Source organism: Oncorhynchus mykiss, chromosome 28 (assembly GCF_013265735.2).
Source record: "Oncorhynchus mykiss isolate Arlee chromosome 28, USDA_OmykA_1.1, whole genome shotgun sequence".
In the NCBI taxonomy this organism is placed as follows: domain Eukaryota; kingdom Metazoa; phylum Chordata; class Actinopteri; order Salmoniformes; family Salmonidae; genus Oncorhynchus; species Oncorhynchus mykiss.
The window spans coordinates 32,061,460-32,349,817 of record NC_048592.1 but is presented as its reverse complement, the minus strand read 5'-3'; the positions used below and the strand labels follow the sequence as shown (position 1 = coordinate 32,349,817).

Genomic DNA, 288,358 nt, shown 5'->3' with positions numbered 1-288,358 from the left:
AGGGCATGGCTGTCTGTAGTGCTGAGGAGGGCATGGCTGTCTGTAGTGCTGAGGAGGGCATGGCTGTCTGTAGTGCTGAGGAGGGCATGGCTGTCTGTAGTGCTGGGGAGGGCATGGCTGTCTGTAGTGCTGAGGAGGGCATGGCTGTCTGTAGTGCTGAGGAGGGCATGGCTGTCTGTAGTGCTGGGGAGGGCATGGCTGTCTGTAGTGCTGAGGAGGGCATGGCTGTCTGTAGTGCTGAGGAGGGCATGGCTGTCTGTAGTGCTGAGGAGGGCATGGCTGTCTGTAGTGCTGAGGAGGGCATGGCTGTCTGTAGTGCTGAGGAGGGCATGGCTGTCTGTAGTGCTGGGGAGGGCATGGCTGTCTGTAGTGCTGAGGAGGGCATGGCTGTCTGTAGTGCTGAGGAGGGCATGGCTGTCTGTAGTGCTGAGGAGGGCATGGGTGTCTGTAGTGCTGAGGAGGGCATGGCTGTCTGTAGTGCTGAGGAGGGCATGGCTGTCTGTAGTGCTGGGGAGGGCATGGCTGTCTGTAGTGCTGAGGAGGGCATGGCTGTCTGTAGTGCTGGGGAGGGCATGGCTGTCTGTAGTGCTGAGGAGGGCATGGCTGTCTGTAGTGCTGGGGAGGGCATGGCTGTCTGTAGTGCTGAGGAGGGCATGGCTGTCTGTAGTGCTGGGGAGGGCATGGCTGTCTGTAGTGCTGAGGAGGGCATGGCTGTCTGTAGTGCTGAGGAGGGCATGGCTGTCTGTAGTGCTGGGGAGGGCATGGCTGTCTGTAGTGCTGGGGAGGGCATGGCTGTCTGTAGTGCTGAGGAGGGCATGGCTGTCTGTAGTGCTGGGGAGGGCATGGCTGTCTGTAGTGCTGGGGAGGGCATGGCTGTCTGTAGTGCTGGGGAGGGCATGGCTGTCTGTAGTGCTGAGGAGGGCATGGCTGTCTGTAGTGCTGAGGAGGGCATGGCTGTCTGTAGTGCTGAGGAGGGCATGGCTGTCTGTAGTGCTGGGGAGGGCATGGCTGTCTGTAGTGCTGGGGAGGGCATGGCTGTCTGTAGTGCTGGGGAGGGCATGGCTGTCTGTAGTGCTGAGGAGGGCATGGCTGTCTGTAGTGCTGAGGAGGGCATGGCTGTCTGTAGTGCTGGGGAGGGCATGGCTGTCTGTAGTGCTGAGGAGGGCATGGCTGTCTGTAGTGCTGAGGAGGGCATGGCTGTCTGTAGTGCTGGGGAGGGCATGGCTGTCTGTAGTGCTGAGGAGGGCATGGCTGTCTGTAGTGCTGGGGAGGGCATGGCTGTCTGTAGTGCTGGGGAGGGCATGGCTGTCTGTAGTGCTGGGAAGGGCATGGCTGTCTGTAGTGCTGAGGAGGGCATGGCTGTCTGTAGTGCTGAGGAGGGCATGGCTGTCTGTAGTGCTGAGGAGGGCATGGCTGTCTGTAGTGCTGGGGAGGGCATGGCTGTCTGTAGTGCTGGGGAGGGCATGGCTGTCTGTAGTGCTGGGGAGGGCATGGCTGTCTGTAGTGCTGAGGAGGGCATGGCTGTCTGTAGTGCTGAGGAGGGCATGGCTGTCTGTAGTGCTGGGGAGGGCATGGCTGTCTGTAGTGCTGAGGAGGGCATGGCTGTCTGTAGTGCTGAGGAAGGCATGGCTGTCTGTAGTGCTGGGGAGGGCATGGCTGTCTGTAGTGCTGAGGAGGGCATGGCTGTCTGTAGTGCTGAGGAGGGCATGGCTGTCTGTAGTGCTGAGGAGGGCATGGCTGTCTGTAGTGCTGAGGAGGGCATGGCTGCCTGTAGTGCTGGGGAGGGCATGGCTGTCTGTAGTGCTGGGGAGGGCATGGCTGTCTGTAGTGCTGAGGAGGGCATGGCTGTCTGTAGTGCTGGGGAGGGCATGGCTGTCTGTAGTGCTGAGGAGGGCATGGCTGTCTGTAGTGCTGAGGAGGGCATGGCTGTCTGTAGTGCTGAGGAGGGCATGGCTGTCTGTAGTGCTGGGGAGGGCATGGCTGTCTGTAGTGCTGGGGAGGGCATGGCTGTCTGTAGTGCTGGGGAGGGCATGGCTGTCTGTAGTGCTGAGGAGGGCATGGCTGTCTGTAGTGCTGAGGAGGGCATGGCTGTCTGTAGTGCTGAGGAGGGCATGGCTGTCTGTAGTGCTGGGGAGGGCATGGCTGTCTGTAGTGCTGAGGAGGGCATGGCTGTCTGTAGTGCTGAGGAGGGCATGGCTGTCTGTAGTGCTGAGGAGGGCATGGCTGTCTGTAGTGCTGGGGAGGGCATGGCTGTCTGTAGTGCTGGGGAGGGCATGGCTGTCTGTAGTGCTGAGGAGGGCATGGCTGTCTGTAGTGCTGAGGAGGGCATGGCTGTCTGTAGTGCTGGGGAGGGCATGGCTGTCTGTAGTGCTGAGGAGGGCATGGCTGTCTGTAGTGCTGAGGAGGGCATGGCTGTCTGTAGTGCTGGGGAAGGCATGGCTGTCTGTAGTGCTGAGGAGGGCATGGCTGTCTGTAGTGCTGAGGAGGGCATGGCTGTCTGTAGTGCTGAGGAGGGCATGGCTGTCTGTAGTGCTGGGGAGGGCATGGCTGTCTGTAGTGCTGAGGAGGGCATGGCTGTCTGTAGTGCTGAGGAGGGCATGGCTGTCTGTAGTGCTGAGGAGGGCATGGCTGTCTGTAGTGCTGAGGAGGGCATGGCTGTCTGTAGTGCTGGGGAGGGCATGGCTGTCTGTAGTGCTGAGGAGGGCATGGCTGTCTGTAGTGCTGGGGAGGGCATGGCTGTCTGTAGTGCTGAGGAGGGCATGGCTGTCTGTAGTGCTGAGGAGGGCATGGCTGTCTGTAGTGCTGAGGAGGGCATGGCTGTCTGTAGTGCTGAGGAGGGCATGGCTGTCTGTAGTGCTGAGGAGGGCATGGCTGTCTGTAGTGCTGAGGAGGGCATGGCTGTCTGTAGTGCTGGGGAGGGCATGGCTGTCTGTAGTGCTGGGGAGGGCATGGCTGTCTGTAGTGCTGAGGAGGGCATGGCTGTCTGTAGTGCTGGGGAGGGCATGGCTGTCTGTAGTGCTGGGGAGGGCATGGCTGTCTGTAGTGCTGGGGAGGGCATGGCTGTCTGTAGTGCTGAGGAGGGCATGGCTGTCTGTAGTGCTGGGGAGGGCATGGCTGTCTGTAGTGCTGGGGAGGGCATGGCTGTCTGTAGTGCTGGGGAGGGCATGGCTGTCTGTAGTGCTGAGGAGGGCATGGCTGTCTGTAGTGCTGAGGAGGGCATGGCTGTCTGTAGTGCTGAGGAGGGCATGGCTGTCTGTAGTGCTGAGGAGGGCATGGCTGTCTGTAGTGCTGAGGAGGGCATGGCTGTCTGTAGTGCTGAGGAGGGCATGGCTGTCTGTAGTGCTGGGGAGGGCATGGCTGTCTGTAGTGCTGAGGAGGGCATGGCTGTCTGTAGTGCTGGGGAGGGCATGGCTGTCTGTAGTGCTGAGGAGGGCATGGCTGTCTGTAGTGCTGAGGAGGGCATGGCTGTCTGTAGTGCTGAGGAGGGCATGGCTGTCTGTAGTGCTGAGGAGGGCATGGCTGTCTGTAGTGCTGAGGAGGGCATGGCTGTCTGTAGTGCTGGGGAGGGCATGGCTGTCTGTAGTGCTGAGGAGGGCATGGCTGTCTGTAGTGCTGAGGAGGGCATGGCTGTCTGTAGTGCTGAGGAGGGCATGGCTGTCTGTAGTGCTGGGGAGGGCATGGCTGTCTGTAGTGCTGAGGAGGGCATGGCTGTCTGTAGTGCTGGGGAGGGCATGGCTGTCTGTAGTGCTGAGGAGGGCATGGCTGTCTGTAGTGCTGGGGAGGGCATGGCTGTCTGTAGTGCTGAGGAGGGCATGGCTGTCTGTAGTGCTGAGGAGGGCATGGCTGTCTGTAGTGCTGAGGAGGGCATGGCTGTCTGTAGTGCTGAGGAGGGCATGGCTGTCTGTAGTGCTGGGGAGGGCATGGCTGTCTGTAGTGCTGAGGAGGGCATGGCTGTCTGTAGTGCTGAGGAGGGCATGGCTGTCTGTAGTGCTGAGGAGGGCATGGCTGTCTGTAGTGCTGAGGAGGGCATGGGTGTCTGTAGTGCTGAGGAGGGCATGGGTGTCTGTAGTGCTGAGGAGGGCATGGCTGTCTGTAGTGCTGAGGAGGGCATGGGTGTCTGTAGTGCTGAGGAAGGCATGGCTGTCTGTAGTGCTGGGGAGGGCATGGCTTTCTGTAGTGCTGAGGAGGGCATGGCTGTCTGTAGTGCTGAGGAGGGCATGGGTGTCTGTAGTGCTGAGGAGGGCATGGCTGTCTGTAGTGCTGAGGAGGGCATGGGTGTCTGTAGTGCTGGGGAGGGCATGGCTGTCTGTAGTGCTGAGGAGGGCATGGCTGTCTGTAGTGCTGAGGAGGGCATGGGTGTCTGTAGTGCTGAGGAGGGCATGGCTGTCTGTAGTGCTGAGGAGGGCATGGCTGTCTGTAGTGCTGGGGAGGGCATGGGTGTCTGTAGTGCTGAGGAGGGCATGGCTCTCTGTAGTGCTGAGGAGGGCATGGCTGTCTGTAGTGCTGGGGAGGGCATGGCTGTCTGTAGTGCTGAGGAGGGCATGGCTGTCTGTAGTGCTGAGGAGGGCATGGCTGTCTGTAGTGCTGGGGAGGGCATGGCTGTCTGTAGTGCTGGGGAGGGCATGGCTGTCTGTAGTGCTGAGGAGGGCATGGCTGTCTGTAGTGCTGGGGAGGGCATGGGTGTCTGTAGTTGTATTTGAACATCTTGGCCATGTTCTGTTATAATCTCCACCCGGCACAGCCAGAAGAGGACTGGCCACCCCACATAGCCTGGTTCCTCTCTAGGTTTCTTCCTAGGTTTTGGCCTTTCTGGGGAGTTTTTCCTAACCCCCGTGCTTCTACACCTGCATTGCTTGCTGTTTGGGGTTTTAGGCTGGGTTTCTGTACAGAACTTTGAGATATCAGCTGATGTACGAAGGGCTATATAAATACATTTGATTTGATTTGAATTGTTAATCTGGCCGTATCACTGCTTGTTGTGATACCGGATGGGGTGCATGTTGGAGCAGAGCTGGCTGCTGGACCTGCTCATGCTCCCATGATGGCTGTTTGACAGGTCAAGTAGCTGACTTGGTTAGTATCTTTATGATACTAACTGGTTAGTATCTTCACGTAGTGTCAAATTAGATATGTAAAAGTAAATGGTTGACACAATATTTTTATTGTCTGAATGTTGTCACATTTATGTCAACGGTGTCCCTCTCCAACACAGTGTGGACTCTCAGTCCACTCATACTCATACTCAAACCCCAGTCAACTGCATGCTAGTCATACCTGTGTGGGTAATTTGAGTGACAAGTTCAATACGCCCATGCTTAAAATGAGTCGGTTAAGGCATCAAGGCACAATTAACTGTAGTGGCTCAATGTATAGCAATTTTTTTTGTAGTGTGTCTGCAGCTGTCGAACAGGAAATAATGTTCCTGTTTTGCCACCAGGTGTCTCTGCTGCCACAGAATCAGAAAAATGCAAAGCAGCTTCCCACACAGTGGATTTACTGTTATTATCCTGTGATTATCAACTGAAATATGTTTATTATACAACTTTGAGATAGCATTTCAAATTAAATAAATGCATATGCAAATCTATTGTTTCATTAATGTATGTGAATGTTGGTTGTGAAAATTCTGCACATATAAAATTCTGTACATATTGCGTATATTGTGTATATATCATATATTGTGCATCTGGGTAATTATACGCTGTAGTATTTTTATTAGAGCAATGATTGATCACTTTTCTATTTATCCAGAGTCACATTATAGTAAGACATTCTAAGGAATCCTCAGTGGCTTCTCCTTGGTTCTCCAGAAGATACACTAGATATGCTTAGGGGATTCCCCTGCAAACCCCTTGCAGCCATTGTGGATTTTGATTGTCTCATTACCGGTCTTCCATCCATAACTATTATTCACTACCAGCCTCTGATGATATGCCCATCTTAAACTCCAAGCTCTCCTCCCAAGGGACAGTCAGCCCCTGCCTAATGAGCTACTTAGCTCCCTCTGATAGCAGTGTAATGTCTACCCTGTGATAGGAGATTACAACCTCCCCCGAGAGCTGTAACAAGCTGTATGAACCTGTCCTGTTGGGCCTACCCATTGGAAAACAATGTCTTTTTTTATCCTGACCTCCGCTCTGAGGCCCGAAAAGAACCATCCCCGTTCCCATCACATAGCGAGGAAACAGGGGGAACGCTGGCCCAATATAGCCCAGGAAGAAAGAAAAAAATAAGAAAGGGCATTTGTGGTGTATAGGTGACCAGGCCGAAACATAATCACCACAGAGGAAGAAGGATTGCAGGCGAACCGGATGCTTTCTTCACGAGTCAGATTTGGAGGTGAAACAACAATAGAGTAATGGAAGATCAAAGCTGATTATTCCCCTTTGTTTCCCCCTGGTTGGGTTAAAAAATAACTAGGTCTAAGCAGGCAATGGAGCCAATGCAGTGATCTGTCTCTAGCAGGCACTGGAGCCACTGCAGTGGTCTGTCTCTAGCTGGAACTGGAGCCACTGCAGTGGTCTGTCTCTAGCAGGCACTGGAGCCACTGCAGTGGTCTGTCTCTAGCTGGAACTGGAGCCACTGCAGTAGTTTGTCTCTAGCTGGAAGTGGGGCCATGCAGTAGTCTGTCTCTAGCAGGCACTGGAGCCACTGCAGTGGTCTGTCTCTAGCTGGAACTGGAGCCACTGCAGTAGTTTGTCTCTAGCAGGCACTGGAGCCAATGCAGTGGTCTGTCTCTAGCAGGCACTGGAGCCACTGCAGTGGTCTGTCTCTAGCTGGAACTGGAGCCACTGCAGTGGTCTGTCTCTAGCAGGCACTGGAGCCACTGCAGTGGTCTGTCTCTAGCTGGAACTGGAGCCACTGCAGTAGTTTGTCTCTAGCAGGCACTGGAGCCAATGCAGTGGTCTGTCTCTAGCAGGCACTGGAGCCAATGCAGTGGTCTGTCTCTAGCAGGCACTGGAGCCAATGCAGTGTTCTGTCTCTAGCAGGCACTGGAGCCAATGCAGTGGTCTGTCTCTAGCAGGCACTGGAGCCACTGCAGGGTTCTGTCTCTAGCAGGCACTGGAGTCAATGCAGTGTTCTGTCTCTAGCAGGCACTGGAGCCAATGCAGTGTTCTGTCTCTAGCAGGCACTGGAGCCAATGCAGTGATCTGTCTCTAGCAGGCACTGGAGCCACTGCAGTGTTCTGTCTCTAGCAGGCACTGGAGCCAATGCAGTAGTCTGTCTCTAGCAGGCAATGGAAACAATGCAGTGGTCTGTCTCTAGCAGGCACTGGAGCCAATGCAGTGGTCTGTCTCTAGCAGGCACTGGAGCCAATGCAGTGGTCTGTCTCTAGCTGGAACTGGAGCCAATGCAGTGGTCTGTCTCTAGCTGGAACTGGAGCCAATGCAGTGGTCTGTCTCTAGCAGGCACTGGAGCCAATGCAGTGGTCTGTCTCTAGCTGGAACTGGAGCCACTGCAGTAGTCTGTCTCTAGCTGGAACTAGGGCCATGCAGTAGTCTGTCTCTAGCTGGAACTGGAGCCAATGCAGTAGTCTGTCTCTAGCTGGAACTGGGTCCATGCAGTAGTCTGTCTCTAGCTGGAACTGGGTCCATGCAGTAGTCTGTCTCTAGCTGGAACTAGGGCCATGCAGTAGTCTGTCTCTAGCTGGAACTAGGGCCATGCAGTAGTCTGTCTCTAGCTGGAACTAGGGCCATGCAGTAGTCTGTCTCTAGCTGGAACTAGGGCCATGCAGTAGTCTGTCTCTAGCTGGAACTAGGGCCATGCAGTAGTCTGTCTCTAGCTGGAACTAGGGCCATGCAGTAGTCTGTCTCTAGCTGGAACTAGGGCCATGCAGTAGTCTGTCTCTAGCTGGAACTAGGGCCATGCAGTAGTCTGTCTCTAGTTGGAACTGGGCCATGCTGTAGTCTGTCTCTAACTGGAAGTGGGGCCAGTAGTCTGTCTCTAGTTGGAACTGGGGCCAGTAGTCTGTCTCTAGTTGGAACTAGGGCCATGCAGTAGTCTGTCTCTAGCTGGAAGTGGGGTCATGCAGTAGTCTGTCTCTAATCTGTCCTGTTTTCCCTCCCTCTCCAGCCCCCACCCAGCCCATACACACACTCAAAGAGAAACTAAAAGAGAATGTATGCAATACTACTGTTGCCAAGGGAGCTGACGAAAGCTTTCATTGGCGTGGCTGTATCCAAGCAGTTACACAATGCCAACAGGTCCGCTGCATATTTAACCAAGTTTAACCGCTGTGCTCATATCCCTGGCAACCATCTTATCTAATAGTCCTGCAATATCAACCCCCTCACACACACACACACACACACACACATCCAACAAGTGAGCAGGAAGTGTTTTTATTCCTATTCAAACCCCTCACATACATAATTTCATATCCCAGACATATGCTTTGATTCCTCCCAGCTCCCACACAACCAACACCTTTCATTGTAAAATGTAGACAATATATTTAGTATTATAAAATGGGTGGTTCGTGCCCTGAATGCTGATTGGCTGACAGCCGTGGTATATCAGACCATAATACCACGGGTATGACAAAACATTTATTTTTACTGCTCTAATTACCTTGGTAACCAGTTTATAATAGCAATAAGTCACTTCGAAGGTTTGTGGTATATGGCCATTATACCACGGCTAAGGGCTGTGCCCAGGGACTGTCTGTGGTTAAGAACAGCCCTTAGCCGTGATATATTGGCCATATACCACACCTCCTCGGCCTTATTGCTTAAATATATAGTAGACAATATATTTTGTAATATATAGCATATTGTACCCTCAGATGATAGTCACCGTAAGTATATATATTTAAATTCAACTAGGCAAGTCATTGAACAAATTCTTATTTACAATGACGGCCTACCCCGTCCAAACCCAGACAACAATAGGCCAATTGTGCACCACCCTATTGGACTCCAAATCATGGCCAGTTGTGATACAGCCTGGAATCTGTAGTGACGCTTCTAGCACTGAGATGCAGTGCCTTAGACCACTGCGCCACTCAGGAGCCCATAACAAAAATAGTTACTTTGCTAACCCAAACAATGTTTAACATCTGTGATTTAAGCACTCATGTATGCATGTTCATGTTCATGGATCAGTGGATGATGGATTATGTTAGTGGGGGAGAGAATTGGAGTTGATGATATGTACAGTTAGGTTTTGCTGAGTAATACATATCTAAAAACCTTGCAATGGGACAGGGATAATTCACTCTGAATTTGATTAGATAGGCTGTCAATGTGATGGAGCACATGTCTGTTTTTTTCACCAAGGGGAGGAGGGAGAGAGGGAGTCCCGGGAGCAAGTGAGAAAATATGATGTAGAGATGTACAGTTCTCTACTAAGCCCTCTATTGGAGTGTTGATCTCCACCGACATAGCGAACAATGTACATTTTATTTGACAATAGTGCAATACAGTCCACTTTTCTTACACAAATTGATGCTGCTCAGTGAGCGATTACATGTTCGATATATTTTCAACACACACATTAGAAATACAATTTTTTGGTCCAAACATTTACATGCATCCAGAATTCATACTAGGATGCAGGAGCACACACACACACACACACACACCCTAGTGAAAAATAGTGCTCTAAAAAACAACGCTCAGATTGTGTGTTTCTCTTTGCTGCGTGCGTGCAGACTGGGGCATCTGTGTGTGGCACATTAAGAGATGTTAGACTGGGAGGTCTAACGGACGTTCTGCTGGGATGCTGACACTGAGCCAGATGACGACTGAGATGAGTGTGTTGTAGGATCAAAAGGAAGCGCAGAGCAGCAGCTAGGGGAAAAACATCAGTGGGATACAACAAACTGTAGTGCACTAGGTAATACCAGCAGCAGCACTATAGAGCCTCAGCATCAATCATCCGATGTACACGTTCAGTTGATCATCATCTGACCACATTCAAATGACATTCAAACCAACAATAACGTTACCAGCTAAACAACAACAACAACAACAAATGATATTCAGGTGTAATAATAAAGGAGCACATAAACTCGAGCGTTGATTATTGCTTTACACCGGCCCTGTCTGTGACTCTGTGCTGTTAGCTACCAGGATTATTTCGTGCTTCATTTTTCACAGCAAAATTAGCTATAAATTGAGAAGCTGAAAGGCCCTGTGATGAGGAGGTGGGGAATAGTGAATCAACTAATTATTTATGGGTGCAGCATAACATTCTGTCCATTCCAAACTGCATGAAACACAACGTGTATCACGTTTCCATCTACTTTAATTGGCATTGTCTGATTGTATATGAGAGAGAGAGAGAGCGAGAGAGAGAGAGAGAGAGAGACAGAGAGACAGAGAGAGACAGAGAGAGAGAGAGAGACAGAGAGACAGAGAGAGACAGAGAGAGAGAGAGAGAGAGAGAGAGAGAGAGAGACAGAGAGAGACAGAGAGAGAGAGCGAGAGAGAGAGAGAGAGAGAGAGCGAGAGAGAGAGAGAGAGAGAGAGAGAGAGAGAGAGAGAGAGAGAGAGAGAGAGAGAGAGAGAGAGAGAGAGCTGAGACGGTACTCCATAGTGGTGGGAAAAGAAAGAAAACATGGAATGAAGGATGTGCTGTACTGTCTGTACTATGTACTGTCTGTACTGTATGTAATATATGTACTGTCTGTACTGTATGTACTATGTACTGTCTGTACTGTATGTACTATGTACTGTCTGTACTGTATGTACTGTCTGTACTGTATGTAATATGTACTGTCTGTACTGTATGTACTGTATGTAATATATGTACTGTCTGTAATATATGTACTGTCTGTACTATATGTAATATATGTACTGTCTGTACTGTCTGTACTGTATGTAATATATGTACTGTCTGTACTGTCTGTACTGTATGTAATATATGTACTGTATGTAATATATGTACTGTCTGTAATATATGTAATATATGTACTGTATGTAATATATGTACTGTATGTAATATATGTACTGTCTGTAATATATGTACTGTCTGTAATATATGTAATATATGTACTGTCTGTAATATCTGTACTGTATGTAATATATGTACTGTCTGTACTGTCTGTACTGTATGTAATATGTGTACTGTCTGTACTGTCTGTACTGTATGTAATATATGTACTGTATGTAATATCTGTACTGTCTGTACTGTATGTACTGTCTGTACTATATGTAATATATGTACTGTCTGTAATATCTGTACTGTATGTAATATATGTACTGTCTGTACTGTCTGTACTGTATGTAATATGTGTACTGTCTGTACTGTCTGTACTGTATGTAATATATGTACTGTATGTAATATCTGTACTGTCTGTACTGTATGTACTGTATGTAATATATGTACTGTCTGTAATATATGTACTGTCTGTACTGTATGTAATATATGTACTGTCTGTACTGTCTGTACTGTATGTAATATATGTACTGTCTGTACTGTCTGTACTGTATGTAATATGTGTACTGTCTGTACTGTCTGTACTGTATGTAATATGTGTACTGTCTGTACTGTCTGTACTGTATGTAATATATGTACTGTATGTACTGTCTGTACTGTATGTAATATATGTACTGTCTGTACTGTCTGTACTGTATGTACTGTCTGTACTGTATGTAATATATGTACTGTCTGTACTGTCTGTACTGTATGTAATATGTGTACTGTCTGTACTGTCTGTACTGTATGTAATATATGTACTGTATGTAATATCTGTACTATATGTAATATATGTACTGTCTGTACTGTCTGTACTGTATGTAATATGTGTACTGTCTGTACTGTCTGTACTGTATGTAATATGTGTACTGTCTGTACTGTCTGTACTGTATGTAATATATGTACTGTATGTAATATATGTACTGTATGTACTGTCTGTACTGTATGTAATATATGTACTGTCTGTACTGTCTGTACTGTATGTAATATATGTACTGTATGTAATATCTGTACTGTATGTAATATATGTACTGTATGTACTGTCTGTACTGTCTGTACTGTATGTAATATATGTACTGTATGTAATATATGTACTGTATGTACTGTCTGTACTGTATTTAGGCTACTTGTTCTGATTGTTTTGTTTTATGGGTTCTTCTGCTGGCAACATTCATAATTTCATGATGTGTCATCATCTGCCACAGGGAAGCCTGGAGCGATGAAGCAGAATCTTCACTAGGGACCAGTCTGAGTGAAACAGAGGTAGGTTAGCATAAAATCAGTACACTATTCAGGCTAGTTTTTCAATGATGTCAGGAGAAGCTTGTGCTATGGTCATGTCATCCTATCTTTGATATATCTGCAGCATTTGATCTGAAATGCACTGAGGAATCATGGAATGATCCTATCTCAAGGTCTCAGCCCAGGGTGATGTACAACTCCCATGACACTTTCACAGTCCCGTCAGTGCTTCTCATAAGATCTTACGCTGGTATATATTTTGATGATCAGCATCTCCAGCTAAAACTATGCAATGCACTTAGGAACATGATGTAAATAGAAAACAGCAATATGCAGTATATACAGATCAATGATGACTTCAGCTTGTTATTGACTTTCCCAGGCCGAATGACTGAGCCAATGACTGTATATACTGTTCAAAGGATAGGGGGTGGGGAGTAATTAATCTATGGCTAGTGGTGCCTAGCCAGGCAAAAATGAGCCGTAGTGGGGGATGGGTGAATCACTGTTGTTGTGACTGGTGGCTGGCTGCAGACTTTGATTGAGATAGGCCTCTGTACTTTTTCCTTTTTGTCTGATTGGTGAAACCAAGTGAAGGGTTGTAAACCAATTAGGGGGATTATATGTTGTGATGGAGCTGTTGTTCTGACTTAAAATGTTTTAGATGTGTCTGTATTGTTGTGAATTGTTAGATATTACTGCTGTTGAAGCAAGGAACACAAGCATTTCGCTACACCAGTAATAACACCTTCTACATATGTGTATGCTTCCAATAACATTTGATTTGATATGGGCTATTTACAGATGAGCTATGTACAGGTGGAGTGATCTGTGAGCTGCTCTGACAGCTGGTGCTTAAAGCTAGTGAGGGAGCTAAGAGTCTCCAGCTTCAGAGATTTTTGCAGTTCGTTCCAGTCATTGGCAGCAGAGAACTGGAAGGAGAGGTAGCCAAAGGAAGAATTGGCGTTGGGGGTGACCAGTGAGATATACCTGCTGGAGCGTGTGCTACGGGTGGGTGCTGCTATGGTGACCAGTGAGCTGATATAAGGTGGGGCTTTACCTAGCAGAGACTTGTAGATGACCTGGAGCCAGTGGGTTTGGCGACGAGTATGAAGCGAGAGCATACAGGTCGCAATGGTGGGTAGTATATGGGGCTTTGGTGACAAAACGGATGGCACTGTGATAGACTGCATCTAATTTGTTGAGTAGAGTGTTGGAGGGTATTTTGTAAATGACATCACCGAAGACGAGGATCGGTAGGATGGTCAGTTTTACGAGGGTATGTTTGGCAGCATGAGTGAAGGATGCTTTGTTGCGAAATAGGAAGCCGATTCTAGATTTAATTTTGGATTGGAGATGTTTAATGTGAGTCAGGAAGGAGAGTTTACAGTCTAACCAGACACCTAGGTATTTGTAGTTGTCCACATATTCTAAGTCAGAACCGTCCAGAGTAGTGATATTGGACTGGCGGGCAGGTGCGGGCAGCAAACGGTTGAAGAGTATGCATTTAGTTTTACTTGCATTTAAGAGCAGCTGGAGGCCATGGAAGGAGAGTTGTATGGCATTGAAGCTCATCTGGAGGTTAGTTAACACAGTGTCCAAGGAAGGGCCAGAAGTATACAGAATGGTGTCGTCTGCGTAGAGGTGGATAAAATAATCACCAGCAGCGAGAGCGACATCATTGATGTATACAGAGAAGCGAGTCGGCCCAAGAATTGAACCCTGTGGCACCCCCATAGAGACTGCCAGAGGTCCGGACAACAGGCCCTCTGACTTGACATACTGAACTCTATAGTTGGTGAACCAGGCGAGGCAATCATTTGAGAACCAAGGCTGTTGAGTCTGCCAGTAAGAATGTTGTGATTGACAGAGTCAAAAGCCTTAGCCAGATCGATGAATACGGCTTCACAGTAATTGCATTGCGGCTAAGGTACAGTGAGATTCGAAATGGTCGGTAATCTGTTTGTTAACTTGGATTTCAAAGACCTTAACCTCAGACCTTTCGGTGTTTATTCCAAAACTCTATTATTTCCCTATTCATTTTCCCCATAGGAATGGCTGAATTAACCAGAGGTAACTAATTTCTGGCGTTTAGGACTACAAGCTGGCATCTATTATCATTCATGATTGACAGTGATGATGGCCTATTTTGATTATGGCATGCCTAACTTCGTGTTTTTAAGGTATTAAAATGAAAAATATTCTTGAGATATGTGTGCATAGGCAAACATTGCATTTGGAGGATGCATTTTATGCGTATTCTATAAAGATGCCTTTTTCAAAACAACTGGGAACTCTGAAAAATATGAGGGCAAATCATGGCGTCAGTGATCTTCAGGTCGTAAAGTCTGAGCTCCAGAACCCTAAGAAGTGTTGTGTTGATGGTACCCTAAATGAAATTATCAAATATACAGACCACAAATTCCAATTGGCTATACTTCAACTCTTTAACATCATCCTCAGTTCTGGCATCTTCCCCAATATTTGGAACCAAGGACTGATCACCCCAATCCCCAAAAGCAGAGACAAATTCGACCCCAATAACTGCTGTGTGATATGTGTCAACAGCAACCTTGAGAAAATCATCTGCATTAACAGCAGACTTGTACATTTCCTCAGTGAAAGCAATGTACTGAGCAAATGTCAAATGGGCTTTTTACCAAATTACCGTACAACAGACCACGTATTCACCCTGCACACCCTTACTGGCAAACAAATTAACCAAAGGGAAGGGAAAGTCTTCTTATGCTTTATTGATTTCAAAAAAGCTTTTGACTCAATTTGACATGAGGGGCTGCTATACAAATTGATGGAAAGTGGTGTTTAGGGGAAAAACATAGGACATTATAAAATCCATGTACACAAACAACAACAAGTGTGCAGTGCCGTGGGAGACAGGGATGCAGCTTGAACCCCACCCTCTTCAACGTATATCTCAACGAATTGACGAGGGCACTAGAACAGTCTGCAACACCCGGCCTCACCCTGCTAGAATCTAAAGTCAATTGTATATTGTTTGCAAATGATCTGGTGCTTCTGTCCCCAAACAACGAGGGCCTACAGCAGCACCTAGATATTCTGCACAGATTCTGTCAGACCTGGGCCCTTACAGTTAATCTCAGTAAGACAAAAAATATTGGTGTTCCAAAAAAGGTCCAGTTGCCAGGACCACAAATACAAATTCCATTCAGACACCGTTACCCTAGATCACACAATTCCACAAAGCTGTGAACGATCTGAGAGACAAGACAAGAAGGGCCTTCTATGCCATCAAAAGGAACATAAAATTCAACATACCAATTAGGATCTGCCAAAAAATACTTGAATAATTTATAGAACTCATTGACCTTTATGGTTGTGAGTTCCTGGGTCCGCTTTTGATTTATTTAACCAGGCAAGTCAGTTAAGAACAAATTCTTATTTCCAATGACGGCCTACCCTGGCCAAACCCTAACCCTGACAATGCTGGGCCAATTGTGCGCCGCCCTATGGAACTCCCAATCATGGCCGGTTGTGATACAGCCTGGAATCGAACCAGGGTCTGTAGTGATACCTCTAGCACTGAGATACAGTGCCTTAGACTAAAAAATATCCTCTGTGTAGAACATAAAACACCAAATAATGCATGCAGAGCAGATTTAAGCCGATACCTGCTAATTATCAAAATCCAGAAAAGAGCACTTAAACACTACAACCACCTAAAAGGAAGTGATTCCCAAATATTCCATACCAAAGCCATCACATACAGAGAGATTGACCTGGAGAAGAATCCTCTAAGCAAGCTGGTCCTGGGCCTCTGTTCACAAAAACAAACAGACAAACACAATTAGACCCAACCAAATCATGAGAAAACAAAAAGATAATTACTTGACACATTGGAAAGAATTAACAAAAAAAACAACAGAGCAAACTAGAATGCTATTTGGCCCTAAACAGAGAGTACACAGTGGCAGAATACCTGACCACCGTGACTGACCCAAAATGAAGGAAAGCTTTGACTATGTACAGACTCAGTGAACATCGCCTCAGTGGTGTAAAGTACTTAAGTAATAATACTTTAAAGAACTAGTTGTCATTTTTTTGGGGTATCTGTAATCTACTATTTATTTTACTGACACCCAGAAGTACTCGTTACATTTTGAATGCTTAGCGGGACAGGAAAATGGTCCAATTCATGCACTTATCAAGAGAACCTCCCTGGTCATCCCTAGCCTCTGATCTGACGGACTCACTAAACACAAATGCATAACTTGTAAATTATGTCTGAGTGTTGGAGTGTGCCCCTGGCTATCCGTAAAATTGAAAAACAAGAAATGGTGCCATCTGCTTTGCTTAATATAAGGAATTTGAAAGTATTTATACTACTACTTTTGATACTTACGTATATTTTAGCAATTACATTTACTTTTTATACTTAAGTATATTTAGAACCAAATACTTTTAGACTTTTCCTCAAATAGTTAGTATTTTACTGGGTGACTAACTTTTACTTGAGTAACTTTCTATTAAGGTATCTATACTTTTACTCAGGTATCACAATTGGATACTTTTTACAACCCTGCATAGCCTTGCTATTGAGAGATGCCGCCGTAGGCAGACCTGGCTCTCGAGAGAAGACAGGCTATGTGCAGGCTGCCCACAAAATGAGGTGGAAACTGAGCTGCACTTCCTAACCTCCTGCCAAATGTATGACCATATTAGAGACACATATTTCCCTCAGATTACACAGACCCACAAAGAATTCGAAAACAAATCCAAATTTGATAAACTCCCATATCTACTGGGTGAAATATCACAGTGTGCCATCACAGCAGCAAGATTTGTGACCTGTTGCCACAAGAAAAGGGCAACCAGTGAAGAACAAACACCATTGTAAATACAATCTATATTTATGTTTATTTTCCCTTTTGTACTTTAACTATTTGCACATCGTTAGAACACTGTATATAGCCATAATATAACATTTGAAATGTCTCTATTCCTTTGGAACTTTTGTGAATGTAATGTTTACTGTTTATTTTTTATTGTTTATTTCACTTTTGTTTATTATCTATTTCACTTGCTTTGGCAATGTAAAGATATGTTTCCCACGTCGATTAACCCTTTGATTTAAATTGAATTAATCGTAATAAAATAAATTCCCGCTCCTGTGCGCCTAAGAATATAGCACTACACCAACTGGTTGAACAGTAGGAAACACGTTTCCTGTAAACTCTGATAACTCCGCTACAACGAGTGACGTTTGGAAAGACTGTAGCAGGCTGCCAGGACTGCCCATTTTTGTAGGGAAAGTCACGTTACTGTGTCTGAAGCCGTTGGTTTCGAACCGCCTGGCTCTGTATCTCTAGCTATTATCTTTAAAATGTTCATACATTTCCTTGAGATATCAATTTTGCAATATTTGTAAATGGATAACATGGTTTAGCTTGAACACGAGGATTACAGCGGAAACCAACTATCACAAGATTTCAGACAAAGTAGGTACTGGATTATGGGGACATTTTGAAATAGCAGCTAGCTAACTAGCCTAGCTTACTTGCTAGCGTTTAGCAGAACATTTCATATAAGACCGAATCGTATGTTTTGTATTTGTTGTTGGAACATAGGAATGAATGCAAAATATTGCCACCCCTTTCAAAACGATTGCCTTTGGTTTTTGAAACAACTACGTTAGTGTAGCTAGCTAACGCTAAGTCCTTTAGCAATGCCTCATGGGCACGGGAGTGTGGCGAGCGGAAAAACCACGTCGCGGTGCTCAGGCTAGCTTGCTAACTTATGTTAGCTTAGCCTCATTTGCTAACAACCGTGTGGGGGATGGGATTTGTGCTCTCCCCGTTAGCTAGCCAGTTAGCTAAGATAGCTTTAGCCTGGTGACATAACGCTAGCTAGCTAACGTTAGGTGACAGACCGTAATAGTTTGGCTAGATTAATTAATTTCTGTTTTAAAAGCTGAGGTTATACGTTAGATGAAATTTAAATAACGTCGTTTAACTGTTTATTTAAGTTACCTATAGTAAATTGTGCTAACTAGTTAGCTAGTTAACTAGTAAATGACCTCCAATTAGTTAGCTACCAGTGTGCTAATGTTAGCAGTCTTCTGCCACTACTAGTAGGTCCTCATGCTTCGGCAGTGGGGGACTTTTGTTAACTGGGTGTTAAAGAAATAGAAATTGCCATGGTGCCAGGGCTCAACCTCTCATTTTAAGACCATGGTAATAATGAGTAGGGATTAGTCCGATCTTCGATATCAAGTAGACGTGTTCAACTAGGCTACCATGGGAAATAACGTTAGCTAGGTATCCACTGTTTTAAACTCACGACTCACTCATTAGTGACTTGTGTACAGTTAAAGGGGAGAGTTCATTAACTACTGTAGTAGGGAACGGCTCAGTCAGACTAGCTAAAAAACGGAGCCTAAGTTATAGAAACAAAATCATAGCCCTTCCAATAATTGAACTACCATGTTGTAGGCTACATGTTGAAAATTCAACACACATTTTCAAGGTACACTACTATACACAGTCCTTGTGTACTGTAGAAAATACTTCTCCTCAGTCTGCTTCTTTCATTCTCCCACCAGGGCACTGGTAGCACAAAGGTCCATTGGCTGTTTTTGGCTTCAACACTGCTGACCCGGTTTCCCTGATAGTGTAGTGAGTGACACAACCTTCCTGGCCAGTCAACTCTTAACTCTTTCCTCAATCTGCCTACATAGGCACTGCTACATTTCCTTCACAACTTCCATACAACATTGATAGGTAATATCTATGCGCTGGGATTTGTATGTTTGTCATGGATAATCATGAGGTCTGATGTTGCTATGAAATATGATCGCGTCGTCCTCTTTCCATGCTATATACTTTTAAACAGTATACTCAAGGTTTCACTCAAGTACTGGCTCCGAGGAGGGTCAACCTGAACAACAGCGTCATTGTTGTTTTCCCTGTCTTGGGTCCTAGATTGCGGAGTTCCTCCTATGGATGGTGGAGCAATGAGCTTCTGAAAGACACTTGATCACATGGTGAGTAATCTGGAGCTGACATCATCGTATGTAATAGCCTACATGGGGTCCCTTAGAAGCAACACACAAGTTGTGCTTTTGTCCAATAAAGTAAATTAGAAAGCACAGTGGTTATCGCAGGTTCACACTTTGACTTGAGTGCAAAGTGTGTTGTAAGGATGACTTTTTCTATACGTTGGCTCAGACCTGGACTACCAGGATGCAGAGTTAATTTTGGATACCACGTAGGATAAGCGTGTCATTTTGCATCAACATAGTCTTTTCTCATCCGCTCTGTGAACTGTAGTGAAGGAGCACGAGAGGAGTCTGCAGGCACAGTCATGCCCCCGACAACATGTCAGGACTCTGGGGTTGAGGCCTGTACTTCAGTGTACGTCAAGACCTCACACCAGTGAGTCATATTCACCCTCCATGACCCGGCTGACTTGTGGCACAACCTTGAAGCGGCACGGACTGGAAAAAGAAACACCTTCCGTCCCTTGAACGCTGTAAATATTTACGTAGGGGAATAGGAATACACATCGGCACAATTAGTTAACGCCTCAACCCGTTGTAATCTGGCTTGTCGAGCTGTAGCTGACATGATTTCCCACACATTCACCCTCGAGGTCCCGGCTGTGATTTATGGATGGAATGTGCCGTACAAACGGTGCTGTGCTGGGTTAATGCATTCACACTCACAGCCTTGGGCCTCGTGCTCAGGGAGAGATTGCTGTCCTTGGGGCTCGTATTCATAGAACATAGGTTTGTCACGAAACCAGGTACTACAATACATGATTTTCCATGGCAGGAAAACACAAGTCAGACAACTCTTTGGTCCTACTGTATGTAAAATATTGTGCTATGGCTTGGAAAAGAAACATGTGATTCTGGGTAACAACATAAGGCTGTTTGTTTCCAATATTAGGACTGTTTTCCTCAGCAAATTTTGTCCGCTTCATGTTTTGTTTCCTTGACACGATACTTGAGTTTCGTGAGACTGGTATCGTGACAACCCTAGAGAAAGTGCTGTCCATGGGCCTCGCGTTCAGAGAGGGAGTACAATACAGTAGAATCTACAGTGTACTATAGCCTACCGAGAGGTTGGGGTGTTAACCGGTTAGCCATCAAAAATACATGTGATTGGTTATGCTTATTGGTCTATAGGTTAATTTGCATTATTTAGTACAATTAAATTGTCAGTTGTGTATTTATTAGTCGCCAGGTATCTTATCACATGCACAGCATACAGAGCCTAGTTTGAGGAGAGGAATATACTGTCACCTGTCAGACAGAATGAGAGCAGCTCTTAAAAAAGCTGCTACTGGAGTGAAACTTGTTTTTATAAGCCCTGTCATTGCATAACAAATTCTATATGCTATCATGTGCTAACTGTTTTGATGGCCACGATTAAAAAGCTACTCTTATTTTTTTATTATTGTAATTAAAGTGTGCCTCCGATTCGCCATTTGAGTGCATAGGCTAGTAGTCAATGGTAGGCAGGCTAGGCTATCAGCAGGTCACCCACCACTCGCAATGTGAGCTATGGTCTGGCTTAACATCACTAATCCTGGCCAGTGGGTGGGTGTTTTCAAGCAGCTACAAGTTTGAATGAAAACCTGGCACTTTCTCATTCTTCTCCTCCAACGCCTTTTGAGAAGGAGGCGAGGAGAGACCCTGTCTGTAATTGATACGGGACAAGAGAAAAGCAATGTACTCAGCAAATAACATGCAAACCTGTTGTCCGTGTATTTAAATATGTATATATATTTTAGATGAATGTATGTAGACACCACCTCAGCAACCTGACCCCTCATACTCAATGTGAACACCTATGGGTGTCTCCTGCAACGCGGTTACGCACCCAACATTGTCATGATTCTGTCTGCGCAATGAAGTGCATCGTCATTCGCCAGAGTTCAAGGCGCTCTTGATTTGATTAGCGTTGGATCTAATTTCTGGTCTGAGTGTTGACTTTAGTGTGCTGGCATGACGGAGAGCTGGAAGTTTCAATCCAGCCATCCTCGTCGTCCCTGTTTATTTCCACAGTCCTGTTTAAACAGTGTGTGGCTTTGCTTGAATAAATACGCGGCAGGGATACAAACTATGCTGGCTATTATTCCCAAACCCCCCCCCCCCCATTTCCTTTCCCCCAGTGGTTTTGTCCACAAGAATTAGCCTGCCCTCTTTAAGGAGGGCTTGGTAATGATTTCCAGTTGTCGGGATTAATGAATGGAAACTGGTGCCCCGCCTAAGGACCAGGATGGGAACACTCCACAACCCACCAAAGAAGAATTCAACTCCATGATTGTACTGCCAAATGATGATCGCTGTAGCCACAGAGTTATGAAGTTTGCACAAAGTAGGTCGGGCAAGGTGAGGGATCAAAAGGCCTTAAGTCATTATCTGTTGGGGAGTTAGTCTTATTTATTTTTTTATTTTTTTTTTTTGACTTGGGAATTACACCCTGTTTAAGGATCTACTACACATTTACAATCTACACTACGTGTTGAAAGTCAATGTTCCCACTTGCCAAGACTACCAAGTTCAAAAGCATGCCCAGTTCCACCTAAATACTTAGTTACTAATCAGTGTATTGGTAATCCATGGGCAAGCGTTCAAATGTTCAACCCCGGCGAAGGCACTGGGTTCATTGACATGTCAGTTCACTCAGTAAATAATTGTCTTACTATAATAGGATTCAGCATTCATATTTCGTCAGGGTAGGTGTTGTAACTGTCTGTCTCTTGTTCTTGCTAGGCTCCTATCCTGCGCTGACCCCATGGTTTAACCGCCAGGATTAAAAATGAGCATTAGCAGTGATGAGGTCAACTTCCTGGTGTACAGATACCTGCAAGAGTCGGGTAAGACAGACCTACATCTTCTCGTGTACTTGAGCCTGCTCCGGAAATGTAGTGTCTCGTCCTATTGAACATTTCTTTTTGAACTAATTTGGACCACTATCCATTGTCAGATCTGTAATTTATCTAGCTGAAATGCAGGAAAAATGCTTAATATATCTACCACCATAATCCTCAAATGGAATGTTAACTGAGTGCTACACAGCTGGTGAAGCTGGTTGAAATGATGTCACTGACCAGACACGGGTTGAAATTATGTCACTATGACATAATTTCAACAAGTTTTGCCCGCTGAGTATAAAGTAACCATAACAACCTAATGACGCAGTGGTGTGGCGATTTGAAGGACGGGGGTGTAACAACACTAATGTCCCTCTCTCCATCCCTCTCCCTGTCTGCCAGGCTTCTCCCACTCGGCTTTCACCTTTGGCATAGAGAGCCACATCAGCCAGTCCAATATCAACGGAGCCCTGGTGCCCCCTGCTGCCCTCATCTCCATCATTCAGAAGGGCCTGCAGTACGTGGAGGCAGAGGTCAGCATCAACGAGGTCAGTACCCTCAATGCTAACTTGCTTATTTACTAACTGTACGCCACTAACCGTCAACTTTCCTATATATTGACTGTTTATTTTATTTAACTAGGCAAGTCAGTTAAGAACAAATTATTATGTACAATGACGGCCTAGGAACAGTGGGATAACCGCCTTGTTCAGGGGCAGAACGACAGATTTTTACCTTGTCAGCTCAGGGATTCGATCGAGCAACCTTTCGGTTACTGGCCCAACGCTGTAACCACTAGGTTACCTGCCGCCGTGTTCAATACCTTCTCTGTAGCCTTTAATTTCCTAAATGTAAGACGGTTGAAGTTGCCCCAACCACAAATCTAGGATTACATTACATCTAATCCTAGGGAAGAGCAATCCTATGACATCATCCGCTCTATTGCTCTGCAATAGCTGATGTCATTGGATTGTAATTTTCTAGTGCTCTTCTACAGATTTTGACAAATTTCTGGGTAAAGACGCATGTTAGACATATCAATTGAAACATTCAAAGGTAAAGAAAGAAATGTTAACTTTTGAGTGGAATTTCCCTTTAGCCATTATGGTATTATAAAACCATCTGGCCCTGAATCACCTGTAGTGATGGGGTGGGAATTAATGAAGTTACAAATCGCAATATTATTTTTGGACTATCTTATCTATATTTGACTCAAAGTATCGATTTGTACATGTATTTATTATCATTTTTGCTACTGTAGGTAGTTAGCTAGTGCTGGTCATCTGTGCCTGCGCCAAAACTGCTGTTTTTCATCCTATAGCTTGTTCTCCGTTTTGTTTTTAAATAGTGAGCCAACATGTTTTCAGCACTTTGTTTCACTGACTGATCAAAACTTGTTTTCTACTGTTCTCTCTTGTCCCTCAGCAGCAGACATAGTGAGCAATATGTTAGGAACATCAAATCACAGTGAAAGCACGCTGTCGAATCAATACATATAGAATCACAATACATATACAGTGGGGAGAACAAGTATTTGACACACTGCCGATTTTGCAAGTTTTCCTACTTACAAAGCATGTAGAGGTCTGTAATTTTTATCATAGGTACACTTCAACTGTGAGAGACGGAAAATCCAGAAAATCACATTGTATGATTTTTAAGTAATTAATTGGCATTTTATTGCATGACATAAGTATTTGATCACCTACCAACCAGTAAGAATTCCGGCTCTCACAGACCTGTTAGTTTTTCTTTAAGAAGCCCTCCTGTTCTCCACTCATTACCTGTATTAACTGCACCTGTTTGAACTCATTACCTGTATAAAAGACACCTGTCCACATACTCAATCAAACAGACTCTAACCTCTCCACAATGGCCAAGACCAGAGAGCTGTGTAAGGACATCAGGAATAAAATTGTAGACCTGCACAAGGCTGGGATGGGCTACAGGACAATAGGCAAGCAGCTTGGTGAGAAGGCAACAACTGTTGGCGCAATTATTCAAAAATGGAAGAAGTTCAAGATGACGGTCAATCACCCTCGGTCTGGGGCTCCACGCAAGATCTCACCTCGTGGGGCATCAATGATCATGAGGAAGGTGAGGGATCAGCCCAGAACTACACGGCAGGACCTGATCAATGACCTGAAGAGAGCTGGGACCACAGTCTCAAAGAAAACTATTAGTAACACACTACGCAGTCATGGATTAAAATCCTGCAGAGCACGCAAGGTCCCCCTGCTCAAGCCAGCGCATGTCCAGGCCCGTCTGAAGTTTGCCAATGACCATCTGGATGATCCAGAGGAGGAATGGGAGAAGGTCATGTGGTCTGATGAGACAAAAATATAGCTTTTTGGTCTAAACTCCACTCGTCGTGTTTGGAGGAAGAAGAAGGCTGAGTACAACCCCAAGAACAGCATTCCAACTGTGAAGCATGGAGGTGGAAACATCATTCTTTGGGGATGCTTTTCTGCAAAGGGGACAGGACGACTGCACCGTATTGAGGGGAGGATGGATGGGGCCATGTATCGTGAGATCTTGGCCAACAACCTCCTTCCCTCAGTAAGAGCATTGAAGATGGGTCGTGGCTGGTTCTTCCAGCATGACAACGACCCGAAACACACAGCCAGGGCAACTAAGGAGTGGCTCCGTAAGAAGCATCTCAAGGTCCTGGAGTGGCCTAGCCAGTCTCCAGACCTGAACCCAACAGAAAATCTTTGGGGGGAGCTGAAAGTCCGTATTTCCCAGCGACAGCCCGGAACCTGAAGGATCTGGAGAAGGTCTGTATGGAGGAGTGGGCCAAAATCCCTGCTGCAGTGTGTGCAAACCTGGTCAAGAACTACAGGAAACGTATGATCTCTGTAATTGCAAACAAAGGTTTCTGTACCAAATTAAGTTCTGCTTTTTTGATGTATCAAATACTTATGTCATGCAATAAAATGCAAATTAATTACTTAAAAATCATACAATGTGATTTTCTGGATTTTTGTTTTAGATTCCGTCTCTCACAGTTGAAGTGTACCTATGATAAAAATTAGACCTCTACCTGCTTTGTAAGTAGGAAACACTGTAAATTTTGCAGGTTATCAAATACTTGTTCGCCCCACTGTAGAATCATGAGAATCACAAAACATATAGAATCAATGTTTATCGAATCGGGAGAATCGCAATACATATCGAATTGGAATACATATAGAATCGCAGTGCATACAGTTGAAGTCGGAAGGTTACATACACTTATGTTGGAGTCATTAAAACTAGTTTATCAACCATTCCACAAATTTCTTGTTAACAAACTATAGTTTTGGCAAGTGGGTTAGGACATCTACTTTGTGCATGACATAAGTCATTTTTCCAACAATTGTTTACATTGAATTATAAGGGAAGTAATCTCTGTATCACAATTCCAGTGGGTCAGAAGTTTACATGCACTAAGTTGACTGTGCCTTTAAACAGCTTGGAAAATTTCAGAAAATTACGTCATGGCTTTAGAAGCTTCTGATAGGCTAATTGGCATCATTAGAGTCAATTGGAGGTGTATCTGTGGATGTATTTCAAGGCCTACCTTCAAACCCAGTGCCTCTTTGCTTGACATCATGGGAAAATCAAAAGAAATCAGCCAAGACCTCAGAATATTTTTTTGTAGACCCCACAAGTCTGGTTCATCCTTGGGAGCAATTTCCAAATGTCTGAAGGTATCATGTTCATCTGTACAAACAATAGTACGCAAGTATAAACACCATGGGACCACGCAGCTGTCATACCGCTCAGGAAGGAGATGCATTCTGTCTCCTAGAGATGAATGTACTTTGGTGCGAAAAGTGCAAATCAATCCCAGAACAACAGCAAAGGACCTTGTGAAGATGCTGGAGGAAGCAGGTACAAAAGTATCTATATCCACAGTAAAACGAGTCCTATATCAACATAACCTGAAAGGTTGCTCAGCAAAGGCACTGCTCCAAAACCGCCATAAAAAAGACAGACTACGGTTTGCAACTGCACATGGGGACAAAGATCGTACTTTTTGGAGAAATGTCCTCTGGTCTGATGAAACAAAAACAGAACTGTTTGGCCGTAATGACCATCGTTATGTTTGTGGGGTGCTTTGCTGCAGGAGGGACTAGTGCACTTCACAAAATAGATGGCATCATGAGGCAGGAAAATGATGTGGATATATTGAAGCAACATCAAGACATCAGTCAGGAAGTTCAAGCTTGGTCGCAAATGCGTCTTCCAAATGGACAATGACCCCAAGCATACTTCCAAAGTTGTGGCAAAATGGCTTAAGAACAACAAAGGTATTGGAGTGGCCATCACAAAGCCCTGACCTCAATCCTATAGAAAATTTGTGGGCAGAACTGAGAAGGCGTGTGCGAGCAAGGAGGCCTCCAAACCTGGCTTAGTTACACCAGCTCTGTCAGGAGGAATGGGCCAAAATTCACCCAACTTATTGTGGGAAGGCTATCTGCAATGTTTGACCCAAGTTAAACAGTTTAAATGCAATGCTACCAAATACTAATCGAGTTTGATAGCTTCTGACCCACTGGGAATGTGATGAAAGAAATAAAAGTTGAAATAAATCACTACCATTACTGACATTTCACATTCTTAAAATAAAGTGGTGACTAACTGACCTAAGACAGGGAATTTTTACTAGGATTAAATGTCAGGAATTGTGAAAAACTGGGTTTTATTGCATTTGGCTAAGGTGTATGTAAACTTCTGATCTCAACTGTATATAATTGCAATACATATAGAAAAGTAAGAATCGCAATACTTATCGAATTAGCAGCTAAGTATGGTGATGATATCATGAGGTCTCTGCAGTTCCCAGCCCCACCCATCATTAGTAGTACCTGAAGCCGTGCAAGAACCCAAACTGCTGTCTTGTTGCCACCCAGGATGGCACTCTTTTTGACGGGCGGCCCATCGAGTCGCTGTCCCTGATCGACGCGGTTATGCCCGACGTGGTGCAGACGCGGCAGCAGGCCTACAGGGAAAAGCTGGCCCAGCAGCAGCAGGTGGGCAGCACCAGCGGCACCCAGGGCCTCCAACCTGGCGGTGCCAAGAACGGAGAGGGAGGCACCGCTGCCAACGGCGAGGAGAACGGCGCCCATGGCTTAGCCAGTGAGCAGAACCTTTTATTATCGCACGTCTTTGATTATTTTTGTTACATTTTCCATGTTTCCTTTCATGATCCATAACAGTACAACTGATTTACAATACATAAACTCAAGAGGTGTGAGGCCTAAAGCACAATATACGGTGGAGACTGTTGTCATCCATACTAACACTAGCGTAGGTTTAGCTGCTATTCGACAAGCTAGCAATATCCCCCTCTGGTCATGGATTTAACAGGGGTGGAAACTCCATCAGCCAATGCTTACGTAAATCCTGTGCATTTTAAATGATGGAGGAATGTGCAAGTGCAGAATTGGCCCAGGACTCCGCCCAAAAACTCTGATCTGTGTGTCTAGCATAGAGATAGAGGACTCTAGATGGATATAAGACATTTGATACACGATGAGTCTAACTTTATGGTGTGCCTCCCCAGACCACCATGCAGAGATGATGGAGGTGGACCAGGATGTGGAGATCCCCCAAAACAAGGCCATGGTGCTGAGGGGCCACGAGTCAGAGGTGTTCATCTGTGCCTGGAACCCCGTCAACGACCTGCTCGCCTCTGGGTACAGAACAAACTCCTATATCCTTCTGTTTCACTGTCTGTCCTACTTCTGTTTCACTGTCTGTCCTACTTCTGTTTCACTGTCTGTCCTACTTCTGTTTCACTGTCTGTCCTACTTCTGTTTCACTGTCTGTCCTACTTCTGTTTCACTGTCTGTCCTACTTCTGTTTCACTGTCTGTCCTACTTCTGTCTCTCTACAGAGAAGGGACATAGCCTAAAGATAAATTATTTCTGTTCATAAAGTAAAATCCACCTTCATACAGCATTGGTAGTCTGGAGAAGTATGCATTGACCTACATTTGATGTGGCAGAACTTAGTCAAGGCTGTTTCCAACAGGTTGCTGGTGGTAACCTTCAGTGAAATAATGTTTGTGTGTTTTGTACTTGCACATCTAATTGAATCCTACGCACCATATAATACAATCTACGTAGTCAGACATTACTGTGGTTCTAGGCTATCCAAAGAAGTTGGATGACTGTGTGTGTGTGTGTGTGTGTAGGTCTGGGGACTCGACGGCGCGGATCTGGAACCTGAGTGAGAACGGCACGGGCAGCTCCACGCAGCTGGTGCTGAGACACTGTATACGGGAGGGAGGCCAGGACGTACCCAGCAACAAAGACGTCACCTCACTGGACTGGAATGTGAGTTAGAGAGAGACCCCGATTAGTTTGTCTTCCCAGCTGGAAATATGGGACCGGCTTCTCTCGCCCATGGAAAATACAGGGCTGTCGCTACTGAATAAAGATTTACAGTAGAGCAGATACTCAACGTATCCTTCATAGAGCAGGGAAATGACAGCCTGCTCTACTGTAAATCTTTATTCAGTAGCGACAGCCCTGTATTTTCCATGGGCGAGCTTTTAAAGTACTTTGAGCCTAATCGCAAAACTGACTTTCTGGTAAATGTTTGATGTCATCAGGATAATTGTTTGCCAAGGTTTTAGTAATGCACATAAATCTCAAATTAGGATTGGTCCCTTGTTTGGTCCCAATCAGGTGTGCAACAGAAACAAAAATATGACAACCCAGAATTCCAGGTTAATAACCTCTCTGGGATATATGTGGGACACTAGCGTCCCACCTGGCCAAAAGCCAGGGAAAATGCAGAGCGCCAAATTCAAATAAATTCCTATAAACATCTAACTTTCATGAAATCACACATGCAAGATAGCAAATTAAAGCTACACTTGTTGTGAATCCAGCCAACATGTCAGATTTCAAAAAGGCTTTAGGGCAAAAGCAAACGATACTATTATCTGAGGATAGCACCTCCGACCCAGGTCACATTGAAAAGTGACCTAAAAATAAATAAATCTGAATGGTTTGTCCTCGGGATTTCACCTGCTAAATAAGTTCTGTTATACTCAGACATGATTCAAACAGTTTTAGAAATGTCAGTGTCTTCTATCCAAATCTACTAATAATATGCATATCTTATCTTCTGGGGATGAGTAACGGGCAGTTGAATTTGGGCATGCATTTCATCCGGATGTGAAAATACTGCCCCCTGTCACCAAGAAGTTAAAGGTTTTAGTTTTGGTTTTAAAAAACAAAACAACCTAAATAACTGATGAATTTGTATTTTTCAGAGTGAGGGTACGCTGCTAGCCACAGGCTCGTACGACGGCTTTGCCAGAATATGGACCAAAGACGGTAAGCCATTTTAAAGATGCACTACGGCCGTTGTTAATGGTTTACATTAACATTTTTTGCTTTAATAGGTTTTAGGCAAACCAATATAAGCGTTTGTCCAATGAGGTGATTTCTGGACGACATGTCTATCCATTTAGGGGGATCCTTTTTGGTTAGAGCAGCATCTCAACATTTCTAAACACCCAATCATAGATGACCCATAAACCTGTTCTCATGCTAAACAAGCACCGTGACGTGTGTTTTTGCAGGTAACCTCGCCAGTACCTTGGGCCAGCATAAAGGTCCTATATTTGCCCTTAAATGGAATAAGAAAGGAAACTTCATCCTCAGTGCAGGAGTAGATAAGGTAAGATAACGTGGATACGGTAAGATAAATGGGTTTTGTGATAGACAGTTGGATTTAAAATCCTTTTGTAAATTAATTTGATTCATCATGGGGTGCTGTCATTGGTCAGTCATGATGAAAGGACTCTGACAGTGTATCCATCTCCCGTTCAGACCACCATCATTTGGGACGCTCACACAGGAGAGGCCAAGCAGCAGTTTCCCTTCCACTCTGCGCCGGCCCTGGACGTGGACTGGCAGAGCAACAACACGTTTGCCTCCTGCAGCACGGACATGTGCATACACGTGTGTAAGCTGGGCCAGGACCGGCCTGTCAAGACTTTTCAGGGACACACGGTAAGACCAGGGACTGGCTGTCTGGCCTGGATGCGTTTCAACAGTCTCCTCTCTGTCACGTTGACATTGTGACTGACATTGATTCATCTCTATAGTCTAAAGGCCTCGTCTTCAAATGCACTGACCTGAATATAAAGGTGAAGGCTTTTGCCCGTCCTGTTCCTGTTCTCACATCACTACAGGAAGTGCCTTTAGACAGTTAATGAATTCTTTGTGTGCTGCTATATTATAAAGTTCACAACGTGTTTCCTTGTATTTCCACTCATCATTCCTTTCTCTTTCCCTCCTATAGAATGAAGTGAATGCAATCAAGTGGGATCCCACGGGGAGTCTGCTGGCCTCCTGCTCTGACGACATGACACTTAAGGTCATTACACACACACACACACACACACAGCTCTCTCTCACTCACACACACCACTCGCACACACACACACCTCTCTCACACACACACCTCTCTCACACACCTCTCACACACACCTCTCACACACACACACACACATCACTCTCACACACACACCTCTCTCACACTCACAGCTCTCACACACGCACACTCACCTCTCTCACACAGCTCTCACACACACACACACAGCTCAGAACAAGCTTCCTGACATCTTCCTAAATGAAAGTGACCTCTAGCTACTGTACTGGCAAATCTGTATTTAGTGGAGTATTTTGGGGACCGTTGGTCGTAGTTTATAGGCCGGATCTACAACCTCTTCTTCCTGAGTCGGTCCTATGATGCTACATAATGTCTCTCTCTCCTTCCTGAGTCAATCCCATGGTGCTACATAATGTCTCTCTCTCTCCTTCCTGAGTCAATCCCATGGTGCTACATAATGTCTCTCTCTCCTTCCTGAGTCGATCCCATGGTGCTACATAATGTCTCTCTCTCCTTCCTGAGTCGATCCCATGGTGCTACATAATGTCTCTCCTTCCTGAGTCGATCCCATGGTGCTACATAATGTCTCTCTCTCCCTCCTGAGTCAATCCCATGGTGCTACATAATGTCTCTCTCTCCTTCCTGAGTCGATCCCATGGTGCTACATAATGTCTCTCTCTCCTTCCTGAGTCGATCCCATGGTGCTACATAATGTCTGTCTCCTTCCTGAGTCGATCCCATGGTGCTACATAATGTCTCTGTCTCCTTCCTGAGTCGATCCCATGGTGCTACATAATGTCTGTCTCCTTCCTGAGTCGATCCCATGGTGCTACATAATGTCTGTCTCCTTCCTGAGTCGATCCCATGGTGCTACATAATGTCTCTCTCTCCTTCCTGAGTCGATCCCATGGTGCTACATAATGTCTCTCTCCTTCCTGAGTCGATCCCATGGTGCTACATAATGTCTCTCTCTCCTTCCTGAGTCGATCCCATGGTGCTACATAATGTCTCTGTCTCTCTCCTTCCTGAGTCGATCCCATGGTGCTACATAATGTCTCTGTCTCCTTCCTGAGTCGATCCCATGGTGCTACATAATGTCTGTCTCCTTCCTGAGTCGATCCCATGGTGCTACATAATGTGTCTCTCTCTCCTGAGTCGATCCCATGGTGCTACATAATGTGTCTCTCTCCTTCCTGAGTCGATCCCATGGTGCTACATAATGTCTCTGTCTCTCTCCTTCCTGAGTCGATCCCATGGTGCTACATAATGTCTGTCTCTCTCCTTCCTGAGTCGATCCCATGGTGCTACATAATGTCTCTCTCTCTCCTGAGTCGGTCCCATGGTGCTACATAATGTCTCTCTCTCCTTCCTGAGTCGATCCCATGGTGCTACATAATGTGTTTCTCTCTCCTTCCTGAGTCGATCCCATGGTGCTACATAATGTCTCTGTCTCTCTCTCCTTCCTGAGTCGATCCCATGGTGCTACATAATGTCTCTCTCTCCTGAGTCGATCCCATGGTGCTACATAATGTCTCTCTCCTTCCTGAGTCGATCCCATGGTGCTACATAATGTCTCTCTCTCCTTCCTGAGTCGATCCCATGGTGCTACATAATGTCTCTCTCCTTCCTGAGTCGATCCCATGGTGCTACATAATGTCTGTCTCTCTCCTTCCTGAGTCGATCCCATGGTGCTACATAATGTCTCTCTCCTTCCTGAGTCGATCCCATGGTGCTACATAATGTCTGTCTCTCTCCTTCCTGAGTCGATCCCGTGATGCTACATAATGTCTCTCTCTCCTTCCTGAGTCGATCCCGTGATGCTACATAATGTCTCTCTCTCCTTCCTGAGTCGATCCCATGGTGCTACATAATGTGTTTCTCTCTCCTTCCTGAGTCGATCCCATGGTGCTACATAATGTCTCTCCTTCCTGAGTCGGTCCCATGGTGCTACATAATGTCTCTCTCTCTCTCCTTCCTGAGTCGATCCTATGGTGCTACATAATGTCTCTGTCGATCCCATGGTGCTACATAATGTCTCTGTCGATCCCATGGTGCTACATAATGTCTCTGTCGATCCCATGGTGCTACATAATGTCTGTCTCTCTCCCGTCTGTCTCTCAGATTTGGAGTATGAAGCAGGACTCGTGTGTCCACGACCTGCAGGCCCACAGTAAGGAGATCTACACCATCAAGTGGAGCCCCACGGGGCCCGGGACCAACAACCCCAATGCCAACCTGATGCTGGCCAGGTAATAAAATATGGTGAAACACTCCAACTCCCAGCATTCCTCTTTTTGTTTTAATCATAAGAGGTTATGTATCATAAAAAACATTCAGGATCTGTACGTGACGTAGGATGGAGTCATGTGTTCATCTCTATCTGTGATATTCTGTTTCCCCCAGCTGAAGAGAAAAAATAAAGAGCCCAGGATCGTCACTGTAATCAAATATAAGTGAATAGATCTTCTGTCCTTCTCTCTGCCTTTTACCCTCCTAAACAGCTCCAGGGGCGCTGCACCATGCTCCCTCCCAAATGGGTGGTGTCTGGGTCGTTAGGAGCAGAAGATGGATACTAAAGTACTGTTCTTCTTCTCCCCAGCGCGTCGTTTGACTCGACGGTGCGTCTGTGGGATGTGGAGCGAGGCGTGTGCATCCACACGCTCACCCGCCACCAGGAGCCCGTCTACAGTGTGGCCTTCAGCCCCGACGGGCGCCACCTGGCAAGCGGCTCCTTCGACAAGTGTGTCCACATCTGGAACACACAGGTACGGGACGGACTGACAAACACAGTCGCTGACGTCACTCGTACATCATTCACATCTCAAGCCCGACTGTTTCTTGTAGGGCTGGTCTGGTGGTGGACGAATGGGTTTGAATATTTAGGTCTGCATCTGGGTGCCTGACTCTGACGTATATGATGCATTGATTTCAATGGGTGATTTCTGTGAAAATTTGAGTTCTGCATGTAAATCTGGAGCTCAGCCCTTAGTGAGATGTGTGTAATAATGTAAACATGATTGAAATTGAGTTGCCCCAAATCCATTTTTCCTGGTCATTGTTGGCTGATTACACCCCTATCCCTCTGTCCAGACGGGTGCTTTAGTCCACAGCTACAGGGGAACGGGGGGCATCTTCGAGGTGTGCTGGAACGCCACGGGCGACAAAGTGGGAGCCAGTGCATCAGACGGATCGGTAAGTCTCACTAGCTGCCTCTATATGGACACAGCCAGGAATTATTTCCTGGTGTCCGGAGGAGCTGAGCTGGAATAACGTCAGACCCCAGTTAAAAGCTTTATCTAGGGCCCAAGGTGTCTCGTGGTCCGGGTAAACGCCTGGCGTCGTTCACCGAGCACCAAGTAGTGACACTTTATATAGATTGTAATACTGTGCTAATGATCTGTTAGCTACCTGTCCAGTATCCAGTGTCTGTTATATTCATCTGGGGGTCAAAAAGAGCAATGAACAGAAGTGTTTACTTGCCAACAGTTGCAGCTGAGGAGTAATGAATCAAACGGCTAGTTTCTCGATGGTATTGAGCATCTACAGGTCATCTGTAAGGGATTGTTCTAGAAGTTCCACACCATAGTGCCCTCCAAGCTCATCACTAAGCTCAGGAACCTGGGACTGAACACATCCTTCTGCAACTGGATCCTGGACTTTGAGGGACCACAGTGGGGGTAGGCAATAACGCATCCGCCACACAACCCTCAATACGGGGGCCCCTTAGGGGTTGCGTGCTTAGTCCCTTCCTGTACTCCCTGTTCACCCACGACTGGCGTGGCCGCGCACGACTCCCAACACCATTAAGTCTGCTGACGACATCTACATCAACGGAGCTGTAGTGGAACGGATCGAGAGCTTCAAGTTCCTTGGTGTCCACTATGGAATTATCGTCCACACACAGAAACAGTTGTGAAGAAGGCACGACAATGCCTTTTCCCCATCAGGAGGCTGAAAAGATTTGGCATGGGCTCTCAGATCCTCAAAGTTATACGGCTGCACCATTGAGAGCATCTTGACTGGCTGCATCACCGCTTGGTATGGCAACTGCTTGGCATCCGAACGCAAGGTGCTACAGAGGGTAGTGCGTATGCCCTAGTACATCACTGTAGCTGAGCTCTCTGCCATCTATGACCTCTATGCCAGGTGGTGTCAGAACAAGGCTTAAAAATGGTCAGACTGTTCTCTCTGTTACCGATACCAGGCGGTGTCAGAACCTGAGGTTCCGCAGATTGAATAATGAAGTGACTTTCTGCAGTGTATACTGGACCTCTTAGACTAGTAATGGATGTGTGTTTGTCTCATTGTTAAAGGCATAGTTGGTTTCTATGTTAAAGGGATACTTCAGGATTTTGGTAATGGGGCCATTTATTTACTTCCCCAGAGTCAGATGAACTTATGCATCACCATTTTTATGTCTCTGTGTAAAGTAAGAAGGAAGTTAAGAGGTAGATTTGCGAGCCATAGCCAGATAATGCTAACTAGCATTAGCATAATGACAGGAAGTCTGTGGTACCTGCTAGCAGATACCCATAGACTTTGTCATTGCGCTAATGCTAGTTGGCAATGGCACGCAAATCTACCTCTTAAACATTGTCTCTGCGTGCAGTATGAAGTTCTGACTATGGGAAAGTAGATAAAAAAAGGGCCGTTAAGGCCAGGGGTTTTCCAGGTCTGGTCACGTGGTCAGAAAAAAATGGCCCAGCTCATTACATATGACCTTTAACGTCCATCTTTCCTGCTCTCTTTCTCTGTTCCAGGTTTGTGTATTAGACCTGAGGAAATGACGCTCGTTTGGGGAGCCATGGACCGACTACGAATGTGTACATAGCCAAAATGACTGTCCCTGCCTGTCGTCTACACTGCTGTAGTCCCATCAGAAGCCATGGCCTGCCATCACAACCACCACCATAAACACTTAAATTACACCTCCAGAGAAGGGGGTCTGCCACCCCCCCCCCCACCCCACCCCACCCCATCAAGTCACTCAGACCCACAGGAGAGAGAAATTACTTTTACGTTCAGAGAATTTAAAAATCCCAAAGGGGACCCATTGCATACATACCAAAATATCTGCTACTTTGTTTACTTTGTTTATTTTTATCCTTTATACCAGAAATTAGACATGTCTTTTTTTCCCCTCACGTCGTTGGTGTGTGCATATTGTACATGTCAGCATGTTTTGTCGTCCTTTTGCCGTAGGTTTGTGTGTTACATGTCGGGGAAAGAGTGGAGAGGTCAGTAGGCTTTTTGTTTCTTTTACCATTTGGGTTTGAAACGGTTTATTGGGAGAAATCCATTCACTTTGACACTGTACTTTTTTTGTTGTTATGGCTCAAGAAAACATTGAACAAATCTATATTTCATAAGTTGAAATGGGTTAATTGTAATTGTAATTTTGATGCTTGTTTTTCAGTTTGCCCAAAATTGTTTGTTTAAAAAATTGTCAGAGAGCATTTAGTGAGGAGGAATGCCCAATGTCTAATTTTGCTTGTTTACCTTGAGAAATGGTTTCAAGTGTGAACTGTTAGATCTCTGGACTAAAGATCATCACCGTTAGCTACTACATAAAATATGACAGGATGGGGTTAAGGACATGTTTAGGTTTCAGTGTTATGTAGAAGGAAAGGCTGATCGTCCATCTGTGCCTCCGTGGCTCTTTTAGCCAGAACACAGGAATGGCAGTGCTTTGGGTAGCTCATGAATGAATAGGACACAGGACAACCCCCATACAAACGCTGATGTCAAAGTTAGCCGGGAGTTTTCATACCCGAAATTGGTCAAACATGAGATTTTGTCAACGTTCCAAGACTACTTTTGAGTTGTAACTTCTGACCAACTTTGATTTTGGAGTGAACCATTGTTTCAAGTGTTCTGTTTGAGGACGCACTGCTGTGTCTGCTCTTAGGTCATTGTGGATGATTGATTTTCTACCCAGCACCAACACTTGGGAGACAGGCTGCGTCAAGGCCTATGCATGGATAGATGGTGCTTATTTTTTTGTTGGTGGTCAGAAGGTGATGTTTTCTAGGCAGGGAGATGAGAGGTGGACTTTGGAACATATGACTTGACGTAACATTCTAACTACATATAATATATATATATATATGTGTGTGACATCACAGGGGATTCTTTTTGTATGGCTCTTGAATGCAAGTTTGGTTTTGAGAACTTCTCCATAACTCTCGAAGACACGCTTGGAAATGTGTTATTCTTATGCATCATGTGGGTCTTTCACCATGAGAAATGGTTCTTTATAAAATACCATTAAACAGTCATAGCTGTAAAAGAGCAGCCCTAAGAATGGGTTTGTTAAGTTATTTTCTGCACTTAAGAATAATGCAAAACAGGGACATGTGTTCAAGCAAGGGTTGGGGTCAATTCCATTTGGATTCATTCTGGAAGTGAACTCCCAATTCAAACATTGGAATAAAATATTAATAGAAAATAAATGGCAACTTTTTTTTTCTTCCCGTTATTGAATTGGAATTTGAGCACTTTAAAATGGCTTTGACCACCAACCCTGGTTGGTACTTCCAGACGCAGGATAATCCTGTTTAATATCTCTCCAGTAGCTGAACGCGTGCAGTCGTTTCTGTGAAAAAGCGAGGGACAATAGTAGTTTCTGAACTGTTGACTTGTTGGGTACACATTGGATCCAACCCAACTTCATGGCATTCCAACATACCATCTTTTAGCCCTAGCTAACATCCAGTGGCTTTAAAAACACCCGTGTTTTATTTAACAAAAACAATTATCCAAAAGCCTCCTTTGCTCAGAAAGAATGTCACTTGTTTTTACAAATGCATTTTGTACAGAAGCTAGCTAAGAGTATTTTGAAGTTTGCTTTAATATAACCAACAGTGAGTGGATCGTACCATGAAGACTTATTAGGAAGTCTGACAGTGGAATGGTATTTTATAATGTTTGTTTTAAAATGATCTTTTTACACTGCATTCAAGTGTTTGGTATTTCTTGTTCCTACCTACAGTACTAATTCTCTTTGCTATGCCTAAAAAGCTCTTGAAGGTTTTGTACTCTTTGAAAAACTTTTATAATTCTGATTTATTTGTAGCTATGTACGCAAAAATGAACAAGAACAATAAATCTAAACTTTAATGTGGATGTATCCATAACACCCTGGACCATGTAGGTAAATACCAGTGTGCAGATTTTGTTTTTTTGTTTCATTTTGTCTTTGCCCTCACCCATGTTATTTTCTCTCACTCACACAGATGCTGAGACTCTGCAACCTACGCATCTGACTGTTGTAATATCAATCAGACCTTTGAAACGTCTAGAATAAAAAAATCTATTTTGATAATAGCCGTGTGGTTTTTCCGTTGACTTGGTTTGTTTCTCACCTAGAGGCCTTTTGGTGTATTGCATGTTTTTTGAAAAACATTTAATATTTTTAGTTTATGAAATACACATCCTCTCAGCCATAGGCTGTGCAGTAGTCTATCCATGGTCATGGTACATTCGGAAATATTCAGACCCATCGGCTGGGGCGGCCTAGTGGTTAGAGCGTTGGACTAGTAACCGAAAGGTTGCAAGTTCATATCCCTGAGCTGACAAGGTACAAATCTGTCGTTCTGCGCTTGAACAGGCAGTTAACCCACTGTTCCTAGGCTGTCATTGAAAATAATTTGTTCTTAACTGGCTTGCCTAGTTAAAAAGGTAAAATAAAATTTTACAGCCTTTAAAATTAATACAAAAATACAAATCTACACCCAATACACGATTTTTGTACTTCTATATATAAAAAAATTGAATCTTACTTTTACATAATTATTCAGACACTTTGTTGAAGCACCTTTGGCAGATATTACAACCTTGAGTCTTCCTGGGTATGATGCTACAAGCTTTCCACACATGTATTTGGGATGTTTCTCCCATTCCTCTCTGCAGATCCTCTCAAGCTCTTGTCAGGTTGGATGGGGAGCATCACTGGACAGCTGTTTTCAGGTCTCTCCATAGGATGTTCGATTGGGTTCAAGTCCAGGCTCTGGCTGGGCCACAAGAACATTCAGAGACTTGTCCCGAAGCCACTTCTGCATTGTCTTAGATGTGTGCTTAGGGTCATTGTTCTGCTGAAAGGTGAACCTTTGTCCCAGTCTGAGGTCCTGAGCAGGTTTTCATCGAGGATCGCTCCATTCATCTTTCCCACAATCCTGACTAGTCTCCCAGTCCCTGCCATTGAAAAACATCCCCACAGCATGATGCTTCACCTAAGGGATGGTACCAGGTTTCTTCCAGACGTGACACCTGGAATTTAGGCCAAAGAGTTCAATCTTTGTTTTATCAGACCAGAGAATCTTGTTTCTCATGGTCATGTGCCTTTTGTCAAACTCCAAGTGGTCTGAGATGTGGCTTCCGTCTGGCCACCTTATTGGTAGAGTGCTGCAGAGATGATCAATGGAAACAGGATGCACCTGAGCTCAATTTCGAATGTCATAGCGAAGGGTCTGAATGTTTATGTAAATAAGGTTATTTTCTTTGCTTTGTCATTATGGGGTATTGTGTGTAGATTGATGAATGCTTTTTAAAATAAAAGGCTGTAACGTGAGAAAAGGAGTCTGAATACTTTCTGAATCCACTGTAGCATCGTCCCTCGAGCACTTTCGGCACAGACAGAAGGAGCCAGATGTCTCACAGGATGTATAAATCTGAAGTATCCGTTTAGAACTTCCACTCACCACCAAATATGGTAATAAGAGGAAGTCCAATGATGGGAAGTGGGAGAAGATGGAGCCAGATGTCTCACAGGATGTATAAATCTGAAGTATCAGTTTAGAACTTCCACTCACCACCAAATATGGTAATGATGGGAAGTGGGAGAAGATGGAGCCAGATGAAACTTGGACGCTGTTCTGCTAACTTCAACTTTTAATACATTGTAGTTTTGGGAACAGAAAATCTGTTAAGAGCAGAGTGCTCAAAGTTTTGTAGACTTGACCCTTTGCCAAGGTTTTGAAAAATGGTGTTGTTTAAAAGGCATGGAAGGGTGAATTGAGTTATTGTGCACACACACTTCAGTTATTGCCGAACGAAAATAAGCAAATATACAAAACAAAAATATAAATGCAACCATTTCAAAGATTTTACTGAGTTACAGTTCCTATAAGGAAATCAGTCAATTGAAATAAATTAGGCCCTAATCTATGGATTTCACACGACTGGGAATACAGATAAAAAAAAAAAGTTAAGATAGGGGCATAGATCAGAAAACCAGTCAGTATCTGGTGTGACCACCATGTATTTGCCTCATGCAGCGCGGCAAATTTCCTTCGCATAGAGTTGATCAGATTGTTGATTGTGGCATGTTGTCTCACTCTTCAATAGCTGTGCGAAGTTGCTGGCTATTGGCGGGAACTGGAAAACGCTGTCGTACACATCGATCCAGAGCATCCCATGCTGAAACATGAGCTGATGGTTGCAGATGAATGGCAAGACAATGGGCCTCAGAATCTCATCAATGTATCTCTGTGCATTCAAACTGCCATCGATAAAATGCAATTGTCTTCGTTGTCTGTAGTTTATGCCTGCCCATACCATAACCCCACCGCCACCATGGGGCACTCTATTCACAACATTGACATCAGCAAACCGTTCGTCCACACGAAGCCATACACGTGGTCTGCGCTTGTGAGACCGGTTGGACGTACTGCCAAATTCTCTAAAAAGCTCCCTCAAAACTTTAAAATTGTGTTGTGTGACAAAACTGAACATTTGTAAAACACTTGTAAAACAAGTGACATTCTTTCTGAGCAAAGGAGGCTTTTGGATAATTGTTTTTGTTAAATAAAACACAGGTGTTTTTAAAGCCATTGGATGTTAGCTAGGGCTAAGAGATGGTATGTTGGAATGCCATGAAGTTGGGTTGGATCCAATGTGTACCCAACAAGTCAACAGTTCAGAAACTACTATTGTCCCTCGCTTTTTCACAGAACGACTGCACGCGTTCAGCTACTGGAGAGATATTAAACTAACAGGATTATCCTGCGTCTGGTGCACCTGTGTAATGATCATGTTGTTTAATCAGCTTCTTGATATGCCACACCTGTCGGGTGGATGGATGAATTTAGCACTAATAGGGATGTAAACAAAAGCTTACTGTGCCTATGGAACATTTCTGGGATCTTTTATTTCAGCTCATGAAACATGGGAACAACACTTTACATGTTGCGTTATCTGAGTTAGTATTTGCTTTCGGTCTTGTAATGTTTGCATGCTCTGTGTCTAGTTGTCCAAACCTAGGCTACAAGTTAGGGAAAGCATGCAGTCCAGTGAGCAGCCGATGCTTTTTTTCCAATGGCCAGTGACTGCCATCTAGTGGTCAAAAGTACATTGTGAAATTGGGATATTAAAAGGAATTGCTATTGAGACTACTTTAAACCCCTTCATTGCAAAACTGTGTTTTATGCAGATATGATTTATATGAAGTTTTATTTACAATGATGATTTTAAAAATATATTTTATCTTAAAAAATGGTCTTGTTTCAATTTTACAGGGGAGGTCCATTCTCCATTTCCTCCCTGCATTGGCCTTCCTTGCCATTATCACAGGAAGTCACTAAATTATACATGCAGATTGCTCATCCTACTGATTTGGAAATTACACAGCCTAATACAGACAAAAACATGTATGTTCTACTCAATATATTCCCAAATACATGTATTCTTAAATGTTTTAGTTTGTTTTTTAAATCAGTGTGCACTGAACTGACATGCATGATTGATGACGAGCCCTCCGATGTTCAGATGAAGGGAATTAATTAATCTATAACGCGCACCACAGCAGTGCTCAATTCCGACAGCGGTGTGTAGCCTACTGTAACTGCTGGCAAAGTAATTCAGAGCCTGTACTTTTAACTCTGTACCTTTCCAGAGGTATTATTTTTTGACGTAATGTTGTTTTTATAACAAAATCAGACAACCCCACAGTAGCACAGTTTACCTATTTACCTAGTCGGCTTGTTGTGTTCTATGCCAGATAAATATTCCTCTCGAGGCGTGTTAGAGAGCCGTAGGAGGGAAATTTACTCAGACAAGTAGTCAATGCACAACCATTCTTAATGCGATAGCTGGTAAACAATTGGAAAGCAGTTTTGGCCTTTGGGGAAGGGAGCCCAGTTTTACATTGCTACCACGTTTATTTCTTTAAAAATGAAATTGCGCGTGGCATCATTTGACAAATGCCGTTTTTACATGCTGAGTTTCAAGCATGGTTTAGGCACAGCTGCGCAACAGAGCCCTTAAAGAGGTAATGTCACCTTTAAAAAGGTAATTACATACCTGGTAATAGAAACCAAAAAAATCTGACAAGTAGCAACAGAAACATTTATTTAATTTCCAATATCTAATTGATCATGATAACATTCAACACTCAAAATGATTTCATTTTAGATTATCTATTTTTTCTACTGTTAAATGTTATGATATTCTTGCACCCAAAGAGTACTGGGTCGATGATAGTTAAACTGGTCCTAGATGGTTGTTCCCTACTGGGTCCAGGATAGTTACACTGGTCCTAGATGGTTGTTCCCTACTGGGTCCAAGATGGTTGTTCCCGTCCAGGATAGTTACACTGGTCCAAGATGGTTGTTCCCGTCCAGGATAGTTACACTGGTCCTAGATGGTTGTTCCCTACTGGGTCCAGGATAGTTACACTGGTCCTAGATGGTTGTTCCCTTCCAATACTGGGTCCAGGATAGTAACACTAATGCTAGATCGTTGTCTGAGATCAGTGATGGGCAACTGGCGGCCAGCTGTTTTTCTCTTGTTACTTCAGTCACTGATGGGCTAACTGACTATGTTAGCTTATATTTTTGAATTTGCTAAATTAGTTTAGCGGCCAGCTATCTAAACTTGTTATCATGGTCAAATTTTTGAAGGTGGTAATTATAGCTTAGATGGTGTCAGCATGAACTTATTTTAATTAATTTTGGAGTATGTCCTTTTAACAAGTCACCATAACTGAGCTTCTCAGTCCTTCTACTTAAACATTCTCCCGGGGGAGGACCCTGGACCCCCTAATCAAGGGGACTGGAATCAGTCACACTCGCAGTTTAAAACATGTACAAAAAAAGCATAATGGTCATGACTTTCTTAGAGTACCAGTAAAAAGTTTGGACACACCTGCTCATTCAAGGGTTTTTCTTGATTTTTACTATTTTCTACATTGTCGAATAATAGTTAAGACATCAAAACTATAAAAATAACCCATATGGAATCATGTCGTAACCAAAAAAGTGTTAAACAATTCAAAATATATTTTATATTTGAGATGCTTCAAAGTAGCCACCCTTGAAAGCTGCCTTGATGACAGCTTTGCACACTATTGGCATTCTCTCAACCAGCTTCATGAGGTAGTCACCTGGAATGCATTTAAATTAACAGGAGTGCCTTGTTAAGTTAATTTGTGGAATTTCTTTCCTTCTTAATGCGTTTGAGCCAATCAGTTGTGTTGTGACAAGGTATGGGTGGTATACAGAAGATAGCCCTATTTGGTAAAATACCAAGTCCTGAAGGCACTGTAATCACTATTGGTAAGGTATTGATAATATCATTGACAATATAAACATTAGAATAACACAATCATAATCAGTTGACTGTTCCTTCATTGAGTGTTCGTTAATCTATCCTACACAGTTGTAAATCCAGCTCATATTTCTAAAACACCCCTTTTATCTATGATGGTTGTTGGAACTTTGTTATTTTTTAACATTGGATCTAATCTTTAACCAAGGTTTTGGAACGAAAATCCTTGATGGTGGGTTCACTTAGTTGTCATACAAGCTATTAACAAAGGTGTTGGCACGGAAAAACGCTGTTAACATTTTACTTTTGATGGGGCACACACACACAGTGGTGTAAAGTACTTAAGTAGTACTATAAAGTATTTTTACTTAAGTACTTTTTGGGGTATCTGTACTTCACTATTTATATTTTTTACTACTTTTACTTCACTACATTCAATAAGAAAATATTTTACTTTATACTCCTTACATTTTCCTTGATACCCAAATGTACTCGTTACATTTTGAATGCTTAGCAGGACAGGAAAATAGCCAAATTCACACACTTATCAACCGAACGTCCCTGGTCATTCCTACTGCCTCTGATCTCGCGGACTCACTAAACACACATGCTTAGTTTGTAAATGATGTCTGAGTGTTGGCATGTGACCCTGGCTTTCCGTTTAAAAAAAAACTAGAAAATTATGCCATCTGGTTTGCTTAAAGGATCGTATCCTTTTTTTTCTTCCAATTTTCGCCTAAAATTACATAGCCAAATCTAACTGCCTGAAGCTCAGGACCTGAAGCAAGGATATGCATATTCTTGATACCATTTGAAAGGAAACACTTTGAAGTTTGTGGAGATTCTAAATTAATGTAGGAGAATATAACACATTAGATCTGGTAAAAGACAATACAAACAAAAAAAATGCATATTTAAAAATAAATTAAATAAAATCTTTGAAATGCAAGACAAAGGCAATACTTTCAGATAGCAGTCTAGGTGTAATTTATATTTTGGCCAGCAGACGGCAGCAGTGTGTGTGCAAAGTTTCAGACAGATCCAGTGAAGAATTACATTACTGCACAAAATTTTGTATCAAGTCTGCCAGGAGTTTACCCAAATGTGTGGAATTGGTCAATTGATACATTTTGAAGTACATAGCTATGGTAATAAAACATTTAAGTTTACACACTCCCAGGAATGTCATACATGATGGATCATTAGATTATACACTAACTTCCACACATCTAGACGGCCGGGAGGGGTGGGTGTGCAGCCAGAGACAGCAGTGGGGTCAAACTGCAGACCCCATTTCCTACATTTTAACATACATTTTTTTCAAACAAAACTCTGCTACATTTAATCTCAGAGACCCTCAGCGGTGAATGTATCAAACCAGTTATCGTGATAAGTGTTTTGTTGTTGTGCATTCTCCTCAAACAATAGCAAGGTATTTTTTTCACTGTAATAGCTACTGTTAATTGGACACTGCAGTTAGATTAACAAGAATTTAAGCTTTCTGCCCATATAAGACATGTCTATATCCCGGAAAGTTGGCTGTTGTATACAACATCATTCTAGTCATATTAGCGCACGTTAGCAACAACCATCCCAGTTTAGGGACACCCATCTCGTACGTAGAGGTTAATAGAAGGAATTCGAAATTATTTATACTTTTGATACTTAAGTATATTTTTAACCAAATACTTTTAAACTTACTCAAGTAGATTTTACTGCGTGACTTTTACTTGAGTCATTTTCTATTAAGGTATTTTTACTTTTTCTCAAGTATGACAATTGGGTACATTTAGCACCTGGGTTGTCATACAAGCTATTAACAAAGGTGTGGGCATGGAAACACACACACATGCACGCACACACACACCTTTCGCTGTTATCACTCTCACCTTAAGCTTTCTCCAGTATGCCGTGTGTTCAGCTGCATGTCACAGACTTCCACCTACTGTTTATTTGAATGATAATGCCAGGGAAGCCGGTGTTTGGGAGATATATTGACACGGGTGTTGTTTCGTCTCGGGCTGGCAAACTGTCAATATATCATCCAAACACCGGCTTCGAGGGCATTATGAAATTCCGTCACACAGACTTCCATGTACTATATCCCCTAGAACCAGGCACTAGCATCACCCCTTCATCTCTGTGGCTTGTGAGACCATCAATCGGAGATCGACTTAAGTTCCCATCACAGGATTCTTTGTTGTTGCTGTATTAATCCCTGACTTTAGACCATGATTCGTCATTGAATTGAAGTAATATGGTAGATCTTGTACCATTGTAGCAAAAGTTAATTTATGTCTGTTAAATTCGTTGACTGAATGTGTTGAATGACTGAATCAACAGTAAATGTAAAATATTTACAATAGCTTTTTTGTCACCTAGTGAACGCCTGTGTAAATACAGCTCTGCAGTAAAGCACCCAGTAACTGTTGGAAAACCCAGATTTTTAGGATATATATTTTTATTCACAATTTCTTACTGGAAATAAATAATAGGAAAGTGCAGATTAAAATGGAAATATTAAACTGTAAAACTGTTTTGTTGTGTGTAATTCTTGGTTTTCAGTCTTAGTACCTACCATGGCCATTTTTTTAAAAGATTCATAGTACATGACAACCAGACATTGAATACTCAAAAACATTTGACGTGCTAATTACATACCCATTCTCAATGTTGATCCAGTGAAACCTGTTAAGGTGGTTGGCAGTAGGGTGTCAATTGAACACATTCATTTAAAGCAAATACCTCAAGCTGGCTAAGGAGGAACATGCACATTCTCCATGCCCAATTGCCTATACAACACAATAAAACGAGTTGAGGAGTAATGCAGTAGCCTAGTGTATCAATGAGCAGAACATTGGAATGTCAATGTTGACAATAGCTCAAACTTAATCATGATAAACACACCCGTTTTCCAAACTGTCTGTCCAATGACACCAGTTGATGGGTGCAACGGCATCGAATCAATGGAAGGTATTGACACCATGATGATGTCAATGTGGACGGTATCTCAAGTCGGGTGTGAAGCAGACAATCCCTGAGAGAAATCCATTGCTGCATGGTCACTACCATGACGTCATATCTACTGCATCACGAGGCACTAGTCCCAAATGGAACCCTATATGGGCCCTGGTCAAAAAGAGGTGCACTACATAAGGAATAGAGTGCCATTTGGGATGCTGACACAGTCTCTGATCTGATCTCAGACCAGATTGAATGGATTCTTAGCAGCTCCCGTGGGAAAGCAATGTGTCTGTTCCTCTCTCTAACTATATCGGCAGAATGACTTATCCTATCAAGGCTAATTTAAAAATGGTGACCTACAGTGCATTCGGGAACTATTCAGACCCTTATTCTAAAATTGATTAAAATTGTTTTTCCCCCCTCATCAATCTACATACTAGCCCATAATGACTAAACAAAAACAGGTTTGAATTTTTGTTTTGCAAATGTATTAAAAATACAAGACTGAAATATCACATTCATTCAGACCCTTTACTCAGTACTTTGTTGAATCACTGTTGGCAGCGATTACAGCCTCAAGTCTTCTTGGGTATGATGCTACAAGCTTGGCACACCTGTATTTGGGGAGTTTCTCCCATTCTACTCTGCAGATCCTCTCAAACTCTGTCAGGTTGGATGGGGAGCATTGCTGCACAGCTATTTTCAGGTCTCCCCAGAGATTTTCAAATCGGGTTCAAGTCCAGGCTCTGGCTGGGCCACTCAAGGACATTCAGAGACTTGTCCCGAAGGCACACCTGCGTTGTCTTGGCTGTGTGCTTAGGGTCATTGTCCTGTTGGAAGGTGAACCTTCGCCCCAGTCTGAGGTCCTGAGCACTCTGGAGCAGGTTTTCATCAAGGATCGCTCTGTACTTTGCTCCATTAATCTTTTCATCAATCGTGACTAGTCTCCCAGTCCCTGTTGCTGAAAAACATCCCCACAGCATGATACTGCCACCACCATACTTCACCGTAGGGATGGTTCTCATTGTCTGAGCGTTCTTTAGGTGCCTTTTGGCAAACTCCAAGTGGGCTGTCATGTGCCTTCTACTGAGGAGGGGTTTCCGTCTGGCCACTCTACCATAAAGACCTGATTGGTGGAGTGCTGCAGAGATCTGGAAGGTTCTCCCATCTCCAAGGAGGAACTCTAGATCTCTGTCAGAGTGACCATTGGGTTCTTGTCCACCTCCCTGACCAAGGCCCTTCTCCCCCGATTGCTCAGTTTGGCCGGGCGGCCAGCCCTAGGAAGAATCTAGGTTGTTCCAAACATCTTCCATTTAAGAATGATGGAGGCCACTGTGTTCTTGGGGACCTTCAATCCTGCAGAAATGCTTTGGTACCCTTCCCCATATTTCCGGTCACAACTTGCAGACTTGTTTACGTGTTGCTGTGCGTTTTGTTGCCAACCTTACTTTGCTACCTGACAACTTTACGGTTTTTACTTTTTAATTACCGTTTATATTTTTGGTTTTTCCCTCACTGAACTTTTTTTTTCATTCAACTTTTTCACTCCGGACGCTTTATCTGGACGTGGTTCGTCAGGACCTCCAACAGCCGAAGCTAAGTAGTAACATTAACATGATGCCTTCTAATTGCAGTCGCTGTACTCATAATATACAGGAGAACGATCGCCTTATGGCGAGGATAGCTGTGCTGCAACTTTCTCACGGTTTCTGGAGGGAAATGCTGTAGGAATGCTCAACCGGTGTCGCTCATTCAGCCGACAAACTTTCAACCGGTTTTCCCCATTAAGCAGCGAGTCGGAGTCTGAGGCCGGGCCTTCTCTTGTCTCTACTCCTCCCATTACGGGGTCTGAGATGCCGAAGCTTCCCACCATTAGCTTTGACAAATTGAAAACTCTAGTCATTGGCGACTCCATTACCCGCAGTATTAGACTTAAAACGAATCATCCAGCGATCATACACTGTTTACCAGGGGGCAGGGCTACCGACGTTAAGGCTAACCTGAAGATGGTGCTGGCTAAAGCTAAATCTGCCGAGTGTAGAGAGTATAGAGATATTGTTATCCACGTTGGCACCAACGATGTTAGGATGAAACAGTCAGAGGTCACCAAGCGCAACAGCTTCAGCGCGTAAATCAGCTAGAAAGATGTGTCGGCATCGAGTAATTGTCTCTGGCCACCTCCCAGTTAGGGGGAGTGATGACCTCTACAGCAGAGTCTCACAACTCAATCGCTGGTTGACCCTCCCAAAATATAGAATTTGTAGATAATTGGCCCTCTTTCTGGGACTCACCCACAAACAGGACCAAGCCTGACCTGCTGAGGAGTGACAGACTCCATCCTAGCTGGAGGGGTGCTCTCATCTTATCTACCAACATAGACAGGGCTCTAACTCCTCTAGCTCCACAATGAAATAGGGTGCAGGCCAGGCAGCAGGCTGTTAGCCAGTTTAGTGGAGTCTGCCACTAGCACAGTCAGTGTAATCAGCTCAGCTATCCCCATTGAGACCGTGTCTGTGCCTCGACCTAGGTTGGGCAAAACTAAACATGGCGGTGTTCGCCTTAGCAATCTCACTAGGATAAAGACCTCCTCCATTCCTGTCATTATTGAAATAGATTGTGATACCTCACTTCTCAAAATAGGGCTAATTAATGTTAGATCCCTTACTTCAAAGGCAATTATAGTCAATGAACTAATCACTGATCATAATCTTGATGTGATTGGCCTGATTGAAACATGGCTTAAGCCTGATGAATTTACTGTGTTAAATGAGGCCTCACCTCCTGGTTACACTAGTGACCATATCCCCCGTGCATCCCGCAAAGGCGGAGGTGACGTTTTCGTCTTTTGAGCTTCTAGTCATGAAATCTATGCAGCCTACTCAATCACTTTTTATAGCTACTGTTTACAGGCGTCCTGGGCCATATACAGCGTTCCTCATTGAGTTCCCTGAATTCCTATCGGACCTTGTAGTCATAGCAGATAATATTCTAATCTTTGGTGACTTTAATATTCACATGGAAAAGTCCACAGACCCACTCCAAAAGGCTTTCGGAGCCATCATCGACTCAGTGGGTTTTGTCCAACATGTCTGTGGACCTACTCACTGTCACAGTCACTCTGGACCTAGTTTTATCCCATGGAATAAATGTTGTGGATCTTAATGTTTTTCCTCATAATCCTGGACTATCGGACCACCATTTTATTACATTTGCAACAAATAATCTGCTCAGACCCCAACCAAGGAGCATCAAAAGTTGTGCTATAAATTTACAGACAACACAAAGATTCCTTGATGCCCTTCCAGATTCCCTCTGTCTACCCAAGGACGTCAGGACAAACATCAGTTAACCACCTAACTAAGGAACTCAATTTAACCTTGCGCAATACCCTAGATCCAGTTGCACCCCTAAAAACTAAAAACATTTCTCATAAGAAACTAGCTCCCTGGTATACAGAAAATACTCGAACTCTGAAGCAAGCTTCCAGAAAATTGGAATGGAAATGGCGCCACACCAAACTGGAAGTCTTCCGACTAGCTTGGAAAGACAGTACCGTGCAGTATCGAAGAGCACTTCCTGCTGCTCGATCATCCTATTTTTCCAACTTAATTGAGGAAAATAAGAACAATACGAAATTTATTTTTGATACTGTCTCAAAGCTAACTAAAAAGCAGCATTCTCCAAGAGAGGATGGCTTTCACTTCAGCAGTAATAAATTCATGAACTTCTTTGAGGAAAAGATCATGAGTATTAGAAAGCAAATTACAGACTCCTCTTTAAATCTGCGTATTCCTTCAATGCTCAGTTGTCCTGAGTCTGCACAACTCTGGCAGGACCTAGGATCAAGAGAGACACTCAAGTGTTTTACTACTAGATCTCTTGACGCAATGATGAAAATAATCAAGGCCTCTAAACCTTCAAGCTGCATACTGGACCCTATTCAAACTAAACTACTGAAAGAGCTGCTTCCTATGCTTGGCCCTCCTATGTTGAACATAATAAACGGCTCTCTATCCACCGGATGTGTACGAAACTCACTAAAAGTGGCAGTAATAAAGCCTCTCTTGAAAAAGCCAAACCTTGACCCAGAAAATATAAAAAACTAATCGGCCTATATCGAATCTTCCATTCCTCTCAAAAAATTTAGAAAAGGCTGTTGCGCAGCAACTCACTGCCTTCCTGAAGACAAACAATGTATACGAAATGCTTCAGTCTGGTTTTAGACCCCATCATAGCACTGAGACTGCACTTGTGAAGGTGGTAAATTACCTTTTAATGGCATCAGACCGAGGCTTTGCATCTGTCCTCGTGCTCCTAGACCTTAGTGCTGCTTTTGATACCATCGATCACCACATTCTTTTGGAGAGACTGGAAACCCAAATTGGTCTACACGGACAAGTTCTGGACTGGTTTAGATCTTATCTGTCGGAAAGATATCAGTTTGTCTCTGTGAATAGTTTGTCCTCTGACAAATCAACTGTAAATTTCGGTGTTCCTCAAGGTTCCGTTTTAGGACCACTATTGTTTTCACTATATATTTTACCTCTTGGGGATGTCATTCGAAAACATAATGTTAACTTTCACTGCTATGCGGATGACACACAGCTGTACATTTCAATGAAACATGGTGAAGCCCCAAAATTGTCCTCGCTAGAAGCCTGTGTTTCAGACATAAGGAAGTGGATGGCTGCAAACTTTCTAATTTTAAACTCAGACAAAACGGAGATGCTTGTTCTAGGTCCCGAGAAACAAAGAGATCTTCTGTTGAATCTGACAATTAATCTTAATGGTTGTACAGTCGTCTCAAATAAAACTGAAGGACCTCGGCGTTACTCTGGACCCTGATCTCTCTTTTGACGAACATATCAAGACCATTTCAAGGACAGCTTTTTCCCATCTACGTAACATTGCAAATATCAGAAACTTTCTGTCCAAAACTGATGCAGAAAAATGTATCCATGCTTTTGTCACTTCTAGGTTAGACTACTGCAATGCTCTACTTTCCGGCTACCCGGATAAAGCACTAAATAAACTTCAGTTAGTGCTAAATACAGCTGCTAGAATCCTGACTAGAACCAACATTTTGTATCATATTACTCCAGTGCTAGCCTCCTGTCAAGGCAAGGGCTTATTTCAAGGTTTTACTGCTAACCTACAAAGCATTACATGGGCTTGCTCCTACCTCTCTCTCTGATTTGGTCCTGCCGTACATACCTACACATACGCTACGGTCACAAGACGCAGGCCTCCTAATTGTCCTTGGAATTTATTTATTTTATATATATATATATTTTTTTTTTTTACATTTGACCCCTTTTCTCCCCAATTACGTGGTATTCAATTGTTTTTAGTAGCTACTATCTTGTCTCATCGCTACAACTCCCGTACGGGCTCGGGAGAGACGAAGGTTGAAAGTCACGCGTCCTCCGATACACAACCCACAACCCAGTCTCAAACTTTAAGTCTTTACTGAAGACTCATCTCTTCAGTCGGTCACATGATTGAGTGTAGTCTGGCCCAGGAGTGTGAAGGTGAACGGAAAGGCTCTGGAGCAACGAACCGCCCTTGCTGTCTCTGACTGGCCGGTTCCCCTCTTTCCACTGGAATTCTCTGCCTCTAAGCCAGTGACTCAGCCCCTGTAATAGGGTTACTGGTGCTCTTCCATGCCATCCCTAGGAGGGGTGTGTCACTTGAGTGGGTTGAGTCACTGATGTGATCTTCCTGTCTGGGTTGGCACCCCCCCCCCCCCCCCCCCCCAGCCTTGACCCCCCCCCAGCCTTGACTCAGCCTTGACTCAGGATGGTAAGTTGGTGGTTGAAGATATCCCTCTAGTGGTGTGGGGGCTGTGCTTTGGCAAAGTGGGTGGGGTTATATCCTTCCTGTTTGGCCCTGTCCGGGGGTATCATCGGATGGGGCCACAGTGTCTCCTGACCCCTCCTGTCTCAGCCTCCAGTATTTATGCTGCAGTAGTTTGTGTCGGGGGGCTAGGGTCAGTTTGTTATATCTGGAGTACTTCTCCTGTCTTATCCGGTGTCCTGTGTGAATTTAAGTATGCTCTCTCTAATTCTCTCTTTCTTTCTCTCTCTCGGAGGACCTGAGCCCTAGGACCATGTCTCAGGACTACCTGGCATGATGACTCCTTGCTGTCCCCAGTCCACCTGGTCGTGCTGTTGCTCCAGTTTTAACTGTTCTGCCTGTGATTATTATTATTTGACCATGCTGGTCATTTATGAATATTTGAACATCTTGGCCATGTTCTGTTATAATCTCCACCCGGCACAGTCAGAAGAGGACTGGCCACCCCTCATAGCCTGGTTCCTCTCTGGGTTTCTTCCTAGGTTTTGGCCTTTCTAAGGAGTTATTTCTAGCCACCGTGCTTCTACACCTGCATTGCTTGCTGTTTTGGGGTTTTAGGCTGGGTTTCTGTACAGCACTTCGAGATATCAGCTGATGTACGAAGGGCTATATAAATACATTTAATTTGATCTTGTGTTATTGACTCTACGTTTGTTTATCCCATGTGTAACTCTGTGTTGTTTTTGTCGCACTGCTTTGCTTTATCTTGGCCAGGTCGCAGTTGTAAATGAGAACATGTTCTCAACTGGCTTACCTGGTTATGTAAAGGTAAAATAAAAATAAATGTAAAAAAATCTGTGCCTCGACACAATCACATCTCGGAGCTCTACGGACAATTGTTTTGACTTCATGACTGCCTCGCCTGGTTCACCAACTACTTCTCAGTTAGAATTCATTGTGTCAAATCGGAGGGCCTGGTGTCCGAACCTCTGGCAGTCTATGGGGGTACCACAGGGTTCAATTCTCGGGCAGACTCTTTTCTCTGTATATATCAATGATGTCGCTCTTGCTGCTGGTGATTCCTGGATCCACTTATACACCGACAACACCATTCTGTATACATCTGGCTCTTTGGGCACTATGTTAACAAACCTCCAAATGAGCTTCAATGCCATACAACACTCCTTCCGTGGCCTCCAACTGCTCTTAAATGCTAGTAAAACAAAATGCATGCTCTTCAACCGATCGCTGCCTGCACCCGCCTGCCCGACAAGCATCACTACTCTGGACGGTTCTGACTTAGAATATGTGGACAACTACAAATACCTAGGTGTCTGGCTAGACTGTAAACTCTCCATCCAGACTCATATTAAGCATCTCCAATCTAAAATTTAATCTAGAATCAGCTTCCCATTTTGCAACAAAGCCTCCTTCACTCACTCCGCCAAACATACCCTCGTAAAAATGACTATCCTGCCGATCCTCGACTTCGGCGATGTAATTTACAAAATAGCCTCCAACTCTCTACTCAGCAAACTGGATGCAGTCTATCACAGCGCCATTCGTTTTGTCACCAAAGCCCCATATACCACCCACCACTGCGATCTGTATGCTCTCTTCGGCTGGTCCTCACTACATATTCGTTGCCAGACCCACTGGCTCCAGGTCATCTATAAGTCTTTGCTCGGTAAAGCCCCGCCTTATTTCAGCTCACTGGTCACCATAACAACACCCACCCGTAGCACGTGCTTCAGCAGGTATATCTCACTGGTCATCCCCAAAGCCAACACCTCCTTTGGCCGCCTTTCCTTCCAGTTCTCTGCTGCCAGTGACTGGAACGAACTGCAAAAATAGCTGAAGTTGGAGACTTATCTCCCTAGCTTACTTTAAGCATCAGCTATCTGAGCAGCTTACCAATCGCTGCAGCTGTACATAGCCCATCTGTGAGTAGCCCATCTGTGAGTAGCCCATCCAACTACCTACCTCATCCCCATATTGGTTTTATTTACTTTTTTGCACACCAGTATTTCTACTTGCACATCATCATCTGCACATCTATCACTCCAGTGTTAATTTGCTAAATTGTAATTACTTTGCGACTATGGCCCATTTACTGCCTTACCTCCTTACTCCATTTGCACACACTGTATATAGATTTTTCTATAGTGTTATTGACTGTACGTTTGTTTATCCCATGTGTAAGTCTGTGTTGCACTGCTTTGCTTTATCTTGGCCAGGTCGTAGTTGTAAATGAGAACTTGTTCTCAACTGACCTACCTGGATAAATAAAGGTGAAATACATTTTTATATTATATATATATATATATATATATATATATATATATATATATATATAGAGAGAGAGAGGTGTGTGCCTTTCCAAATCATGTCCAATCAATTTAATTTACTACAAGTGTACTCCAATCAAGTTGTAGAAACATCTCAAGGATGATCAATGGAAACAGGATGCACATGAGCTCAATTTCGAGTCTCTTAGCAAAGGGTCTGAATACTTATGTGAATATGAATTTTATACATTTGCAATAATTTCTTAAAACCTGTTTTTGCTTTGTCATTATTGGATATTGTGTGTAAATTGCAGAGTTTTTTTTATTCAATCCATTTTAGAATAAGGCTGTAATGTAATAAAATGTAGTTTCATTATCCTTAATGAGTTGTTGCTACCTCAATTCATGTGATTTTTTAACATTCTGATTGTTTGTTTTTTAATTGTTTTTCTATTTTATTTGTTTTACTTTAACCCACCTCTCCAATGTGTGGGCCTAAACCATTTTTTACATTTATATGTAGAACATTTCCTTTATATTTTAAAGTGATTGTTTACGTAAGTGGCAATGTACACACGCGCACGCACGCACCAGCCACAGAGATGTAGGGGTGATGCTAGTGCCTGGCTCTGGGGGAAAGGAACAGGTACAATACATGATTGTTTACATTAGTGGTGATGGACACACACACACACACACACACACACACGATGCAGGATATTGTACATTTATACAAAAAGGTGTGTCTAATCCTGAAGGCTGATTGTTTAAAACCGCATTCCAGCCGAGTGTCTATTCCACAAATTATCACTGGCTAAATCTATGACTTTAAAATGCCTATTTACTTTGTTCCATCTGGCTGTGCAATCCACTGTCTCATCAGTCCAGCCAGGCAAGTTATAAACTTGATCTCCACTATAAAAAGCATCTAGACATTAAATCACATTTCTTTTAGACTAACATTTAGTTGTCATCAGCAGAGATTTGTATAAACCTTGATATCTGTTGCAAATGTCGGAGAGATATTGTTTCAATATACAAATTCGATCTCCAGCTGTCCCATAGTAATGAACATGTCGGGAGTCGCAATGAGACAGACGGGCAGGCAGCTTTTTTCAGCCAGTCGAAATCATGAATCAGCATAATTTTTAAGGATATATACAAAGAACTATCAATAGAAAACAGGTAAATGAAATGAAATTGTAGATGGTTAACTCTTTTCAGCTTCAGACTGAAGTGATTGTGTTAGCTGTGTTGTTGGCTACTCTGAACAAGTGTCCTGACGAGAGAGCTCATTTTTTACACCAGGCGAAATTGCTCATCATTAGCTCATAGCCAAATAAATGCCACTAAGAAACAGCTTAAACGCAAATGCAGCTACTGTACTTTGTCATTTTGGCTTCACTGTTTGACATGACTGTAAGTTAGCCGTAGTTGGCGAGCTAGCAAGCAAGGGATAAGAACCTTGTCAGCCAGTATGGCAATGGAACATTTAGAATAAATGACTAGGTCACGTCCATAGATACAGAACAAAAAGACTGAACGACTGGGTCGCGTCTATGGCAACCAAACCAATAGAACGAATGACCAAGCCCGCTTGGGTAGCAACTCTAGAATTGTGTCGGGACTATATCTTGAGGAAGGATGAATAGTAGGAATACATTTATTAAAATATGTATATAAATTATATGAATTCTATTATCAATACCTTAGCAATAGTTATTACAGAACGTATTCATACCCATTGTCTTATTCCACACTTTGATGTGTTAGGCTACAACTTGAATTCAAACTGGATAACATTTTTTCTCTCAACCATCTATGCACAATACCCCATGATGACAAAGTGAAAAAATGTTTATAGAAATGTTTACGCATTTATTGAAAATGAAATACAGAAATATCTCATTTACATAGCTATTCACACCCCTGAGTCAATACATACAATACATTAGAATCATCTTTGACAGCGAATACAGCTGTGAGTCTTTCTGGGTAAATCTCTAAGAGATTTGCCCATCGGGATTATTATTTTTGAAATTCTTCCAAGCTCTATCAAATTAGTTGTTGATCATTGCTAGACAGCCATTTTCAAATCTTGCCATAGATTTTCAAGCCGATATAAGTCAAAGCTGTAACTAGGCCACTCAGGAACCGTCAATGTCATCTTGGTAAGCAACTGTAGTGTATATTTGGAATTGTGTTTTAGTTTATTGTCCTGCAGAAAGGTGAATTTGTCACGCCGTGTCTGTTGGACAGCAGACTGAACCATTTTTTTCCTAGTCCTTCCCAATCTTTATTTCACTAGGCAAGTCAGTAAAGAACAAATTCTTACCCCAGCCGACACTGGGCCAATGGTGCACCGTCCTATAGGACTCCCAATCACGGCCGGATATGATTCAGCCCGGATTCAAACCAGGAACTGTAGTGACACCTCTTGCACTGAGATGCAGTGCCTTAGACCACTGCGCCCTTGGGTTAATAACTTCACTACGCTCGAAGGGATATTCAATGTCTGCTTGTTTACATTTTGATCTTTGTTGTTTAATCGGTGTTTGCAATTCACTGCTCGATTGTAGGACCTTGCAGATGATTGTATGTGTGGGGTACAGAGATGAGGTGGTCATTCAAAAATCAGGTTAAACACTAATGTTGTACACAGAGTGAGTCCATGCAGCTTATTATGTGACTTGTTAAGCACATTTTTACTCCTGAACTTTTAGGCTTGCCATATCAAAGGTGTTGAATATTTGACTTGATACATGTTTTTATATATATTTTTGTATACATTTGTAAAAATGTATGTGTACGCCAGTGACACAAAATCTAAATTCAATCCAAATTCAGGCTGTAACATACATTTAACTGGTTAACCAAAAGACCCAGCAGCCCAGAACATGACACTCGCCCAGAACAGCACTAGAGTAGTACATCAGGAAAAACACTTAATTGTGGTGAGAGAGAGAATAGGAAGAGGCCTTGACAGTGTGTCTCCTCCCTCTGTTAATAGCTAGCTAATACTAGATGCATGATAGATAATATCCTTTGTCTCTACTCTCTTTGTACTAGATGAGTATAATGGTTTCAGATTGAAAGACAGGACCCATTCTTATATAATAATAGATGCATGACAGATAATTTCCTTTGTCTTAAAAAAAAAAAATATTAGATCAGTATTATTTGTTGGGAAACTCAGATAATTTCCTTTGTCTTTACTTTTACTATATGATAGATGACTTTCTCTATATGATTGGGGCGGCAGGTAGCCAAACCGGAAGATTGCTGGATCAAATCCCGGACCTGGCAATGTCAAAAAAATATGTTGTTCTGACACTGAACAAGGCAGTTAACCCACCGTTCCCCGGTAGGCTGCCATTGTAACTAAGAATTTGTTCTTAATAAAAAGATAGGTACTATAGATGATCTAGGGACATGTTTATGGATTTGATATCGTCAGGGGAAAACCTCTGGTTGAAAATATTGAGGTGGAAGCAAGCACTTCAAGAGTCTTTCACTCCCTCATATGGCTTCCTACCTCCCTGTCTACACACCCCCACAGTGTGTGAGGGCGGGGAGTGAGCAGAGAGCCGTATTCACACACTCTTGACAGAGTGATGCTGACACACTCAGTTGAACTGGCAGCTGCTGCCGCTGCTGCTTCTAGAAAGAGGAGTGTGTGTGTGTGTGTGACTCCACTCCAGGGAGAGTAAGACAGAAACATTTCCAGAGCTATACAAGGAGAGAATCTGTTCAGGAGGGGAGAACTCAACAGGAGTCGGTTGACAATGGGATGTTATACATAACAGCGGTAAGTGCTGTGTTGTGGCGCGTGCTCGGCAGTGATTCTTTCCAGTTTGAGATCTATTTATACGACTTGTGACCATAGCGGCGGGAAGATGTTTCGTTATTTTATGTAGAATACTAATGATATATTATGTGATCTTCCAAGACATTGATTCAGCTTTGATCTAACTACTAAAAGAGCACCATTGTGAGAAGTGGCAGAGCCAAACTCCATGCGCTCCGGACCGCTGCACCTACCCAACTATTTTTTGCCTCCACATATTTGGCATTTTTATGAAAATCTTAGAATATTTAGCCAAGGAAATGTTTCTGGTTGATCTAAACCAGTAAAACAGGAAAATAAACAGGTTAAAACGGGATTGAGTGCAGTAGCAGCAAATATGTTGAATGAACAACTAATAAGCATGGAGAGGCTCATAAATTTGACCAAATTACCTTATAATCTTTCAGTCTAATACCGCCATTTGCTTATTTGTCATCAGAACAACATATTACACTGCACCGACCTGGTGACAAAATATTTATATATTTTTTAAAACATGCTTTTTGAAAGTAGTTAGGCCTACGGTCCTCTAAGTTTAGCTGGAGCAAATATTATGGATATACTGACAAGATACAGGTCTCTTCGCCCTAACGAGGGCTATATCAGACTGCTAATACAGGACTACTGAAGGCTTGCATCAGTTACCTGATGTGGAATAGAGTTCCATGTAGTCATGGCTCTATGTAGTACTGTGCGCCTCCCATAGTCTGTTCTGGACTTGGGTACTGTGAAGAGACCTCTAGTGGCATGTCTTGTGGGCTATACATGGGTGTCCGAGCTGTGTCCTAGTATTTTAAACACTTTGAGCCATGAGAGATTGACATGAATGTCATTAATGTTAGCTCTCCATGTACTTTTAAGGGCCAGCTGGGCTGCCATGTTCTGAGCCAACTGCAATTTTCCCAAGTCCCTCTTTGTGGCACCTGACCACACGACTAAACAGTAGTCCAGGTGCGACAAAACCAGGGCCTGTAGGACCTGCCTTGTTGATAGTGTTGTTAAGAATGCGGAGCAGCGCGTTATTATGGACAGACTTCTCCCCATCCTAGCTACTGTTGTATCAATATGTTTTGACCATGACAGTTTACAATCCAGGATAACTCCAAGCAGTTTAGTCACCTCAACTTGCTCAATTTCCACATTATCCATTATGAGATGTAGTTGAGGTTTAGGGTTTAGTGAATGATTTGTCCCAAATAGAATGATTTTAGTTTTGGAAATATTTAGGACTGCAGCTCTTTGTTAAGTGTTGCAGGCATTTCAGTCGCTGTAGTAGCTGACGTGTAAAGTGTTGAGTCATCCGCATACATAGACACACTGGCCTTACTCAAAGCCAGTGGCATGTCGTTAGTAAAGATTGAAAAAAGCAAGGGGCCTTAACAGCTACCCTGGGGAATTCCTGCTTCTACCTGGATTATGTTTGAGAGGCTTCCATTAAAGAACACCCTCTGTGTTTTGTTAGACAAGTAACTCTTTATCCACATTATAGCAGGGGGTGTAAAGCCATAACACATCAGTTTTTCCAGTAGCAGACTATGATCGATAATGTCAAAAGCTGCACTGAAGTCTAACAAGAACAGGATCCATCTGCCCAACTTTTTTCTCCCCTTACTAGCTCTGACCTTGTTGATAGCTATTTTCTTGAAGAAAAATGGACTTACTATGACTGTGATGTGGTTTTCCTACCAAGTTACCGTACCTTAAGATGAATGCCCTAACTGTCAGACTAAATGACTAAAATGTTAAAAAAAGATATATACATACACACACACAAATAATTACTTAAGAGGTTAAACATTAGTAGAAAGTAGCCTAAGTAAAGGTATGGGTCACAACACATTACAAACCAAACACACCTGTGAGGTAAAGCATATTTGACTTTCAACAGTCAACAAGAAAACTTGCAGAACAAATAGGCAGTTTTACTGGCAGATGTCAATGATGAGACTTGAGAGGGGAGACACACCTTTGTCTTTGTTAGATGGACATGGTATCGTGGCCATGACACCATTGGCAGGAAAGCCATTAAAGCCTTGTATTTACAATGGAATACCTAAGTGCCTGGGAAGTATACTTAAGCAATAAGGCTCGAGGGGGTGTGGTATATGGCCAACATACCACGGCTGTTGCGTCGTGCCTAAAAACATCCATTAGCCGTGGTATATTGGCCATAAACTATAAACCCCGAGGTGCCTTATTGCTATTCTGAACTGGTTACCAACGTAATTATATTAAAAATTAAATGTTTAAAAATTAAAAATAAATGTTTTGTCATACCCATGGTATGCGGTCTGATATACCATGGCTGTCAGCCAATCAGCATTCAGGGCTCAAACCACCCAGTTTATAATCAGTGTCTTATGTCAGACAACAGTACACACACACACATACATGAAGCAGAAATGAATACATCAAAGTAAGACAATACTGATATCCAGAGCCATTTATTTTAGCATGTCTCTACTTCTAACTGTTGTTTAATTTACCAATGCAAAATGACCCCAGTTTCATATACGGTAAGCGGTGGTGAGTGGAGTAGTGTAACTGAATGTTCCTTTCCAGTTTACTCCAGATTTACTTGAATCAGAAAATTTGCAGACGATTGTTTCTTGAACAATTGTCCTTTATGAGAAAATGACACTTAATTAGTAAACACAGATTCATGCAGGCGTGGACTTCACTGTAACACACAGACAGTCAATATTCTCATTAACACACGAGGGGGGGGGGGGTGGCTGGGGGAAGCTGAGGTTTAGACAAGACAGCAATACCTCTTCTTACTCAGGCAAAGAGGGAGTCACAGGAAGAGATAAGGATGGAGAGAGGGAGACACAGGAAGAGATAAGGATGGAGAGAGGGAGACACAGAGAGGGGAGAGAGGAGACAGAGATAGATACAAGATTCTGAGCGAGTGACCCTATTAGGCAGTGGGTAGCTAATGATAAAAGCTCTTGGGGGGGGGGGGGGGGGGGGGAAGCAGCTTGGTGATGTGCTGGGAGTCCCAGGCCCATCCATGATCCCCCTTGGTTTATACCCAGGCCAAACGGGCAGGAACAACCTATTCTCATCCCCGCTCTCTCACTGTCATTGTGCTCCCATAGCTATCCTGATGCCCTCCATTGTGTACCGAACACTTTCCGCAGCTCTCAGGAGTTTCGATGGATCGTCGCCATAAACCCCTCTATTATGGGAGAACCCCCGGCACCACATTTGCTGCGCTGGCTTTTACCATTTTACCATTCACCGGCCACATTTTGGACTTCTCAGCTAATGTCACACAAAGCCACACTAGGAAATCAGAGGAGAAGCACGCAACAGAAGTACTTGTTCTTATGATATGAAACTGATTTAGTTTAAATGATAAGCCTATAGATTTAAAACAGGTGTAGAGGGATTGGGTGACTGGAAGGGCAGCTTCTCTGAGGTGTGTGGGGGGCCTCGACTCATCTCACTTCAGTCTCTCAGTGGACCCACTCTCCCCAAGTAGAACCCCACCAGCCACTATATTTTAATTTACGTTTTAGTAATTTAGCTGACGCTCTTATCCACAGCGACTTACAGGAGCAATTAGGGTTAAGTGTCTTGCTCAAGGGCACATTGACAGATTTTTCACCTAGTCATGTCAGGGATTCGAACCAGCAACCTTTTAGTTTCTGCTCCAACACTCTCAACCGCTAGGCTACCTGACCACAATACTCAGCGTGTGTCCGTAAATTCAATCTGGAGTGCCAGTGCGCTCAGAGTGCGCTCTGGGCTTTCATAAATTCCCGAGCATTGTCAGATTGTCCAGAGTGTTTCGCTCTTGGAGCGTTCAGAATGCACACTCTAGACGCGCTGGCCGAGGAGGAGGGCTGATCCGAGCGTTCTGACCTCACATCAGCAGTCAAACTAACTGGCTAACGTTGGCTAGCCACTTCCAGACACGAATGTGAGAACCGCACTGACCATTTTACGCACCCTAGCAGAGCTGGTTAGGCTGCTTTCATGTTATCCAGAGCGTTGGTGACTAACTGTGCTGCTGGCAACAATTTAAGTGCGCTTTGTTTTACTGATGTTTACCGGCACTGGCCGTATTCAACGGGTGTTGAGCATTCGTAAATTCATCAATTATTCTGCACTCTGACACAGTCAAACGAGAGTACTCTGAAATCAGATTAGATGGCCAGAGTAAATTTACAAACGCACCCTTAATTGACAGTCTTCCTCCAATGTATGTACAATAATCCACAGATTTTCGGTACATTATGAGAGGAGTTGGAGTTTAAAAGTGCGTCAAAGTACAAATAATTGCTAGATTTTTGTGTTGTGTGTTCTGTTAAATGTTTGCTCAGCCCACATGCTCTATATATGTAATGTATACAATAACTATCTCCTGATATACCTGACCATATTGAAAACTCAATGCCACTCTTGCTAAATATAGTTTCAGAATACTCAAATCTCAGGATATAAAATTAACTTGGAAAACCCTAAAATAATGGCAATAGGAAAAACAAACATTCATGATCTACAGCAATCCTTTAGTGGACCACAAACAAATATATAAAATACTTAGGATGCTAAATAAGTGACAAACAAATATAAAGAAATGTGTCTCATTACTCAACAATATGAAAGCAGATCTAATTAAATGGAAAAAAAATCTTCCCAGAAATCTTACAAGTAGAATATTTCCTCTTCAGAATGGCATGGCTCTCGAAGTTGTTAATTGATTTCTCGGTTATCACACCGAAGACATTCTTATAAAAAAAGTATACTCTATCATAAGACTTTATATGGGCAAATAAAAATAGAATAAAAAGGAAAGTTCTACACCTTAAGTCTGAGGGTGGTGTTACGTTCCCCCAGAAAGAAAACCAAACAGGTCACTCAAACAGAAAAGGGAACTAACAAAGTCACCGACAACAACCAAAACAGGTGGGGGTTTAAGGAGGGGTTATAAAAAGACTCTCATAGGGGTGTTCATTGAAAATTGCATAGCAAGAACTATGGCCTAAAAGACACCCACCGTGAACGCCCACTAAATTTGCCCACACAAACTTAGACAGGAAGCAAACCAAAAAGTTTAGCAAAATAAAAAACAGGGAAGATCAGACAAAGGAATGTTTATCCAGAAATCAAATAGGGAGCGCCAACTAAAGGTGTTGACCCCCCCCACATCTTTCAAGACAACTGAAGCACTGGGCCAGTCACTCTTAAATGTCATGTCAGCACAGGTGAAACACCTTTCAACTAACAATATGGACAGATCAGCACAGGTGAAACACCTTTCAACTAACGATATGGACAGGCCAGCACAGGTGTGCTGACTAACGAGGTGACACCAATCGGCATGCCTTACGTGCTAACCTGCAGCCTCAAAATATAATTGGAAAAAACAATACTTGTAACAGTGGTTTTAACCTTCCAGACATGGAATTGAATCAACACGCCACCACCCAGGGCTTTTACTTGCAATACATAGGCTAGTTAAATGCACTAAAGAGGAACTCTGTGTACATATTGAAGATGTGCACGCTCATCCCCAGAAACTTTTCACATGTGAAGTTTCAAAGGATAAAGCTAAGAACATATCACTCCCTAAAAACACAACCCTATGGAACAATCATTGGATCATAGCGTTTAAGAATCTACTGATAAATTGGTCCACATTGAAAAGTAAAGGCATATAAACTGTAAAAGAGATCTCAGAAGAGCCAAGATTAAGAATTGTTGCCCTGCATAAAGCTGGAAAGGGTTGCAAAAGTACCTCTAAGTCAGTCCACGGTAAGACCAACTGTCTAGAAATTTAGAAATTTCAGCACTGTTGGTACTCTCCCTAGGAGTGGCCGTCCTGCAAAGATGACTGCAAGAGCACAGAGCAGAATGCTCAATGAGGTTAAGAAGAATCCTAGTGTCAGCTAAAAACTTACAGATATCTCTGGAAGATGCTATCTTCTCTGTTGAGTCTACAACACATTAAACACTAAACAAGAATGGTGTTCAGGGGAGGACACCATGGAAGGAGCCACTGCTGTCAAAAAAAAAACGTTGCTGCACATCTGAAGTTCGCAAAAGAGCACCTGGATGTTCAACAACACTACTGGCAAAATATTCTGTGGACAGATTAAACTAAAGTTGTGTTTGGAAGGAACACATAACACTGTGTGGAGAAGAAAAGGCACAGCACACCAACATCAAAACTTCATCCCAACTGTAAACTATGGTGGAGGGAGCATCATGGTTTGGGGCTGCTTTGCTGCCTCATAGCAAACTGTCCAGGCCCTCAGATGGAAAAATGTATTCCCAAGTTTATCAAGACATTTTGCAGGAGAATGTAAGGCTATCTGTTCGCCAATTAAAAGCTCAACAGAAGTTAGGTGACGCAACAGGGCAACAACCCAAAAGACAGAAGTAAATCAACAACAGAACAGACGCAATACGCCTTCTGGAGTGGCCCAGTCAGTCCTGAACTCAACCTGATTGAGATGCTGTGGCAGGACCTCAAGAGAGTGGTTCACATCAGACATCCCAAGAATATTGTGGAACTAAAAGTTTTTTAAAGAGGTATGGTCCAAAATTCCTCCTGACCGTTGTGCAGGTCTGATCCGCAACTACATAAAACGTTTAGTTGAGGTTATTGCTGCCGAAGGAGGGTCAACCTGTTATTAAATACAAGGGTTCGTCTATGTTTGTCTATTATTGTGACTTAGATGAAGATCAGATACAACTGTACGATCAATTTATGCAGAAATCCAGGTAATTTTAAAGGGTTCTTTTTCTTCCCACAGTATGTATGTATGTATGTATGTATGTATGTATGTATATATATATATTTTTTTTTTCATCATACTATTTTGTTGAGGTACTGTTTTCATTATTGGTTTTGTTAATGACATCACTACTGCATGTTAACCTCCCCAGTAATGAATCATCCTTGAAAGCCCTGGCAGGAAATCTATTTATGACCATTACACTATTAGACACAGTCAGAATAGACACAGCTCAATATATATTACCTTAACATACATGCCGTGGCTTGGACAATGAAACATGTATCTGTGTGCCTGCATGACTAAATGGCCCCACAATTCATCATTATGACACTTTATTAGCCCGACTAGCTTTTTAAAAAATCATGGAGATTATAGAAGCAAAAACTATGCTAAATAAGAGTAAATACTACAACTTTACATTAAAAAAAGAATAGTCAAGTCTTTACAATAAGTTGCTTTTGTACCTGTGTTGTAATTGCTCTAGTAATGATGTTGTATTCAAGCTGCAATATGTAACTTTTTTAAGGGAGACCGACCAAATGCACATAGAAATATGTGAGTTATAGAGCTTTCATTCTCATCATTCGCTATTTCTATGCATCCTGTTCTTTAGTTTATGCATCTTTTACTTTGGGTTTTGTACAACAGCTTCAAACAGCTGAAAATACAATATTTTTTGGTTATGGAAAATATATTTCACAGTGGTTTAGATGGTATAATATAGTTCAGTGGTTTAGATGGTATAATATAGTTCAGTGGTTTAGATGGTATAATATAGTTCAGTGGTTTAGATGGTATAATATAGTTCAGTGGTTTAGATGGTATAATATAGTTCAGTGGTTTAGATGGTACAATATAGTTCAGTGGTTTAGATGGTATAATATAGTTCAGTGGTTTAGATGGTATAATATAGTTCAGTGGTTTAGATGGTATAATATAGTTCAGTGGTTTAGATGGTATAATATAGTTCAGTGGTTTAGATGGTACAATATAGTTCAGTGGTTTAGATGGTATAATATAGTTCAGTGGTTTAGATGGTATAATATAGTTCAGTGGTTTAGATGGTGCAATGAGTCTCTTCACAATGACTGCTTGTTTTGTCACAACTGAAGTTAGGCAAACTATTAGAATTTTATCAACTAGGAAATGGCAGAGCGATTTCTGCATATTGCATCTTTAAATAACATTGTATTAAGAACTTAATACATTCTAGTTAGAGTAATTACAGAGTAACTATACAGGTAGAACAGCAGTCTAACGTAAACAGTTACCAGATGTTTAAGAACTCTATCACACCCAAAGGCAAAATTGTAAAATTCCGTTTCAGACTAGTTGATTGATCGGTTTGTCTGCTTTTCTCTAAGGAGGATTTTATTACACTTAACTCTCACCACATTGGGCCATTAGAGTAAAACGTGTACTCTCTGTTCCATTTCAGAGCAATGCTCGGCACCCTGGGGATGCTGGATGAGTCTGAGCAACTATGAGGACGGCTGTGTGTGAGTCAGTAACAACAGGAGTGTGAGTGACTTGCCGGACGGAGGCGATGGTTTCCGGGTGGCTCCTCATGTGATTCTCCCTGACACACCCATGCCTCCTGCTCCATGTGGGATACCTAGGATGGAACACACACACTGCTATGCACAGTCACTGGGACAACTGCCTGTGCAGCCACTCTTTCACACACTCTTGACACACATCACTGCCGCCACCACCGCTCAGACTTGACAAAGGAAGAACCCCGGAATTTTCTAGAACCAATTTTCCGGTATGTTTGTGAATCTTCGGCGGATCCGCAAGTGCCAGTGCTTGCAGCTAATGACCACGTGCCTGGTGCTGTCGGTGGTGATGGTGTGCTGGGATGGCAGCGTGGTGAGCCACGTCAAGGCCTACTCCTACCGCTACCTGGTCAACCGTTACACCTTCATCAACAAGAGCTTCACCATCCCGCGGCAGGAGGCCCAGATGTTCAGCAACCACCGCTACCTGCTCAACCACCCGTATAAGTGCTCAGGAGAGAAGAATGTTTTACTGCTGCTGCTAGTCAAGTCCTCCCCAGAGAACATTGAGAGACGGCGAGCCATACGGTCTACGTGGGGCAACGAGACCTACATCCACCAGACCCTGGGGGTGACGGTGAAGGTGGTTTTTGTGCTGGGCCTCCCCAAGCAGCAGGAAGCTGCCCATACTCGGAGGAGCCGAGGGGGCACCCAGGACAACCTTGTCCGTGAAGACCGCTTGAATGGCGACTTGGTCCAGCAGGACTTTGTGGACTCGTTCCACAACCTAACCCTCAAGCTTCTGCTACAGTTTCGGTGGGCGCACGCCTACTGCCCGCACGCCCGCTTCCTCATGACGTCTGATGATGACATTTTCGTGCACATGCCCAACCTGGTGCGCTACCTTCAGGACATAGACAGGAAGGGCGTTACAGACTTCTGGATCGGTCGCGTGCACAGAGGCGCGCCACCCATCCGCCGGAAGGAAAGCAAGTACTATGTCCCATACGAGATGTACCCGTGGTTGGCATACCCGGACTACACGGCAGGGGCGGGTTACGTTGTCTCTAGAGACGTGGCAAACAAAATCTACCAGGCTTCGTTGACCCTCAACGCCTCGCTGTACATCGACGATGTCTTCATGGGCATCTGCGCCAACGCCATGGGTGTGTTGCCGCAGGAGCATGTGTACTTCTCAGGTGAGGGCAAGGCGCCCTACCACCTGTGCATCTACGACAAGATGATGACGTCGCACGGCCACGTGGCCGACATATACGAACTCTGGAAAGCCGCCACGAATCCGGAGGTCAAACGGGTCACGTCAGGACTCTTTGGGAGGTTGTATTGCACAGCTGTGAAACTCACCCTTCTCTGTAGACCTTATTTCTTCAACAGCTACCCCTGCAAGGCAGCCTTGTTGTAGTACAGTAAACCTATGTACTGTGTTTGGTCCAAAATAGAGCGAGGGATCATTTTGTACCAAATTTTTCTTTCATCGGTCTCCGGTCATTTGAAAAGGATGAAGGAGGGAAGGCCTGTTTTTTTGTGTTGATGGAGTAAGATACTCATGAGTCATATCTATTGCTGTAAATTTGGGTTTTACAGTGACCTCTCTCTATGGCTTTATAGTGACCGTATATCTATATGGCCAGCAGTGGTCCAATTCTTAATATCTTTACAATGTATTGAAGAGCAGAGACTGAATGTGATGAATGAGGAGATGCTATCCAGAGATAAGGATGACAAATAGGATTCTAAGTGAATTTCCGCACCCACATCTCCTTCCATTAAACTAATTGAGAGAATGGCCTAAAATTCTGTTATTCTGTTGGTTATGCTGCTGTGGTTTAAAACTAACTGTGGATGGATACAGTTGGCTCATAGTCTGTCATTTCACAGTAAGGTTTGCTAAAGTTAAAAGGAAGATACGGTGGCAACTGTCTTAGGTGAAGCAGTACATTAATGTGTAGCATATGTTTGAGTTATTAGTGGTGACTAGTGACATACTGTGCCCGTGGTTGGCATACCCAGACTACATGACAGGGATGGGTTATCATGTGTGAGTGCCAAAAGTGTCTGTTACGAGGTGGAAAATTCCACAGAGATTAAAAGTATTATGCATATCAGCTGATCTCTTATCATTAATGAACATTTAAATGAACATGAATGAATTTTTCTGTAAATTAAAGGAGGATGCAGGTGGGAAATATACAGCTTGTTTCAAGCAATTTCTTTGTATTACATTTGGAAACCCTAACCAAAACATATAGGAAGCCTTTTCAACCTGTCGCAAAGCAAATAAGAAACAAACAATTAGGTGATATAGACTAACTGTGAAACAAATTCATCTCAGAGAAAGGTTGTTGAACCACAGATCATATCCAACCCCTTTCATGGGTTCTCTCTCTTCACCATAGCAACTGTATGTTGAGCAGTGGGTGGGGGGAGTGGGTTAGATGAGTGACACACAAGCCTCACCACAAAGCTCTGGGTTGTGTTCCTGTGGACATTCTGCATGATGGCTGTTGACATGAGTTCACTCTTGATATACAAGCCAGTGGAGGTTCTTCCAGGATGTACGTCTGTAGAAATATTTAATATAATGAAACATAAGCCTGTAAATTACATAATTGTAATCATTATAGCTGTGCACTATTGAGGGCAAGATGAGAATATTAAGCAAACAAATGCCTCATTGCCAGTGTCTATATACAAAAGTATGTGGACACCCCTTCAAATTAGTGGATTCGGCTATTTCCACCACACCCATTGCTGAAAGGTGTATAAAATCGAGCACACAGCCATGTAATCTCCATAGACAAACATTGGCAGTAGATTGGCATTACCGAGAGCTCAGTGACTTTCAACGTGGCACCATCAGTTCGTCAAATGTCTATCCTGCTAGAGTGTTCAACTGTATGTGCCGTTGTTGTGAAGTGGGAACGTCTAGAAGCAACAACGGCTCAGCCGCAAAATGGTAAGCCATAAAAGCTCACAGAACGGGACCGCAGAGTGCTGAAACGCGTAAAAATCATCTGTCCTCGGTTGCAACACTCACTACCGAGTTCTAAATTACCTCTCGAAGCAACATGAACACAAGAACAGAGCTTCATAAAATGGGTTTCCGTGGCTGAGCAGCACACAAGCCTAAGATCACCATGAACAATGCCAAGCATCGGCTGGAATGGTGTAAAGCTCACCGCCATTGGACTCTGGGCAGAGAACGCTACCTGCCCCAATGCATAGTGCCAACTGTAAAGTTTGGTGGAGCAGGAATAATGATCTGGGGCTGTTTTTCATGGTTTAGGCTAGGCCCCTTAGTTCCAATGAAGGGAAATCTTAACACTACAGCATACAATGACATTCTAGATCAGTGGTCACCAACCTTTTCTGAGTCAAGATCACTTTTGCAGTCAAAAAGCAAGCTGAGATCTACTGCTCAGATTCTCATTCCTACAAACAGTTGTGTAGGAATGAGGTTTTGGCAGTAGGCCGAATATATTATCACAGCATATTGGCTATATGATGGCCTACCAATATTGTTAATCGACCATATTACATTTCAAAACTTGAGCTTTGATAACAAAATAGATCAGTTGGTTTACCATTGTGGAGCATGAATTGAAATAAATGGCTTTTTATTTTACTGGACTGATGGTACCTGCACCTGATGTTCAAGGAGGTCAAATTACGACGCTAGTTATCTTAAGGTCAAAAAGTCGGAGCTCCAGAAAGATGCCCGAGTTTCCGACTTGGAATGGCCGTTCAAAACAATTTTTCCCAACCTCCTCTCACGGTCCCTGCTCTCTCCTTCCTTTCCTCCGGTGAGACTGATCAGAGAGAGGGGACACCGTCTTCCACCAAATGGTGAAATTCAAGTCGCACCGTATCTGCCTCATGAACAAATTAATGCTGTTCCTATGACCAGAGAATGTTAAATATTCCTTAATATTAAAATCAATATGACAAGCTGCTCATAATAATAAAACGCAGGGCTATCGATACTTGGCTACTCATTCATTGCAGCTGCAGCATGAGAAGCGCGTTTTGTAATAGTGTTGAATAAAAACTGTGACAGTCCTGAATATAAACATGAACTCACTCAGAAAAACAGCAGCTCTTTTCTGTATTCGTTGACAGTCTCTCTGTGGCCATGGTTTTAAAAGTTATTAAATCTGACATAAGCTAGTAGCCTACTAAACTTGGCTGTAGCCAGAGTCATGGAAGCGCTGTAGCCACGGTGATTTGAGCTATCTGATTGGGCAGCACAATAGGTACACTCGATTTATTCACAGATTTGCCGGTCCGCCGGGTAGGCGGAGTTTGTCTCATGGGAACACTTTGCTTACCCGGTGCGCAGGACTTTTGAATCTAGTGCACCTACCGACAACAGCTCAACGATATTTTTTAAAAACGAGCGCAAGACTTTGTCGTTTGTTGGTTTTTCTACAGAAATATTTGGTTATCGACTAGGAATGCCTTGAAGTGATCGACTGGCTGGCGACCACTGTTCTAGACGATTCTGTGCTTCCTACTTTTTGGGAACAGTTTGGGGAAGGCCCTTTCCTGTTTTAGCATGACAATGCCCCCATGCACAAAGCAAGCCCATACATAAATGTTTTGTTGAGATCTGTGTGGAAAAACCTGCACAGAGCCCTGACCTCAACCCCATCGAACACCTTTGGGATTAATTGGAATGCTGACTGCGAGCCAGGCCTAATTGCCAACATCAGTGCCAAACCTGACTAATGCTCTTATGGCTGAACTGAAGCAAGTCCCAGCAGCAATGTTCCAACATCTCTAGTGGAAAGCCTTCCCAGAAGTGTGGAGGCTGTTATAGCAGCAAGGGGAGGGGGGACCAACTCCATATTAATGCCCAGGATTTTGGAATTAGATGTTCGAGGAGGTGTCCACATACTTTTGGTCATGTAGTGAGTGTATCAGCTTCAAATGTTTTTGTCTTTCCAGATCAGGCTGACTCAAAGATTTGTGGGGGAGAGTTGAAGAGGCACCTAGCCCATTGCTACAGCATGATGTCATGCATGCCTCAGAGACAGTAGCCTCAAAACTATAGCTCTATTGTTGTTGATGTAAAACTTAAAAAATTGGGACTGTTCTGTCTCCATAATGTCAGTTACAAATAGTTTTGAGGAAGTGCATTTCTGATCTGTTGCATAAGTAAGATAAGAATTGGTTGAATCGTTCAAAACCAAATAAATTGGTCAGTGCTATGAAGGATACTTGGGACGCCCCTATCCTAAACCACATCCTTAACTTTAAAATGTCATGTTCAATCGGGGAGAGATATCCCAAAATCACGGACCCCAAAAAATCCGCCTTTCTTTCTGTTTTGGGCATATTTTCTCATGGGCCTTTTTCCTATTTGTGCGTTTTCTTTGTATAATGGCCCACGACTTGTTCTGAAAGTGGTGTGTAGGAATATCTTTGGGATGAGCCATTCTCCAAACATCTGGCCTGTTTCCAAGGCAACTGCACAACAGAATAATTCACACAAATGATTAAGAGGGGCCCAAAACACGGTCCAACAACCTACCTCTCACAATTCATAGCTACTACTGCAGTGCACATGTAACTTTCATTTTGCCATTGAAAGGTCCTGTTCAGAGTGACACAACTACCCAAATATATTCAATTTTCTTGTTTTTATCACTTTTAAGATATTATCGGAGCTTTACAAAGGTCAACCAGTTTTTCTCCAGCCCTTTGGAAGACTTGATTCTCAATCCGAAAAACATTTAACAATGCAGCAGAACTGGTCCTTGTGGAATCAGCCAATCTCTATCCAAATGTCCAATTAGTTTATTTTTTCTTCTCTCTACCCTCCCAATGCGGTCCTGCCAGCATAATTGCATTGACTTCTGTGAACGTGGGAGTCAAAGAACAAAGTTCATGTGCTAAAAATACATGCATTTACCATATCATAGCCAATTACACATTCACTGAGGTGCTCAGCGCCCCTGAGGTAGACTATAATTATAACTAACCTGCCTGCCTCCAATTTACACAGAGGTACTGAGATATGGAGAATTTATACAAACATGCCTGAGTGCGTATCCACCTAGCTAAATTCAACAGATTAAACTAAAGGCCATACAAACTTGCCTGCTTTATTGCTACAAACGGAAACAGTACTATTGTGTTCTATACAGTGCTTTCAGAAAAGTATTTACACCCAAGACTTTTTCCACATTTTGTGTTATAAAGTGGGATTAAAATGGAATTGTCATCTGTGAATAATCTACACAAAATACTCTGTAATGTCAAAGTGGAAGAAAATGTTTAACATTTGTAAAAAACGAATGAAAAATAAAACATGAATATCTTCATTAGATAAATATTCAACGCCCTGAGTTAATACATGTTAGAATCACCTTTGACAGAAATTACACCTGTGAGTCTTTCTGGGTAAGTCTTCAAAAGCTTTCCACACCTGTATTGTGCAACATTTGCTGATTATTATTTTCAAAATTCTTCAAGCTCTGTCAAATTGGCTGTTGATCATTGCTAGACAACCATTTTCAGGTCCTGCCATAGATTGTCAACCAGACTTATGGCAAAACTGTAACTCGGCCACTCAGGAATATTCACTGTATTCTTGATGAATAACTCCAGTGTAGGTTTGGCCTTGTGTTTTGTTATTGTCCTGCTGAAAGGTGAATTCATCCCCCAGTGTCTGGTGGAAAGCAGACTGAACCAGGTTTTCCTCTAGGATTTTGTCTGTGCTTAGCTCAATTCCATTTCTTATTTATCCAGAAAAACTCCCCAGTCTTTCAACGATTACAAGATGCAGCCATGATGCAGCCACCACTATACTTGAAAATATGGAGTGTGGTACTCAGTAATGTGTTATATTGGATTTGCCCCAAACATAACACTTTGTATTACACTGTGAATTAGATCAGTGCTATGGAGTAACTACAATGTTGTTGATCCATCCTTAGTTCTCGTCACAGTCAATAAACTCTGTAGCTGTTTTAGTCGGCCTCATGGTGAAATCTCTGAGCAGTTTCCTTCCTCTCCGGGAACTGTTAGGAAGGACGCTTGTGTCTTTGTAGTGACTGGGTGTATTGATACACCATCCAAAGTGTATATTTTACCCATCTACAATGTCTTGAGTGACATATCAGCTAACAGGCATAGTCACTGTAATTTTCAATTGTGCCTTGTCCCAGTCTAATCCACACATTTTAACATCACTCCAATCCTTCCTGTTCCCAAACTGAGCAATCGGGGGAGAAGGGCCTTGGTCCAGTTTGAACTCTTTGGCCTGAATGCCAAGCGTCACATCTGGAAGACACCAGGCACCCTTCTTAAGGTGAAGCATGGTGGTGGCAGCATCATGCTGTGGAGATGTTTTTCAGCAGCAGGGACTGGAAGACTAGTCAGGATCAAGGGAGATGAATGGAGCAAAGTACAGAGAGATCCTTGATGAAAACCTTCTCCAGAGTGCTCATGACCTCAGACTGGGGCGAAGATTCACCTTCTAACAGAACAACAACCCTAAGCACACATCTAAGATAAAGCAGGAGTGCCTTTGGGACAAGTCTCTAAATGTCCTTGAGTGGGCCAGCCAGAGCCCAGACTTGAACATCTCTGGAGAGACCTGAAAATAGCTGTGCAGCAACGCTCCCCATCCAACCTGACAGAGATTGAGAGGGCTCTGTACCGGTACCCCTGTATACAACCCCGCTATTCTTATTTTACTGCTGCTATTTATGTTTTTCTTTACTCATACTGTTTTTTAAATTGCATCATTGGTTAAGGGCTTTTAAACAAGCATTTCATTGTAAGGTCTGTTGTATTCGGCACATGTGAAATACATTTTTATTTGATCTGCATAGAAAAATGGCAGAAACTCCCCAAATACAGGTTCCAAGCCTGTAGCATCATAACCAAGCAGAAAGCCACATTCTCCAACACTGACATAATTGACAAACAAGCATGGGTTTGGTGAGACTGCCAAATCAGAGGCAGTAGGGATGACCATGGATGATTTCTTGATAAGTGTGAATTAAACAATTTGTCTGGCCTGCAAGGCACTCAACATGAAACACATTGAGTGGCAGGGAAAATGTATGGAGTAAAAAAAAGGGAAGTAGGGAAGTAAAAGTTGGCAAAATACAAAAAGTAGATATTCTAAAAAAACTGTAGTACTTTCAAGTATTTAACTTAATATTTTTTCCCCCTTAGTGTAAAGTAATCACAATAACATAAAATGTGGATAAAGTCAGCAGGTCTGAACACTTTGATGGCACTGTATACTGTAGCTGAGTGTACGTTGTGTAGTAAGCTACTATCTTTGTGCACAGCCTATATGTGCACCAATACTGTAAGAGCTTTCATTGTCTGCTTATATGCCCCCCTTATCCTACGGTTCTAACTTGGGGTACAGGTAGAAAACTGACGTTCTGAATTCCGGCACCGTACATTTCACAAGTGCTGAACAAATATAGTTGGCCACATCCAGCCTAGCTCGCTCATGTCTTAATCAAAATGAACCGTTAGGTCTCTTTTCCACTCATCCCCTTATGCAATAGTATGAACATCAATTGTCAGTAGAAAACACATTTTCAGCCATGTTTCATTAGGTAGTATGAGGCTGCTATAACTTGCCGTCAGACAAGGCTCCGCTGATAACCAGGTGTAGTTGTATCGATTCACTCCATTTTGAAAAGCTCTGCAGTTGTGTCCTAACAGTTTGTGGGCACCGTTTGTCACCATAGCACAATGTATTGTTTGTGGCTTTGCTGGCACACATCTTTAAAAAATAAAAAAAATTAATCAGTTGTGACAGTGACTCAGTATCCCTCTGTAGATGCCTAGTGTTTGTTCTTTAATTTAGTTAATATTTTTTCTTAACTGCATTGGTGGTTAAGGTCTTTTAAGTAAGCATGTTTTTTCAGCACGTGACAAAATACTTTATCTGCAGAGAATGGAGAAACTCCCAAAAACAGGTGCTCAGCCTGTAGTGTCATTCCCAAGATTCAATTCTGTAGTCGCTGCCAAAGGCGCTTCAAAGTACTGAGCAAAGGGTCAGAACACATGTAATTGTGATGTTTATTATTATAAATTAGCAGACAAGGCAACCTGTGTTTGCTTTGTCATTATGCTGAGGGGCAGTAGTGGGTTGGTACCCATCGTCACTAAACAATCTTTAAAACTGCATTGTTTGTTAAGGGCCTGCAAGTAAGCATTTCAGTTAGTGAAATTGTTGGAACCACTGGTCTAGATGGCTCAAATAACATGCAAGTTGTCATTGTAACAAGTAGGTTATTCACCAAATATTTAACACTACATGGTATCATAGTACAGTGAGTTGGTTTTATTAAGGCTTTCAGTTGTAGGGATAATGGCTACACACAAAACAAGTTGAGCAGGAAAAACATTCCACAAAATAGTCACTGATGATTTGACAAAGGGTGATTGGTACGCTCAAGTCAAAATAAAAATATCCAGGTGAGCCAAATCAATAACATTGGAGCAGACTCATTACACCGCACATCATATCAAATTTATTTGTCACATCCACATGGTTAGCAGATGTTAATGCGAGTGTAGCGAAATGCTTGTGCTTCTAGTTCCGACAGTGCAGTAATAAGCATGAGTAATCTAACCTAACAATTCCAAAAGTACTACCTTATACACATGTGTAAAGGGATAAAGAATATGTACATAAAGACATGAATGAGTGATGGTACAGAACAGCATAGGCAAGATGCAGTATGTTACCATAAAATAATTGGCAGACATAATACCACTTATACCAGTCAGTCCACAACTACCTAAAACCACACACCTTAACTGTACAATGAAATAAATGACTGGTAAGAACCATATTGTTTAGTCTTGATAGCTTGTGGTTTCAACCAGAAACTCAAGGTTAAAATCAACTGTCCATGACCACCATATCTTACAAATATCAGAAGTCTGAGTCAAGATAGGCAAACTTCTCACTCAATATTATTCTCCCTCTTTGTAGGAAGGTGACCAAGGAACCTGCTGCACATCAATTCCGAGCCTGGATATCAAAGCAAAAAGATATTAAACTCAAGTATAAGTGTAATCAGATTTATAAAACATTTTTGTAAATGTAGTCTGACATTAAGTAACAGATTCCTACAGAGAGAGAAGCCCGTGGTGGAGAACAGACATTTCATCTCCCAAAAGGTGTTACTGCTAAGCCATGAAAGGGCAGTTGCAGAGGAAAACCCATTTGGGATAACAAATACATGTAGATATGTCAAGTCACGCATGACAGTTAGATAAGAGTGAGATTCTACTCTCACCAGTAAGTCCGTAGCGATGAGTACTCTGCTTGAGCCAGGCCAACTCCCTCATGATGACATCCCTCTCCTTCTGGTCCATGTCACCATGCTGGAAAACAAAGTGTTACTTCAACCTACATTTTAAATTACAACCCCATGCCAAACACGACAGAAATTTTAAATGCATTATATTTCAGGGAGCAATGTGTCTGATGGTCTTACCAGAGCAGAGATCGTGAAGCCCCTTGAGTGCATCTTCTCAGTCAGCCAGCAGATCCTCCTGGTGTTGAGGAAGATGCCTGCCGGAGTAACTGTTGGCATCCCGTACAGGTCTCACAATGTGTCCAACTTCCACTCCTGGAATTAATGTGAGGGTAACAATTTCAGCGACCAGACTCGCCTTACAACATACACCACTTCTAAATGGAAAATAACCAGAAATTGTAGCACAGAATCTTGAGACAAAGGACACGGGACATTAAGAAAGAGGTCCACCCAAGCCTCATTACAACCCTGGCTTTACTGTCCTTCCTTGGTGTACCCATGCTTACATGACCGCAAGAGCCAAGCCCACAGGCTTCGCCCCCACAATTTTAGCAGGGTGCTTTAAAAAGAAGGGAAACACTATACACAATGACTACAGACACAAAATATTTACAAATGGCAGCAGCTAGTCTTCCTGCGGTCCTGAAACATTAAGGCAGGTATACACGCCCACAAGAGTCATGTATTTCCTGAACGCTACCCACCTCACTCTACATTGATGTAGAACTGCTTAATACCCTCTAGGGAAATTCCTTTTATTTCACCAGAATGCCAATGGGCTCTCGCATGAACTTCTTGGTCACCTCTAGCACATCAGTAGGCATGGTGGCTGACAGGAGGACCACCTGCACAGCATTTAAAGAAACACCAGTAAAAATCACAACTGGAGGAAATGCACTAATCTTAAGTCACTGATTAATTGTTGCACTGGGCCTCGAGACATGAGGTCAACGAACATTAAGAAAGAGGTTCGACCACAACTCTTTTCCGGCACAGTGCAAAATGCTCTCCTTCCACACAATACTCTGCTAGCATTATTGCCTAAACCAAGGGTTACCTGGATTCTGCAATTTTAGCACAGTTCTTTTATATGGAAGTGGGGTGGCTGGGGCAGAGACAAGCCCATGTTGATTGCCTTGTGGCAACAAGGTTTACCTTCTATTTTCTACAGCAAGGCTCTAGAATTGAATCCAGAAATCAATATATATATTTACAAGTAAAATGGGCACAACTTAAAATCTGCACCGTGGTCAAGCCAAACTAAGACATCTGAAGCATATAAATGGACAAGATATACATATATTTTCTGAATTTAACTCTGCATTTTTGTCTAAAAGCTTATAATCAAGCATTTCACAGTAATGTTGATCTATACCTGTTGTATTTGGTGCATGTGACAAATACAATTTCATTTGAATTACAAGCCAGTCAGATAGCAGATAGCAGATACTTACACTGATGAGTACTTACAGGCGTCACCTGTTAAGCATCAAACATCCAGTCTGGAGTTCCCACCACAATGTGGGGGGACTCAGTCTGCAGCTTCTGCATCTCTTTGCGGACATTAGTGCCCAAATTAGGCATGGCAGGCCCCCATGTAGTCCCCCAGAGCCAGAAGCCCCTTCTGGATCTAAGAAAACAGACAAAACAAAAACGTCATGGCGATTTGCTCTTGGCGCCAATGTATTATACAGGACAGACGGTCTTGAGTGATCAGTATAACAGGTTATCACCATTATCAGGTCTGTCCCGAAAGATGAAATGCCATCATTTCACTCACTTTTTACAGAACAGAAATCCCTTGCTAAGTAGTCAGGCCAACTTTCAGATTAATGCAGTCATCGACTACAATAATCCTAAAAGATTGTCACCTCCTTTAACCCAATTAGCTGATTTTGCAGGAAGAATATACCTTTTCAGTTGTAGATTATCCGAATATGCCGCCTGGGTCGGATAAACATGTACATTTATCCAGACCTCAGGCACAGCATACCTGCTGAGCCAGGGTCCAATTCTGCAGGATAGAGTCTTGCCCGTGCTTGGGCGATGACGTTGCAGCCTGTGAAGGGAAAAAGTAAAAGGGATCCAGGATCAGCACTTAAATCCTGCGTTGCCCGGTGACAATTGACTAAATGATCAGTAATACAGAAAGTAGTTCTCCATTGCTGTGTCAGTCCCGAAAGATGGTATGGCATCTTGTCACTCAATAGACAAGAATTTAAATAGCAATTATACCAAGCCAAAATAACACATGTTAAATGTTGGTCCCATGTTTCATGAGCTGAAATAAGACACCAGAAAATGTCCATATGGACAAGAAGCTGTACTCAAATTTTGGGCATACATTTTTTAATATCCTTGTTTGTGAGCATTTATACTTTCCCAAGATAAACCTGACAGGTGAGGCATATCAATCAAGAAGCTAATTAAACAGCATGATAATTACACGTGCACCTTGTGCCAGGGACAATGAAAGGCCACAAATGTGCAGTTGTCATAATGGCAGACATGCACAATTGGCATGCTGACTGCAAGAATGTCAACCAGAGCTGTTGTAACGGACGTGAAACGGCTAGTTTAGTTAGCTGTGGTGCGAGCTAAATAGCGCTTCAATCGGTGACGTCACTTGCTCTGAGACTTTGAAGTAGTGGTTCCCCTTGCTCTGCAAGGGCCGCGGCTTTTGTGGAGCCATGGGTACTGTTGATGTGTGCAGAGGGTCCCTGGTTTGCGCCCGGGTAGAGGCGAGGGGACGGACTACACTGTCACCAGATAGTTCACCCATGGCTGCACCCCTGCCCGGTCATGTGAGATCCATAGATTAGGGCTTAATGAATTTCTTTCAATTAAATGTACTATGAAATGTAAACGAGTAAAATATTTGAAATTGTGACATATTTTTGTTCAGTGTATTTTTTGCTGTCAACAAGCCATTGATACAAGGAATGACTGCCCGCTTGAATGGCTGACGGCTTCTGAAAACCACTCATACCCTAAGGAGTGTCTCCTTCAGGGGCCATATCTTCAAAATGAAGATTAATCTCGTTCCAGATGCTCTAAACACAATGAGAGTATTCTGTTCACACTTTTCGATGAGAAGTGTGAGATGACATTGAGTTAATTGCAGGCTTACGCTTGAGGTTTGAGTGATCAGTATTAAAAGTTGTCACCATTATCAGGTCTGCCCCGAAAGATGAAATGCCATCATTTCACTCAACACTCCCCACAGAACTGAAATCCACTATAACAAGTGGTACGCAAAAAGAGTTGGGTCAGAGATGGAAAAACTGAGAAACCAAAAAAACTTGATTAACTTACAGAAAAACCCAAGTCGCCACGTGGGAAGTTGGAAAATGTGTGATAGAGTAAACTACAAAAAGTTGTCTACATAATTAGTTTTCGTTTCCGAAAGATGGGATACCAATATTTAACACATCGTCCAAAAATTCTAAATGACTTGTTGCTTATCGAGTTAGGCCTGTGCTGTCCAAATTCACCAACCTTGGTTGGGCACGTGTCTCGTACGGTAATCTCAGGTGAGGCTGACTGACATGCCTACGAAATTCGACAATATTAATTTATATTCGCTAATATTTTATTTCCTTCTAAATGTGTATTTTAATCCTGCGGCCAGCCAACTCAGTGCGTCGCAAGTTAAAGGTTAGTTTAGCCGAGCAAGCTGGAACTAGGCCAAGGATGACACATTAACTTAATCAGGTCTGATTCCATCAGTCAAATATACAAATTATGTCTTGGTAACTACTACAGTTGACTGCATACACGTTACAAGCAACTACACGAGTCGGATATGAATTGCCATCTGCGCAGATAATTAAAGTAGCTAACATTAGCGAGATAACGTTAGCTAAGTGAATGCCAATGCGTCCGGCGTAACCCACCTAGTTCCCTCTGAATATCTGCAAGATGCATGGAAAACGAACATCTATAAATACATGTCATTTTAATTTGTTACAATAATTGTAAATGAGACAAGTTTCTTTGTTTTACCTGTTGTAATCAGGAGAGTTGCTAGACATGATCCTTCTCCAACTTCAACATGCGACTGGAAAGACCTACGCGCAGGAGGACAAGCGCTTTTATATGGCCGGACTATTTTCACTGAAATGTAAAAATTCAATTTATTCGAAAATACTTTCTCAACACAACAATACAATATTTTTTAATATACAAATACTTGTGTTTTATGTGTTAATACTGTGACGTTTCATTCTATAAAGATTTTTATTTTAAAAATGTAGACTATATTTTAGAACGGAATGATATTACAGCACAAATTGCATGTGCTTCGGTTGCTACGGCGTCCTCATCATGTCAAAGTTCTGGGAATGGAAAATGTAATGGTAGGTGCTATCTGTATTCCTGGGGACGTCCATACCCTAAATCCTAACCCTAATCCTAACCTTAACTCCTACCCTAACCTTAACCCTTACCTAACCCTAACCTTAACCATTTTAAATGTCACCTTCAATGGAGTAGGGACGTCCCAAGGATCTGGGATAGCAAGGATGCAGGAGTACCTTTGCCAAGACAACATACTGTATCAGTTTTATAAAATAATTTCTAACCTCAATCAGACTCCTATTTTTCTCATGTCAAAATGCCCTGTTTTACCACTCATACATTTGGAATGTTTTGGATTATTATCAAATTAGTTATAGCTGTCCCGGCCCTAGCCCCATGTCAAAAATACAAAACTGAGGCTTAAATGCAAAATAGAGATGTTTATTAAAACATCATTAGTGGCCAAAAAAATCATTGTGCAAGAAAATGCATAAATAAAAAACCTACAGCAAACTCAGCAAACTCTGTTTGCGGTTCATTGTGATCTTTACTGCATCTTTTAATGAGACTCAATGGAGAACATGGAGTACATTACAAAACATATGTAATTGGTTGGCATTGATTCCAGTGTTTGTGTAATGAGTGGTATAGATAGATCATTATTATACAATATATATTTTGGTGATTGCACACTGCAATATCATGGGAACAGAATACTAATTACAATAGTGGCTATATTAATGATACCTTTGAGAGATTTTGTAATATATGCAATTTACATATTCTGTATTTTATTCTTATGGTTGGGGCTGGTAAAGAGGTATTGTGTGTCTGTCTATCTGTTCAGTTTGAAATATAAGAATCTGGTATCCGGGCAGGATTAATGTTTTGGGTGGTATCTGATCTAGTAAATTATATATCTGGTATACTAGCATAGCATTTCTGCCCCACCCACAAATAGTGTCCACCACCAACCAACCATTATAAATCAAATCAAATCAAATCAAATTTTATTTGTCACATACACATGGTTAGCAGATGTTAGTGCGAGTGTAGCGAAATGCTTGTGCTTCTAGTTCCGACAATGCAGTAATAACAAGTAATCTAACTAACAATTCCAAAACTACTGTCTTGTACACAGTGTAAGGGGATAACGAATATGTACATAAGGATATATGAATGAGTGATGGTACAGAGCAGCATAGGCAAGATACAGTAGATGGTATCGAGTACAGTATGTACAAATGAGATGAGTATGTAAACAAAGTGGCATAGTATAGTATAAAGTGGCTAGTGATACATGTATTACATAAGGATACCGTCGATGATATAGAGTACAGTATATACGTATGCATATGAGATGAATCATGTAGGGTAAGTAACATTTATATAAGGTAGCATTGTTTAAAGTGGCTAGTGATATATTTACGTCATTTCCCATCAATTCCCATTATTAAAGTGGCTGGAGTTGAGTCAGTGTCAGTGTTAGTGGTGGCTGTTTAACAGTCTGATGGCCTTGAGATAGAAGCTGTTTTTCAGTCTCTCGGTCCCAGCTTTGATGCACCTGTACTGACCTCGCATTCTGGATGATAGCGGGGTGAACAGGCAGTGGCTCGGGTGGTTGATGTCCTTGATGATCTTTATGGCCTTCCTGTGACATCGGGTGGTGTAGGTGTCCTGGAGGGCAGGTAGTTTGCCCCCGGTGATGCGTTGTGCAGACCTCACTACCCTCTGGAGAGCCTTACGGTTGAGGGCGGTGCAGTTGCCATACCAGGCGGTGATACAGCCCGCCAGGATGCTCTCGATTGTGCATCTGTAGAAGTTTTTGAGTGCTTTTGGTGACAAGCCGAATTATGTCAATGGTTAAGATACACTAACCAACCATTATGTCAAATAAGATACACTATGCTACAGTCTGTCAACCGTAGGCCGTAGACATGCATACGGACCATGTCTGACTATACATATGGCGACCTGGAAAAGTGAAATGTAGCTACATGACAGGCATCTGTTGTGTCCAAACTGCGCATGAGCGGAAAAAGGTGGAAGAGAGCGAGGCAGCTGGATGGGAAAAAGGGAGTCGGGCAATTACAAACATGGTGAAGAATACGTTTATTTATCTATTTTTTTTATGTTTATTTTTAGTTATGTCATACACCATTGATCAAATGAACACCCTAAACACTGAATTTAAACATACTTGTTTAAAAGGTTATCTGTTAGCGTTGCAAAGGTAACGCTAGCTAGTTGTTAGCTATTTAGCTTTTCAGCAACTCGACTGTATTTCGTTTCATTGTCATTGAACAACCTAGGTGGCTTGTCAATACTGCAGCATAAGTAGGTTGTCAGATAGTTCTAGTCAACAACAGATACTAGACAGTCAGTTTAGCTATCTAAAGATTAAAACGTTGCTAAAGAAGCCGGCCAATCTCGTTCAAATGAACATTATGCGCCGTCGCGGATCATAGCTTTGACTAGGCCTGTTTGTTTAGCCTATGAACGCTGTGGATATTGGATAGAATGTCACAATAACGTAATTGTTGTGCTCAGCCCCCGTATGTCATGCCAATACTTTTCTGCATCCAAACCGTTCATGTATAGTCGATTAAGCAGTTTTGCGGTGTTGTCTTGATACCTAGAGGAAAGTCATTAGGCTAAGTAGCTTCCCAAAACGACCTCCGTGGCTACAAGCCAGCTATTATAACATGCATCCAAGATGATGCTTATTGCTTGGCAAGATGACACCAGAAGAAGTGTGCAATGCATGTATTGTCAGGTTTGCAGACTCAAGTGTTGCCAGGGATGGAATTTCTACCCAAGGCTATACCGTTTTGAAAGCTCACAATTCTGAGCATGAGGAGAGCTACATTTCTGTCATTGTGTTTGTTCTGTAAACGTCTGTGTTTTTCCCCAGAACAAGCTGAAGTCCTCACAGAAGGATAAAGTTAGACAGTTCATGATCTTCACACAATCAAATGAGAAGACGGCATTGACCTGTCTGTCACAGAATGACTGGAAACTAGATGTCTCCACAGACAACTTTTTCCAAAATCCAGACCTCTACCATCCAAATCTAAAGGGAGTGTTGGACAAGAAAAGGTTAGAACAACTCTACAACAGATACAGAGGTAAATGTCATCTTTCTTTTCACATCTCTGTCTATGCTGGATGTACTATAATAATATATGCCATTTAGCAGACCCTTTAATCCATCGCGACTTGGTCATGCTTGCATACATTTTTAAGTATGGGTGATCCCATTGAACCCACTATCCTGGCATTGCAAGCACCAGGCTCTACCAACTGAGCTACAGAGGGCTTGTCACAAGGGCACAAGATAGTACTATGGTACTGTAAGTAAAAACAATAGCAGTATAACTGACTGTAAAAATAAAAACTGCCATAGGCCATGCATAATGTCGAAACACATAACTTACCTTTGACCACCAAAATCAAATAAAAATGGATATCATCAAATAAATTCATATATTTGTCAGTCAAGTTGCTCAAAAGTGGCAAAGTATTAATTAAACACCTTATTTTTGCCTTATCCTTCACTCAGACCCACAAGATGACAACAAGATTGGAATAGATGGCATCCAGCAGTTCTGTGACGACCTGGGCTTGGATCCGGCCAGTATTAGTGTGCTCTTCATCGCCTGGAAGTTCCGGGCTGCAACACAGTGCGAGTTCTCCAGACAGGAGTTCATGGATGGGATGGCAGAACAAGGGTGAGGATGGCCTTTAAAGAGAGAGAGGTTTCACTTCATTTCTGGGGCCAATTTAATTGACAACAAGTGTGTGTGTGTTGTGTTAATTCATTTCATCATGTAATTATAGAGGAAATTGTTTGTTGTCGTCCATCAGCCACTGAGTTGTGTAACAGAATGTAGGCTAAGCTCTTCTTTCTCCACATCAGATAGGCTAACCCTTAAACTTGTACTTGGTGCTAAAGCTTATTTTGTTCTCCTCAGGTGTGACAGTATAGAGAAACTAAAAGCCCAACTACCAAAAATGGAGCAAGAGTTAAAAGACCATGGGAAATTTAAGGACTTTTACCAGTTCACATTTAACTTTGCAAAGAATCCTGGCCAGAAAGGTTTGGGTAAGCAATACATTTTGACATTCCTTATCTATTTTCATAGTCTACTCTGCTCATTGGACTTGGATTTCTCTCAGACATGTCCTCATTGTTGTGCATTTTCTAGACTTAGAAATGGCAATTGCGTATTGGAATTTAGTACTGGCTGGAAGATTCAAATTCCTGGACCTGTGGAACAAATTTTTAGTGGTAAGATATTTTCTCTTAATTGAATTGAGTATACTTTATTGATCCACACAGAGGGGAAATTGGATGGGTTTGCTTCAGTTGAATGCTTCAACAAACAGGCTAGTTGTTTCTTATAATGCACATTTTTATTTTTTCTTCTTTCCCCGCAGGAGCACCATAAACGATCAATCCCTAAGGACACCTGGAACCTCTTGTTAGACTTCAGCACAATGATAACTGATGACATGTCCAATTACGACGAGGAAGGTTTGTGTTTTTGTGTACTAAGGCTGAACTATAGCAACCCATTGCCTCAGGTCAGGTGCATGACAATGTAATCAGTTGTGAATGGAATAATATGGAGCCAGCCCACTTGTTGCCTCTCCCAACAACCACCAGAGTTGAAAAGTATTTTTTTCTTGCTTAACCCTGTATCTGTGTGCTTCCTTTTAGAGAAAGAAAGTTGAATTTTATGCATGAAACATCTGTCATTTTTGTCTCCTTCCTCCAAGGAGCATGGCCAGTCCTCATTGACGATTTTGTGGAGTTTGCACGACTGCACATTGGGACCAAAAGCACCGCTGTCTAGGGACCGCCCAAACTCGGAGGAACGTCCATACGTTTGTTTATACAAAAAACACACAACCGAGGCGGAGAAACGGAGCACAGGGGACTGCACTGAGCTGAGATCTATGTTGCCTTTTCCAACCCTCAGGACTGAGATGTTTTACACAACAGACAATATAAAAGGCATATCTCCTCGTCGGTCGTCTTGTGGTGGTTTGGGATTTTATCTTTAGTATGGGGCTTTTTTCGTGTCAACTCTAGCCAACTGGAGAGGAGTCGCCATCCTGGACCTTACAGTTCCTGTCCCAGTGTTTAGTTGACACAGTCGAGGTTCACGTGAAGCAAACCGACACCCCAAAAAGACAAATACAATTGTATCGTATTCTAAACACGATGGTCCGTGAGGGAATGTCATTCTTTAAATATTAAATTAAATTTTAATACTTTGTGTGCATTCCTGCTATGAATATGAATTTTGTTTTATGAGACTTGTGTGACAGAACAGTACAAAAACATTTGATTGTAATTTTTGTTAGTTTTAATCATAATGCTATTCCAGTACAAATGTGTAAGGTAATAAATGTTTCAATTTTATATTTATTTGATGTGTGTTGATAATGGTGATGCACTCTTGTCTGTCATATTTCTCTCTGCCAAAGCTGATACCTGAAACCTGCATATGAACTTGTATGTCTTATGTTAAAAGGATGTACTATTCTTCCAATTGTTTAATTTTACTCCAGATGTTTCTCAAATAGTGATGGCCTTTGTACGCTACTGGCCTGAGAGTGAATTAACTATTCTTTAACGTGATTATTTTATTTAACTAGGCAAGTCAGTTAAGAACAAATTCTTATTTACAATGATGGCCTACAATGTTAAGTATGTAAGTTGGATAGAAAATAGGCAGGATGGTTTATTGTAAAATAGTAATTCAATTCTAACCTTTTGGTGTGATTCACAAAGTTTTTAGTGGATAAACTGAGTACAGTGACTCCGGTAGCATGCATTGCCAAGTGGTGGTAGTTGTGTGGCCCTCTTGTGACGCGTGCGATTTTATTTTACAACCGGATGATGTGGTAACTAACCACCTGACACGGTTGCTAGGGGCCAGCATTGACAACACGGCGGTTTTGTGTCATGTTATGACCCTTTACAAGTTGTCAAAAATAGAACAAAGTAGCAATTTATTACTTATTGTAAATAATTAGTTGGCATATTGGGCTGGCTTGATATTCAGTTCTAAAACTTGGAATTTAGTCATACAGAAAAAATGTCGAACATACTTTTATCCGAGGTAGGCTGGGACGAGGGCTTTGCCATCCCAGTTGCCAATGCAGAAAATAAAGGTTTGGAAGATGAGGTAAGTGTCTGTTAGCTAACAGTTTATTAGATTATCTGTACCAGAATATCTGACATTTAATTTGTTTCATCTGTATTTTATATAAATCGAAATATTTTTGCCCCAGTTACATAGCGGACAGTTGGTAGGTATCTAAGTTAGTTAGCGAACGTTAGCTAGCTAAAACGAAACAGGTAACTTGACCTGGGATGAACATCAGTCCAATTTGAAATATGACTGTCATTTGCACTTCCTGCCTCTCCACAGCTTCAAATGAAACAAAATCAGAAGTTACAACTGGAGAACAAACTTGGTGGATACAAGGATAGAATACAAGCCATGGCTGAACACCTGACAAATGTTAGGCAGGAGTTATCTCAAACTCAGGTAAAGCTACTTGCCCATTTTGGAATTCCATGAAAATAGACTTCTGAGGTTCTGACCCAAAATTATTTAGCTCATGCATAGATCTACACCCATTACTGTATGACTGGTCGTTATATTGCTAAGTAATTATGTTTATGCAAGGATGAATTAATAATGCCATGCGAACACATTTATGACAGTAATCGTTTTGCAACAACTTTGAAATGCTGTCCTATAACTGGTTTATTTTTATCTGTACTGTATCAGGCTCTGTGCAAAGCCAGGGAGAAAGAGACTGAGTCGGAGATGCATTTCAAGGCCCTGGCAGAGAGAGAGGTGGGCCGCCTGCGTCAGGAGATTGCACAGCTGGACAACGAGCTTGGAGCTCTGAGGGAGAAGAAGAATGCACAAGAGGTTATTCTACGTACTATCAACATCCTGGTCTTTCTGTTCTAAAATAGAGGTCTTTCCTCAAAATAGCATTGGGTCTCTTTTTCTCTCTCTCCATGACTGAGAATTCTCTGGCCTGTAGTTCTATTTCCAACTGCTAGTATTCACCGGAACATACAATATATTCAGTGGATGTTCCACTGTATTAGATAAATGTCTAGCCATCTGTTTCCTCAGAACAACATCTTCAAAGCCACCCAGAAGCTGGAAGAGCTGAAAAGCCAGCTGAATTGGGACCAGCAGACCCTGGATGCCTGGCTTGAGGAGTCGGCACACAAGGACGAGGACACCATGGCCATCATCAAGTACGCCCAGCAGGACGAGAGCAGGATACGGGTACGTCATGGGTGTTGTGAGTGACCGACTGATGGGGGTACGAAAACTTGAGTACCCTGTGTGGTCTTGGATCTCAGTTACAGTGGCAAGCAACTACATTCCTGTCAGGATCCTCTTGAATGAACAGTTCACTGACAATGGGATATTCTTAATGAACAGTACAACATTCTTTGTTTACAGGAGCTCACCTTGTTGATAGAGAAGATGACGCTTGAGGCCAACCAAAAGCACAAGGCACTGGACAACGAACTGACTGAAACCATATCAGCACAGGTCTAAAACACCAGCTATCTTACAGTTCAGTACATTAACTAGTACAGAACAGCACAGGAATATCAGTCAATGGTCAATCACCCGCAACTAAGAATATTTTGTTGACATTTAAGCTACTGTGTGTCCATTGTTGACACACTAGAGATTTATACTTCCCACATCAAACAGAAAGCATTTATTCTTCCTTGTTGATATCCATCAGAGTGTTTCTCATGTATTGTAGTTGTGCTCTGCCAACAGATTGGTCTGGATAAGACCGCAGAAAACTTCCGCCAGGCTCACCTAGAGAGACAGGAGCTGATCCACCAGTGGGAGAACACCATCGAGCAGATGAAGAAAAGAGATAGCGAGATGCAGCAGTGTTCAATGGTAACCACTAGATGGCAGCCTGCAGTCATTACAGTCAGTCAGTCATACAATATTTGAGATGACGATGGGATATCATAGCCTGGATAAACCAGATTGAATGCTACACTCACTTTGCTTCACTATCATTTTGTCAAGTTCAACTAGGCTAGGAATATTATAGCAGTTTGAAACTATTGTAAAGACACTAGTTTACTTTTTCACATAATCACTTGGTCCAGAAACGATTACGTGTTTTATAGGTATTTTCACCCCTTTTCATATTACGACACCTTCTTAAGATTAGTCCATCAAAATCATAAAAAAGGCTACATGAAAGTGACTGATGTACAACTGTGAAGTTTCTAAAAAATAATGGTCTGACAATGTAAGCAATGGATTTTGCTATATATTTCCAGCTCCTCACCCAAGTCAACCAGGACATCAGAGAGAGGAATGGAGTGATCAAGGAGAAGAAGACCTTCCTGGAGAGCGAGACAGAGAACAACAAGGAGTACGAGAAGAAGATAGCCATGGCCGACCGGCAGGCGGCCAAGCTGAGACGGGAGTTCCAGGAGCAGGAGAGTAACCGCACCAGACTACAGGATGAGGTGAGTCTGTCTGTTGTGTGTCTGTTGTCCCGAGCTTTCTTCCCAGGACGAAACATTAACAAATTAGTATTTCATAATTTGCAAATATTTACAGGCATTATAACATTGCAATTCATCAGCATTTATATGCATGTAATTACATTTATAGTGTCTTGTTCAAGAAAGTGATTAAACAAGTGTAACCAAATCATTTAGTCAATGCTTTCTGCTGACAGGTATTTTTTATTCTGTATGACTTCTTTCTATGGGAATGATGGCTTGTCTTATATGTTATTATCACGTATCTCTTTCTAGTTGGAGAGTCTGAAAGGGACAGTGGACAGAGCAGCTACTGATGTCGAGTCCATGAGGTCCCAGCTAGCCAACATGAAAAAGGACATCCAGGACAAAAACAACAAGTGAGACATAGAGATTGGCAGGCCTCAGTACCAGTCAAATAGGAATAATTGGAGGCATCGTTTTGGGGGGAACTAACCGTTTACATTTAAATTCTTTATGTAATTCTGTGGAACACCCACCCTCTCACTAGTTCTGATCTGTGTGTGTGTGTGTGTGTGTGTGTGTGTGTGTGTGTGTGTGTGTGTGTGTGTAAACATGTTCCAGGATAAAGGGGGCCAAGCTTCATAACACAGCCCTGGAGGAGAAGCTGAAGACAGTGACTGAGACGACCCTCAGCGTGGAGGAGAGGGCCGCTCAGATGGAGCAAGTACTGAAGGAAGAGGAGCAAACTATCAAAGTGAGTGCACTCCGCATGATAAAACAATGTTTTTGTTATAATATCAGTATGTTTATCGAAAAGAGTGTCTGCATGGTACTGGGATGGCAGGCTGCGGTTGCGTTGAGCTAACCTGTGCATTTTACCTTGCAATGGTCACATGGTCACAATATTAACTCGATATCGCTAGATATTTAGAAGTATATGAACATTGTATCAATCAAACTGATACATTAAATCCTATTCTGACTGACTGTGTTCTCACATTTAGTTATTTTCATTTAGATGCTCTGATGTCATTCTATTCATTCCCATGAGGAATGTAGTGTTACATTGTGTATTGGTTCTCTTTCATAATTTTGCCAACCAGGGAAACATCTCGGATGTCTTTCTTTGGAGCTGGTGAACCATGTGTTGACTTCAGTGTCACATTGTGTTGGTTAATGTACTCGTGACCATGTTGTGGTGAACTGTCTCATTCTGCGTCTGTCGTGGGCTGCAGGACATGGACGCCCAGCTGCACCGCCACCGCGAGGTGCTGTTCCGTGAGAGCCAGGAGGTACAGGCCCTGAGGTTGAAGGAGAAAGACTCCATGGCCGTGCTCTCTGGGAGCCGGGTGGCTCTCTCCAACCTGGACAGCCGCCTCAGTAAACTGGACCAGAACTCCCTCAAGCAGCAGGAGATCATCTACAACCAGGCTAGACAGCAGAAACACTAGTCTTTCTCTAGTTGTTATTTTCCTATCACTAACAATATGCAATACCCACCCTGTTTATTATCTATGCATAGTCACTTTACCCCTACCTACGTGTACATATTACCTCAATTACCTCGACTAACCTGTACCCCCTGTATATAGCCTCGTTATTGTTATTTTATTGTTGCTCTTTTATTTTTTACTTTAGTTTATTTAGTAAATGTTTTTTTCTTAACTCATATTTTTCTTAACTGCTGTGTTGGTTAAGGGCTTGTTATTAAGCATTTCACTGTAAGGTCTGTTGTAATCGGCGCGTGTGACAAATAACATTCGACTTGAATAGTAATAACAGCATGGTCATTCAACAGACGCTTTCAGATAGCCCTTAGACCACTGTCATATGATCAATATCTATTTCTACCACCATGACCGTTATAGCTAGTGTTCGCCCTAATGTCATCACATCTCCCTCTACCATTAGGGTAAACAAATCAAATCTTTTCAGTGTCCTGAGGGGGGGGGAAGGTGCTGTCGTGCCCTCTTCACGACCTATACAGCTGGTCTTGAGGTGTATGCTTGGTGTAGTGGGTACATCACTAACTCCCTCTCCACCTCAAACTTTGCTACTCCAGGACTTCCAGATCCAGCTGCTGGAGAGGAAGATGTTGCGTCTGCGTGGCGAGGTGAACACGGAGGAGAAGCAGGTCCTAGAGAAGAAGGCCCAAAAGCTGGCCCACAGGCTGGAAGAGAAGAAGAGGACTGCCACCATGCTCACCACCCAACTCAAGAAGCTCCAGGTGGACAGACCTCTCTTGTACTGTAGAATGTTCTTGATACTATTTTTCCTGATGATTTGGGTATTTCTGTTGTTTTTGTCACCTTAAAAGTAGGAAGACTATTTCTTGAAACCCTATCTTATCATAGAAATCATCAAAAATTGTTGGTGTTTTTTTTTCTCAGATTTTCTATGTTTTCAAATTAGTTTCTATTTTCAGTTACCATATAATTACATTTTAACTAATCATAAAAAAATGTTTATAGACATTCTGTGATTTTACTGTTTCTGTCGTCTGACAGGATGATATTCGCTGTGTGAGGAAAGAGGCGGAGAAGACAGGAGCTGAGAAGAGTGACCTAACCACCAAGATCGAGGAGCTGCACCTGTTCAACCACATCTCCGACAAGGAACTGAAGAAGCTCCGGCTCAAGAAGCAGGTGAGAACGCAGGCGCACACACACACAGTCACTGTCACTGCAGTTTTACTCAGCCAACCTTGACTTTATCAATCTTATTAAATAAAAACGATTATGTGAAACTCACTCTTACACAGCCACTCGTTGCCTCTGACCTTTGACCTTCAGGACACCATGGTGGAGGACAACATCCTGAAGCTGGAGATCAAGCGTCTGCGTGACCTGCTGTACAACAAGGCGGACAGCGTGCTCTCGCTGGAGAAGCGGCGGCTGCAGCTGCAGACGGCCATGAGGGAACGGGAGGAGGAGATTAAAGCTCACCGGGAGATGCTCAACAAGCAGGTCAAGATCACTGACCAGGAGCGCCAAGGACTCAGGTATGTCTAAGACGGGCTCCCAAAAGATACCCTATTACCCATACAGTATAGTGACGTGTTCTTAAAGGGATACTTTGGGATTTTGGCTGTGGGGGCTATTTATCTGATGCCTTTAAACCCTGAACCTGGTCATGGGGATCCACAGGGTGTGCAGGCCTTTTCTCCTTCACAGTACTAACATACCTGGGCCCATATTCAGATAGAGTCTTTTAGATCATAATGAATAAGATTGTATGGACGGGGGGGGGGGGGGGGGGGGGGGGGACTGATTTCAGATCAGCACTCCTACTCTGAGATGCTCTCTGAATACAGGGCTTGATGATCCAGTGCCATACGAGGGGGGTTGTGTTTGTTTTGCCCAGGGCTCATATAAAGTGGTAATGCGGCACTTGAAAAGAAAGATGTCAAATGAATTGAACATAGGATAGCTGGACACTTGGTGTTTTGAGCCATTGTGTATACTCTATGTCTAATCAAATCAAGCTTTATTTATACAGCACATTTCAGACATGCAATGCAATGTGCGTCACAGGAAAAAATGAATCAAAACAATGAAAATGGAAACAAAAATATTTACTACATAAGAATAACAATAAAAACTTCTCTGAAATATGCCTCAAGCTCAGCACATTTTAAACGTGGAGGAAATTTCACACAGGTTTACGGGGGTAGGATTTATCAGGCCGTCAATGGTCGGGAAGAGCACTCTCAAATTATTCTATGCATACATTGATTGGTTCATTTCAGTGCTGAGGTGCATGAGAGACTGTCCAAGGTCGACAAGATGAGGAAACGCTATGAGATTATGACTGTCTCAATGGCTGCTCCCGAGGGAGAAGAGGAAAAATCACAGGCTTATTATGTGATCAAGGTGAGAATTCCTTCAGACACCAAAAAAAAATCACCAGCCAACTATTGATTCAGTTAATAATTGATTTGGCTTATTGTGAAAAAATATATACAGTGTCAAGAAAAAGTACAGTGGGGAGAACAAGTATTTGATACACTGCCGATTTTGCAGGTTTTCCCTACTTACAAAGCATGTAGAGGTCTGCAATTTTTATCATAGGTACACTTCAACTGTGAGAGATGGAATCTAAAACAAAAATCCAGAAAATCACATTTCTATGATTTTTATGTAATTCATTTGCATTTTATTGCATGACATAAGTATTTGATACAGCAGAACTTAATATTTGGTACAGAAACCTTTGTTTGCAATTACAGAGATCATACGTTTCCTGTAGTTCTTGACCAGGTTTGCACACACTGAGGCAGGGATTTTGGCCCACTCCCCCATACAGACCTTCTCAAGATCCTTCAGGTTTCGGGGCTGTCTATTGGGTTCAGGTCTGAAGACTGGCTAGGCCACTCCAGGACCTTGAGATGCTTCTTACGGAGCCACTCCTTAGTTGCCCTGGCTGTGTGTTTCGGGTCGTTGTCATGCTGAAAGACCAGGTCACGACCCATCTTCAATGCTCTTACTGAGGCAAGGGGGTTGTTGGCCAAGATCTCGCGATACATGGCCCCATCCATCCTCCCCTCAATACGGTGCAGTCGTCCTGTCCCCTTTGCAGAAAAGCATCCCCAAAGAATGATGTTTCCACGTCCATGCTTCACGGTTGGGATGGTGTTCTTGGGGTTGTACTCATCCTTCTTCTTCCTCCAAACATGGCGAGTGGAGTTTAGACCAAAAAGCTCTATTTTTGTCTCATCAGACCACATGACCTTCTCCCATTCCTCCTCTGGATCATCCAGATGGTCATTGGCAAACTTCAGACGGGCCTGGACATGCGCTGGCTTGAGCAGGGGGACCTTGCATGCACTGCAGGATTTTAATCCATGACGGCATAGTGTGTTACTAATGGTTTTCTTTGAGACTGTGGTCCCAGCTCTCTTCAGGTCATTGACCAGGTCCTGCCGTGTAGTTCTGGGCTGATCCCTCACCTTCCTCATGATCATTGATGCCCCACGAGGTGAGATCTTGCATGGAGCCCCAGACCGAGGGTGATTGACCGTCATCTTGAACTTCTTCAATTTTCTAATAATTGCGCCAACAGTTGTTGCCTTCTCACCAAGCTGCTTGCCTATTGTCCTGTAGCCCATGCCAGCCTTGTGCAGGTCTACAATTTTGGCCATTGTGGAGAGGTTGGAGTCTGATTGAGTGTGTGGACAGGTGTCTTTTATACAGGTAATGAGTGGAGAACAGGAGGGCTTCTTAAAGAAAAACTAACAGGTCTGTGAGAGACTGAATTCTTACTGGTTGGTAGGTGATCAAATACTTATGTCATGCAATAAAATGCAAATTAATTACTTAAAAATCATACAATGTGATTCTCTGGATTTTTCTTTTAGATTCCGTCTCTCCCAGTTGAAGTGTACCTATGATAAAAATTACAGACCTCTACATGCTTTGTAAGTAGGAAAACCTGCAAAATCGGCAGTGTATCAAATACTTGTTCTCCCCACTGTATGTGAACTCTTTGGAATTACCTGGATTTCTGCATAAATTGGTCATATAATTTGACAACAATAGACAAACACAGTCTGCTTAATCTAATAACACACAAACAATTATACGTTTTTACGTCTTTATTGAACACACCGTGTAAACATTCACAGTGGAGGGTGGGAAAAGTACGGTATGTGAACCCTTGGATTTAAAAACTGGTTGACCCTCCTTTGGCAGCAATAACCTCAACCAAACGTTTTCTATAGTTGCGGATCAGACCTGCACAACGGTCAGGAGGAATTTTGGACCATTCCTCTTTACAAAACTGTTTCAGTTCAGCAATATTCTTGGGATGTCTGGTGTGAACCGCTCTCGAGGTCATGTCATAGCATCTCCATCGGGTTGTGGTCAGGATTTTCTTCTGTTGAAGCCATTCTTTTGTTGATTCACTTCTGTGTTTTGGGTCGTTGTCCTGTTGCATCAACCAGCTTCTGTTGAGCTTCAATTGGGGGACAGAGCCTTACATTCTCCTGCAAAATGTCTTGATAAACATGGGAATTAATTTTTCCGTCAATGATAGCAAGTTGTCCAGGCCCAATGCTGTTTTTTTTTGGACAGCATTGGCTTCTTCCATGGTGTCTTCCCATGAACACCATTCTTTAGTGTTTTACATATCGTAGACTCGTCAACAGAGAAGTTAGCATGTTCCAGAGATTTCTGTAAGTCTTTAGCTGACACTAGGATTCTTCTTAACCTCATTGAGCATTCTGCACTGTGCTCTTGCAGTCATCTTTGCAGGACAGCCACTCCTAGGGAGAGTAGCAACAGTGTTGAACTGTCTCCATTCATAGACAGTTTGTCTTACGGTGGACTGATGAACATCAAGGCTTTTAGAGATACTTTTGTAACCCTTTTCAACTTTATGCAAGTCAACAATTCTTAATCTTAGGTCTTCTGAGATCTCTTTTGTTCGAGGCATGTTTCACATCAGACAATGCTTCATGTGAATAGCAAAATCAGATTTTGTGAGCGTTTTTTATATTCCAGGGCAGCTCTAACCAAAATCTCCAATCTCGTCTCATTGATTGGACTCCAGGTTAGCTGACTCCTGACTCCAATTAGCTTTTGGAGAAGTCATTAGCCTAGGGGTTCACATACTTTTTTCAACCTATACTGAATGTTTAAATTATGTATTCAATATAGGCAAGAAAAATACAATCATTTGTGTTTTATTAGTTTAAGCACACTGTGTTTGTCTATGTTTACAAATCAATTGACAAAAACGTTGTACCATTTTACTTTCTACCGTGGGTGATGTGCTTTTCATAAGGCTGCCCAAGAGAAAGAGGAGCTCCAACGCGAGGGAGACGATTTGGACGCCAAGATCCGCAAGATGGAGAAGGAGATCCGAGCGCTGGAGAACACTCTCCACGTCGTCAACAGCCGCAACACAACCTATCGCAAATCCTTCAACAAAGTGACTGAGTCCAGTGCGTACTGTATGAGGAAAGGTTCCCTGTGAGATAAACTGATTCCAACAAATCAAATCAAATTTTATTGGTCACATACACATGATTAGCAGATGTTCATGTGAGTGTAGCGAAATGCTTGTGCTTCTAGTTCCGACCATGCAGTAATATCTAACAAGTAATCTAACAATTTCACAACAACTACCTTATACACAAGTGTAAAGAAATGATTAAGAATGTGTACATATAAATAAATGAATGAGCGATGGCCGAACTGCATAGGCAAGATGCAGTAGATGGTATAGAGTACAGTATATACATATGACATGAGTAATGTAGGGTATGTAAACATTATATAAAGTGTCATTGTTTAAGTAACTAATGATACATTTATTACATCCAATTATTAAAGTGGCTAGAGATTGAGCCTCGGACTCTATGCCCCCCCCCCCCCCCCCCCCCCCCCCAAAAGATGACACAAATATGCCAGCTATAAATATTGACTCTATGCCATCACCATAGTAACACAAGCATCAATGTTATCAGTTTTCTATATCTATGAAGGGAAAACCCAACATAATCAGATGAGAGGATATACTGTTTATAAACAATTTTATAACTTTAATGTGGTGGTTGTTTTGTACTGTTGTTCTGTTCAGATCCTTTTATACTCTTTGTTTTAGTTTTTTACTCCTTTTTCTCCCCGATTGGCAGTTAGTCTTGTCCCATCGCTGCAACTCCTGTACGGACGAGGCGAAGGTCGAGAGCCATGCGTCCTCCGAAACACGACCCCGCCAAGTCGCACTGCTTCTTGACACAATGTCCGCTTAACCTGGAAGCCAGCCGCACCAATGTGTCGGAGGAAACACCTCACAACTGGCGAAGGGTCACTGTGCATGTGCCTGGCCCGCCACAGGATTCGCTATAGCGCGAAGGGACAAGGACGTCCTGGCCGGCCAAATGCTTCCCAGACGACGGTGGGCCAATTGTGCGTCACCTCATGGGTCTCCCATTCGCGGCCGGCTGCGACACAGCCCGAGATTGAACCTGGATCTGTAGTGAAACCTCAAGCACTGCAGTGCCTTAGACTGCTGCGCCACTCGGGAGGCCTTCCTTTTAAACTCTGTTTTGTTTTTTTATTTCTTGCTTCATGCTGTAAAGTGTGTTGGTACAACTCTTTAATGTTTTTATAGAAGTTAACAATGAACCAAAAACTGTTTTGAAGGTGAGGAGTATCAGGAGAAACTGAAGCTGGATGAGCAGAAGAGAGCTGCTGAGGAGAAGTACAAGTACAAGAGGAGGCAGATCCGAGAACTGCAGGAGGACATTCAGGTACTTCTCCACCAAACCAACCATGACTGGGGTCAGGAGTTTTACTGGACTACTTAACCTGATCAGGAAAATTCCTGGTCCTAGACTTGACGTGAGCATGGGTTTTCCACCAGGCCATCATCTTCTCACATGAAACTGGAGTAGAATCATCTTTTGTGTACTTAATTTCCATGTTGTTACTTTACCTCTCTGTCTCTCTCTGCCTTTCCCATGTACAGTGTGTTAGATATGTCCTAAAGCCCTGTCATGATCTCTTTCGTCTTCATCACACGCCTTACATTGGCTGCTCGTGTCCAAGAACAACAGGTCCAATATAGACTTGTCTGACAACTCACTCTTAACTACCAGACAGTGCAATCATAACTGTGTGTGTGTGTGTGTGCGCGCGTGTGATTTAAATCGGAAGGGCATGAACAATACACTCGACAACCTGCTTCAAGAGGAGGCCATTCAGAATGTGAGGACTGAAGAGACCCAGTCACATATCATGTCTCTGAACAGAGAACTGGTTTCCCAGCAGGAGAAACTCCACAGGGTCACTAAGCAGGTTTGATACCACCACCCAACAATTCACACCATCGCAACAAGTGAGTTCACACCATTCTTCAATGACGAAAGAAAAACATGAAATATGAAATGTACTTTACTGTAGCCCCCTTATGTATGCATTCATAAAGCCTTTATAACAGCTACACAAGACGTCTGTCATAGGCAGTCATAAACATTAGTTGGTCATAGGGTCAGGAAAAAATCCTGGCCCTACTTATCACTGCTCTGTGTTCATCCCTTGCTATCCTCCATGACAGTGCTCCAAACTGACCAAAGAGATCCGGTCGGCCAAGAAGGCCAAGGAGGAGACGTTTGAGGAGAGGGACATTGAGCTGAGGGAGCTGAAGGACTTCAATAAGAATATCAACAAGATGCTGCTGGTTGCCATGGAGGAACAACCTGACCTCAGATCAGCTCTACACATGTACTTTGTCCAGGTATCCTTCTTTTCTTTTTACTATAAAAAGTAGGGCCTCCCGGGTGGTGTAGGGGCGCTGTACTGTAGCGCCAGCTGTGCCATCAGAGACTCTGGGTTCGCGCCTAGGCTCTGTCGTAACCGGCCGCGACCGGGAGGTCCATGGGGCGACGCACAATTGGCCTAGCGTCGTCCGGGTTAGGGAGGGCTTGGCCGGTAGGGATATCCTGTCTCATCGCGCACCAGCGACTCCTGTGGCGGGCCGGGCGCAGTGCGCGCTAACCAAGGTTGCCAGGTGCACGGTGTTTCCTCCGACATATTGGTGCGGCTGGCTTCCGGGTTGGATGCACGCTGTGTTAAGAAGCAGTGCGGCTTGGTTGGGTTGTGTATCGGAGGACTCATGACTTTCAACCTTCGTCTCTCCCGAGCCCGTACGGGAGTTGTAGCGATGAGACAAGATAGTAGTAACAATTGGATACCACGAAATTGGGGCGAAGAGAAAAAAAAAAAAGTATGATATTTTTCTTCATACACCTGATAATAGTCTTTGAAAAAAGATGCCACCTAGAACCAAGATGGGTTCTTCAATTAGTAGAATCAACGTAGAATCCTTTCACTAATACGAGGTTCATGTGAAACCTTTTACCAGTAAATAAAAAAAAATCACAACCAAAGGGTTCTCCTATGGGGAGAAACAAAGAAAAAAAATTCTAAAAGTGTAGGTGTGTGAATGATACCTTTTTAGCCTTGTAGAGTTGGGCAAGGCAATGACATTCTGAAATTCTGACAGCGAATTGCCCTGATGTTAGTTGATTCCAGGAAATGCAAAATGTAAGGTTTTAGGGATAGCTATGTTTCAAACCAATCTAATAAATCTAAACTAATCCATTTCTGGCAACTCACTCTAAAAGCAAACAAGAAGTTGACCCATCCCATGAAGTCTCATTTTGGATGGCCTTTTACTCAGGACTTAAAAAGGTCTAATTTAATTTGTGTGTACTGTATGCGTCCCAGGCCAACTTGCCCCTGCCGTCTCCTGCCTCCACCCCTTCCAGCCGACAGAGCTCAAAGACTAACTCTGCTCGCAGCTCTGTCTCTCTCAGGTACGTCACAACTATTTTACACAGTCTATCTAGCTCAGGGGTCTACAATATACACTCCGTAGCCAAATACCCTCTAGAGATACTTTTTGGGGGCCGACGGGTAAAAATGAGAGACTCACAGTTAGGGACATATCTGAAAGCTACATTCCTTTTCTTCCTGACACATTTTAAAACCCCAAAGGTTTTTCCTGTTTAGCTGTTTTTTGGATGCCTTGTTTTTAGATTGCTACAACGGAATTGTCCATACTGTTATTTCTGAATCTCAAAGTTTCCAATAATATCTCCTGATAATTTACACAGAGTGTACAAAACATTAGGAATACCTTCCTAATATTGAGTTGAACCCCCTTTTGCCCTCAGAACAGCCTCAATTTGTCAGTGCATGGACGAAAGCATTCCACAGGGATGCTGGCCCATGTTGACTCCAATGTTTCCCACAGGTGTGTGAAGTTGGCTGGATTTCCTTTGGGTGGTGGACCATTCTTGATATACACGGGAAACTGTTGAGAGTGAAAAACCCAGCAGCGTAGCAGTTCTTGACACAAACCGGTGTCAACCTACTACCATACACCGTTCAAACGCACTTAATCTTTTGTCTTGCCCATTCACCTTTTGAATGGCACACATACAGTGCATTCGGAAAGTATTCAGACCCCTTCCCTTTTTCCACATTGTGTTAGTCTTATTTTTAAATGGATGAAATCAATTTCTTTCCCCATCAATCTAGACACAATACCCCATCATTTTTTAAATTAAAATAAATAAATAATTTGCCTTTATTTAACCAGGTAGGCAAGTTGAGAACAAGTATTAATTTACAACTGCGACCTGGCCAAGATAAAGCAAAGCAGGTCGACACATACAACAACACAAAGTTACACATGGAGTAAAATAAACATACAGTCAATAATACAGTAGAAAAATAATTCTATATACAATGTGAGCAAATGAGGTGAGATAAGGGAGGTAAAGGCAATAAATAGGCCATGGTGGCGAAGTAAATACAATATAGCAATTAAACACTGGAATGGTAGATTTGACAGTAGATGAGTGTGCAAAGTAGAAATACTGGGGTGCAAAGGAGCAAGATAAATAAATACAGTAGGGGAAGAGGTAGTTGTTTGGGATATTTATAGATGGGCCATGTACAGGTGCGGTGATCTGTGAGCTGCTCTGACAGATGGTTCTTAAAGCTAGTGAGGGAGATAAGTATTTCCAGATTTTTGTAGTTTGTTCCAGTCATGGGCAGCAGAGAACTGGAAATAGAGGCGGCCAAAGAAGGAATTGGCTTTGGGGGTGACCAGAGAGATATACCTGCTGGAGCGCGTGCTACGGGTGGGTGCTGCTATGTTGACCAGCGAGCTGAGATAAGGGGGGACTTTACCTAGCAGGGTCTTTTAGATGACCTGGAGCCAGTGGGTTTGGCGACGAGTATGAAGCGAGGGCCAGCCAACGAGAGCGTACAGGTCGCAGTGGTGGGTAGTATATGGGGCTTTGGTGACAAAACGGATGGCACTGTGATAGACTGCATCCAATTTATTGAGTAGGGTATTGGAGGCTATTTTGTAAATGACATCGCCGGAGTCGAGGATCGATAGGATGGTCAGTTGTACGAGGGTATGTTTGGCAGCATGAGTGAAGGATGCTTTGTTGCGAAATAGGAAGCCAATTCTAGATTTAACTTTGGATTGGAGATGTTTGATATGAGTCTGGAAGGAGAGTTTACAGTCTAACCAGACACCTAGGTATTTGTAGTTGTCCACATATTCTAAGTCAGAACCGTCCAGAGTAGTGATGCTGGACGGGCGGGCAGGTGCAGGCAGCGATCGGTTGAAGAGCATGCATTTAGTTTTACTTGTATTTAAGAGCAGTTGGAGGCCATGGAAGGAGAGTTGTATGGCATTGAAGCTCGTCTGGAGGGTTGTTAACACAGTGTCCAAAGAAGGGCCAGAAGTATACAGAATGGTGTCGTCTGCGTCGAGGTGGATCAGAGACTCGCCAGCAGCAAGAGTGACATCATTGATGTATACAGAGAAGAGAGTCGGCCCAATAATTGAAACCTGTGGCACCCCCATAGAGACTGCCAGAGGCCCGGACAACAGACCCTCCAATTTGACACACTGAACTATCAGAGAAGTAGTTGGTGAACCAGGCGAGGCAATCATTTGAGAAACCAAGGCTGTTGAGTCTGCCAAGGATTTATTGTATTTATTTTTTTATTTCACCTTTATTTAACCAGGTAAGCTAGTTGAGAACAAGTTCTCATTTGCAACTGCGACCTAGCCAAGATAAAGCATAGCAGTTCGACACATACAACAACACAGAGTTACACATGGAATGAAGAAAACATACAGTCAATAATACAGTAGAAAAAAAAGAAAAGTCTATATACAGTGAGTGCAAATTAGGTCAAATAAGTGTTTTAAGGCAATAAATAGGCCAATAGGCGAAGTAATTACAATATGGCAATTAAACACTGGAATGGTAGATGTGCAAAAGATGGATGTGCAAGTAGAGATACTGTGGTGCAAAAGGAGCAAAATAAATAAATACAGTATGGGAATGAGGTAGATAGATGGGCTGTATACAGATGGGCTATGAACAGGTGCAGTGATCTGTGAGCTCCAATCTTTGGGAATCTCAGACGACACAAAAGAGAGGTTGAACAGGCTAGTAATAGGGGTTGCAACAATTTTGGCAGATAAATTTAAAAAGAAAGGTTCCAAATAGTCTAGCCCGGCTGATTTATAGGGGTCCAGATTTTGTAGCTCTTTCAGAACATCAGCTGACATGATTTGGGAGAAGGAGAAATGGGGAAGGCTTGGGTGAGTTGCTGTGGGGGGTGCAGTGCTGTTGACCGGGGGTAGGGGTAGCCAGGTGGAAAGCATGGCCAGCCGAAGAAAAATGCTTATTGAAATTCTCAATTATAGTGGATTTATCGGTGGTGACAGAGTTTCCTATCCTCAGTGCAGTGGGCAGCTGAGAGGAGGTGCTCTTATTCTCCATGGACTTTACAGTGTCCCAGAACTTTGAGTTTGTGCTGCAGGAAGCAAATTTCTGCTTGAAAAAGCTAGCCTTGGCTTTTCTAACTGCCTGTGTATATTGGTTTCTAACTTCCCTGAAAAGTTGCACATGTTGATGCAGAACGCCACAGGATGTTTTTGTGTTGGTTAAGGGAAGTCAGGTCTGGAGAGAACCAAGGGCTATATCTGTTCCTGGTTGTACATTTCTTGAATGGGGCATGCTTATTTAAGATGGTGAGGAAGGAATAAAAAAAAAAATACCCAGGCATCCTCTACTGACGGGATGAGGTCATTATCCTTCCAGGATACCCGGGGAAGGTCGATTAGAAAGGCCTGCTCGCTGAAGTGTTTTAGGGAGCGTTTGACAGTGATGAGGGGTGGTCGTTTGATCGCAGACCCAAAAACAGAATACACCTCTGAAAACGGCAGAGGTATACTTAGAGGGCAAGTTGGTTAGGATGACATCTATGAGGGTGTCCATGTTTACAGCTTTGGGGTTGTACCTGGTAGGTTCATTGATAATTTGTGTGAGATTGAGGGCATCAAGCTTAGATTGTAGGATGGCCGGGGTGTTAAGCATGTCCCAGTTTAGGTCACCTAGCAGCACGAGCTCTGAAGATAGAAGGGGGGCAACCAGTTCACATATGGTGTCAAAGTGAAAGTCAGGTTTTTAGAAATGTTTGCAAAATAAATAAAAAACAGATACCTTATTTGCAAAAGTATTCAGACCCTTTACTATGAGACTCAAAATTGAGCTCGCTTGCATCCTGTTTCCATTGATCATCCTTGAGATGTTTCTACAACTTGATTGGAGTCCATCTGTGGTAAATTCAATTTATTGGACATGATTTGGAAAGGCACACACCTGTCTATATAAGGTCACATAGTTGACAGTGCATGCCAGAGCAAACACCAAGCCATGAGGTTGAAGGAATAGTCCATAGAGCTCCGAGACAGGATTGTGTTGAGGCACAGATCTAGGGAAGGGTACAAAAACAATTCTGTAGCGTTGAAGGTCCCCAAGAACACAGTGGCCTCCATAATTTTTAAATGGAAGATGTTTGGAACCACCAAGACTCTTCCTAGAGCTGGCCGACTGGCCAAACTGAGCAATCGGGGGAGAAAGGCCTTGGGGTGTGTTCATAAATTAAATCTGGAGTGCCAGAGTGGGCTCAGAGTGTGCTCTGGGCATTCATAAATTCAGAGCATTGTACAATCCGGAGTGTTTCGCTCTCGGAGCGTTCAGAATGCACATTGCTAAAGTTGGCTAGCTTGCTAGCTACTTCCAGACACAAATGAGACAACACCTCACTCTAACCATTTTACTCGCCCTTGCAGAGTTATCCAGAGCCTTGGTGACTAACTGTGCTGCTGGCAACAATTGAATTACGCTTTTTTGCCAATGTTTACCTACACCGGCCATATTCTGCTGGTGTTGAGCGTTCGTAAATGCATCAGTTATTCTGCTCTCTGGCACAATAAAGCTCTGGAATCAGAGGGAATTTACAAATGCACCCCTGGTCAGGGAGTTGACCAATGCTCACTCTGACAGAGCTCCAGAGTTCCTCTGGAGATGGGAGAACATTCCAGAACAACAACCATCTCTGCAGCACTCCACTGATCAGGCCTTTATGGTAGAGTGGCCAGACAGAAGCCACTTCTCAGTAAAAGGCACATAACAGCCCGTTTGGAGTTTGCCAAAATGTACCTAAAGGACTCTCAGACCATGAGAAACAAGATTCTCTGGTCTGACGAAACCAAGATTGAACTCTTTGGCCTGAATGCCAAGCATCACGTCTGGACGAATACCTGGCACCATCCCTATGGTGAAGCTTGGGGGTGGCAGCACCATGCTGTGGGACTGGGAGAGGCAGGGACTGGGAGACTAGTCAGGATCGAGGGAAAGATGAATGGAGCAAAGTACAGAGAGATCCTTGATGAAAACCTAATCCAGAGTGCTCAGGACCTCAGACTGGGGTGAAGGTTCACCTTCCAACAGGACAACGACCCTAAGCAGACAGCCAAGACAACGCAGGAGTAGCTTCGGGACAAGTCTCTGAATGTCCTTGAGTGGCCCAGCCAGAGTCTGGACTTGAACCTGATCAAACATCTCTGGAGAAACCTGAAAATAGCTGTGCAGCTTCACTCCATTTATTTTAATGATTTATTTGCAAACATTTAAAAAAACATATATTTTGCATTGTCATTATGGGTTATTGTGTGTAGATTGATGAGGGGGAAAAAACAATTTAATCCATTTTAGAATAAGGCTATAATGTAACAAATTTGGGAAAAGTCTAGGGGTCTGAATACTTTACAAATGTACTGTACACAATCCATGTCTCAATTGTCTTAAGGCTTAGAAATCCTTCCTTAACCGGTCTTCTACTGATCAAAGTTGATTTAACAGGTGACATCAATAAGGGATAATAGTTTTGGAAAGAGCATGTTTTGTACACTCATTGTATATCAATATGTTCTTGTAAAATATAGCTTCTTAAATGTATTTTGTATTTTTCCATTGCAGGTCAGCTGGGTCTTCAGCCAGCAGCAGCCCAAGGGAGGCGTCAGTGCAGTCTCCCCCTGTTAAGACTCTGGAGCTGGGTCTGGGGTTGTCCGTTACGTCCCCTCCTCTCAACTCTCCACGGGACTCCCATCCACCCAGCTCCACCACCAGCAGCAGCAGCGGTAGCAAGCGCCAGAGCCCATAGAGAAACCCCACAATAGGACAGCCTCACTTACAGCACCAGAAGGCTAATGTGACTGTAGTGCCATTAGGAAAGAGAATGTGTGTCACTGTTCAATGTGTACAACTGTTTGGTGAGTTGATTTGATTTGCATGTTGTTGTTTTTTTTACGAACTGGGACAACTTGGCAGTGATTTGAGAAATACACTTAAATAATATATGATTTACCTTTTCTTTGAAGGCACATGTTTTCCATTTGTCAGCTAACCTTTATAGAATTGTATTGTAAATGTGCATAAAAAATATGTACTTTTTCTAAATTCATTTTGACTCCTGGCAATGTGTTTCTGGATATATCCCAATAAAATAGATGGTTGCTTGTCAGAATGATCAATTAGTTGATAATACACTTGTTTTGTTTAAATGCCCAATGTAGTCAAAAACGTTTTTTTCTGTGTTTTATATATATTTCCACACTATGAGGTTGGAATAAGACTGTTAAAATTATGATAATGCCCTTTTAGAGTAAGAGCTGTTTGAAAAGACCACCTGAAATTTAAGGCTGTTTTGGTGGGATGGTGTTTTGGCCTGCCTGGTGACCAAATTCTTGCTTGAGAAATTGCTATTTGTTAAGGAGCTATTTTTGTTTCTTTTTTACATTTTAATTGAAAACAATCACCGTAATGTGCTTTATTGTTACCCAGAAATTATGTGTAATTGAGATTTTAAAAACGGTTTCATTGGACCTTTAAAAAATACTGGTTGAGGTTTTGACATAACATTTTGTGAGATAGATATATGGAACAACTTCCTCATAGCTATTAAAATAGTTCAAGAGGAGGTGGTTTGCCCATTTTCTGAAATCACTTGTGCCTCAAATGAATTTTTGAAAACCTGGGCATTATGTAAAAGGCAAATCCCTCCCACGATGAATAGAAGAGTCAACTTCCTCATGCTGAACATAGATTGTCAGACGGACTGGACTCTCTGAACAGAATCTTTCCACATCACAACTCAGTCGGTGCTCTGTCGTCTGAAACAACATCATGCTTTTCCTATTACTTTGTGTTGGATGTGTTGCTTTGTCTGCAGGGCAATCCTTTGGTAAGTTATCAATTTAACATGTTTTTAATGTTCATGATTTGAAAAGAAAATGATGTCAGAGGTTTAGTCCAGAAAACAATGACGGTTGAAGCATAACCAAACCCAGATATCAGTGAAGATATGTATCTTCCAGTCATTAGTAGTGAGCATGAGTAAGTCAACAACAACAAAAAATGATATGTGGAAAAGAATGGAACGTTTCAATTGAAAAAATCAGATGATTAAATGTGGACCAAATGCTGATATTTAATATATAGTAGGAAGTAGAGAAGTGTGATGACTACTGTGAAAACAACTTTATTTTGTATTTTTGTATTGCTTGTTGTGATCATAAAATATATATACTAGAATGGGTACTAGTCTGTTTGGGCTATCATTCCACTCCTTATAATGTAATGTTTTGTATATGACACAGAGTACAGGGAGTGGAATGTTTAGCCTAAAACAGGTTTGGATTTCAGGCTAATGACAGATACAGCTTCATGTCAATATTTACCCCATCAGCTTCAACACCTACAATGGGACCATGGGCTACCACGACACAGGTGACAACACCTCCAACTCTTACTACCCCTTATGTGGACCCACCTTTTGGTACTAAACCCCTGGAAAGTGGTGGGTATTTAAGCATAAAATAATTACATTGAATTATGATACTCGGCTAATTGTCTAATTTAATGAAATAATTTGAATATTCTTGCCCAAATATAGGATTTGCAATTCTTCAGGTCGCTGTCCAATCTTATCAGGAGCTAAATGAGACTACAGCTGATCCAGTCTTGAGTCAGGTAATATTTAGACCACAGTTGAGCCAGTCTGGAGTCAGCTGACATTTAGACCACAGTTGATCCAGTCTTGAGTAAGGTATAACAAAATATTCAATGTTTATATCCCGGGTAGCATATTTTATATAAAGTTCCAATGCATATGATTGATCTATTTATTATACAATGATTTATATTGGAAAATAAGATCTAGATTAGATGAGCTTGAGTTGAACTAAATAGTGATCTATTTTCTCTACTAGATCTACGACATCGTTCGGGCGAAGCGACCTGATCTGAAATTTCGACTGACCGTGAAAACTGTCCAGAAAGTTTGATGGATTATGATCCAAGGCATAGCAGATTGAAGTTCTAGTGGTACATCATGTTCTGCAGATGTGAACTATTGTACTGTATTTTCAATGATTTTATGCTGTTTATCAGTCATTATATTCATGTTAATAATATATTTGAATGTATAATTTCATTGACTTATTGACTTGCTGCGCATTCCAATCACCATCTGGGGGAGGAGCTGTAATTCAAGAGTTATGTCACAACTTTTCCCACTTTCATAGAATCTTGTCATCTGCGTCCAGTGTTTTCTGATGGATTTGATGTTGGACTGAATAGTCCTAACTACTGTAATCTTTTCTTTGGCTATAAACATGTTACAAATGCTGCAACTGTTCTCACACTCATGTTAATTCAACGGATCTTTTTTTAAATTTCAAACATAAGGTGACTTCCCTGAAAAGAACAGTCCACCCCAACCCCCAAAAAATGTATATATTATTTTTTTCATTCATAAAAAAAATCATGACAATGTGTACAAACTAAGCTAAACCTTTAACTACTAGCCACATTTATGCAAGCAAGGGGTTTCCCTCCAAAGCTAAATCAATTGGTGTATTAATTTACAACAGAAACATGAAAATTGTTAAGCGTTTTTAATTGAGTGTTCACAAATATCAACGTAAAAAATGTACCATGTACATTTTAGAACGACGTTTGAAACCAAGTCACGTAGGCCTGTTATTATGAACATACAGAACCAGAGGCTCCAGAGAGTGTAGCCTACATTTATTTTATTTTACCTGAGTAGCCAGCAGCATACCATCCTGCATCCCACTGACCAGGACCAACCCTGCTTAGCTTCAGAAGCAAGCCAGCAGTGGTATGCAGGGTGGTATGCTGCTGGCAAATGGATATGTATGCAACAACAGTTTAACATTCTCCTTCTGCTACCATTTCTATCAAGCCGTCTACGCAGACAGTTTGACGCATACGTTCGATAAATCCAAGGTATAAACCAAGCCGAACGCACTGCAACTGCCTCTGAAACGCAATGCTGCAAGGCAAACGCAGCGTTTCGTTGGAAATGAATGTAATTCTGGTGTACCAAAATGCAAAAACACTGTCGGTGTGATCGAAGCATTTAGTCGCATGTCCGGGACACGCATGTCCGGGACACGCATGGTATACATCCTTCAACGAAATGTTTACTTTTAGTAGGGATATACTCTTACCTACAATCCGGTCTTTGAGGCTGCAATAGTTGGCTATCCAAGACTCTGAGATGGCATCACCCGGGTAAAGAACAGAAGTGTCACCTGAGAACATGCAGGAGGCCACAGTGTGTGGAAGGGAAGAATAATTGATGGATTGCTTTGCGATGGAGACAAAATGACCTAAATCCTCACAATATGTCACTTTGACCAAATGTGCTCCTGGCTGAATAATTTTGCACGCCCAATTTTTCAGTTTTTGATTTGTTAAAAAAGTTTGAAATATCCAATAAATGTCATTCCACTTCATGATTGTGTCCCACTTGTTGTTGATTCTTCACAAAAAAATACAGTTTTATATATTTATGTTTGAAGCCTGAAATGTGGCAAAAGGTCGCAAAGTTCAAGGGGGCCGAATACTTTCGCAAGGCACTGTATGTGCTTGGTGTTCAGGGAATGTGTTTGGTGTTCAGGTCATGTGTATGTGTTTGGTGTTCAGAGAATGTGTATCAGTGGCGGTCAGTGCCATTGTAGATGAGGGAGGACATGGACAGATAGTGACATTCAATACCGCCTTGTACACTAGTGCCTGCATCAACTGATATAGGGTGTAATCATTAGTCCAACAGTTGCAAACAAGTGTCGGGCTGTGGCGGTCACGAAATTTCGTCAGCCTGTGATTGTCAAACAAATAACTGTTGGTTTTACGGTAATTAACATAAACACATTTAGCATCTCCTGGCTTCCACACAAGCCATTTTAAAAAGTCTAATAAATCCATGTAATATAGCCTAAACCTTCACAATAAATCCATTATTTATTTTAGACATGTCTAAAGAAGCATGATTTGAAGAAAATGTAGTAAATTTCAGAAGAAAAGAATAATACTCTGAGTTATCCTTATGTTAGGTCCTGATCTGACTATGCCAAATGACTGTGGGCTACACTAGTTCATTTAGCAGACAATATTTGCTTATAATTCAGTAACATTATTTTATAGTATGAAGAATGCAATTGAAAAAAGCTGAATAAAACAAACATTTTCTTCAAACGATTTGAGGGAGTGTGCACATTGTGTTGAGCAGTTAACAAAGAAATAGGTATGCTTAATTTAGAGTTATTAATGTAACTTTAGTTGTTCAACAAACATTGGGCTATGTGTTTGATTTTGAATACATTGTAAGGCTGCAGGAAGAGACACATTTTTTATTTTTCTTAACCTTTATTTAACTAGGCAAGTCACAAATTCATATTTTCAATGACGGCCCAGTGGGTTAACTGCCTGTTCAGGGGCAGAATGAAAGATTTGTACCTTGTCAGCTCGGGGATTTGAACTTTCAACCTTTTGGTTACTAGTCCAACGCTCTAACCACTAGGCTACCCTGTCACCCCTAATGATTATTTGAAAAAAGTTGCTTGAAAGGCATGAGCTCTGCTTTGTTTTTTTGTTGCACACACTCCAATTGTCTCGCATTCACAATTTGACAAGCACTTGATAATACCTCGAATTTCACGGTGGCATCCCCTTTGTGGCCGTAATGCACCCTAAAATAATCCATGCCTTTTGCAGTCCGGAGTGCTGCTTTGTGCCCTTCTCCCTGAGTGTGCTGGGCAATCCGAAGCATCTCCCTCTCACACTTGGGTCTTTCTCACAGGCTACAAGTGAAGACAAACATCGGGGACCCAACTCTGGCGTCCTTATCCAATTCCGAGGTGCATATTGAAGATATTGGAAGAACTATCCACATTTACTTTTCGTCAACTAACAAGATGACAAGGCATAACGAACAGCAAACTCACTAGCCTATGTCAATCTACTATCCCCCATAGTACAAAAGTTGACCTATTCTGTGCAATAAATAAATATTCCAAACATTGTCTGGGACAGTTGTAGGATGCGATAGGTCCCAAAATAATACAACGACTATCATCCACCCAAAAATGTTTAAGCTATGTGGCTGACGCAACATATCAGAACATTTAGCTTAAAATGTTGATAAACTATTTGGCTATTTCTTCACATTTTAAGCACAGAAATGCACGCATGGTAGTATGCTATAAGCACAAATGTTATATTAGCAGGAAAACACCATTATCAAAAGTGACCGCAAATGCAATTATGCACTTTTATTATAAAGGTGCATTTTTATGGTGAAAATGAACTTCCCCAAACTTGAAACTCACGTGTTGCTTATATTTGCCTGTTCGGCTCCACACCCCTTGTAAAGCGGATTAATGTGCTTAATTTTAAGACGTTATTCGGCCACTTTAGTTGTGATTACAAACCTTATTAAAACATATAGGCCTATGGGCTAGGCTACATGAGGTGTGTGACTATGATTAAAAAAAAAGTCACAAAAAAAAGTATTTGTTTCTTATGCTGGGCATCATTCACAAGTAATAATATATAATTCACAAGTCGTAGGATAATATTGTCACCCATCAGACTATTCTTGATTTAATCTGGTCTTTACATATACTACATAATATATGTGTGTAATTTGTTTCGATTTAGAATGGACGCTTTTTAGAATGGACGCTTTTTCCCGAGGTTTATTTTCATGCCAGCCAGATAGTCTATACTCCTGTTGCAAATATAAGAAATGTGCTTAATATTAGGAAAGTTGAGAAATAAATATAGTGGTCCCTAGCATATAGAAAGTTGATGGAATCCTCCTCTTTTTATTAGCAGCCATCACTCTGTTTTCTCACGCAATTACATAGCCTATAGAAATGTTGCGCAACATGAGCTCTCATGAAGTGTTTGATTAGATTTTAAAATACATTTGCATTGCTGTCAGAGTGATTAGAGGGACAATAGAGTAATGAGTACCAGGCAGTTAGCAAGTTTGGTAAGCTACTATTGACCAGCATCAGAGCTTGGAAAAACCTAATTATCGTGACTAAACGGTCATCTGGAATTTGACTGCCTTCATGACTCGTGACGCAGGTGTGGCGGTAATATGGTCACCCCAACAGCCCTAAACGAGAGTTTCTATTGGAGAAATTCAGGTATGTTTATCCCCGTTTTGTTCCATTTGCTTCCAATTTAAGAAACGTTTTTCAACAGAATCGGCAGAATGGATACAACCCTGATCATGCATAGGTAGAGCTGCCGCTTTCAAGGAGTGGGATTCTAACCCGGAAGCTTATAAGAAATCGCTATGCCCTCTGAAAAACCATCAAACAGGCAAAGCATCAATAGAGGACTAAGTTCGAATCGTACTACACCGGCTCCGACGCGCGTCGGATGTGGCAGGTCTTGCAAACCATTACAGACTACAAAGTGAAGCACAGCCGAGAGCTGCCCAGTCACACGAGCCTACCAGACAAGCTAAACTACCTCTATGCTCGCTTTGAGGCAAATAACACTGAAGCATGCATGAGAGCACCAGCTGTTCCGGACAACTGTATGATTACGATCTCCGCAGCTGATGTGAGTAAGACCTTTAAACAGGTCAACATTCACAAGGCCGCAGGGCCAGACAGATTACCAGGATGTGTACTGCGAGCATGCGCTGACCAACTGGCAAGATTCTTCACTGACATTTTCAACCTCTCCCTGTCCGAGTCTGTAATACCAACATGTTTTAAGCAGACCACCATAGTCCCTGTGCCCAAGAACACTAAGGTAACCTGCCTAAATGACTACCGACCCATAGCACACACATCTGTAGCCATGAAGTGCTTTGAAAGGCTGAGCATGGCTCACATCTACACCATTATCCCAGAAACCCTCGACCCACTCCAATTTGCATACCGCCCTTTCCCACCTGGACAAAAGGAACACCTATGTGAGAATGCTATTCATTGACTACAGCTCAGCGTTCAACACCATAGTGCCCTCAAACTCATCACCAAGCTAAGTACCCTGGGACTAAACCATTCCCTCTGCAACTGGATCCTGGACTTCCTGACAGGCCACCCCCAGGTGGTAAGGGTAGGTAACAACACATCCGCCACACTGATCCGGGGTGCACTCAGGGGTGCATGCTCAGTCCCCTCCTGTACGAGACAGCCTATAGGTAGAAGGTCAGAGACCTTGCCGTGTGGCACCAGGAAAACAACCTCTCACTCAACGTGAGTAATACAAAGGAGATGATTGTGCACTACAGGAAAAGGAGGACCGAGCATGCTCCCATTCTTATCGACGGGCTGTAGTGGAGCAGGTTGAGAGCTTCATGTTCCTTGGTGTCCACATCACCAACAATCTAACATGGTCCAAGCATACCAAGACAGTCGTGAAGAGGGCACGACAAAACCTATTCCCCCTCAGGAGACTGAAAAGATTTGGCATGGGTCCACAAATCCTCAAAAGGTTCTACAGCTGCACCATCGAGAGCATCCTGACTGGTTGCATCACTGCCTGGTAGGGCAACTGCTCAGCCTCCGACAGCAAGGTACTACAGAGGGTAGTGCGAATGGCCCAGTACATCACTGGGGCCAAGCTTCCTGCCATCCAGGACCTCTATATCAGGCGGTGTCAGAGGAAGGCCCTAAAATTGTCAAAGACTCCAGCCACCCTAGTCATAGATCAAATCAAATTTATTTATATAGCCCTTCGTACATCAGCTGATATCTCAAAGTGCTGTACAGAAACCCAGCCTAAAACCCCAAACAGCAAGCAATGCAGGTGTAGAAGCACGGTGGCTAGGAAAAACTCCCTAGAAAGGCCAAAACCTAGAGAGGAACCAGGCTATGTGGGGTGGCCAGTCCTCTTCTGGCTGTGCCGGGTGGAGATTATAACAGAACATGGCCAAGATGTTCAAATGTTCATAAATGACCAGCATGGTCGAATAATAATAAGGCAGAACAGTTGAAACTGGAGCAGCAGCACGGTCAGGTGGACTGGGGACAGCAAGGAGTCATCATGTCAGGTAGTCCTGGGGCATGGTCCTAGGGCTCAGGTCAGTTGAAACTGGAGCAGCAGCACAGCCAGGAGGACTGGGGACAGCAAGGAGTCATCATGTCAGGTAGTCCTGGGGCATGGTCCTAGGGTTCAGGTCCTCCGAGAGAGAGAAAGAAAGAGAGGAGAGAATTAGAGAATTAGAGAACGCACACTTAGATTCACACAGGACACCGAATAGGACAGGAGAAGTACTCCAGATATAACAAACTGACCCTAGCCCCCCGACACAAACTACTGCAGCATAAATACTGGAGGCTGAGACAGGAGGGGTCAGGAGACACTGTGGCCCCATCCGAGGACACCCCCGGACAGGGCCAAACAGGAAGGATATAACCCCACCCACTTTGCCAAAGCACAGCCCCCACACCACTAGAGGGATATCTTCAACCACCAACTTACCATCCTGAGACAAGGCTGAGTATAGCCCACAAAGACTTCCGCCACGGCACAACCCAAGGGGGGGGGGGCAGTGACTCAGCCCCTGTAATAGGGTTAGAGGCAGAGAATCCCAGTGGAAAGAGGGGAACCGGCCAGGCAGAGACAGCAAGGGCGGTTCGTTGCTCCAGAGCCTTTCCGTTCACCTTCCCACTCCTGGGCCAGACTACACTCAATCATATGACCCACTGAAGAGATGAGTCTTCAGTAAAGACTTAAAGGTTGAGACCGAGTTTGCGTCTCTGACATGGGTAGGCAGACCGTTCCATAAAAATGGAGCTCTATAGGAGAAAGCCCTGCCTCCAGCTGTTTGCTTAGAAATTCTAGTGACAATTAGGAGGCCTGCGTCTTGTGACCATAGCGTACGTGTAGGTATGTACGGCAGGACCAAATCAGAGAGAGAGGTAGGAGCAAGCCCATGTAATGCTTTGTAGGTTAGCAGTAAAACCTTGAAATCAGCCCTTGCTTTGACAGGAAGCCAGTGTAGAGAGGCTAGCACTGGAGTAATATGATCAATTGTTTTGGTTCTAGTCAGGATTCAAGCAGCCGTATTTAGCACTAACTGAAGTTTATTTAGTGCTTTATCCGGGTAGCCGGAAAGTAGAGCATTGCAGTAGTCTAACCTAGAAGTGACAAAAGCATGGATTCATTTTTCTGCATCATTTTTGGACCGAAAGTTTCTGATTTTTACAATGTTACAGATGGAAAAAAGCTGTCCTTGAAATGGTCTTGATATGTTCTTCAAAAGAGAGATCAGGGTCCAGAGTAACGCCGAGGTCCTTCACAGTTTTATTTGAGACGACTGTACAACCATTAAGATTAATTGTCAGATTCAACAGAAGATCTCTTTGTTTCTCGGGACCTAGAACAAGCATCTCTGTTTTGTCCGAGTTTAAAAGTCGAAAGTTTGCAGCCATCCACTTATGTCTGAAACACATGCTTCTAGCAAGGGCAATTTTGGGGCTTCACCATGTTTCATTGAAATGTACAGCTGTGTGTCATCCGTATAGCAGTGAAAGTTAACATTATGTTTTCGAATAACATCCCCAAGAGGTAAATGATATAGTGAAAACAATAGTGGTCCTAAAACGGAACCTTGAGGAACACCGAAATTTACAGTTGATTTGTCAGAGGACAAACCATTCACAGAGACAAACTGATATCTTTCCGACAGATAAGATCTAAACCAGGCCAGAACTTGTCCGTGTAGACCAATTTGGGTTTCCAATCTCCAAAAGAATGTGGTGATCGATGGTATCAAAAGCAGCACTAAGGTCTAGGATGCAGAGCCTCGGTCCGATGCCATTAAAATGTCATTTACCACCTTCACAAGTGCCGTCTCAGTGCTATGATGGGGTCTAAAACCAGACTGAAGCATTTCGTATACATTGTTTGTCTTCAGGAAGGCAGTGAGTTGCTGCGCAACAGCCTTTTCTAAAAATGTTGAGAGGAATGGAAGATTCGATATAGGCCGATAGTTTTTTATATTTTCTGGGTCAAGGTTTGGCTTTTTCAAGAGAGGCTTTATTACTGCCACTGTTAGTGAGTTTGGTACACATCCGGTGGATAGAGAGACGTTTATTATGTTCAACATAGGAGGGCCAAGCACAGGAAGCAGCTCTTTCAGTAGTTTAGTTGGAATAGGGTCCAGTATGCAGCTTGAAGGTTTAGAGGCCATGATTATTTTCATCATTGCGTCAAGAGATATAGTACTAAAACACTTGAGCGTCTCTCTTGATCCTAGGTCCTGGCAGAGTTGTGCAGACTCAGGACAACTGAGCTTTGAAGGAATACGCAGATTTAAAGAGGAGTCCGTAATTTGCTTTCTAATAATCATAATCTTTTCCTCAAAGAAGTTCATGAATTTATCACTGCTAAAGTGAAAGTCATCCTCTCTTGGGGAATGCTGCTTTTTAGTTAGCTTAGTATCAAAAAGGAATTTCGGATTGTTCTTATTTTCCTCAATTAAGTTGGAAAAATAGGATGATCGAGCAGCAGTAAGGGCTCTTCGGTACTGCACATTACTGTCTTTCCAAGCTAGTCGGAAGACTTCCAGTTTGGTGTGGCGCCATTTCCGTTCCAATTTTCTGGAAGCTTGCTTCAGAGCTCTGGTATTTTCTGTGTACCAGGGAGCTAGTTTCTTATGAGAAATGTTTTTAGTTTTTAGGGGTGCAACTGCATCTAGGGTATTGCGCAAGGTTAAATTGAGTTCCTCAGTTAGGTGGTCAACTGATTTTTGTCCTCTGGCGTCCTTGGGTAGACAGAGGGAATCTGGAAGGACATCAAGGAATCTTTGTGTTGTCTGTGAATTTATAGCATGACTTTTGATGTTCCTTGGTTGGGGTCTGAGCAGATTATTTGTTGCAATTGCAAACGTAATAAAATGGTGGTCCGATAGTCCAGGATTATGAGGAAAAACATTAAGATCCACAACATTTATTCCATGGGACAAAACTAGGTCCAGCGTATGACTGTGACAGTGAGTGGGTCCAGAGACATGTTGGACAAAACCCACTGAGTCGATGATGGCTCCGAAAGCCTTTTGGAGTGGGTCTGTGGACTTTTCCATGTGAATATTAAAGTCACCAAAGATTAGAATATTATCTGCTATGACTACAAGGTCCGATAGGAATTCAGGGAACTCAGTGAGGAACGCTGTATATGACCCAGGAGGCCTGTAAACAGTAGCTATAAAAAGTGATTGAGTAGGCTGCATAGATTTCATGACTAGAAGCTCAAAAGACGAAAACGGTAAACAGTGTATGATAGCTGGATGATTCGTTTTAAGTCTAATACTGCGGGTAATGGAGTCGCCAATGACTAGAGTTTTCAATTTGTCAGAGCTAATGGTGGGAAGATCTCTGTAATTTTTCCTAATTTGAAAAAAAGTAGATTCATAAAAATGTATACAAAGAAAATCAATTATGGGTCAGTATCTAAATATTGCTCCAGGCGTTGATCAAACATCAGAACGCTTATATTCTTGGGGTGTGTTCATACATTCGCTCTGGCCGTCTACTCCGATACCAGAGCACTCTTGTCTGAGTGTACCAGAATGCAGAATAACTGATGAATTTCCGAAAGGACAATCTGACAATGCTCTGAATTTACGAACACCCAGAGTGCACTCTGGCACTCCAGGTTGAATTTACAAACACACCCTGAGTTCTAATCACGCCTGCTCCTTTGCAAACGACTGGAATGATGTACAGTAATTTGTTCATTATGTTCCCCTGCGTCCCCTGGATTTGTTTTTTAGCAGCAAATTCACCACTCTCTCAAACGGCTAACTCTGCCCTCTCACGGCACAGGCCGAACAAACTACCCCAGCTCGGAGGAGTTCGCTCTCACTTTATTTATATCTAATTGGAATTGAAATACTAGCTATAAAGTTGATAAATAATATAGAGATCGAAGGATTAGACATGTATGGTTTTATGACCAAGATTTCTACCTTTGCAGAAGATGCCACCTTCCATCTCTGTCCTCGAGCGGCCTGCATAAGTGCCCTCACCAAAGATTTAGATGGTTTTGCCAATCGGGATCTTTAAGGAACTCCAACTTTGTATTATGTAATGTACCAAAGATGGGCCAGTAAATGTTCTTGTAATACATACAGTGCATTAGAAAAGTATTCAGACCCCTTCCCTCTTTCTGCATTTTGTTACATTACAGCCTTATTCTAAAATTTATTAAATTAAAACAAATCATCATTCATCCACACACAATACACCATAATATTTTTGTTGTTGTTGCAAATGTAAAAAATAATAATACAGAAATACCTTATTTACATAATTATTCAGACCCTTTTCTATGAGACTCCAAATTGAGCTCAGGTGCATCCTGTTTCCATTGAGGAGTCCACCTATGATAAGTTCAAATGATTGGACGTGATTTGGAAAGGCAGAAACCTGTCTATATAAGGTCCCAAAGTTGACAGTGCATTAACAGAGCAAAAGCCAAGCTATGAGGATGAAGGAATTGTCTAAAGAGCTCAGAGACAGGATTGTGTTGAGGCAGAGATCTGGGGAATGGTACCAAAACATTCCTGCAGCAGCATTGACGGTCCCCAAGAACACAGTGGCCTCCTTCATTCTTAAATGGAAGAATTTTGGAACCACCAAGACTCTTCCTAGAGCTGGTCACCCGGCTAAACTGAGAAAATGAGGAAGTAGGGCCTTGGTCAGGGAGGTGACCAATAACCCGATGGACACACAGAACTCCAGAGTTCCTCTGTGGAGATGGGAGATCCTTCAGGAAGGACAACCATCTCTCTAGCACTCCACTAAATCAGGCCTTTATGATTGAGTGGCCAGACAGAAGCCAATCCTCAGTAAAAGGCATATAACAACCTGCTTGGAGTTTGTCAAAGGGACCCTAAAGTCTCTCACACCATGAGAGACAAAATTCTGTAGTTTGATGAAACCAAGATTGAACTCTTTGGCCTAAATACCAAGCATCACATCTAGAGGAAACCTGGCACCATCCCTACGGTGAAGCACGGTGGTGGCAGCATCATGCTGTGGGGATGTTTTTCAGAGGCAGGGATTGGGAGACTAGTCAGGATCGAGGGAAAGATGAACAGAGCAAAGTCCAGAAAGATCCTTGATGAAAACCTTCTCCAGAGTGCTTAGGACCTCAGACTGGGGCATAGGTTCACCTTCCAACAGGACAACGACCCTAAGCAGACAGCCAAGACAGCGCAGGAGTAGCTTCGGGACAAGTCTCTGAATATCCTTGAGTGGCCCAGCCAGAGCCTGGACTTGATCCCGATCAAACATCTCTGGAGAGACCGGAAAATAGCTTGTTTTTAGTTTTTTTTTTTATATTTTTTTTTTTTAAATGCACATATTTTCCATTTGTCAGCTAACCTTTATATAATTGTATTGTAAATGTGCATAAAAAAGATGCACTTTTTCTAAATTAATTTTTACTCCTGGCAATGTGTTTCTGGATATATCCCAATAAAATAGATGGTTGCTGTCAGAATGATCAATTAGTTGATAATACACTTGTTTTGTTTAAATGCCCAATGTAGTCAAAAACGTTTTTTTCTGTGTTTTATATATATTTCCACACTATGAGGTTGGAATAATACTGTTAAAATTATGATAATGCCCTTTTAGAGTAAGAGCTGTTTGAAAAGACCACCTGAAATTTAAGGCTGTTTTGGCCTGCCTGGTGACCAAATTCTTGCTTGAGAAATTGCTCTTTGTTAAGAAACAATTTTTGTTTCTTTTTAAATTTGAATTGAAAACAATCACAGTAATGTGCTTTATTGTTACCCAGAAATTATGTGATATTGAGATTGTAAAAAAACAGCTTCATTGGGCATTTAAAAAATACTGGTTGAGGTTCTGACATAAAATCTTGTGAGACAGAAATATGGAACAACTTCCTCATAGCTGTTAAAATAGGAGGCGGTTTGACAATTTTTCTGAAATCACTTGTGCCTCAAATTAATTTTTGAAAACCTGGGCATTATGTAAAAGGCAAATCCCTCCCACGATGAATAGAAGAGTCAACTTCCTCACGCTGAACATAGATTGTCAGACGGACTGGACTCTGAACAGAATCTTCCCACATCACAACTCAGTCGGTGCTCTGTCGTCTGAAACAACATCATGCTTTTCCTATTACTTTGTGTTGGATGTGTTGCTTTGTCTGCAGGGCAATCCTTTGGTAAGTTATCAATTTAACATGTTTTTAATGTTCATGATTTGAAAAGAAAATGATGTCAGAGGTTTAGTCCAGAAAACAATGACGGTTGAAGCATAACCAAACCCAGATATCAGTGAAGATATGTATCTTCCAGTCATTAGTAGTGAGCATGAGTAAGTCAACAACAACAAAAAATGATATGTGGAAAAGAATGGAACGTTTCAATTGAAAAAATCAGATGATTAAATGTGGACCAAATGCTGATATTTAATATATAGTAGGAAGTAGAGAAGTGTGATGCCTACTGTGAAAACTACTTTATTTTGTATTTTTGTATTGCTTGTTGTGATCATAAAATATATATACTAGAATGGGTACTAGTCTGTTTGGGCTATCATTCCACTCCTTATAATGTAATGTTTTGTATATGACACAGAGTACAGGGAGTGGAATGTTTGGCTTAAAACAGGTTTGGATTTCAGGCTAATGACAGATACAGCTTCATGTCAATATTTACCCCATCAGCTTCAACACCTACAATGGGACCATGGGCTACCACGACACAGGTGACAACACCTCCAACTCTTACTACCCCTTATGTGGACCCACCTTTTGGTACTAAACCCCTGGAAAGTGGTGGGTATCTAAGCATAAAATAAATACATTGAATTATGATACTCGGCTAATTGTCTTTTATTTACTGAAATAATTTGAATATTCTTGCCCAAATATAGGATTTGCAATTCTTCAGGTCGCTGTCCAATCTTATCAGGAGCTAAATGAGACTACAGTTGGTTCTTTCTTCAGTCAGGTAACATTTAGACCACAGTTGATCCAGTCTAGAGTCAGCTGACATTTACACAACAGTTTATCCAGTCTAGAGTCAGCTGACATTTAGACCACAGTTGATGTCTGGAGTCAGCTGACATTTAGACCACAGTTGATCCAGTCTAGAGTCAGCTGACATTTAGACCACAGTTGATCCAGTCTAGAGTCAGCTGACATTTACACAACAGTTTATCCAGTCTAGAGTCAGCTGACATTTAGACCACAGTTGATCCAGTCTAGAGTCAGGAAACATTTCCTCATTCAATCATGGTGTTTTTTTATATTATTTAAATGTTTATCTATATCCCAGGTAACATATTTTATATAAAGTTCCAATGCATATGATTGATATATTATACAATTATTTATATTGGAAAATAAGATCTAGATTAGATGAGCTTGAGTTGAACTAAATAGTGATCTATTTTCTCTACTAGATCTACGACATCGTTCGGGCGAAGCGACCTGATCTGAAATTTCGACTGACCGTGAAAACTGTCCAGAAAGTTTGATGGATTATGATCCAAGGCATAGCAGATTGAAGTTCTAGTGGTACATCATGTTCTGCAGATGTGAACTATTGTACTGTATTTTCAATGATTTTATGCTGTTTAATATCAGTCATTATATTCATGTTAATAATATATTTGAATGTATAATTTCATTGACTTATTGACTTGCTGCGCATTCCAATCACCATCTGGGGGAGGAGCTGTAATTCAAGAGTTATGTCACAACTTTTCCCACTTTCATAGAATCTTGTCATCTGCGTCCAGTGTTTTCTGATGGATTTGATGTTGGACTGAATAGTCCTAACTACTGTAATCTTTTCTTTGGCTATAAACATGTTACAAATGCTGCAACTGTTCTCACACTCATGTTAATTCAATGGATCTGACTTCAGTCTTTTTTAAATATCAAACATAAGGTGACTTCCCTGAAAAGAACAGTCCAACCCCCCCCCCAAAAAAATGTATATGTAACTTTTCATTTATATAAAAATAAAACAATTATCACAATGTTAAGCTAAAATTAAGCTAAACCTTGATAACTACTAGCCACATGTTTTGTGTGTAAGCAAAGGGTTTCTCTCCAAAGCTCAACATCAATTGATGTATTAATTTACAACACAAACATAAATATTGTTAAGAGTTTTTAATTGAGTATTCACAAATATCAATGTAAAAAATATTGAATGTACATTTTAGAACGACATTTGAAACCAAGTCACGTAGGCCTGTTATTATGAACATACAGAACCAGAGAGGTTCCAGAGAGTGTAGCCTACATTTATTTTATTTTACCTGAGTAGCCAGCAGCATACCATCCTGCATCCCACTGACCAGGACCAACCCTGCTTAGCTGCAGAAGCAAGCCAGCAGCATACCATCCTGCATCCCACTGACCAGGACCAACCCTGCTTAGCTGCAGAAGCAAGCCAGCAGCATACCATCCTGCATCCCACTGCTGGCTTACTTCTGAAGCTAAGCAGGGTTGGCCTTGGATGGGAGACCAGATGCTGCTGGAAGTAGTGTTGGAGGGCCAGTAGGAGGCACCTTTTCCTTTGGTCTAAAATAAATAAATATCCCAATGCCCCAGGGCAGTGATTGAAGACATTAAACAGGTGTCCTGACTCTCTGTGGTCACTAAAGATCCCATGGCACTTTTTGTAAGAGTAGGGGTGTTAACCCTGGTGTCCTGGCTAAATTCCCAATCTGGCCCACATTCCATCACGGTCACCTAATCATCCCCAGTTTACAATTGGCTCGTTCATACCCCTCCTCTCCCCTGTAACTATTCCCCAGGTCGTTGCTGTAAATGAAAATGTGTTCTCAGTCAACATGCCTAGTTATTTATGTAACCAGGTAAGTCAATTAAGAAGAAATTCTTATTTACAATGATGGCCAAACCTGGACGACACTGGGCCAATTGTGCGTCGCCCTATGGGACTCCCAATCGCGGCTGGTTGTGATACAGCCTGGAATCGAACCAGGGTCTGTAGTGACACCTCTAGCAATGAGATGCAGTGCCTTAAACCACTGCACAACTCGGGATCTGTATAACATGAGTGTTCCTTCCCAAATCCTTCTGCTGAAAAGCTTAACTGTACAGTTGGCTGATTCATATGTGAGGCAAATCCAGTTGTTGGTGTAATCCTTGAATTTTACTGAGCCCACTTCCTGCAAAGGTATTAGACAGGCAAGGCTAGAATCAGATTGTGGAGTATGTTTGACATTGGGTGTGTTCGTAAATTCAATCTGGAGTGCCAGAGTGCGCTCTGGGCGTTCGTAAATTCAGAGCGTTTCGCTCTCGGAGCGCACACTGGACGCCCTGGCCGAGGACTAGGGTCGATACGAGCGTTCTGACCTCACAACGACAATCAAGCACCCAAGCTAACTGGCTAATGTTGGCTAGCTACTTCCAGACACGAATGAGAAAACAATCTCACTCTGAACATTTTACTTGCCTTAGCTTAGCTGGTTAGGCTGTTTTCATGTTATCCAGAGCGTTGGTGACTGTGTTTGATGTTTGTGATTTCTGATACTCATCAGTCTATTCTTCTTCTGAGAAATTAAGGCTATCCTATGCGAGAAATTGCCAAGAAACTGAAGATCTCATACAACGTTGTGTACTACTCCCTTCACAGAACAGCACAAACTGTCTATAAGCAGAATAGAAAGAGGAGTGGGAGGCCCCGGTGCACAACTGAGTAAGAGGACAAGTATATTTGTCACGTTGTTCGTAATAATGGTCGGACCAAGGCGCAGCATATGTAGAGTTCCACATATTTATTAAAGAAGAATGTGAAACTTTAGCAAAGACAAACAAATAAAGAATCAACGAACCGTGACTAACAATGCAGTGCTAACAGGCAACTAAACATAAACAATATCGCATATCCCACAGGTGGAAAAAAATGCTACTTAAGTATGATCCCCAATTAGAGACAACGATAACCAGCTGCCTCTGATTGGGAATCATACAAATCACCAACATAGAAAATAAACCTAGAACCTCACATAAAAAATATAAACTAGAACAACCCCCCCAGTCACACCCTGACCTACTCTACCATAGAAAATAAAAGCTTTCTATGGTCAGGACGTGACAATATTAGAGTGTCTAGTTTGAGAAAGACGGCTCCAAGTCCTCAACTGGCAGCTTCGTTAAATAGTACCCGCAAAACACTAGTCTCAACTTCAACAGTGAAGAGGAGACTCTGTGATGCTGGCCTTCTAGGCAGAGTTCCTCTGTCCAGTGTCTGTGTTCTTTTGCCCATCTTAATATTTTATTTTTATTGGCCAGTCTGAGATATGGCTTTTTCTTTGCAACTCTGCCTAGTAGGCCAGCATCCCGGAGTCGCCTCTTCACTGTTGACGTTGAGACTGGTGTTTGTGAGCTGTGAGCTGGTGTGTTTTTCCCTGCGTGGAAATCATTGTTGTTTCTTTTCGACTAAAGTACGTATTTTACTCAGTTATGTGTCCTGCGCCTGACTCCGTCCTAACCGCTGCACAGACACTTGACAGTAGTGTATCAATTACTTGGCCAGATGGGCTAGTAAATGTTCTTGTAATACATACAGTGCATTAGAAAAGTATTCAGACCCCTTCCCTCTTTCTGCATTGTGTTACATTACAGCCGTATTCTAAAATGTATTAAATTAAAACAAATTATCATTAATCTACACACAATGCCCCATAATTTTTTTTTTTTTTTTGCAAATGTAAAAAATAATACAGAAATACCTTATTTACCTAATTATTCAGACCAGGCACATCCTGTTTCCATTGATCATCCTTGAGATGTTTCTAGAACTTGATTGGAGTCCACCTGTGGTCAATTCAATTGATTGGACGTGATTTGGAAAGGCACAAACCTGTCTATATAAGGTCCCACAGTTGACAGTGCATGAACAGAGCAAAAACCAAGCTATGACGTCGAAGAAATTGTCTAAATAGCTCCGAGACAGGATTGTGTTGAGGCACAGATCTGGGGAAGGGTACCAAAAAATGCTGCCTCCATTATTCTTAAATGGAAGAAGTTTGGAACCACCAAGACTCTTCCTAGAGTTGGTCACCCGGCTAAACTGAGAAAATGAGGGAGAAGGGCCTTGGTCAGGGAGTTGACCAAGAACCCGATGGTCACTCTGACAGAGCTCCAGAGTTCCTCTGTGGAGATGGGAGAACCTTCCAGAAGGACAACCATCTCTGTAGCACTCCACTAATCAGGCCTTTATGGTCGAGTGGCCAGACAGAAGCCACTCCTCAGTAAAAGGCACATGACAGCCTGCTTGGAGTTTGTCAAATGGAACCTAAAGGACTCTTAAACCATGAGAAACAAGATTCTGTAGTTTGATGAAACCAAGATTGAACGCTTGGACTAAATACGAAGTGTCACGTCTAGAGGGAACCTGGCACCATCCCTATGGTGAAGCATGGTGGTGGCAGCATCATGCTGTGGGAATGTTTTTCACCGGCAGGGACTCTGAGACTAGCCAGGATCGAGGGAAAGATGAACGGAGCAAAGTACAGAGAGATCCTTGATGAAACCCTGCTCCAGAGCACTCAGGAGCTCAGACTGGGGTGAAGGTTCATCCTTCCAACAGGACAATGATCCTAAGCACACAATCAAGACAACACAGGTGTGGCTTCGGGATAAGTCTCTGAATGTCCTTGAGTGGCCCAGCCAAAGCCCGGAGTTGAACCCGATATAACATCTCTGCAGAGACCTGAAAATAGCTGTGCAGCGACGCTCCCCGTCCAACCTGACAGAGCTTGAGAGAATCTGCAGAGAAAAATGGGAGAAACTCCCCAATACAGGTGTGTCAAGCTTGTAGCGTCATACCCAAGAAGACTCAATGCTTTAATCGCTGCCAAAGGTGCTTCAACAAAGTACTGAGTAAAGGGTCTGAATACTTACGTAAATGTGATACATTTGCTAAAATTTCTAAAAAACTGTTTTTGCTTTGGTATTGTGTGTAGATTAATGAGTTGCAGTTCAAACGAGGAAATCAGTCAATTGAAATATATTCATTAGGTCCTAATCTATGGATTTCACATGACTGGAATGCAGATATGCATCTTTTGGTCACAGATACGTAAATTAAAAAGAAATGGACCTCACAATAGGCCTCAGGATCTTGTCAACCAGCCCCGTGTCTGTGTGTCTATAGCTCTAACCCTTACCATTTCATTTACCAATAAACTTGGGCCTCCTGTCTTCAGGCAGGTATTTGGCCACGTCCTAGAAAGGCACACCAGACAGGGCTATGCCGACCCTTGTGAGGTAATCCAGAAAATTGTGGAAAACAGTGACACACTCAGGCAGAAAACAGGCCCATCTTTTCAAAGAAAACACAATTGAATTATATCTCTATTTGAGAAAAATAAGTAGTTTTGTTGTACAAAGATGCCAGAAATGTTCCATACACACAAAAAGCTTATTTCTCTCAAATTTTGTGCACAAATTTGTTTACATCCCTGTTAGTGAGCACTTCTCCTTTGCCAAGATAATCCATCCACCTGACAGGTGTGGCATATCAAGAAGCTGATTATAAACAGCATGATCATTACACAGGTGCACCTTGTGCTGGGGACAATAAAAGGCCACTCTAAAATGTGCAGTTTTGTCACAACACATGATGACAGATGTCTCAAGTTTTTTGAACTGCAACTCTGTAAAACCTTTGAAAATTGTTGCATGTTGCATTTATATTCAGCATAAATGTCAGTGTGAAAAGGTGTCCCATGGTCTGTTTTTAAATCAATGTACTCCAAACACTGGTGGTAACCAGATGATCCCAATAAGTTATGTAGCCTAGTAAACGATGCCCCCCTCTGGTATGTTCTATTGCAAACTGTCTGGAGCTTCTGGTTTCCTACTCAAATATATTATACTTATTAAACCGGCAATATGTAAGCAAACAAAATCAGAAAAAAAACAGGTGGAAGGATCACACACTTTAATGACACAGCAATAAAGCGTAACGGTATCAAAAACATCATGCAATACATTTACAGTAAATATTGAATTATACTTCTGCCAAAAGATGCTTCAGTGCTACATATTACACTGAGTATACAAAACATTAAGAATACCTGCTATGACAGACTGACCAGGTGAAAGCTATGATCCCTTACTGATGTCACTTGTTAAATACCCTTCAAAAATCAGTGTGGATGAAGGGGAGGAGACAGGTTAAAGAAGGATTTTAAAACCTGGAGACGATTGAGACCTGGATTGTGAGTGTGTGCCATTCAGAGGGGTATTTAAGTGCCTTTGAACGGGGTATGGTAGTAGGTGCCAGGTGCACCGGTTTGTGTCAAGAACTGCAACGCTGCTGGGCTTTTCACACTCAACCGGTTCCTGTATGTATTGATAAGGGTCCACCACCAAAAGGACATCCAGCCAACTTGAAACAACTGTGGGAAGCACTGGAAATAATATGGGCCAGCATACCTGTGGAACGCTTGGCACATTGTAGCCCATGCCCTGACGAATTGAGGCTGTTCTGAGGGCAAAAGGGCAACTCAATTTTAGGAAGGTGTTCCTAATGTTTGGTATTCTCAGTGTACACATTATGTATACAGGATATTTAATATTGTTGCTAATGATATGAAAAAAAAGTACACAAGTATATGGATAAAACAGAACACTGGCCCTGAATATGGCAATGTTGATGGCTGCTTGAAGGAATTCCATGTAAACAATGATTTCTTCAGACACTTTTCTAACTAACACCTCATAGTTTAGAACTAGGCAAGAATTCAGCTAAAGATAAATAGAGTAGAGCAATAAGAAGACTGTTGTACATATACAACATTTTGTCCAAAAGTATATCAAGAAGATTAGGAATGTAAGAAAAAAATGTCATTTGATAACATCTGGAGTTTTGTGCAAATATCACGTGAGAAAAGAATTGTGGTAAATGATCAATACTGTGCCTCATATATTCAAAAATGTTTGAAAACAAGGCAGTAAAAGTCCAGAGGATTTTGGAAGAGTTTCTCTCCTGGCTGGCTTTGGCATGCCAGTTGCCACCCTATACCACTGACACAGCACATGTTCTAATTCAACAAAAGCTGATAAACTTACAAAGAGCACCCTCATGATGTGGGCAAACAATGAACGTAGTTTATTCTGCAGCACAAATCAAATAAAAATAGGTAAGAACACCTAGATTAATAAATAAAAAAACACTAAAACCCCTCAGCCAGTGCTCTTCAATTTTGAAGGGTCACAATTGTGGGGGCACAGACCCTAGGTAATGATACTTAGCCACGGTGCCTCCAGAACTCATTTAAGGAAGTGCATTGACGGTAAGGCTTCTAGAAACTACACGTCTCTGATTTAGTGGCGCTCTTGGTTCCCTATGTGGAGACATTGCATGCACACATCACTGACAGAGAGAGAAACAGAAACGATGGTGAGGTAACTACGGGAAAAGTTGTTTTATCAGGAAATTGCTTAACTACAGTGTATTTTGGCACTTAGTCATTTCTGGATATGTATTAGAAGAGGAGAGATCCAAGGTGAGAAACAGTCGTAACACAGGGTCCCTGCTGAGGCTTCTACAGGCGATAGTGTGCATTGTTGACAGCTAGCTATAGCGCCAAGATTGAGGGTACATTGTAGCTAGCTAGTTATAGCGCTCAGATTTAGTTGGCCCTTCTGCTTGCTCCAACTACAACCTCAAGGCTGAGAATGACCACCTACCTAGCGCAGATAGTTAGTTACATTTGACTGTGACCTTAAAAAGTGTAATTACTTTACGGTATATAGATTTAAATTTGTATAAAAGCTATAGTACGATTCAATTTCCAGTCATGTGTCCCAGGAAGTGCCCTTCGCTACTCGAGACCTGTCATGTGCTGACAAAACTGAGGATAGATCACTGAATGAAATATGAAGTCCATGCAATTCATGAAGTGCTTAAGTGTTCTACGTAAAACCGTTTGCTTTGGCCCACTTTAGACAAACATACACCAGTCTCTTCAGTGTGCTTCCCTGGCGTCTTCTTCTGTGACCGGTTTCTACTGTAGGAATCCCCTCCCCTGGCCTAAAGCCCCAGATGATGGAAACTTTAGGTGGGAAAAAACAGCTCTGGCTGACTCTACTTTAGCATCACACACACCCAGAGTGCCACAATCTGAGGCTGAATGTTTTTGTCAAAGTGCAGGATAACCAACCACAGCTCTAAGCTGCTGAAGGACATGTTACTATATTTAGCACTTGGCTCAATGACTAAACCCTGCTCTATCCATTCACTGGTCTTGTACCAAAACATGTAGAGCAAACAGAGATTTGTATAAGTATGGGCCATGACCTCTATCGCAAAAAACAAGTCTACAAAAACCACCCATAACGGAGACCATTGAGTCCAAGGAGAGTACCAAAATAGCTACAGACAGATCCTGGTACACTCTGATCTACATTAGCTACATGACCTTATTTTCTGCTTTCTGGCTACAGTGTTATTGTGTCTGTCACAATATGTAAACTTGTCAAGATGAAGACCAAGGATTAACTCTACAGTAGCGACATCTACACACCAAACTTAAATCCACTGACTTGGCCCATCCTATGTCAATGTCAACGCAAGCTCCTTGATAAGATAAATAAAATCTGTCTTGAAAAGGCAGTTGTTAAAAAAAAAAAAATACATTGTAAGATACAAAGCTACAGTAACTTCAAAATGGCAGAAGTCCAGTCGAGTATTTTATCAGACCTTTAAAAAAAAAAATTTAAAAAAAGGGAGATCTGGACCCGAACAGACCCGAGAACAACCAGACGTAGACCGGACCCATACCTTAAGGGGTCAGGGTCTAGACCAGATCCGATTGTACCAGAGTGACACATTTATGTTAATCAGCCAAGTTTATCTTCCGGCTAATAAATAGGTCTTTATATATGTTGGCTCTCCATAAGTCAATAGATTCACCTTATTAGCGTAAAATAAAACATTTCTAGGTAATGCAGAGACGTGGTCAGATCCATTTATGTCCACTCTGGTCTATCAGCTGTAGTTACATAGACCCGGATCAGAGGGTCAACTACAGAATTTCAGTCACAGTAATTGAGTCCCACCCAGACCCATAGAGTCTAGATCCTTCAAACTCAACTTTGGACCTCGAAGCCAGTCCCACTATCTTTTTTCATTGTTCCCCCTTAAAATCAGGGACTGATTTAGACCTGGAACACCAGGCGGGTGAAATTAATGATCAGGAATAACAGAAAACCAGCAGGCTCCGGACCTCGTAGTGTAAGAGCTCAATACCCCTGTTCTAGAATGTCCACTCAAAAGAGTGAAATCAGAGCCTTAGATCAGTATGATGTTATACAGTCTCTCTCTGGATATACAGTATGTCTCTGGATATAACCATTCAGTGCAAAGGGGGGACAACAATAACAGAAAGATGCATAGAAGCAGAACTCAGGCCCATACCCCAATCACTCAAAATATAGGGAATGCTTCAAGAGAACGAGATGATTTACCTGTCAAATTACATAAAATCCATAATATAATTCTTCAAAGCCTGGATTAAATTCTAACAGGTTTTTGATTATGATTGCTAATCCCAACCAGTTCTCTGCTTTCAGAGAACAGGTGAAATTTAGTGAATACTGGTTGTTTTTCCAAAAGGCATCTTTACCTTCAAGTTCTTAAGCTCAGCTTCTAGGCACCTTCCGTTCAATGAACAGTAGCAACAGAGAATGTCCTGTGTGAGTGGGCAGGAAAGTAGGTACCACGATGAGCAATATGAAACGACAGCTGGGCTTGACCCTACCACACTAAATTCAAAGTTCACAGTCAAAACCCAGGGTCGTAATTCACTAGTGCACACCGTAGCAAAACAATGTGCAAAGGAAAACAAGTGTCTTACTGGACAAGTTTAGGTAGTCCCTCCCTGTTTCAGTTAGTTTTCTTCCATTTGGTGCCTAATGAATATAACCCAGGACTAACAGACCGTAGAGGCTTCTTCCACTACCTAGCTCAAAGAGCTAAAAGTCTTGGAACAGTTTAGTCTCTAGTCTAGTTCTGTTCTAGTATTTCCTAGGGTTGTTGTAGGACACAGAGAGTGGGGGTGCGCTGGGGCTTGGCACGGCCACAGGGGAGCTGAGCTCTGGGGGGTACGGCTGCAGGCCCATTTGCTTGTTGTCCTGGAGCTTGCGGACCACCACGCGGCAGAAGTCCTCGCTGTGGCGGTGGCAGGTGTCAAGGAGCTGGCGGACCTTGGCGGTACGCGTGGCCCGGTTCACCACCAGCTCGTAGTCCTCGAGCATCAGGAGAGAGCGAGCCAGCAGGGCATCCAGGCTCTGGTTCAGACAGGCCTCCGTCATCTGGGAAACGATATCCTCGCGCCGCACTGCGATCCATCGCGCCACAGGGCCCAGCGTTAGGTCGGGGGGATCCGAAGATGGGTTGAAGTCTGGAGGGTTTGGATAAAGCCAAAGTAGGTATTAGATTAGCAGTGATATAAATAATTGGAACAGTTGTGGCCTGGAACAGCACTGAGGAACATGAAAGCATACCTTAGATAGGACAAACTTTTCAGTGTTCCTCAAGGCTCTGTTCTTGGACCACTGCTGTTCTCTCACACAGTGTACAAAACATTAGGAACACCTTCCTAATATTTAGTTGCAACCCCCTTTGCCCTCAGAACAGCCTCAATTCTCTACAAACTGTTGAAAGCGTTTCACAGGGCCCATGTTGACTGCGATGCTTCCCACAGTTATGTCAAGTTGGCTTGATGTCCTTTGGGTGGTGGACCATTCTTGACACACACGGGAAACTATTGAGTGTGAAAAACCCAGCAGCATTGCAGTTTTTGACGCACTCAAACCGGTGCGCCTGGCATCTACTACCATACCCCGTTCAAAAGGCACTTAAATATTTTGTCTTGTCCATTTACCCTCCGAATGGCTAGCTGGCTGGCTGGCTGGCACACACAATCTATGTCAAGGCTTAATTTTTTAAATATATTTTTTAACATGTCTCCTCCCCTTCTACACTGATTGAAGTAGATTTAACAAGTGACATCAACAAGGATCATAGGTTTCTCCTGGATTCACCTGGCCAGTCTCTTATGGAAAGAGCAGTGTTCCAAATATTCAGTACCAGTCAAAAGTTTGGACACACCTACTCATTCAATGGTTTTTCTTTATTTTACTATTTTCTACATTGTAGAATAACTGGGAAGACTTCAACACAATGACATTACACATGGAATCATGTAGTAACCAAAAACAAAAGTTAAATCAAAATATATTTTATATTTGAGATTCTTCAAAGTAGCCACCCTTTGCCTTGACAGCTTTGAACACTATAGGCATTCTCTCAACCAGCTTCATGAGGTAGTCACTTGCATTTAAAATTAACAGGTGTGTCTTGTTAAAAGTTCATTTGTGGAATCTCTTTCATTCTTAATGTGTTGGAGCCAATCAGTTGTGTTGTGACAAGGTAGGGGTGGTATACAGAAGATGGCCCTATTTGGTAAAAGACCAAGTCCATATTATGGCAAGAACAGCTGAAATAACCAAAGAGAAACGACAGTCCATCATCGTTGGTTCCCATCGTGAAGCATGGAGGCAGAGGTGTGGTGGTGCTTTGCTGGTGACACTGTCAGTGATTTATTTAGAATTCAAGGCACACTTTAACCAGCAAGGCTACCACAGCATTCTGCAGCAATACACCAGCCCATCTGGTTTGTGCTTTGTCCTGTTGAAAAACAAATGATAGTGGGACTATGACTCAACACACCTCCAGGATGTTTGACCAAGAAGGAGGGCTATTTGATCAAGAAGGAAGGCTATTTGACCAAGAAGGGGGGCTATTTGACCAAGAAGGAGAGTGATGGAGTGCTGCATCAGATGACCTGGCCTCCACAATCACCCGACCTCAACCCAATTGAGATGGTTTGGGATGAGTTGGACCGCAGAGTGAAGGAAAAGCAGCCAACAAGTGCTCAGCATATGGGGGAAATCCTTCATAACTGTTGGAAAAGCATTCCAGGTGAAGCTAGTTGAGAGAATGCCAAGCGTGTGCAAAGCGGTCATCAAGGCAAAATATATTTGGATTTGTTTAACACTTTTTTGGTTCCTACATGATTCTATAGTTTTGATGTCTTCACTATTCAACAATGTAGAAAATATTAAAAATAAAGAAACTCTTGAATGAGTAGCTGTGTCCAAACTTTGGCTGGCTGGCTGGCGGTCTATGTCTCTGTCTGTCTGTCTGTCTGTCTGTCTGTCTGTCTGTCTGTCCAAAAGTATGTCGACACCCTTCAAATTAGTGGATTGGGCTATTTCAACCACATCCGTTGCTGACAGGCTTATAAAATCGAGCACACAGCCATGCAATCTCCATAGACAAACATTACACGCATACACAGTGCCTTCGGAAAGTATTCAGAATCCTTGACTTTTTCCACATTGTTACCAGCCTTATTCTAAAATGGATTATATAAACAAACAAAAATCCTCAGCAATCTACACACAATATCCCATAATGACAACGTGAAAACAGATTAACTAACAATTTAAACAGAAATATCATATTTACATACAGTTGAAGACAGAAGTTTACATACACCTTAGCCAAATACATTTATACTGAGTTTTTCACAATTCCTGACATTTACTCCTAGTAAACATTCCCTGTCTTAGGTCAGTTAAGATCGGCACTTTATTTTAAGAACGTGAAATGTCAAAATAATAGTAGAGAGAATGATTTATTTCAGCTTTTCTCAGTGGGTCAGAAGTTGACATACACCCAATTAGTATTTGGTAGCATTGCCTTTATATTGTTTAACTTGTTTTGGGTCCAATTTTTTGGGTAGCTTTCCTCAAGCTTTCCACAATAAGTTGGGTGAATTTTCCCCCATTCCTCCTGACAGAGCTGGTGTAACTGAGTCAGGTTTGTAGGCCTCCTCGCTCGCAAACACTTTTTCAGTTCTGCCCACAAATGTTCTATAGGATTGAGGTCAGGGCTTTGTGATGGTCACTCCAATACCTTGACTGTGTTGTCCTTAGGCCATTTTTCTACAACTTTGGAAGTATGCTTGGGGTCACTGTCCATTTGGAAGACCCATTTGCGACCAAGCTTAAACTTCCTGACTGATGTCTTGACACGTTGCTTCAATATATCCACGTAATTTTCCTTCCTCATCTTGCCATTTATTTTGTGAAGTGCACCAGTCCCTTGATGCTGCCACCCCGTGCTTCACGGTTAGGATGGAGTTCTTCGGCTTGCAAGCCTCCCCCTTTTTCCTCCAAACATTATGGCCAAACAGTTCTATTTTTGTTTCATCAGACCAGAGGACATTTCTCCAAAAAGTACAATCTTTGTCCCCATGTGCAGTTGCAAACCGTAGTCTGGATTTTTTTATGGCGGTTTTGGAGCAGTGGCTTCTTCCTTGCGGAGCGACCTTTCAGGTAATGTCAATATAGTACTCGTTTTACTGTGGACAAAATATACTTTTGTACCTGTTTCCTCCAGCATCTTCACAAGGTCATTTGCTGCTGTTCTGGGATTGATTTGCACTTTTTGCACTAAAGTACATTAATCTCTAGGAGACAGAACGCGTCTCCTTCCTGAGCGGTATGACGGCTGCGTGGTCCCATGGTGTTTATACCTGCGTACTATTGTTTGTACAGATGAACGTGATACCTTCAGGCGTTTGGAAATTGCTTCCAAGAATGAACCAGACTTGGAGGTCTACAATATTTTTTCTGAGGTCTTGTCTGATTTCTTTTGATTTTCCCATGATGTCAAGCAAAGAGGCACTGAGTTTGAAGGTAGTCCTTGAAATACATCCACAGGTACACCTCCAATTGACTCAAATTATGTCAATTAGCCTATCAGAAGCTTCTAAAGCCATATCATTTTCTGGACTTTCCCAAAGCTGTTTAAAGGCACAGTCAACTTAGTGTATGTAAACTTCTGACCCACTGGAATTGTGATACAGTGAATTATAAGTGAAATAATCTGTCTGTTAACAATTGCTGGAAAAATGACTTGTGTCATGCACAAAGTAGATGTCCTAACCGACTTGCCAAAACTATAGTTTGTTCACAAGAAATTTGTGGAGTGGTTGAAAAACAAGTTTTAATGACTCCAACCTAAATGTATGTAAACTTCCGACTTCAACTGTAAGTATTCAGACCTTTTGCTATGAGACTGGAAATTGAGCTCAGGTGCATCCGGTTTCCATTGATCATCCTTGAGATGTTTCTACAACTTGATTGGACTCCTCAAATACAAGTGTGCCAAGCTTGTAGTGTCATACCCAAGAACACAGTAGCTAGGTAGGTAGTGAGACTAGGAGTTTAATGTTAGTTGTGTCATGTGATTTCATTTGGAACTTTAACTATGTTACCTGGCTGGGGTTGGTATGGCTGTGGCTTCAGGGTGAGGTTGTCCAGGTACGTCACACACTCTGTTTCAGGCAGATCTGGTTTGAGGGGAATGTTGAGCTCATCCAGGGGCCTGGCGCTCTGGGGGTAGTTGTTGAGGTTGTTGTCCCCCTGGCTCGGCTCTCTGAGGGGCTGCGGAGGCTCCAGTGTGTGGGGCATGAACAACGAGGGGGACACTTCTAGGAGGGGTTGGGTGGAGGGGGGGCGACAAGGAGAGGTGGGTGTCAATCAGAGGAGGCTTTTCTCCAGGGAGAAAAGAGAGAACTGGGTATCAATGCAACTCGTATTCAACGCAGAAACAGACTAGTACTCAGGAAACTCGCCATTTCCCTTCAGGGCAAAAAGTTAACTGTTAATCACAGCTGTCAATCACAGTCTAGGAAAGTGGGCGGATTTACCTTTAGAAGGCGGAGCATTGGTGCTAGTGAGGGAGCTTGGTTGGGAGATGTCCGTGTCCTGGGAGGAGCAAGACCCAGAGCCAGAGGTGGAGCTTCCCTATGGCAGTGACAGAGCTTGTTAAAAACATGCACACACCGGAGTGCTCTACATAAGAGTAAACTGGCCCTAAAAGAACAGATACACAGCTCTGGAAAAAATTAAGAGACCATTGCAAAATGATCAGTTTCTCTGGTTGTACTATTTATAAGTATGTGTTTGGATAAAATTAACTACTAACATTTCTCCCAAATGCCAAATAAAAATATTGTAATTTAGAGCATTTATTTACAGAAAATTACAACTGGTCAATGTTGTCAGTAGTTTATAGAATAAAACAAAAATACAGTGCCTTCAGGAAGTATTTAGGCTGTTGGTTGACAAATTCTCTTGTTAAGTGGTCACAAATATATATTTTTTTTCATGGCACATAAGACACCTGTCTGATTCGTGCCTGGACTAATCCATTGCGGAGGCGGCACAGGCCATCACTCTCAGACAGGCATCGGCAACACAAGGCATGCGTGCCATGAGGCTATTTGCCTTGGCACGCCAAGCAATTTGATTAAAAAAAAAAAAAAAGTGAAATTGCATTGGTTTTTCCATAGATGGCTACTGCTTTGGACCTACCACAGTTCATGAGAGTATTCCTTAGGCCTATAGTATGTGAAGATAATTTGTCTTGGGTATAATTTTAAATGTTGAGTCAAGAAAACTTCATTGTGTAAATTGTTTGCCCTCTGATAGACGCTAACTATCAATTCCCCATTACATACAATATATCACCAGTTGTACATTTACCATTAATCCCAATAATTTCTAATCTACAATGTTTGTTATGGTAATTTCTGATAATGCATTCAATATATTAATATTATTAGTATTAGAGTAGACACGTTGTTTGTAGAGCTCACAACCTGAGACGGCAGGGTAGCCTAGTGGTTAGAGAGTTGGACTGGTAACCGGAAGGTTGCAAGTTCAAACCCCTGAGCTGACAAGGTCTGTCATTCTGCCCCTGAACAGGCCGTCATTGAAAATAAGAATTTGTTCTTAACTGACTTGCCTAGTTAAATAAAGGTAAAATAAAACCTACGCTACACTTATGAGAAACAAGTTCTGCCAATTAATTCATTGTCTTTTGTTTGAAGCGCTCCTGTCAATGTTGAGTAAGGACCCGATTACGCATAGAAGTAGGCCTAGGCTACCTGGCCTATGCACAAATGTACAAACTTGCCCATTTAGGGATGTCTGACAGTATTAACTTACCATACCACGCAAAATAATTATTTAAATCAATCAAAGTCTGTTTTTACATCCATTGAGAATGACAATAGCTTCTCAATGTATTTGTCAAATCTTTCCAGCTCTCTTCCTTTTGAGGACCATCGAGCTTCGGCGCGAATGGAAAAAACATCATGCTCTGATCCAGTGGAAACCTGATTACTTCTCAACTTTGCGCAAATACAGATGTCTGTCCAGATCTCACTGGCGTGGGAAACAGAGCTCAGAATAGTTGATTCAATGTTGCTAGGGCGAGCATCAGGCCTGACAGTTGATAGTTGATACGATTTACTTTCATGTTCGTTGCACAGGCGGAATAGATGGATGAATGTGATTGAAGAACATGAATAAACTGCCACATTTGTGCATCTTAATTATTTCATCAAACCCTTAAAGCATCAGATAAGCTCTGTGCCTATAGTTTATTTTATTAATAAACACACAGGGTGTGTCTATATAATGAAAAATACACGTTCGAAAATGTTGACCTATCAATTGGTAAAAAAAGAGGACTCTCGGTTGACCCAAAAAACATTTTTGCCGGGGACAGCCGGTCATTATACTCACTGGCCAGGGACTGGGGTTGTTCTTCAGAATGTTCAGAGACTTCTCCTCTTCCCTCCCCCTCTCACACACCACGGGTGTGGCAGAGTAACAGCTTGCCCGCCTCATCAGCTAGAGAGAGAGAGAGAGAATATATGCTGCTTTATAAACTGGGTGGTTCGAACGCTGAACGCTGATTAACTGACAGCCATGGTATATCAGACCGTATACCACAGGTATGACAAAACACTTATTTTTACTGCTCTAATTACGTTGGTAACCAGTTTATAATAGCAATAAGACACCTCAGAGATTTGTGGTATTATGACCAATATACCATGACTATGGGCTGTATCCAGGCACTCCGTGATACGTTGTGCATTAGAACAGCCCTTAGCCATGGTATATTGGCCATATACCACACCTCCTCATACCTTATTGCTTAAAAATAAACTGATGCAAATCATTGTGTGCATTTCTTTCCACGTTAAACGGTGAATAAGGAAGTGAAAGTAGGGGTTGGATTATTTCTACCAAAATGTGAAGTCATACATTTGTCTCTCTGTTCGTCATTTGTCAAGTCATCCATCTCAAGACATATCAATGAGTCACGATGCGCCAAACCCTGGTCAAGTCTGAAGTCATCAAATTTGGGGCTATCACAAACAGAACTAAAACATTAAAACAATACACAGGGAGGTCATATGAGCCTGGGGATGAGGTTACTTGAGTCATAGTGAATGACTTGGGTCTGTATGTTTCCTGCCAAACCTTTTCCTTTTGACCTGTGTACTGGACAATCTCGCACTGACTGACCTTTGACTTCTTGACCTCCAGCACGGCCTCCAGGACGTTGATTTCATCGAACCTCCTCAGCATTGGCTCCAGCTCCATCACACACTCTGCACAAGACAAGTAGAGACTGTTATGGCTCTATAGTTTTTAGGGACAAATGTATACTTGCAACACCTACATAGATAATACATTGACATCAATGTATTAATTGTACAAAACATTGAGTTAGGTATATTGATCATAAGGGAGGTTTCTGTGCCAAGTAACAAGATAAGGTTAGAATGGCATCTGTCTGAGTCAGTAAAGGTTACTGTGAGTTAAGATGAAAGGTGAGGGGTGATCTCTTACTGAGAAGAAAGAGGTATTTGTTGGCTGTGAGTAGAAGTCCCCATTAGGCACAGATCCAGAATCAGCTTATTTTTCCCAAATCCTAACCATAAACATTTGTGTCACGAAAGCGCCAAACTGTTCTGAGGTCTAGGGGCAACTTCAGCCTATGTGAAGGTAACGAGTTGAGGTCAAAGGTTAGAGGTCATGTCTCTTACGGAGGAAGGATTGCCGTTCGTCGGGGTTAGCGGTCCAGCCGAAAGTCATGAGGTTGATGAGTGTCTCCCTGCTGGGGATGTCCCCTGGCAGACAGTCCAGGCCTGTTTCCGGACGTGCCCCCCGCAGCACGCTGAACATGATCTGCATGGGGTTGGTCGCCTCTGTACAGAAATACAAATGCTCACTCAGTTTTTTTTAACTTCTGAATGAAGATTTAATATCACTTGCGTCTGGAAATCCCACCACTATTTTTGAGCATGCAGAGGACTATAAATGTTAACTCATGAGTTTGGTATATGTCACTGACAAGAAACAGTAAGGTCATGAGGCTAATCTAACGTGTATGTATAGCTGACAACATTTATTTTGAATGAGGTTATATGATTCCATAAAAGAGGTTATTAACATCCATAAAAAAAACACATTGCTTTTACAAACATTCTATACTGCATTCCACCAGTAAAAACAACATCTAAACCTTAAATTACCTTCAAATGGTATCCTCCTGGCCAGCACCTCCCACATAATGATTGCGTAACTAAAATGGGAACATAAAAAAAAAAAGAAGCTTTATTTGACCCACAGTTAGAATAGCAGCCTCTGGGGAGAAAAATAAATATTGATGTCAGATGAGCATTCCCCTCAAAGGGATGTCTAATACTAAGAGTCAGTCATGAATCTCATTTCCTCAGTCGTACACAAAAGGCCAATACACTTCCCAGTGGAGGCATGACTCAGTCACCATGACAGTCTACTGCCCAAAAGCCCCAGTGACTGTGAATCAGTCAGAGGTTAGGGGAACTTGAAGGGCTAGTCTCATATCTCTTTTCAGCATTTCCTTTTGTGACATCTTCACTGAAACAAGGGGTTCCTTTAAGGGGGTGTTCATCTAGAAAGGGCAAGCACCTTAGAGACGCTCACTGAGATCAATGAAATTGAAACTTAACAAAGTACTTCACCGTTTGCTCCGGGAGGAATGTGGATTGATTTACCTAAGGCTAAATACTACACTTGCCTTGAAATACAATCTTCTATTAAATAGCAACTAAACATGATAAGCAACTTCTCCTTTTGAAAACGGCCTGTGGCATCGATAGGAGTCAGACATTTATTCTAGGTGTCAAAATGGACTACAAAGTCTAAAATAGGATAATTTGTCATAGTCAGTCTCGTCCAAAACTGAGATTTGCGAGATTATTTCTTAATTATGGTATGTCACGGAATTAAGGGTACCGTAACAGTTTATTTCAATCCTGCCCACAGCACCCAAGTAATCATCAATTCGGAAAGCAGCTGCATGCAACCCAATTATAATGCCCATGGTACATTTTATTTGACATATATGGGGTTAGTTAGGGACCATCAGTAAATTACATAATGTACATGGGACAATATTTTTAAAATGTCAATAGCTCCAAATTTCAATTACTTAAAAACCTCAAACCAACTCAATTGTAGAAATCCATGTACAAATATTGAACACATTTAATGAGAACTAAAAAGTTGTGCAACATGAAAATACTGTTCCATTTACATTGTGCAATTTATTGACGGTCCTTAACTAGCCCCACAGACAGGCAATCCAAAGTCAAACCAACTTTGCCACGGACGCACACCGGCCGGCTGAAGCTAATTGGCGAAAGAAGTTGGCTAGCTTGCTACAGTAGCTAGTTTAGGCTACTTCCAGACACAAGACCTGGTTAAACTGTTTCAAGTTATCTAAAAAGGGTGATGTACTAACTGTGTACCATTTTGCCAGAGTGAAGTACAAATGCTTCTCACATTCGCACACACACACACAAAAACAAACAAAACCCCATTCGCAGTTTCATTTCTTAATGAAGATAATTGAAACAGAGGCTAAAATCAGGAAGTTCAGCCCCCTTTAAAGTTGTGAAAAATGACACTTCTGCTACTCCCTTTGAAAAATGATATGCAAGGAATGTTGTAGAAACTAATTGTATATTTGAGGTAGATCCCCACAGAAATATGTTTGTGTGGGTGTGTTGGGAGTGTCAGTTTAGTATGTGTGGGTCAAGTAAGTGTGCATAGAGCCAGTGCAAGAGAGTCTGTGCAATAAAAAAAACCTGGTCAATACAAATAGTCCGGGTAGCCATTTGATTAAGTGTTCAGCGATCTTATGGCTTGTGGGTACAAGCTGTTCAGCTGTGGGTACAAGCTGTTCAGGAACCCCAAGCTGTTCAGGAACCCAGGGATGTACTGGGCCGTACACACTACCTTCTGTAGCGTCTTATTGTCGGATGCCAAGCAGTTGCCATACCAAGTGGTGATGCAGCCAATCAAGATGCTTTCAATGGTGTAACTGTAGAACTTTGAGGATCTGAGGGCCCATGCCAAATCTTTTCAGTCTCCTGAGGGGGGAAATAGGCTTTGTCGTGCCCTATTAATGTTGGTTGGTGTATTTGGACCATGATAGGTGATGTGGACATCGAGGAACTTGAAGTTCTCGACCCACTCCACTACAGCCCGGTCGATGGAAGGGCCGAGCATGCCTCCATTCACGTTTCCTGAAGAGCACGATCAGCTCTTTTGTCTTGCTGACATTGAGGGAGGTTTTTCTCCTGGCACCATACTACTACTCTGACCACCTCCGTATAGGCTGTCTCACTGTTGTCAGTGATCAGGCCTACCACCGGTGTCGTCAGCAAATTTGATGGTGTTGGAGTCGTGCGCAGATACAGTCATGGGTGAACAGGGAGTACAGGAGGGGACTAGGCACGCACCCGAGACCCTCGTTTTGAGGGTCAGCATGGCAGATGTTTCCTACCCACACCACCTGGGGGCAGCCCATGAGCAAGTCCAGAATCGATTTGCAGAGGGAGGTGTTTAGTCCCAAGGTCCTTAGCTTAGTGATGAGCTTGAAGGGCACTATGGTGTTGAACGCTGAGCTATAGTCAATGAAAATCATTCTCATGGAGGTGTTCTTGTTGTCCAGGTGGGAAAGGGAAGTGTGGAGTTTAATGGAGAGTACCTCCATCTGTGGTGGTAGGAGAATTGGAATGGGTCCAGGGTGCCTGGGACGATTGATGTGAGCCACAACTAGCCTTTCAAAGCATTTAATGGCTACAGATGTTGAGTACTATAGGGCGACAGTCATTTAAACAGGTTACCTTGGCAATCTTGGGCACATGGACTATGGTGGTCTGCTTGAAACATGTAGGTAATACAGACTGGGTCAGGGAGAGATTGAAAATGTCATTGAAAACACTTGCCAGCTGGTCAGTGCATGCTCGGAGTACGCATCCTGGTAATCGTTCTGGCCCTGTGGACTTGTGAATGTTAGCCTGCTTAAAAAGTTCTTATGTCGGCTACAGAGATCTTGATCACACAGTCGTCCAAAGCAGCTGGTGCTCTCATGCATGGTTCAGTATTGCTTGCCTCAAACCAAGCATAGAAGGCATTTAGCTTGTCTGATAGGTTGCATCACTGGGCAGCTCGCTGCTGGGTTTCCCTTTGTAAATTGTGATAGTTTGCAAGCCCTGCCACATTCGACAAGTGTCAGAGCCGGTGTAATAGGATTCAGTCTTAGTCCTGTATTGACGCTTTGTCTGTTTGATGATGTCTTACAAGCATCCAGATTGGTGTCCCGCTCCTTGAAATCTGCAGCCTTTAGCTCAGTGTGGATGTTGCCTGTAATCCATGGCTTCTGGCTGGGATATGTATGTGCGGTCACTGTGGGTGATGATGTCGTCAATGCACTAATTAATGAAGAAGGTGACTGATGGGGTAAACTCCTCAATGCCATTGGATGAATCCTGGAACATATTCTAGTCTGCGATAGCAAAACAGTCCTGTAGCTTAGCATCCACTTAAAAAAAAATGTGTTGTAAAAACTCTTGTTAAATGGTATGGCCTACAGCTTATCATGAGGTATTCTAACTCAGGTGAACAGAACCTTGAGACTTCCGTAATATTAGAGATTGTGCACCAGCGGTTGTTAACAGAGACACACACCACCCCCTTTGAGTTTACCCGACGATGCCATTCTGTCTTGCTGATGTATAGAAAAACCTACTAGATTTATATTTTAAATGATTTTGTTCAGCCACGACTGAAAAACATAGGATATTACAGTTCTTCAGATCACGTTGATAGGATAGTCTCGAATGGAGCTCGTCCAATTTATTTTCCAGTGATTGCACGTTTGCCAATAGAACGAACGGAGGGTAGAGGCGGTTTATCCACATGCCGGCGTAGTGTCGTTGGGTATCCTGCACGCCGGCCTCTATAACACCGCCTCTTCCTTTTTTGATCGTCGGGAATTTGGGCCTGGTCCGGGATGAGCAATATGTACTTCGCCGCCAACTCATTGAAGTAGAAATCCTCATCCAAATCGAGGTTAGTGATCGCTTTTCTGATGTCCAGAAGCTCTTTTCGGTCATAGGAAATGATAATGGAAACATTATGGACAAAAAAAAAGTTACGATCAGCACAACAACCCAACAAAAAAAAAATAGCACAATTGGCCAGGAGCCCGTAAAACGTCTGCTATTCCCTCCAGCGCCATTCTTCTATTCATTCCGGCTTTGATGCCAAGAAGGGAATGGTCTGTTGGTGGCGGCACGTTACAGAAATTGTCAAATAATATTGGATGAATGTCATTGTTTATTTCAAGGTATGTCTTTATTTTTGCTGAACTGCCTGATCTTTATTGGATATAATTTGCAGGATATCATGGTAGCCAATGTTTGTGTTAGCCATTATATATGGATTTACTGCTGCTAGTAGTAGCGGCTCTCAGTTTAGCATGTGGCTAGCTATAGCTCCCATTGGCCAACAACAGAGTGTTAGCCAGTTTGGTCATAGACGTCAATTGTATATTATGATAGACAATGTTAATCTTGATTTTGTGTAACAGTAGGAGAAATGCTGAACTGCTAATAAGTGATGTGTTTCAAGGCTGCTAGTGGTTAGCTAGTAGGGGGAAGCCAGGGGTGGAAAAGGGGCTATGCTAAAAGCCTAAACGCTGTATTGTGATCAAACATTTTTAGCTGATACAGAATAAAGAAATCACAGGATATGGTCAGATGAAAAGTTGGATTTAGACTTTTTAGAGGCCCTTTAAGATAGTGGTCTGAACCTAGCTACAGTATGTTAATATTATTCATGACTTACAGGTTGCCTGGATGCCATATCACTTTGGGCTTTAGCATAGTGCTCGGTTGTTCATTGTCATGCCATGCATATAGCAGAGGGGCTGGCTAAAGCACAAACAGATCTGGCCAGGTCCTTTAATTCAAAACCTGGTTCTTGTTGGCTCACCTGTACATGTCGTGTTTGGCATCTGCCCTGCGGCTCTTGGAGGGTTCGTAAGCTTCGGGTGGCATGTAGATGACGGTGCCCCCCATCTCAGGTGGCTTGGATCCTGAGCCTTTACTGATGGATAGCTGACGCCACTTAGACAGGCCAAAATCTGCTATCTGGACACAACAAGGACAACTGGGTTTTGAGAGCAGGATTTTGCAACGAAAAGTGAAAATTCTTATTGGACAGGTAGTACTTCCTTGTTTTCAAACATTTTCTCCCTACAAGAACACAACCCTGAACTTCCAAGGAGACATTGATCATCAGAGACATTCAAATATGTAGGCCTAGGCTATTTCTCAGGGAAATTCGAAAATGCTGTTTATTTATACACAACCAAAATGAATCTGGGCCATTACGACTTTAGTCAGTTAAAAGCCTCATTAATACATGAAGCTTAATAGGGGCAGATGAAGATTAGATTGGTTCATGCAGGAGGGTTGAGCTGGATGATGGAGAGCTGATTCATATTTTAATCATCTCCTGCCCCCGTTTTCAGTATGACCAAACAGTTTAATTGGAACCATGAATATTTCGGTCATATTAAATGGAAGACAAATTGCCTTTGCCTTAGCAAACAAAATCAAATGTTATTTGTCAACATGCTTTGTAAAACAATAGGCTTAGACGAACAGTGATTCAGGGGACTATATAATATGAAAACTGCTAAGTAAGACAGAGGTTGACACACACACCTTGACATGAAACTCTCCGTCGAGCAGAATGTTCTGCGTTTTGAGGTCGTGGTGCAGGAGGGGTGGGGTCATGTTGTGTAGGAAGTTAACCCCTAGAGCTATCTCGTACAGGACACGCAGCCTCAACGACCAGGCCAGCAGGGGGTACACTGTCTTCTACAGAGTGTGGGAGGAGAGAAGGGAAAGTACTACCAGTAGCTCGCAGCCCACCTAAGAGTAACTCGCCAAACAATTCTGAAAGTACATGACATTTTCAAATGTTCTACCGCAAACAGTCATAAACAAATCTCACAAGTATCAGACACTGCAAGCTGCCAGCTCCATTTAAAAAAAATGCAACATTGACATCATCACAACCCTGGTTGGCCACGATTTGCTTAAATTGCCAAACCTAACACAATATCTGCCAATTAATGTTCAGCAATATTGATCGGATTCAAGTCGGGGCTCGGGCTGGGCCACTCGAGGACATTCAGAGACTTGTCCCAAAGCCACTCCTGCGGGGTCTTGGCTGTGTGCTTACGGTCGTTGTGCTGTTGGGAAAGTGAACCTTAGCCCCGGTCTGAGGTCCTGAGTGCTCTGGAGCAGAATTTTATCAAAGATCTCTGTACTTTGCTCCGTTCATCTTTCCCATGATCCTGACTAGTCTTCCAGTCTCTTCCACTGAAAAACATCCCCACAGCATGATGCTGCCACCACCATGCTTCTCCCTAGGGATGGTTCCAGGTTTCCTCTAGAAGTGACACTTGGCATTCAGACCAAAGAGTTCAATCTTGGTTTCATCAGACAAGATAATCTGGTTTCTCATGGTCTGAGAGTCCTTTAGGTGCCTTTTGGCAAACTTCAAGCAGGCCGTCATGTGCCTTTTACTGAGGAGTGGCTTTTGTCTGGCCACTCTACCATATAGGCCTGAAAGGTGGAGTGCTGCAGAGATGATTGTCCTTCTAGAAGGTTATCCCGTCTCCACAGAGGAACTCTGGAGCTCTGTCCCTGACAAAGGCCTGACTCTGATTGCTCAGTCTGGTAGGGCGGCCAGCTCTAGGAAGTGTGTCTGTGATTCCACACTTCTTCCATTTAAGAATGAGGGAGGCCACTGTGTTCTTGGGGACCTTCAATGCTACAGACATGTTTTCTTATCCATCACCAGATCTGTGCCTCGACAATCCTGTCTCTGAGCTCTAGGGACAATTCCTTCGACCACAGGTGGACTCCAATCAAGTTGTAGAAACATCTCAAGAATGATCAATGGAAACAGGATGCACCGGAGCTCAAGTTCAAGTCTCATAGCAAAGGGTCTGAATATTTATGTAAATAAGGTATGTTTTTTTTATGCTTGCTAATTTGTAAAAAAAAAATCTAAAAAACAGTTTTCCCTTTGTCATTATGGGGTATTGTGTGTAGATGGACTTTAACATTTTTGAAAAAATGTTTTAATCCATTTTAGAATAAGGCTGTAACGTAAGAACATTTGGGGAAAGGGTCTGAATAGTTTCCAAATGCACTGTATAGAATTTGTTCCTATTATTTGCAAACTTTGGCATGAAATGAGCAGTACAGAACCATTGCTAGACTGTGACATTAGACATCACATGCCTCACTCGCTAGATGCTCAATGAAAAATAGTCTTCAGATGTGATTAACCATTGACATGGACTCAGAACATCCAATTCCATTGTTTCTCTATGATCAATTGTTAATTTTATTTCACTCTAAAAATTACAATCTAAAACCAGGAACATTTTTACTGAGTTGTTTATTAACCATTCTTTTACTTGGTATAATCGACAGAAAAAAATAGTGCACTACTTTTTCTTGTACACTAAAGACCTGGGGAAGAGTTGCAGGGTAGTGGAGAAGAGAATGTGCCTATTTAAAAACTAGGGAAAAAAAGTTGTAGCTCGGGATGTTTCATTGTATTAAAAGAAGCTCTAAATGCTAGAAAATGTAGGAGACCCCTGGACTGGGGGGAATGAGAAGAAATGCCAGTGCTAAGTATTGTGCCGACATCGCAGCGCTCACATTTTTCAGTCATAGCGAGAGTATTGCAATCTGATAGCCTGAATGACATTCTTCTTCATTCAAAATGATAGTGGTAAACACTATGCCTATACTCTGCTTCGAAACAGTTGTGGGAGAAGGAAATGAAAAGCCCCTAGACTGGTATGGCAAGATTCTTGTGCCTCAGTCCCAACTCCCTTGTTTGAACAGGTACACTGTTCTTACTAACGGTGTGTACCTCGTGAAGCAGCTGATCCAGAGAGCCATTGCTCATGTACTCAGTGACGATGCAGAAGAACTCAGGCTCGTTGCACACGCCAAAGATTTGGATGATGTAGTTGAACCTGGCCTTGTGAAGCACCTCCGCCTCCTTCAGTAGGCAATTCCTCTCCCTGTAAACACAGTCATGATGAGAACATTTTGACATTAGTCATTCAAATGACACAGGAATTGAGATTCATATTGAATCTTTGTGTGTATTGAAAAAAATAAGGTACATTTCTGAGTGATAGAAAACAGTGAAATTAATGTATTTTCTATTCAAATTGGCACATATCCATGAGGCTCGTAATATCTACTTCTCCTTTAGCCCAATATTGGACTAGAGAGCCTAACTTTACTTCTTAGTCCAAGGACCTTACGTGTTCTATTTAAAAAGGGCGAGATGCCTCGAAGCCAAATCCCTCTACTTTCATATCAAAATAATTTCACAAATGCAAAATACACACTGTATTTAACACAGTTGCAGCCGACAGTATTTTTCCCTGACAACACGTTTGTGGCGCCTGTCTTCCGTTTACACACAGATGTTCGGAGACGCAGAGAGCTAATTAGCACAGGTCAGTTAGTCACCGTCTCCTGTAAACAAACGCTGTAACATGGAAATGTGGCCGTGTGGGAACCCTATAAAAAAAGGTGTATCAATTTAAACCTTTTGTATTTTGAAAATCCTTTATCGCTGACATGAAAGATATGGTTCTCATGGTTGCAAAACCGTACCGCAAGCAACGCATGTTAATTATCCATGGCAATGCTCAGATTTAGTGTCGGGGATATTAATGAAACTCCCCTGTACAGAACACGTATTCGACTAATGACTTATGTGTAATGTACTGGAACTTTGAGTCATGATCATGGCCTATCTAGTCGATACATTAATCAAATCTGACAAGGCGATGATAGATTAGATCTCGATTTGAACAAACATACCTTTCGCCAACAGGCGAATCCAATTTCAGACACTTGATGGCAACGGTGGTCCGCCAATCGCAATGCTGTGCCTTGAACACGGTTCCGAACCCACCTTTACTCAGGTAATGCAAGTCCGTCAGCTTTTGATAGGGGATCACCGGTAGAGTGCTCGTGAGACTACAAAGGTTCACACAGCCCGTGTGCTGCTGCTCCATAATTATTGTGAACCTACAATAAGGAGCTCTTGAAAAAAGCTTGTCCTCCTCTGACTAAAAGAGAAAGCGGAATTGAGAGTTCCTGTTCCCGATGCAACGAAAAGACCCTGGTGGCTTGACAGAGCCGAGTACAGTTCCATTAAAAAGGTAGCTAGCTACGTGATGACGTTTGACTTGCAGGTTTGATATAATGTGCTCGCGCTGCCAGTGTTAATGATTGCAACTGGACGTCGGAAGAAAAAAAAAAACAGTGACTTGAATTGTTGCTAACAAAAAAATGTTAGACTGTCCTTTTCTGTCAATGTATCCAACTCTCTAGCGAGTAACGTTAGGGACTAAAAACCACTCCACGCCAAAACAACCGGTGACTGATTTATACTTGTAAGCTAAAGACACGGCATTGGGGCATATTCTTGACCCTGTAGAAGTCCGTCATTAGTTAGCTAGTAGCGTGCTACAAAATAACTGACTGATTAAAATAAGGACAGCAATGTTTACATTTTACGTTTAGGTAACTACGAAAGCGGTGGTTTCTGTGTCCGTTGTTGTAATTGTGTGAAGGGATAGGATGACAAGACCCTTCCGGGTTTCTTTTGAGTTACATTCAGGATCCGAACGTTATGGCGTTGTGATTGGGCTCGTTCGAGCGGACCAATTTTGTCAAGTCTCATTTCAAAGTGCGATATATTATGGGGATAAAAACGGTCCGATTTGCTCCTTACATCGACTTCATGAACGTCACAAAAACCATGTGATCAAAGGTCATGAAGTTTCGACTGCAATGTTCAGTTGTTGTTTGTTTGACCCACGCGAATTTGACCGAAGATGTGACCCGCATTCATGTGGATATGTACAATTTAATGTGATATGAGGCTCTCTCGGTAAACAATTAAAAGTACAATGTACACACATATTTACAGTTTGTGAGTGTGTAATATGGAGGTTTGAGATATGTTTATTTCGAAATGACAAAGAAACACTTTATAAAACAATGGCAACACTGCCATGTTGCACTGAGCCATCATTGTCCGACTCAATCAATCAATCAAATTTATTTATAAAGCCCTTACATCAGCCTATGTCACAAAGTGCTGTACAGAAACCCAGCCTAAAACCCCAAACAGCAAGTAATGCAGGCGCAGATGTACTTTCCCCAGCTTTCCTTCTGGACTTTCTTCTGCACTCGGTTGCTTCAGCCTTACCACTAAAACAAGCTCATTGACTCTTCAAAAAGGACTGCAACATTCTGGCACCATCTGAAGTACTTTGCTATAATTCGTTTGACGTGTCAAGTAGCAAATATATACCATCATATTTAATAACGCGGCAAAAAATGAAAGTAAAACACGAAAAAGACAAGTTGAAATATATAGGTTTTGTTGCCCATATATTTACTTTACGGTATCTTTGAACGCCTTTGCTGGGAAATTGGCGGGATTTAGACACGCCCACATGCGACACTCGTTTTTTTTGTGACCACAGAGAGACAATAAATATATGTAATATATTGTGGACAGTAAAAAAAAAATATATATAAAAAAATTACAATCAATTGTGTGTGTATGAAAGTGTGTAGATATATGTGAATGCACTCCTTTAGCGCCCCACCCCTCTCCCCCTGCACAGTTGTGAGCTATAATTTTAATGACGTTTTTTATCTTTTATATATTTTTTTTTTTTTTTTTTTAAAGTAAACACCACAAACTCATGTCGGGAAAAGAAAAAGGCGAAACTAATCTACGCCCGTTCTGATAAAAACATTAGGGCATCTAGCCTCGGGGGATGCCTTGCTTGACCACACCCTCTTCCTTGCTCCTGGCCTGCCCTGCCTCTTCCACCAATCCAATTGTTTCTTATGGACAGACAAGAGCAGAAGCTCTGAGCTGTCCGATCAGGTCCATTGTCTTGTCTACTGGACAGTAAGAAAAGGGAAGGGTCAGTTCTACAACTGAATGCATTCAACTGAAATGCGTCTTCCGCATTTAACCCAAACACATCCATGTCTGGTTTGTCATTGATAGTTTATCCCCCCAAAAAAACTAGTATACAAATACATTTTGGTGATGCATTTGTAAGAGTTGATGTTTTCGCTTTTTGAGAGATAATGCGCTAGGACACTGGAGCAAGATAGAAAACTCAAGCAAGCGGATTGTAGATTTTCCAATCTATTAGGGAATTTCCCAGATATTTGGGTATCATGACGTGATTGTTTTCAAATAACTTTGAAGGACATGGGTCTCTACAAGGGAATTTTGCTCCAATGTTGTTTGTGACCGATTGTGAAAGAGAAGTGCGCGTTTATGTCTAGCTGACGTGAGAGGGAACCAAATAAAATTGGTACACATCCACAGTTTCCAAACTAATGCCGCGTTCTTATGCTAGTCGGAACTAGGAAACTCGGAATTGTCAAACTGCTGTTTCGTTAAATGCGGCACGTGTTCCAACAGTTGGCATGTCGGGAATTGCGAGTTTCCTAGTAGTATGTGAACGCGGCATCATACTGTAGAGGCGTGAATTGTCAGAGCTGTCCCACTGGATACAGATTGTAATTCAACGTCTATTCCACGTTGGTTGTTGTGGAAACAACGTCAATTCAAACGGTATGCCCAGTGGGGTGGGTCTTTGCATAAACTAGCTAAATGGAGAGAAAAAAATAAAAGTTAGCCAAAGTGTAATGATTTTGATCTAATAATTATTTTGTGACCACTCAAAGTAGGCTACAATAAAAGCATCGAGTGATAAATAAACCTATTTGAGTCGGATATTCACACTGAACTTTCTAATATGCTCGGCAGGAATTATCATGTTTACGTTAGCGTATCCGTCTGCCCATGCCCGGAAGGGGTCATTTTTCCGTCTTGTTTCGCTAGGATAATGCGGGAAGTGAGTGATTGACAATGCAGATGTTCTGTCCATGAACTTCATCTGGTATGCATACGTCGGTGATTCCAGAGAATCTGACCGGAATTTCTTAGTTTCTTTATCATCTACAGCTGTCAGGCATGCGGACTATCTTCTCCGATCTGTCCAGTATCCACATCTCCTTCTCCAAATCAGAGCAATTCGTTTCTAAAAGCCAGGGATAGGCTACAGTATGTGAGTATCCAAATATCTCTCTCTCTCGAACAGATAATGGATCACAATGTAACAACTCAAGCTCCTGTTTCTCTGCTTCATTATTCAAGAAGGTAAAGAGGTAAGATGGCCACCCCCTTTGTCCCAGTGCCTGTCCCCATGGAACGAACCCCGACCTGGCCAAAGAGGACCCCCCCCCTGGGTATTATCTCTAGCTCTGGCTTTTCACCTCCTGGAAAGTCCCCCTGGGTGAAGGCCACTGGGTCCTGGGGGGCCACGGTAGCCTGTCCGAGCCTCCCCCAGGCGTGTTCCAGCCCCGAGGGGTACAGGATATCCAGAGGAGGGGAGCAGGGGTCGGTCCAGGAGGATGGTACTCCAGGGGACAGTTGGGAGAGGCCCCTCACCCCTTCCCTGCTGGGCTATGAGGTCATGGAGGAGAGGGCAAAGTTCACGGTAAGGAGTCACCCATATGATTAATTGATTGTAATTCTATGATCACAACTTATTTGATTAAACAAATTAGTTGAAGCAGGTGGTACTTAGCTGGGACAAAAAATCCTGCACACATGATGTCAGGGAACTTGGTTTAAAAGTTCCATCCATGTTCCAGGTTCCCATCAGTTATTAAATGGTAGTTACTGTCGTATGCAGCATGTTGTTTTAAAGAGTTATAGGAGGCACATTTAATAATCAACATCCCATCTGGTTGAATTCCATACGATTTTGTGACTGCCTCTATCATGTGTGCTCTCATTCATGGAAAAGGCTGAACTAATAGTGTGTGTGTGTGTGTGTGTGTGTGTGTGTGTGTGTGTGTGTGTGTGTGTGTGTGTGTGTGTGTGTGTGTGTGTGTGTGTGTGTGGTGTGTTGTTAAATGACCAGAGATAGACAACCAGTCACAAGGAAGTGACTCTGGAGTGTGATTCAGTTAGGTAGGGTAGCTGTATTTTATTCTTACAACCACAATCTCCTTTTAGAAAGATTGATGCTGCTTTGTAATTTCTATCTTCCTTTTCAGATATATATATATATATATATATATATATATATATATATATATATATATATATATATATATATATATATTTTAAATGGCATCAGATACTGTGTTTTTGTGTGTAGTTGGCTTGGTTTTATAACACACTCACTAAAGTAGTATCTAAAGATTAGTGGTGCTGAGAGATACATTAAGTGTCTGATAAGAGTATACCTTTAACAGAACTGAACAAACATTGTGTTATGGCTGTGGTTACTTACATCCATGTCTTTGTGTGTATACAGCAGAGTTGCCCAACTGGCAGCCCACGGGCCAAAGTGGTTTTCGGCCCCCCACATTTTCTATTAAAAAAAAAAATAGTTTGTCCTCACTGTACATTTTTTATTGTTGGACATAAAAGACTGCAAAAACACCAGGAAATCATCTCTAAGTAATTTCAGATATATGTTCCCAAGCATTCCCACACATAATAGGGAGACATGCCATCATATACAAATGTAAGCAAGGTTTCAGTCAAACATTACATCTGTTTGAGCTTCTTGCGCTCAATTTTCAGTCTCCAAATGATTTGTAATTATGTTCCTGTCCCCCGACCATCCGCTCAAGAAAAAATAGTTCCGTCGCTATTGATGATCCCTGGCATAAAGTATATGATACAAAAATAACATGGTTTATTTTTCACTGCAGGTGTATAAAATCTTGGTGAGAAGGAATGAGGAAGAGAACTGGGTGATCTTCAGAAGGTACACAGACTTCGCCAGACTCAACGATAAGGTGAGCTTCTGCAGCAGACACCAGGGCTCAGTTCTGAATAGTCCCTTCCACTGGATGAACTGGCCATTCTATTTCTATCAAGTCCAATTGTATTTGTCACATGCGCCGAATACAACAGGTGTAGTAGACCTTACAGTGAAATGCTGAATACAACAGGTGTAGTAGACCTTACAGTGAAATGCTGAATACAACAGGTGTAGTAGACCTTACAGTGAAATGCTTACTTACAACCCTTAACCAACAATGCAGTTTTAAGGGAAAAAAAGAAAGTAAGAGATAAGAAATAGTTAAAGAGCAGCAGTAAATAACAATAGAGGGGCTATATACAGGGGGTACTGGTACAGAGTCAATGTGGAGGCTATATACAGGGGGTACTGGTACAGAGTCAATGTGCGGGGACATTGGTGTCGAGTTATTTGAGGTAATATGTACATGTAGGCAGAGTTATTAAAGTGACTATGCATTGATAAGATAATAACAGAGAGTAGCAGCAGCATAGAGGGGGGGGGGGGGGGGGGGGGGGGGCAATGCAAATCTGGGTAGCCATTTGATTAGCTGTTCAGGATTCTTATGGCTTGGGGCTAGAAGCTGTTAAGAAGTCTTTTGGACCTAGACTTGGTGCTCCGGTACCGCTTTCTGTGTGGTAGCAGAGAGGACAGTCTATGACTAGGGTGGCTGGAGTCTTTGACTATTTTTTTAGGTCCTTCCTCTGACACCACCTGGGATAGAGTTCCTGGATGGCAGGAAGCTTAGCCCCGGTGATGCACTGGGCTGTACACACTACCCCCTGTAGTGCCTTCCGGTCAGAGGGCAAGCAGTTGCCATACCAGGCAGTGATGCAAACCGTCAGGATGCTCTCGATGGTGCAGCTGTAAAACCTTTTGAGGATCTGAGGACCCATGCCAAATCTTTTTAGTCTCCTAAGGGGGAATAGGTTTTGTTGAGCCCTCTTCACGACCGTCTTGGTTTGCTTGGACCATGACAGTTTGTTGGTGATGTGGACACCAAGGAACTTGAAGCTCTCAACCTGCTCCACTGCAGCCTCGTTGATGTTCATGGGTGCGTGCTCGGTTCTCCTTTTCCTGTTGTCCACAATCATCTCCTTTGTCTTGATCACGTTGAGGGAGAGGTTGTTGTACTGGCACCACACGGTCTGGTCACTGACCTCCGGCTGTTTCATCGTTGTCGGTGATCAGGCCTACCACTGTTGTGTCACCGGCAAACTTAATGATGGTGTTGGAGTCGTGCCTGGCCCTGCAGTCATGCGTGAACAGGGAGTACAGGAGGGGACTGAGCACGCACCCCTGAGGGGACCCCGTAATGGGATCAGCATGGAGGATGTGTTGTTACCTACCCTTACCATCTAGGGACGGCCTGTCAGGAAGTCCAGGATTCAATAGTGAATTTGAGATTAGGGTCAATGTCATTGAGTAGTGCCATAAAATCTGACAGCTCAGTTCAGTTCCTTCCCATATGCAAAAAAATGTAGTCAATATATCGATACCACTTCAGGACTTTATTCAAAAATGGATTTCCGTTTTCTTTATTAACAAAACTTTCTTCAAAAAGACCCACATAAAGGTTAGCATAACTCGGAGTGAATGTGGAACCCATCGATGTTCCATTAGTTTGGAAGTAGTATTCATCATTAAACCTGAAATAGTTATACTTCAAAACATATTTTGTCAGCTCTAGAATGAAGTTTGTTCGATATTCACTAGTATCTCTGTCTCCCAAATAGTGTGCTAGTGCTGACAGCCCCCCCCCAACCCCCCCACATGGGGAATGCTGGTATATAGACTCTCGACATCTAATGTGACCAGAATTCTGGTAAATTACTATTGCAGCTGGAAACGGCAGATTTTTCTTCAATGGAAGATTGCATCATCTGTGATCTGTTGGGGCTGTATGCAAATTGGAGTGGGTCTTGGCTTTCTGGGATAATGGTGTTGATGTGAGCCATGACCAGCCTTTCAAAGCATTTTATGGCTACAGACGTGAGTGCTACTGGTCGGTAGTCATTTAGGCAGGTTAACTTAGTGTTCTTTGGCACAGGGACTATGGTGGTCTGCTTGAAACATGTTGGTATTACAGACTCGGATAGGAAGAGGTTGAAAATGTCAGTGAAGACACTTGCCAGTTGGTCAGCGCATACATGGAGTACACGTCCTGGTAATCCGTCTGACCCTGTGGCCTTGTGAATGTTGACCTGTTTAAAGGTCTTACTCACATCGGCAGCGGAGAGCGTGATCACACAGTTGTCCGGGAACAGCTGATGCTCTCATGCATGTTTCAGTGTTACTTGCCTTGAAGCAAGCATGGAAGTATTTTAGCTTGTCTGGTAGGCTTGTGTCACTGGCCTGTTCTCGGCTGTGCTTCCCTTTGTAGTCTGTAATAGTTTGCAAGCCCTGCCACATTCGATCTTAGTCCTGTATTGATGCTTTTCGTGTTTGATGGTTCGTCGGAGGGCATAGCGGGATTTCTTATAAGCTTCCAGGTTAGAGTCCCGCTCCTTGAAAGTGGCAGCTCTAGCCTTTAGCTCAGTGCAAATGTTGCCTGTAATCCATGTCTTCTGGTTGGGGTATGTCCGTACAGTCACTGTGGGGACGACTTCGTCGATGCACTTATTGATGAAGCCAGTGACTGATGTGGTGTCCTCCTCAATGCCATCAGAAGAATCCCGGAACATATTCCAGTCTGTGCTAGCAAAACAGTCCAGTAGTTTAGCATCTGCTTCATCTGACCACTTTTTTTAGACAGAGTCACTGCTGCTTCCTGATTTAATGCTTGGAAGCAGGAATCAGGAGGATAGAATTATGGTCAAATTCGCCAAATGGATGGAGATGGCGTGCTTTGTATTTGTCTCTGTGTGTGGCTCCCTGTGACTCATTTAATTGTGCCAAATCAAGGGCCAAATTGGTGAGATCATACGAGGAGATCAATAAAATCAACTTGACACCCTCCAACTTGAGGGAGCAATTTATGTGAATAAAATATTGAACTGCTCTCTCTCTGTGTTTTTCTCTCAGCTTAAGGAGTTATTTCCCAGGTTCAGACTAGCCCTTCCACCCAAGCGCTGGTTCAAGGATAACTACGACATGGAGTTTCTGGAGGAGAGACAGTTAGGCCTACAAGCCTTCCTACAGAACCTCATAGCACACAGAGATCTCACCAACAGGTGGACTTCAGCATTTCCCCTTCACCTTTATTTTATCTAGGGTTGTCTCACATGTCGTTTTCAAGAGAAATCAAGAGTGTGTCTTTTGTGTGTGCGTGTGTGTTTGGTACTACTCTTGAGTGTATCTGCAGTGAGTGCACAGATCGTAATTATATTGGAGGATGTCCATGTCGTCTTTCTGACCTTTGACCTTTCCCCCACAGTGAAGCGGTCAGACAGTTCCTTTGTCTGGATGATCCGCCAGGCCCCTTTGACAGCCTGGAGGAGAGCAGGGTGAGCTATCTCTACAGTACTTTTTTATTATCATTAACCTTTTAATAATACAGGTTAGTCTCATTGAGAACACATGTATTTTGCTAGAGAGATCTTATCAAGATAGTAGACCTACCAAATACTTAGCTGGCTCCATGCTATGGTCTCGGAATGTCAATTGTGAATAATTTAACAATTGTGTGGCAAGCAGCATACTTCAACCAACTGAGCCAAATAGAACTAGGGTTGTGTTCAGTAGGGCATATGACAGGAAATGTTATTGACATTAAACAAAAATGAGCTTTTCTTATTGGACAAGTCTAGGTAGTTCCTCTCTGTTTTATTCAGTGTTCTTCCATTTGGTGCCTCATGAACATAATCCAGGTTCGGTTTATTGTGGCAATCTTGCTGACAGGCTTTCTGTGAGACGCTGGAGGAGACCAACCACCGTCTACAGAGGGACCTGTCGGAGAAACAGCGAGAGATTGACTCTTTGAAAACAGCCCTGGATGAGAGACAGACCCACATTGGGCTCCTGGAGAAGAGAGTGAAGTGAGGATTTGTTCTTTCTCAGTGTCTGAAGACCTAGAAATCAGGCGATTGTGTGTTTGTGTGTCTGAAAAGGGTCCTGAGTTCTCGTGGAAATTGCAAGATGTACTCCCCATCTCCCACATGATCTGACCACACGATCCAGTTGTGTGTGTGTGTGTCTGTGGGCTTTTAGATGTATGTATTGTGTATGTGTTTCTACAGTATGTGTGTTAACATGGTGTCCCTCTGTCTCAGTGGTAAGTCCCCCAGCCCAGAGGGCCTTACTCCAGAGAGCAGCAGACTATCAGCCCTAGGCAGTGAGAACAGCTCTGACACAGACACTGCCGCAGACAGACACAGAGACACAGACGGAGAGGCGGACATAGACACAGACAGGGGATCATCCACTGCATTGGAGGCTGACCAGGAGACATGTCCTGAAAGAAGAAGGTACCTCGTTGACATCTCGTGTCTTTAGACACACAACCATCTCTCCTGTCCACAGAGCTACTTGTGCCAACCTGAGCTAGATGTTATACAGGTTATCTGACCTGTAAATAATCTTAAACTCCAATTAACAGACCCATATGATGTACAGATCACTGTTTACCTCCTCTCATGGAGACATAATAGGATATTTCATCTATGTCTCTGTGCTTTGTGATGTAACAATGTTTAATTTGACCTCTGACCTTTTACCTACTCTCTGTCAATCCAGCTCAGAAATCCAAGGGCCACTCAAGGGTCATGGGGCGTACTGGTCATCTGCGGCCATTGATTGTTCACCAGACGCTTTTATAAATTCAACAACTCCATAGAATGATGTGGAATTCTGCATTTGATTCTGACCTGGGACCTGGAAAAGTATATTATTCCAAGATGGACTGATGATGAGCTACGAGTGTATAGACTTCATGTACAGATTCTTGCTTGTAGTGACTGCGTTAATGGGTGATTGAAGTTTTCATATAAGGTGTGTGTGTGTGGGTGGGGGGGGGGGGGGGGGGGTTGTGTGTCTAAGGATTCTAGAAATATACTGTAGATGAGTATTGATTTCCAACACTTGTTCTGCTCTCATCTAATGCCTTGGTTGTAAAATAATCAAGTGAAGATATACTGCAATATGTGTCTAACTGCCTTACATCAATCTCTTTTCTACAAAGCTAAGTACTGTAGTACTGTACTCAGGTTCTCCTCCCTGCGAAAAGCAATACTAATAAACTTGATTGATCTTAAAACGCTTTGTGTTCTGTCATTGAGTCACACACAACACAAACCCTTTACTTCAAGAGACATTAACACAAAAATCAAGGAACAAATGTAGTTTTCAGACTTCACCAGCCAATGGATCATCCTCTTCTACCTAAGATTTAGATTTGATTTTGAGAAGGTGCTGGTAGGCAAGTAGAAATAATATAAAGACCCCTGTTTCACCACAAGGTGGTGCTGTTAACACGCCCAGTCAACCCTTGGCTGAAGTGTCGGGAACATAACATTCACTTCCCACCACCCATAAGTGGAATCATTCCAGCTCTGAGTAAAACTCTTGGAAGAGGACAGGAACAATTTGACACAGAAATATCTAACACGGGAAAAATAGAGAGCACTGGGCCTTAGATGTAGGACATTTTGAGGGAAGAAATCAGAAACCGCTCTGTCACAAACGCTAATTGATGTTTTGTTGTCACATACCGATAGGTGCAGTGAAATGTGTTGTTTTACAGCACCCCTGGAGCAAATTTAGATTAAGTGCCTTGCTCAAGGGCACATAGACAGATTTTTCACCTTGTCGGCCCAGGTATTCAAACCAGTGAACCTTTGGTTACTGGGCTAACCGTTAGGCTACCTGTTACCCTTGGCCTAATAGCGGATACTGACATAATAGCCCTCAGGAATATTAGGCCCCTCATTTATTGCCCCCCCCCCCCCCCCCCCCCCCCCACACACACACACTTGTAGGCCGAATACGCCACAAACAGTATGAAGAACATATTCACGGCCAAATCCACAGGGCTTATTTTTAGGTAATAAAAAGGGTCAATTTAAATCACTCACTTAAATGAGGTGAAGTACATTATAATAGACAAACCGCCTGTTAGTATTTTCATATTATTTTCCAAATATCGTTCCATCTTACAGATACCTAAAGCTTCCAGCTCCATGTGCTTCCCATGCAGTCACAGCATGGGCTTAAGAACAGGAAACACTACTTTGAGAGTACAAATGCAATGGGGATATATATATTTCACCACCGGGTGCCAAGAGGAATCACTCCCAAGATGTGCACTTGTGATAAAAAGTACAAAGATTTGACACGGTTAGACATTTTTAAGCAGAATGCAGTTGAACTCCTTTCCTGCTGTTTCGACTAAAAAAGATACACAATGTCCTGGATATACAGATGTAGGATCTTAATTTGAGCCAGTTCGCTACAGCAGGAAAATAATCCTGCAGCAACAGGAAGTGTGAATTATTATGTGGATTGTAATTAATGGACTTTTTCTATTGGTTGATATATTTTTCATTAGGGCAAATCTGAAATGTTAAAGTGGAAATTACAAATCTCCTCAGCTTTTTTAAACCTCAAATACATGACATGTTTTACATTTTCTGCATTGCAGGAAGGTTCTCCCACAACAGGGTTATTAAATTAAGATCCTACATCTGTAAATTATGTTCTTCCCCTTCCCCATGCTTTCCGGCCCTATACTTTACACTACACATTGCTGGAGATCAGATTCCTGATTGTCAGATTTGTGTTCGGTTTTGTATGTGAGGACTGAGAGGAGGCCATGGAGGATAAATGTTGGGCAATAGCTACCGTGCCCTCAGAAAGCACTCATACCCCTAGACTTATTCCACATTTTGTTGTGTTACAGCCTGAATTTAAAACTGATTAAATAAACATTTTTCTCTCACCCAGCTACACACAATACTCCATCATGACGTAGTGAAAACATGTTTTTAGAAATGTTTGCACATTTATTGAAAATTAAATACAGAAATATCTAATTTCCATAAGTATTCACACCCCTGAGTCAATACTTTGTAGAAGCACCTTTGGCAGTGATTACAGCTGTTAGTCTTTCTAGGTAAGTCTCTAAGAGCTTTTCACACCTGGATTGTGCAACATCGGCCCATTATTCTTGTCAAAATTCTTCAAGCTCTGTTAAATTGGTTGTTGATCATTGCTAGACAACCATTTTCCACTCTTGCCATTGATTTTTTTTTTTTTTAAATGTAAGTAAAAACTGTAACTCGGCCACTCAGGAACATTCCGTCTTTGGTAAGACCTTTCAGTTTGGCCAGGCGGCCAGCTCTAGTTCTTCCATATAAGATTTTTTTCTGAACTGACTTGCCTAGTCAAATAAAGGTTGTTTCTGCTTTGTCATTATGGGGTATTGTGTGTAAATTGATCAGGAAAAAACAACAATTTAATACATTTTTAGAAAAGGTTGTAATGTAACAAAATGTGGAAAAAGTCAAGGGGTCTGAATACTTTCCGAATGCACTGTATGTGCAAAAGTATGCGGCCACTCCTTTAGTGGATTTGGCTATTTCCGACCACACCCGTTGCTGACAGGTGTATAAAACAGAGCACACAGCCATGCAATCTCCATACACAAACATTGACAGTAGAATGGACTTACTAACGAGCTCAGTGACTTTCAACGTGGCACCATCATAGGATGCCGCCTTTCCAACAAGTCAGATCGTCAAATTTCTGCCAAGCTAAAGCTGCCCTGGTCAACTGTAAGCTATGTTATTGTGAAGTGGAAACGTCTATGAGCAACAACGGCTCAACCGCGAAGTGGTAGGCCACACAAGCTCATAGAACGGGACAGCCGAGTGCTGAAGTAAGTAGCGTATAAAAATCATCTCTGGAAGCAACGTCAGCACAAGAACGGTTTTGAAATGGGTTTCCATGGTCGATGGCAAACAGCACCACAGAAGCGTCGGCTGGAGTGGTGTGAAGCTCGCCTCCATTGGACTCCATTGGAATAGTGGAAATGCGTTCTCCGGAGTGATGAATCATGCTTCCCCATCTGGCAGTCTGATGGATGAATCTGAGTTTGGCAGATGCCAGGAAAACACTACCTGCCCCAGTGCATAGTATCAACTGGATAGTTTGGTGGAGGAGGAATAATGATCTGGGGATGTTTTTCATGGTTCGGGCCCCTTATTTCCAGTGAAGGAAAATCTTAATACTACAGCACACAATGACATTCTAGACGATTCTGTGCTTCCAACTGTGGAAACAGTTTGGCGAAGGCCCTTTCCTGTTTCAGCATGACAATGGCCCCGTGCACAAAGCGAGGTCCATACAGAAATGGTTTGTCGAGATCGGTGTGGAAAAACTTGACTGGTCTGCACAGAGCCCTGACCTCAACCCCATCGACCACCTGGGATGAATTGGAATGCAAACTATGAACCAGGCCTTATCACCCAACATCAGTGCCCGACCTCGCTAATGCTCTTGTGGCTGAATGGAAGCAAGACCCCGCAGCAATGTTCCAACATCTAGTAGAAAGCCTTCCCAGAAGAGTGGAGGCTGTTACAACAGCAAAGGGGGGATCAACTCCATATTAATGCCCATGATTTTGGAATGAGATGTTCGACGAGCAGGTGTCCACATACTTTTGTTCATGCAGTTTAATCATATCTGGCATGGTAGGTTAAATTGTAAGATTCTCCAAACTTCTATAGCAGGGATCATCAACTAGATTCAGCCACGGACAATTTTTTCTTGAAGGGATGGTCGGGGGCAGGAACATAATTACAAATCATTTGTAGACTGAAAATTGACCGTAAGTAAACATTGCTTCCATTTGTATACGATCATATGTGTATTATTTGTCCAACCACGAAAAAACAAACAAACAAACAAATAAAACCACCCGCGGGCCAAATTCATCCCGCGTGGGCCGCCAGTTGGGGTACCCTGGTCTATGGTTTTACCAACAGGAGGTCATTACCAACAGGAGGTCCCATTACCAACAGGAGGTCCCGTGAAAAACATGGGCCCGCCTATAGAAATCAAATTCCTGTCCAACTGATTTGTTCTGGCGCCGGCCCTGCAGGGCAGTTATGGTTGGCTGTCGACACTGAGCTCAAGAACATCTGGACTGAGGGAGAAATTCAGATAAAAATGTAATTCCTACAGTTTTCAGTTTGTTTTTTTATATACATTGGCCTCATGAGTCCTTTTGTGGAGCTTTTGAACCTTATTTTTAAAGCCTTTGAAAAACTCACTTCTGAAAGCCCAGTGCAGAAATACAGTTATGTGCAACGATTGAATTACAGTCTGATTCTTGTACTATGAACTAAGATGTGGGTCTTTTATAACCTGCACAAGTAACCCAGCAAGCAAAATATTGCACATGATGTCTTATTGATGTCATTTTCTGGTTGTAAACTGTTTTTCTGGCTGCGAAGACGTCATGTAACCTGATTACAACCAGCTGCTCTCTGTTATAACCAGATAAAGCCATCCCAGCTGACTCACAGCTTCCCCTCGGAAGCTCCACTGAAATGACTCCTTCTTCTGCCCCACCAGACTAACCAACTGCTGGAGCAGTAACATCTCTCAAGTAGTAGAAAGGACAGCTGAAGACAAACTTTTAATGGTTTTTCCTAAGAAATTTGGATCAGTATAACATTCACATGTCAGGTAAGATCACTTCACAACAGTGTCAACTGTGACCCTGAAACCACACCCCCATGAACTCCTTGTAGCTGGGCATGTAAACTCAATACATAACAGTTCACATAAAGTATATCCACAATGATTGATGTATAGGTAAGGCCTATGATAGTTTTTTTTGGCTTGACAGAGTAACATGCTGATCGGGTCCACAGCCTCTTCAGATTTAGGTCATGATAAAAAGCTCTGCTCCTATCGATCTTCTGAATGGTAATTTATTTATTTGTTTATTTGGATCCCCGTTAGCTTTTGCAGACATGACAAGTAACAAAACACTGATACTGTTACGGTGCGTGAATGAGGACCCAAAAGCGAATTAACTTAAACAGAGCTTCTTTAATAACCAAACATAGGTAGGCTCAGATGGACCGGCAGATTCCGACAGGACAGGACAAGGTTACAGCAAACATGACGATAGTCTGGTTCAGGCATGAAACACAACAAACAAGAATCCGACAAGGACAGGAGCAGGAACAGAGAGAGATATAGAGACCTAATCAGAGGGAAAAAGGGAACAGGTGGGAAAAGGGGTGACGAGGTAGTTAGGAGGAGACAAGGCACAGCTGGGGAAAAGAGGGGGAGAAAAGGTAACCTAACACGACCAGCAGAGGGAGACAGGGTGAAGAGAAACAGGAACAGGACACAACATGACAATACATGACAGTACCCCCCCACTCACCGAGCGCCTCCTGGCGCACTCGAGGAGGAAACCTGGCGGCAACGGAGGAAATCCTCGATCAGCGCACGGTCCAGCACGTCCCGAGAGGGAACCCAACTCCTCTCCTCAGGACCGTACCCCTCCCAATCTACGAGGTACTGGTGACCACGGCCCCGAGGACGCATGTCCAAAATCCTACGGACCCTGTAGATGGGTGCGCCCTCGACAAGGATGGGGGGGGGGGGGAAGACGAGCGGGGGCGCGAAGAACGGGCTTGATACAGGAGACATGGAAGACCGGGTGGACGCGACGAAGGTATCGCGGAAGAAGAAGTCGAACTGCGACAGGATTAATGACCCGAGAAATACGGAACGGACCAATGAACCGCGGGGTCAACTTGCGAGAAGTCGTCTTAAGGGGAAGGTTCTGAGTGGAGAGCCAAACTCTCTGACCGCGACAATATCTAGGACTCTTAGTTCTACGCTTATTAGCAGCCCTCACAGTCTGCGTCCTATAACGGCAAAGTGCAGACCTGACCCTCTTCCAGGTGCGCTCGCAACGTTGGACAAAAGCCTGAGCGGGACTCGGCGAACTGAGATGAGAACAGCGGAGGCTGGTACCCGAGGCTACTCTGAAAAGGAGATAGCCCGGTCGCAGACGAAGGAAGCGAGTTGTGGGCGTATTCTGCCCAGGGGAGCTGTTCTGGCGCTCGCAACGTTGGACAAAAGCCTGAGCTGGACTCGGCGAACTGAGATGAGAACAGCGGAGGCTGGTACCCGAGGCTACTCTGAAAAGGAGATAGCCCGGTCGCAGACGAAGGAAGCGAGTTGTGGGCGTATTCTGCCCAGGGGAGCTGTTCTGACCAAGACGCAGGGTTGCGAAAAGAAAGACTGCGTAAGATGCGACCAATAGTCTGATTGGCCCGTTCTGCTTGACCGTTAGACTGGGGGTGAAAGCCGGAAGAGAGACTGACGGAAGCCCCAATCAAACGGAAAAACTCCCTCCAAAATTGAGACGTGAATTGCGGACCTCTGTCCGAAACGACGTCTGACGGAAGGCCATGAATTCTGAAAACATTCTCGATGATGATTTGTGCCGTCTCTTTAGCAGAAGGAAGCTTAGCAAGGGGAATGAAATGAGCCGCCTTAGAGAACCTATCGACAACCGTAAGAATAACAGTCTTCCCCGCTGACGAAGGCAGTCCGGTGACAAAATCTAAGGCGATGTGAGACCACGGTCGAGAGGGAATGGGAAGCGGCCTGAGACGGCCGGCAGGAGGGGAGTTACCGGACTTAGTCTGCGCGCAGACCGAACAAGCAGCCACGAAACGACGCGTGTCATGCTCCCGGGTGGGCCACCAAAAACGCTGGCGAATGGAAGCAAGCGTACCCCGAACGCCAGGGTGGCCGGCTAACTTGGCAGAGTGAGCCCACTGAAGAACGGCCAGACGAGTAGGAACGGGAACGAAAAGAAGGTTCCTAGGACAAGCGCGCGGCGACGGAGTGTGAGTGAGCGCTTGCTTTACCTGCCTCTCAATTCCCCAGACAGTCAACCCGACAACACGCCCCTCAGGGAGAATCCCCTCGGGGTCAGTGGAGGCTACTGAAGAACTGAAGAGACGAGATAAAGCATCAGGCTTGGTGTTCTTAGAGCCCGGACGATAAGAAATCACGAACTCGAAACGAGCGAAAAACAGCGCCCAACGCGCCTGACGCGCATTAAGTCGTTTGGCAGAACGGATGTACTCAAGGTTCCTATGGTCAGTCCAAACGACAAAAGGAACGGTCGCCCCCTCCAACCACTGTCGCCATTCGCCTAGGGCTAACCGGATGGCGAGCAGTTCGCGGTTTCCCACATCATAGTTACGTTCCGACGGCGACAGGCGATGAGAAAAATACGCGCATGGGTGGACCTTGTCGTCAGAGAGGGAGCGCTGAGAAAGAATGGCTCCCACGCCCACCTCTGACGCGTCAACCTCGACAACGAACTGTCTAGAGACGTCAGGTGTAACAAGGATAGGAGCGGATGTAAAACGATTCTTGAGGAGATCAAAAGCTCCCTGGGCGGAAACGGACCACTTAAAGCACGTCTTGACAGAAGTAAGGGCTGTGAGAGGAGCTGCCACCTGACCGAAATTACGGATGAAACGACGATAGAAGTTCGCGAAGCCGAGAAAGCGCTGCAGCTCGACGCGTGACTTAGGGACGGACCAATCAATGACAGCTTGGACCTTAGCGGGATCCATCTTAATGCCTTCAGCGGAAATAACAGAACCGAGAAATGTGACGGAGGAGGCATGAAAAGTGCACTTCTCAGCCTTCACAAAAAGACAATTCTCTAAAAGGCGCTGGAGGACACGTCGAACGTGCTGAACATGAATCTGGAGTGACGGTGAAAAAATCAGGATATCGTCAAGGTAAACGAAAACAAAGATGTTCAGCATGTCTCTCAGGACATCATTGACTAATGCCTGAAAGACAGCTGGAGCGTTAGCGAGGCCGAAAGGAAGAACCCGGTATTCAAAGTGCCCTAACGGAGTGTTAAACGCCGTCTTCCACTCGTCCCCCTCCCTGATGCGCACGAGATGGTAAGCGTTACGAAGGTCCAACTTAGTGAAAAACCTGGCTCCCTGCAGGATCTCGAAGGCTGAAGACATAAGAGGGAGCGGATAACGATTCTTCACTGTTATGTCATTCAGCCCTCGATAATCTATGCAGGGGCGCAGAGACCCGTCCTTCTTATTGACAAAAAAAAACCCCGCTCCGGCGGGAGAGGAGGAGGGGACTATGGTACCGGCGTCAAGAGCTACAGACAAATAATCTTCGAGAGCCTTACGTTCGGGAGCCGACAGAGAGTATAGTCTACCCCGGGGGGGAGTGGTTCCCGGAAGGAGATCAATACTACAATCATACGACCGGTGTGGAGGAAGAGAGGTGGCCCTGGACCGACTGAACACCGTGCGCAGATCGTGATATTCCTCCGGCACCCCTGTCAAATCACCAGGCTCCTCCTGTGAAGAAGAGACAGAGGAAACAGGAGGGATAGCAGACATTAAACATTTCACATGACAAGAGACGTTCCAGGAGAGGATAGAATTACTAGACCAATTAATGGAAGGATTATGACAAACTAGCCAGGGATGGCCCAAAACAACAGGTGTAAAAGGTGAACGAAAAATTAAAAAAGAAATGGTTTCGCTATGATTACCAGAAACAGTGAGGGTTAAAGGTAGCGTCTCACGCTGAATCCTGGGGAGAGGACTACCATCCAGGGCGAACAAGGCCGTGGACTCCCTTAACTGTCTGAGAGGAATGTCATGTTCCCGAGCCCAGGTCTCGTCCATAAAACAGCCCTCCGCCCCAGAGTCTATTAAGGCACTGCAGGAAGCTGACGAACCGGTCCAGCGTAGATGGACCGACAAGGTAGTGCAGGATCTTGAAGGAGAGACAGGAGTAGTAGCGCTCACCAGTAGCCCTCCGCTTACTGATGAGCTCTGGCTTTTACTGGACATGAAGTGACAAAATGACCAGCAGAACCGCAATAGAGACAGAGGCGGTTGGTGATTCTCCGTTCCCTCTCCTTAGTCGAGATGCGGATACCTCCCAGCTGCATAGGCTCAGCACCCGAGCCGGCAGAGGAAGATGGTAGTGATGCGGAGAGGGGGGCAACGGAGAACGCGAGCTCCTTTCCACGAGCTCGGTGACGAAGATCAACCCGTCGCTCAATGCGAATAGCGAGTTCAATCAAGGAATCCACGCTGGAAGGAACCTCCCGGGAGAGAATCTCATCCTTTACCTCTGCGCGGAGACCCTCCAGAAAACGAGCGAGCAAAGCCGGCTCGTTCCAGCCACTGGAGGCAGCAAGAGTGCGAAACTCAATAGAGTAGTCTGTTATGGATCGATTACCTTGACATAGGGAAGACAGGACCCTGGAAGCCTCCTCCCCAAAAACAGATCGATCAAAAACCCGTATCATCTCCTCCTTAAAGTCCTGATACTGGTTAGTACACTCAGCCCTTGCCTCCCAGATTGCCGTGCCCCACTCACGAGCCCGTCCAATAAGGAGAGATATGACGTAGGCGACACGAGCAGTGCTCCTGGAGTAAGTGTTGGGCTGGAGAGAAAACACAATATCACACTGGGTGAGGAACGAGCGGCATTCAGTGGGCTCCCCAGAGTAACACGGCGGGTTATTGATTCTGGGCTCCGGAGATTCGAAAGCCCTGGAAGTGGCCGGTGGATCGAGGCGGAGATGGTGAACCTGTTCTGTGAGGTTGGAGACTTGGGTGGCCAGGGTCTCAACGGCATGTCGAGCAGCAGACAATTCCTGCTCGTGTCTGCCTAGCATCGCTCCCTGGATCTCGACGGCTGAGTAGAGAGGATCCGAAGTCGCTGGGTCCATTCTTGGTCGGATTCTTCTGTTACGGTGCGTGAATGAGGACCCAAAAGCGAATTAACTTAAACAGAGCTTCTTTAATAACCAAACATAGGTAGGCTCAGATGGACCGGCAGATTCCGACAGGACAGGACAAGGTTACAGCAAACATGACGATAGTCTGGTTCAGGCATGAAACACAACAAACAAGAATCCGACAAGGACAGGAGCAGGAACAGAGAGAGATATAGAGACCTAATCAGAGGGAAAAAGGGAACAGGTGGGAAAAGGGGTGACGAGGTAGTTAGGAGGAGACAAGGCACAGCTGGGGAAAAGAGGGGGAGAAAAGGTAACCTAACACGACCAGCAGAGGGAGACAGGGTGAAGAGAAACAGGAACAGGACACAACATGACAATACATGACAGATACACTGATAGGCAAGGACAGTCACACACATTTAAAATACAACAATATACAAACAATACAACCAAAAATGAATACTAACAATACAACAACAACAACAAAAATGTGTGTGTTAAAGTGTGTCTGTGTGTCTGCGTGTCTGCGTGTCTGCGTGTCTGTGTGTCTGCGTGTCTGCGTGTCTGCGTGTCTGTGTGTGGGTGTATGTGTGTGTCTGTGTGTCTGCGTGTCTGCGTGTCTGTGTGTCTGTGTGTCTGTGTGTGGGTGTATGTGTGTGTCTGTGTGTCTGTGTGTCTGCGTGTCTGCGTGTCTGCGTGTCTGCGTGTCTGTGTGTCTGTGTGTCTGTGTGTGGGTGTATGTGTGTCTGCGTGTCTGTGTGTCTGTGTGTCTGTGTGTGGGTGTATGTGTGTGTCTGTGTGTCTGTGTGTCTGCATGTCTGCGTGTCTGCGTGTCTGCGTGTCTGCGTGTCTGTGTGTCTGTGTGTCTGTGTGTGGGTGTATGTGTGTGTCTGTGTGTCTGTGTGTGCGTGTTTGGGGGTGTGTCCCCTCACAGTCCTCGCCATTTCATGAGATGTATTTTTTTAAAGGTCATTTTGCTGTTTGCTTGAGTAATTGGAGATGGGAGTTCCATGTGATCATGGCTCTGTATAATACTGTGCATTGCTGTGAATTCGTTTTTTGACTTGAGGACTGTGAAGAGACCCCTGGTGGCATGTCTTGTGAGGTATGTATGGATGTCTGAGCTTAATGTTATTTGTTTATGCAGATCATCTTAAATTCATCTCTCGTCAACCTTCAGCCAGGAAAGACTGGCATGCATGTTGTTGATGTTAGTTCTGTGTGTGCAGTTAAGGGCAAGGTGTGCTGCTCTGTTTTGAGCCAGCTGCAGCTTTGCTAGGTCTTTCTTTACTGCACTTGACCTTGTTACTGGACAGTAATCAAGATGGGACAAGACCAGAGTCTGAAGAACTAGCACAGTTGATTTTTGTGTCACCCCTCCCCATCTTTACAACAACTTGTCAATATGACTTAACCATGATTTTTAAAATATTTTTTTAAATTGAACCTTTATTTAACTAGGCAAGTCAGTTAAGAACACATTCTTATTTACGATGACGGCCGACACCGGTCAGGTCCTGGGTCAATTGTGTGCCGCCCTAATTGACCATCTAATGTCATTGTTCAGCTTCCTCAACTTGCTGAATGGTCACACCCTTTATCTCCAGTTGAGGTTTAGAGCTTAGAGAATGTTTTGAACAAAATACAATGGTTTTTAGTTTTAGTTGTATTTAAGACCAGTTTATTATTAATCACCCATTCTGATACTGACTGTAACTCCTTATTTAATATTTCAGTGAGCTCTCTGGCTTTGGGTGTTGACATGTAGAGTGTGGAATCATCCGCATACATTTTCATTCTAGCTTTGTGTAAGACCAGTGGCAAATCATTTGTAGAGAAGAGTAACAACAGCCCAAGGCAACTGGCCTTAGGTACACCGCACTGTACATATCTAATGTACATTGAAGAACACTCTCTGGGCTCTATTGGATAAATAACTCTCCAACCATGTCATGGAATGTGACATAACATAACATTAAAGGCTGCATTGAAATCTAACAATACAACTCCGACTATGATCTTATCATCCATTTATTTTAACCAATCATCTGTCATCTGAGTCAGTGCAGTCCAAGTGTGAGTGCCCTTCTCTACATGCCTGCTGAAAGACAGTTGTTAACTTGCTCTCTGAGAAATAGCATTGTATTTGGTCAAACACAATTCTCTCTGTCAGTTTAATAAGAAAAGGCAGCAAACTGATTGGGCGGCTGTTACAGTCGAGGTGCTTCACTATTTTTAAGCAGTAGAATGACTTTAGCTTCCTTCCACGCCTGTGGGCACACACTCCTTTCGGCTTTGGTTAAAGATATAGCATATAAGAGTGCCAATAGAGTCCATTCTGAATAGTTTCCCATCAAGGTTGTCTATACCTGGTGGCTTATCATTATTGATGGATAACAATAAAATTCAAAACAGCAATCTTTCTCTTTCATTATTAGATCTTTTATACAAAAATCTGATGTTTCAATGTTCAATGTTGTCATTTCAGTTGTGAATTGTTCTACTTTACTAGTGAAATAGTCATTGAAATAATTGGCAATATCTAATGGTTTTGTTATAAATGACCCATCAACTTCAATGAACAATGGAGATGAATTGGGTTTTCTGCCCATTATATCATTTAAGGTACACCAAGGTCTTTTTCCATTGTTTAATGTAAATTATCTTGGTTTGGTAAAATAATGTATTTTTTTTTGTTGTTAAGTTTAGTCACATAATTACTCAATTTACAGTATGTCAACCAATCAGCTGAGCAGCCTGACTTGTTTGCCACCTCTTTTGCATAATTTCTTTGAACCATACCATTTATGAATTCAAATCAAATCAAATCGTTTTTGTCACATGAGCCGAATACAACAGTGGGGGGGGGGGGATGTACTGGGTCGTAGGCACTACCCTCTGTAGTGCCTTGCGGTCGGAAGCTGAGTAGTTGCCATACCAGGCAGTAATGCAGCTAGTCAGGATGCTCTCGATGGTGCAGCTGTAGAACCTTTTGAGGGAGGTGTATAGTCCCAGGGTCCTTAGCTTAGTGATGAGCTTTGAGGGCACTATGGTGTTGAACGCTGAGCTGTAGTCAATGAATAGCATTCTCACATAGGTGTTCCTTTTGTCCAGGTGGGAAAGGGCAGTGTGGAATGCAATAGAGATTGCATCATCTGTGGATCTGTTGGTGCGGTATGCAAATTGTAGTGGGTCGATGGTTTCTGGGATAATGGTGCCGATGTGAGCCATGACCAGCCTTTCAAAGCACTTCATGGCTACAGACGTGGTCGGTAGCACTCAAATAGACAGCTACGAAGAATATAGATGAAAACTCTCTTGGTAAATAGTGTGGTCTACAGCTTATCATGAGATACTCTACCTCAGGCGAGGAAAATCTTGAGACATCCTTAGATGTTGTGCACCAGCTCCGCACGAAATCAGCCGCCACCCTTTTCTCCCTTTGTCTTACCAGAGGCGGCTGTTCTATACTGCCGAAAAAGGGTAAAACCCGCCAGCTGCATGTTTTTCATGTCGTCGTTCAGCCACGACTCTGTGAAACAAGATATTACAGTTTTTAATGTCCCGTTGGTAGGATATACATGCTCGTAGTTTGTCTATTTTGTTATCCGATGATTGTACGTTGGCTAATAGGACTGATGGTAGAGGCAGATTACCCACTCGCCATCGGATCCTTACAAAGCACCCAGACCTACGTCCCCCATATCGCCATGTCTTTTTCATGCGGATGCCTTGTCGGGTGTCTGAAGTAAACCCTTTGCGTCCAACTCGTTAAAGGAAAAAATCTTCTTCCAGTACGAGGTGACTAATCGCTGTCCTGATATCTAGAAGCTCTTTTCAGTCATAAGAAACGGAGTCAGACACATTATGTTCAAAATAAGTTTCAAATAACGCAAAGAAACACAAACAATAGCACAATTGGTTAGGGGACCGTAAAACGGTAGGCTTTTCCTCCATAGCCATTATCACAGTTATCATCAATCCAGAGGGCTCTAACAGTTCTTACAGTTCATTCTTAACAGAATTAACAGGAGCTTGTCAACAATTGGCATGAATTCTTTAACAAATACTTCCAATGCTGCATTTGGATTCACTTCCTCATTCACATCACACGTTTTACACCTTCAACAAATAAGATATTTTGTATGATCACTTAGAAATTACTTTAGGCCCAACCTTTGGCACTTTTGCTTTCCGTGTTATTTCCACAATGTTATGGTCACTTCTGCCAATGGGAACTGGTATTGATTTGGAGCAAAGCTCTGCAGCATTTGTGAAGATATGATCAATACAAGTGGATGTCATAGATCCAACACGATTGGTATACAGTTCAGTTGGTTGAGTGATACCCTGTGTCATATTACAGACATATTACATCAGTCACAGTTAGAAGCTTCTTATTGAGAGGACAGCTAGCTGCTAACCAGTCAATGTTCAGGTCAATGTTCAGGTCAGCCAGAAAATAGACCTCTCTATTAACAACACATTTACTATCAAGCATTTCACACATATTATCCAAATACTGACTGTTAGCACTTGGTGGCCTATAGCAGTACCCCAAAAGAAGAGGCTTTAGATGAGGCATGTGAACATACAACCACAACACTTCAACAATATTTGATATGAGATCCTCTCTACGCTTCACACCGGCCGATATTACATTTTTGGCCGATACCGATATCTGATATTTTCCTTGCCAAAAAAACCAACCAATACCGATAACTGATATTACATTTTTTTTGCGGCCTTTTAAGCATTCTAGTACAGTTAAATAGTTAACACACACATGGACGCAGGGGTCTAAGGCACTGCATCTCAGTGCAAGAGGTGTCACTACAGTGACTATCCTGGTTCGAATCCAGGCTGTATCACATCCGGCCGTGATTGGGAGTCCCCTAGGGCGGTGCACAATTGGCCTAGCGTCGTCAGGATTTTGCCGGGGTAGGCCGTCATTGTAAATAAGAATTTGTTCTTAACTGACTTGCCTAGTCAAATAAAGGTTACACACACACACCACACTGACCAAAAATATATTTTGTTGGCATTTACATATGTCCCCATTACCAGGCTTTCATCAGTACAAAAACCTTGTTGACCCACTGTGCTGTCAGATTCAGCATGCTCATGGGGCTGACATTGCTGGTCCAAATGTCAGTCGTGAAGCTTACAAATATATCGTGCATTCCTAGTAATTCCTAATTGAATCCAACCAGAGTTAGGATATCTAACAATCTAACAACCTGCATTCAGAATGACTTCCAGGGCAGGGAAGATTAAATACTGAGACTACCTCAATCATCTAAACTGGAACAACCATCTCAGTATAGGGTGCAATAAATCCAATTACTAACAGAATAGATTAGTTTAGAAAACTGTATGTTATTTATCTTTGTATAGCATAAAATGATACAACCAATCAATGTACATTCATAAACACTGATGTTAGAGTAAAACAAATAATTCTGAAAAGTTCCCTGACGTAGAGCATGTTGGGAAATATTATACAGTTGAAGTCGGAAGGTTACATACAATTAGGATGGAGTCATTAAAACTAGTTTTTCAACCACTCCACACATTTCTAGATAAAAAAACTATTGTTTTGGCAAGTCGGTTAGGACATCTACTTTGTGCATGACACAAGCCGTTTTTTCAACAATTGTTTACAGACAGATTATTTCATTTAAAACTCACTGTATCACAATTCCAGTAGGTCAGAAGTTTACATACACTAAGTTGACTGTGCCTTTAAACAGCTTGGAAAATTCCAGAAAATGATGTCATGGCTTTAGAAGCTTCTGATAGGCTAATTGACATCATTTGATTCAACTGGAGGTGTACCTGTGGATGTATTTCAAGGCCTACCTTCAAACTCAGTGCCTCTTTGCTTGACATCATGGGAAAATCAAAAGAAATCAGCCAAGACCTCAGAAAAACAATTGTAGACCTCCACAAGTCTGGTTCATCCTTGGGAGCAATTTCCAAACGCCTGAAGGTACCACGTTCATCTGTACGATCAATAATACGCAAGTATAAACACCATGGGACCACGCAGCCGTCATACCGCTCAGGAAGGAGACGCGTTCTGTCTCCCAGAGATTAACGTGCTTTGGTGCGAAAAGTGCAAACCAATCCCAGAACAACAGCAAAGGACCTTGTGAAGATGCTGGAGGAAACAGGCACAAAAGTATCTATATCCACAGTAAAACGAGTCCAGTATTGACATAACCTGAAAGGCCACTCAGCAAGGAAAAAGCCAATGCTCCAAAACCGCCATAAAAAAGCCAGACTACGGTTTGCAACTGCACATGGGGACAAAGATTGTACTTTTTGGAGAAATGTCCTCTGGTCTGATGAAACAAAAATAGAACTGTTTGGCCACAATGACCATTGTTCTGTTTGAAGGAAAAAGGAGGAGGCTTGCAAGCCGAAGAACACCATCCCAACCTTGAAGCACAGGGGTGGCAGCATCATGTTGTGGGGGTGCCGCGCTGCAGGAGAGACTGGTGCACCTCACAAACTAGATGGCATCATGAGGAAGCAAAATTATGTGGATATATTGAAGCAACATCTCAAGACATCAGTCAGGAAGTTAAAGCTGGGTCGCAAAAGGAAGCGACGCAGAGGAAGCGACGCAGAGGACGAAGAGCCGGATGCCTCGTCTGGACCCCGCAGAAGACAACTAGGAAAGCTGCCGTTACCGTCAATATTACTCGCCAACGTGCAATCATTGGACAATAAACTAGACGAGGTACGATCACGAATATCCTACCAACGGGGACAACAAAAACTGTAATATCCTATCCTTCACGGAATTGTGGTTGAATGACGACATGGATATTCAGCTACACCGGCAGGATAGAACAGCACACTGTTCTATCCTGCCATGGAAGGGCTACCGTAAAACGAAGGGGGGGGGCGGTCTGTGCATATTTGTAAACAACAGCTGTTGCACGTAATCTAAGGAAGTCTCTAGACTTTGCTCGCCTGAAGTAGAGTATATTGTGATAAACAGCAGGCCACACTACTTGCCTGGAGAGTTCTCAGCTATACTTTTCGTGGCTATTTATTTACCACCACAGACAGATGCTGGCACTAAGACCGCACTTATTCAGCTGTATAAGGAAACAGGAAAACCAGAGGCGGCGCTCCTAGTGGCCGGAGACTTTAATGCAGGGAAACTTAAATCAGTTCTACCAAATCTCTATCAACATGTTAAATGTGCAACCAGAGGGGAAAAAAATCTAGATCACCTGTACTCCACACACAGAGACGCATACAAAGCTCTCCCTCGCCCTCCATTTGGTAAATCCGACCACAACCCTATCCTCCTGATTCCTGCTTACCAGCAAAAATTAAAGCAGGAAGCACCCGTGACTCAGTATATAAAAAAAATGGTCAGATGACGAAGATGCTAAACTACAGGACTGCTTTACTATCACAGACTTGAACATGTTCCGGGACTCTTCCGATGACATTGAGGAATACACCACATCAGTCACTGTCTTTATCAATAAGTGCATTGAGGACGTCGTCCCCACAGTGACTGTACGTACATACCCCAACCAGAAGCCATGGAAGGGCTACCGATTTCAAGGTGCGGGACTCTAACCTGGAAGCTTACACGAAATCCCGCTATGCCCTGCAACGAACCATCAAACAGGCAAAGCATCAATACAGGGCTAAGATTTAATCATACTACACCGGCTCCGTCACTCGTCGGGTGTGGCAGGGCTTGCAAACTATTACAGTCTACAAAGGGAAGCAAAGCTGCGAGCTCAGTGACATGAGCCTACCAGACAAGCTAAATCACTTCTATGCTCGTTTCGAGGCAAGCAACACTGAGGCATGCATGAGAGCATCAGCTGTTCCGGACGACTGTGTGATCATGCTCTCCGTAGCCGACGTGAGTAAGACCTTTAAACAGGTCAACATACATAAGGCTGCGGGGCCAGGCGGATTACCAGGACATGTGCACCGGGCATGTGCTGACCAACTGGCAGGTGTCTTCACTGACATTTTCAACATGTCCCTGATTAAGTCTGTAATACCAACATGCTTCAAGCAGACCACCATAGGCAACCTGCCTAAATGACTACAGACACGTAGCACTCACATCCGTAGCCATGAAATGCGTTGAAAGGCTGGTAATGGCTCACATTAACACCATTATCCCAGAAACCCTAGACCCACTCCAATTTGCATACCGCCCAAACAGATCCACAGATGATGCAATCTCTATTGCACTCCACACTGCCCTTTCCCACCTGGACAAAAGGAACACCTATGTGAGAATACTGTTCATTGACTACAGCTCAGCGTTCAACACCATAGTACCCTCAAAGCTCATCACCAAGCTAAGGATCCTGGGACTATACACCTACCTCTGCAACTGGATCCTGGACTTCCTGACAGGCTGCCCCCAGGTGGTGAGGGTAGGTAGCAACATATCTGCCACAATGATCCTCAACACTGTAGCTCCCCAGGGGTACGTGCTCAGTCCCCAGGGGTACGTGCTCAGTCCCCTCCTGTACTCCCTGTTCACCCACGACAGCATGACCAGGCACGACTCCAACACCATCATTAAGTTTGCTGACGACACAACAGTGGTAGGCCCGACACAACAGTGTTAGGCAAAGCTGCCTGCCACCCAGGACCTCTACACCAGGCGATGTCAGAGAAAGGCCCTAAAAATTGTCAAAGACCCCAGCCACCTCCAGTCATAGACTGTTCTTTCTACTACCGCATGGCAAGCTGTACCGGAGTGCCAAGTCTAGGACAAAAAGGCTTCTCAGCAGTTTTTACCCCCAAGCCATAAGACTCCTGAACAGGTAACCAAATGGCTACCCGGACTATTTGCATAGTCTTTTACGCTGCTGCTACTCTCTGTTTATCTTATATGCACAGTCACTTTAACTATACATTCATGTACATACTACCTAAATGGCCTGACCAACCAGTGCTCCCGCACATTGGCTAACCGGGCTATCTGCATTGTGCCCCACCATACGCTTCTGCTACTCTCTGTTCATCATATATGCATAGTCACTTTAACGATACCTACATGTCATACTACCTCAATAAGCCTGACTAACAGGTATCTGTATAAAGCCTTGCTACTCTTTTTTCAAATGCCTTTTTACTGTTGTTTTATTTCTTTACTTACCTACACACGCACACACACATTTTTTTTCTTCGCACCATTGGTTAGAGCCTGTAAGTAAACATTTCACTGTAAGGTCTACACCTGTTGTATTCGGCGCACATGACAAATAAACTTTGATTTGATTTTATTTGAAATGGGTCTTTCAAATGGACAATGACCCCAAGCATACTTCCAAAGTTGTGGCAAAATGACTTCAGGACAACAAAGTCAAGGTATTGTAGTGGCCATCACAATACCCTGATCTCAATCCCATAGAAAATTTGTGGGCAGAACTGAAAAAGCGCGTGTGAGCAAGGAGGCCTACAAACCTGATTCAGTTACACCAGCTCTGCCAGGAGGAATTGGCCACAATTCACCCAACTTATTGTGGGAAGCTTACGGAAGGCTACCCGAAACGTTTGACCCAAGTTAAATCATTTAAAGGCAATGCTACCAGAAGCTAATTGAGTGTATGTAAACTTCTGACCCACTGAGAATGTGATGAAAGAAATAAAACCTGAAAAAAATAATTCTCTCTACTTTTACATTTCACATTCTTAAAATAAAGTGGTGATCCTAACTTGTCACGCCCTGGACGAAGTATTTTGTGTTTATCTTCATTTATTTGGTCAGGCCAGGGTGTGGCATGGGTTTTTGTATGTGGTGTGTTGGTATAGGGATTGTAGCTTAGTGTGGTGTTCTAGTTAAGTCTATGGCTGTCTGAAGTGGTTCTCAATCAGAGGCAGGTGTTTATCGTTGTCTCTGATTGGGAACCATATTTAGGCAGCCATATTATTTGAGTGTTTCGTGGGTGATTGTCTGTAGTGTCCTGATGTCCTTGTTCTGTGTTTATATGCACCAGTATTAGGCTGTTTTGGTTTTTGTTACTTTTATTGTTTTGTAGTGTTTGTATTTAGATTCGTGTTGCTTCAGTTTAATAAACATGGATGCAATCTACACGCCGCATTTTGGTCTGATCCTTGCTACACCTCCTCGTCAGAGGAGGAAATAGAAGAAAACTGTTACATAACTGACCAAAGACAGGGCATTTTTACTAGGATTAAATGTCAGGAATTGTGAAAAACTGAGTTTAAATGTATTTGGCCAAGGTTTATGTAAACTTCCGACTTCAGCTGTATATGGTTCTATGTAGAACCCTTGTTCTCTTCCAAAGAATCCTTTTTGCCTTCCAAAGAATCATCAAAGAACCCTTTCTTCAAAAAACGCTTAGGATATTAAAGGTTTAAGGTTGAACCCTTTGCCTTACAAAGAAGGGTTATTCTGATAAATGTTTTTTTGGTATAACCCTATCCCTCCGCAAACAACTGTGACACAAGTGTTTTCTACAAAATGGCAACATTAGCATAGATAGCTCGGAATCAAATCAAATTGTATTTGTCACATGCGCTGAATACAACAAGTGTAGTAGACATTACAGTGAAATGCTGAATACAACAGGTGTTGTAGACCTTACAGTGAAATGCTGAATACAACAGGTGTAGTAGACCTTACAGTGAAATGCTTACTTACAAGCCCTTAACCATCAATGCAGTTTTAAGAAAATACCAACAAAAAAAAGTTAAAGATAAGAATAACAAATAATTAAAGAGATGCAGTAAATAACAATAGCGGGGCTATATACAGGGTATTACGGTAGAGAGTCAATGTGGAGGCTATATACAGGGGGTACCGGTACAGAGTCAATGTGGAGGCTATATACAGGGTATTACGGTAGAGAGTCAATGTGGAGGCTATATACAGGGGGTACCGGTACAGAGTCAATGTGGAGGCTATATACAGGGTATTACGGTACAGAGTCAATGTGGAGGCTATATACAGGGGGTACCGGTACAGAGTCAATGTGGAGGCTATATACAGGGTATTACGGTACAGAGTCAATGTGGAGGCTATATACAGGGTATTACGGTAGAGAGTCAATGTGGAGGCTATATACAGGGGGTACCGGTACAGAGTCAATATGGAGGCTATATACAGGGGGTACCGGTACAGAGTCAATATGGAGGCTATATACAGGGGGTACCGGTACAGAGTCAATGTGGAGGTTATATATACAGGGGGTACCGGTACAGAGTCAATATGGAGGCTATATACAGGGGGTACCGGTACAGAGTCAATGTGGAGGCTATATACAGGGGGTACCGGTACAGAGTCAATGTGGAGGTTATATACAGGGGGTACCGGTACAGAGTCAATGTGGAGGTTATATATACAGGGGGTACCGGTACAGAGTCAATGTGCGGGGGCACCCGTGTCTAGATCATAAGCAAAACACACGGATATGCATTACCAAACAACGCTACTGCCACCTTCTGGTTTGGAGTATTTTAACAAGGCTGAGTGTCTGACGACTTCCAAGGTGTTTGCTGTGTGAACACAAAAGAGATTGGCTGCTGACACTGTTCAGAGGTGCGAAGTACTGTTGGCAGGCAAACGCTTGACAATCCTACTGCTGTTTCTGAGCTTGAAAGCAGTTGTCTTTAACCTTTTCTATCTGGGACTGCCAAATTCCTGTCAAAAGCCCTTAAGGAACAACATTCATGGAGTCTCAGAATGTTTTTAGATAAAATATCTTAGTGGTCAAATTCTGAGTCAATTTTTATCAGTGAATGTAACAGATTAAAGGCATATTATTAGAGATGGACATTTTATAAACAATTTGTAGGTATAAATATATATAATAATCATAAATAGCCTCCCGGGAAGCGCAGTGGTTAAGAACCATATTTAGGGAGCCTGTTTTCTATTGTGTTTCGTGGGTGATTATTTTCTGTTTTCTGTTGTGTGTCTGCACCAGCTAGAACTGTTTTCGATCGTTCTCTTTGTTATTTTGTTATTTCCGTGTTCATTTAATAAATATGGACACATATCACGCTGCACCTTGGTCCTCCTCTTCTCCTTCATACGACGACCCTTACAAAGACACTCATCCAGAGAAACTTACAGTTAGTGCATTCATCTTAAGATAGCTATGTATATTTGTAAACAAAAGCTGGTGCACGATATCTAAGGAAGTCTTGAGGTTTTGCTCGCCTGATGTAGAGCATCTCATGATAAGCTGTAGACCACACTATCTACTTAGAGTTTTCATCTGTATTTTTTATAGCTGTCTACATACCACCACAGACCGATGCTGGCACTTAGACCGCACTCAATGAGCTGTATTCCGCCATAAGCAAACAGGAAAATGCTCACCCAGAGGCGGTGCTCCTAGTGGCCAGGGACTTGAATGCAGTGAAACTTAAATCCGTTTTACCAAATTTCTATCAGCATGTTAAATGTGCAACAGAAGGAAAAAAAACTCTAGACCACCTTTACTCCACAAACAGAGACGCGTATAAAGCTCTCCCTCGCTCTCCATTTGGCAAATCTGACCATAATTCTATCCTCCTGATTACTGATTACAAGCAAAAATTAAAACAGGTAGCACCAGTGACTCAGTCAATAAAAAAGTGGTCAAATGAAGCAGATGCTAAGCTACAGGACAGTTTTGCTATCACAGACTGGAATATGTTCTGAGATACTTCCGATGATATTGAGTACCCCACATCTGTCACAGGCTTCATCAATAAGTGCATCGATGACGTCGTCCCCACAGTGACTGTACGGACATACCCCAACCAGAAGACATGAATTACAGGCAGCATCCACACTGAGCTAATGGCTAGAGCTGCCACTTTCAAGGAGTGGGACTCTAACTCAGAAGCTTATAAGAAATCCTGCAATGCCCTCCGATGAACCATCAAACAGCAAAAGCATCAATACAGGACTAAGTTTGAATTGTACTACACCGGCTCCGACGCTTGTCAGATGTGGCAGGGCTTGCAAACCATTACAGACTACAAAAGGAAACATAGCCGAGAGCTGTCCAGTGACATGAGCCTACCAGATGAACTAAACTGCTTCTATGCTTGCTTCGAGGCAAATAACACTGAAACATGCATGAGAGCACCAGCTGTTCCGGACAACTGTGTGCTCACGCTCTCTGCAGCCGATGTGTGTAAGACCTTTAAACAGGTCAACATTCACAAGGCCGCAGGGCCAGACGGATTACCGGGATGTGTACTCCGTGCATACACTGACCAACTGGCAAGTGTCTTCACTGACATTTTCAACCTCTCCCTGTCCGAGTCTGTAATACCAACATGTTTTAAGCAGAACACCATAGTCCCCATGCCCATGAAAACTAAGGTAACCTGCCTAAATGACTACCGACCCGTAGCACTCACGTCTGTAGCCATGAAGTGCTTTGAAAGGCTGGGCATGGCTCACATCTACACCACTATCCCAGAAACCATCGACCCACTCCAATTTGCATACTGCCCTTTCCCACCTGGACAAAAGGAACACCTCTATGAGAATGCTATTCATTGACTACAGCTCAGCGTTCAACACCATAGTGCCCTCAAAGTTCATCAATAAGATAAGGACCCTGGGTCTAAACATCTTCCTCTGCAACTGCATCCTGGACTTCCTGATGGACCGCCCTCAGGTGGTAAGGGTAGGTAACAACACATCTCAGGGGTGCGTGCTCAATCCCCTCCTGTACTCCCTGTTCACTCATGACTGCACGGCCAGACACGACTCCAACACCATCATTAAGTTTGCCTATGACACAACAGTAGTAGGCCTGATCACCGACAACGACGAAACAGCCTATAGGGAGGAAGTCAGAGAACTGGCCGTGTGGTGCCAGGACAACAACCTCTTCCTCAACGTGATCAAGAGAAATTAAATGATTGTGGACTACAGCAAAAGGAGGACAGAGCACGCCTCCATTCTCATTGACGGGCTGTAGTGGATCAGGTTGAGAGCTACAAGTTCCTTGGTGTCCACATCACCAACAAACTAACATGGTTCAAGCACACCAAGACAGTCGTGAAGAGGGCACGACAAAGCCTATTCCCCCTCAGGAAACTAAAAAGATTTGGCATGGGTCCTGAGATCCTCAAAAGGTTCTACAACTGCAACATCGAGAGCATCCTGACCAGTTGCATCATTGCCTGGTACGGCAATTGCTCGGCCTCCGACCGCAAGGCACTTCAGAGGGTAGGGCGTACGGCCCAGTACATCACTGGGGCCAAGCGTCCTGCTATCCAGGACCTCTATACCAGGCGGTGTCAGAGGAAGGCCCTAAAAATTGTCAAAGACTCCAGCCACCCTAGTCATAGACTGTTCTCTCTGCTACCACACAGAAAGCGGTACCGGAGCACCAAGTCTAGGTCCAAAAGACTTCTTAACAGCTTCTAGCCCCAAGCCATAAGAATCCTGAACAGCTAATCAAATGGCTACCCAGACGATTTGCATTGCCCCCCCCCCCCCCCCCCCCCCCTCTATGCTGCTGCTACTCTCTGTTATTATCTTATCAATGCATAGTCACTTTAATAACTCTACCTACATGTACATATTACCTCAAATACCTCGACACCGGTGTCCCCGCACATTGACTCTGTACCGGTACCCCCTGTGTATAGTCTTTCTTTAATTACTTGTTCATTTTATTTCTTATTCTTATTCATATTTTTTAAACTGCATTTTGTTGGTTAGGGGCTTGTAAGTAAGCATTTCACTGTAAGGTCTGTATTCTGTATTCAGCGCATGTGTCTAATAGAATTTGATTAGATTTGATTTGAAGAATGGGAGAAACTCAACGTCTTTCAACAGAGTACTGAGTAAAGGGTTTGAATACTTAAGTGAATGTGATATTTTATTTTGTTATTTTTAATACATTTGCAAAAAAATTGAAAAACTTGTTTTTGCTTTGTCATTATGGGGTATTGTGTGTAGATTCATCCATTTTTAGAATAACACTGTAAAATATAAAAATGTGGAAAAAGTCAAGGGCTCTGAATACTTTCCGAATGCACTGTTTACTGTTACCCTTTCTCCTCCTCTCACATTTTCCCTTTGCTTGTGGACTTCAGTGCACAACACAACAGCTGTCTGTGATCAGGCGAAAAAAAAACTCTCAAAGCCAAAACTTCATACCATATCCACTAACTGATAAACACACCATATTAGCTAACATCATAGGCAACATAGCTACTATAACTAACCCGTTAGTAAAGCCATAATCCAATCCATGTGTACAATTACGCAATACAGTGTAAAGCAAGCAGTTTAGACTTTTCAATGGTGGACACCAGTGACAATAAAGGAATCAAACCGAAAGTTTACCTTGACTCGGAAGAGTTAGAATGTTGGATTGCCTTAGCCAGCTAGCTAACATAAATAGCATTCCTCTCTGTTTGAGTCAGGTTGTTGAGTAGGCTAAATTAGCTGCAGTAGCTAGTTAAATGAAAGTGGAAAAAAATACAACGAAATATAGCTACAGTGTCTCTCTCTCTCTCTCTCTCTCTCTCTCTCTGCTCATTCTCCTTTTTTTCCAAAACTGTTCAACTATTGTTTGTCTCTCTCTTTGAGTCAACTACTCACCACAGGTTATGCACTGCAGTGCTAGCTAGCTGTATCTTATGCTTTCAGTACTAGATTCATTCTCTGATCCTTTGATTGGATGGAGAACATGTCAGTTCAGGCTGCAAGAGCTCTTGGAGGACGTCCTCCAGAAGTCGTCATAATTACTGTGTAAGTCTATGGAAGGGGGTGAGAACTATGAGCCTCCTAGGTCTGTTGAGGCCAGTAGCGGTGTGTGGGTAAAATCACTGGATCAGAATCGCCATTATAGTTATTGGCCAGTACAGAGAATTAAGTAAAACCACAAGTCACAAATACCAATCTCCATCCATGGCTAATTTAGGAAAAGGCTAATTTTAGCTAGATAGCCACCAGAGGACAACAATACAACGAGATGCAACAATTCAAGATGTTTCTGTCAATGACGTCTGCTCTCGATGTGACTTGTAAGGAGTGATGCCTTAATCCAAGCTGGCTTCCATTGACAACTTTTTAGGAGGGCATGGACTATTCACAGTTGAGCTCACTCAGTTTGTCAATTTTTTAATACTTTTTTTTATCAAGGGAAGCCAAATGCTCGCTGGCTTCCATTCCATTCAATGCTTTTGGCAGCAACAATGTCATACTTGTTTGGACCAGACAGCATCAGATAGATGCCCTACACATACAGAGACAGAGGGTCGCTGTTTCGCTCGCTCGGATGCCTTCTCCGGTGAGATACATTCAGCCTCTTGCAAATTGAAGGAAAATTATGAAAAACAGAGAGATGACAGATAAATGATTTAATATGTAATTATTTTTTGAGGGGGGGGGGGGGGGGGCTGGCTTCCCTTGACATCCATTAATAGGCTACACACCACTGGTCGAGGCTACTGTAGACCTTCCTTGCAAAACAGTTTGTTTCAAAGTATAGTTTTAGCTAAAAAGGATAATTTTTTATGTTTCACTATTTACATTTTTCTGAAATTCACTGAGTCAGATGTTCCTCCCCTTCCTCCTCTGAGGAGCCTCCATTGATCCCACTGTTAATACATATTAACATGGGCTTAGGAAATGAATAACAATGTACAGATTGTGTACATAAGCTCCTAGAGAGGAATGTCTGGTGTTTGGAAAGAACTTCTGAAGGCCCCCTGCTGTCTGCGCGCCAATTCACCTCACATGTCCCTAGGCAAGTAATAAGCGTGGGAGAGGGACTTTAATGTCCTTAACATCCGGTTTGTTGATGTCGCATTCAGGCCAACCCCAGGCCCAAATACCATATCAATGTTTCGAACACACATGCATGTGGGTTCCGTACAGTGCCAGTAAATAAAATATGAAACCGTTAGAAAGATTGCCCTTTACCTCTACACGGAGGGCCGCAGTGCAGCTGAGCGCAACAGCTCATAATCAATCAAGATGTAGATCTCAGTTGACAATGCATTACACGATCACATCGGCCTTTACAACTGAAAATAAATAACTGCTACCAGACAGTGGCACTTTGCTATAGTATTGGCGGGAGCTTGTTACTGTTCGACTTAGTTGGGGGAATGTATGGATGGAAACCATAATTCAACACAAATTGGGTAGGTCAACAGAAGGCTACTTCAGAGTCTGAAAGAAATTGTGGGCGTGGAAGATTTGACTACACTTAACCATCCATTTTATGACAGCCCATTCACTAGAACGAGAACCTTCTGAGCTGCGATATTGATAGACTACCATATTAAGACATTTAAAATAAAAAAATATATTCATTTCTCCAGAGTGGATAAAAAGTAACCTGTAAGTAGCCTATCCCAACGTGTCAAATTTAATAGTGTGCTCTCACCTGAACAGTGCTGCAGTCCGTAACATTATTATTAACCCGGATTCAGGTTACAAGATTGGAAGTGGAGATGTTGGGAAAACATTTTCTCTGGGGTTGTCTCCTTTCGGTGTCAATTCCGTTATGTTTCGCCGAAGACCTGAAGAGGGATGCGCATATACAGCATGAAAATGATTCAGGTGAAGCTATTTTGCATGTTTTCTGTTTTGATTAAAGCCGGGTTGCGCGATTTTGTTGCTGGGAGAAAAGATCACACCTTTTGCACATAAATTAATGGTATATTTGCCATTCCGGACAGATTGCTTCATAGGGCTATGGTTTGCGTTTGGATTAAGGAACTATGGCGAACAATTTTAATTATTTAACTTAAAAATAATGTTGACAAGATTTTAACCAAAAGCTTACAATTTACTTATCATTAGTAATGACCTATAAAATTATGGCAGTTGACTAGTTAAACCACATGCAGTTCCCACGCATGTCTCCAAATACAATTTTAATTGCTGTGCATAACATGTGGAAATGTAATACTTTTGTATAACCTTTTTATTATTAAAACTATAATCGAAATCAATTGACTTTAAGCCATCATATGAGTTATTGCATCTGCTTTTGTGTAAAAGAGATTAAGTCTCTAAAACCAGTTACTGCTTTGAAAGCCTTCAGGGGACAAAGTCTCCATTAAGTCTATGAATCAGGATTGGTTTACTTTAGCAAGAAGTGAACACAATTATTCGATTCATTTGTAATTAAGATGACAAAACCCAGATGGCCATCTCTAGTCCTCTCTGTGCTTTAGTCTTTTTGGCAATACTCATGATATGTAATTATTAAGATGCATAATATTAGTTGTGTACGTTTTCTTATCACAAAGAATTACAAATTGTGGTTGTACATACAACATACTGGCAGTACAACAAGTACCATTCATCACAAGGTTGGTCTGCAAAGTAGACATTTTTCAGCTAGCCTCCACCCACTGATGCTATATATGTACTCAGATGAGATCTCTATGATGGCACTATTTTGTAATTAAGATATGTATACTAAAAGGTTGTGTTCTTCAAGGGATAGTTCACCTGAATTACAAATGTACTTCATATTATGGACTCACACAGGGTCGGACTGGGACCAGAAATTGTCCCTGGCATTTCTGCACACCAGCCCGTTTAAAAAAAAAGTGGAAATGAAAAGTGTCCTAGAACCATTGAAGGAGTATAATTAAGTTGAACCCATCATTGGGGGCAATACGTTTCATATCTAATCATAAATCCTTGTTTTATATTTCTATGAACTATAGTTTGGAGCCAAGGGAAACCCGGAAGACTGTTTGCCAGGAGACGGATTTTGCCACATCAGGGACAGCACCACGTTGAAGTAAGTTGTACATTTATCTCCTTAAAACTATAGCAGGAACAATGTACATTTATCTCCTTAAAACTATAGCAGGAACAATGTACATTTATCTCCTTAAAACTACATCAGGAACAATGTACATTTATCTCCTTAAAACTATAGCAGGAACAATGTACATTTATCTCCTTAAAACTATAGCAGGAACAATGTACATTGATCTCCTTAAAACTACAGCAGGAACAATGTACATTTATCTCCTAAAAACTACATCAGGAACAATGTACATTTATCTCCTTAAAACTATAGCAGGAACAATGTACATTTATCTCCTTAAAACTACATCAGGAACAATGTACATTATCTCCTTAAAACTATAGCAGGAACAATGTACATTTATCTCCTTAAAACTACAGCAGGAACAATGTACATTTATCTCCTTAAAACTACCTCAGGAACAATGTACATTTATCTCCTTAAAACTATAGCAGGAACAATGTACATTTATCTCCTTAAAACTACATCAGGAACAATGTACATTTATGTCCTTAAAACTATAGCAGGAACCATGTACATTTATCTCCTTAAAACTATAGCAGGAACAATGTACATTTATCTCCTTAAAACTATAGCAGGAACAATGTACATTTATCTCCTTAAAACTATAGCAGGAACAATGTACATTTATCTCCTTAAAACTACCTCAGGAAGAATGTACATTTATCTCCTTAAAACTACATCAGGAACAATGTACATTTATCTCCTTAAAACTACAGCAGGAACAATGTACATTTATCTCCTTAAAACTACAGCAGGAACAATGTACATTTAGCTCCTTAAAACTATAGCAGGAACAATGTACATTTATCTCCTTAAAACTATAGCAGGAACAATGTACATTTATCTCCTTAAAACTATAGCAGGAACAATGTACATTTATCTCCTTAAAACTATAGCAGGAACAATGTACATTTATCTCCTTAAAACTACATCAGGAACAATGTACATTTATCTCCTTAAAACTATAGCAGGAACAATGTACATTTATCTCCTTAAAACTATAGCAGGAACAATGTACATTTATCTCCTTAAAACTACATCAGGAACAATGTACATTTATCTCCTTAAAACTATAGCAGGAACAATGTACATTTATCTCCTTAAAACTATAGCAGGAACAATGTACATTTATCTCCTTAAAACTATAGCAGGAACAATGTACATTTATCTCCTTAAAACTACATCAGGAACAATGTACATTTATCTCCTTAAAACTATAGCAGGAACAATGTACATTTATCTCCTTAAAACTATAGCAGGAACAATGTACATTTATCTCCTTAAAACTATAGCAGGAACAATGTACATTTATCTCCTTAAAACTATAGCAGGAACAATGTGCATTTATCTCCTTAAAACTACAGCAGGAACAATGTACATTTATCTCCTTAAAACTATAGCAGGAACAATGTACATTTATCTCCTTAAAACTATAGCAGGAACAATGTACATTTATCTCCTTAAAACTACAGCAGGAACAATGTACATTTATCTCCTTAAAACTACAGCAGGAACAATGTACATTTATCTCCTTAAAACTATAGCAGGAACAATGTACATTTATCTCCTTAAAACTACAGCAGGAACAATGTACATTTATCTCCTTAAAACTACAGCAGGAACAATGTACTAAATCATGCTTAAAGAGGTTGTATGAAGACCAGCTGTCTAGGAACAGCAGTGGAATAATTACTGTAGGGATTAATAAACCTGATACTAATCAATCTGAAATGTCCAGAAATAATTTAGGAGCTTCTAAAGAAACTCTGTCAAATAAACATGTCTTTGGCTCCATCCGGTGGTTGGCTGCGTCATTAAATCACTTAATATCAGGTGACTTTGCATGACGTCAGAAAAATCTCCATCTGCTCTCCTTCACAGCACACACAAATATGGTTTCCAGGGCATTTACACTATACAGTGCCTCCAGGGGGTATTCGCACCCCTAGACTTTTTCAAAATGTTCTTGTGTTACAGCCTGAATTTAAAATGTATTAAATTGAAATGTATTGTCACTGGTCTACACACAATACCCCATAATGTCAAAGTGGAATTATGTTTTTGGAAATTGTATGAATTAATTAAAAATGTTAAGCTGAAATGTCTTGAATCAATAAGTATTCAACCCCTTTGTTATGGTACGACTAAATAAGTTCAGGAGTAAAAATGTGCTTAACAAGTCACATAATAATTTGCATGGACTCACTCTGTGTGCAATAAAAGTGTTTAACATGATTTTTGAACGATTACCTCATCTCTGTACCTCACACATACAATTATCTGTAAGATCCCTCAGTAGAGCAGTGAATCTCAAACACAGATTCAACCACAAAGACCAGGGAGGTTTTCCATTTCCCCGCAATGAAGGGCATCTTTTGGTTGACAAATAAAAGCAGACATTAAATATCCCTTTCAGCCTGGTGAAGTTAGTAATTACACTTTGGATGGTGTATCAATACACACAGCCTCTACAAAGATACAGGCTACAAAGATACAGGCCTCCATCCAAACTCACCATGAGGCCAATGGTGACTTTAAAACAGTTACAGAGTTTAATGGCTGTGATGGGAATAAACTGAGGATGTATCAATAACATTGTAGTTACTCCACAATACTAACCTAATTGACAGAGTGAAAAGAAGGAAGCCTGTACAGAGGAACAATATTCCATAACATGCATCCTGTTTGCAACAAGCACTAAAGTAATAATGCAAAACATTTGGAAAAGCAAGTATCTTTTTGTCCTGAATACAAAGTGTTATGTTTGGGGCAGATCCAATCCAGTACATTACCGAGTACCACTCTCCATGTGTTCAAGCATAGTGGTGACTGCATCATGTTATGGGTATGCTTGGAATCGTTAAGGACTGAGGAGTTTTTCAGTATAAAAAAATAAACGGAATAGAGCTAAGCACAGGCAAAATCCTAAAGGAAAACCTGTTTCAGTCTGCTTTCCACCACACAATGGAAGATGAATTCACCTTTCAGCAGGACAATAACCTAAAACACATGGCCAAATATACACTGGAGTTGCTTACCAAGAAGACAGTGAATGTTCCTGAGTGGCCGAGTTACAGTTTTGACTTAAATCTCCTTGAAAATCAATGGCAAGACTTGAAAATGATTGTGACAATGATGAATGTCTCAATTGTTTTTCTTCACTTTGTCATTATGGGGTATTGTGTGCATATGGTTGAGATTACAAAATAATATTTAATCAAATTTTAATTCAGGCTGTAACACAATAAAATGTGGAATAAGTCAATTGAGTCTGAAATCGCTACCAAAGGTGATTCAACTAAGTACTGAGTAAAGGGTCTGAATACTTTTTCCTCAACTTAGATTCCAGGTTTAATCAGTGTGTTATAACATCCTTTAGGGGACAAGTCAAATAAAAGGTCAAAGAGCAGAGAGCGAGGCACAAGAGGCGTGGCTTCAAATCCCACTGCTGACACAAATGTAAGGTAGACAGTAAAGAAGGAATCCATGGACACTGACTTCAATGTTATGTTCATGGACACTGTGACTTGAGTATTACACTCATGGACACTGTGACTTCAGTATTACACTGTGACTTCAATGGACACTGTGACTTCAGTATTACATTCATGGACACTGTGACTTCAGTATTACACTCATGGACCCTGTGACTTCAGTATTACATTGTGACTTCAATGGACACTGTGACTTCAGTATTACAGTGCCTTGCGAAAGCATTCGTCCCCCTTGAACTTTGCGACCTTTTGCCACATTTCAGGCTTCAAACATAAAGATATAAAACTGTATTTTTTTGTGAAGAATCAACAACAAGTGGGACACAATCATAAAGTGGAATGACATTTATTGGATATTTCAAACTTTTTTAACAAATCAAAAACTGAAAAATTGGGCGTGCAAAATTATTCAGCCCCTTTACTTTCAGTGCAGCAAACTCTCTCCAGAAGTTCAGTGAGGATCTCTGAACGATCCAATGTTGACCTAAATGACTAATGATGGTAAATATAATCCACCTGTGTGTAATCAAGTCTCCGTATAAATGCACCTGCACTGTGATAGTCTCAGAGGTCCGTTAAAAGCGCAGAGAGCATCATGAAGAACAAGGAACACACCAGGCAGGTCCGAGATACTGATGTGAAGAAGTTTAAAGCCGGATTTGGATACAAAAATATTTCCCAAGCTTTAAACATCCCAAGGAGCACTGTGCAAGCGATAATATTGAAATGGAAGGAGTATCAGACCACTGCAAATCTACCAAGACCTGGCCGTCCCTCTAAACTTTCAGCTCATACAAGGAGAAGACTGATTAGAGATGCAGCCATGATCACTCTGGATGAACTGCAGAGATCTACAGCTGAGGTGGGAGACTCTGTTCATAGGACAACAATCAGTCGTATATTGCACAAATCTGGCCTTTATGGAAGAGTGGCAAGAAGAAAGCCATTTCTTAAAGATATCCATAAAAAGTGTCGTTTAAAGTTTGCCACAAGCCACCTGGGAGACACACCAAACATGTGGAAGAAGGTGCTCTGGTCAGATGAAACCAAAATTGAACTTTTTGGCAACAATGCAAAACGTTATGTTTGGCATAAAAGCAACACAGCTCATCACCCTGAACACACCATCCCCACTGTCAAACATGGTGGTGGCAGCATCATGGTTTGGGCCTGCTTTTCTTCAGCAGGGACAGGGAAGATGGTTAAAATTGATGGGAAGATGGATGGAGCCAAATACAGGACCATTCTGGAAGAAAACCTGATGGAGTCTGCAAAAGACCTGAGACTGGGACGGAGATGTGTCTTCCAACAAGACAATGATCCAAAACATAAAGCAAAATCTACAACGGAATGGTTCAAAAATAAACATATCCAGGTGTTAGAATGGCCAAGTCAAAGTCCAGACCTGAATACAATCGAGAATCTGTGGAAAGAACTGAAAACTGCTGTTCACAAATGCTCTCCATCCAACCTCACTGAGCTCGAGCTGTTTTGCAAGGAGGAATGGGAAAAAATGTCAGTCTCTCGATGTGCAAAACTGATAGAGGCATACCCCAAGCGACTTACAGCTGTAATCGCAGCAAAAGGTGACGCTACAAAGTATTAACTTAAGGGGGCTGAATAATTTTGCACGCCCAATTTTTCAGTTTTTGATTTGTTAAAAAAGTTTGAAATATCCAATAAATGTCATTCCACTTCATGATTGTGTCCCACTTGTTGTTGATTCTTCACAAAAAATAGTTTTATTTCTTTATGTTTGAAGCCTGAAATGTGGCAAAAGGTCGCAAAGTTCAAGGGGGCCGAATACTTTCGCAAGGCACTGTATTTGTCTATGGGTGATGTTGGGTGTTTCAGTATGTATTTGTCTATGGGTGATGTTGGGTGTTTCAGTATGTATTTGTCTATGGGTGATGTTGGGTGTTTCAGTATGTATTTGTCTATGGGTGATGTTGGGTGATATAGTATGTATTTGTCTATGGGTGATGTTGTGTGATATAGTATGTATTTGTCTATGGGTGATGTTGGGTGTTTCAGTATGTATTTGTCTATGGGTGATGTTGGATGATTCAGTATGTAAATCATATTTTTCTCAATGACTAATATTTGGCGTTCCAACATATTTTTCCCTGTGGGTGAAGTTTCAGAAACACGAGCCTGTAGCCCCTGCCCGGCGGTGTGGCCGTCTGATGGATAGCTGTGCCCCTCACACCCCCTGCTGTGACCCCTGTGCTTCCTGCCGCTGTCGCCTCTTCAACACCATCTGCCACTGCTGGAGACTGGGCCCACACTGCCCCAAGAAGACCTAGACAAACACACACACACACACACACCATACATAACTCTTCACCACATATACACACACGACTGCCACTGTTGGAAACTGGGCCAGCACTGCCCCTAGAGGAACCAGAGACCCTGTACAGGCAAACACACACACTCACATACACATCTCACAGAGACTGCTAGACATCACACTGATGCACTTGCACAGGTAAACACATACGGATACAAAAACATGGACATACTACACAGATATATATGCTTAAATGTTTTGGACCTGATGAATGACACATCACATATCACAAGGTCCACAATATAGGTTCAATGACACATCACGTATCGCAAGGCCCACAATATAGGCTCAATGACACATCACGTATCGCAAGGCCCACAATATAGGTTCAATGACAGATCACGTATCGCAAGGCCCACAATATTTTCTATGTATGTATATAAACGATGTATGGATGTGTTGTGGATATGTAACAGTATATGTTTCCTGCACAACTGTATTAATTCTGCTTTTGTATAACTGTGCACCTCTGCTACTGTAGATTGTAGGTCATGTCGAGCCAATGCTAACCCATAAAAAACATCAAATAACTTCCACAAACATCCTCTCTATATTTTCTCTATTGAATAAATAACTTTGTTAGCCTCACTCATCTACTTTTTTATTGCTATTCTCACCAGTTATCCCTGCTGGCAAAACATATTGCTGTATGCTCAATAACAGGTTTTGCTGCTGTGGTTACATATATTTTGAAATTACTAGCAAACTCCCCAGTTGATTAAAGTGGATAAAAGGTAGTGAGAGCTTGGGGCAGCGGCGTAGAAAGGGATAGCTGTGTGGCTGGGCAGAAGTAAGGCTGGGCATTTTCCGGCAAAAATACCTGACATATTTAAGTGAAAATGTGTGCATCACATTGGATTATTTAAAACATAATACAGGATAAATGTAACCAAAAACTACCACAGTGCGAACTACGCAACCGCTTACTACAACACTGCTGACAAAGCAGGCCGACTGTCTGAGTCCGACAGTAAGGAAACATAATGAAATACACAACATGTCTATAACCTACATACTCAAGAGAGAGAGAGAAACAAACAAAGAAACAAACAAAAAAAAGATGAAAGATTTTACAGCAGCAGACAAGTGCTAAAAAATGTTACTGTCACAAAATACAGATAATGGATGAAGTGTTCAGTCTGACAGTCCAACCTCACGGAATAATCAACATATATTATCAGATCAGATCGGCCATTCCCAGTTAAAGGAGCGATCTACACTACAGAACAACAGGTAGATTCAGGACCATTGGAGATCCGCTGGACATCAGCTCGCCTCTGGATTGGAATACACGCAAACAGCTTATTGCACAAAGAAGCAAGGAAGAATAGAGTGCCCTGAAAGGGTTTTCATTAAGCCCAAAAGTGCACACTGTTTACCATATTAAAACCGCGACACACAATACAATACCAACACTTTAGGCCTATACCTTGAACTGTACGGCGGGTATGAAATGAATAGCTCACTTTAAATGAGCAAACGTTACTGTATAGGCATGAAAATATGAAATGATCATACATAGCTTAATATCATGGTGGGTATGAATACAGAAGCTCACTTCGAACATATAGGCCTATCAGGGTAGACATGAAAACATTAGGCTACATCGTATGAACAGTAAATATTCAGGCGTAACTTTTCTTGTGTGTTTCACGTTTTAAAGCACACGGCCTAGACGCCTAGGATTGGTGTTGAAGATGGAGATTATTGCGTCATAGTCACTGAGTTCCCTTTCAAAGAACAACTGGGCCAGATTGTTGAGACGATCTGATTGATGTCTTGATACGGCCTGTAGTGGAGAAGAGTCTCTCAACACTACATAAGTCACTGGAAGAGTGATGATGGTCCTTAGTAGCCTATTGATGTTAGGGAAAATGTCCAGGGATTTGAATTCCTGCCCTCCCCCCAACTTTCTGACGCAGTTGCTGAATAAACATGGTTAATTCAGCATTCTCATCAGAGACATGATAGTGATTGCATGGGTCCAGCAGTGATTCTTTCAGTAATCCTAGACGCTGGCAGACAGGACGCTGCTGCTCTCATTATTCCATATGGATCCTCCTGGAACCGGGTGTGAAGCTCAGTCAGACGGATAGAGACATATATAAGGATTGGAAGCACCCCAATTAGATCCCAGGAACCTCCTGCATTTTTCTAAATTTCCAATTAGTCAGGAGACAATACAAAACGACAAATCAAATTCTTTTATTTAATTTGATATTTATTTTAAGCCAGCCTGATTGGCTAGTGCCCGGCCCTGAATAGAGAATAAGTTGTAATAAATGATAACAAAACAATTCTCCATGTGAATGTAGCTGGGTTGCCAGGACCAGCGAAGTCGAGCACCGGAGAAGGGGGAGCGGGAGTAGACATGACAGTAGCCTGTAACCAGTCTATAGCCTTTAGCAGCAGTGGATGGAGAGTCATTCAAGATGTCCCCCCCCCCCACACACACACGCAGACAGACAGACAGACAGACAGACAGACAGACACACACACATACACACCCAGTTCAGTGTAAAATCATCCAAGTATAGTCCAGAGGTGTACTCTCTGATAGGCATGAAGTGCATACAGTCACACATTATCAAGTCCCTCGATTGAGCACCTGATTCCCCTTTTTGTTCAAACTGGGCTGAAGCGTGTTTGGGTACGCTTTCATTCTATTAGTCACACATACCTCGCAGAGAACTGGTTCACACAGTGATACATTCACCAAGAGAACAGAGACCGCAGGCTCCACGACATAACCCTTATTCCTCTCATTACTGTAACTTCAAGATTTATTCACTCAAGATGTATGTGTCAAATTGTTCCCTCAGGACAAATGCTAACTAGACGACCATGCAGATCTGTGTGTGTGGCTCGCATCTTGGTCCAATTTCCAATTGAAAATGACATGCAATGGTTTAGAGAAAAGTTTATGAATCTTAAAGACTTAGAGAGAATATAAATAATTGTCTTGTTACTTCTTTCTTCTGTTGTTAAGCTTTGTGGTCAGAGGTCATTATATGACTGCTAAAATTGTCTGTCAGGTGGTGAAAACAGTGTTTTCCCCTTGATCGACCCCAGAGTTGACATGGGACTCTTTTTTTTTTTAAACTTCAGTATTGTGGATGTTTTTAAAAATATTTTCTGTTTTCTGTTATTGCAAACCACACAAATCCTAAGTTTAGGAAAACAATATGCTATTACTCATGGGTGTGGGGAGGTGAGCTGCATTCTGTCCAGCAACATTTATGTCCATTTAGGTGACCCCTTTTCACTCAAAAGCATCCCCGGAGGCACAATTTCTTTACAGCCTCTTTAAAAACATCACTCTTATCTTGCTCACATTTTTCTGCAGTTAAAGATCACCTGCATGAACATCTGGTTGATTTTGCAAATACAGGCTCTTTTGGATGTTAAATGTTTTTGAATATTAAACCGCTTGAAACTGATTTTTATCTGAATATTTTCTTAATTCTGGAAACAAGTTCCAATAGTGTCTGAGAACATACTATTTAAGAATATAAAGATTTTTATCGGTTTCCCCATATACCAGAGGGGAAATGTCATTACCACCACGTCATAAAATGTTGAAAGGAAATTACAGAAATGTTGCTTTAGGTATTTTATAGAACATTTCAGAAGATTTTTGTTAAATCGTGCATTCTTTTACTATTTAGAAATGTTCTTATTTATATGTATTCATCATTGTCGTGTCTAAATGTCCATATATGCCTCGATGATACTCAAAAACATGTATTTACCACATCAAAATGTTTACATTTGACATTATTTTAGGAATTATCTTAAGAACAAGCATATAAATCATCAACATCAATTGTAATTGAATACACCTTTTCCTCAAAAATATGTACCGTCATGGTAATGCCTTAGCGTTGTGGTAATGACAGAGTGCGGTGTAAATTACATTTCAAATTAAACAACTGATGAAAAATACCATTAAACATTTTAAAGTCACAGTTGTACGTTTCATTTTATTGAAGACATAGAACACACCATTCAGAACCTCGAAACACAAAGTCTGCATGGCTCAAGAACATAAAGCATCTTTTAGAACAATTTTGGGATTCAAAGCATTAGGCAGAAATACATGTACAAGATAGGAAACACTGGTTGAAACGAAACAAATTATTGCTTACTGGTTGCAGTCTATTGATTCAGACGACTCATGAGACAGGTATGTGCTCACTCAAGAGTAGCCCATAATGCTCTCTATTGCTTAACAAAAGAGCATATTTCCTCTCAAGCATCATATGCCATTTTGTCACTGGATGAGGCTCGGAGACAAGCCCAAGCATACAATGTCCTCTCTCATTGGCCAAAATAATCGGTTGGCTCCCACACAACTCATCGTTTTGACTAGAGCACAGCTCTCTGCATCAACATCTTGTATAATACCAGGGTAAGGGTCTTCATCATATTTCACAACAAACCACTTTCCAATCAGTCCCTCATGTATGTCGGCAATGGGTTGTACTGAGCTAGGAGATGGCTGTGGTGTTGTGCAAGTGGAAGGTTTTGCTTTCTGCCTCTGTTTGTTGAATTATCATGGTCTGTGGGCCATAACAATCACACAGTGGAGTTGAGCAGAACCAACTTAGAGCTCTCCATGTGATTTGTCCTGGAATGGCAGTAACGATCTGTAAACACATAGAAGATTTCTTAAATTGATGAACATGCAGGAAATCTATAACACATTTTGTTGAGAAATTTAAGTGTTTACTGAAAGTGTTAACATAATGAAAAGATAAAGATTGATTTGAAAATCTACAGTTTGATCTACATTTTGTCATTACAAATCTATAGGTTTTACATTATCAATATTTCCTGGTGTATTTTCATTGTTCCACGGATCCTCTCGAGACAATCTGGTAGCAGGGGATCCATTTTGTCAATCTCTCGCTCTGTGACGTTAAAGAGCATTTTGCTGCTCTTTTGAAAGTTCCTCGTAGAACACTTGTCCGCTCGGTCCTTTTCTTTTGCAAATATGGAATCTGCTTTTCTCTTCACAGCTGCACCGATCCATCCCCAGGACCTTTCCCCATGTCCAGACACCAATAATTCCAGGTGATCGTCTGAAACTCCAGTTGAAATGGAATTGTTCTCAGGTTGAAGAAATTCTTCTTGGATCTGTACTGTGTGGTCGGTCCATCACATACAATACGGAGTACAGTGGCAGATGGATTCAACTCGTGGAGGTGGGAGAGGACTAATGATGCGTAATGCCGTGTGGTCTGACTGATCATGAGCTGACTGATCACACTGACACAACACCTTCTTTAGTGTATACAACCCCGGTGTGAAGTGTTGTCTGCTGGTGAGAGTCACCAAAATACACCGCCTGTATTTCAGAGGCATACATGCACAGGTAGTTCTCTGTGACATCCACATGAAGGATTAACTTCTATAGGATGTTTTCTGAGACTCCTTAATGTAGAATAGTGATGTCTGATATTGAAGACATGTTTCCCCAAGTGTGTTCTTCTCATTGGATGTGAAGTCTTCCAGTAGAGTTTGAAGGGTACCTTTACAGTCAAATGCACAGTAAACTTCTATTTTGTTCCATCTTTTGTTTTCTTCACTCTCTCTCTCTCACTTCTGCCTTGCCTTACCACTCAAACCACCATGTTTGTTGTCCACCATCAAAAGAGGAAGTCTGGAGCTCTTTGTGATGTAACAACTTGTCTGCCATCAACTGAAGGTTGGCATGTGTCTTACACTGATCGATTGACAATCCCAAAGGCACGTCTTTTGGTGAACTCTGTATATGACAGCTTGACCTCTGGTAATTTTATCTTGAACTTCTGATGGAGTTTTGCCAGTGTGTCATTCAGGTATCGCTTCTGCATTTTATTCTTGTGTCTTGTCAATGTTTCCCTTTTTCCTTTTGATGCTTGACTGTTATCATCACGTTCAAATAACCTTTTTATTTCATCTTCTGTTGCTGGGCTGATTGCATTCAAATGTCTCTTTCTTGAGTACTTCAGACAGGTTGGCTGTTTGTTATTTGCCCGCATCGTCTTTGCAGAGAATCCAAATTCTATTTGTGCTATTTTCACCGTGCAGTCCTTTTTCAGTATTTTCCCAGCCAAAACCTTGGACATCATTTGTTGGTCTTTTGCACTCTGTTGCTTCTGGTATTTCTCTCGCAGCTCTGAGATGATGGTATTGTGTAACAAAACTATTTTTCTCTGATTCTGTGGCTTTGACCGCATTTGTTTGTTTGTTTGCATTTCTTGTTTGCTTTAATTAAATAATTCATTAAAGTCAGCAAAAACCATAGTAAGTCACAAAAATAGACATCAAAATCACGCAATCATAAACATAATACAAAAGGTTATGGTCTAATTTAGCAAATAAGTGTTCAATTTCAACTTAAGCATGATCATGTATGTAATTTATGTCTTTTCAGGTCTTAAGCTAAGTCAGAATTGATGAACTAATACATTTAGTCATTACCACCACATTCTGTCCCTACCATCACAGTTCACTGTATGGTGGTAATGACGTATGTTTACGAATGACATGTTTACTGTATTTGGTCATAAATAGCAGGGATTCTAGCATACAATGTATCCTAAAAACACATAATTAAAACAGAATTTTAAAAAATCTAACATCATTTGATGAAATTCTAGTCTATTTGGTAATAACATACAATATTATATTCTCAAGTCATATTTCCCTTTATTCCGGCATCAACATTTGAATCTCCCTCCATGAAGTCCATGTTCTCAACTGTCACTTCTCATATCCATGGTAACCAAGTACACAAACTAATTTGCTTGTTGTCTTAGTAATGACACAATAGTTAGAGACAACTGTGGTTTGTGTAAAAAAAAGTCAAATGGCTTATGCACATGTAATATGTATATAGTTTCCCTTTCTTTGACTCTATCTTTAAGAGGTGCATTAAATATTTCATAATTATCAGGACTTTTGTAAGTGTAATACATAGCAGAATGTCAAAAGTCGGTGTGAGATAGTACAAAAACATTGAAATCAAGACATGAAATGCTTTAGAAAATAAGACAACAAAAAAAAAACATATTGAAAGCTGAAAAAAAAGAGTTGAAGGTTATTTTAGTCTTTACTTAATGAATGTAAAAATCTAACCCTTAGACAAAAAAAGGCCCGTATTTTCTAAATCACCCATAAACACTACCTTATATTTTTTTGATGGTATGCTGATATAGCCAATTTATAAAACATATATAAATAGTTAAGAGGCAAGGAAATTCTTACAAGTGAAAGAGGAAGCGAGAATTATCTGATCATCAGTCATTGAAAGAAAAGGGGGAAGTTGGAAGAGAGAAAGAGTCAAAGCTGTGAGTAGAATAAGAAGAGAGGGTAAGATTAACTATCTTGTCGTTTGGGAGAATATCGCTGTGTCCAGAGCTGAGCTTCAATGTGGATGGACCGTGGCTACTTGGAGGGGCTAGTATGAGGACTGACGGCCGGGATATTGACTCGGCCCGACTACCACAACCTGTGACACACTAGACGCAGGGGTGGGCAATTTCAGTCCTCGGGGGCCTGATTGGTGTCACAGTTTTGCCCCAGCTAACACACCTGACTCAACTAATCATGATCTTCAGTTTGAATGCAATTTGATGAATTAGCTGTGTTTGGTAAGGATGGAGAAAAAGTGTGACACCAATCAGGCCCCGAGGACTGGAGTTGCCCACCCCATAAGCTTAGGTCTCTGTATGGTGGAAATCTTTGTTCATCAAGTATGCTCTATAACCCATTGAGTTGTATGTATAGTTGTAGTTATATTATAGTGATAATTATAGGTATTGTGATAGTTATACTTATATTATAGTCATTGGTGTGCCAATTCCCAGACCTATCCGACTTCCAAGCAGCTATGTTGGAAGAAAAAATGAAGCTCATGGAGTTTAATGACCTACGACTTCAGCTAGAGCAAGCTCACAACGTTGACATAGAGTGTCGACACATAGCAGCTCACCAGAGAAGCTCAGCGACAACAGGAAGAAGCTCAGCGTCGACAGAAGGAAGCTCACCGTCGACAGAAGGAAGCTCACCAGGCCCGAGAAGCAATAGCTACACAACTGAACAGGCATATACAGAAGGTAGCTGATGTGCTAGAGCTAGCCAAGCTTGTCATATAATTTCTTAAAGGATGAAGATGTTGTTGCAGCCAAACCCCAGATGACTCAGTCAGATGAGCCCCCTCACCAGCACCGTCTGATGAATCATGTGGCAGCTTTGTGTCTGACTCACTGACAAAACCACAAAACACCAACCTAGGAGAAAGAGGCAGGGCCTATGAAGACTCACATCGTCTTCTCCCTGCCTACCTGAGGCACTTAACACCAGCTCCCGTGGTTCTGCACCCTACTCCAGCTCCCATGGTTCTGCACCCTGCTCCATCTCCCGTGGTTCTGCACCCTGCTCCCGCGGTTCTGCACCATACTCCAGCTCCCATGGTTCTACACCATGCTCCAGCTCCCGTGGTTCTGCACCCCTGCTCCAGCTCCCGTGGTTCTGCACCCTACTCCAGCTCCCATGGTTCTGCACCCTGCTCCATCTCCCGTGGTTCTGCACCCTACTCCCACGGTTCTGCACCACACTCCAGCTCCCATGGTTCTACACCATGCTCCAGCTCCCGTGGTTCTGCACCCCTGCTCCAGCTCCCGTGGTTCTGCACCCTACTCCATCTCCCGTGGTTCTGCACCCTGCTCCATCTCCCGTGGTTCTGCACCCTACTCCCACTCCTGTGGTTCTGCACCATACTCCAGCTTCCGTGGTTCTGCACCCCTGCTCCAGCTCCCATGGTTCTGCACCCTGCTCCAGCTCCCGTGGTTCTGCACCCTGCTCTTGCTCCCGTGGTTCTGCACCCTGCTCCAGCTCCCGTGGTTCTGCACCCTGCTCCAGCTCCCGTGGTTCTGCACCCTGCTCCAGCTCCCGTGGTTCTGCACCATACTCCAGCTCCCATGGTTCTACACCATGCTCCAGCTCCCATGGTTCTGCACCCTGCTCCAGCTCCCATGGTTCTGCACCCTGCTCCAGTTCCCATGGTTCTGCACCCTACTCCAGCTCCCATGGTTATGCACCCTGCTCCAGCTCCCATGGTTTCTCACCCAGCTCCAGTTCCCGTGGCTCCATACCCTGGACCAGCATCTGCAGCATAACATCCTGTACCAGGATTTGCACCATACCCTGTTCCAGGTGAACCCTACATACCTGCTTGGCAAAGCATGACTTATTCAGCTCCAGCAGCACCAGGCTTCTATCCAGGCTTAGGCGTGTCCTATCCTAATCCAGCAGCACCATAACATGCCCTGGGACAGATGGCACCCTACCCAGAGCCTGCTCCGCCACCTATCACAGATCAGCTGATTGCCTCATCATACGGCATGCTGAAGCCGTCATTGTCCTACTTCGAGAGTGGTAGAGAGAGTGACTTTGCCATATTCAAGATGGCCCTATATGACCTGTTGAGCAGTCACAGACACCTAAATGAGTGGTATAAGTATAAAGTGCTCCTGGCCCACCTGAAACTACAGAGTGCAGTCCTGCTCGCGAATGCCTATATGCACGACCAGTTACCTTACATTTCTGCCTTACAAGCCTGCAGGACAAGTATGGTCAGCTCCGCCAACTCGTCCAGTGTGAGCTAGCACCATCCTAAACTCCCCCGCTGTCAGGTTCGGAGATGTAGAAGCCTTCGACTCCTTTGTCCTGTCTATCCACTCACTGATAGGCATGCTCAGGACCCTTGAGGGGTAGAACCGCTATGAGCTCAGATCCCACATCGTCTGGCTCTTGAGCAAGATGCCACAGAGCTTCCGGGATGAATTCGTTAAGTACTGCTTCGATCGCGGCATCCTCAGAACTGGCACGGACCAGACATACACCCTGCACTACTTGGCAGTCTGGTTGCAGAAGAAGTCCCGGGCTAAGCGCATATCAAGCAGAGTCACAGCCCTCTATCAATGTGATATGCCTAATCCATTCAAGGTTGACCACCGTGCCTTGACGAGACAGAAGGAGAAATCTGCTTCAATCCTCTTCAACGCAAGTGAAGTACCAAACCCCAAGGAGCCTGCTCAATCGAAAGAGAAATCCAAACCCAAGCCATACGGTGACAATAAAGAACACTTTCTCAACTCATGTGAAGAGTTCAAGAAGCTAAACACAGGACAGATAATCAAGTGGATAAAGAATGTAAAAAGGTGTTAGAAGTATGGACAAATCCACAAAGCTCATGCTTGCACCCTCAGACAATCCTGACATGTAAACAGCAGCACCTAACGATACTTCATGACGCCATTCAGGAAAACAAGAAAAGTGTTCTCATGGTGAGTGTCCCCACGACCAAGGTATACCTGGACAGACCCAATCAATTGCTGAAGGTCGTGAAAGTCTTACTTCACAATGGTGACCGATTCCTGGAGACATACATCGTGCTCAACGATGGCTCAAAGCGTAGCATCGTCCTGCCACAGGCTGTTCAACAAATAAACTTCACTTCTGAGCCGGAGACCCTCACCCTCAGGACAGGTCGACAAGCCCTTGTGCAACTGCAAGGTGCCTCAGTTACCCTTGATGTGTCCACCCTGCTCAAACCCTTTAAGAAGTATTAGATATGGCAGGCATTCACCGCAGACAACCTAGGCCTTTCCGAACACTCCTGCCCAGTAGCAGCTCTCCAAAGGCGATATGACCACCTCCGTAAGCTTCGTTTGCCACTGGTGGACCAAGCTCAACCTCCGCTGCTGATTGGTTCAGACATGCCTCACCTCCTTATACACATACAGCCAGTGTGTACTTTGGCAGATCAATACCATTTCCTATGTGAGTGAAACGTTGGCGCCTCAATTGAAACAAGATCAGCAAGCCATGAATCCAGACATCCACCTCTAGTATAGAACTTGATGGCGTTCAGCACTACGCTACACCCCTGCTTCGTAGAGGCAATGATGCAACTCTAGACGCTCCAAAGGAAGCTGTACTGCCAAGACACCGTAGCACCCAAAAGGCTCTGAGGTGTACTTCCAGGAGATAAAGAAGCTGCAGACGGCAGGAAACGTGTCACTGGTGCCACCCAAGATAGCTGAACAATCTACTGAGTCCTGGTTTATACCCCACCATATTGTGCATCACAATGGAAAGGATAGGATTGTGTTTAACTGTTTGCTGTAACATAAAGGACAGTCGCTCAATGACCTTCTCCTCCCTATTAAAGAGGAGCCAATGCAATGTAACATCGGTGAAAAAGAAGAAACTGACATATTATATGCATGTCCTGTGGTAAGCACTGTACTTGAAAGACCAAGCAATAAATACATGTGTTTGGTGAAGGTTGAAGTGAAAGAGGTGGCCGCCCTGCTTGATTCTGGCAGTATGTTAACCTTGGTTGTAGCGAACTTAGTGCCGACTCATAAACTGGATTTAAATCAGGACGTCAGTGTTACGTGCATTCATGGTGATACCCGCCCGTACCCCACAGCCGTAGTGAGCATACAAACTGAGGATGGCTTGCTGGATTATGATTTTGTTGTGCTCCCGACGATGCCGTACCATGTAATACTGGGTAGATACTTTCCTAACTTTGCGAGGTTAGGCCAAAAGAACAGCATATTTGAGAATCCAAAACCCCTGAGCAAGCAGCCAGTAGCATCTAGCTCTCAACCAAAGCCAAGAAAATAGAAGGTCTCCAGGGGCCAGTCTCACAGGTGCTAGTATGGGAGGATGAGGAATAATAGGCAGATACCGTCCATAATGAGCAGCCCAGTACTGGTGGAGCCGGGGTTGATTTGACGCCAGAGGGCACAGAGAGGGACTATCTAGAACAAACAGGCCTGGCCGGCTCCCTGAATAACTTTGGTATGGCCCAGATCCAGGATCCAACCCTGCAGCAAGCCAGAGCCGATGTGCAGGTCGTAGATGGTACCCCCATAAATGATGACACGATGCCTAATAGTTTCCCCCACTTCATCATGGAAAAGTGTTTGGTGTACAGAGTGGCCAAACTAGGGGTCGATGTAGTGGAACAGTTGTTTGTCTCCACCCGGTACTGGAGAACAGTACTGGACTTAGCTCATGGGCACATTTTGGGGACACACTTTGGTATTGATAAACCCAATACATGATTTTGAGGAGGTTTCACTGGCCAGGGATTCAGGTTGAAGTGGCTAGACATTGTGGGGAGTGCCCCGAGTGCCAGTTAACAGCTCCCCAACCAGCTGTTAGAAGCCTGTTTGTGCCACTCCCCATAATTGAAATGCCATTTGAGAGGATAGCAATGGATATAGTGGGCCCGCTTCCCAAATCCACCAGAGGGCACCAATACATTCTTGTCATCCTAGATTATGCCAAACATTACCCAGAAGCCATTCCCTTTCTGACGATGGCTTCCAAAAATATCGGAATTAGTGCTCCTGTTCACCAGGGTAGGGATTCTGAAAGAGATACTTACTGACCAGGGGACACCCTTTATGTCCCGCCTTATGGTGGACCTTTGTAAGTTGTGGCGGGTGAAACAGTTGAGGATATCGGTTTACCATCCTCAGACGGAGGGGCTGGTTGAGAGATTCAACCACACCCTGAAGTCAATGCTCAGGAAGGTAATCGATAAGGATGTGAAAAACTGGGATTTCATGTTGCCGTATCTGATGTTGGAGAGGTTCCCCAAGCATAGCTGGGGTTTTCACACTTTATGTGAAAAAGTGGTTCATGGGAGGCACCTCCTGGTTTATGGGAGGCACCCCCGGGGATTCTTAGACATTGCAAGGGAAACCTGGGAGCACCTGTCCACCCCCTATACTAGTGTTATAGAGCATGTTACGGCCATGCAAGACAGGATAGCCACAGTCACACCCATAATAAAAGAGAACATGAGGCAAGCATAAGAGTACCAGCAGCACACTTATAACCGGCAGTCTACCCTGAGGGACTTTCAACCGGGAGATAAGGTGTTGGGGCTGGTCCCCACGGTAGAGTGTAAAGTGTTAGCCACATGGAAAGGACCATATGAAGTGCTGGAGAGAATAGGAGAAGTTCATTATTGGATCCAACAGCCAGGTCATCGACCCCCGGGAACAGATCTATCACATAAACCTGTTAAAACCGTGGAGAGCGAGAGACACTCGAATTGTCACGTACCCCACACCGTGTTTCACCTGCACTGTCCCCAGCACAAGTACAGGAAGTAAAGACCCTGATCCAGAAAAACAGAGATGTATTTTCAGGGATACCAGGGCGAACTGAGGTCCTCATGACATTGTTTCCCAACCAAGGATAAATTATTATTTAAACATTTTTTGTAATGATTTTTGGAAAGTAAATTAAATCTCCAAGTTTGATGCCTACCCCATGCCCCGAGTAGATAAGCTATTGGAGAATATTGGTAACGCTCGGTAACGTTCTCTCTCTGCTGTAATCCAGTGCTGGTGGTACCAAACTTTACAGGAGTCTCTCTGCTGTGAGACGGATGCCTCTAAAGGTCGGTTTCGGAGCCGTCCTCTCCCAAGAGGTGGAAGGGGTGGAACACCAACTACACAGTTGTTGAGAAAGAAGCGCAGGCAGTAAAGTGGGCTCCAGAAAGCCTGAAATATTACCTGATAGGGCGCCACTTCACCTTCATCAGTCACCATGGCCCACTCACCTGGACGCATAGGGTTAAAGAGAAGAACGATAGGGTGATGCGGCGGTTTTTGAGTCTCCAACCGTATCACTTTGATTTAAAACACAGAGCAGGGAAAGAAAGGGGAAATGTGGATGGGTTAACCCGCATGCACGCCTAGTTTGCTGCAGTAGCCCGACCTATGGGATCGAAGCTAGGGTGGAGATGTGTGGCAAAGAAGGGGGCAGAGTGATAAATGGCAGATATGTGAGGGCGTAACTAATAAACGGGCTCTGCCCTCTCACAAAGGGATGGCCAGATTGAACTACAAAGCACAAAATGGCCACCCCTACAAGAACTACAGATCACAAAATGTCTGCCTGCAAAAACTACATACTCATACAGTGCCTTGCGAAAGTATTCGGCCCCCTTGAACTTTGCGACCTTTTGCCACATTTCAGGCTTCAAACATAAAGATATAAAACTGTATTTTTTTGTGAAGAATCAACAACAAGTGGGACACAATCATGAAGTGGAACGACATTTATTGGATATTTCAAACTTTTTTAACAAATCAAAAACTGAAAAATTGGGCGTGCAAAATTATTCAGCCCCCTTAAGTTAATACTTTGTAGCGTCACCTTTTGCTGCGATTACAGCTGTAAGTCGCTTGGGGTATGTCTCTATCAGTTTTGCACATCGAGAGACTGACATTTTTTTCCCATTCCTCCTTGCAAAACAGCTCGAGCTCAGTGAGGTTGGATGGAGAGCATTTGTGAAAAGCAGTTTTCAGTTCTTTCCACAGATTCTCGATTGGATTAGGTCTGGACTTTGACTTGGTCATTCTAACACCTGGATATGTTTATTTTTGAACCAGTCCGTTGTAGATTTTGCTTTATGTTTTGGATCATTGTCTTGTTGGAAGACAAATCTCCGTCCCAGTCTCAGGTCTTTTGCAGACTCCATCAGGTTTTCTTCCAGAATGGTCCTGTATTTGGCTCCATCCATCTTCCCATCAATTTTAACCATCTTCCCTGTCCCTGCTGAAGAAAAGCAGGCCCAAACCATGATGCTGCCACCACCATGTTTGACAGTGGGGATGGTGTGTTCAGCTGTGTTGCTTTTACGCCAAACATAACGTTTTGCATTATTGCCAAAAAGTTCAATTTTGGTTTCATCTGACCAGAGCACCTTCTTCCACATGTTTGGTGTGTCTCCCAGGTGGCTTGTGGCAAACTTTAAACAACACTTTTTATGGATATCTTTAAGAAATGGCTCTTCCATAAAGGCCAGATTTGTGCAATATACGACTGATTGTTGTCCTATGGACAGAGTCTCCCATCTCAGCTGTAGATCTCTGCAGTTCATCCAGAGTGATCATGGGCCTCTTGGCTGCATCTCTGATCAGTCTTCTCCTTGTATGAGCTAAAAGTTTAGAGGGATGGCCAGGTCTTGGTAGATTTGCAGGGGTCTGATACTTCTTCCATTTCAATATTATCGCTTGCACAGTGCTCCTTGGGATGTTTAAAGCTTGGGAAATCTTTTTGTATCCAAATCCGGCTTTAAACTTCTTCACAACAGTATCTCGGACTTGCCTGGTGTGTTCCTTGTTCTTCATGATGCTCTCTGCGCTTTTAACGGACCTCTGAGACTATCACAGTGCAGGTGCATTTATACAGAGACTTGATTACACACAGGTGGATTGTATTTATCATCATTAGTCATTTAGGTCAACATTGGATCATTCAGAGATCCTCACTGAACTTCTGGAGAGAGTTTGCTGCACTGAAAGTAAAGGGGCTGAATAATTTTGCACGCCCAATTTTTCAGTTTTTGATTTGTTAAAAAAGTTTGAAATATCCAATAAATGTCGTTCCACTTCATGATTGTGTCCCACTGTTGTTGATTCTTCACAAAAAAATACAGTTTTATATCTTTATGTTTGAAGCCTGAAATGTGGCAAAAGGTCGCAAAGTTCAAGGGGGCTGAATACTTTCGCAAGGCACTGTAGTTATATTATAGTTTTATGTAAAGTTATAGTTTGCAATTACACAATTATCCACATACTGGTTAAGTAAAGTGGAATGCGATGTTCGCACATTGCAGTCTAAACTGTGGTAGAAGTATCTCTGTGTGTGTGTGTGTGTGTGTTTGTGTGAGGTGTGTGTGTGAGCATGTGTGGGTGGGTGGGTTGGTGTGTGCATGAATGTGTGGAATAGTGTGTGCTTCCTTGTTAGTCATCATCATCAGCTCCACACAGTGGAAGCAATGAGTTATGGGCAGTTTATGTGCAATTATAGTCATAAGAATAAAATGATGATGATTTGTCAGGCAACTCTTAACTTCAAAGGTTAACTGGAATTGACTGGAATTTCAGATCTGGACAAACAAAAGCCAATGTGTCTTATGAAAGACATAAAACACCCTTTCGAGGTTTTACAGACAAATAGAACAATCTTAAAAATGTGTCTTTAAATATTTAGGATTGTATGCCTTTGCCGTTGACGAAACATGTTATCATTGAGCACTATTCACTTTTAGGTTTATTATCATTTACCAACATTAAATCTTAGGTTGTCCCAAAAATTGTGGACTGGACCAATATAGTATTTTCAATGCTTAAGGGGGTGCTCTAGTTAATATTGCTACACGTAGGGGAGCTCAGACTTGTTATTGGAGTGGCCAGCACAGCTAGGCACCCTCATGGTTCAATGGTTCAATCCCCTTTCCACATATGACTTCTGTCTTTTTAATAATATCTCAATGTAGACATCAAGCTGCAACTGCAGAGTACAGACTATGGTAGCCTCCTGACCACTGGGAACGAGGACCTGACTGTGAAGGAGAACATTCTGAACGAGTTCCACTGCCTACATACACACTGACTCCCTGCCGCCCCTACATCATGTAGGAGTGTTGCCTGTCTTGTCTGTCTGCCTGTCTTGTTTACCTGACTTCCTGCCTGCCTGCTTATCTACACCTTCCTTGACTACATCACTGTCACAACCTCACGTCTGTCTGTCTCCTTGCCTCTGGTAGTCAGGCTATCTTTGGCTTCCTGTCTTGTCCGTCTGTGTCTGTTTGCCTGCCTGCGTCTCTACCCCTTACTTCACTAAGTACATGTATGCTAGTAACCTTATAGCATCAAATCTACTACTAATTTTGATTCACCTCTCCTTCCTCTTTCTGCTATCTGGCTGTGATTGGGAGTCCCATAGGGAGGCACCTAATTGGTCCAGTGCCGTCAATGTAAATAAGTTATTTTGTTCTTAACTGACTTGCCTAGTTAAATAAAGGTTCAATTAAATATATATATATAAACTCAGCAAAAAAAGAAACGTCCCTTTTTCAGGACCCTGTCTTTCAAAGATAATTCATAAAAATCCAAATAACTTCACAGATCTTCATTGTAAAGGGTTTAAACACTGTTTCCCATGCTTGTTCAATGAACCATAAACAATTAATGAACATGCACATGTGGAACGGTCGTTAAGACACTAACAGCTTACAGACGGTAAGCAATTAAGGTCACAGTTGAGAAAATTTAGGACACTAAAGAGGCCTTTCTACTGACTCTGAAAAACACCAAAAGAAAGATGCCCAGGGTCCCTGCTCATCTGCATGAACTTGCCTTAGGCATGCTGCAATGAGGCATGAGGACTGCAGACGTGGCCAGGGCAATAAATTGCAATGTCCATACTGTGAGACGCCTAAGATAGCGCTACAGGGAGACAGGACGGACAGCTGATCAACCTCGCAGTGGCAGACCACATGTAACACCTGCACAGGATCAGTATATCCAAACATCACACCTGCGGGACAGGTGCAGGATGGCAACAGCAACTACACGAGTTATACCGGGAACGCACAATCCCTCTATCAGTGCTCAGACTGTGCGCAATAGGCTGAGAGAGGCTGGACTGAGGGCTTGTAGGCCTGTTGTAAGGCAGGTCCTCACCAGACATCACCGGCAACAACGTCACCGTTGCTGGACCAGACAGGAATGGCAAAAAGTGCTCTTCACTGACGAGTCACGGTTTTGTCTCACTAGGGGTGATGGTCGGATTCGCGTTTATCGTCGAAGGACTGAGCATTACACCAAGGCCTGTACTCTGGAGCGGGATCGATTTGGAGGTGGAGGGTCCGTCATGGTCTGGGGCGGTGTGTTACAGCATCATCGGACTGAGCTTGTTGTCATTGCAGGTAATCTCAATGCTGTGCGTTACAGGGAAGACATCCTCTTCCCTCATGTGGTACCCTTCCTGCAGGCTCATCTTGACATGACCCTCCAGCATGACAATGCCACCAGCCATACTGCTCGTTCTATGCGTGATTTCCTGCAAGGCAGGAATGTCAGTGTTCTGCCATGGCCAGCGAAGAGCCCGGATCTCAATCCCATTGAGCATGTCTGGGACCTGTTGGATCGGTGGGTGATGACTAGGGCCATTCCCCCCAGAAATGTCCAGGAACTTGCAGGTGCTTTGGTGGATTAGTGGGGTAATATCTCACAGCAAGAACTGGCAAATCTGGTGCAGTCCATGAGGAGGAGATGCACTGCAGTACTTAATGCAGCTGGTGGCCACACCAGATATTGACTGTTACTTTTGATTTTGACCCCCCCTTTGTTCAGGGACACATTATTCCATTTCTGTTCGCCACATGTCTGTGCAACTTGTTCAGTGTGTGTTTGTTTCTCCGTCCTGGTCCACCCAGGCCGTAGGCGAGGTCAAGGATAGCAGGGTTCGGTACACGAATCGGGTTCTTGGTAGGTCCAAGTCCAAACGCCAACAGGTAAGTCCAAAACAATCCAGCTCATACACAGTAAATCCAGCCAATCTCTATTGTCTCTTTCTCTATTGTTCATAGATCCTTCCAGCACACCCTCTCTCTTCCTGGTTTTTCTTGGCCCTTTATCTGTGGGTCGGCTCCACCTTCTGAGGGTTCCCCTTGCTTCTGGGACTTGTAGTTTTGGCGGTCGGCCATTTTGTGATATGTAGTTCTGACAGGGGTGGCCATTTTAGTGATCGGGCAGAGCCCGTTTATTAGTTCTGCTCTCACATATCTGCCATTTATCACTCGACCCCCTTCTTTGCCACACATCTCTCCCCCTAGATCCGACCCCCTAGGTCGGGCTACCGCAGCAAAATATGCATGCATGCGGGATAACCCATCCACATTTCCCATTTTCTTCCCTGCTCTGTGTTTCAAGTCAAAATGAAACGGTTGGAGACTCAAAAACCACTGCATCACCCGAGCGTTCTTCTCTTTAGCCCTATGCATCCAGGTGAGTGGGGCATGGTCACTGATGAGGGTGAAGTGGCGCCCCAGCAGGTAGTATTTCAGGCTTTCTAGAGCCCACTTTACTGCCAGCGCCTCTTTCTCAACGACTGAGTAGTTGGTTTCCCGTGGTTCCAGCTTCCTGCTTAAAAACAGGATGGGGTGTTCCACCCCTTCTACCTCTTGGGATAGCACTGCTCCCAAGCCGACCTCTGAGGCATCCGTCTGAACCACAAACTCTCTCTCAAAGTCTGGTACCACCAGCACTGGATTACAGCAGAGAGCCTCCTGTAATATCCTAAATGCTTTGGTGGCCCTTTCATCCCATTTAACCATGTTTGGCCCTCTGGCTCTAGTCATGTCGGTAAGTGGGGCAGCCACTGTGGCATAACTTGGGATGAACTTCCGGTAGTAACCGGTCAGCCCTAGGAAGGCTCGAACCTGCTTCTTATTTACTGGTTTCGGCCATTCTCTAATTGCCTTCACCTTCTTACGTTGGGGTTTGATTAACCCTCTTCCCACAGTGTATCCCAGATACTCTGTTTCCTCTAACCCCACATAACACTTGGCAGGGTTTGCCGTGAGCCCTGCCTTTCTAAGGGCGTCTAACACTGCCTGTACCCGCGGTAAGTGGGATTCCCAATCTGGGCTGTAGATCCCCACGTCATCTAAATAAGCTGCGGCGTATGCTTTGTGCGGTTTTAGGACTTTGTCCATGAGCCGTTGAAAGGTGGCTGGGGCCCCGTGTAAGCCGAATGGCATGACGGTGTATTGAAACAAACCGTCAGGTGTTGTAAAGGCTGTCTTTTCTTTGGCCCTGGGGGTCAGAGGAATTTGCCAGCACCCTTTTGTCAGATCAAGGATCGTAATGTACCGAGCATTACCAATTTTCTCCAGTAGTTCATCTACTCGGGGCATGGGGTAGGCATCAAACTTGGAGATTTCATTTACCTTCCGAAAGTCGTTACAGAACCGCAAAGACCCATCGGGCTTGGAGACCATCACAATTGGGCTAGACCACTCACTATGTGACTCTTCGATCACTCCAGCTGTCAACATTTTCTCTGTCTCTGCTCTAATCGCGGCCTGTCGAGCCTCGGGTACCCGATATGGCCTCATGCTCACTTTTCTCCCTGGTAGGGAAACGATATCATGAGCCGTAACCTCAGTTCGGCCAGGTACCTCTGAAAACACATCTCTGTTTTTCTGGATCAGGGTCTTTACTTCCTGTACTTGTGCTGGGGACAGAGTGGGTGAAATATTTACTTTGGCTGTCTCCTGAGTGTGTGTGGGGTATGTGACCATTAGTGTTTCTCTCTCTCTCCATGCTTTTAACAGGTTAATGTGATAAATCTGTTCCTGGGGCCGTCGACCTGGCTGTCGGAGCCGATAATTGACTTCTCCTATTCTCTCCAGTACTTCATATGGTCCTTTCCATGTGGCTAGTAGTTTACACTCTACCGTGGGGATCAGCACTAACACCTTATCTCCCGGTTGAAATTCCCTCAGGGTAGCCTGCCGGTTATAAGTGTGACGCCGGTGCTCCTGTGCTTGTCTCATGTGCTCTCTGACGATGGGCATGACTGTGGCTATCCTGTCTTGCATTGCCGTGACGTGCTCTATGACACTAGTATACGGGGTGGATTGGTGCTCCCAGGTTTCCCGGGCGATGTCTAAGATTCCCTGGGGATGCCTCCCATATACCAGCTCAAAGGGAGAAAACCCCAGCGAGTCTTGAGGAACCTCTCTAATGGCAAACATCAGATACGGCAACATGCAATCCCAGTTTTTCCCATCCTTATCGTTTACCTTCCTGAGCATTGACTTCAGGGTCCGGTTGAATCTCTCAACCAGCCCGTCCGTCTGAGGATGGTAAACCGATGTCCTCAACTGTTTCAACTGCCACAGTTTACAAAGGTCCGCCATAAGGCAGGACATAAAGGGGGTCCCCTGGTCGGTAAGGATCTCCTTTGGAACCCCTACCCTGGTGAACAAGAGCACTAATTCCTTTGCGATATTTTTGGAAGCCATCGTCCGAAGGGGAATGGCTTCTGGGTAGCGAGTGGCATAATCTAGAATGACCAGAATGTATTGGTGCCCTCTGGCGGATTTGGGTAGTGGGCCCACTAAATCCATCGCTATCCTCTCAAATGGCGTTTCGATTATGGGGAGTGGCACTAACGGGCTTCTAACAGCTGGTCGGGGAGCTGTTAACTGGCACTCCGGGCACTCTCCACAATGCCGAGCCACTTCAGCTTGAATTCCTGGCCAGTAAAACCTCCTTACAATCCGGTCTCGGATTTTATCGATACCAAGGTGACCACCCAGAATGTGCCCATGAGCTAGATCCAGTACTGTCCTCCGGTACCGGGTGGGAACCAACAACTGTTCCACCACATCAACCCCTATTTTCGAGACTCTGTACACCAAACCCTTTTTCATGATGAAGTGGGGAAAACTATTAGGCATCATCCCAACATTTATGGGAGTACCATCTATGACCTGCACATCTGCTCTGGCTTGCTGCAGGGTTGGATCCTGTTTTTGGGCCGTCCCGAAATTAGTCAAGGACCCTGCCAGGTCTGCTAGTTCTAGATCGTCGTCCTTTGGATTCAGATCGACCCCAGCCCCACTAGTACCGGGCTGTTCGTTATCAGCGAGGTTTGCCACTTCATCCTCCTCCTCCCCTACTTGCACCTGTGATGTTGTCCCCTGGGAGATCTCTTTTCTTGGCTTTGGTTGAAGGCCCCATGCTTCTTCCTGCTTGGTCAGGGTTGTTGGCTTCTCAAATATGCCATTCTTCTGGCCTAACTTCGCAAAGTTAGGAAAGTATCTACCCAATATTACATCATGTGGCATCTTTGGGACCATTCCGACCTTAATCAAGCAGACCGTCCTCTGTTTGTATGCTCACTAAGGCCGTGGGGTACAGACGGGTATCCCCATGAATGCATGTAACACTGATATCCTGTCTTGTATCCAGTTTATGATTCGGCACTAGGCTTGCAACGACCAGGGTTAGCATACTGCCGGAATCCAGCAGTGCTTCAACCTCTTTCCCTTCAACCTTCACCCTGCACATATGTTTGTTTATTGATCTTTCAAGTACAGTGGTTACAACAGGACATGCATACCGTATATCATCTTCATTTTCACCGAGGTTACATTGCATTGGCTCTTCTTTAATAGGGCAGTAGGCTGCAATATGTCCCGGTTGATTACAATTGTAACAGATAATAGGGGTTCGGGGGGAAGACCCCCTCGACACCCAGTCCCGGGTTCCGTTTTTTCCCTTAGTGTCTCGGCCTGATTCTGATTATTTCCTCATGTGCCTGCTCAGCTGTTCCTGCCGTACAATACCGTTCAACCAGGCCCACGAGATGGTCGGCGGAAAGTACCTCGTTCTGGCCAACCCATCGTCTCACTTCTCGGGGTAGACCTCGCTGAAACTGGTTGAGTACGATGGTCTCAACGATCTTGGCGGATGACCGGGTCTCTGGTCGCAACCATTTCCGTGCCAGGTGAATCAAGTCGAACATCTGTGTTTGTGGGGGTTGTGCCGGTCGGTAGGACCACTGGTGGAAGCGGTGTGCCCTCACGGTATCGGTCACTCCCAGTCTAGTCAGGATCTCTCCCTTTAGTTTATCGTAATCCTGTGCATCTTTCAACTCCAGGTCGAAATACGCTTTTTGAGCGTCCCCTGCCAGGTATGGTGCCAGAAGCCCTGCCCATTCTTCTTTCGGCCACTTCTCCCTCTCTGCCGTCCTTTCGAAGGTGGTAAGGTATGCTTCCACATCATCCTGTGCTGTCATTTTTTGAAGAAAATGATTGGCCCGCCTCTGGGTATTTGCAGCTGGTAATTGAGCCCCAATTTGGTCCGCTAGTCCCTTTAGGCCTTCTCTTAACTCCCGGGTGTTTCTCTCTTGCTCTTCTCTGAGCAGCTGGTTGGTGTGGTGCTGGACCTGTAACGTGTCCTGATACATTCGCATTGCATCCTGATGAGCTATTTGTTGAGCTCTGGTTGCCTCTTGTTGGGCGGCCGCCGCTTGTAACAGGGCCTGTATGGCTTCCTCCATACTCGTTTTCCTGAGAAGCTGTCCTAACCAAACAAAGCCACAAAAGAAAACCTGACTCCCCTTTGGAGTGCTAACTGAACATTTTTTTTTCTTCTACCTAACCAGTGGTATGGTTAGTCCATGCCCGCATTCTCCACCACGTGTGGCAAACCTCTTCAAGGTTAGGAGCGTTTGTCACAAATTAAGTGGTAAACTGTCACCAAATCACCCAAGAATGAGAGTTCTTTCGAACCGGACAGTACCTGTGTGTTTGTTTCTCCGTCCTGGTCCACCCAGGCCGTAGGCGAGGTCAAGGATAGCAGGGTTCGGTACACAAATCGGGTTCTTGGTAGGTCCAGGTCCAAACGCCAACAGGTAAGTCTAAAACAATCCAGCTCATACACGGTAAATCCAGCCAATCTCTATTGTCTCTTTCTCTATTGTTCATAGATCCTTCCAGCACACCCTCTCTCTCTTCCTGGTTTTTCTTGACCCTTTATCTGTGGGTCGGCTCCACCTTCTGAGGGTTCCCCTTGCTTCTGGTACTTGTAGTTTTGGCGGTCGGCCATTTTGTTATCTGTAGTTCTGACAGGGGTGGCCATTTTAGTGATCGGGCAGAGCCCGTTTATTAGTTCTGCTCTCACATATCTGCCATTTATCACTCAACCCCCTTCTTTGCCACAATACATACATACATACATACATACACACATATATGTATACATACATACATATATATTACCCCGAGCCTGTTCTCACAAATTAAGGTGCCACCAAACTTCTGTGGTTTGAATATATATATACAGTGGGGCAAAAAAGTATTTAGTCAGCCACCAATTGTGCAAGTTCTCCCACTTAAAAAGATGAGAGAGAACTGTACTTTTCATCATAGGTACACTTCAACTATGACAGACAAAATTAGAAGAAAAAATCCAGAAAATCACATTGTAGGATTTTTAATGAATTTATTTGCAAATTATGGTGGAAAATAAGTATTTGGTCAATAACAAACAAGCAAGATTTCTGGCTCTCACAGACCTGTAGCTTCTTCTTTAAGAGGCTCCTCTGTCCTCCACTCGTTACCTGTATTAATGGCACCTGTTTGAACTTGTTATCAGTATAAAAGACACCTGTCCACAACCTCAAACAGTCACACTCCAAACTCCACTATGGCCAAGACCAAAGAGCTGTCAAAGGACACCAGAAACAAAATTGTAGACCTGCACCAGGCTGGGAAGACTGATATATCCCACCCCTAACACTGTAATCAAGGGTGGTCATTCAACAGAGTAGTCAACTGCCGGGAATGGACATCACAGATTAGGAGCAACTAAGGATTCTAGTTTTAAAGTAAAGAGAGTATTTAATCAATGAAAACAAGTGTATCCTTCAAGTGTCAACTGGCTAGAAGGTACACAAGAAACTGGTGGAAGATAATTTTCTGATCTGGCACCAATTGTTTTTCCTGAGTACCAGATCTGTTTGTGCAGTCTCCTCCATTGCTGTCATTGTCACGCCATGACAGCAATGGAGTTGGCAAGACAGCACAAAATGATCTGGGACTCAGGCTAATTGTTAGGCGGCACATCTGAACCCTACTGGCAATGGGACAGGTCCTTTATGACCCTAACATGCACTAGAAAGGGTCCATGGTGGTCTCGATGTCACAAACGTTGTCAGCTGTCCCTAGCACTTCTGGATTTCATTATGCACGGCCTCAAAATCAAATCAAAGCCGATTTGTCATGCGTCGAATGCAACTGGTGTAGACGTTACAGTGAAATGCTTACGAGCCCTTCCCAACAACGCAGAATAGAAACACTAGAGGAGTAGAACAAAATACACCAGAATGGAGCTCCAGTACCAGATCAACGAGGAGCTATATACAGGGAGTACCAGTACCAGATCAATGAAGTACGAGGTATTTGAGGTAGATATGTACATGATGGCAGAGTAAATGAGAATAGATAATAATAAGAGTAAAATAAAAACAGAGTAGCAACAGCAAATGATGAGTGTAAAAGTGAGTGTGTAATGTGTATGTATGTGTGTTTGTGTTGTGTCGGTATGCGTGTGTGTGGGCATATGTAGCGTATGTAGCGAATGTGTTGGGGTTTTGTGTGGGTGTGTCACAAATCGGCCTGTTGACACAGACAGAGGTTTCTCATCTTCACCAGTAGAGGGCGTACAGGATTAGCGCAGATCCAGTACAGATCTGTCTGAAGAATTGACACAGGATGGGAAAAAGTCACGAGGATTGTCAACTATACAATATGATATGACGACATAGGTATCCAAACGTGGTTCTGGGAAGCTGCAGGATGTCAGGCTTTGGTTTCAGCCCAGCTTTGGCACACTTGATACAGACTCATGATGATTGTCGGAGCAGAGTATCACATTCTAAGGAAAAACAATTGCAATGTTCTGGAATTATCTAGGACTACTGTGCTTGTATAATTTCTGCACTATTTTGTGACTAAATCATGCATTATTGTGGATGCTATGTGCTTTTGTAACTCAAATCATCCATAATAATGAATGATTTTATAGCACAAGCAGAAATAATCAATAGGTACATTGCATTAAGCACAGCACATAAAATCAAGGAAGAGAAAGAACACAAAACGCACAAAGCAATCAATATTCATGCTGTCATTTCAGATTTACCTCAAAATGCACAAAATGTTCCTTCTGGGGATTCCTGATCGATAGGGAGCATGGAAAAGAACATCACTAAAAGTCCCATATCATATTAATTTCAATTTTTCATTATATTCAGGGCTGCAAATTAGGAGGAACTCGGGGGAACTGAGTTCCAAAAGTGAAATAATTATTGGCCTGTAAAAATGTTATTTTCAAGGTGAATTCAAGGATTTTACATTGATGGTTCCCAAAAGTCACATTTTCACCCCAAAAAATCACCATAATGGTGTGAATATTTCTGTATATCTGACCTGCATCATCAGATGACACACACAGTTGAGAGCCAGTCCATTTCTGCCTGAGATAGAGCCTTGTAGAGGAGTGGCTATCGTCGTGCTTTATCTGCAGGTGTAACTCACCCCTCTCTGCTACATGTTGTCTGGTGATGAGGAAGCTGTAGCCATCAAATAACAGACCATTTAGAATTATTGTTTTTTTAAATGGAAAATAAATACTGAATGTCAACAGAGAAGTAGTTATCTTATTCAATTCAAAACACGTAACAGTAACACTTCATAATAACATTCATTAATACGCTATTAATAAATAATTTATAAGGAATGTGTTAATGTCTTGCTGGAAAGAAAAGCCATTTTTTAAATCCCAAAATCTACACACAAACCCTTTAGACAAGCTTAAAAAACTCAGTGAAACCCCCAGATTCAATGTTGAAATGTCTCATTTGCAATTGAAATGTCTAATTTGCAAATGCCAGTAGTCATAATGTAGGAACTCATTTTCTCATTTTTCAAAATGTATCAACAGTTACTGTCCATTCTTCACTGAAAAACAGTCAGTCATCCCTGTCCGAAATGAGAACAAACTTTAGGAATAAGTCAAATCACAAATCCAATCAAAACCATAGATATCTTACTGTGTAGTAGAATGAAAACTATGAAGATGAGACATGACCACATAGCAGGGGTGGGCAACTCCAGTCCTCAAAGGCCTGATTGGTGTCATATAGCAGGGGTGGGCAACTCCAGTCCTCAAAGGCCTGATTGGTGTCATATAGCAGGGGTGGGCAACTCCTGTCCTCAAAGGCCTGATTGGTGCCATATAGCAGGGGTGGGCAACTCCAGTCCTCAAAGGCCTGATTGGTGTCATATAGCAGGGGTGGGCAACTCCAGTCCTCAAAGGCCTGATTGGTGTCATATAGCAGGGGTGGGCAACTCCAGTCCTCAAAGGCCTGATTGGTGCCACATAGCAGGGGTGGGCAACTGCAGTCCTCTCCTCAAAGGCCTGATTGGTGCCATATAGCAGGGGTGGGCAACTCCAGTCCTCAAAGGCCTGATTGGTGCCATATAGCAGGGGTGGGCAACTGCAGTCCTCAAAGGCCTGATTGGTGCCATATAGCAGGGGTGGGCAACTCCAGTCCTCAAAGGCCTGATTGGTGTCATATAGCAGGGGTGGGCAACTGCAGTCCTCAAAGGCCTGATTGGTGCCATATAGCAGGGGTGGGCAACTCCAGTCCTCAAAGGCCTGATTGGTGTCATATAACAGAGGTGGGCAACTCCAGACCTCAAAGGCCTGATTGGTGTCATATAACAGGGGTGGGCAACTCCAGTCCTCAAAGGCCTGATTGGTGCCATATACCATTCTCAAGTCACTGCAGCAGCCCTGGCTTCCAAGACTCTGTAAGTACAGTAGTTGGACTGAAGAACAGTCCCTTTTCTCACACAGGCAATGAATGGCCATGCTTGTGCCTGCTCCTGTTTCCACAGTGACCAGCACTACTCACAGTATCCAATCAGGAAATACCTTCCAGCCTGGAGCTACGAACATCCACTGAGCCAGTCACTTGACACAACATTACCCCCCACTCCCCTCAATGCAAAGACACTCTAGGGTATATAAACCGCCCTATGGATAAAGAAGGGTTCCTTCCAGACAGAAAAGCACAACTCACATTTGGGATTTTAAAGTTTTATGTTTGTTGCTTTTTAGTGAGAATCGACAATGTTATGGCAACCTGGTTGTCATATTGTTGCATATACAATAGATGTATGTTCTGTGACCCAAATGTTCTATGCACCCTTATATCCCACCCCTAACACTGTAATCAAGGGTGATCCATGTTTTTATATTATGATGGAAGTGTACATAACGGTCATTTTCATTAATCGTATAGCCTATAGGCTCTATTGCGTCTCTATTACGGAACGATGATATCCACCAGTTCATTGTTGGGGTCAGATTTGGTTAAGCTTCCAAGTGAGTAATTATGGTGCGACAGATGGCTTCACAAACAGCCAGCCAGAGAAAATGGGGTGTGACTGTTTATGTGATGCTATATATGGAAGTCAGCAGAAGCTAAAGAAGAAGAGGGACAAGAGAGACATCTAGTGTCGTTGTCTAGCCTCTGCTCTTAGGTACTAGACCTTAAAATAGAATAACGACTTTCAGAGTAAAGAGTAAAATAATCCATAAGTCTAATATACAGCATATAAATAATTATGCACTATGGTAATGGAATAAAAAATAACAAAAAATGTAATTATTGCTGAAATAGCACATGTATTTTTAGTCCTTCATATACATGTTGTTGACAAAGGAGAAATAGGGTGTAAGAGGAAGTCATAAAATGTGATAAACCATTTACAGTAGGGCTACACCCTCAACTCAAGCACAGAGCACCACCTTTCCACGCTGCTGTATCGGTCGCTTCCACCCACTGAGATACACATCCACCACGCCTGCTCTTCACGTCAGTCCGCAACGTCAGATTGTGCGTGTTGCTCTGTATCGGTGGACGTAGGTTTGACCGGCTTCTCAGAGGCAGACACAATGAGCCCTCGGATGATGTAAAGCATGCATGTGGGGCTGGAGGCACGGGCACGTTTTGGCAGTATAGTTTTTTGCTTTTGTTTTATATAATTTCGAGCACACATATCGACAAGACTTTGTGACGTATAGGGAGGGATAGCTGGAAAAGTCGGTTCAACGAGTTCGTCTGACATAACGAAGTCGAAATCTCTGGCTAGTCCCCTTCGAAGACGACACCGAAAACAAAACAACATTTTACAAAGGACTTGCTAAAGTCAACGACATAAAACAAGAATGTCGATGGTTGCGTATTCAGATTACTTAGCCGCCAAATGTCTGATGTCGATCTCTAGCGGTCCCGTCCTACACCGACCCACCCCGGTTGTCCCCGCCGCCCAGCCCCCTCCCCAGGCCGTTCATCCTGGGGAGCCCGAAGGGTCGAGCGAGGACAGGGAGGTGCGCGAGACGCTGAGACTCGAAGGGGCCAACATGATGACGGTGGCCGGGATCCTCACGGACCTCCACGGCAAGTTCCGGTCCATGTCGGCCTACTCGGAGAGCAGCAACTCCTCATGTGGGGAGAGCGGCTACACCACGTTGTCTGACTCAACTACCCCAACCATGACCCCCTCTGCTACTCCAATTCCTGGACAGTACAATGCTACTCAACAGCAGTGGGGAGGAGGGACGCCTCGGTCCCCAGTAAAGCGACATCAGTGCATTTACGACGGCTGTGACCGAGTTTATGGAAAATCATCTCATCTGAAAGCCCATATCAGAACCCATACAGGTACAATTATATAGCTGGCTGTTATATAGCTTAAACTATTTAAAAAATAGGGAATTAGCTATAGTCTCCACAAATATCATTTTATTATGCAATTTGATTCAGAACTTCAAGTTTGTCCTTACTAACTAAGCACTTCCCCCTTTGTGAGTCACTCCTATCTACAATTATCATATTTCTGACTGAAGAAAAGTGTTTTTCTTCACGGGGATACACTGTCGATTGGGTGGGCGAGACGAGTCGTTTACCCGCGAGTTAGTAACGTTACAATACTCCCAGAACAAAAGGGGAAAAACTCAGAGGGCTCATAACAAAGAAGTAATCGAACAAAAGAATGGGGCTGGACGAAAAATAGGCTAGTGACGAACATGCTACAACTGGGTTGATTTGCATACGAAGTGAGTTCGAGATTAAATATAACATTCGGGGCGTTTGCGCAGGTTCGGTGATTCTTTCAACTCACAACAGCCAAATCTTTTAATCCCACCTCGCATCAATGTGGCCATCGTGTAACAGTCACGTCTTTTTCGAAAACATCTTTCTTGAAATCAGCCATTGCTGCCATAGTTTTCCCAGTCAAAATGGTATGTTTAGCGTTGTAACTTTGTATACATGCATCAGGTGTCCACTGCCCAGGTGTCCGCACAGTGCGGGGGGGGGGGGGAGGGGGGGGGGGTGTTCAGGGTCAGTGATGGATTAGAACAGGAAAGCGAGCTGAATAGAACAAATCGTTAGGGAACGCCCACAAAACGGGGGTGAGTGGCTCATGGCTAGAAGGGTTTCGTCAAAAACGTCATAGTCCCGTTCACTACGACGAGAGTTTGCGTTGTCGAGTTCTACAGCAGATTGAATTGGATGTGATTTCCATGGAATCACTTGCGAGCTAAAATTGGTATCCCTTCTAGCCATGACCAGTGAGTGGGAGTGTGGAGTGTTGCAAAACGAAGATCCGCTTTGCGGTCTTGAATATAGCTCCTGGCACCCCTTCGTCTGTCCTGGGTTGACTCCTATTAGCAATGTTACTCTATTGTATTAGGGCCACAAAATAGGCGTAGGAGGCTGCACATTGTGGATACCTTAATGCATTACAGTCTAGTCAACATAAAGGTTGTCCTCAACGGTGGAAACGAATTTATTCGCAAAAATTGATATAATGACCATCACATCGACGTAAACTTGTAGTCATGCGATATGTTGTGTGGTTGTCCCACTACGACTCGGGAAACATGCAGTTTATTCGGCTACAGATTGAATAAATTATGATGAACTTCACAGGCTGGTGAAAGTGCTAGGTGATAAGTTTGATGCTCTTTTCCAATAAATATAGAGGGTCTTATTCTAGTGACATGATGACCGATGCTAGGCTACCGTGTGACAAAAAATCTGCCTCTTATCCATATCATCATCTAAGTAGCCTACCCTCACTGTATATGTGAGCTGTTGGCTAGAGCACACGTGTCAAGACCAGAGTGGGCACATTCGCTATAAAACGCAACAGTTTTTGTGGCAAATCCATCAGTAGAACCGAAAATGCGATGGAAACCCATTCACCTTGTATTTTGTATTTGGTGCATGGGAATTTAACCACACGTTATTTTTATGTGCACTGCCTCATCACGCACCTACTTTTATTCGCAATAAATCAATTTGTTGGTAACGCATCTCTGGTGGGAAAATGTTTTATGCGGATTTTAGAATATTCCCATGAAAACCGTCTTGGGAGCTCTAGTGATCCTTTGTAGCTCAGTAGTGCACAGCGCTTGTAACGCCAGGGTAGTGGGTTCGATTCCTGGGACCACCCATAAGATAAATGTATGCACGCATGACCTTAAGTCGCTTTGGATAAAAGTGTCTGCTAAATGGCATATACTATTGAGGCCATCTCCATTTTGAAGTAGTCAATTTTCTTCATCTACTACTTCTGAGTTGGCAAACAAACAGAACGTGTGCACACTGCCACCTAGAGTGTGTTGTTTGAACAGATACAAGGCCAGGGTTGTTGATTTACTGCCACCTACAGTTTTGGAATGTTTCCTCAGGAGTATAATTCACTGGCCGATCTCCTGGTAACCTGGATGGAATTGATTCTATGTTATGTGATTCTTCCTTCCCCCATAGGAAGTCCCACCCATTTGACTACTTGTACCCCCGTTCATTGATTCGGTACCGGTACCCCCTGTATATAGCCCCGTTATTTTATCGTGTTATTTTTTTTAAACTTTAGTTTCCAAGAGGCTCATTAACAGCTTCTACCCTCAAGCCATAAGACTGCTGAACAATTAATCAAATGGCTACCCGGACTATTTGCATTACAATGCTGCTACTCTCTGTTTATTATCTATGCATAGTCACTTTACCTCTACCTACATGTACATATTACCTCAACTAACCTGTACCCACGCACATTGACTCGGTACCGGTACACCTTGTATATAGCCTCCACATTGACTCGGTACCGGTACCCCCTGTATATAGCCTCCACATTGACTCGGTACCGGTACACCCTGTATATAGCCTCCACATTGACTCGGTACCGGTACACCCTGTATATAGCCTCCACATTGACTCGGTACCGGTACACCCTGTATATAGCCTCCACATTGACTCGGTACCGGTACACCCTGTATATAGCCTCCACATTGACTCGGTACCGGTACACCCTGTATATAGCCTCCACATTGACTCGGTACCGGTACCCCCTGTATATAGCCTCCACATTGACTCGGTACCGGTACACCCTGTATATAGCCTCCACATTGACTCGGTACCGGTACCCCCTGTATATAGCCTCCACATTGACTCTGTACCGGTACACCCTGTATATAGCCTCCACATTGACTCGGTACCGGTACCCCCTGTATATAGCCTCCACATTGACTCGGTACCGGTACCCCCTGTATATAGCCTCCACATTGACTCTGTACCGGTACACCCTGTATATAGCCTCCACATTGACTCGGTACCGGTACCCCCTGTATATAGCCTCCACATTGACTCTGTACCGGTACCCCCTGTATATAGCCTCCACATTGACTCTGTACCGGTACACCCTGTATATAGCCTCCACATTGACTCAGTACCGGTACCCCCTGTATATAGCCTCCACATTGACTCTGTACCGGTACACCCTGTATATAGCCTCCACATTGACTCTGTACCGGTACACCCTGTATATAGCCTCCACATTGACTCAGTACCGGTACCCCCTGTATATATAACCTCCACATTGACTCGGTACCGGTACCCCCTGTATATAGCCTCCATATTGACTCTGTACCGGTACCCCCTGTATATAGCCTCCATATTGACTCTGTACCGGTACACCCTGTATATAGCCTCCACATTGACTCGGTACCGGTACACCCTGTATATAGCCTCCACATTGACTCTGTACCGGTACACCCTGTATATAGCCTCCACATTGACTCTGTACCGGTACACCCTGTATATAGCCTCCACATTGACTCAGTACCGGTACCCCCTGTATATAGCCTCCACATTGACTCTGTACCGGTACACCCTGTATATAGCCTCCACATTGACTCTGTACCGGTACACCCTGTATATAGCCTCCACATTGACTCAGTACCGGTACCCCCTGTATATATAACCTCCACATTGACTCGGTACCGGTACCCCCTGTATATAGCCTCTGTACCGGTACCCCCTGTATATAGCCTCCATATTGACTCTGTACCGGTACACCCTGTATATAGCCTCCACATTGACTCGGTACCGGTACACCCTGTATATAGCCTCCACATTGACTCTGTACCGGTACACCCTGTATATAGCCTCCATATTGACTCTGTACCGGTACCCCCTGTATATAGCCTCCACATTGACTCTGTACCGGTACACCCTGTATATAGCCTCCACATTGACTCTGTACCGGTACACCCTGTATATAGCCTCCACATTGACTCGGTACCGGTACACCCTGTATATAGCCTCCACATTGACTCTGTACCGGTACCCCCTGTATATAGCCTCCACATTGACTCTGTACCGGTACCCCCTGTATATAGCCTCCACATTGACTCAGTACCGGTACCCCCTGTATATAGCCTCCACATTGACTCTGTACCGGTACACCCTGTATATAGCCTCCACATTGACTCTGTACCGGTACACCCTGTATATAGCCTCCACATTGACTCGGTACCGGTACCCCCTGTATATAGCCTCCACACTGACTCTGTACCAGTACCCCCTGTATATAGCCTCCACATTGACTCAGTACCGGTACCCCCTGTATATAGCCTCCACATTGACTCTATACCGGTACACCCTGTATATAGCCTCCACATTGACTCAGTACCGGTACCCCCTGTATATAGCCTCCACATTGACTCAGTACCGGTACACCCTGTATATAGCCTCCACATTGACTCAGTACCGGTACACCCTGTATATAGCCTCCACATTGACTCGGTACCGGTACCCCCTGTATATAGCCTCCACATTGACTCAGTACCGGTACCCCCTGTATATAGCCTTGTTATTGTTATTTTATTGTTACTTTTTTACTTTAGATTTAGTAAATATTTATTTAACTCTTATTTTCTTAACTGCATTGTTGGTTAAGGGTTGTAAGTAAGCATTTCACTGTAAGGTCTACACCTGTTGTATTCGGCGCATGTGACAAATAAAATTTGATTTGATACTTCAAAATGGCGAAAGTCCTCAAATATGCGCTGCCCATGCTAAAATAGGCTTTTGGGCATGAGAGTCCTCTATCTATCTCTATGGGATGTGTTGAGGGTGCCTTTCTAAGATGGCCACCCACTGTATGTTGGTGTTAGTCTGCCCTATGAGTGTCAATATCTATTGCCTGTCTACGTTTTGCATTCACTTTTCAAAATGTCTCTCTTCAACATGAACCATGACCAGAGTAGGTTTTTCTTTATAACGTAGGTTGATTTGGTGCATTAAATAGAGCAGAAGGGGTGGATGACCTTTTTGTGTTATAAAGAAAATGGATGCTGATAATATTATACACTTGGTGGGTATACAAGGGTCTGTCAAGGGTCTAGCTTACTACCGACCGCTGCATATCTAGTGTTAGTGACTGGAACGAGCAGGGCGAATATTTGCCAGTCTGACATTTGTGTCACACTCAGTATGTTCATTTGAATGTCTCTCTTTCTGTCTCCCTTCATCAGGTGAACGACCCTTTCCCTGTACCTGGCCCGACTGCCAGAAAAAATTTGCCCGTTCGGACGAGCTGGCTCGCCACACGCGCACACACACAGGCGAGAAGCGCTTCCTGTGCCCGCTGTGCGACAAGCGCTTCATGCGCAGCGACCACTTGATCAAGCACGCCCGCCGCCACCCCGACTTCCAGCCGTCCATGCTGGGCCGCAAGGCCTCGTCCCCTGGGGGACAGGGGGCGTCCAGCCCAGCCATGGGCCAGTAGAGTGCAGGGGTCAGTGGGTTCACTCCCACGTCTAGGGCTGGGGTCAGCAAGGGTAACAGGGAGTGGTCCTAACCAAAGGTCCTAACCAATCAGATCCATTAGCCAGGCCTGTCTGTCACAACTCCCCCCACACAACAGTATCTAGGTGGGGGCACGTTCACCACCCACCCCGACGGATGAAGATGACACCAGTCTCAACGCTCAACTAATACTCAAAACCTTTAACTGAAAAACACTCACACATGCAGGGAATTCTCAATGTCTTCACTCCTCAGTCTCAGCACATGCATCAGCCAAATGTTGTCCTTCCTTTCTCGGCTTATTTTAGAGAAATGGTGCTCCATGCTTTTTTACTGTGGCTGTTTCCTTTCTTGCTAGCGCCATTTTGTGATATTTAACTAGAGGCGTAGAGAGGCTGAGGTCAACTAAAAGTGTAGCAGCTTTGCTGATGACATGTCCTCAGTTTCAAGAGGTTGCACATTCCATGCATTTTTGTCGTTGGAAATTAGTTGGCTTAGTTATAAAAATAAAAAAATGTTTTTGTAATATCGTATTTACTGTATTATAATTTTAAATGCTGGTCAACTTAACTTTCAGTAATGATGATGAATGGTTTAAACCGCTGAAGACTAGCTGGTTACACACCATTCTTATTCATTCTAGATCAACTTTTCAATTTTCTTTTTACTATCCATGAAACCTTGACGAATGATACACGTAATACTAGGTCCGTTACGGATGCAAATGTATATAACCTTTAACCTTCTATTGTAGAGAATATCGTGAACAAATATTAGAGGAAGTAATACTTGTGATGAATTGTAGTCCTTATATTAGGGGTGACAGACTACACACTTGGATAGGATAGCGCTGCCTGTGAGTAAGCGTGTGTCTCTAATTACATTTTGTTAGAGAAAGAGAAGACACTTTCTACAGTTTCCACTTGTCTGTCCATCTTTATGGACATGATTACTTTATCTCAGTGAACAACACTTCAGGAAATTCAGAAAGCCTTAAACTATTTCATACTTATTATTGCACCATGTTTACAGTTTGAATCATTGCTACAGGTTTACGCCGACTCGTCGGCACATTACAAATACACATATGCAATATACCACTTTTAACCAGAGGTTGCTTTTAATGCTAGCTACTTGGCTAATTTGTGTGACAGGTTTTCACTGTGTTAATATGCTTCTACAATTGAACACTGTGGAATTTGATAAAGATACACGTGATCTCATTATACTTATTATAACCAATGGTTAGGTTAGTCAGACACATTTGTCCAAGTGCTTTAGGAAAGTGCGATAAAGGATAGATTGGGGCTATTATGTGTTGTTTTTTTTAAACTGTTTCTTTGCTGAGCATAATGACTTGGTTCTATGTATGTGGCTTTTCTCAGACACTATGCTCTCAGAGTCTTGCTATAACTGTAATTTCTTCCACAGAAAGATTGAATTGCGTGACTAAGGCACCTCTCTCGTCATACAGTCCCTCCAATATTTTCCTTCTCTGTCTTTACTAACCAACTGACTTTAATGGATCATTCTTGCTGCATCATTTGGTCACTGTTAGTTCCATTGTAATGGGATGTACCTGTAACTTTTATGTTGAAACGCTTTTGCCGTTTGTACACATTTTCACAAGTTCTTATCTGTTTACAGCTCTCGGTAACTGCTGGCAGTTATCGAACAAAAATGGACTACTTCAAACCAAGCCACAATATGACGTAGTGAAAGTGTTTGCTATGTTTTCAAATGAATTGAAAATGTCTTCATGGATGTCATCATTTTCCAAATGTATTTGTTTAATTTTCTGACAGCAAGTCTGCCTCGCGCCAAATTTATGATTATTTCACACAAAGGGTAACAATTTACCTCGCAATGTTTGTGTAATACTTGTCTTCCCTTGGAAAGCAGTTGGACAAAAAGGGACTCCATTAAGAAACTCACCTTTTCTCATGAAACGCTTCTAAACACAATCAAGCCTTAGGTTTGAACTTCCTGTGTTCTTCAAGTGAAAACTACACTCTGCCAGGGAAACAAACATCTCTTTAGTTGTCTTGTCTATATTCTTGATGTATGCTCCGTGTACAGAGTTTTGACTGTGCTTAACACTTTTTCCATAGTATATTACGTACCTGTGGTGTTTCAATAGTGCTGATCATCAATTTTTGCATCTCACAAGTGTTCAGTATGTACCACTACCCTTCATGTGGCACAATGCTACTTAGATCAGTTTAGTCTGGACCTACTGCGGTACATTTTGTAACACTTCATTTCGGTGGTACCTACATAAGGACTTAATAACCCATTCATAAGTAGTACATGAACATTGCATAAATGCTTATGTTAACAAGTTGATATTTCAGTTTTGTCACTATTTGCAGTTAACAAACGTTTATGCAATATTCATTAACTGCTTAAATGTGTACTGTATGGGTTATAAAGTGCTTATGTAGGTTCCCTTCAGATAAAGTCACCAATAACTCAATTTACACTAAATCTGGCTGGGGGGGGAGAGGGCATAACCATATCTCAAACAATGTAATTAATCGGCGCTGAACACCTTATAGGGCATACTATGCTAATTGTTTCCCACTGTACACTAATTAAACAAATCTACACAGCTGCATTGTTTGTATAAGAACCAATATTTTTAGAATTTTGTTAAGCCAAATTTTTACATCAATAACTCTTTTAAGAAACCTCTTATTTGAGCTTTGGTTACGTAGATAAGAGGACCTGTGGAACTAATTGAAAAAATGCTGCAACTTGGTTCTTTGATATTTATACTCTCAGGTGTCTTTTAAACATTTCTTCCATATTTCCTGTGCAACACCCAAGTGTAATCATGTATTGTTGCTATTATTTTAAGGATTAATTTATTAGGATTTATAATTTGCGTGGTTTAATTCATTTTTCCCATAGCTTATTGTTTTGTGATATGGAACATATACTAATAATTCGGTTCCATTGTTTGCTTGACACAGACTGCCAGTACTTTTTCATAATAAATAAAAACCTTAAGTTAAATGTTTTGTGTGTGTTATTTTCTTGTTAACAGGTGACTAACTTGTATCTGTATATAAATGTTGCTTTATACTTGACATATCCACTTTTTCGTGAATATTGTTAAGTTGAAGGGAAGGTTGTCCGTAGATGGCTTTCAAAGTAAGGACAATTTGATCAATCCCTTGCAAAGAATAGTTCACCCAAAATACAAAATGACATGTTGGTTTCCTTACCCTGTACGCAGTCTACGGACAAGGTATGACCACAATCCTTGATTCATGATTTGGTTTGTTTACTTGACAACTGCAATATTTTTACAATCTGGCACAAATCCAATGCAAGTCGACGGTACCTGTGTAAGTACATTTTCGCGTCTCGTGTCCAAATGATCTATTTAGTAACTTCATTGAGCTTTTTAGATACTTTAGGATGACTTGGCCATTAAGATAGAAAAATGCTAATATCAAAACCATTGACTTGCGCTGGATTTGTGCCACAGAGGCAAAAAAAGTTAGCATTTGGAAACAGTGACCAGGTAAACTAAACCAAAGCATGGATTGCTGTCATACCTTGTCCGTAGACTGCTCACATGGTAAGGAATCCAATATGTCATTTGGGTGAATTAGCCCTATAAACTAATACAATCAGCTGGAGTGTTTGCAGACAGCTAAAAGGCATCGTTCTTTAATTAAGCAATAAGGCATGAGGGGGTGTGGTATATGGCCAATATACCACGGCTAAGGGCTGTTCTTATGAACGACACAACGCGGCTAGCCTGGACACAGCCCTTAGCCATGGTATAATGGCCATATACCACAAACGCCCAAGGTGCCTTATTGCTATTATAAACTGGTTACCAACATAATTAGAGCAGTAAAAATAAATGTTTTGTCATACCTGTGGCATACGGTCTGATATACCACGGCTGTCAGCCAATTAGCATTCAGGGCTCGAACCACCCAGTTTATAATCCTGATTATATAACGGATGGGTCTAATCCAGAATGCTGATGGGTTAAAACCGCATTCCAGTCGGTGTCTAATCCACAAATTACCACCGGCTAAATCTATGACATTAAAATGCCTATTTACTCTGTTCCATCTGACTGCACAATCCACTGTCTCATCAGTCCAGCCAGGCAAGTGATAAACCTGATCTCCACTATAAAAAGCATCTAGACATTAAATCACATTTCTTTTAGACTAACATTTAGTTTTCAACAGCGGAGGTTTGTATAAACCTTGCTGTCTGTCTTTCCGACATTTGCAACATTGTTTCAATATTAAAATGAGATCTCCAGCTGTTCCATAGTAATGAATGTGTATGGGTCGGGGCAAGACAGATAGGCAGGCAGCGTTTCTAAACCAGTCGAAATCATGAATCAGCTGACATAATTTTTGGTGGATATATACAAAGCAATGTCAATTGAAAAAAGGAAACGAGATGCAGCTAGTTTGCAGTATTTCCAGCTTCAGTTTGAAGTGATTGTATTCGGTGTGTTGTTGGCTAGCTCCTCTGATCAACAGTGTCCCGAAGAGAGAGTAAAATGTAATTGTGAACGCACAATGTCAATGCCATCATTGTAAATAAGAATTTGTTCTTCACTAGCTTGCCTAGTTAAATAAAGGTTGAATAAAAAAATGATATGCCAGGTGAAATCGCGCCACGTTAGCTCATTGTTAAGCATGTATCCAAATAAAGTTCACTAGAAAACAGCTTAAACAAATGCAGCTACTGTTGTTATTCTGGCTGCACTGTTTGATGTGACTGTAAGTTAGCCGTAGCAAGCAAGAGATAAGAATGTTGCCAGCCAATATGGCAATGTAAGATTTAATTTATTAATCATAGGAGTAACGTGTGTGTTTATGTGACCTCAACTCATCAGAGTTCATCTCTTTGATTACTGGCAGAGGAGGGTGAGGGCACGCCTCCTCCTTCCTTGGCGATGCCTGGGGGCATAGGCCGTCCCTGGCCGTCCTGCTTGCTGCTTCGCTGAGTGTTCTGCCGGTCCCAGTCGGTGGTTGTGGCCTCATCGTCCCAGATGGTGGAGGTCTCTGTGTCGCTGAAGTAGCCTGGCTCGCCAGTATAGTGGGTGGGGAAGAGGAGCAGCGGCTCCACAGAGAACGCCAGCAGGTCCCTCTGCTCAAACTGGGCCATGTACTCCTCCCTGAGGGCAAGGAGAGTTGAGGAGAATTAAAAAACAACACATGCCCGGTATGAAAACAAACTCTTCTCCTAGCTCCAAAAGGCCCATTGGAAGATCTGCCTGGAACCACCGCCATATTGATTGCACCGTTTTAATCTCTACCTGGTCTCTTAAGATCAGAAAACACTGGGTTTGCAGGGACAAATGTCACTCAACAAGCATGTGCTTGGTGAATAAGGTGCTTGCGGGAGAGCGATAGAGTGAGAATATGGACACTGCAGTTAAAAGACAAAAGCCTGTCCGACCACTGGAACTCACCGTGGGTGCTTGTTGAACATGACAGGCAGGTACTCATCCACAGGTAGCATCTTGCCCAGGGCCCGGGCTCCCAGGAGCCTCTTGGCCCCCTGCAAGGAGAGGGCGTAACCCAGGGTCCAGTAGGAATAGTCAGGGTGTACCAGGTTACTGACCCCCTCCACCCAGCGCTCCGGCTGCTTCACCTGCAGGCGCTTACGCCCCACATAGCTGAGAGAGAGAGAGGGAGAGAAACGTCAATTTATAAAGCATTCCTAGAAAAAGAAGCCATTTTACACTATTATGCTGCATCCTAAGATCAGACACACGTTGGAATCGTGTCTGTCTGTCTGCCTGTCTATGTTCGAGTGTGTATGCAGCCAATCAGCCCTCACATCAGATCCCAGTCCAGTCCCACTCGGTCCACGTTCTCCATGATGGTCACCAGTCTGCTGCGGAAACGCGGCTCAAACCTCACATCATCCTCCAGCACCAGCACACGCTGCAGTCCCTGTTCCACCACCTAGGGGGAGACATGCACCACAGGACAGCCACTGAGCCAGGGTGTGAATCTCCAAATACTTGATACATTAAAACAAGTGACATTGCTTTCTATCTTATATCTTTACATCTAAAGTAGTTTGAGCACTGTTACATATCATTATCCTTTTACTGCAGTGGGATAAATCAGGGTCACACAGAGTGATTCTTGGTGATCTTAAACAAATCTACTTTGAAACTAAAGTATACACCTCACACACATGGTTATGGGCTTACAAAAAAGAAGACACATGTACCATGTCAGATGTAGAGTTGAAATGTTTTCAGTTTTGAGTTTGTATCCCAATATTACACTTTATATACATCACAGACGACTTAAATGCAACAAAACCGTTTGACATAAAAACAGATTTTTTGGGCCAAAAAATGAAAGGAAAGTTTATTAACTATGAACATTCCACCCATAAGGCCACTAGAGGGCGATCTGGTCATTTGACTGCAGGAAAGGGGTGTACCGTTATCAATAAAAGTGGCAGCTCTAAATATTTATTAGGATTTTTATGCAACGTTTGTGTACCTGATCCATGTATAGTCTAGATGTGTACCTGTTCCATGTATAGACTAGATGTGTACCTGTTTCCATGTATAGTCTAGATGTGTACCTGATCCATGTATAGTCTAGATGTGTACCTGATCCATGTATAGTCTAGATGTGTACCTGTTCCATGTATAGACTAGATGTGTACCTGTTTCCATGTATAGACTAGATGTGTACCTGTTTCCATGTATAGACTAGATGTGTACCTGTTCCATGTATAGACTAGATGTGTACCTGTTTCCATGTATAGACTAGATGTGTACCTGTTTCCAGATATTGTAGTGACTGAGGAAGCAGCCGATCTCCCCTCGCGTCAGCACACGCCCCGAATACGGGTCTTTGTACCCAGGCAACATGTCTATGCCCATCGCTTGCAGCTGGGACGAGTTCAGGGCTCTGAAGAAAATAAAAGATTAATAAAACATAATTAAATGTTCAAACCCAGCCCAGGTGCGTAGGTCTAGATTTTGCACCTGTGCAGTGTTGGCACCCGTTCTTTTTCTGATTCAATTCAGAACGGTAGAACAAAAGATCAAAGGAAAATGAAGACACTGATAATACATCAAAGCTTCATGTTTGAGGAATCCATGCTCACTTTATTACATCTTGTCTTTAACCTTTATTTAATTAGACAAGTCAGTTAAAAACAAATTCTTATTTACAATGACGGCCTACCCCGGGCCAAACCCGGACAACGCTGGGCCAATTGTGCGCCGCCCTATGGTACTCCCAATGACGGCCGGTTGTGATACAGCCTGGAATCTAACCAGTGTCTGTAGTGACGCCTCTAGCACTGAGATGCAGTGCCTTAGACCGCTGCGCCACTCAGGAGCCTGAGTGGAACCACAGTGGAGAGGAGTGAGGATTCAGTATGGATAGCAGGCAATGTATTTTATTTCCGTCTGAAATAACAGGTGCAGACGCTTATGTAAAGTGCTTTTGGATTGTTGTGTCGTACTTGCCATCCACCGCCTCTGTCAGTGTGATATCAATGCCCAGAACGGCAAGGGTGCTCAGCATTCGATCCCGCCGGTCAATGCGACGTTTCAGATTAATCAGAAAGATCTAGAATGAAGGCGGGGAGAACAGGTCACTAAAATCCAACTGTTCCATCCATAATCACCTTTCTTATGATTTGTATGAAATAGATGTTTCTGTGATTTCTTTCAAACAATGACCGTGGATGACTAAATATATACCATAGTGTAGATATACAGTAGTGTAGATATACTGTAAGTACATTCTCAGTACCTCATCAAATCCCATCTTTTCCAGAGGTTTAGCTGTATGGTGCATGTATTTGGACGGCTTCATGAGGTAATCGACTGAAGAAAAATACCTGTATTAGACTCTTATTACCAGATAAAAGATAAAAGCAGATCACACTGTGTTAAGACATTTGCCATCTATGATTTGTAAGGGAATTCGTCAGTCTCTCATTAATGACCAGTTTAGGGATTCTCTGAAGAGACGGAGAGAGACGGAGAAGCAGAAGAGATAACAGAAGAGTGAGAATTCTGACACGGCTGTGAAAGTGAAAGTCAAACGGCATCACAGAGACTGGTCTGTAGGAGAGGGGAGATACGTTAAAATATAGTGAGGGTAGTGTGTTTGTGTGTGTGTGTGTGTGTGTGTGTGTGTGGGCGTGAGTGTGTGGGTGACGTGAGTGTGTGTGTGTGTGTGTGTGTGTGTGTGTGTGTGGGTGGGCGTGAGTGAGTGTGTGGGTGGGCGTGAGTGTGTGTGTGTGTGTGTGTGTGTGTGTGTGTGTGTGTGTGTGTGGGTGGGCGTGAGTGTGTGTGTGGGTGTGTGTGCATCAGAGTACTCACTCAGAGCCTCGGTCATGGTGTGGCTAAAGCTCTCCACCTCCTCCTCCAGACTTTGCTCTTGCTTCAGAGGCAGTGGCAAATACCCATAATGCTCTCTATTACATATGTACATCTGCACATCTGTATGGAGTCACAGGTTTGTGACTAATTAGACACATAAAACATAATACATATAAATAATAATTGAGTGTTTGTTTGAGCCTGCCTGGAGTGCCACATAGCCCGGCTATTCCACTGGTTCCACTGCGCCAGATAAGCTCAATCAAGCGCAACTAAAGTATTTGAAAGAAAACAATGACTATTTGAACTAAGATATGACACACATTCAATACACAGTAAGGAAACTGAGCATTTTAACACAATTCATTATGACTCTATGACTGACCTGCCCGCCGCGCGGAAAAGGCGAAGACCATGATGTCATCCAGGGGGAAGGTGTAATCGTGGTGTGGAGGGTGGAAGGCCAGCGCCCGGGTGGCGCTCCGCCTCAGGTCCACCATGAAGGTAGAGTGCACCATGGGAACGGCGAAACAGCCCTGGCGTTTCCAGTTCCTGATGGGGATGTACTCAGGGGTGCGCTTGTAGTAACCCTAAGAGGGCAGGAAGAGACACAGTGGATCAGAGAAACTTAAATAGAATCCCTAGGGACAATCCGGCCCATCGTTACATTTTCTGTGGCCCCTTGACATAAATGCATTTTAATGAATAAAAAAATTCCAATGGTATGCTCCCCGGAAATGTGAATAATTTAAATCTTCAAATACAATGGTGAGCGAACACAAAAGCAAGGTGGTATAATACAATGAATAAACAAAAGAAAACACATTTAATGAGCATTAAATGTATAAATCATCATGGGTTACAAAGATTCTTGATATCTACACTCAGTGGCCAGTTTATTAGATACACCCATCTAGTACCGGGTCGGACCCCCCCTTTGCCCCCAGAACATTCTGAATTCTCTGGGGTATGGAAACATTTCTCAATTGGTATCAAGGGACCTAACGTGTGCCAGGAAAATATTCCCCACACCATTACACCACTGCCACCAGTCTGTAAGGTTGACACCAGGCAGAATGGGCCATGGACTCATGCTGCTTACGCTAAATCCTGACTCTGCTATCAGTACGACGCAACAGGAACCGGGATTCGTCGGACCAGGCAATGTTTTTCCACTCGTCAATTGCCCAGTGTTGGTGATCACACATCCACTTGAGCCACTTCTTCTTATTTTTAGCTGATAGGAGTGTAACCCGGTGTGGTCGTCTGCTGCAATAGCCCATCCATGACAAGTACAGCCGAGTTGTGTGTTCTGAGATATCGTTCTGCACACCACTGTTGTATTGAGCCGTTATTTGCCTGTTTGTGGCCCACCTGTTAGCTTGCACGATTCTTGCTGTTCTCCTTCCACCTCTCACCAACAAGCTGTTTTCACCCACAGGACTGCCGCTTACTGGATTTTTTTTGTTTGTTTCACCGTTCTCTGTAAACCCTAGACACTGTTGTGCGTGTTAACCCCAGGAGGGGGTTCTGAGATACTGGAATCGCCTGGTACTGACGATCATACCACGCTCAAAGTCACTTAGGTCACTTGTTTTGCCTTCTAACGTTCAACCAAACAGTCTCTAAATGCCTCGATGCCCGTCTGCCTGTTTATATAGCAAACCATGGCCACGTGACTCACTGTCTGTAGGAACAATCCATTTTCGTGAACGGGGTGGTGTACCTAATAAACTGGCCACTGAGTGTATCTCTAAAAAAAAATGACATACTCGCTAATTTAATTGACTATCAATGCCATATAAAACTGACAAACCAGAAGAAGAAAAAATGGTAAAGGACAGAAGAGCCAATCATACAGTCATATATCACTAAGGGAAAGTGGCTAGGGGAGTGGTGATGCGAAGATCACAGAAGGCCAATCATGCAGTCATATATCACTAAGGGAAAGTGGCTAGGGGAGTGGTGATGCGAAGATCACAGAAGGCCAATCATGCAGTCATATATCACTAAGGGAAAGTGGCTAGGGGAGTAGTAATGAGAAGATGACAGAAGGGAGGGAGGGCGGGAGGCAGGCAGGCAGGCAGGCAGGCAGGCAGGCAGGCAGGCAGACAGACAAGTGTTATGCTTCAGATTGAATAAACATTTGGATGGCAGCTAAACAATAAAGTTGTCTTCTGAGAATGGGTCTAGTTGTGGGCCAGAAAAAGTTGGAGAGATTGTGACAGAGATTAATGAAGTGTGTACCTGTGGGGTCACACCACACAAGAAATTGGAGAGATTGTGACAGAGATTAATGAAGGGTGTACCTGTGGGGTCACACCACACAAGAAGTTGGAGAGATTGTGACAGAGATTAATGAAGGGTGTACCTGTGGGGTCACACCACACAAGAAGTTGGAGAGATTGTGACAGAGATTAATGAAGGGTGTACCTGTGGGGTCACACCACACCAGAAGTTGGAGAGATTGTGACAGAGATTAATGAAGAGTGTACCTGTGGGGTCACACCACACCAGAAGTTGGAGAGATTGTGACAGAGATTAATGAAGGGTGTACCTGTGGGGTCACACCACACAAGAAGTTGGAGAGATTGTGACAGAGATTAATGAAGGGTGTACCTGTGGGGTCACACCACACCAGAAGTTGGAGTAGAGGACGCGGGACTCCAACATGGGCGCTACCACCGTTAAATTCTCTGCTATCATCTCAGTCAGCACCCGCCGGTTGGTCAGCAAGTTGTCAGTGTCCACAAACTGATTGAAGAAGGAATCATCTCAGTGGAAATTCTGGGTTTCTGCGGGCTGGCTCAAGTAAAGTGAGGGGGATTCACAATTGGCTATTTGTGGTCCTTTCGACCAGTTACAGCTTTAAAAAAATGAAGGTGTCGTTACTGTAACAGTAAACAGTGCCTAAAACAAAACAGTTTGCCATCTCAAAATGTGATGCCTCTGTGCCTAATGACACCTACTACTGAGTGTTGTTGTCCCACTGTGTTGAGTTGTGGGTGACCTCACCAGTATGTAATCAGCCCAGAGAGCCCTGGCTGAACTAAGAGCAGCCTGTTTTAGCTTCATCACGTGGGTGAACCGAGAGTTAGGCCAGTGCTTCGGCCCTAACTCACCCACATGCGAGCTAGGGGAGAGGGAAGGAGAGAAATGAGTGGAGAGGTCTTTATTCTTGACATTTGTTGACATAGATATTGAATGACAAGAGTGCACAGTGTCATTGATAGTTATGAACACCCCAGCTTCACAGGGAAAGGTGGGTCGTCTGAGAAGAAGACATGTAAAAGTGAATGTGGAGAAAAATGGAAGGATGTATTTCAGTGTGTGCTCACCTTGGTCCTTCCATGGGTGTCCACTTCACAGAGTGATACTGGCTCTGCACCCCTCTGATCCACTCCTGCAGCATGGCTGTGGTGTTGTCCACACTGTGGTCTGCAGCAGCACTGGAACAAAGTGGCTAGAGCATCAGCCCACTAGAGCTACTGGCTGGATCAGATAGCTCAGTTGGTTGGAGCATAGTGCTTTCCACACCATGGTTTTAAATTTGATTCCCATATGAGCCTGGGACCGGGTTTCCCAGACACAGATTAAACCTAGATTTAAGCATGATGAACGGAGATTCAGGACACCAGATTTCTACATAGCATGTCATTTGATGTAAGTGTCTTCAGATAAAAACATCTTACAGTATTATATCAGCATAGACTTCTTTATTATTTCTGTCTCTCTCTCTCTCTCTCTCTCTCTCTCTCCCTCTCCTCTCCCCCTCTATCTCTCTCTCTCCCTCTCTCTCTCTCTCTCTCTCTCCCTATCTCTCTCTCTCTCTCCCTCTCTCTCTCTCTCTCTCTCTCTCTCTCTCTCTCTCTCTCTCTCTCTCTCTCTCTGCCTGGTCGCTGTCATTTACCAGTGCTGTGCCACTCCACTTCACATCTCACCCTCTCTCTCTGCTCCCAGACCACTATTTACTCTTCTCACATTCATCTCATATTCATCTCTGAGTATTTCGGTAGAGAGGTTGAACTCAGGCCACTTAATCCACTGACAGCAACTGGTTTTTAATAGGTTTTGCCCAATGAAAGTGCCCTCCATTCAGGGATTGATACATATTTGATTCATTTTTTATGGTAAAATGCAGTTATAATTATCCCATAGGGCTGGGAGATACTGTAAATAATCTATTGAACTCCACCTCAGTAACATCCTTAGTGGAACTGAGGAATTTTTACAATTCAAAACAAAAATCTGATGCTCTTTACACAAAATCACCCAATATTCCCAAAAGGAAAGCATGGGGTGTCTTCTGGAATTGGTGGGCAACAATGTGACAATACATGACTGCTTTAGTTTACATCACTCAGTGAGCTAATCATACTCTGACTAACCATGGATATGATAAATAATTTAAATAATTGTATTTATTTCAAAGGTTAAAATATCTAAAAGTAAGAAACAATGTGGAACAAAATATTAAATTTAACATGTTTTACCAGATGGCGATACGATCCTTAGGATATTCCAGCCTGTCGATGCACCCCAAGAAGTAGGGAAGACTGTGCTCCGCATTGCGCGCAAGAATACTGAGCAATACTTTGGGCTTCAGCAACAAAGACTCGGGAAGGACAGGTTCCACGGGTTCAGTTATCAAGTCTTCTGTACAGGTGTTGTATGGGAGTATCCCGATCAAAATCAAGAAAAGCAATCCGAAACCCACAATTTCAAACGGCATTATTTCCTTAGGGGGTGCTCTATCTCCCTCCTGAACTACATGTACTGCAGCTGAGAATGGGTGAATGGTGCAAGTCGAGTATGTGGCACTGATCTGGTAGGTGAGATGCAGACAGTGTGAAGACAACCGGTGAACGGCTGGTAAGCCGACTATCTATCCACCCATATGTTTTATTATTTATGTTTTCTGGGGGGTTTCCTTGCGGTGTAGGACTACCAATTTAGACCTATCCCAGCTAAATACAAACGTTCCCACAACTTTAGAGAATGTTCCCTTAAGAGACTCATTATGTTATTACCTAACGTTTTCATAGGAACATTCCCAGTGATGTGCAAGGACCGTTTCCAAGAGACCATTTCCTCAATGTCAAATAGAATTTACCTAGAACGTAGTTACCATGTTCTCAGAATATAAGATATTAATGTTCTAGACATGTTTCATAGGAACATTGCAAGAACATTCCCGTGTTCATGATGTTGAAAAAGTAGAATGTTCAGTTATGGCCCTCTGGAGGTTTGTCTAGTTCACAGCTTGTTCTTGCAATGTCCCTAAATACATTTTTACAATGTCTTCTGATGGTCCCAAAGAAACATTCTTGCCCCCCCAAAAAAACATATCTTTACATGCCACCCCTTATTACTGTTGCCAAGCCAATCAAGGCCCCGATTGATGAACCACTGATCCACCCAGAGAACACACTTTGACGTACATGATTACAGTAATTATTATTCAACATGTCCTCACCTGGGTTTTGAACTCAGAACCTCTGGGTTCACAGCATTCCGATCTTCCTGCTACACCAAAATGTCTGTGTCAGTTATCAGTTAATCTCACTATTATCTAATTGATTGCATATACTTTATTTCAGCAATTTTTGGATTTTCTGTATAGATGTCTAACGTTGGTGGGGTATTGTAATAGGGGATTTTATGGTTTTCTGTACAGTTGTAAAAGAGAAGAGCATTATCAATCATAAATCAAGTTTAATAACAAGTTGCAAAAGGGAGACATCACCGGCACAGAAGCAGAGAAAATGTCTAACAGTCCTTCTCTGAGAAGGCACTTTATATTTTAATCAGACAGTAACAAATGTTCTGTAAACACCAACTCGAGAGGCTGGGAGGAAGACACAACATCAGCGGCTACAGATTCACAGTGTCACAATATCAGTGTGCCCTTGGCTCAGTGTCAAACTTTAACCACATCACTGGTATTTGATACTGGCAGTTTAATTAACAGGTCAAATGTACCAACATCCGTACTTAGTTACAGAACATCAAATACAGGAGAGGAATTAATCAAACAAAATTCAAACAAACATTCCCCATTACAGGCTTATTAGTATGTTTTAAAGGGATAGTTCACTGATTACAAAATTACACATTGTTTTCCTTACCCTGTAAGCAGTCTATGGACAAGCTATGACAGCAATCCATCCTTTGGTTTAGTGTCCCTGACACTGTTTCCACATGCTAACTTTTTAGCATGTGTGGCACAAATTCCATTCAAGTCATGGGACTGATATGAGCTTTTTTCGCTCATAATGTCCAAATCATCCGAAAGTATCTCAAATTGATTGTGAAGGTCAACAAAGTCACTTATAGGTGATTTTAACGATTCCCTTTATCTCCCCTGGAGAGTTGCCAGTGAGCTCTGTGGGCCCTCGGGATGGCACATTTCTAGCTGTGAACAATGATACAACAAGTAATCTGAGGTACTGACCACCAGAAACACTTTGTTCCTTGGAGAGGAGTCCTCCACCAGCCTCTCTACTGCTACAGGTGGGAGGAAGAAGACTGGAGGAACCGGCTGCTTCCATGGACTCTGGAGAGCACTGAGAGGAGCAGAGGAAAGGAGAAGGAGCCTGTAAGCATTACTAGTCACTATTGTACTGTTATTCTGTATTTCAGTTCACTAATATCGTAGCAAGACATTCTGTCAACACAGTTGTAAATAACTGTTTTTTCCCCCTTATTTTTTTGTCTTTATTTTTCAGGCTCACTGAGTTGCTCAGGCAGATGAAAACCAGATACCCCTTCCAAGCAAAATAGTATTTTTTTTTGTGTGTTGTTAACTTTTTATCATTGTTTTTAACATTGTTTTAAACATTGAGAAAGAATGTTCATTATTTTTTATTTTAATTCACCTTTATTTAACCAGGTAGGCTAGTTGATAACAAGTTCTCATTCACAACTGCGACCTGGCCAAGATAAAGCAAAGCAGTGCAACACAAACAACAACACAGAGTTACTCGGAATAAACAAACATACAGTCAATAATACAACAGAAAAAGTCTATATACAGTGTGTGCAAATGAGGTAGGATAATGGAGGTAAGGCAATAAATTGGCCATAGTGGCGAAATAATGACAATATAGCAATTAAACATGAGTGATAGATGTGCAGAAGATGAGTGTACAAGTAGAGATACTGGGGTGCAAAGGAGCAAAATAAATCAAATAGATAACAATATGGGGATGAGGTAGTTGGATGGGCTATTTACAGATGGGCTATGAACAGGTGCAGTGATCTATGAGCTGCTCTGACAGCTGGTGCTTAAAGCTAGTGAGGGAGATATGAGTCTCCAGCTTCAGTAATTTTTGCAATTCATTCCAGTCATTGGCAGCAGAGAACTGTTGGAAAAGGCGGCCAAACGAGGAATTGGCTTTGGGGGTAACCAGTGAAATATACAGTGCCTTGCGAAAGTATTCGGCCCCCTTGAACTTTGCGACCTTTTGCCACATTTCAGGCTTCAAACATAAAGATATAAACTGTATTTTTTTGTGAAGAATCAACAACAAGTGGGACACAATCATGAAGTGGAACGACATTTATTGGATATTTCAAACTTTTTTAACAAATCAAAAACTGAAAAATTGGGCGTGCAAAATTATTCAGCCCCCTTAAGTTAATACTTTGTAGCGCCACCTTTTGCTGCGATTACAGCTGTAAGTCGCTTGGGGTATGTCTCTATCGGTTTTGCACATCGAGAGACTGAAATGTTTTCCCATTCCTCCTTGCAAAACAGCTCGAGCTCAGTGAGGTTGGATGGAGAGCATTTGTGAACAGCAGTTTTCAGTTCTTTCCACAAATTCTCGATTGGATTCAGGTCTGGACTTTGACTTGGCCATTCTAACACCTGGATATGTTTATTTTTGAACCATTCCATTGTAGATTTTGCTTTATGTTTTGGATCATTGTCTTGTTGGAAGACAAATCTCCGTCCCAGTCTCAGGTCTTTTGCAGACTCCATCAGGTTTTCTTCCAGAATGGTCCTGTATTTGGCTCCATCCATCTTCCCATCAATTTTAACCATATTCCCTGTCCCTGCTGAAGAAAAGCAGGCCCAAACCATGATGCTGCCACCACCATGTTTGACAGTGGGGATGGTGTGTTCAGCTGTGTTGGTTTTACGCCAAACATAACGTTTTGCATTGTTGCCAAAAAGTTCAATTTTGGTTTCATCTGACCAGAGCACCTTCTTCCACATGTTTGGTGTGTCTCCCAGGTGGCTTGTGGCAAACTTTAAACGACACTTTTTATGGATATCTTTAAGAAATGGCTTTCTTCTTGCCACTCTTCCATAAAGGCCAGATTTGTGCAATATACGACTGATTGTTGTCCTATGGACAGAGTCTCCCACCTCAGCTGTAGATCTCTGCAGTTCATCCAGAGTGATCATGGGCCTCTTGGCTGCATCTCTGATCAGTCTTCTCCTTGTATGAGCTGAAAGTTTAGAGGGACGGCCAGGTCTTGGTAGATTTGCAGTGGTCTGATACTCCTTCCATTTCAATATTATCGCTTGCACAGTGCTCCTTGGGATGTTTAAAGCTTGGGAAATCTTTTTGTATCCAAATCCGGCTTTAAACTTCTTCACAGCAGTATCTCGAACCTGCCTGGTGTGTTCCTTGTTCTTCATGATGCTCTCTGCGCTTTTAACGGACCTCTGAGACTATCACAGTGCAGGTGCATTTATACGGAGACTTGATTACACACAGGTGGATTGTATTTATCATCATTAGTCATTTAGGTCAACATTGGATCATTCAGAGATCCTCACTGAACTTCTGGAGAGAGTTTGCTGCACTGAAAGTAAAGGGGCTGAATAATTTTGCACGCCCAATTTTTCAGTTTTTGATTTGTTAAAAAAGTTTGAAATATTCAATAAAAGTCGTTCCACTTCATGATTGTGTCCCACTTGTTGTTGATTCTTCACAAAAAAATACAGTTTTATATCTTTATGTTTGAAGCCTGAAATGTGGCAAAAGGTCGCAAAGTTCAAGGGGGCCGAATACTTTCGCAAGGCACTGTACCTGCTGGAGCGCATGCTACAGGTGGGTGCTGCTATGGTGACCAGTGAGCTGAGATAAGGCGGGGCTTTACCTAGCAAAGACTTACAAATGACCTGGAGCCATTGGGTTTGGCGACAAATATGAAGCGAGGGCCAGCCAACGAGAGCATACAGATCGCAATGGTGGGTGGTATATGGGACTTTGGTGACAAAATGGATGGCACTGTGATAGACTGCATCCAATTTGCTGAGTTGAGTGTTGGAGGCTATTTTGTAAATGACATCGCAGAAGTCAAGGATCGGTAGGATGGTCAGTTTTATGAGGGTATGTTTGGCAGCATGAGTGAAGGAGGCATTGTTGTGAAATAGGAAGCTAATTCTAGATTTAATTTTGGATTGGAGATGCTTAATGTGAGTCTGGAAGGAGAGTTTACTGTCTAACCAGACACCTAGGTATTTGTAGTTGTGTAATTACATTAAATGTGTAATTTCTTTGCAAATGTGTTCTGTTTTTCACTGAAACCACAAGTACTGACTAACTATTAAGTGTAAGCTCACTTACTACAATAAATAAAATTGTTATGTAGAATAGCAATGCAGTTTTTCAGAAAGACGTTACTCTCCCAAGGCATACATTTAACTAAAGAGACTCAGATCTACTGTATGAGAAGAAGCACCTGCCTGTCTGGTGCTGTAGACCAGGTCCATGATTAGGTTGTCCACACTAACCACTTACTGAAGTTTTACACCTAATCAAATATTTTATTTTGTTAGTTTAACTTTTTTTAATTTAAAAAATAAATCAATCATAAATAAAACACATCTCCATATCTAACAAAAGAAAGGGAGTTAGAAGTGCCACGGAACTTGTAATACCGGCAAAAAAAAATCCCCCGGACCGTTTACATTGCAGTACTTTAGCGTCCTAAATGGGAGTGAGGCACTTTCACAGAGTTCACACGTTGTCAGCATCACAGTGTATGTGTGGGATTTAAAGTGATTTACAAAATATAGACGAGGAAATATGTCGGAGTTGACGAAGAAAACAGACGAGGATGTAATTGAGAAACCACTTCCCCCTAACTGGATTTTACAGCATCCAATGGTAAGTGCCAAATGCCATCAACAAACATGTCCTAGCTGACGTTAGTCATGAACAACAACAATAATCGATGCACCAATGTAACGGATGCAGTACTAGCTAACGTTTTAAACTTTTACCCTCATGCTCATAGTACCAACATCTGATGAACCTAGATGTTGGAGACAGTGCTCAAGTCCATGCAGCTTTCTTGGTGTACCTGGATCTAGCTGAAGGTGAGTTAACCATGAATTGGATCGACAATCAACTCTGTTTTTGCACCATCACAAGCTAGCTACTTGACCTTTCAGGCGAGTGCTACCCAAGGGGGCTTTACATCCGGCCCACTTTTGGGTTTTCAGCCGAAGGTATGGAGGACAGCTCAATGTGAGTTTGGAAACATTTGTAACTTTCATACTACCAAGAAATTCACTTTCAAATACAAAATATCCACTTAATGTACGGGGTTTAGCAAAGTTACAGCCGGCTGTAAGTCAGCCTCCAGTCGAGGTATGACACATCCTCTCTCCTTGCGCTCACATTTCCATTGGACCATTCCATATTTCCAGCACGTGTTAAGCCTCGATCACATCGACCGTGTCATTGCGCAAAATAGTATGCAGCAGCATCTGAATGTTTGACTCATACCTTTGATAAATCCAACCTATGCACCACACAGAACGTGCTGCAACTGCCATGCAATTTTGTAAAATTTTATTTAACAAGGCAAATCAGTTAAGAACAAATTCTTATTTACAATGACGGACTACCTAAAGACAAAAGGTCTCCTGTGGGGATGGGATAAAAAATAAATAAAGGCGTGTGTGTATATATATATTATAGTTGAAGTCGGAAGTTTACATACGCTTTAGCCAAATACATTTAAACTACGTTTTTTACCATTTCTGACATTTAATCATAGTAAAAATTCCCTGTTTACTTAGGTCAGTTAGGATCACCACTTTATTTTAAGAATGTGAAATGTCAGAATAATAGTAGAGAATAATTTATTTATTTCAGCTTTTATTTCTTTCATCACATTCCCAGTGGGTCTGAAGTTTACATGCACTCAATTAGTATTTGGTAGCATTGCCTTTAAATTGTTTAACTTGGGTCAAATGTTTCAGGTAGCCTTCCACAAGCTTCCCACAATAAGTTGGGTGAGTTTTGGCCCATTCCTCCCGACAGAGCTGGTGTAACTGAGTCCGGTTTGTTGGCCTCCTTGCTCACACATGCTTTTTCAGTTCTGCCCATAAATGTTCTATATAATTGAGGTCAGGGCTTTGTGATGGTCACTCCAATACCTTGACTTTGTTGTCCTTAAGCCATTTTGCCACAACTTTGGAAGTATGCTCAGGGTCATTGTCCAATTGGAAGACCCATTTGCGACCAAGCTTTAACTTCCTGACTGAAGTCTTGAGATGTTGCTTCAATAATCCACATCATTTTCCTTCCTCATGGTGCCGTCTATTTTGTGAAGTGCACCAGTCCCTCCTGCAGCAAAGCACCCCACAACATGATGCTGCCACCCCTGTACTTCACAGTTGGGATGGTGTTCTTCAGCTTGCAAGCCTCCCCGTTTCCTCCAAACATAACAATGGTCATTATTGCCAAACGGTTTGTTTCATCAGACCAGAGTACATTCTCCAAAAAGTATGATCTGTGTCCCCATGTGCAGTTACAACCCGTAGTCTTTTTTTATGGCAGTTTTGGAGCAGTGGCTTCTTTCTTGCTGAGCGGCCTTTCAAGTTATGCCGATATAAGACTCGTGGATGTAAATACTTTTGTACCTGTTTCCTCCAGCATCTTCAAGATCCTTTGCTGTTCTTCTGGGATTGATTTGCACTTTTTGCACCAAAGTACGTTCATCTCCAGGAGACAGAACGTGTCTTCTTCCTGAGCGGTATGACAGCTGTGTGGTCCCGTGGTGTTTATACTTGCGTACTATTGTTTGTACAGATGAACGTGGTACCTTCAGGCAATTTGAAATTGCTCTTGATTTTTACTTTAGATGTTCCCATGTCAAGCAGAGGCACTGAGTTTGAAGGTAGGCCTTGAAATACATCCACAGGTACACCTCCAGTTGACTCAAATGATGTCAATTAGCCTATCAGAAGTTTCCATGACATTTTCTGGAATTTTCCAAGCTGTGTAAAGGCACAGTCAACCTAGTGTATGTAAACGTCTGACCCACTGGAATTGTGATACAGTGAGTTAGAAGTTAAATAATCTGTCTGTAAACAATTGTTGGAAAAATGACGTGTCATGCACAAAGTAGATGTCCTAACCGACTTGTTAAAACTATAGTTTAAAAATACATTTGTGGAGTGGTTGAAAAATGTTTACATTTTGCATTTAAAAAAAATAAATTCTTAGTTCCAAAACCATATTGCGGGTGAGGTATATTTGCGTTTTGACAGAGCATTTGGGCAACGTCGGGGCATTTCCCTCACAAGGCAAAAGGGGACATGCAAGGGCTAGTGCTACAGATGATATCAGTTGGATAAACCTACATAAAATGTAAACTAAGTACTTTGCAATGAAAACCTATTATTAGCCAGGTGTACCTAGTGTAAAGCAAGTTACTTATCATGTTCCTGATTGTGCCCACATTAGCTAGCTAGCCTGCAAGTCATCTCTGTCCTTTCCATTACAGTGCGTCAGTGGAAGGAGGTGAGTGGAGTGGGGTGCTCTGAGCTGCGACTGGTGTTGCTGGAGGGAAGGGAGAAGGAAGGAGAGCCCACTCAGATGGTGCTCCCACTACCTGTACACAGAGGCCTGAGCCACAGAAGGTGAGATAAGACTGGGCCTCTTTATCGAATACCCACTCCGCTATAAGACCTCCAAATGCAGGGAACATAAAGGAATGAGTTAATGTACAGAAATAAGACTGATGCTATGCTACAGGGTTGCAGTCAATTCCATTTCAATTCTAGTCAGTTCAGGAAGTACCCAACTTTTCAATGAGGAACATTTGGAATAGGAATTTGTTGACTGTCATTGAAATGGAATTGACCCAATGTTAGATTACGCCACGAATCAACATTTTGCAACACTTTCGGAACACCAGCGGATAAAGAATGCAGCCGCCCCCAAAGAATGTAGGCGAACTGGAACTGGAGTGTGATTACTGTGTATATTCTTCAATGTAAGATCATTTCTTTATACATATCTATGATTTGGTCCATCTCTGACCTCTTCTCCTCCCTCTCCTAGTGTGCGGTCAGTGCTGGCCAGAGGCTCGCCCATGCTCCTGTGTGTGGTGGCATCTGACTCCAGCCTTGTCTACCAGAGGATGTGTGATGGCCTGCTGACCCCTGACCCCCCCGTGGGCATCCAGGACCAGGGCCGCCGGCAACACCGCAAAAGACGCCAGCAACATTGACCCGCAGCAGAACCACAGTGACCGTTGGCAGACCGCTATGGTCTGGTAATGAACTCTGCAGTGACCAGGAGAGAACCACAGACTGAATGGCAGGCGGTTGTGGTCTCGTAATGATGAACCAAAGTGCCAGTGTTTTCCTTAAATTTGGCAGGGCGTGCCTAGCTTCATTGCTCCGTTTCTGAACTGTTTTTGAGACCCTGGGCATAGCGACTTTCTTAAGGCTCAACAGCTAGCCTACATAAAGTATGACAGACCCTGAGAGACTGCGTCAAGAGAAATTTGACAAATATTACAACGGCCATAACTGCCTTTAAAAGGTGCCACAGTCTCTGTGGGCCAGAGGGTTCGTGTTATAGCTTCTCGGACAATTGACAGACAATCAATCAGACACTGGATTGCAGTTGGACATAAAATTGCCAGAGGATACATAAGTTGTATTGAATTAAATCTCCATACAGTACATCCATGAAGCAATACATGCTTATGTAGCAGACTGCCATATCCACAGACACCACTTGAACTGGTTATAGTTACTGTAACACTGTTTTGTTTTGTGCCGACTCCATACCCATTTACTTTCAGTGCAGTTGTGAGTTTTAAACTGTAGAGGGCATGAAAACTACCATGGATGCCTCAATGATATTGCTAGACCATCATTTGACATTGACAGATAGACAACAGTAAACACAATGATGGGTGTGCCTGTGCATTACGAGGTATTAGTAACACCACAAGGACCATATGAGAAACCATTTTGTTTGACAAATGATATTACAGTGACCTGAAAACACGTTATTTTACTAGAAAAACTCTTAATTGAACATTAAAAAACGAACAAGCAAAAATGAGCATGACGACAAATGCAAAGAGCACTACATAATCTGACTATGCTCCTTATACAGTATACTGTCTTTAGATTGAACACTGATGTGGTCTTATTAACAGGTAAGAACATACTGACAAAGAGCACTACATAATCTGACTATGCTCCTTATACAGTATACTGTCTTTAGATTGAACACTGATGTGGTCTTATTAACAGGTAAGAACTGATACTGACAAAGAGCACTACATAATCTGACTATGCTCCTTATACAGTATACTGTCTTTAGATTGAACACTGATGTGGTCTTATTAACAGGTAAGAACTGATACTGACAAAGAGCACTACATAATCTGACTATGCTCCTTATACAGTATACTGTCTTTAGATTGAACACTGATGTGGTCTTAATAACAGGTAAGAACTGATACTGACAGCAGAGTGCTGTGTGTGTGTGTGTACAATTGGTGCAACAAAGCCTAATGAAGAGGTAGGCTCGACTACAAAACAACAATAACTAGAACACTTCAACCCTGAGCATTGACATTAAACAAGAATACCCTACGTAGTAAAGTAAGAAGACATGGGCCGACTATGAATCACAGTGCATTCGGAAAGTATTCAGACCCCTTCACTTTTTCCACAATTTGTTATGTTACAGCCTTATTCTAAAAGGGATTAAATCGTTTTTTCGCCCCCATTATCAATCTACGCACAATACCCCACAATGACCAAGCAAAAACTGTGTGCTTAGGGTGGTTGTCCTGTTGGAAAGTGACCCTTTCCCCAGTCTGAGGTCTTGTGCGCTCTGGAACAGGTTTTCATCAAGGCTCTCTCTGTACTTTGCTCTGTTAATCTTTCCCTCAATCCTGACTGGGAGGCTAGTCCCTGTCGCTGAAAAACCTCCCCACAGCATGATGCTTTCACCATAGGGATGGTATTGGCCAGGTGATGAGCGGTGCCTGGTTTCCTCCAGACGTGACACTTGGCATTCAGTCCAAAGAGTTCAATCTTGGTTTCATCAGACGAGAGAATCTTGTTTCATGGTCTGGGAGTCCTTTAGGGGCCTTTTGGTAAACTCCAGGCGGGCTGTCATGTGCCTTTTACTAAGGAGTAGCTTCTGTCTGGCCACGCTACCATAAAAGCCTGATTGGTGGAGTGCTGCAGAGATGATTGTCCTTCTGGAAGGTTCTCCCATCTCCACAGAGGAACTCTGGAGCTCTGTCAGAGTGACCATCGGGTTATTGGTCACCTCCCTGACCAAGGCCCTTCTCCCTGATTGATCAGTTTTGCCGGGTGGCCAGCTCTAGGAAGAGTGTTTCTAAACTTCCATTTAAGAATGATGGAGGCCACTGTGTTCTTGGGGACCTTCAATGCTGCAGAAATGTTTTGGAATTTACCACAGGTGGACTCCAATCACGTTGCAGAAAAATCTCAAGGATGATAAATGGAAACAGAATGCACCTGAGCTCAATTTCGAGTCTCATAGCAAAGGGTCTGAATACTTATGTAAATAAGGTATTTCTGCATTTTATTTTGAAAACATTTGCAAAAATGTCTAAATCAGTTTTTCGCTTTGTCATTATGGAGTATTGTGTATAGATTGATGAGGAACATTAATCAATTTTAGAATAAGACTAACGTCATAAAATGTGGACAAAGTGAAGGGGTCTGAATACTTTCCGAATGCACTTTATGAGCATACTGTAGAAAAGAAAATTCAAAAAGTATCCTGGAATGCAGGAAGTAAGTAACCCCGGTTTCCCCTCATGGGGTGTGTTCATTGGGGTGACACGCTCAGAACATTGCAGATAGAAATACGCTACATAGAGAGACACTGATAAGAGAATCAATGATACAATACGATGATGGGAGTATCCCCAGCTCTATTACTTTAAGTTTCTATCTGCAATGCAGTGAATGTTTCAGCCACCTGGATTGCATTCATTAAGGCACACCGTAGCCAAATGTTTTGCAACGGAAAATGTCAACTAGCGTTTCTTATTGGTAGTTCTTCCCTGTTTCAGTCTGTTTTCTTCCATTTGGTGCCTAATGAATACGACCCAGGAATAATTCCCAGATTCATTTTCTTCTGCCCCCCCCACAATTACCTCCATTGTTCATCATCCAAACAGATGAGGAATGACAAATGTTCCTTTAAGCCATTACAAATAACCATGATGGACTGGTCTCAGTCAATCCATGGGTTCAAAATGACTGGACCTCCGTTGTCTTTTAATGGACCAGAGTCACAGAGCCGAGCGGCTGCTGTACTTATTGTCCATGGTTACCATGGCGACAGACTTTGAGAGCCGCTCAGTATAATAGGACTGGTGCTGAAAGTAGTCCTGGCCATGTCTTGTAACATTGCTCCTTTGGGGGTAAAACATTGTCGCATTGGACTCGTAGATCTGTTACGGGGAGCCAGGGTTGTAGGTATAGACACAGGGCCGGGCAAAGGTGCTTAGTTTGGGTCAATGTGTCTCCCCCTCCATCCTCGAAATGGTCTAAAAGGAAGAGGGCCGTTGGGTAAGGGTTATGTGGTACAGGCCTGTCCATGCCATTGGACAAATCCTTCCTCTCAGGGGAGCAGATGGTGGACCTCAGTGCTATGTCATATCCTCTTCCTCTGAGCAGTAGTCCTGCCCCTGAAAAAGCAAAGCAGAAGATAGAGTAGAATGAAGTCCTCCCCAGACACTGATCTAACCACCCCCACACAGACACTGTCTTGCCGACCCCTATGAGGTCATTGAACTCTCACCTTTTCTATCTTCTCATCCAGCATCCTGAAGAACTCCTGCTGGCTCTCTGAAGAATGAATCCTGTGGAGAAAGGAACAAGACAGTTCCAATTCAACACTGTTAGTTCAGGGATGGGATGGAAAGGGAGAGGGAAAACCCTGCATTGTGAGTGACCGAATGACAACAAAAATAGTTGGTTGAGCTTACTGTGTCTTCCCATTGTCATTTGATCCTGTGTCGTCTGTTTGTTGGACCGTGGTGAGCAGGGCAGTATTCTCCTGAAACACACACAGGGCTGTCACTGATACTGCTGCTCCTTAAATACAGTGCCTTGCGAAAGTATTCGGCCCCCTTGAACTTTGCGACCTTTTGCCACATTTCAGGCTTCAAACATAAAGATATAAAACTGTATTTTTTTGTGAAGAATCAACAACAAGTGGGACACAATCATGAAGTGGAACGACATTTATTGGATATTTCAAACTTTTTTAACAAATCAAAAACTGAAAAATTGGGCGTGCAAAATTATTCAGCCCCTTTACTTCCAGTGCAGCAAACTCTCCAGAAGTTCAGTGAGGATCTCTGAATGATCCAATGTTGACCTAAATGACTAATGAGGATAAATACATTTGATTTATTTTGCTCCTTTTCACTCCAGTATCTCTACTTGCACACTCATCTTCTGCACTATCACTCCAGTGTTTAATTGCAATATTGTAATTATGGCCTATTTATTGCCTTACCTCATTTGCACACATTGTATATAGACTTTTTCTATTGTATTATTGACTGTATGTTTGTTTATTCCGAGTAACTCTGTGTTGTTGTTTGTGTCGCACTGCTTTGCTTAATCTTGGCCAGGTCGCAGGTGTAAATGAGAACTTGTTCTCAACTAGCCTACCTGGTTAAATAAAGGTGATATTTTTGTAAAAAAATGTTTAAACCTACACTAAGTTGCCTGTGCCTTTAAGCTACTTGGAAAATTCCAGAAAATTATGTCATGGCTTTAGAAGCTTCTGATAGGCTAATTGACATTTTGAGTCAATTGGAGGTGTACCTGTGGATGTATTTCAAGGCCTACCTTCAAACTCAATGCCTCTGCTTGATATCATTGGAAAATCAAAAGAAATCAGCCAAGACATCAGAAAAAAAATTGTAGACCTCCACAAGTCTGGTTCATCCTTGGGAGCAATTTACAAACGCCTGAAGGTACCACGTTCATCTGTACAAACAATAGTATACAAGTATAAACACCATGGGACCGCGCAGCCGTCATACTGCTCAGGAAGGAGACGCGTTCTGTCTCCTAGAGATGAACGTACTTTGGTGCGAAAAGTGCAAATCAATCCCAGAACAACAGCAAAGAACCTTGTGAAGATGCTGGAGGAAACAGGTACAAAAGTATCTATAGCCACAGTAAAACGAGTCCAATATCGACATAACCTGAAAGGCCGTGTAGCAAGGAAGAAGCCACTGCTCCAAAACCTCCATAAAAAAGCCAGACTACGGTTTGCAACTGCACATGATCATACTTTTTGGAGAAATGTCCTCTAGTCTGATGAAACAAAAATAGAATTCTTTGGCCATAATGACCATCGTTATGTTTGGAGGAAAAAGGGGGAAGCTTGCAAGCCAAAGAACACCATCCCAACCATGAAGCACTGGGGTGGCAGCATCATGTTGTGGTGGTGCTTTGCTGCAGGAGGGACTGGTGCACCTCACAAAATAGATAGCATCATGAGGCAGGGAAATTCTGTGGATATATTGAAGCAACATTTCAAGACATCAGTCAGGAAGTTAAAGCTTGGTCGCAAATGGGTCTTCCAAATGGACATTGAGCCCAAGCATACTTCCAAAGTTGTGGCAAAATGGCTTAAAGACAACAAAGTCTAAGTGTTGCAGTGGCCATCACAAAGCCCTGACCTCAATCCTATATAGAAAATTTGTGGGCAGAACTGAAAAAGTGCGTGTGAGCAAGGAGGCCTACAAACCTGACTCAGTTACACCAGCTCTGTCAGGAAGAATGGGCCACAATTTACCCAACTTATTGTGGGAAGTTTGTGGAAGGCTACCCAAAACGTTTGACCCAAGTTAAACAATTTAAAGGCAATGCTACCAAATAGTAATTGAGTGTATGTAAACTTCTGACCCACTGGGAATGTGATGAAAGAAATAAAAGCTGAAATAAATCACTCTACTATTATTCTGACATTTCACGTTCTTAAAATAAAGAGGTGATCCTAACTGACCTAAGACAGGTAATTTTTACTTGGATTAAATGTCAGTAATTGTGAAAAACTGAGGTTAAATGTATTTGGCTAAGATGTATGTAAACTTCCGACTTCAACTGTATATTTCACTTGTCATCCACAAATCCAACTCCTCCTTTGGCTGCCTTTCCTTCCAGTTCTTTGCTGCCAATGACGAACGAATTACAAAAAAAAAAATCACTGAAGCTGGAGACTCATCTCCCTCACTAACTTTAAGCATCAGCTGTCAGAGCAGCTTACTGATCATTGCACCTGTACACAGCCCATCTGTAAATAGCCCACCCAACTACCTCGTCCCCATATTGTTTTTTTGCTCCTTTGCACCCCAGTATCTCTACTTGCACATCATCTTCTGCAGATCTATCACTCCAGTGTTAATGCTAAATTGTAGTTATTTCACCACTATGGCCTATTTATTGCCTTAACGCACTAATCTTACTACATTTGAACACACTGAATATATATTTTTATATTGTGATATTGACTGTACGTTTGTTTATCCCATGTGTAACTCTGTTGTTTGTGTCGCAGTGCTTTGCTTTATCTTGGCCAGAACTTGTTCTCAACTGGCCTACCTGGTTAAATAAATATAAAATAGGATATTCTTTGTTAAACAATTTGAAAAAGTGTGTGTCAAACTGTATGATGAATGAGTAACTTAACATCAGTCTTTCTCACCGTGCTGTCCTGGTCGCAGTTGTTTAGTCTGTCCTCTTCTCTATTTATATACTTCACACTTGCCGCACCTTTCTTGTACTCATCTGTAAGAAAGAGCGGGCGAATGAGGGATTTGGGTTAAAAAAAAAACATGCAAGAGTGCATTTATATTTTTTGCCATTAACACTACCAGCAACATCAATTTATTTTTGCTTGTGACAATACATTTTTATTTGATATCTGCATGCTTCAGATTAGAGGATGACTGATTAGAGCATATATCCATGACAGTCCCCATCAATTATATTGATCAGGAATCGACTGTTCATCCATATAAGAGGAGAGGAGGAGCTGCGGTAATCAGCAGAACAATCAGTGGCATCCAGGTCAATACTTCACAAAAATAATGACATGCTCAAATTAACTGTTCAAAGAAGATCCTCTTTTCACAATGGTTGGAAAGCACGACAGCTCCTGCCCCCTCCCCCCTCTCTTTTACACACACACACACACACACACACTCTAAGCATAGAGATTAGAGGAAAGGGAAACAGATGCATGATGCACAGCCAATGACCTAATAAAGAGAGAATGACCTGACAACAGACATGCAGCCATAAACAAGCCTCATCAGAACATAATGTCATAACAGTAGTACAAGGTCTTCTTGTTCCTCATTTTACAGGTCAATAGGAACAAGATAAAATGATTGGTATTAATGGAAAATATGGGACCCATATTAGGAACCAAGGATTGGCACCAAAATTATTTTTCTGAACAGAACCACAAAATGTGGGCCTTTCCACTGTTCCAAACTGCAAAATAAAGTTCTGAACCGGTTCGAACCCCCAAAAAGTGCAGGTTTATAATGGTTCCTTTCTGTTCCTTTTTTAACCCGTGAAATCAAGTTTTTTTAAAAACATTTAGCTCATTAAGCTGCTGCTACTCAGTTTATCTTATATCCTGATGCCTAGTCGCCTTACCCCTCCCTATACATTTCTACCTCTGCAGTATCCCTGCACATTTTAAATGTGGTATTGGAACCGACCCTGTATATAATATGCTTATTTACTTATTGTGTTCTTCATATTTCTCGTTTTTTTTCTAGCATTACATTGTTATTGATTATTGAATTGTTGGGTTTTGAGTTTGCAAGAAAGGCATTTCACTATACTTGTGAATGTGACATTAAAACTTTTGACTAAATTACTTCACCAATCAGTGCGAATTGAGCAGGCAAGCTAGTTGTTTACATGCGTGATGGACAGTGTAGCCTTATGGCGCAAGATGAGACTGAAATTTTGCCTTATGGCATGCATTATCTGAATTAGGTTCGTAGAATTATACCTAGGAGGACCGGTTTATATGGAGGAACTTTGAATGTCCTTTTGAGCTCGCTAGCTAAACACGTTTTACCTTTTTGTAGTTAATAAATCCAGCGTGAAACGAGATAACTAGGCCTATAGTATCCTTAAATAGCATTGAAAAGGTTAATCCATTCTTCTCCAGCTAATAAATAATCTCTTTCCCTGTCTTCTGAATTACGTTTGTAACGTCAGTGCAGTAGCCTATGGTAACGTCAGTATGGTAACCTCAGTACAGTAGCCTGTGGAAACATCAGTGCAGTAGCCTATGGTAACGTCAGTACAGTAGCCTATGGAAACATCAGTACAGTAGCCTATGGTAACGTCAGTACAGTAGCCTATGGTAACGTTAGTATGGTAACGTCAGTACAGTAGCCTATGGTAATGTCAGTACAGTAGCCCTTGGTAATGTCAGTACAGTAGCCTATGGTAATGTCAGTACAGTAGCCTATGGTAACGTCAGTACAGTAGCCTATGGTAATGTCAGTACAGTAGCCTATGGTAACGTCAGTATGGTAATGTCAGTACAGTAGCCTATGGTAACGTCAGTATGGTAATGTCAGTACAGTAGCCTATGGTAATGTCAGTACAGTAGCCTATGGTAACGTTAGTATGGTAATGTCAGTACAGTAGCCTATGGTAACGTTAATATGGTAATGTCAGTACAGTAGCCTATGGTAGCGTTAGTATGGTAATGTCAGTACAGTAGCCTATGGTAACGTCAGTACAGTAGCCTATGGTAACGTCAGTACAGTAGCCTATGGTAACGTCAGTATGGTAATGTCAGTACAGTAGCCTATGGTAATGTCAGTACAGTAGCCTATGGTAACGTTAGTATGGTAATGTCAGTACAGTAGCCTATGGTAACGTTAGTATGGTAACGTCAGTACAGTAGCCTATGGTAACGTCAGTATGGTAATGTCAGTACAGTAGCCTATGGTAACGTCAGTATGGTAATGTCAGTACAGTAGCCTATGGTAACGTCAGTACAGTAGCCTATGGTAACGTTAGTATGGTAATGTCAGTACAGTAGCCTATGGTAACGTTAGTATGGTAATGTCAGTACAGTAGCCTATGGTAACGTCAGTACAGTAGCCTATGGTAACATCAGTACAGTAGCCTATGGTAATGCCAGTACAGTAGCCTATGGTAACGTCAGTATGGTAATGTCAGTACAGTAGCCTATGGTAACGTCAGTATGGTAATGTCAGTACAGTAGCCTATGGTAATGTCAGTACAGTAGCCTATGGTAACGTTAGTATGGTAATGTCAGTACAGTAGCCTATGGTAACGTTAGTATGGTAACGTCAGTACAGTAGCCTATGGTAACGTCAGTATGGTAATGTCAGTACAGTAGCCTATGGTAACGTCAGTATGGTAATGTCAGTACAGTAGCCTATGGTAATGTCAGTACAGTAGCCTATGGTAACGTCAGTACAGTAGCCTATGGTAATGTCAGTACGGTAATGTCAGTACAGTAGCCTATGGTAACGTTAGTATGGTAATGTCAGTACAGTAGCCTATGGTAACGTTAGTATGGTAATGTCAGTACAGTAGCCTATGGTAAAGTCAGTACAGTAGCCTATGGTAACGTCAGTACAGTAGCCTGTGGTAATGCCAGTACAGTAGCCTATGGTAACGTCAGTATGGTAATGTCAGTACAGTAGCCTATGGTAACGTCAGTATGGTAATGTCAGTACAGTAGCCTATGGTAATGTCAGTACAGTAGCCTATGGTAACGTTAGTATGGTAATGTCAGTACAGTAGCCTATGGTAACGTTAGTATGGTAACGTCAGTACAGTAGCCTATGGTAACGTCAGTACAGTAGCCTATGGTAACGTCAGTACAGTAGCCTATGGTAACGTCAGTACAGTAGCCTATGGTAATGTCAGTACGGTAATGTCAGTACAGTAGCCTATGGTAACGTTAGTATGGTAATGTCAGTACAGTAGCCTATGGTAACGTTAGTATGGTAATGTCAGTACAGTAGCCTATGGTAACGTCAGTACAGTAGCCTATGGTAACGTCAGTACAGTAGCCTATGGTAATGCCAGTACAGTAGCCTATGGTAACGTCAGTATGGTAATGTCAGTACAGTAGCCTATGGTAACGTCAGTATGGTAATGTCAGTACAGTAGCCTATGGTAATGTCAGTACAGTAGCCTATGATAACGTTAGTATGGTAATGTCAGTACAGTAGCCTATGGTAACGTTAGTATGGTAACGTCAGTACAGTAGCCTATGGTAACGTCAGTATGGTAATGTCAGTACAGTAGCCTATGGTAACGTCAGTATGGTAATGTCAGTACAGTAGCCTATGGTAATGTCAGTACAGTAGCCTATGGTAACGTCAGTACAGTAGCCTATGGTAACGTCAGTACAGTAGCCTATGGTAATGTCAGTACAGTAGCCTATGGTAACGTCAGTACAGTAGCCTATGGTAACATCAGTACAGTAGCCTATGGTAACGTTAGTATGGTAATGTCAGTACAGTAGCCTATGGTAATGTCAGTATGGTAATGTCAGTACAGTAGCCTATGGTAATGTCAGTACAGTAGCCTATGGTAACGTCAGTACAGTAGCCTATGGTAACGTCAGTACAGTAGCCTATGGTAACGTCAGTACAGTAGCCTATGGTAACGTCAGTACAGTAGCCTATGCTTCAGAGGGGGGATGGGCAGGTAGCCTAAACATGCACACACACTGGCAAAGATTTGCAGCTGGCAGGCAGGGAGGCAGACACTGGAATACGTCTCCAAGTGAAAGAGTAAGGGCTTTGTAACCGGTTCCCATGCTTTTAAAATAACCAGAACAGTATGGATCACTTTCGTTCCCGGTTCCGTTCCTTGAAATTGTTACTTATTTTGCGGGTTTCTGTTCTGTTCCCAGAACCGGTTCCAACCCCTGTAAGGAACTCCTCCTGGTTTGAATAATTTACTGAAACTGCTGTTTCATTGTAACGACCAAAGTTAACCCTATTGGGACTGTGTGGATAGCGTTTTTTCATTTGACCCACTAATGGTTGGGTTATGATTGGGGGAGAGGAATCTGATCCTAGATCTGTACCAAGGGGAAACCACCTCAGAGTGGTAAAGCGCGTTGGCACAGTGTGCTGTCTGTAAATCAGGGTTGTATTCAGTGATGCGAAATGTTCCTAACATTGCAGAGAGAATTGTAACAAATGAAACTAACATACAATTCCATATTCTACTGAGACACACGCATTTTTGTTTTACAGAATGTTCCGATATGAATGGATGGTCTGAGTCTCCTAAAGGCAACCCAGGTGAATGTGTTTCCAGCACTGACCAGAAAGAACATCCCCATTGCTGTAGGCTTTACTGCGGCCCTCCTCACCACTGGGCACGGCCAACACCTGCTTGGCCGAGGTGCAGCCCATCTCCTCACCCACACACATCACAGGCTGACCTAGAGGAAGGGAGGGAGGTAAAAGGAGACAAAGATATTAATAATTCATAATTCATTTATTGGACTTACATAGCGCTTTTCTAGACACCCAAAGTGCTTTACTTACTGTAGCAAGGAGGAAGCTCACCTCATCCACCACTAATGTGTAGCACCAACTTGGGTGATGGATGGCAACCAATTTGCGCCAGGACGCTCATCAAACATCAGCTATCAGTTGGAGAGGTGAGGAGTGATATATGCCCTTTAGAAACGAGGTGGATGATTATGTGGCCATGATCGAAATATGGACAGGTTGCGAATTTAGCCAGGACACCGGGGTTAACACCCCTACTCTTACAATAAGTACCATAGGATTCTTTGTGACCACAGAGAGACGGGACACCTGTTTAACATCTCATCCGAAATGGAAGTCAATGTTGACCAGACCAAGCTGCTATCGCATTGGTGTCTATGGGAGAGCCACCCCCTTAAGTAGACAGGAACTTAAAAAATAAAAAAAAATATGATAAACACCTGAGTTGAACTATCTTAATTTATCCACCATCTTTGACAGCACCCTATGCAGGGCTATGTCCCCATCACTGCCCTGGGGCATTGGGATTTGATCTTAAGACCAGAGGGAAGACTTTCCCACCACTGGCCCTCTAACACCACTTCAGCAACATCTGGTCTCCCATCCAGGGACTGACCAGGACCGACCCTGCTTAGCTTCAGAGGCAAACAATGAGGTTAAGGGGTTTGCACTAAAAAATATGTCTCAAAAAGATTACTTAATTATTATTATTATTTACTGTGTCAGGGATAGCGTACACAGACGCTTTACAGCCTTCTTCAGTGTGTAGGACAGAGGCAAGCCAGAAGTGGGATGCAGACCAGGGTGGTATGCTGCTGGAAGGGGAGGAGTGGAGGTGAAGAGTAGGGGAGGAGTGGGGGTGAAGGATATACATTCCAGATAGAAGTGGCCCATAACCACAGATCTGAACTTAACCATCAGGAGGATGGGAAATATCTGACCTTGTGTCAGTGACTAGTCAATTAAACTGCCTATTAGGAGGCCACCCAAATGAACATTCCACCATGATTAAGTAATCAGAAATATCCAATAATATCCCATTGGCCAAGGCCTTCACTAAGTCTACATGATTATATGAAGAGGCCTTGTTTTATGAAGAGGCCCTGATTTTTAATCGTCCAATCACAACACACGGTTTAGCGATGCGCAGTCGTGAGCTCCAATCACAACACATGGTGTGCCAGCTGCACCTCACACCATGGGCCATTCAAAGGCGTTCGCGATGCCAATGGTGCCAATGCGCGGGGTAATCTCCTGCGAGACGGATTGGGCCACCAGCAAATGGAGGGACGTGACAATTAGGAATATGCGTTCGTGACCCAATCAAGTTACCAGCGATGTCTTGTACGAATGGTAGACGAGAGTATATACATAATGGCTGGTTGTGTGTGCCATTGAGGCATGTTTGTTGATGGTCAAGAGCACGGATACATTTTTTTATAACATGAGCCCTCAAATGGAGACGTATTGTTTGTAGTGCAAACATGCAATAGGCTATATTAGGAAAGCTATATGGTCATGTATGCCATCATCAGGCTATTTCAATGCATCGAGGATGCTATCAATTGAGCTTTATTTACAGGCAGGCTATAGAAACTATTATTATTTTATTTCATAAGCAAGAGCTGGAAAAACGGGACCAAAATTAAATTGAATTTAAATGAAAAACTGAAGAAAGCTGAATATCAGCTGAGTATAATAACAAAAGAAAATCCAATAAGAACACGGTTCCATTGCACAACGATTCCCTATACAAAGAGCAAACCTTAACACAAACAAAACGTCTGGAGAAGACAAAATACAAATATCCAATGTTATCGCAAGGACAAACATGAACAAATTTACCATTTTTTACAGGATCTGTTCATGGTTCTGCCTGTATTGGTTCTTAGGCGTTCGACCAGCTTCAAAGGACAGGCGCCGGCATCAGGGACATCTGCATCTCTCAATACACCATCAGACATAAGCAATCGAGGTGCTATCCGTCTGGCTCACTGTCTGATCCGGTCTGGATAATCGAACTTTATGAGACAAAAAATATAAACAAAATTACATTACAAAATATTATCGTTTTTTTTTTGCAACAAATTCCGTTGCGTTTGTTATTGTATAACTGACAAACGATACAGTTATGGCTATTTGTAAGAAAGTTGCAAAAAAACGGATTTGCAGTCGGACCCAATTCCAGGGCGCAACAACATGGACTTCCGGCCAGCTCACACATCGAGCTCCCCTCCAGCGCGTCAGAATTGACAGCAGAAGCTACGCAGCCAAGTTTATATGAAGTTTTGGCACAGCCAGTAAACACCTACAACCCAACCTGTAGTGTGAATTTGAGAGATTTCGGTCAATATGGTTTTGCTGACAATGATCGCTCGGGTAGCAGATGGACTGCCGCTTGCTGCATCGATGCAAGAAGACGAGCAGGTTTGAATGAATAAAATGTGTTTCCTAGCTAACGTTAACCCTCGATCACGGCTCGGTGTCATTACATTGCACATAAGTCATTTGACGAAGGCGTCTTCTGTTTGTGGGTGCTCTGTCAATCTGAACATTTCCACACATCGCTTGCGGTACAGTTTTTGGAAGCATAAGGACCTTGTCTTTCAAATCAGCTGGAAATAATATAACAAAAAAATGGTTACATTGATACACATCTTGAAAGGGTTAGTGTTCCCATATGGCCATATCTCTATGGTACAGCGCAAGTTTACGGAAAACCTACTGAAGACACTGTGTTAATTAAAGTTAGCTATCTAGAAAATCAAATAAAGTTGTATTTGTCACATGCGCCGAATACAGTGAAATGCTTACTTACAAGCCCTTAACAAACAATGCAGTTGAAAGAAAAACGAGTATTAAGTAAAAAATAGTTAAGTTAAAAATAACAAATAATTAAAGAGCAGCAGTAAAATAACAGTAGCGAGGCTATATACAGGGGGTACCGGCACAGAGTCGATGTGCGGGGGCACAGGCTAGTCGAGGTAATTGAGGTAATATGTACATGTAGGTAGAGTTAAAGTGACTATGCATAGATAATAGAGTAGCAGCAGCGTAAAAGAGGGGGACGACAACAATGCAAATAGTCTGGATAGACATTTGTTAGCTATTTAGGAGTCTTATGACCTGGGGGTAGAAGCTGTTAAGAAGCCTTTTGCACCTAGACTTAGTGCTTCGGTACCGCTTGCCGTGAGGTAGCAGAGAGAACAGTCTATGATTAGGGTGGCTGGAGTCTTTTTAGGGCCTTCCTAGTAAAGAGCTCCTGGATGACAGGAAGCTTGGCCCAGTGATGTGCTGGGCCATAAGCACTACCCTCTGTAGTGCCTTGCGGTCAGAGGCCAAGCAGTTGCCAGCCATACCAGGCAGTGATGCAACCAGTCAGAATGCTCTCGATGATGCAGCTGTAGAACTATTTGAGGATCTGAGGACATATACCAAATCTTTTCAGTCTCCTGAGGGGCAATAGGCTTTGTGTGCTCTCTTCATGACTGCCTTGGTGTGTTTGGACCATGATAGTTTGTTGGTGATGTGACACCAAGGAACTTGAAGTTCTCAACCTGCTCCACTACAGCCCCGTTGATGAGAATGGGTGCGTGCTCAGTCCTCCTTTTGCTGTAGTCCACAATCATCTCCTTTGTCTTGTTCACGTTGAGGGAGAGGTTGTTGTCCTGTCTCATCTTTGTCTGTGATCAGGCCTACCGCTGTTGTGTCGTTGGCAAACTTAATGATGGTGTTGGAGTCGTGCCTGGCCATGCAGTCATGCGTGAACAGGAAGTGAGCACGCACCCCTGAGGGGCCCCCATGTTGAGGCTCAGCGTGGCGGATGTGTTGTTACCTGTCCTTACCACCTGGGGGTGGACCGTCGGGAAGTCCAGGATCCAGTTGCAGAGGGAGGTGTTTAGTCCCAAGGTCCTTAGCTTAGTGATGAGCTTTGAGGGTACTATGGTGTTGAACGCTGAGCTGTAGTCAATTAATAGCATTCTCACAAAGGTGTTATTTTTGTCCAGGTGGGAAAGGGCAGTGTGGCGTGCAATAGAGATTGCATCATCTGTGGATCTGTTGGGGCGGTATGCAAATTGGAGTGGGTCTAGGGTTTCTGGAATAATGTTGTTGATGTGAGCCATGTCCAGCCTTTCAAAGCACTTCATGGCTACAGATGTGAGTGCTATGGGTCGGTAGTCATTTAGGCAGGTTACCTTAGTCCCTGTGCCCAGGAACACTATGGTGGTGTGTTTGAAACATGTTGGTATTACAGACTCGGCCACGTACAGGTTGAAAATATAAGTGAAGACACTTGCCAGTTGGTCAGTGCATGCTCGGAGTACAAGTCATGATAATCCGTCTGGCCCTGCGGCCTTGTGAATGTTGACCTGTTTAAAGGTCTTAAGCACATCGGCTACTGAGAGCGCGATCACACTGTCGTCTGGAACAGCTGATGGTCTCATGCATGCTTCAGTGTTGCTTGCCTTGAAGCGAGCATTGAAGTAATTTAGCTCGTCTGGTAGGCTCGTGTCACTGGGCAGCTCGCAGCTTCCCTTTGTAGTCTGTAATAGTTTGCAAGCCCTGCCAAATCCGACGAGTGCTAGAGCCGGTGTAGTATGATTCAATCTTAGTCCTGTATTGATGCTTTGCCTTTTTTATCGTTGTTCGGAGGGCAGCTCCTTGAAAGCGACAGCTCTACCCTTTAGCTCAGTGCAGATGTTGTTTGTAATCCATGGCTTCTGGTTGGGGTACGTACAGTCACTGTGGGGACGACGTCATCGATGCACTTATTGATGAAGAAAGTGACTGATGTGGTGTACTCCTCAATGCCATCGGAAGAATCCAGGAAGATATTCCAGTCTGTGCTAGCAAAACAGTCCTGTAGCTTAGCATCTGCGTCATCTGACCACTTCTTTATTGACCGTCACTAGTGCTTCCTGCTTTAGTTTTTGCTTGTAAACAGGAATCAGTAGGATAGGATTATGGTCAGATTTTCTACATGGAGGGCGATGGAGTGCTTTGTACGCGTTTCTGTGTGTGGAGTAAAGGTGGTCTAGAGTTTTTTTCTTCCTCTTGTTGCCCACATAACATGCGGGTAGAAATGAGATAAAACGGATTCAAATTTCCTGCATTAAAGTCCCCGGCCACTAGGAGCGCTGCCTCTGGATGAGCCTTTTCCTGTTTGCTTATGGCCATATGCAGCTCATTGGTTGCGGTCTTAGTGCCAGCATTGGTTTGTGGTGGTAAATAGACAAACTCTCTTGGTAAATAGTGTGGTCTACAGCTTGTCATGAGATACTCTACCTCAGCCAAGCAAAACCTTGAGACTTCCTTACTATTAGATTTTGTGCACCAGCTGTTGATTACAAATATACACAGACCGCCACCTCTTGTATTACTGACGATGGCTGTTCTATCTTGCCGATGCAGCGTAAACCCCGCCAGCTGTATGTTATTAATGTCGTCGTTCAGACACGACTCGTAAAACATAAGATATTACAGTTTTTAATGTCCCATTGGTAAGCTATTCGTGATTGTAGTTAATCTATTTTGTTATCCAATGATTATACGTTGGCTAATTCGACTGATGGTAGAGGCAGATTACCCACTCGCTGTCGGATCCTTACAAGGCACCCCGACCTATGTCCCCGATATCTCCGTCTCTTTCTAATGTCAATCACAGCGATTTGGTTCTTGTCGGGTGTCTGAAGTAAATCCTTTGCGTCGGATATCCTGATATCTTGAAGCTCTTTTCAGTCATAAGAGACATTGTCAGAAACGTTATGTACAAAATAAGTTACAAATAACGCAACAAAATACACACAATAGCACAATTGGTTAGGAGACCGTAAAACGGCAGCCATCTACGGCGCCATTATTTATTTTGCTCAGAACACCTGTGTGTAAGTGTGACTCAGGAAGTGGAAGCTGTATGGATTAGAGGTCGACCGATTATGATTTTTCAACACCGATTTATTCGAGGAACCAAAAAAAGCTGATTAATCGGCCAATTTGTATATTTATTTGTAATAATTGCAATTACAACAATACTGAATGAACAATGAACCCTTTTATTTTAACTTCATATAATACATAAATCAAATCTATTTAGTCTCAAAATAAATAATAAATAAATAATGAAACATGTTCAATTTGGTTTAAATAATGCGAAAAGAAAGTAAAATTGCAATGTATGCCTTGTAAAAAAGCTCATGTTTAAGTTCCTTGCCCAGAGCATGAGAACATGTGAAAGCTGGTGGTTCAATATTCCCAGTTAAGAAGTTTTAGGTTGTAGTTATAGGAATTATGACGCGTCGACTATTTCTCTCTCTACCATTTCTATTTCATAAACCTTTGACTATTGCATGTTCTTATAGGCACTTTATTGCCAGCCTAATCTCGAGAGTTGATAGGCTTGAAGTCATAAACAGCGCTGTGCTTCAAGCATTGCTAAGAGTTGCTCGCAAATGCAGTAAAGTGCTGTTTGAATGAATGCTTACGAGCCTGCTGCTGCCTTCCATCGCTCAGTCAGACTGCTCTATCAAATATCAAATTAATTATAATAAACACACAGAAATATGAGCCTTTGCTCATTAATATGGTCAAATCCGGAAACTATAATTCGAAAACAAAACATTTATTCTTTCAGTGAAATACTGTTCCGTATTTTATTGAACGGGTGGCAACCCTAAGTCTAAATATTGCTGTTACATTACACAACCTTCAATATTATGTAACATTTTGGCAAATTAATTACGGTCTTTGTTAGGAAGAAACAGTTCGCAACGAGCCAGGCGGCCCAAACTGCTGCATATACCCTGACTCTGCTTGCACTGAACGCAAGAGAAGTGACAGAATTTCCCTAGTTAATATTGCATGCTAACATGCATTTATTTTAACTAAATATGCAGGTTTAAAAATATATACTTCTGTGTTTTGATTTTAAGAAAGGCATTGATGTTTATGGTTAGGTAAATTTGTGCAATGAATGTGCTTTTTTCGTGAATGCGCTTTTGTTCAATCATCAACCTTTTGGAAAAGTTGAAGTAGGCTGTGATTCGATGATAAATTAACAGGCACCGCATTGATTATATGCAACGCAGGACAAGCTAGTTAACCTAGTAACATCATCAACCATGTGTGAGTTAACTAGTGATTATGTGAAGATTGATGGTTGTTTTATAAGAAAAGTTTAATGCTAGCTAGCAACTTACCTTGGCTCATTGCAGCCACAAGGTCCTTTTGTCGCTGCACTCGCGTAACAGGTGGTCAGCCCGCCATGCAGTTTTCTCTTTGATTGTCATGTAATCGGCCATAATCGGCGTCCAAAAAGGCCAATTACTGATTGTTATGAAAACTTGAAATCAGCCCTAATTAATCGGCCATGCCGAGAAGGGCCTTGGTCAGGGAAGTGAACCCGATCTCTGGAGAGACCTGAAGATAGCTGTGCAGCAACGCTCCCCATCCAACCTGACAGAGCTTGAGATGATCTGCAGAGAAGAATGGGAGAAATTAATCAATCAAATGTATTTATAAAGCTCTTTTTACATCAGCAAATGTCACAAAGTGCTATACAGAAACCCAGTCTAAAACCCCAAACAGCAAGCAATGCAGATGTAGAAGCACGGCGGCTAGGAAAAACTCCCTATAAAGGCAGGAACCTACGTGGAAACTCCCCAAATACATGTGCCTAGTTTGTAGCGTCATACCCAAGACGACTCGAGGATGTAATTGCTGCCAAAGATGCTTCAACAAAGTACTGAGTAAAGGGTCTGAATACTTATGTAAATGTGATATGTTTTTTTTTTTTTTTTAATAAGTTATCAAAAAGTTCTAAAAGCTGTTTTTGCTTTGTCATTATGGGGTATTTTGTGTAGATTGATGGAGGGGACAATTTAATACATTTTAGAAAAAGGCTGTAACGTAACAAAAAGTGGAAAAAGTGAAGGGGTCTGAATACATTCCTGAATGCACTGTATATGCAAACGTATGTGGACACCCTTTTAAATGAGTAGATTTGGTTATTTCAGCCACACCCATTGCTGATAGTTGTTTGAGTGCACAGCCATGCAATCTCCATAGTCAAACATTGACAGTAATATGACCTTACTGAAGAGCTCCATGACTTTCAACGTGGCATCGTCATAGGATGCCACCTTTCCAACAAGTCAGTTAGTCAAATGTCTCCCCTGCTAGAGCTGCCCTGGTCAACTGTAAGGGCTGTTATTGTGAAGTGGAAATGTCTAGGAGCAACAACGGTTCAGCCGCGACGTGGTAGGCCACACAAACTCACAGAGCGGGACCGCCGAGTGTTGAAGCGTGTAAACATCGTCTGTCCTCGGTTACAACACTCACTACCGAGTTCCAACCTGCCTCTGGAAGCAACGTTCGTCTGGAACTTCATAAAATGGGTTTCCATTGCCGAGCAGCCGCACACAAGTCTAAGATCACCATACGCAATGCCAAGTGTCGGCTGGAGTGGTGTAAAGCTCGCCACCATTGGACTCTGGAGCAGGGGGAAATGCGTTCTCTGGAGTGATGAATCAGCATCACCATCTGGCAGTGCGACAGAATGAATCTGGTTTTGAGGGATGCCAGGAGAACACTAGCTGCCCCAGTAGATAGTGCCAACTGTAAAGTTTGGTGGTGGAGGAATAATGATCTGGGGCTTTTTCATGGTTCGGGCTAGACCCTTAGTTCTAGTGAAGGGAAATCTAAATGCTACAGCATAAAATAACATTCCAGACAATTCTGTGCAGCACAACTTTGTGGCAACAGTTTTGGGAAGGCCTTTTCCTCTTTCAGCGTGACAACGCCCCCATGCACAAAGCGAGGTCCATACAGAAATTGTTTGTTGATCGATGAGGAAGAACTTGACTGGCAGATTCCTGACCTCAACTCCATCTAACACCTTTGGGATGAATTTGAACGGTGACTGCGAGATAGGCCTAATCGCCCAACCTCACTAATGCTCTTGTGGCTGAATGGCAGCAATGTTCCAACATCTAGTGGAAAGCCTTCTCAGGAGGACGGTTATAGCAGCAAAGGGGGACCAACTCCATATTAATGCCCATGATTTTGGAACGAGGTGGTCAACAAGCAGGTGTCCACATTGGTCATGTTAGTGTATTTTAGTAGGCTATAGGTAAAGACCAGATTAAATTGAGAATAGTCTGAGTATATTATCAAGTGGTTGTCAAATTGTGAATGAGAGACTGATGAAGTGTGTGCAGATGTTCGATGAGCAGGTGTACACATACGTTTGGTCATGTAGCATACTTCCTAGCTAATTTAACTAGCTAGCTAGTTAGAAGGCTAAATCATGTTTGTAAAGTTAGCACGGCTAAGTTGTACCATATTCTGCTGAATACTACTAGCTAACATTTTATTTTCCCATTTGCGTTCTATCAGATATAGTGTAGCTGTTTGTTATAACTGCAAACGTGTTATTTTATACCCCTTTATCTCGCCTATGTTTAGTCAGGAAGAGACTTGCAACACTACCAGAGCCAGGCTAAGCAGCTCTGCCGCAAACTCAATGCCCAGAGCCCCAACAGATGTACCCTGGAGGCTGGGGTCATGTCTTTCCAGTAAGTATTGTTAGAAGTGAATTTTCTTAATATATTATATTTTTATATATCTCTTACATTTGTCTTAAATAATATCATAGTCACTACTGCATCCAGAGTGATATTGTTGGGGAGGGTTACTACACTGAACAAAAATATCAACGCAACATGTAAAGTGTTGGTTTCGTGAGCTGAAATAAAAAAAATCCCAGAATAGTTCCATACGCACAAAAAGCGTATTTCTGTCAAATTTTGTGCACAAATTTGTTTACATCCCTGTTAGTGAGCATTTCTCCTTCGCCAAGATAATCCATCCACCTGACAGGTGGCATATCAAGAAGCTGATTAAACAGCATGATCATTACACAGGTGCACCTTTTGCTGGGGACAATAAAAGGCCACTTGAAATGTACAGTTTTGTCACACAATACAATGCCACAGATGTTTTGAGGGCGTGTGCAATTAGCATGCTGACTGCATGAATATCTACCAGAGCTGTTACTACATAATTTAATGTAAATTTCTCTACCATAAACTGCTTCCAATGTCATTTTGAAGAATTTGGCAGTATGTTCACCCAGCCTCAGAACCGCAAACCACATGTAACCACGCCAACCTAGGACCTCCACATCAGGCTTCTTCACGTGTGGGATCGTCTGAGGGGGGTTGCTGAGGAGTATTTCTATCTGTAATAAAGCCCTTTTGTGGGGATAAACACATTTTGATTGGCTGAGTCTGGCTCCCCAATGGGTGGGCCTATGCCCTCCAAGGCCCACCCATGACTGCACCCCTGCCCAGTCATGTGAAATCCATAGATTAGGGCCTAAAGAATTTGTCAATTTAGTGAGTTCCTTTATATGAACTGTAACTCAGTAAAATCTTTGAAATTGTTGTTTATATTTTTGTTCAGTATAATAAGCTAATGAAGATGAATTTCTCTTTCACACACACAGCCAATAGGATCGTAGTTGGATGGACTCGACACACACACTCTACAGGCTCTCCTAGGCTGAACATGCAAAATTGTACCAAAAAGTGACTTATTAATTGAGTAACTATTGACTAACTGATAATAACCAGGCTGATGAGGCCTTAAGAACACATCCTTGTGTAAATTTGAATAACCAGCATACTGAAAACACTAACACTAAGTAACATGATTAATCTTCTATGCACAATTGTCATTTTATATTTTGCATACAGCCTAGCCACCATTCTATATTTACCAGTCAAGTAGCAGTCTTGTGTGATAATCAAAGGTGGAACTCTCTAGGACCTCCTCCTAAATCTGTGTTTATAATACTGTCATTATTATCTTTGTGTATTTCGTGGTATTGAGGAAGTTAAAGCGATGTTCCGATTTGTGTCCTCGCCATTCATTTAGTATGCACTGCGGTGTGTCTGCTGTGTCATTCAGGGCCCGGAGTTGTTTTGTGAGTAAACTAGGCAACACTGGTTAAGTGGTCAGGAGTAACTCTGGAGACAATTACCCTTTTTACAATAACTCCCTAGCCTGTCACTGTACGGATGCTGTGGGTCTATGTGGAAATCTCAATCAATCACTATAACTCTGTTACTTTCCATTAACATACTAATGTCTGTCTCCCCAGCTATGTATTAGAACATGGCGTGTGCTACTTGGCCTTGTGCGAAGCCGTGTTTCCCAAGAAGCTGGTCTTTGGGTACCTGGAAGACCTCCAGACAGAATTCCATGAGCAGCATGGAAAGAAAGTCCCCACAGTCTCCAGGCCGTACTCTTTCATCGAGTTTGGTGAGAGGTTGTCTTTTTTTCACTCGTTATCGTCCCGTTTTTAAGACATCCCAGGCAAACAAAAAGCATTTGGGAAATGTCCTTTCCTTCATAATGCCTTTCCTTAATCCACACTGATGTAAAAAAACAACAACTAAATAAGTCTGGCAAAAGCAAATTCCCTGCTATATTGCTTTCCCCCATTCCATATTTTTTGATTCAGTGCAGCAGAGACGAGTAGACAACTAGAGGATGCCACATTAGAGTAGGGTGTCAGGTAGCCTAGAGGTAAGAGTGTTGGGCCAGTAACCTGAAGGTCGCTGGTTCGAATCCCCAAGCCAACAAGGTGAAAAATCTGTCAATGTGCCCTTGAGCAAGGCACTTAACCCTAATTGCTCCTGTAAGTCTTTATGGATAAAGTCTGCTAAATGATTCAATGTAATGGAGATGCACCACAAACCAACACTTAGTGTGTAATTGCGTCTCATCCTTCCTCTGTCCTCAGACACGTACATCCAGAAAACCAAAAAAAACTACATTGACAGCAGGGCACGGAGGAACCTGGGCAGCATCAACACAGAACTGCAGGATGTCCAGCGGATCATGGTGGCAAACATTGAAGAGGTCCTGCAACGAGGAGAGGCCCTATCAGGTCATTTATAATAATCATACCTCGTACAGTACACAGCCCTGGCATCAAACCCACCATACAGACATAAAATACACATCATTCATTTAAAAGGGTGTTTTCATACATACAGTTGAAGTCAGAAGTTTACATAGTCATGGAGTCATTAAAACTCGTATTTCAACCACTCCACAAATTTCTTGTTAACAAACTATAGTTTTGGCAAACTTTGCATGAAACACAATTTTTCCAAAAATTGTTTACAGACAGATTATTTCACTCACTCCACATAATTCACTCTATCACAATTCCAGTGGGTCAGAAGTTTACATACACCAAGGTGACTGTGCCTTTAAACAGCTTGGAAAATTCCAGAAAATTATGTCATGGCTTTAGAAGCTTTTGATAGGCTAATTGACATCATTTGAGTCAATTGGAGGTGTTCCTGTGGATGTATTTCAAGGCCGACCTTCAAATTCAGTGCCTCTTTGCTTGACATCATGGGGAAATCAAAATGAATCAGCTAAGACTTCAGAAAGAAAGTGAGACCTCCACAAGTCTGGTTCATCCTTGGGAGCAATTTCCAAATGCCTGAAGGTACCACGTTCATCTGTACAAACAATAGTACGCAAGTATAAACACCATGGGACCACGCAGCCTTCATACCGCTCAGGAAGGAGACGCATTCTGTCTCCTAGAGATGATTTGCTTTGGTGCAAAAAGTGAAAATCAATCCCAGAACAACAGCAAAGTGAAGATGCTGGAGGAAACAGGTACAAAAGTATCTATAGCCACAGTAAAACGAGTCCTATATCGACATAACCTGAAAGGCCGCTCAGCAAGGAAGAATCCACTGCTCCAAAACCGCCATAAAAAAGCCAGACTACGGTTTGCAACTGCACATGGGGACAAAGATCGTACTTTTTGGAGAAATGTCCTCTGGTCTGATGAAACAAAAATAGAACTCTTTGGCCATAATGACCATCGTTATGTTTGGAGGAAAAAGGGGGAGGCTTGCAAGCCCAAGAACACCATCCCAACTGTGAAGCACGGGGGTGGCAGCATCATGTTGTGGGGGTGCTTTGCTGCAGGAGGGACTGGTGCACTTCACAAAACACAATATCATGAGGGGGGAAATTCAGTGGATATATTGAAGCAACATCTCAAGACATCAGTCAGGAAGTTAAAGCTTGAACGCAAATGGGTCTTCCAAATCGACAATGTCCCCAAGCATACTTCCAAAGTTGTGGCAAAATGACTTCAGGACAACAAAGTCAAGGTATTGGAGTGGCCATCACAAAGCCCTGACCTCAATCCCATAGAAAATTTGTGGGCAGAGCTGAAAAAGTGTGCGTGAGCAAGGAGGCCTACAAACCTGACTCAGTTACACCAGCTCTGTCAGGAGGAATGGGCCAGAATTCCCCCAATTTATTGTGGAAAGCTTGTGGAAGGCTACAGAAACATTTGACCCAAGTTAAACACGTTCACGTTCTTCAAATAAAGTGGTGATCCTAACTGACCAAAGACAGGGAATTTGTACTAGGATTAAATGTCAGGAATTGTGAAAAACTGAGTTTAAATGTGTTTGGCTAAGGTGTATGTAAACTTCTGACTTCAACTGTATAGTTGTCTAACATGGAGCTGGATCCATATTCAGTGACATCAGTTTTTGAATCGCAATATCTGTTAAACGGCAACCATCACTTTCCTACATCAGTTATCACCAGCACAATACCAGTTTCAACATGTGAAAAAAGCACATTTCTAAGTTTTGTAGAATACTTTCTTTTTTTTTTTAATGTTCTATCTGATGACATCAAAGTTAAAACGATGATGTTCCAAACACTGAGATTCACAGTTACATATACTCTCCCTTGTATTAGAAACCCGTTGCACATTTTGAAAATCCTAGTTCTTTAAAAACTTTTAGTCATACTTTCATGTCAGGAATTGCCCACCTTTCCTATTCATTTATGATTGAAGCCTGCATAAATTCACGGTTAGATATAATGCAGCTATTGGTTACATTACGGTCCTAAATATTAATCAGACATTTTTTTCCCTCCAGCTCTCGACACCAAAGCCAGCAATCTGTCCAGCCTTTCAAAGAAGTACCGCAGCGATGCCAAGTACCTCAACACCCGATCCACCTATGCCAAGATAGCAGCCGGGGCAGTCTTCTTCATTACACTTATTGTCTATGTGCGTTTCTGGTGGATCTGATGCGTAAGGACTGTGAAAGAGGAGATAGTCTGGGTTCCCTTTGTAACCAAATATTAAAACTGTCAATTGTAATATATTAATGGTTTCTGTTAACAGCAAAGCTTAAGTTCCTACATGGGTGCCTTAGGGGGAGGGTGGGACCTTGTACACGGGTGCCTTAGGGGGAGGGTGGGACCTTGTACACGGGTGCCTTAGGGGGAGGGTGGGACCTTGTACACGGGTGCCTTAGGGGGAGGGTGGGACCTTGTACACGGGTGCCTTAGGGGGAGGGTGGGACCTGGTCTGTGTACTGGATGAGTGGATGGACTCATGTCTGTTTCAGCTGTGTGTCATGTCGAATATCTGTATGGACACATACTGACCTGTTGTTCCTAATGTGAGCGAGGTGTAGCTTTCTGTGCATTCATAGTGTTTGTATAATCCCATTCGCTGGAGTATAAAAGGGATTGAAAATGTGTTAGCAATGTTTACATTACGAGGTGGAGGTTCTTTACCATGTCTCTGAAGGAAAATTCTATATGCAAATGGTCTTAAGTGTGAAACAACTTGTTACCGTGAGTTTATTGTTTACAAAACATACATAATTGTAAGTAATTATTTGTTCAAAGGTATATTTACTATCTTCTCAATGTTTATCAGAATAAAAAAATTGGAACACTACATGTTGAAATTAGAATTAACACTCCCAAATACATAGTTGCACGGTTAAACGCACACACATGCTCATACTTGACATGCACACATAAGCATGCAAGCCTCTTCAATGACCCAGTCGGTCACTGGGTCTGCGCCACAAGATTCTCCTTCTGCAAAACAAAAGGCACCAATGAGACGATCAGAATCCCCATTTGTACAACACTATTTACCATCATAGACTACTTCATCCAAACGTATGCCTGGAACTTTTGAGCTTTCAAACATATTGTCAAGATAAGCGTGACAAAGTGCAGTTTATGTTTGATAGTGGTCTCACATCATTGTAGGTCAAATATGCAGTTAATCTTTGAAGAGTCAATCCAAGTTACAAAGTCTCATATTTCTGATTAAATAAATAATGTAGGATTCAGGGACAGTGCAGCTGGTTTGAGGAATGACAAGATGCTAGAAAATAAAAAAGTAGACAAAATCAAAACCCAACACTTACCTAGTGACAAGGAGATGTGTCTGACAATCCCTGGTCCCACATGCACATCTAAGGAACAGTCAATGCCACAAAGCACTAAATACTGTAGATAATTACAGATGCACAATCTAATTGACATTTCAGAGGGTTGAAAAACATTGCCACAGCACACACACACAAAGCTCGACATCGTTCATGTACATTAATCGTTCAGGTTCTGAGACATTTGTAAGCTAGCCATTATGGTGGGCAGCCACCTCCTGGAAATCAGAGATGGAGATATAGACAATTTTCCTGTCCTGCTAAGTACTTTTTGGTGATAGGGAAAATGTATGGAGTAAAAATAACATTTTCTTTAGGAATGTAGTGAAGTAAAAGTAGTCAAAAATAAGAATATTAAAGTAAAGTACAGAAAACGACTTAAGTAGTACTTTAAAGTATTTTTACTTAAGTACTTTACACCATTGCTTAACCCCCCCCCCCCCACAACAACTGTCTCACGGGTGCCCAGTGTGGCAGCCACCTGCTCCAACCTGTGTAAGTACAGTATGTGTGTCTTCCAGAAGGATTGGGATAAAGCAGAAACATTTCAAATTTCCTTTGGATCTTGTGTACAATTGATGAATAAATTGATCTAAATCTACTTTTGGTATTGAGAGATGGAATGGGTTCATTCACCAGCAGAATGAAGAGGCTTGTGACTTTCTCTGTTAGAGCCAAGTTCTGTTTGGTAGGGATCAGCCCAGTGCCGTACCTTTAAGAAGAGATGCTAATGTTAGACATCATCATCACTCTGTAGTAAACCTGTGTTACCACATGTTCATTTTAGATGACAGAGAAGTTTCCTATGGGTGCAGGGGACCTGAGTTTGAATTCAGAAGGTCACAGTGATACAGTTTCTCAAGTAGTTGACCTGTGCTGTGGGCTCTGAAGCCATCCTTCTCATCCAGATCACAGATCTTTTAAGCAAGCTCTCTAATGTTACGGCTCAGCTTATTGTATCCGTGGAGACTGCAGGTAAACAACTAGTCCCGAATGTGATTATGCTTTCCATTGCCTGTATAGCATAGTCACGCATTTTTCTATGGAAAAATAACTAAACATCCCTTGTCCGCCATGAATGTTGAATACAATTTTATTATGAACTTACTGTCGATTATCCATGGGGTTGGTTCTTATTCGGGTCGAAATTTGAGACAAAATATCCACAGGAAGTAGTATTAAAAACAAACTGATTTTAAAACGCAGGTCTCTGTGTCTGGCAATCAAGATTTGTTTGCTCATCACTTAAGGCAGTGTTTCCTAACTCCTTGAGTACCATCAACAGCACACGTTTGTTGTTGCAAAACTTACTTAATTCAACTCATTGAGGGCTTGATGATTAGTTTACAAGTTCCGTCTGTGTGCTTGTCCTGGGTGACAACAATATTGTGTGCTGTTGGTGCTACTCAAGGACTGGAGTTTGGAAAAACTGACCTGAGGCACATGCACAATACAGAAATACATGTACACGATGCATGCATACTAATCTAAGTCGTGCATGTGTTTACTAATCTAAGTCGTGCATGTGTTTACTAATCTAAGTTGTGCATGTGTTTACTAATCTAAGTCCTGCATGTGTTTACAAAACTAAGTCGTGCATGTGTTTACTAATCTAAGTCCTGCATGTGTTTACTAATCTAAGTCGTGCATGTGTTTACATGGTTTTGCGCATGTGCCTGCTGATAGAAATCTCAATGGCAGTACCGGCGCTCTAAAAAGTTAGGTAAACAAAACTTTCCTGTAGACATTATATCTCAAATTTCGACCAGCAGAAGGACCAACTGCACAGACAATGGGTAGAGTAAGTTCAAATGTAATTTTATTCAACATTCTGGCTTGTAAGGAAAGTTTTTGCAGTGCTTAGTTTCAGGCCTTGTAAACAGAAAGCTGGAATCACAGTCTGATTTATCAGCCTAGTAAACGATCACCTAGGTTGCTTAAACATCATACTGTGTTACCATGGTTACCCCATGGATATTCAGTCTGAAAGAAGTCGTGTTAAAAAACACGCAAGAATCACTACAAGGAAGAATGTTAAATAAATATATATTTACACTTTACCGGTTGGTCCTTTTGAGGATAGGAAGTGGAGAGAAAATATCTACAGGATTGTATTGTTTACCCGACTTTTGCGGTGCAGTTAGGTTCTGTAGTGGTCATTCAATCTTCTCAGTAACAGTTGGGACAATTTGGAGTAAAGTGCATTTCTCATTCCTGGATTGAGGTAAGTTTATCTCATACCGGCTCCATCGTGTCCTAATATACACTGGAAGAACTCTCTGGTGGTTATCAGACAGCATTATGGGGTTCTCTATCAAAAGCGCAACCTTTTGAAAAATATTTTTATGTTGCTAATATATGGTTGGATCTCTGTCGACATTGAGGCTATCATTAAAGATAATCCTATCTGTGCTATCATCTAACTCAAATGAAGCCTGTAGGTTAGCCAGCAGATCGGACCCACTTGTTTACAGCTGCACTAGTCTTGGACAGCCTTCCAATGTATATTAGAACACGATGGAGCCGGTATGAGATATGGCCTCAAAAGGTACCTCAATCCAGGAATGAGAAATGCACTGTACTCCGAATTGTCCCATTATCCCAACTGTTACTCCGAGAAGATTGAACGCCCACTAAAAAGTAGCAGTATTTCAATCTTCTCGATGGAGCAATGTGGATAAGGGTCAAATTTAGTACAGTAACATATCCCATACCTACATTGAGGTTTGTTTTCTGATCCATATCTCGCTCTGGCTCCACGGTGTCTTAATGTAACTATGATTGCGTTCAGACCCCAGTGCAGCTCAGGGTAAACAAGCCTAATGGTACTTGGGTCGGTATCTTCTGGAAACTACAATGTGCAAAAATGAACACAACATGTAACAATTTCAAAGACTTTACTGAGTTACAGTTCATATATAGAAATCAGGCAATTTAAATAAATTAATCAGGCCCTGATCTATGGATTTCACATGACTGGGAATACAGATATGCATCCAATGGCTAGCTAGTTAGCGAGGTGCGCGCTAATAGCGTTTCAATTCGTGATGTCACTTGCTCTGAGATTTTGAAGTAGTTGTTTCCTTGCTCTACAAGGGCTGTGGTTTTTGTGGAGCAGTAGGTAACGATTATTCATGAGAGACAGTTGTTGATGTGTGCAGAGGGTTCCTGGCTCGAGCCCAGGGAGGTGCGTGGAGAGGGACGGAAGCAAAATTGGAACATTTCTGGGATATTTTATTTCAGCTCATGAAACATGGGACCAACACTTTACATGTTGTGTTTATATTTTTGTTCAGTATATATGTAAAATCCACTGGTGAATAAATTTGTAGAGAGCAGAGATTAGACTTCATGATGACATAGACCTAATGTGAGAGACTGCTACACTGCAGACAGACAGTCAATGTTAACATGCCGATCCAGCAGGTGTAAATCAATTTAAAGTTTTATTGAGGCCCAAGTTCCAAAACAATATGAAGAAAAAGTTGACTGAAACCATAGACATCACATCATTGTATCTGTCCCATTACGGTGTCTGTGAGAGTGTGGGCAGTGCCATTGGCAGAGGCCATCTCCATTTTGAAGTAGTCAATTTTCTTCTGACTACTTGAGGGGCAGGTAGTTTGAGCCAAGTGTACATAAAGAACCTCAGAAAGTGCCCCCAGGAATACATCTCTCTACATTTGCATCTCTGTTGACAGAGCAGACTGGTCTCAGACTAGACATAACATAGTAAATGTAAATCTGGGACACTTAAATTAGTATGATATGTTACATTTGGTATGTTTACATAAGACAGAAGGTTACTTAAGGCAAAAACGCAAACATCTAGCAACCCAAAAGTTGCATATTCGAATCTCATCACAGACAACTTTAGCATTTTATCTATTTAGCAACTATGCAACTTCTTACTACTTTTTAGTTACTTTGCAACTACTTAGCATGGTGTACATCTACAAATTAATACATACCATACAAAGGGTAATTTATCATACTAAGTGGAATGTCTCGAAATGTACATACAGAATAATACGAAATGCTCTGAGACCACATTGGAGCGAGAAATGGGGCAACTATCAAGTGTTTCTGCCACAAGTCTGCTAGAGTGAGACAAGGAGAGTGAGAGACACTTATTCGAATGAGTTGTCCTCATCATGTTCCCCCGCTCACCTCTCCAATTGAATCCTACCACAGGTAAAGTTGCGACTGTGCTTACCTTCATTCTGAACACGTTTGGGTCAAGATTGCGCGACAGCAAGTAACGTTACACTTCTAAAGAAGTGAATAAGGTAATGAAGTTTATCTGCAAGTCTTATAGCTTATGTTGTTACATTGTATTTACAATATTGTTACATTGTTGTTCGCTACATTATTATGTTGTGACATTGTGTTGTTTCATGGTGTTTCCAGCTACATTGTAGGTTATTCAGAATGTTACACTGTAGATTACAGTCACAGATTGAGAAGAATCGTTGCTACAGTAACATAACATGTAGCCTAGCCAGGACGTTTTGCAGATAAAAGTTTCAGCCCACAGCTACAATTCTACAGATTGTGGAATTAATATTTTGTTTTGCCCTTAATTCACGTGAAGAAAAAAATAACTTTAAATCAAACAAAATTATAATTTGACAGCGCCCCAGTTACTGCAACATATCTTTTAAAAAATATAGAGAAGTAACGTTAGAGAGCTGTCAATTGGGGTCTAGTGGAAGTAGCTGCTATGCAACCAAGCAAGTTTGTTGGAACATTTGGTGTTAGTTATATAACAGTCGAATGTCCCAACAAGCTGGTTTGGTTGCATCACGGCTAAGGTGGAAGGAGCCACCTGAGACCCTTTCAGCCATCCAAAAAGAGTAAAGATGAAGCTGCACTGAATGTCTCCCCTATTCTTTTCATGTTGGGCCTTCACCTCTTGGTTAACGTAACACCTATCAGGCTCATTTTCTCAGGTCTATCCTCTTACTCAATCGGATTTGTTCTCTGATAACATTTTGTGGCAAGATAAATATTTATTTTTCAAACAAACTCCCATCAAAGTCAATAGGTGCACTGTTGATATGTATACCCCCATTGCTCTTAGAAAAGTATCCACATCAGCATTTGGATTTAGAGCTGTTGATATATATCCCCCATTGCTCTTAGAAAATAATCCACATCAGCATTTGGATTTAGGTTTCTCTTCTGCCGTGAATATACAGGTATGTGAGAGGCCCATAGGTAGTTAGTTAGCAGTAGCTCTGTACTCGTGACATAGTTAAACAATCTTGTTTGACCGGTTTCTGTTCAGTCATAGTATAGATCCGGGCAAACACATACAAATGACTTCAAATCCAGAAAAACGTCTTTCACTTCCTCTGCTTGTAGAACCTATGTGTCGGGTGTTCTTCCTTTCACGTGTGTGTGTGTGCGTGTGTGTGCATACATGACTGTCTGTCTGTCTGTCTGTCACCCCAGTAATTGAGTGAAGCCTATGTTTGGGATGATCTGAGGGAGACACTGCCAAGAACTCAACCTGTGTATGGGATGAATTACCAACAAGATTTTCAGTGGATTTTAATAATACAGTGGGGCAAACAAGTATTTAGTCAGCCACCAATTGTGCAAGTTCTCCCACTTAAAAAGATGAGAGAGGCCTGTAATTTTCATCATAGGTACACTTCAACTATGACAGACAAAATGAGAAAAAAAATCCAGAAAATCACATTGTAGGATTTTTAATTAATTTATTTGCAAATTATGGTAGAAAATAAGTAAAAAATCACACCAGATTCTGACATGTTTTCTGATCCACACCCCTACCTTTAAAAAAAAAAGGTATCTGTATTTCCAGCCATGTGAAATCCAAAGATTAGAATTAATTTCAATTGACAGATTTTCTTAAACTCTTTGAAATTGTTGCATGTTGCGTTTATATTTTTGTGAATTGTAAATTCCTTTGCTGTGATGATTTATTTGATGAATTCTTATCTTTCACTTTTGTCTCACAACCTATTTAGCTTTCCTGTGTTCTGCTCCCATTCATCACCTGGAGGAGAACCATCTTGCTGCAGTTTGAATTAGCCCCTGACCTCACTATTTAGACATTGGGACCATGTCTTTTTTTTGTGGATTTTGTCTTACACAGTCTAGTGCATTTTAGAGTTGAAGAACACCAACTACAGACACATGTGCTTGTTTGTATCACGACACAAGGCGAGACCCAGATGCAGATACATTAATTATAAGCAGGCTCGAGGTCAGGGGCAGGCAGAGTGGTCAGGCAGGTGGGCTCAGAGTCAGGACAGGCAAGGGTCAAAACCAGGAGGACGAGGAAAAAGAGAGACTAGGAAAAACCAGGAGCTGAGAGAAAACCGCTGGTTGACTTGGCAAACAAGACGAACTGGCACGACTGGGGGAAAACAGGAGCTGAGAGAAAAACGCTGGTTGACTTGGCAAACAAGACGAACTGGCACGACTGGGGGAAAACAGGAGCTGAGAGAAAAACGCTGGTTGACTTGGCAAACAAGACGAACTGGCACATACAGACAGAAGACACAGGTATAAATACCCAGGGGATACGTGGGGAGGATGGGTAACACCTGGAGGGGGGTGGAGACAAGCACAAGGACAGGTGAAACGGATCAGGGTGTGACAGTTTGAGTATCTTGAAGACTAAATTCAATGTGGAATCAGTTTAACTGGTGACAAACAGATCATTTTACTATGGTAACATGCAGTGGGGAGAATTCCAGTTGTCCCCGTCAGGAGCCAAGCTTTTGCCATAAAGTTCTCGTCTCTCGACCACACAAGCTTTAGATTGCATTTGGCTATGGCACTCGTCTCTCTTGACATCAGTCATCTACATTGGTGACCAGGGTGGAATCCTTTTGATACACCTATGAGGCCTGGGCACACAAATGATCCTAGAGAGAAGGGGGAATACTGAAGCATGCGTTGATGACAGTTCTACAGTCTCCATCAGAGGCCCAGGCTTTTGGCATAGATGGTGAAGCTCTCATTTCTGGACAGCAACAATTGTAAGATTGTGCTCTCCATGCCACTTGATATACATTGATTGGAATGTTACACTATATTTCGATTCTTCAAATATTGCCTGAGACACCTTTGTTATTTGTCTCCATACTCAATAAAATGGTCAAATACTATTTGTGATGGTGTTCTTTATTCAAATGTATCTGAATGAAACGTACATTATGGAAAACATGTCTCACACTCCGTCATAGTAAAATAATTCATTCATTGGCAAGATTTTAGCACCATCAACTTTTACAAGGTTAGTAGGAAAGTTACTAATTCAAACCAAAAAAATACTCACATTGACCTAAAATGTTGTATTTTTGAACTCAAACATTCATTTCCCAAATGCTTTTTCTATAATCCCACAGGATATTCATCATTCTCCATACCTTATATTCCAATGCATCCAACAGTATGCATGCTGACCACTGATTATCTTATTTCAGAGCACATTGAACAACTGTTTTTAGAGAGCATTGTATCGCAAGGTATGCTATATGTGTAGGCTATGCCATATTGGCTAATTTGCAGATGCAGCTGTCATTTTTAAACCTCCATTCTAGGATACATGACACACATCATTCTATCTACATGCTTTTATTTGGGTTTCTATGCAAAGAATATGATTGAAAATGTCTTTAAGACTGTAGCAAGTTACTTGAAATGAGACCGGGTGCACAGACGCTAGGTGAAAAATTCATTTGAATCCAATTTGTAACGATAAAATGTGAAGAAATCCAAGGGGGTGTGTAGACTTTCTATAGTGACTAACTATAGTTAGTATTGGGATAATATTGTGAGGTCCCTGACAATTCCCAGCTTTACTTTTGATCTTTCTTGTTTTTAGGTTTGTTAGGTATTTTGTAAGCTTCAAATGTCACAGCTAACAGGAGATGGAACGTGATAGTGATATAAATGGTTTGTCTAGGTACAAACAGAGGCACACGGGAAATGAAAAGGAAAACATACCCAAACTGAAATGCTCCAAACGTGACAGTGCTACACAATTAGCAAACAAGGGAAGTTCACTTACTCTATATGCACAACAATCTATCAGACAATATACATCTACAGTGCCTATAGAAAGTCTACATCCCCTTGAACTTATTTGAGGTGGAATTGAAATACATTTAATTTAACTTTTTATCATTAATCCACACAAAATACTGCATAATGTCAAAGTGAAAAGAAAATTATACATATTTTTACAAATTAATAACAATTAAATAACTAAAATAGTAATTGTTTAAGTATTTGCCTTTGTTTAGGCAAGCCTAAATTAGTTCAGGAGTAAAATTTGGCATATCAAATCACACATCAGTGGTACGTGCATATGTATTCACCCCCTTTGCTATGAAGCACCTAAATAAGATCTGGTGCAACCAATTACCTTCAGAAGTCACATAATTAGGCCACCTGTGTGCAATCTAAGTGTCACATGATCTGTCACATGATCTCAGTATATATATACACCTGTTCTGAAAGGCCCCAGAGTCTGCAACACCACTAAGCAAGGGGCACCACCAAGCAAACGGCACCATGAAGACCAAGGAGCTCTCCATACAGGTCAGGGACAAAGTTGTGGAGAAGTACAGATCAGGGTTGGGTTATCAAAAAATATCAGAAACTTTGAACATCCCACGGAGCACGATTAAATCCATTATTAAAAAAGGGAAAGAATATGGCACCACAACAAACCTGCCAAGAGAGGTCCGCCCACCAAAACTCATGGGCCAGGCAAGGAGGGCATTAATCAGAGGCAACAAAGATAACCCTGAAGGAGCTGCAAAACTCCACAGCAGCGATTGGAGTATCTGTCCATAGGACCACTTTAAACCATAAGCTTTACGGAAGAGTGGCCAGAAAAAAGCGATTGCTTAAAGAAAAAAATAAGCAAAGCATGTGGGAGACTCCCCAAACATATGGAAGAAGGTACTCTGGTCAGATTAAAAAAATGTAGCTTTTTGGCCATCAAGGAAAACGCTATGTCTGGCGCAAACCCAACGTCTCTCATCATCCCGAGAACACCATCCCCACAGTGAAGCATGGTGGTGGCAGCATCATGCTGTAGGGATGTTTGCAACAAGGTACTAATGTAATACTGCAAAAAAATCCTAGCGAGAAACCTGCTTCAGTCTGCTTTACAACAGATACTGGGGGCATAAAAGGGATAGCCCCACCTCTTTCATGTGGAAGTGATCTGGTTGATTACATTGACTGAGGTGTGTAGCGGCCAATAAGGAGCAGGCTTCTGTCCAAGAAGCAGGGGAGTGGGAGGAGTTTTGTACACCAGGTCTGCGTTCAGTAAGTTTTTACGTTCTGGAACGTTCAATCGAACGGAAACGGTGCTGGACTGAACGAATAATTGAAAAATGGGAAGGAGTTGGGTTGTGGATTGGGGAATACTACAGCCCCACAGTGGAGGTGTTATAATACCCATAAAACCTAGTGTACATTTTTCCCATAGGGGATTTTAGAAACACTTAAAATAAGGGCTGTGTTTTGTGTAGGTTTACCCTGGTGTGACGTTTTGATAATCATGTAAATCTTTCTAGGACAAGGTGACTTGTGTCAACTAACTCATTGTTGGAAAAGGACACGTACAGTTGAAGACAGAAGTTTACATACACAGCCAAATACATTTAAACTCAGTTTTTCACAATTCCTGAAATGTAATCCAAGTACAATTCCCTGTTTTAGGTCAGTTAGGATCACCATTTTATGATAAGAATGTGAAATGTCAGAATAATAATAGAGATAATTATTTATTTCAGCTTTTATTTATTTCATCACATTCCCAGTGGGTCAGACGTTTACATACATTCAATTAGTATTTGGTAGCATTGCCTTTAAACTGTTTAACTTGGGTCAAACGTTTCGGGTAGCCTTCCACTAGCTTCCCACAATAAGTTGGGTGAATTTTGGCTCATTCCTCCTGACAGAGCTGGTGTAACTGAGTCAGGTTTGTAGGTCTCCTTGCTCACACACACCTTTTCAGTTCTGCCCACACATTTTCTATAGGATTGAGGTCAGGGATTTGTGATGGCCACTCCAATACCTTTGTTGTTCTTAAGCCATTTTGCCACAACTTTGGAAGTATGCTTGTGGTCATTGTCCATTTGGAAGACCCATTTGCAACCAAGCTTTAACTTCCTGACTGATGTCTTGACACCATGCTCCCCCATAGTGCTATCTGTTTTGTGAAGTGCACCAGTTCCTCCTGCAGCAATGCACCCCCACAACATTTTTTATGTTTTACCTTTATTTAACTAGGCAAGTCAGTTAAGAACAAATTCTTAGTTTCAATGACGGCCTAGGAACACTGGGTTAACTGCCTGTTCAGGGGCAGAACGACAGCTCGGGGACAGCTCGGAGATTCAAACTTGCAACCTTTCGGTTCCTAGTCCAACGCTCTAACCACTAGGCTACCCTGCCCCCCACATGATGCTGCCACCCCAGTGATTCACTGTTGGGATGGCAAGCCTCCCCGTTTCCTCCAAACATAACAATGGTCATTATGGCCTAACAGTTCTATTTTTGTTTCATCAGACCAGAGGACATTTCTCCAAATAGTACGATCTTTGTCCCCATGTGAAGTTGCAAACCGTAGTCTGGCTTTTTTATGGCGGTTTTGGAGCAGTGGATTCTTCCTTGTTGAGCGGCCTTTCAGGTTATGTTGATATAGGACCTGTTTTACAGTTGATATAGATACTTTTGTACTTGTTTCCTCCAGCATCTTAACAAGGTCCTTTGCTGTTATTCTGGGATTGATTGGCACTTTTCGCAGCAAAGTACATTAATCTCTAGGAGACAGAACGCGTCTCCTTCCTGAGTGGTATGACGGCTTCGTGGTCCCATGGTGTTTATACTTGCTTACTATTGTTTGTATAGATGAATGTGGTTTTCATTCAGGCATTTGGATATTGCTCCCAAGGATGAACCAGACTTGTGGAGGTCCACAATTCTTTTTCTGAGGTCGGCTGATTTCTTTAGATTTTCCCATGATGTCAAGCAAAGAGGCACTGAGTTTGAAGGTAGGCCTTGAAATACATCCACAGGTACACCTCCTATTGACTCAAATTATGTCAATTAGCCTATCAGAAGCTTCTAAAGCCATGACATAATTTTCTGGAATTTTCCACGCTGGTTAAAGACACAGTCAACTCAGTGTATATAAACTTCTGACCCACTGGAATTGTGATACAGTGAATTATAAGTGAAATAATGTGTCTGTAAACAATTGTTGGAAAAATTACTTATGTTATGCACAAAGTAGATGTCCTAACCGACTTGCCAAAACTATAGTTTGTTAACAAGAAATGTGTGGAGTGGTTGAAAAACGAGTTTTAATGACTCCAACCTAAGTGTATGTAAACTTCCGACTTCAACTGTAAGTTAGCATTTCACTGTTAGTATACACCTTTCGTTTACAAAGCATATGACAAATAACATTTGATTTGGTCAACACAAAAAAAATGAATTTTGGGTAAACGTGTCTTTCAGTATAAACTGTAGCGTAACGGTCAAGCGGTTTGAACCTCTGGCCTACAGTTGATCAGACTAATATTATTATAGTAGTTATCTGATTGCTAACGTTTAGGTCGGCTGCTACAACATTTGTGTAAAGAGTTTTTGCTTGTGGCTGTCTGGAGTCATTTTCTTGTTTGCTAAAATAATATTGGATGGAAGTGGATGCGCCATGCCCGACCTGTGATTTCCGTGAATCTGATTGGTAAAGACACACACACTTTTATCAGATGGACATAGTGCGCGAGTTGACGAATGACGAAGGAAAGTCAGTCTAAAAACAGTAGGCCTACTTTGCCCATTTTCAAAATTTTTGCGTTAAAATTATTAAACCAAATTAAACACGTGCTGGGGTAAATGCCTGCTTACCATACATCACCCACTGGGCACACACTGGTTAAATCAACTTTGTTTTCACATCATTTCAATTAAAACCAACGTGGAATAGACGTTGAATTGACGTCTGTCTGTGCCCAGTGGGCATTGTCATTCATTTAGACTCATGCTTAATAATTCACAAAAAGGATTCTGTGTTCACTTACAAAGTATCTTAGTGAACACAGTGTGCAGTGTAATGCCTTTTGGGAATAGGTGTGTGAGTGTGTAACCGTTCAACTGTGTGTTCATTGGGTCCTCAGTGCTAAGCCACTGGAGTGAGGGAATGTGTGTTTACGTCCAGGGTTCCTATGAAGACAGTGGTTGTGTGTGTGTGTGTGTGCGCGAGTGAACCCATGTGTGTGTGTGTGTGTGTGTGTACGTATGTGTGAAGGGCGGCTTTCTGGCTACCCAGTGCTCTGACATCCCCACACCCTCCTCCCCTTCCCAGTATACACACACACACACACACACACACACACACACACACACACAGAGGGATTGTGTGGCCACTCCCCACTAGCAGCAGCTTGAGAGTGTCTACACAAGAAGGCTAGTGTGTTGTTGCGTTGTCACGTCTCTGCTCTGCTCTTTCAGCTTTAGCCCTTCTCCCTGCACCCACGTTACCTACTCATTTACCTAAAGCAGCAGCCGTAAAATACATGCCTGAAAGTAGATCCCCTTCATACGGGTCTTCACAAATATATCAATGGTAAAAAAAAAAATACATTAAAAGGTGTAATATGTAGAAATGCTCCGCCATTTCCTGGTTGCTAAAAACAAGCAATAGAGCAATAGAGTGTAGAACATCAATGTACTAAATCTAAACTAATATCTTAGTTTAGATTTATTTGTATTTTCAGTTGTTTGAAGCTGGTGTACAAAGCCGAAACCAAAAGACGCAAAAACTTAACGTAAGAACAGGAAGCATAGAAATCGCCCACATAGAACATATCTACAGCATCTTAGACTTGCTTTCAGTGCGAATTACAGATCTATAACACACATTTCTATGGTAATTTGATCAGGTTGCCCAAAAAGTTACACATTGCAGCTTTAAGGTAATAAGTACAGTCAATCAATC

General features: G+C 42.8%; 13 protein-coding genes, 2 long non-coding RNA genes and 6 other non-coding genes across 32 annotated transcripts in view; 12 read left to right on the top strand and 9 right to left on the bottom strand.

Annotated features, from left to right (window-relative positions):
* The first annotated feature begins 17,398 nt into the window (after nt 1-17,398).
* On the top strand, nt 17,399-37,747 carry LOC110509001 (F-box-like/WD repeat-containing protein TBL1XR1). 4 transcript variants are annotated; one of them, XR_005040196.1, is made up of 16 exons: nt 17,399-17,639; nt 19,122-19,183; nt 21,923-22,026; nt 22,426-22,571; nt 26,922-27,147; nt 27,575-27,707; nt 28,208-28,349; nt 29,297-29,360; nt 29,609-29,706; nt 29,859-30,041; nt 30,334-30,408; nt 32,545-32,672; nt 33,023-33,188; nt 33,514-33,615; nt 35,184-35,660; nt 37,659-37,747. XR_005040196.1 is itself a non-coding variant. In XM_036966023.1 (16 exons), exons 4-16 carry the CDS (start codon nt 21,969-21,971, stop codon nt 35,208-35,210), a joined length of 1,548 nt encoding a protein of 515 aa, XP_036821918.1. In that variant the 5' UTR covers nt 17,399-17,639; nt 18,743-18,815; nt 19,122-19,183; nt 21,923-21,968; the 3' UTR covers nt 35,211-37,747. The 4 variants fall into 4 exon arrangements, 3 of the variants coding, with proteins under 3 accessions (XP_036821918.1, XP_036821917.1, XP_021445608.1); XM_036966023.1 differs by adding an exon at nt 18,743-18,815 and having other exon boundaries at nt 35,184-37,747; XM_036966022.1 differs by adding an exon at nt 18,743-18,920 and having other exon boundaries at nt 35,184-37,747.
* A 19,877-nt stretch (nt 37,748-57,624) lies between these two features.
* On the top strand, nt 57,625-68,915 carry LOC110509000 (lactosylceramide 1,3-N-acetyl-beta-D-glucosaminyltransferase A-like). The gene is made up of 2 exons (XM_021589932.2): nt 57,625-57,822; nt 66,055-68,915. The coding sequence occupies exon 2, from the start codon at nt 66,387-66,389 to the stop codon at nt 67,536-67,538; it is 1,152 nt and encodes a 383-aa protein (XP_021445607.2). The 5' UTR covers nt 57,625-57,822; nt 66,055-66,386; the 3' UTR covers nt 67,539-68,915.
* Nucleotides 68,916-75,437: 6,522 nt separating this feature from the next.
* LOC110508999 lies at nt 75,438-80,603 on the bottom strand. 3 transcript variants are annotated; one of them, XR_002471387.2, is made up of 7 exons: nt 80,452-80,603; nt 78,359-78,505; nt 77,917-78,076; nt 77,151-77,291; nt 76,624-76,758; nt 76,423-76,510; nt 75,438-76,154 (listed from the first exon to the last, which is right to left on the bottom strand). It is a non-coding gene; the product is annotated as an uncharacterized LOC110508999 (transcript). The 3 variants fall into 3 exon arrangements; XR_002471385.2 differs by having other exon boundaries at nt 77,901-78,076; nt 80,452-80,602; XR_002471386.2 differs by having other exon boundaries at nt 77,901-78,070; nt 80,452-80,602.
* On the bottom strand, nt 76,841-77,020 carry LOC118944910. Its single transcript, XR_005040314.1, has one exon. It is a non-coding gene; the product is annotated as a small nucleolar RNA SNORA81 (small nucleolar RNA).
* On the bottom strand, nt 77,364-77,544 carry LOC118944909. The gene has a single exon (XR_005040313.1). It is a non-coding gene; the product is annotated as a small nucleolar RNA SNORA81 (small nucleolar RNA).
* Nucleotides 78,154-78,224, bottom strand: LOC118944911. Its single transcript, XR_005040315.1, has one exon. It is a non-coding gene; the product is annotated as a small nucleolar RNA SNORD2 (small nucleolar RNA).
* On the bottom strand, nt 78,577-78,651 carry LOC118944913. The gene has a single exon (XR_005040317.1). It is a non-coding gene; the product is annotated as a small nucleolar RNA SNORD2 (small nucleolar RNA).
* LOC118944912 lies at nt 79,588-79,658 on the bottom strand. The gene has a single exon (XR_005040316.1). It is a non-coding gene; the product is annotated as a small nucleolar RNA SNORD2 (small nucleolar RNA).
* Nucleotides 80,604-82,799: 2,196 nt separating the features above from the next.
* Nucleotides 82,800-86,175, top strand: dcnl1 (DCN1-like protein 1). Its single transcript, NM_001160591.1, is given in 7 exon segments — nt 82,800-82,844; nt 83,660-83,873; nt 84,308-84,476; nt 84,720-84,850; nt 84,954-85,036; nt 85,186-85,282; nt 85,528-86,175. Coding segments are annotated over 7 exon segments (774 nt in total). The 5' UTR covers nt 82,800-82,841; the 3' UTR covers nt 85,605-86,175.
* Nucleotides 86,176-86,387: 212 nt separating this feature from the next.
* Nucleotides 86,388-105,702, top strand: ccdc39 (coiled-coil domain containing 39). Of its 2 annotated transcripts, XM_036966476.1 has the most exons (20): nt 86,388-86,945; nt 87,192-87,311; nt 87,558-87,704; nt 87,918-88,076; nt 88,257-88,349; nt 88,590-88,718; nt 89,114-89,305; nt 89,600-89,703; nt 89,909-90,041; nt 90,523-90,717; nt 91,350-91,514; nt 91,795-91,932; nt 92,080-92,288; nt 93,036-93,159; nt 96,071-96,230; nt 97,435-97,541; nt 97,948-98,088; nt 98,348-98,527; nt 99,520-99,608; nt 105,159-105,702. In XM_036966476.1, the coding sequence occupies exons 1-20, from the start codon at nt 86,856-86,858 to the stop codon at nt 105,340-105,342; spliced, it is 2,859 nt and encodes a 952-aa protein (XP_036822371.1). In that variant the 5' UTR covers nt 86,388-86,855; the 3' UTR covers nt 105,343-105,702. The 2 variants fall into 2 exon arrangements, with proteins under 2 accessions (XP_036822371.1, XP_036822372.1); XM_036966477.1 differs by lacking the exon at nt 99,520-99,608.
* A 530-nt stretch (nt 105,703-106,232) lies between these two features.
* On the top strand, nt 106,233-108,026 carry LOC110508996. The gene is made up of 4 exons (XR_002471383.2): nt 106,233-106,422; nt 106,927-107,037; nt 107,134-107,210; nt 107,450-108,026. It is a non-coding gene; the product is annotated as an uncharacterized LOC110508996 (long non-coding RNA).
* Nucleotides 108,027-119,559: 11,533 nt separating this feature from the next.
* LOC110508997 lies at nt 119,560-121,393 on the top strand. The gene is made up of 4 exons (XR_002471384.2): nt 119,560-119,723; nt 120,228-120,338; nt 120,437-120,513; nt 120,968-121,393. It is a non-coding gene; the product is annotated as an uncharacterized LOC110508997 (long non-coding RNA).
* A 5,084-nt stretch (nt 121,394-126,477) lies between these two features.
* LOC110508995 (receptor-interacting serine/threonine-protein kinase 2) lies at nt 126,478-148,003 on the bottom strand. Its single transcript, XM_021589929.2, has 11 exons — nt 147,773-148,003; nt 146,802-146,955; nt 144,566-144,721; nt 143,829-143,986; nt 139,034-139,083; nt 138,545-138,706; nt 138,021-138,106; nt 137,229-137,336; nt 135,344-135,440; nt 134,909-135,124; nt 126,478-130,960 (listed from the first exon to the last, which is right to left on the bottom strand). The coding sequence occupies exons 1-11, from the start codon at nt 147,967-147,969 to the stop codon at nt 130,575-130,577; spliced, it is 1,770 nt and encodes a 589-aa protein (XP_021445604.1). The 5' UTR covers nt 147,970-148,003; the 3' UTR covers nt 126,478-130,574.
* LOC110508994 (sorting nexin-16) lies at nt 147,994-158,016 on the top strand. Of its 4 annotated transcripts, none has more exons than XM_036966209.1 (9): nt 147,994-148,116; nt 150,963-151,065; nt 151,155-151,497; nt 152,729-152,815; nt 155,845-155,993; nt 156,197-156,266; nt 156,661-156,797; nt 157,032-157,226; nt 157,495-158,016. In XM_036966209.1, exons 3-9 carry the CDS (start codon nt 151,171-151,173, stop codon nt 157,592-157,594), a joined length of 1,065 nt encoding a protein of 354 aa, XP_036822104.1. In that variant the 5' UTR covers nt 147,994-148,116; nt 150,963-151,065; nt 151,155-151,170; the 3' UTR covers nt 157,595-158,016. The 4 variants fall into 4 exon arrangements, with proteins under 4 accessions (XP_036822104.1, XP_021445602.1, XP_021445601.1 ...); XM_021589927.2 differs by lacking the exon at nt 147,994-148,116 and adding an exon at nt 150,432-150,569 and having other exon boundaries at nt 151,158-151,497; XM_021589926.2 differs by lacking the exon at nt 147,994-148,116 and adding an exon at nt 150,433-150,569.
* Nucleotides 158,017-162,298: 4,282 nt separating this feature from the next.
* asip2b (agouti signaling protein, nonagouti homolog (mouse) 2b) lies at nt 162,299-192,786 on the top strand. 3 transcript variants are annotated; one of them, XR_005040246.1, is made up of 4 exons: nt 184,781-184,895; nt 184,988-185,117; nt 186,239-186,315; nt 191,984-192,786. XR_005040246.1 is itself a non-coding variant. In XM_021589925.2 (3 exons), exons 1-3 carry the CDS (start codon nt 162,441-162,443, stop codon nt 192,149-192,151), a joined length of 252 nt encoding a protein of 83 aa, XP_021445600.1. In that variant the 5' UTR covers nt 162,299-162,440; the 3' UTR covers nt 192,152-192,786. The 3 variants fall into 3 exon arrangements, 2 of the variants coding, with proteins under 2 accessions (XP_021445600.1, XP_036822612.1); XM_021589925.2 differs by lacking the exons at nt 184,781-184,895; nt 184,988-185,117 and adding an exon at nt 162,299-162,447; XM_036966717.1 differs by having other exon boundaries at nt 184,772-185,117.
* A 27,660-nt stretch (nt 192,787-220,446) lies between these two features.
* On the top strand, nt 220,447-229,845 carry LOC110508991 (Krueppel-like factor 9). Its single transcript, XM_021589923.2, has 2 exons — nt 220,447-221,391; nt 226,554-229,845. Exons 1-2 carry the CDS (start codon nt 220,896-220,898, stop codon nt 226,805-226,807), a joined length of 750 nt encoding a protein of 249 aa, XP_021445598.1. The 5' UTR covers nt 220,447-220,895; the 3' UTR covers nt 226,808-229,845.
* Nucleotides 229,846-230,742: 897 nt separating this feature from the next.
* Nucleotides 230,743-240,048, bottom strand: si:ch211-13f8.2 (procollagen galactosyltransferase 2). Its single transcript, XM_036966025.1, has 12 exons — nt 239,683-240,048; nt 238,528-238,638; nt 238,205-238,322; nt 237,809-237,943; nt 235,575-235,779; nt 235,190-235,309; nt 234,615-234,688; nt 234,322-234,428; nt 233,627-233,759; nt 232,660-232,787; nt 232,289-232,495; nt 230,743-231,991 (listed from the first exon to the last, which is right to left on the bottom strand). The coding sequence occupies exons 1-12, from the start codon at nt 239,919-239,921 to the stop codon at nt 231,706-231,708; spliced, it is 1,863 nt and encodes a 620-aa protein (XP_036821920.1). The 5' UTR covers nt 239,922-240,048; the 3' UTR covers nt 230,743-231,705.
* Nucleotides 240,049-245,106: 5,058 nt separating this feature from the next.
* Nucleotides 245,107-249,515, top strand: tsen15 (TSEN15 tRNA splicing endonuclease subunit). The gene is made up of 4 exons (XM_021589921.2): nt 245,107-245,316; nt 245,447-245,528; nt 247,949-248,084; nt 248,509-249,515. The coding sequence occupies exons 1-4, from the start codon at nt 245,236-245,238 to the stop codon at nt 248,675-248,677; spliced, it is 468 nt and encodes a 155-aa protein (XP_021445596.1). The 5' UTR covers nt 245,107-245,235; the 3' UTR covers nt 248,678-249,515.
* A 1,506-nt stretch (nt 249,516-251,021) lies between these two features.
* LOC110508986 (uncharacterized protein C1orf21 homolog) lies at nt 251,022-262,166 on the bottom strand. Its single transcript, XM_021589920.2, has 6 exons — nt 261,881-262,166; nt 259,843-259,962; nt 255,190-255,272; nt 252,449-252,519; nt 252,262-252,322; nt 251,022-252,148 (listed from the first exon to the last, which is right to left on the bottom strand). Exons 2-6 carry the CDS (start codon nt 259,949-259,951, stop codon nt 252,110-252,112), a joined length of 363 nt encoding a protein of 120 aa, XP_021445595.2. The 5' UTR covers nt 259,952-259,962; nt 261,881-262,166; the 3' UTR covers nt 251,022-252,109.
* A 57-nt stretch (nt 262,167-262,223) lies between these two features.
* On the top strand, nt 262,224-274,847 carry LOC110508985 (vesicle-trafficking protein SEC22b-B). The gene is made up of 5 exons (XM_021589918.2): nt 262,224-262,462; nt 269,498-269,607; nt 271,197-271,357; nt 271,842-271,988; nt 274,033-274,847. The coding sequence occupies exons 1-5, from the start codon at nt 262,388-262,390 to the stop codon at nt 274,185-274,187; spliced, it is 648 nt and encodes a 215-aa protein (XP_021445593.1). The 5' UTR covers nt 262,224-262,387; the 3' UTR covers nt 274,188-274,847.
* An 11,517-nt stretch (nt 274,848-286,364) lies between these two features.
* The window catches only part of LOC110508983 (UDP-N-acetylglucosamine transporter), a 28,631-nt gene continuing 26,637 nt past the window's right edge, over nt 286,365-288,358 (top strand). The window contains exon 1 of the mRNA XM_036966564.1: nt 286,365-286,406. Coding sequence (XP_036822459.1) covers nt 286,374-286,406 — 33 coding nt within the window. The 5' untranslated portion in view covers nt 286,365-286,373. The remainder of the gene's footprint in view (nt 286,407-288,358) is intronic.

Coding starts and splice junctions, on each gene's coding strand:
- LOC110509001 (XM_021589933.2), top strand. CDS start 21,969: ATGAGCATTAGCAGTGATGAGGTCAACTTCCTGGTGTACAGATACCTG. Junction 29,361..29,608: donor CAGAATATGGACCAAAGACG/GTAAGCCATTTT, acceptor GTGTTTTTGCAG/GTAACCTCGCCAGTACCTTG. Junction 33,616..35,183: donor CCAGTGCATCAGACGGATCG/GTAAGTCTCACT, acceptor TCTCTGTTCCAG/GTTTGTGTATTAGACCTGAG.
- LOC110509000 (XM_021589932.2), top strand. CDS start 66,387: ATGTTTGTGAATCTTCGGCGGATCCGCAAGTGCCAGTGCTTGCAGCTA.
- ccdc39 (XM_036966476.1), top strand. CDS start 86,856: ATGTCGAACATACTTTTATCCGAGGTAGGCTGGGACGAGGGCTTTGCC. Junction 89,306..89,599: donor GCACCAGACTACAGGATGAG/GTGAGTCTGTCT, acceptor ATCTCTTTCTAG/TTGGAGAGTCTGAAAGGGAC. Junction 97,542..97,947: donor AACTGCAGGAGGACATTCAG/GTACTTCTCCAC, acceptor TTAAATCGGAAG/GGCATGAACAATACACTCGA.
- LOC110508995 (XM_021589929.2), bottom strand. CDS start 147,969: ATGGAGCAGCAGCACACGGGCTGTGTGAACCTTTGTAGTCTCACGAGC. Junction 135,125..135,343: donor CAATGCTCCGCCTTCTAAAG/GTAAATCCGCCC, acceptor AACCCCTCCTAG/AAGTGTCCCCCTCGTTGTTC. Junction 130,961..134,908: donor GCCATACCAACCCCAGCCAG/GTAACATAGTTA, acceptor CAAACCCTCCAG/ACTTCAACCCATCTTCGGAT.
- LOC110508994 (XM_036966209.1), top strand. CDS start 151,171: ATGGCCACCCCCTTTGTCCCAGTGCCTGTCCCCATGGAACGAACCCCG. Junction 156,267..156,660: donor ACAGCCTGGAGGAGAGCAGG/GTGAGCTATCTC, acceptor TCTTGCTGACAG/GCTTTCTGTGAGACGCTGGA. Junction 156,798..157,031: donor CTCCTGGAGAAGAGAGTGAA/GTGAGGATTTGT, acceptor CCTCTGTCTCAG/TGGTAAGTCCCCCAGCCCAG.
- asip2b (XM_036966717.1), top strand. CDS start 185,009: ATGTTGGGAAAACATTTTCTCTGGGGTTGTCTCCTTTCGGTGTCAATT. Junction 185,118..186,238: donor ACAGCATGAAAATGATTCAG/GTGAAGCTATTT, acceptor TATGAACTATAG/TTTGGAGCCAAGGGAAACCC. Junction 186,316..191,983: donor AGGGACAGCACCACGTTGAA/GTAAGTTGTACA, acceptor CTGTGGGTGAAG/TTTCAGAAACACGAGCCTGT.
- LOC110508991 (XM_021589923.2), top strand. CDS start 220,896: ATGTCGATGGTTGCGTATTCAGATTACTTAGCCGCCAAATGTCTGATG. Junction 221,392..226,553: donor CCATATCAGAACCCATACAG/GTACAATTATAT, acceptor TCCCTTCATCAG/GTGAACGACCCTTTCCCTGT.
- si:ch211-13f8.2 (XM_036966025.1), bottom strand. CDS start 239,921: ATGCCGTTTGAAATTGTGGGTTTCGGATTGCTTTTCTTGATTTTGATC. Junction 237,944..238,204: donor TCTGGGCTGATTACATACTG/GTGAGGTCACCC, acceptor TTCTTCAATCAG/TTTGTGGACACTGACAACTT. Junction 235,780..237,808: donor GGTGTGGTGTGACCCCACAG/GTACACCCTTCA, acceptor CTGCCCTCTTAG/GGTTACTACAAGCGCACCCC.
- tsen15 (XM_021589921.2), top strand. CDS start 245,236: ATGTCGGAGTTGACGAAGAAAACAGACGAGGATGTAATTGAGAAACCA. Junction 245,317..245,446: donor GGATTTTACAGCATCCAATG/GTAAGTGCCAAA, acceptor TCATGCTCATAG/TACCAACATCTGATGAACCT. Junction 248,085..248,508: donor AGAGGCCTGAGCCACAGAAG/GTGAGATAAGAC, acceptor TCCCTCTCCTAG/TGTGCGGTCAGTGCTGGCCA.
- LOC110508986 (XM_021589920.2), bottom strand. CDS start 259,951: ATGTGTGTGGGTGAGGAGATGGGCTGCACCTCGGCCAAGCAGGTGTTG. Junction 255,273..259,842: donor CAATGGGGATGTTCTTTCTG/GTCAGTGCTGGA, acceptor TCTTTCTTACAG/ATGAGTACAAGAAAGGTGCG. Junction 252,149..252,261: donor TGGATGAGAAGATAGAAAAG/GTGAGAGTTCAA, acceptor TTGCTTTTTCAG/GGGCAGGACTACTGCTCAGA.
- LOC110508985 (XM_021589918.2), top strand. CDS start 262,388: ATGGTTTTGCTGACAATGATCGCTCGGGTAGCAGATGGACTGCCGCTT. Junction 262,463..269,497: donor CGATGCAAGAAGACGAGCAG/GTTTGAATGAAT, acceptor GCCTATGTTTAG/TCAGGAAGAGACTTGCAACA. Junction 271,989..274,032: donor ACGAGGAGAGGCCCTATCAG/GTCATTTATAAT, acceptor TTTTCCCTCCAG/CTCTCGACACCAAAGCCAGC.